Here is a 213,238-nt window from a genome sequence, read left to right on the forward strand (position 1 = left end):
GCCGACTAGTCGCCGACTAGTCGGGAAAGCCGACTATTCGGCATCATTTGTAGTCGGCCGACTAGTGACGACTATTCGGCAAAATATGCCGATTATAATCGGCGTATTTTGCCGAATGAAATAAACTGATAATCACCAAGATAATTATGAGGTAGAACAAGGGCGTTTATTTAAACCACTTTTAACTGCAAAAAAACATTAAAAAGTGGTTTCACCTGATTTAAAATTTTGGTAATCAGTCTAAATTCATACAAAGTTAAGATTAGTTAAAATTACCAGAAAATCATCAAAAACGTGTAAAGTTTATGTAATTTGTCCAATGTCCATATAAAATTATTATGACACTTTTATTTTGGGGAAAAAATGCATGGAATTGCATACCTATCCCGTGGGAAAGTAGTAGATTATGTGGGGCTCCTCTCATCGGAAGGATGAGGAATAGTGTGAAGAACTATGGGAATCCGGACAAAGCCATCAACTATCACAGTCCGTCCCGCCAATTGCCCACCTGTATGGCGAGCCCTGCCTATCCGACGGTGGTGGTAGTCCGTGCTATTCAGGCGGGGTACCCCCACGCCCCCAGCTCGCTGATCATCACCGTGGAGGGTGGAGAGAAATCAGTGAGCCATTTTTCCCATACATTTTGATATCGATAGGTAAGTAAGAATAATATCACGGCGCGCATCCTAGCCCAGCAGGAGGCGATCATATTGTCACCTCCGCCGTCGAAAATTATGACATCTACCTTAGGTACTGTTAGGTGATTGTAATGTTGCTTTTTATTTTTTCTCATATTAAAGAAATCTCATTTCTCAAGAAGTTATATTTATCTCTTTAGAAATCTGGATATTCATATTTCTTTGAGAAAATCTAGATATTATTCTTCGGACAAGTAGGTATTAGAATGATCGGCATTGCCGATTAGTCGGCCGACTAATCGGCAATTTGAAAACCGATTAGTCGGCTAGTCGGTTAGTCGGCAAAGACCATAGTCGGCCCATCACTAATCATAACGTGATCAATTTTACGATTTGGCCACGATATAAATGCATATTAGTGTTAAATTTGACTTATCACTTATTAATCAATAAACTTAAATGAGAAAAATTCAATAAAAATAAAGAAAAGATACCAATTGAAATAATCATAAAATTATTTGTTTTCACCCGGTGTAAACACCCACGGGTGGAATGAAACGGGTTTTTATTGGGTTTTTACCCTCATGTGGGTTTTTACCCGGGTGGAAACCCATCTCTAGTCGTCGAGTTCCATCACGTTCACGAGAGGTTCTCGTTATCTAAATCCGGAAAAATTTTCAACGGATCCAAGTACGCCCGGTGCAGAGCTCCAATGGAGTCATTGGCTGCATACATTCCAAAACTTCATATCAGAAGAGATAAGTAATGCTAGTCCTGACTTAAAATTAAAGCTACTTATCAACTATTTGGCGCCTGGAGTCTTTACTATAATAAAAGGATGTGCCAGTTATGACGAAGCAATAGAATTACTCAAAAAAATCATACGAGAAACCTCGGAATCGTATTCTGGCTCGGCACATCCTCTCAACAAGACAGCAAAAGCCTGAGGAATCTATACGTGATTATGTTCGTGCCTTGAAACTGTTAGCCCAAGATTGTGATTTTCACGCTGGGACTGCCGAACAAAATCAAAACGATTTCATGTGTATTGCATTCATATCGGGTATCAACTCTCAAAGAATCCGTCAAAGACTGTTGGAAAATTTGACATTGTCATTCGATGACGCTCAGAACCAGGCACTGACACTTGAAACCGCCGAAAAAAGTTTGCACTCTTTCTCAATTTCATCTAATCCGACCTCATTGCTTAACGCTATACCGGTTCAACCAGAACAAGAAAAGGAGGTCGATGATAATTTAGCCGCTGTTAATTTCGGTCATAAAAAACGTCGATGTTTTTTTTGCGGTGGTAATGTACATCAACGTATAAAGTGTCCTGCGTTTCATTCGCAATGCCAATTATGCTCCAAGAAAGGACATTTTGCAAATGTATGTCGGAGCAGTGGTGGAACGAGTCCTAAAATGAATGCTGTAACTCAAGATACACCTACGGAGGCAGCGTCGGTAATTGCAGCCGCTCCAGGAAGTCTGCGAAAAGCGACTATCCCCATAACTATTAACGACTACCTTGCAGACGCACTCGTTGACACAGGAAGTTCAGTGAGCTTTATTGACAAAGGTTTGGCTGAAACATTAAAACTAAAGAAGAAACGTTGCAGTCAGTCTATTACACTAGCATCGCTAAGCCATACCTCTATCGTAGAAGGATCGTGTTCCGTAACTTTAAAGATCGATAAACATATCTACCCGAAACGGAATTTGCTGATTGTAAACAACTTGTGTGCAGACGTCATAATTGGGCATGATATACTAAAAACACACTCTTCGCTCATTTTGAACTTCGGTGGTGAGGAGGAGCCCCTCAGCGTCTGTAAAGTAATGGAAGCCTCGGTTCCTCCTGCTTCAATTTTCACAAATCTCACTCCTTCTATTAAGCCCATTGCTATCAAGTCCAGGAGGCACAACGATGAAGACGAAGCCTTTATCAAAGTAGAGGTGAACAAACTACTTGAAGATGGCGTCATAAAGCCAAGTGTGTCTCCCTGGAGAGCACAAGTTCTCGTCGCTGGAGGAGGCAACCACAGAAAGCGACTTGTTATTGATTACTCAAGAACTATCAATATTTTTACCGAACTGGACGCCTATCCCTTGCCAAAAATAAATTCAATAATTTCAAAAGTTTCCAAATTCAACTTTTTCAGTCAAATCGATTTGAAAAGCGCTTATCATCAAGTGCCCATACTGAAAAAAGAACAGAAGTTTACTGCCTTCGAAGCATGTGGAAAACTGTACGAATTTACTCGAATCCCATTTGGCGTTACTAACGGCGTAGCCGCTTTCCAGCGAACACTAGAATTCATCATAGGAAAGGAAAATTTAGTTGGAACCTATGCTTATCTCGATGATGTGACCATCTGTGGCGTGACTAAGGCCGAACACGATAAAAACCTTAATGCCTTTCTACAGGCGGCTGAAAAATATAGACTTACATTGAATAAAGGAAAGTGCACCTTTTGTTCGGAAACCATTAATCTTTTGGGTCACACCATCACCAATCAGACAATCAAACCTGACAAATCAAGAATACAACCTTTACTCGATCTTCCTGAGCCTAAAGATTCAATGTCACTCAAAAGGGTTTTAGGATTATTTGCACATTATAGCCCATGGGTAAGAAACTTTTCTCATAAATTGAGGCCATTGATAGATAGTACCGAATTTCCTCTTTCTAACGAAGCATTATCAAGCTTTAACAATTTAAAGACTGAGCTCGCTAACGCTAGTTTACATGCAATTGATCTTAAAGCTACTTTCACTGTCGAAACGGATGCATCAGAATATGCGATTGGAGCCATTTTATCACAGGACGAACGACCTGTAGCTTACTTTTCTCGTTCATTATCTCCACCTGAGAGACGCCACTCTTCAATAGAAAAGGAGGCGTGGAGGCGCAAGTGGCGCCACTTCCTTTTAGGAAGGCATTTTATTTTAATCACTGACCAGCAGTCAGTAGCATTTATGTTGCAAGCTCACCATTCAAGCAAAATTAAGAATGAAAAGGTAGAGCGTTGGAGACTCGAGCTATCAGCATACAAATATGATGTTATATATAGACCGGGGAAGGAGAATTTGGCCGCTGATGCACTGTCTCGCGTTTGTGCTCAGATACACACCAACGTCACAAATAAACTAATTGAGTTGCACAACGCTCTTGGACACCCTGGTATTACTCGTATGACTCATTGGATCAGAACTAAAAATTTGCCATACTCTGTCACTGATATAAAAGCGATTACTTCTGCTTGCAGAATTTGTGCTGAAATCAAACCACAATTTCACAAAACTCAAGGAAAGCTTATTAAGACGATAGCTCCTTTTGAACGACTAAGCATTGATTTCAAAGGCCCATTACCTTCAAAGAGCAAGAATAAATACATCCTCACTATTATCGATGAATTCTCTAGATTTCCATTCGCATATCCTTGTCAAGATTTATCTGCAGACACTGTAATCAGATGCCTTAAAGATATTTTTTTTATGTTCGGCACTCCTCTCTTTGTCCATTCTGATAGAGGCTCTGCTTTTGTGTCAGAACGAGTGCAGCAGTTCTTGCTTTCTATAAACGTGGCAAGTAGCCGGACTACTCCATATAATCCACAAGGTAATGGACAAGTTGAACGTTTAAACGGGACATTGTGGAGGACAGTACAACTTTTCCTAAAATCTAAGGGCCTGGAAGTGACGGATTGGGAACAAGTGCTATCCGAATCTTTACATTCTATACGTTCTTTACTTTGCACGGCCACAAATTGCACTCCTCACGAACGTTGGTTTTTCCACCCTCGACGAACAATGAATGGGCAGTCGATACCATCATGGTTATCGTCTTCTGGGACCGCTCTCATGAAAAGGAATGTTCGTGCTTCAAAGTACGACCCCTTAGTGGAAGAGGTCGAACTTTTACAAACAAATCCATCATATTCGTATATAAGATTACAAGATGGTAGAGAGACCACCGTTTCAAACAGACATTTGGCTCCTTTACCGGATGGAGAGGATGATTCCTGTCAAGAAGAGCCATCAGACTTAGATGAAATAGTTCAGGAATCTGAATCTGTTCAGCAGCCTGAACTTGGTCAAGAAACTGGTGTTGCTGAAGAGCCAGAGGCAAACCTAAGCCGGCGTTCCCACAGGGCTCGCAGAAGACCAGGCTATCTAGAAGATTTCGTTTGTGATAATGACTAAAGTGTACCTGGACATTGAAATATAGCGAGGGAGAATGACATGAACCTCCTCTGTTGCAAATTGTCTATGGTACTTTAAGAATGATACAAGTGACATCTTTGTGGAAAATATCTTGATCTTAAATAACAGTAATGTAGCTCATTTATTAAGTTGAATAAAGCCTAGTTTCTGAAGGCCGTATCTTTTCATTTGTAACACGCTGTTTACGTATCGCAGAATCGATGAAGCGTGTCTGGATTGCAGACGTTAAAAGTTACCGTAATCGGGGCTCAGGGCCGCTCAGGTACTAGGATATTTAAAAGTATGAAATTAAGTATGAATTACTCGTAGTACTATTTAACATAATGGAATAACGATCATTACTTTGATATACGCACAATTCAAATTCAAATTCAAATATATTTATTCATAAAACATAGGTACAAAGGGTGATAATTATAATTGCAGTGAGCTCTATGCTTAACCTATTCAGGTACATGAATTATTTTGTGACTTCAGTCAGAATACATAATCAAATTTAAAATTATTATTAATTGTCAATTGAAATTAAATTATAGTTCGTTCGTTCGTTATTAGTCAGTCATTACGTTACATTAAGTTAAATAAAAATATAAATAAATCAGAATGTCAAGATATCATCTAAATAATCGTTAATATTATAATAGCATTTGTCAATTAGTAATTTAGATAGTGCATTTTTAAATTCATTATTACATAACATTCTTAAATTAACAGGCAGATTATTATACAGACGTGGAGCCATAATTATTACACTTTTCTTAAACATTGCAGTTTTACACATTTCAGTGCGTATATAAGGTTTCCTGGGGCGAAGGCGAACGTCCTTAGCGGATTCTATCAATTGAAATAGATGTGGATTGCATTTAACAAACTTGCAGCATTCATAGATGTATAGGCTAGGAAAGGTTAAAAAACGTAGAGACTTAAAATATGGCTGGCAGCTCTCTGTTGGTTTCAGTCCACAAATGGCCCTAACGCATTTTTTTTGTGCCCTAAAAATAATCTCTCTGTAAGAGGAATTCCCCCAAAATATAATGCCATACCGTAGGGTTGCAACTACATGTCCGTGGTACACCATTAACAGTGCTCTCTGATCCACCACTTTAGAGAGCTTATAAAGTGCGAAAGAGGATGTATGTAATTTTTTACAAACATTCAAAGAATGTGATTCCCAAGTCATATTGCTAGTGCACAATAAAAATATTATTTGCAAATTAATAAGAAAATTAATAATATAGAATTTATTTTAATCCACAGTTAGACTAGAAATAAATAACAAAATATCAGTTTTATCGGAATTATAATCGAGTCACACGATATATTTCGATGACTTTGCGAATGCAGTACGATGATACGATTATTTTTACATTGCGGCAATCACTAAAATTAGCTAAAATGACAATAATAATGACATTTAAAACGTGGCATGCTCGTCTTCATACAAATTTTTTCACACGCTGCATCTATCCATATTATTATCTGTGTCTTCATCATACAAATTTTTTGACATGCTGCATCATCTATTCTATCTATACTAAACTTTATCTGTGGTGTTGGTAAAAAATTCAATAAAACTAGTATCTACGTTAATCTTTAAGACATAAGAAAGATATATCTTTTTGAATTATCCAAATCGGACCATTACTTACGAAGATATTAAGTAATAAACATAGGCCATTTTTGCCGCTAAAAGTCAACGTACGCAGGGCCGCGTGACGTCATTATATCCGAATCGAGCGCAGCCGGCGTACTATTGGGATGGAAAATATTTTTTTCCAGCTAAACCATCAGTTTTAGAAAAAAACTTTTAATAACATTTATTCATCAAAATAAAGTAACCTATCGACCAGTAATTTAAAAAAATAAAAATTGTGAAAATTAAGTATCGCTATGTCCAAAAACTACATTTTCATAGGATTCGATGCAATGCGGAGACGCGGTTGGGGTGAGTGTAACTTAATGATTGTTTGTATTGAACATAATTATACATAATATGATGCTAATACCCAGTTTCTGGCCTGGGGGGGGGGGGGGGATAAGTCATACCCAGCTTATAGCCTAGGGGGAGGGGCAAGCCTTACCCAGCTTCTGGCCTTGGTGGGAGGGGGGAGAGGCAAGTCATGCCCAGTTTCTGGCCTGGGGGGGGGTAAGTCATACCCAGCTTCTGGCCGAGGGGGAGTCATACCTAGCTTATGCTTATGGACTGGGGGAAGGGGCTAGCCTTACCCAGCTTCTGGCCTGGGGGAGGGGGGGGGGGGGGGGGGGGGTTCAAGTCATTACCAGTTTCTATGGGCTGGGGGGGGGGGGGGGGTATATAATACCCAGCTTCTGGCCTAGGGGGAGTCATACCCAGCTTATGCTTATGGGCTGGGGGGAGGAGCTAGCCTTACCCAGCTTCTCGCCTGGGGGATGGGGGGGGGGTCAAGTCATAACCAGTTTCTATGGGCTGGGGGGAGGGGCTAGCCTTGCCCAGTTTCTGGCCTGGGGGAGGGGGGGGGGGGGGGGTCAAGTCATAACCAGTTTCTATGGGCTGGGGGGGGGGGGGCTAGCCTTTAGATTTCCAGGAGGGAGCAGCTGTCCTTTCCTGCAGCAGCTGGTCCGCCCATGGGAACGGCGAATAGATAGGTAGGTACGTAGGTTTAACTCAGAAAAACTAAATAACAGGTAGGTATTGCGTGTACATCGAAATGATCTGCATAGAAATGTCTTGTAGCCTAGGCAGAGTGTATCTGCCTCAGCTATACCTTATTGTTAGAAGTAAATAAATTAATACTTATACATTTTTATATTTTACTTGGAAGAAGATATGACTCTAACAACACTTCATCATCATCATCATCATCATTTCAGCCATAGGACGTCCACTGCTGAACATAGGCCTCCCCCAATGCTTTCCATGTTGATCGATTGGCAGCGGTCTGCGTCCAGCGCTTCCCTGCTACCTTTACGATGTCGTCGGTCCACCTTGTAGGTGGACGTCCCACGCTGCGTTTTCCGGTACGCGGCCTCCATTCCAGAACGTGGCCTCTCACTATAGGCCTTATACAGAAGCTCAAAGTTGCACAGCGTGCTATGGAGAGGGCTATGCTTGGTGTTTCTTTGCGAGATCGAATCAGAAATGAGGAGATCCGTAAACGAACCAAAGTCGCTGACATAGCACGACGGATTAGCAAGCTGAAGTGGCAATGGGCAGGGCACATAGTACGCAGAACTGACGGCCGATGGGGCAGAAAGGTTCTGGAACAACACTTATGAACACTTTATTTGAATAAATCGCCAAATATACCACCGCGGAGACCCCAATCGCGTCTCTGCGTTCCATGAGCGGATGGATTTTTTGCGTTATTTTTCACAATTTCTATTTTTAAAATTACCTATCGATAGCTTACTTTATTCTGATGAATATATGTCATTACAAGTTTTTCTCTCAAACTGATAGTTTGGCTAGAAAAAAATATTTTCTATCCACGCAGTACGCCGGCAGCGTTCGTATCGGATACAATGACGTCAACGGTCCCGCGCCGGGCGGTCAGTGAACTTTTTTAGTAATTTGGCCATAACTTCGTCAATTTTTGTCGTAGAACAAAAATTTTTGGACTGTGTATTAAGGATTTCTTAGCCCTATAAATCTGCATTCACAGCTAAAAATCGAAATGATCCTCATTGATCAATTGATAGATGTCAAATGATACGAGTATTAAAATTTGGCTTGAAAAAAAAGCGCGGGAAACGTCGGGTTGTTCGGTCGACTTTTTTTTGCTCTTTGAGATTTTAATTTGTTTAATACTGTAAATAATAGGATCAGTTGTTTAAAGTGTGTACATAATAATTGTTTGTATATATTTTATTTAAGTAGTGTAAAAATTCCTGTATATTGGTAAGTTTTTAACTTTTTTCAATTGATGGATGAGTCGGACGATCCTGGCGGGACCGGCGTCCCCCAGGTATCAAACTTTGTAACAATCTCGCAATGCTCAGAAACTGAAGGTTCACAAAGAGATACGGATTGCTCTGAAAGTAGTAAATCGAGTTCTAATAGGAAACGATCGATAAGCCGCAAATACTGCAAGCATTGTAACAAAAAGAGGAAGCATCATAATAGGTCAACTTCAAACTCGTCAAATGATGTAAATACCTGTTTGTGTGATATTGAAAGTAGTCAACCTAATATTTTCATTAAGCCACCAAGTAACTTTTTAGCTCCAAACCCGATAATAAAAGTTCCGATACTCGTCCGCCGACAATCGTTGGTAGATCTTGTTATGAAGCTACTGATGCAGCCCCTTATATAATTCACGTACAGAAAGATCAAGAGTCGTCAAACGATCGCCCGGTTAACATCCACCCGATTTCATTCGGCCATTTCTTGAAAAAGAACAAGTTCAGGAATATTGTCAATGGTAGTTTGAAAAAAATTGGGAGAAACCGCATTGTTATCTCTTTTACTAATTATGAGGATGCAAACAGTTTTGTTGCAAGTGCTTTGCTCAAACAATTTAATTACAAAGCATTTATACCTGCAGCCAATGTGACCCGTATGGGAGTTGTTAGAGGAGTACCAACGGATTGGACTGATGATGATGTTAAAAGTAATATATCTGTACCTATTGGATGTGGGGATATCTTAAAAATAAGGCGATTTAAGCGAAAGCTTACCATTAACGGCAATACTGAATTTGTACCTACAGAGACAGTCGTTCTTACTTTTGATGGCCAAATTTTACCGAAACGTGTATTCCTTTGTTACAACTCACTACCGGTTGACCTATATATTTATCCGACAATTCAGTGCTTTAACTGTTGTAGGTATGGACATGTCAAAAGCCAATGTCGAGCCACCCCGAGGTGTTTTAAATGTGGAGATGGGCATTCAGGACACAGTTGTTCAGTTGAAGATGTTACTTGTTGCCTTTGTTCTGGCCCTCATTGCGCCACTGATAGAAAATGCCCAGAATTTAATAGACAAAAGGGTATCAAAGAAACAATGGCTAAAAATTGTTTATCTTATGGCGAGGCTTTAAAATTACATCCTCCTATTACTAAAACTTATGCCAATGTCTTAATGTCTTCCCCTTCTCCAACTCAATCAATAGGTTACAATTCTAATATACCTAATAATGGCAATAAATCATATAACAAAACAATTTTCATGAAACCCAGAGCTCCTCCTAAGCATGGAAAAGGTTATGATCAAATAGCTCATAATGAATTAATTAAAGATTATAATGGCCCTAATCCTGAGAATGGATGTGCATTAATTAGGAACAATTCTGATTCTCTCAGTAATATGCCCATTAAAGACCTGATTATTGCATTGATAAATTCTTTGTCTAGCTCAAATTTAGTATCTTTACCGTCCAACGCTGCCATCCCTAACATTAGTACACATGAAATAGTTTCTCATAATGGATCAAAGCTCCCTAGTGCTGCAGTGGAACTGTCGCAGCATTAGTAACAAGAAATCTGACTTAATATTTATTATAAATAAGTTTAAACCATTTGCTGTGTCTCTTCAAGAGACATGGCTTCGTCCTCACTTTAATTTTAGGACACCTGGCTTCTCTTGTGTAAGAGAAGACAGAACTGACGGCTACGGTGGTGTAGCGCTTCTTGTTAAAAACTCTGTCCCCTTCACTCACATACCTATTACCCAGCATAGCAGTGAATTCTCCATAATAGCTATTAGTATATGTAATGTTTCACTTGTGTCACTCTATATTCCCCATCCATCCTCAACAGTATTTGATGAAGTAGAAAATACTTTAAGAAATATTCCTCAACCAGTTTTAATTATGGGAGACTTCAATGCCCAACATCAGTCCTGGGGTAGTTCTAACTCAAACTTTTATGGATCCAGAGTTTTGGAGTTATTAGACCGTATAAACCTTTGTTTATTGAATACTGGAGAACCTACTCGCCGCACCCTACCTAATGAAGGTGTAAGTGTACCAGACCTATCAATCTGCTCACCTAATTTAGCTTCCTCCTTAACCTGGGCTACACTTAGTTCTTCATTTGGAAGTGACCACTTTCCTATTACAATAACGTTCCCTAATGAAATAGGTAAGTCACACAGTAGGCGCCCTCCCCGTCTGAAATATAAGTTAGCTGATGCCAATTGGTACGCGTTCCAAAAAGAAGTTGAACGCAAGGTCCCATCATTACCTGCTGTTACCAGTGTTAATCATACAGAGTGTGCATATGCAATATCTCAGCTATTAATTGAAACAGCTGATGAACTGTTTGTTATCAAAAATCATAATAATCACAAAATTCCCTCCCCGCCCTGGTGGGACAAAGACTGTTTGACAGCTGTCAAAAATAGGAAAGAAGCAGAAAAGCGATATCGGTCCGAATCTACCTCTGAGAATTTTGATTACCTCGTGGAGGTAATGACAGCCACTCGAAAATTACTTAAACAAAAAAAATTCGATGGCTGGAAGAAGTTCTGTTCATCAATATCTCCTGATGTTCCTCCGTCATTAGTTTGGTCCAATATACGTAGATACAGATCAATATTTAAAGAACCCCAACCTTTTAGTATGGACGATAGTGTAAATGATCAGTTCTTAGACAAACTAGCTCCTCCTTCTGCTCCTTTATGTAATACTTCTCTATATCCGTCTGTGAACCGTTCCCTTGAAGACAGTTGTGGACTGAATGCACCTTTCACTTTATGTGAATTAAAAGGTATTATTTCATACACTAAAGACTCATCTCCAGGCGAGGACGGAATCCCATACTCATTTTTTCGCCATCTTAGTGATTCTAGCCTGTGTTATTACTTGTCATTGATTAACTCTGTTATGCAATACGGTAATATTCCTTCTACATGGAAATCGCAAGAAGTAATACCAATTTTAAAACCCGGTAAACCAAGATCTGACGCTAACTCATATAGACCGATCGCTCTTTCTTTAGTTATCTTTAAATTAGCTGAACACCTTGTGAAGAACCGTTTAGAATGGTTTATCGAGAGTTCTGGACTATTAGGTAAAAATCAATACGGCTTTAGGAAAGGTAAAGGCACTATGGATAGCATTGGAATATTCACTACTGATATTCGGTTGGCCTTTTCCACCAATGAGTCACTTCTCGCCGCCTTTCTAGATATAAAAGCCACATACGACAACGTGATAATCAATATCCTTATTGATAAGCTTTATCAACTAAATGTTCCCCTAATGCTAGTTAAATTTATTACTAATATCCTTTCAGAACGATCTATCAAAGTTTTTCATAATGACTCTATTTACAAAAGGACTGTATGGAATGGTCTGCCGCAAGGTTCTGTTTTAAGCCCTATATTATTCAACATATACACATTTGATTTAGAGCCCACTCTTAATAATCACGTCAGTATGTTACAGTATGCTGATGATCTTCTTCTGTATGTCTCAGGTACTTCTGTCCAGAATTTAGCACTTTCACTCACAAATGGCTTACAAATACTTAAACACTATCTAGATAATAATGGACTGAGTATTTCAGTATCCAAAAGTTCCATATTACTGTTTACTAGACTGAGACTACCTCCAATGATCTCAGTCTATTATGATGGTTTTGCTATCCCTATTAAAACTGAAGCAAAATTTTTAGGTATAACTCTAGACACAAAATTAACCGGTCTTCCTCATTGTTATAGCATTGCTGCAAAATCTGAAAAGCTTTTAAATATTTTAAGATGCGTTTCTGGTGTCTGGTGGGGTGCTCACCCAGCGTCATTAAGACTTTTATACAATGCTATTATAAGAAGTGTACTTGACTATGGCAGTTTCTATCTAGAGCCTTGTAATTTAGTTGGTTTAAGTAAATTGGATGCGATTCAATCTAAAGCGCTAAGGATTATAGCTGGTGCTATGAAATCGAGTCCAATAAATGCCTTGCAAGCTGAATGTGTTGAGCCCCCATTGAAATTACGTCGCCAATATTTATGTGACAAGTATCTTTTCCGTGTACTTCAATTTGCTGACCATCCTATATATAGCAAACTCAACAGACTTAATGATTTAATTGATACTTCCTCTTATTGGTCACGCAAATCTCCTCCTTGTGTGATTATTAGTTTTCGTAAATTTGTATCAATCCAAGCCCCAGTCCACAGATCCTCCTTTCTTCCGATATTTTCTGTAAATTTTGAATCCCTTATTCTTACTCCGACAATTCATTTCAACCTAGACATACATAAGGATGACAATAATGCTAACATTAAGTTCAATCAGATCGTAGACGAACACTGGGGCGATTGGCATCATATCTATTGCGATGCATCTAAGCACTCTCCAACGGGTCATGTTGGCGTTGGTGTATACCATAAACAATATCATATTGTCCAGAAAATAAAACTCCCTCCAGAATCATCAGTCTTTACAGGAGAATGTTTTGGACTGTTTAAGGCTTTAGAGTATGCTCTCCTTATGAAATTAAACAAAACTGTAATATTTTGTGACTCTAAAAGTGCTTTGCAGGCATTACATAAATTTCCATTTAAGAACAATACTAATTATCCTATTATTACAGAATGTAGGAAATTACTTCACAAATGTAGTCTTAACAGTCATTTAATTAATTTTGCGTGGATTCCTAGTCATACCAATATTCCAGGAAATGATAAAGCTGATAAGCTGGCCAATGAAGCGGTTGAATGTGGAGATATACATCCATACACAAATTATTGCCATGACTTAACGGCAGCCCTTCCCAAAGCTTATCTCAAATCTGCCTGGGATGAGAATTGGGAGTTCACTAGCCAATCTAAGGGGAAACATTACAAGCTCATTCAACCATCCATCCTTTCTAAACCATGGTTTGTTAAAATGAATCTTTCCAAAACAGTTACTACCATTTTAACTAGAATGCGACTTGGTCACGTGTGCACTCCAGCACACTTGGCTAAAATTCATGTACTTGATAATGATTCGTGCACTTGTGGTTCTGGCGTCGGAGACTTAAATCACATATTTTTTTACTGTTGCCTATATGATCGTTCCTCTTTTATTAGTTCTCTTTTAGCCATTAAAATTCCTTTTCCTACATCCATCACTTGCCTATTATATACCAATAATATTGATGTTTATAATATCCTAGCCGAATTTATTACCCATAATAATATAAAATTGTAAATAGTAATGTATATTGTACTTATGTAAATATTATTTTATTTTTATTATTTTGTACTTATATCACACCTAAATTGATCCTATGAAAACCATCCTTTGTTCCGTTTCCTACCGTAATTGATTCGTTTCCCTACCTTTTAACTTTAACCCAATCCCACCCTGTCTAAACGCAATGTCCGCAAAACTTATGACAAAACTGAACGCAAAAATCAAGAACCCTGTCGTGGCTAAACGCAATCCGCGAGAGCCATAAAGAAGAAAAAAAAAAAAAAAAAAATTTGGCTTTTGAAGAATAGAGATTTATTTAGAGCTTTGTTTGTTCATTAAAATAGGTCAGATGGGAGGTGGTGACTTGGTTGGTGTTTTTATTTGAGAACTCTTGTTAAGTGTGGTTAAGTTTCATTAATTTACTTCAAATTTTTTTTTAGAATTCCAAAAAATCATGGCATCCAAACACAATAAAGAACCAGGAGAGGGTTTGGAAGGCAGAACAGGCGGCTGCAGAAGAAAAGAAACGTATTATGGAGTTGCAACGTGAAAGAGCTGAGGAAATGGGGCGAGCAGAACTAAATGAAATGGCCAGACGCAATGCTGGCTCCTCTAATGACAACCGCTTAAACTGGATGTATGATGTACGTTGATGAGAATATTTTTTTAGGATTATGGTGATTACAAGTAGAGCTGACTATTTAAAGTTAGAAATTGATATTTTCTTCAGCATCCATAATGGATACTAAATACTATAATTTAGTTAGTATGATCTTTTAAATAATAAGGCGTCTCATTAACTTAAACATGGTTTTGGAAAAAATATGTGACATGGACATTGGGCAAAGAGTGCTAACTTACCTGGTGACTGACTTATTTATTTCCACAGAAACCTGACAAGAAAGTACAAGATGAGGACTATTTGCTCGGTAAATCAATAGAAAAAAATTATGGGCAGTCTGAAAAAGAAGAGCAAGACACAATACCAGCTGTTGCACGTAGAATTGTTGGCTCGAGTATGATGGCCAGTTCTGGAGATGGCCAGGTCGACTTAGCTCGCAAGATGCGTGAGGATCCTCTCTTACTTGTCAAAGAAAGAGAACGAGCTGCAAGGGCAGCACTGCTCAATAATCCATTGCAAAGACGTCGTCTGGCAGATTTATTGCGCAAGGAACAGGTAAAATACAGTTTTATTTTTAACATTTTGCCTTATTGTAGATTTAATAAACAGCTCTGATAAATCTGGCATTGAGTTTTTCTCCATGATTTCTTATTAACATCTTTCATGAAATTTTCAGGAGGAAAGAAAACATAAAGTTAAGAAAAAGTCAAAGAAGAAAGGAAAAGATCTAGACGAGAAACTTGCAGCTAAACTTTCAGCTTTAAGTGGGGATAAAGGTGTAGATATTGCTAAACTACTCAATTCAGATTCAGATTCTTTGTCAGACTCTGATGATAAACACTCTAAAAAGAAGAAAAAAAAGTTAGATTCAGACTCCTCATCAGACTCTGATGATAAAAACTCTAAAAAGAAGAAAAAGAGGAAGAAAGAAGAAAAAATAAAGAAGAAATCCAAAAAAGAAAAGAAGAAATCTTATCATTCAGAATCAGATGATTCATCTAACGAAGAGGTTAAGCAGAGTAAGAATAAATACCCAGAGGACTTCAATGAAAAACATTCACACAGTCACAAATCTGAATCCAGAAAGCGTAGGAGTGAGACTGAAGTTTCAGATTATGAGTATAAAAAGAAATATGACAATTCCAGAAAGGAGTTATATAAGGTAAACAAACAACGCAGGGGATCAAGTGATGACGATGACAAGCACTATAGGAAGAGATCAATGAATGAACATAATAAAAAGGCAGAGCGGGAGAAGCACAAGAAAGGTGGGGGATTGAGTGCAGAGGAGAGAGCGGCCAAGTTAGCAGAGATGGCGGCGGCCGGCGCCGAGCGCGAGGTGCAGCGCGGCCGCCGCGTGGCCGACCAGCGCCGCGCCGACGCCGCCGCCGACGCGCGCGCCCGCCCGCCCCCCGCCAAGACCGAGGCCAGGGCCCTGCCCGACTCCCTGGAGAGCCGGATACATTCCAACAGGCACTACATACAACGCGACAGGCATCACATGAATGAAAACTTCGCACGAAGGTAACGACCTTCGACGTTTAATAATAAACCACATTTTTATTGAATAGTTTATTTTATTGTTAATAAATAATTAATTGAATTATAATAATGAATGAAAAATAATGTTACAATATTATGTTTTAATTTCCAAAGAATCTTGTGTAGCCAAAACAGCAAAAGGACATAGTTCCAAATTCAATCCAAGGGTATTTTCTCCTTCACGATCTGTAACAGAGATGATTTAATTAATTTCGTATAAAAAAATAGATTTCTCAAATTTTAATCAGTTTATTCCATTTCAGTAAATTTTTTTGCCTACATTTAATAGCGAATAGTCAACCATTTGAACTCTCTGGTTGAGATAAAAGAATAAATATAAGATAAGATAAGATAAGATAAATTTATTAATATAATATACACTTTAAATTCAAAGTGATTTTAATTTCTTAAAGCATTCTTCTGTATTCCTTAGTTAAAAATAAGATTGGATCTTCTGTATCTAACGGATTCCAAATTAGCATGAGGTAAATGCATGGTAAATGCTATCATGTTCTTAGGGCTCGCGCGCACGGGTGACTTGTCTTGTCGCCTTGACGAAAAAGTTTCTGTCACGTCGCTCCATACATACATTTCCATGATCTTGATAAGAGTGACGACATCAGTTACGGCGACAAGTCACCCGTGCGCGCCAGCCTATAAAGGCACATAAATACACTTGTAGATGTTAAATCTCATCATCTGTTTAGGTGCTACCATGACACAGACAAAAACAGAAACACACATCAAACATAATAATATATTTTTTACCCATCTTTTATGATGTGGGTTAAAACACGAATAATCTGACTTCAGTGCATTAATGAAATAAAAAAATTACGATTACGATTAGAATTACGATGTCTTCGTAAAATTGTGAAATCTAACCTAGACTGTAGGATTTACAACTTAACGCGTTATATTATAAACTGACGGAGTTCACAATTTCACGGTGACATACATAAACTGGTCTACAGTACAAAGATATAAAATACTTTCTAATGAAAATGCCACTAATGTGAGTCACATATCCTTAGATTGGAAGAAATAGATTAAAGCATTTCGATATCGACAGTCGACCATACAACGTGAAGTGAAGGTGCGTGTTTGAACACTTAAGTGCGCCGATTCAAAGCGAATCATCAAGACTGGCGCATATTTATTGAACACACAAGAGCGGAGCTAACACAAGTCGGCCCGGCGCTCCGTCGGCGGAGCGGGCCGACGTACCTCGGCGCACATCCCGGCGTAGACGGGGTCGGTGTCCCAGGGCCCGCGCTCGGGCAGCGGCAGCGCGCGGCGCCGCAGCTCGGCCACCAGCTCGGGCACGTCCATGATGGGGATGGGGTCGAGGCGCCGCGCGCGCGCCGCCAGGTACTCCACGTAGTGCGGCCTGCAACACGCCAGGTGACAGACCTCCTGCAGCGCGCGGCGGTAGAGCCCGTCCAGCGAGCCGTAGGGCCGCGGCGGCGGGCGCAGCGCGGCGCGCCGCACCAGCGTCTCCAGGTCGCCCACGTCCAGCAGCGGCAGCGGGTCCAGGCCGCGCGCGCGCACCACGCGCGACAGGTACTCCAGGTAGTGGTTCCTGCAACCAACGCCGCGCTCACCGCTCTCCGTCTCGCTCGCTCGGCCTCGCCGCTGCCGACCCTTCGACTCCACCGGAGGATGACTTTCTAACGAGCACCTCGTTTTTGGGTCTCATTCAACGGTGTTCGAATACTCCTTGGTATTCTTCCGTGCCAATTAACGTATAGGAGTACGGTATTTAAAACAATGATGGACCGAAATTTTCCAATCATATTAGATAGTTTCAGTGGATAATATAGAAAAAATATGAATATCATCGGTTTATTTCAAAATTTCTAGACTTGAACATCTCTGTAAGTAGGTATCCGTAAACAGGTACTTACTTGCATAGTCCGGCATAGTTGGCAGGCGCTTCGCTACCGCACGTGCCGTCCACGAGGCCGGTGGGCGTCTCCCGCTGCAGTTGTATGGGGCACCGGTTCGGGCTGCCCTCGGGCGCTGCTGTCTCGTATTCCACGTTGTTCATCTATGACAACAATATTATTTTCTTACAACCAAATTGTGGATCGAATGCTTGAATAAATTAGATGAACTATACTACAGGGATAACTTATCAAAGTAGCAAACCCGGTTTAGCTAGAAAGAATAACGGCCCTAATATTATTCCCTGAGGTACCCCAATATGTAAAGAATATTATTTCCATTGATATTTCCAACATAATGTACTAAAGTTTTTAAAAGGTAAGATCTCTTATAGTTGTTTAAGAAGTACATATGATTCGATAGATTTTCAACGTGGTCAAAGGCCGTACTAATAATTTAAATACACATTCCTTGGATAAAATAGTTTTACGAGGTAAACCGCTGATCATTTCATGTTGTGCCTACCTGTAGAAGTGTTTGCAGTTCATGAGGCTCCTTGTCGCGCAGGTAGAAGAGACAGTTCCGCGGGTGGTGCGCGTGTAGCCCCAGCTTAGCGCAATATTCGCTGAGCCCGCAGCGAGCTCCCATCATAAATGGCTTTCCACACCCATAGCAGAATTCGTATTTGCATTGCGTGCATGTGAAGTGCATACAGCCACCCCTAAAACATAAAAGATCTTTGTAAGAATTCCAATTTCATCAAAGGTAAGTAAATGGTGTCTAATTAATTTATTTTCGAATTTAGATACCTTGATAGTGAATATTTGAAGTGGCATCTCGGACATTCAAGGCCATTTTCACGTAAATGCTGTTGAACTGCGGCGATGGCTCGTTCTGGATCATTATCTTCCAACCAAGCGGTGTATTGCTCGCAAGTCAAGCCCTCGTGGTTAACAGACCACTGAAATTGAAATTATCAAAGGTAATATTAGAAACTGACTTAAGCTATGTGCTGTTTTAAGTATCTTTAACTATGCTAAATAATCGTACCTGTTTCCTACATTTGGCGCAGCTCACTGACCGGCACTCCGGGCAACGGATTTTCTTTTGTTTCGGGTGCACAAAGAATCCCGAGGAACACTCCATGCACCATCGGAAATTTGGATCACGTGCCAGGGTTCTGTCTCGCAACTGTAAAAAGAATGCAAACATTTTTAAGGCTTGTGTTCGTATTTTGGAAAAATCTGATTTTATGACGCGTTCTGAGTGCAGTGGCGTAACTATACCATCCGAGGCCCGTGGCAAATTCTGTGCATGGGGCCCTTGGCGTATAAGGTCCAAGGGCCTAGGGCTGTTTTTCAGGGAAGGCTGAAGCATCCCGTGCGCTTAGCATCTTGAGCCGGGGGCCCGTGGCATTTTGCCAGCTCTGCCACCCTATAGTTACGCCACTAAGTGATTCTTAGATAAATGATTGGTTTAATTTATGTTTAATGTATTCTGATATATCTGGAGTTTCAACTGCATCTGCACGTGCAACAGTTCTAACATACGTCACGCTTGCAGCTGCAGCACTAGCATCGTTCGTGACATCGTCAGACGTCACTGGTTATTGGTTTTACGATGACCATAATATGTTGAATCTCCGTAACGAACTAAAGTCGCTGACATAGCCCAACGGAATAGCAAGCTGAAGCGGCAATGGGCAGGGCACATAGTACGCAGAACTGACGGCCGATGGGGCAGAAAGGTTCTGGAATGGAGGCCGCGTACAGTCGACCTACAAGGTGGACCGACGACATCGTAAAGGTAGCAGGGAAGCGCTGGACGCAGGCCGCTACCAATCGATCAACATGGAAAGCATTGGGGGAAGGCCTATGTTCAGCAGCGGACGTCCTATGGCTGAAATGATGATGATGATGATGTTGAATCTCACCTTCCTCTGAAACAGCTCGTGCACGTCAGCCTCGAGCAAGGTCTTGAGCTGTATGTCGAGGTGCGCGAAGTACTCCAGCCACTCGTCCTCGGGCAGGCTCTCGAGCTCGGGCAGCTTGCAGTAGGGGCACACGCAGTCCGCGATGCTGCGCTCCGTGACCTGCACCGTGAAGTACAGCCGCGCGCACGAGCGGCAGCAGCGGTGCGTGCAGCGCAGCATCGACACCATCTGGAAGGTTCACAATTTATCAGAGAACCATGTCTTCAACTTATTTGCCAGATAAAATTCAACTCTATTTGTTGTTATCAAGGCACAAAGCTTTTGGCATTTGACTTCAATTGATTAAGAGTAGGCGCACACCGTTGATTTTTAGTTGGCCGATAGTTGTGCCCGATTTTAATTTGTAGGAAGAATCGGCCAAATCCAATCGGCGTAGTGGCGCACACTATACATGCCCATACTGATCAACTGCCCGACTAAACTATCGGCCGACGAAAAATCAACGGTGTGCGCCTACTCTTAAAGGAAGAGTAGCCGGTTTGAAAAATTGAAATAAATTGAGTCATCTAGCTAAATTCACAACTATGCTATTTATTAGACGTATGTATGTTTATAGTTTAGTCTCGCTTGCAACTTGCGAGATCGTAATAGTAAATGGTTGTAAACGTGTTTTAGTTATTTGAAATCTTATGTGGATGGTTTTATGTGCCTAGGGCAACATATTCTTCTTCTTTTTTGATGTTGGCAATACACGTCGAGGCCAACTTGATTAGTGCCATTTTTAAGTTTCAAGTGAGACGAGTTACAAAATGGGACCAAGTGGGATGAGACTTCGGTAAATTAAATGATATAATGAAGGATGATAGATGCTACCCCTTCCCACACTTTGAGTCTCAGTAAAGTTGTGGTGCTTTACTGAGACTTCATGGACTACCTGAGAGAACCCGAAGAATCACGGTGCACTGTTTTGTGACCGCTAACATGACGCTTCACATTCCCGCCTAGAAGTCCTAGGGCGACATCCTATCCTACCCCACTAGCCCCTACCTCGTGCTCGGGGAGGCGCTCGGCGCACAGCTCGCAGTCCTGGTGCAGGTAGGCGAGCGCGGCGGGCAGGTCGGCGCACTCCAGCGCGGCCAGCAGCGCCGCCGCCGCCTCCGCGCCGCGCGACACCAGCTCCACCGCCAGCCGCGCCTGCTCCCACGTCTCGCTCGCGCCCTCTGCCAGCAGCATGCGCGCTTGCCGCTGGGAAATGGCGGGGAATATATCAGTCATAACGAATCGTACCTATTTCAGAGTTTATAGTAAACTGAAACAAGAGGGCACGACACGATATTTCTAATGGAATTTTCGCCTTTCGATAAACGAAGCCACGATAGCCGAACGGTGAAATCGGACTGGCCGTCTCGTGATCCGGGGAACACGGGTAATTTTAATATGATCAGTCGGCAGAGGAAGACCGCCAAAAAGTTGGACAGATGACATCCGGCAACAAGCTGGAATAAACTGGATGCAAGCGGCCGGGGACAGAAGTAGGTAAAATGTGAAGCCACGATAGCTGAACGGTGAAGGGGTCGGACTGGCTGACTCGTGGATCCGAGGAACGCGAAAAAAAAAACTGACGAACCAGAACATACAAAGGTGGTTAGCTGGTTGTTTTTAAAATTACGTTGTAAATTTTTGATGTTGTTGAATATTACTTACCTCAGGCGAACCTTCCGGAATCCGGACTTTGGCAAGGTCGATGATTTGTCCAGACACCCGACGTACAGTAACAGGCGGCGGCGGTGACGGTGGTCTATTAGGTTCTTCGCTTTCTTTAGAAAACGGCACTGGGGTATCTTCGGCGTCACTTTCTGTCCATTCATCTTCCGTGCGGCAAGATTCTCTAAAGAAATTGCTCTTTTTTTCTTTGGGAGGTGCAGCTTTTGACGGTGAAGGTTGCTTCGCCTCTTGAGTGGGGGGCGGCGGGGCAGGCTTTTTCTTATGCATCGTAGATGTCGACGGTTTTGCTTCTACCGTACTTGGCACAGAGATGGAAGTTTTTGGAAATTTATTATCAAACAGTCGAGTTTGAAGTTGTTTTACGTGACCGCTTTGAATGTTACCGAAGTGAGATTTGGGAGGCGCCGGTGCGGGGTACTGCTTAAGGGAGCCTCGTCGAACTGGTACCTTGGAAGCTATAACTTTTGGAGAAGTCTTGTCTCCTTTTTGCTTATTATTTTGCACAACTTTTACTAATTTTGGAATATTTGATTTAATGGCATTGAATGTTTTATTTATTTTACTCTGATTTTGTGGCTTTGTAATTATTTTCTCAGGAGATTTATTATTGCTGTCCGAAACTTCGTTATTTATCTCTACTTTGTTGTCCAAAATATCAGAGACATCTTTTGATTCTGTTCTATCAACATTTTCTGTTATTTTATTACTCAAGTTTTCCTGAGTATTTGTATTATTTTCTAAGATTGTATTATCATCATCTACTAAGTCAGTTTGTTCCGTTGGAGTAACGTCTGAGTCAGCTGTACCCATTGAATCATCCTCATCTGATGATTGTGGCAAGCTTTTCATCGACGTTACAGGCGTTTCAGTAATAATAAAATCATTTTCTAATGCGGATGTTTCTTCTGTGATTTGAACAACAGTATGCTCTTGTATTTCATTATTAATCTCCTCATTTCCTTCTAAATGTTCTATAATAGCATTCAGTGCTATTTGGTTGTTTTCAGATATTATTAATTGTATTGGTGGCATAGCCTTAAATGTTGAAATTGCGACTAATTGCTTAGTGATATTTATCCTGGGAATCATTATTGGTTCAGGCGAAACATTTTTAGGTTCGTCTTGAATTGAAATTATATTATTTTGGTTTCCTATTGATGCATTATCAGGTGATTTCTGCTTGTCATTTTTATTATTTGTAATAACTGGCTGTACATTATTTGAGGTTAGCTCTGATCGGCTATTTTGTTGGTCATTGGATTTATTATGATCAGGGCGCGTAGGGCTAACTTTTCCTTTATTATTTGAATTTAGTTGAGCATAAATTTCTTCGAAAGAATTAACTTCTACAAATAAATTGTTATTAAGATCTTCTCTTCTCTCATTTGTTATTTTGGGCTCATCGATGGTAAGTGATATAGTATGCTCTTCTTGTAGGCTACGCGCTATCGAATCTAAGATTTCAATATTGGTGTTTTTGAAGTCTTCCATTTGATCTTCTATGTGATCCATAGCTTCTTCGAATTGATCGTTTTCTTCCGAACTAGTCCTTTGAATTATGGTAGGCCGTCTTTCATGTAAACGGTCTTCTTCACTTTCCTCATCAGAACTTTCACTTTCATTTGTTGATAACTCATCAGTTTCTTTATCTTCAGTATCACTATAGCTAGACTCGTGTTCTGTTGAAATATCAGATTCATTTGAACTGCTATCTGCTTCACTCTGTGATATGTTTCTACTATCAATAGAATTTATATCTGAATTAATTTCATCTCTCATTTGTTGTATCAGTCTTTGAGTGTTATCAACAAGGTCATTTAAATTATTAGATTTATCTTGAGATTGAATATCAGCTTGTGTTTTTTCTATATTATTTTCAGTCGTTACTTTTCTTATGTTCTTTTGGACTGCAACTTGCGGCGTCGGTGATGTATTTTTTACGTTGTTAGTTTCAGTCACCGTTTTAGGTATGGGTGAAGTAATCGGTACATCTGATAAAATCGGCTCTGCATTTGCTGTCGAAATACTTGCATTTTCTATTTCTACGTTAGATGTGAGATCTTTATTTGGCGTATCAAATTGTTGACTAGAATTCAAAGTTATATTTGTAATTCTATCTTCGTCAGCTGCTATATTTGGCTTCGTCGGGGACGAAGAAAGTTGACTAGTTTGCTGCATCGTATAAACATTATTTAATGTAACTTCCAAAGACTCATTTGATTTGTCTTTTTCGGGCGACCGTTTCTTTAATTTATTCGAGTCTATCAATTCATGAGATGTGTGATTTGTTTGCATGTTAATATTATTATTAATATTAGTGTTTTTTTCAATATTAGAATATAAATCATTCTCATCCACGTCAAACGTGTCTCGTTTCGAATCTGTTTCTGCCGAAAAATGGGCGCCGTCCGACCCATCCTTGCGATTATTGACATTGGGGAGGGGACTGGACCTGGTGAGAGCGTTGTATGCCTCTATGAAGTCGTTCTCAGATTGGATAAAATCTAGTAAATGCGGTTTGCCTCCAACGTTGCCGTCCGCCGCGGACATCGCCGCCAACTCGTCGGGCAGGAAGCCTCCCAGAACCAAGTCGTCGGGGATCACTGGAGCGCTCGCTCCCACGAGGAGCCTTTTCAGGTCCGCGGCGACGTCATCGGCGACGTCGTCGTACGGGTGGGGAACCACGGCCCAGGGCTCGACGGGCTCCCGGGCGGCGTCGAGGGGGAGATACATCCAGTCGTCGTCCCGCAATTTGTTCGGCGGCGGCTCGTACTCGTCCGAGCTATCTTCGGCTGAAACGTAAACGTGACGGTTATGGCGTGTGAGGACGGTGGGACGGTACGGACTACCGGCTGGAGGCGAGATTACCGCGCGTGTGGGCGCGCGGCGGCGGCGCGGCGTCGTCGTCGGCGCCCGCCGGGGAGCCCCACACGCGCCCGCGCAGCCGCCGCTCCGAGCTCGTGCCCTGCTCCGTCTGCAACATAACCCGACATGCGCTCTGTCATCTGATTCTTATCATAACATGCTTAATTTTTAAATCGTGACATTAACATGCAATTTGACAAAACGCAAAGCTTACACAATACGTTTACACAGAAGCTCACGGTCGCGGTGAGTCTACAGCTACACATACCTAGTTGATGGTTAGTGATATAATTTTCACATTTGAGTGGAAGGTGGAAGCGATAAGTGATCTCTCACTCGATTATTTCTAAACTATACAAGATATCGATAAACTATAGTCTGGTCGCCGAGTAATTATGTTGCTGTTGCGCTCGCACACTCACTGCGGGCGCCCGTCGCACAGTCGCAACTGCAATACACGCGAGCGATAAGGATGGGTAGCCTGGGGTCATTGGACAAAATTCTACGTGCTCAGAGACCGGGCTTTAGTTACAGAAACCCGGTCAGATAGTGCATAATTTAACTGCTTCTGTTGTGCTGACCTGTCGGCGGTGCCTCTCGACGCAGTCGGTGACGGCGGGCCACATGGCGCCGCGGTGCCTCGCTAGCGCGGCGCGTGCCTCCAGCTCGGAAACACGCGCGTTCGGCGCCAGGCGGGCGGCGGCTGCGCGTACGCCAGCACATAGGCTCGGCCAGCGCCCGCGCAGCCACGCTAGCGGCGCTGCTGGGCTCTGCGCTAGCGCAGCTTGAACCTGCAACGCAACACCACGACGTCGTCATTGTTTCTGAGATGTTCAATACTTCGATGGTCATCATTACCACATCGCTAACCGAAAGCAATAAGGTACACACGACAGCACATCAGGTTACCCATTTTTGTTGCAAACTCGCCCCTATTACAAGAACCCACAGTGGTTACGTTGACGTGCCGTCGTCCGTACAAATACCAATTCGATAAATAATCAGGTGATAAGATCTAACTACGATTACGTGCTATGTGCTACTTGACTGTTTTGTTTTATGCGTTATTTATTGTCCACATTTAAATAAATCTTTCCTTAGTCTACCTCCAGGGATCAGATACTGAGGAACCAAAAAGATTTACGTTACGTTTCTCATCCTCAGGCCCTCAGTTTGAATCTTGACTGTTGCGAGCTAGTCTTAAATATAATACAAAAACTTAAACATAATGTCAGTGGTAGTAGCAGTAACCTCAGCGGCGCTGAAGCCGAGCCGCTCGGCCTCGGCCATGAGGCGCGCCAGCTCCAGGCCGCGCGACGCCGCGCCGGCCGCGCCCGCGCCCGCCAGCGCCTCCATCGACATCGCGCGCCCGGGTTCTGGGGACGCCGCCTGGAGAACAAACCGCTTGTTAGTATATCAAGGTTCAACAAATTTAAACTACAGTGTACCATTTGGAACCTTCCCAATGGATAGGATCCGTAGAGATGAACGCGCTACAGTTGAAAGACTCAGCGTGTAGAAGGCGTGGCCTATGGGTCATAAGAATGCTTAAGGTCACCGGAAGGGTGATGAAGCGGGTTATGCTTGGTGTTTCCCCCCTGGCAGTTGCCGGGATCATAGCTCGTAGAGACGATGGCCGTTGGGGCAGAAGCTCTGGAGTGGCGACCACGGGCCGGAAGACATAGCGTGGGCAGGCCTCCCACTAAGTGGACCGACGATCGCGGGAAGGTCGCAGGAAGAACCTGTATGCACGCAGCGCAGGACCTGTTGTTATGGAAATCCTTGGGGGAGGCCTTTGTTCAGCAGTGGACGTCATTTGGCTAAAACGAACGTAGAAACGGCATGGCCGCTTGCTGATCTCCACTCGAGGGCTGTTGGGGCTTTCTCTCTCCAGTGGGGGTTGCGGGGGGAGGTGGTAGGATAGACCTGCGAGTAGTAGCTGTCGAGGTGCTCGGCACGGCGCGTGAGGCGCGCGGGCGGCCGGCGCTCGCTGCCGCTCCACGCGGGGGCTGCGGGGTACCTGCGAGTAGTAGCTGGCGCGGCGCGGGGCGCGGGGCTCGCGGCGCAGGTCGAGGTGCGAGGCGCGCGGCGCGTGAGGCGCGCGGGCGGCCGGCGCTCGCTGCCGCTCCACGCGGGGGCTGCGGGGTACCTGCGAGTAGTAGCTGGCGCGGCGCGGGGCGCGGGGCTCGCGGCGCAGGTCGAGGTGCGAGGCGCGGCGCGTGAGGCGCGCGGGCGGCCGGCGCTCGCTGCCGCTCCACGCGGGGGCTGCGGGGTACCTGCGAGTAGTAGCTGGCGCGGCGCGGGGCGCGGGGCTCGCGGCGCAGGTCGAGGTGCGAGGCGCGCGGCGCGTGAGGCGCGCGGGCGGCCGGCGCTCGCTGCCGCTCCACGCGGGGGCTGCGGGGTACCTGCGAGTAGTAGCTGGCGCGGCGCGGGGCGCGGGGCTCGCGGCGCAGGTCGAGGTGCGAGGCGCGGCGCGTGAGGCGCGCGGGCGGCCGGCGCTCGCTGCCGCTCCACGCGGGGGCTGCGGGGTACCTGCGAGTAGTAGCTGGCGCGGCGCGGGGCGCGGGGCTCGCGGCGCAGGTCGAGGTGCGAGGCGCGGCGCGTGAGGCGCGCGGGCGGCCGGCGCTCGCTGCCGCTCCACGCGGGGGCTGCGGGGTACCTGCGAGTAGTAGCTGGCGCGGCGCGGGGCGCGGGGCTCGCGGCGCAGGTCGAGGTGCGAGGCGCGGCGCGTGAGGCGCGCGGGCGGCCGGCGCTCGCTGCCGCTCCACGCGGGGGCTGCGGGGTACCTGCGAGTAGTAGCTGGCGCGGCGCGGGGCGCGGGGCTCGCGGCGCAGGTCGAGGTGCGAGGCGCGGCGCGTGAGGCGCGCGGGCGGCCGGCGCTCGCTGCCGCTCCACGCGGGGGCTGCGGGGTACCTGCGAGTAGTAGCTGGCGCGGCGCGGGGCGCGGGGCTCGCGGCGCAGGTCGAGGTGCGAGGCGCGGCGCGTGAGGCGCGCGGGCGGCCGGCGCTCGCTGCCGCTCCACGCGGGGGCTGCGGGGTACCTGCGAGTAGTAGCTGGCGCGGCGCGGGGCGCGGGGCTCGCGGCGCAGGTCGAGGTGCGAGGCGCGGCGCGTGAGGCGCGCGGGCGGCCGGCGCTCGCTGCCGCTCCACGCGGGGGCTGCGGGGTACCTGCGAGTAGTAGCTGGCGCGGCGCGGGGCGCGGGGCTCGCGGCGCAGGTCGAGGTGCGAGGCGCGGCGCGTGAGGCGCGCGGGCGGCCGGCGCTCGCTGCCGCTCCACGCGGGGGCTGCGGGGTACCTGCGAGTAGTAGCTGGCGCGGCGCGGGGCGCGGGGCTCGCGGCGCAGGTCGAGGTGCGAGGCGCGGCGCGTGAGGCGCGCGGGCGGCCGGCGCTCGCTGCCGCTCCACGCGGGGGCTGCGGGGTACCTGCGAGTAGTAGCTGGCGCGGCGCGGGGCGCGGGGCTCGCGGCGCAGGTCGAGGTGCGAGGCGCGGCGCGTGAGGCGCGCGGGCGGCCGGCGCTCGCTGCCGCTCCACGCGGGGGCTGCGGGGTACCTGCGAGTAGTAGCTGGCGCGGCGCGGGGCGCGGGGCTCGCGGCGCAGGTCGAGGTGCGAGGCGCGGCGCGTGAGGCGCGCGGGCGGCCGGCGCTCGCTGCCGCTCCACGCGGGGGCTGCGGGGTACCTGCGAGTAGTAGCTGGCGCGGCGCGGGGCGCGGGGCTCGCGGCGCAGGTCGAGGTGCGAGGCGCGGCGCGTGAGGCGCGCGGGCGGCCGGCGCTCGCTGCCGCTCCACGCGGGGGCTGCGGGGTACCTGCGAGTAGTAGCTGGCGCGGCGCGGGGCGCGGGGCTCGCGGCGCAGGTCGAGGTGCGAGGCGCGGCGCGTGAGGCGCGCGGGCGGCCGGCGCTCGCTGCCGCTCCACGCGGGGGCTGCGGGGTACCTGCGAGTAGTAGCTGGCGCGGCGCGGGGCGCGGGGCTCGCGGCGCAGGTCGAGGTGCGAGGCGCGGCGCGTGAGGCGCGCGGGCGGCCGGCGCTCGCTGCCGCTCCACGCGGGGGCTGCGGGGTACCTGCGAGTAGTAGCTGGCGCGGCGCGGGGCGCGGGGCTCGCGGCGCAGGTCGAGGTGCGAGGCGCGGCGCGTGAGGCGCGCGGGCGGCCGGCGCTCGCTGCCGCTCCACGCGGGGGCTGCGGGGTACCTGCGAGTAGTAGCTGGCGCGGCGCGGGGCGCGGGGCTCGCGGCGCAGGTCGAGGTGCGAGGCGCGGCGCGTGAGGCGCGCGGGCGGCCGGCGCTCGCTGCCGCTCCACTCGGGCGGGCTGCTGTCGCGAGTCTCCCGCCACTCCCACCGCCCCCCTCCGCCGCCGCTAGTTCGCGCGCTGCGTTCGCTCTCCTGAAACAGAAATTACCAATTAAAGCCGCTGAATTATATCCGCTGGAAACCTCTCGTCTTTTCTGATCAGAATGGCTACGAGAATATCCCTCATCCCAATTGGGTATTTGACACTATTCTCCAATACATCTAAAGCACAACTTTTTAAACCTTCATAATAAATAATAATAAATACACTTTATTGCACACCAAACAAATAACATAACAGAAGAAAAGGAACACACAAGGTACAATTATTTTTCTTATAGACTTCATTTTGGTCTAAAACCTAGTCAATTTTAAATAACCTGTAAATTGAGATTTTGGTTACTTTTAAAGAAGTAGTTTAATTGACTTGACAAAATAGTGACATCATTGCTAGTGTTGCCATACCAAATCTATGGGAGAGTCTCGTTTTGACAGTTATAAAAAGTATGACAATTGATTGGTGGTATCAAACACCGTATCGTGGTCATTCCTGGTAGTTTCCACTTTCTGCTGCCGTGTCTTACCCTCGTGTCGCTGGAGAGCGAGTGCCGGCTGTGCGAGCGCTCGCGGCGGCTGTCGTCGCGGAAGCGTCTCCGCGCGCGCGAACGAGACGCTGACGGGGCGCGCTCCCACGCGTTTGGCACCTCGTACGTCTAGGAACATGACACATTATAAAGTAGTACTTTTGATGCTATAAAACTCATGAAACTAAGTGACAAAATCAAATAAACCCGTTAATAATATAGATCGTCACTAAGAAAATTCAAAAAGAAAACAAAATAATGAGATCTTATGTATAATGGGTATGTTACTAATTCACCACTGCTGTAAAGTGGTTTTATATCAAACTTTGTTCTAATGGTGAGTAACCTGAAGCATAATGCAACAAAGCTGAATCTCCTAAGTCCAAACGGTCTAAACCCATTCAAAAGCTACAAAACTTAAGTTACTATTTGTTTTTACCTGTGTGGAGATACTTTGCGGCGGTGGAGACGTACCGGTATTAGATACGTTGGCTCGCAGGGACGTGGACGACGAGCGACTCTCAATCGCGTCCCGCGGGGGGGACGTCCCAGCTGACTTTTTTTGAACGGGGGACGCGCGTATTGTATTCTCGCGGGGAGGGGAGGGGCCTACTGAGATGCTGTGCCGCACTGGTGGTTCTGGTTGCTTCACTTCTTTATACGGAGACACTCTCATCGATATATTTTGTCTCGGTGGAGATGGTCCGACGCTGATAGAATGCTGGGTCTCTCTGGGCGGGGACGGCCCCACGCCCATATCATGACGTCGCGATGGTTCTACACTTTGTTCGCGGGTGGGAGTAACTAGGCGGTTTATTTGTTTTCGATTGTTCTCTTCTCGTGGCGGCGAGGGGCCGCAGCCGGTAGAAATGCGTTCCTTTTTGGGAACAGTTTTGTTTGATGTTGATTCTCCATCTGGGAATTGTAATAAACATAATTACTGCGATACTATTCCTAGTAAAATGTTAACTTTGGGCAAAACATTAAGTACATACTTTGATGAGTTCGGCTGTCGACGACGCGGACTGGCGATGGCGATGCCACTCGATTGACAGTCCGCGGCGGAGGCGGGTCGTCGTCCAGGTCCAGTCGGCTGATGCCTCGCGCGCTTTCCGCTACGCTACGAGCGCTGTCCGCTACGCTTCGAGCGTTTTCCGCTGCGGTTCTTGGACTGTCAGCGCGTCGGCCACTACAACAATACAATATTAATTAGTAGTTGTGTGTAGTTATTAAAATTTCTTTAGCGATTAGAGTCGCTTCTCAAACTAAATTATAAATAACTTGAAAAAATAGAACTGCCTAAGGCGGGTAAGCGAAAGGCCGTGGGTTCGATTCCCGCCTTAGGCAGATCGACTTTTCAAGTTATTTATAATTTAGTTGTGTGTAGTTTACAATCAAAGTAGTCAAAAGTTAAAATCCTTGGTTATCAAGGATACATAAACGTGAGTAATATTTTTATAGTCAAATATTGGAAAAAAAGATTAGCTGTTGCCAGGCCTGAAGCAGAGGGTGACTGTCAGAAGAATTCAACGAACTTGTAAAAATTAAAACCTACCTACCGATTCCAAGACAATCGCACCCCCCCCCCCCTGTATCATGACATAGACCGCAGATTTGCCATGAAGATGTGCCAGTGAGTACTAATCTGCGCGACTTGTGTCACCCCCTGATGCTTGGCACCCGGGGCGGACCGCCCCCACCGCCCCTACTGGTAGAGACATTACGAGTAGATAGTGGTAGCTCAGTTACCTCGTGGCGTCTCCAGGTGCTTGTACAATCTGGGGCGCGGCGGTGGGCGTGCGGCAGCAGACGGCGCACACGCGCTCGCCGGGCTCGTTGACGAACGTGCAGTGCTCGCACTGCCACGCCGCGGCCGCCGGCGCCGGAGCCGGACCTAACCACTCTTCGGTCTCCTCTTGCTTTGGTGGTGCTTCGTCTGAGAAATACAGGTTTTTTAATGCAACACATACAATACAATATTTTGTAGGCATGACGCATATCTTTTATATTGAGGCCGCAAACAAAAGCTAGAAAGTTCTGGAATGTGATTTTAATATGATCGGTCGATACAGCATGGGTTGGCAGAGGAAGACCGCCTGAAAGATGGACAGGTGACATCCGGCGACAAGCTGGAATAAACCGGATGCAAGTAGCCGACGACAGAAGTCGGTTGAAGAGGAGGCCTATGCTCGAAAATTAACCCTAAAAGCTGATAGAATAGAATACATACTGGCAACATGGCTGAGCCTGCGCTCGCGCTCGGGTTCATTGCCACGCCCCCTCTCGCTGTCGGGCACGTTTCCGCGTCCACGCTCGCTCTCCGGGCCGCGGCTTCGTGCTCTGTCGCTATCACGGCGGTGTACACGGCTGCGGGAAGTCTCGTGGGCGTGACCACGACTGTTATCATGGGCGTGACTACGGCTGTTGTCATGGCCGCGGTCACTGTCACTCTCGCTCTCAGAGTCGGCGTCGCTAGATGGCAGCGGCGGCGGCGAGGGAGTGCGGTGCTTGGGCCGGCGAGAGGCGCGAGATCTCACGCTCATAGCGGGCGATGCCGCGCGTGAGCCCGCTCGGGAGGCGGCGCGGGATACCGCGCGGCTGTCCACTGAAGACAATATAAAATGCTATCAGCTCTAGTTGTGGCAAAAAAGTGTCTTTAAACTGTAGTACCAGGTACTACCTGAAAAGAGGCTAAGAGAGCGCCTGAATTTCTTGCACTGTTTAGGCTTTTTCAAGGCATATAACAAGAAAGGAACAAATGGTGTGGGATCGTCGAGCTGAGAGCTCTTTATTATACCTTTTAGCCAAAGATTGATTAAGCTAGTTTACCAAACACATACAACTGTTCTCTCACCTCTGCGGTAAGGCTGCGGCGTCTGCGGCGCGTGCATATGCGGATGAGCATGGGCGTGAGGGTGCGCGAGCGGCGCGGGCGGGTGGCAGCAGGCGGGCGGCCACGCGGCCCACGGCTGGTGGTCGAGGCTGGCGCAGCTGCCATAGCGCCAGCCGCCCGCGCAGCCGGCACAGCCCGGGCACGCCGCCCCCACCATGCCCCCCATCCCCCCCATGCCCCCACCGCTCAGCTCCAGCACCGAGGCCCCCCGCCGCATCGGCCGACCCCAGTTCTGAGCCTGGACGCTCTCCGGACTCTCCCAGCTTTCTGGCCCCATTTGTTGCTGACGAAAATGAACATTATTTGTGATGATTGATCGCAGTTTAAAGTGCTTTCCGACTAATATCTCGTATAATTATTAGCACGTTTGCCAACTTTGCCAAAAATATAAATGACTGCTATACGATACTACCTACATCAAGGATATTTTAAATGAAAGTTTAATATACGTTTCTAGCGCAGGCACGAAATCAGCGATGAGCATAATAGGTATTGCGTATAGCTATGACCATGTATGTCATCATCACCGTTTAGTCATAATAACATAGATTTATACATCATACATTTAGATGCGTCTACCTTGCGTCTGCATGATCATAAACAAAATTCCTTGGCTGCGACTACGTTAAGAAGCATTTCGCACATCTCTACAACTTTGAAACTTGTCACTTGCATTTATTTTACCTGCATCATGTTAGGTGGAACATTGAAGCCCGGCAATGACCCACGTGGTCTTCCCCAGCCAGTCAGATGCCCTAACGTATTGGTCTGAGCCGGCACTACAGGCGCAGGAGAATGGTGCGCCGCAGGCAAATAGGGCACACTACCCAGATGCGTAGGTCCTGCTGCTAGCTTCTGAAGATGAGGTGGTATCTGCTGATTATGCTGACTCGGCCGATTGTTCAGCGGCATCGTTTGAGTGTGCATCATGGGATTTATGGAGTGAGAACCGAGAGTCGAGTTGCGCTGTTCCGCCACCGATGGAGGTCTGGGACTCGCGCTCATTCTGTCACCGCTAATCTGAAATATTTGGAAATACGAAGTTGTAGTTGTATCTCTAAAATAAAATTGTGAACACAGCAAAACGATTCTCTATAAGTATTGCAGCTCAAATTATTACAAATAAGCATAGGAAAACTTGTGACACGGACGATTCAAAGAAGTTGTTTTGGAGGTTTTACCTTGTGTCTTCGCGGTGGAGGCACTGGGGGAGCAGCCTTCGGTGGCAGAGGCGGTCGTTCGTCCCGCATTTGGTTCAAGGATAATGCCTGTATAAAAATACTTATGATACAACATACACAACAACTTAATTATTCATTAACTATAAGGGACAGTTCCTATTACTAGAATTGAAGAGTTGCCAAAGAATTCAATAGTAATGTGTGTTGGTTTATTATTTTTATTTATTACGTATCACACACACTACCTATACATCTGTTTACTATAACTTGAGTAATTTATAAACCATAAAATAACTAAACTCTCAAAATTATAACTACGACGTTTTTGATCCATGGGTACTAGAAGTAGCCTAACATGTAGCATACTCTATAATTTTAAGAGTTGTTTTCTATAAGTTGTTTGCCTTCCAAAAACTTTTATTGTATCTCCAGGAAAATTAGTCACATCACACCATGGAAAAGCTTATGGATATCTGGTACTTCGTAAACTTTCTGATTTCCTCTTTCTTCTCAGTCACCTGTCTCTGGTGGTGGCGGCGCTTAGGGTGCCGGTGGTACATGTCGTCGCAGGAGGCGCAGAGCGCTCGCCGACCGCACTCGGTGCAGCGGACCCGCGCGCCTCCGCCCCCGCAAAGACCGCATGACGCTGCTTCAACTGGATGCCCTGGAGTTCAGTATCTGACTAAGACAAGGGCCTGTGCACACCACATTTATTGAAGCGTGCCGTTGCGGCGTCGACGAGCTTTTTAGCGATAGACATGCAAATCAGACGCAGCCTGTAGAGCTTTGTAGGAAAAAAGCGCGGCACGTTTAAACAACGTGGTGTGCACAGGCCCTAGAGGTCCACATTAAGGGTCTTAAATCAAGGTTACTTTTCCACAAGAGATTTGCGATTAAAATGCGTGGTTCAGGGATGCTTTTCACTTCACCATTTCTTAAAGATACGCTAAGCTAATTTTGGTAATTCAAGTGGGTCTACGGTGGTTTGCAAACCCATTCCTCGCAACGCATCGTATGATCTTATCAAGACCCTTGATGGAGAAGCAGCCTAATAAGTAGTGATATTTTTTTTTCAGCGCCGATCTTCCATAATGAGATATCTACTGGTAATACTAGTAACGATTGAACTAGATTTACAATTGATTTGTCGGGAATATGCACAGCAACTTGTGTAAACTGAATTTATAGGCGAACGAACGGCTATTGCCCCAAATACTGAAGTCGTTGACCGTCATAAATATCTAATTATAGAAGCATGTGCTAACTAGGTTTAGCTGTCAATCAATCCCAAATACACAAACGTTTTGTCTAGTCAGTATTACATGATACCTAATAACTTTTCTTAAATTCAGAATAATGTAATATAGTAACTTATCAACAATGATCTAGATTATTCTGAAAACTTTTTTCAGTGCGTTTGATTTGAAAAGTAGCTATTTTATGTTGTTTATAATTCAAATTGTATTTATTTCAGTTCACAACACTACAAACGTTTATAAAGTTACTGTCTTCTTATTCTTACCTGTAGGAGGACGCGGCGGAGGTGGCGGTGGCGGCTGCAGCTTGGCGTTCACATACTGTTCGGAGGGGAACTCCACGACTTCGTAATCTGGCTCTGGTTTGGCGATAGGCGCCCGCGATAGCGTCGGCGTGCGCAGAGTGAGTTTTGAGGAGGAGTGCATCTGAGGCTGAGGTCTCACGCCCTGCGTCTGCGCCGGCACCCGCGCCGCGAGCTGCGCCGGCGGCGGGCTGGTCAAGACCCGCGGGTCACGACCGCGACCCTTCAGCATCTCTGACGAAATGAGACAAGTCAAGAGACTGCGAGCAAACTTACAGATTTCTGGGTTCTAACTACCATAAATCACGGCAATATAGGTAACTGCAGAATAGTTCGTTCCACAATATTATTATTATACACTCGACATCAAATAAATCGCACCTCCCGCGACAAGCATTTTCAAACGTATGCTTCCCCACTTCCCACCAATATTGGCACCATTTGAAAGGCTAGTTCTAACCTTCATTTCATTAAAGGAAAGGTTTTTACCCCAAAAATGTGTCTTTAGAAGGATCCAGAGTCACTTCTTCAAAAAATAGGTAGTTACGCTAGAGCCAATTTTTATGGCTATAAAACTGTTAAGTTGGGATTAATCGCTATCCATCTGTTAAAGAGGACACGTGAGATCATTATTTGGTTTTATAACCATAAAAATTGGTCTAAATGATCCCATAGGTGGGCCCAAAGTAAGGTATTTTTTCAAGTCACATTTATGGTATATGTTAATCATTTATTAAGAAATTAAATGTGTTTTTCTTTAAGGATATTTATTGGGCTTTCAAATGACACCAATATTGTTGGGGCACCATGATTGTGTCAGAAGAAAATCGTTAAAGTTCGCGTCGCGGAAGGTGCGGTTTATTTGATGTTGAGTATATTAGGGTTTCAAGTCGTAGGACGTTATTTCTATTTAGTAGTTTCGTCTTGCACAATTTTATAATTTATGATATTTGAGGATTGATTCTGACACTCAGCAGAACACCATACTATGCATGTACAATATTAATAAACATTGATACATATGACTTCTGTAACTGTCTCTATCAAGATGTGTAAGCGCCAGCAGCTGTGACCGGGATAGAGCGGGCGTTGCCACTTTGCAGACGCCTATAGCCGACCCAATTATTTCAACATTTATTTCTCAAAACATCGGAATAACAAATAAATTGAGTATTTAATTCTTCACATACAAAAAACATATATGTACACACACCTGTGCAACTTTCCGGTCCAAAATAACCAATGTCTGAAATAGCGTATGCATTTTCTAATAATAAACAAGACAGAATATAATACCCAGAATATGGTTTGCATTCGCAATTCAGGTGAAGTGTAAACTGTTTCGTAATTTACAAGAAAAGTGGGTACGTACTTGATTTCCTGCTATCTGTTTTCTAACAGATTTGAGAACTAAATCGCACTAAGATATATCACGAATCACACACATAACTGGGTCGTTATTATGCAACCACGCACTTTTCTCCTGGGACACTGCACTCGCGTGGGACCTTCTGCGGGCCCTGAGGGAGCGTGAGCTCGCCGAACTTTCGCTCTGCGGCGGGCGGTATAGGTTAATCGTGCACCCTATCCGGACGAAATTGACAGCGGGAAGACGCGTGCGCACCTCTATTTCGGTACGCGGCCGCGTTGCCCCGATTCTACTAAAATTACTACGACGCGCCTGCTATTTCCGCACTCCTCTGTGCCCTCTCGTCCGCAGCTCTTTGCTAAAATGTTTCACATCATAGTACACTTGATGGATTAATTTAATAGCGTCTTAACACTTATTTAATGCTCGTTAATGATATCTAGATGCTACTCCAATTCCTCTATGTACTCTCAGGAGCTTTTTGGTCAAATATACGACCTCTTCAATGAATGATTTCTTCTTATCATATTAATTAATCATTTATGACATTAGGAAACTATCTTAGCAACCGTGTGCTTGTAAACAAATGGCATTATCGAATATCAACAATTGCGGATTATTATGGAAATATTGCATAAGTTTAAACAAAATGGCTATTTCACATCCGATTTGTACCATTTACTGGCCAAGAAGAAGCTGGTGGACCCGTCACAAGAGGTTTGTTTATAAGAATCATACACAACATATTGAGAGAAGTAAGTACAAATACCTGTCTTTGTACATAAATTAATTCTTCCTTACAGATCATTCCATCGCAATATGCAAAAGAAATGAGAATGAATACGGCGGAAAGGATTCAAAACTTGAATAATATTCAAGTAGATAATATCGTCAGTAGCGGAAAGAAACATGACAAAATTGTATTGGCCTTTTCACCAAGAATATTAGTCTTTCAAAACTTTAAACCTAACGATAAAGTGGTTGCAAAGTTTTCTGTAAAAAATATTAGTAATGTAAGTAAAGGTTTCCCTGTATAAAAATAAATACCAACCTATGTTCTTTTGTGAGTGAGTTAAATTAATATCCTTCTCCAACCAGGCTCCTACGTGTCTTAACATGGTGTATAAGGAGTCATCATATTTCTCTATTAAGCCGTGCGGTGGTACACTTTTGTGGCGGCTAGCTCCGGGAATCAGTGTTATGTTCGCCGTTACCTTTACCCCCGTCCAGTACGAGGACTACACGCATAGAGTCACTTTCTACACTGATATAGATCAGTATGTTATGCCTTTAATAGGTTTGTAAAGCATTAAAGTCTTGAAAATTAAAAAAATATTTTTTGAAGATGGAAAAGCCTTTAACCGTTTATTTGTTGTTACAGCAATGGGCCCAAGACCCGTGTTCGATTTTCCAGATTTGGTAGAGATACCAAAAACACCTCTCAAAGTAGAGAATCAAGTTTTAATGACTGTGCATAATATTGGTATGGTCTCCGCAGGTTTTACGCTATCAACGAAATGGTAATTTTGTTTCCATTCCAACCCTCATGGTATTTTTGCAATTTTTAATTCATGTGAAACTTTCACTTACAGTCCATATGCTGTTCAGCCTAAATCTGCTTACTTAAATCCAAATGAGAAAATAGACATTAAAATTACTTTTAAAACAATGAATCTTGGAGAAACCCAAGGATCATTGATGGCAACCTTTGAAACCGGTAATGAATACGCGAATGCTTAGCTCATTATCTCTAGTACCTTAAACCATGTAAATTTAATCTTGTATCTTGCTTCAAACAGGTGAAAATTTCAAGATTCAATTGACTGGAACGACACATACAGTTAGCGTAGATTTGGAAAAGGAAGTAGTTCGTTTTCAGGATACCTACAACACCATGATTCGACAGCAAACGTTCAAGATTATAAACAAATCCAATCACCTGCTTACGTATATGTGCATGAAAAATGACTGCGTGTATTATGGTATGAATGAATCACAACGATTGTACAAAAGCGTAGGAATCGTATCTAAACCATCTCCGCTGTAAAAAAGCGTATCTTTTACACTCACATTCACACTTTACTAATGTAAACTTACGCGGAAATAAATCTATCCACGTTACTATTAATGGTCTTGCTATCGGCAGATTTCGAAGATAAAGTGAAATTGGCCACGATTTTTTATAACCTCAAGGATAGTGAATCATCCAAATACATGAAACTGGTGCAATATGATGTTCTGAGCAGCGAAGAGCACGAAAGAGTGTATACGAGGATTTTCTTTGATGAAATTCAGGCTCTGGTTGCAGATGAAACCTTGACCTTTCAAAATACGCATTTTTCTATAACGCCTATTGTTAGTAAAATAATTATTATTTGATGATGATTTCTTGTCAAGTAAAACATGCTACTAAAGTTTTTTTTACAGAAAGGAAAGTTATGGCCTAACAAAACAACGGAACTAACCATAACCTTTTTCCCGAAAGAAGTAGGAGAATTTCAAGCGATAGCTTATTTGGACATCGACGGTGTTAGTAACCGAGTGCCACTGAAAATGGTTGGCATCTCTTTGCCTCCCTCCATCCACCTGAACTTGGAAACTCTGGACATGGATTGCGTTTATATCAACAAAACTTATAACTATGAAGTAGTTGCTATTAATAAAGGTACGTACCTATACAGGGTGGAAACGTTAAGTGATCTCACGCGATTATTTCTAAACTATACAAGTTATCGAAAAACTGATTACTGATTCTGAAAGTGCTTCACAAGCTCTTTAAAACGGTACCAATAATAGGTAACAGAATTAACTGGATCTATCCGAAAATTAAATGTTTACAGCCTCCATACTAAATGTATGCCAACCAAACAATATTAGAAGTGTTAAGTTTTTTTTATTAAATAATAAACACTTAAAATGAAGTCGTAAATTGCATTGTTATTTAAAATGATTCTTGGAAAGCATTGGTTTTAGGCTTTACTTGCTATAATATTATGAAAACATGAGTGCCATGACTGTGGCTGTACTAAATGTATGGAAGCTGGAAACATTGAATTTTCTGATGGATCCAGTTTATTTTGTAACCTATTATTGGTACCGTCGGATAGAGATCGTGAAGCACTTTCAGGACCAGTAACTAGTTTTTGAATGTCTTGTATAGTTTTTAATATTATGTGGTTTTACTAAATGTATGGAAGCTGAAAACATTTAATTTTCGGATAGATCCAGTTAATTTTGTAACCTATTATTGGTACCGTTGGATAGAGCTCGTGAAGCACTTTCAGAATCATCAATAATTAGTTTTTGGATAACTTGTATAGTTTAGAAATAATCGCGTGAGATCACTTAACGTTTCCACCCTGTATGTATTCTTTGATATCTTTTAAATTGTCTACACGAAATAAGTCTTCTACTCTCAATTTCAGGGCATATTAATGGAGTGATAGTGTACAAGGAAGTCCCAACTTTATTCGGTAGTCGAATTACGTGTTCGCCTGAGTTGCACTGCTTACGCCCAGGCGACAAGGAGGTTTTTGTCATATCTTTTTGCAACTCCAATCAGGGTCCTTACTTTGAGGAAATAAACTTCATAATTCGTGATACTAAAGTGGTGCTGAAATTATATTTAAAGTAAGTCGAATTACTGTTTGTGATTTAAAATATTGTTTAGCAGGTTGATACTAATAAGGAGGCTCTATTTATTTCAGGGGCGAAGTTATCTATCCATCCCTGATGTTCAGTGTACCATGTTTAGATTTTGGCATGGTTAGCCTGGGTAAGGCACTTGAATAATTTTCTATTCATATTTTCGAAGCACACATGAAACACATAATGTACCTAACCATTCTTAACAATATTTACTGTAATAGGGGTACCAAAAACTTTGGAGTTAGATGTCATCAACGAGTCAGTGGTTCACGTGCGTGGCTCTGTGAAGATTTCATCCGATGGTCCTGAAATAAGTAGCATTACTTTAGTAGACTATGCTGTCACTGACAAACCAAAGCCTGAAGTTCCTCAGTGGCCAAGGGAATTTAATATTGAACCTTGCAAGATTGATATGGAAGCAGAATCTAGAGTTTCTTTAAAGGTATGATAAGATTTTTCTATAGATCAGGTGGCTCAGGTGCTTTTATGTAATTTCATAATGGATATTTCATAAAATTAACCCATTACAGGTTACGCTGACAGCGAATCTTATAAGAGCCAACCAGACGTCGCTAGAACTGGAACTAGAAAAATCTGATAGCCCGCCTATTGTTCTACCAGTAACTTTTAATGCGATGGTTCCTGAAATTTCACTTGCGCCTGAAATCAAGCTGCGTGCGTGTTTTTTGGATTATGCATATAAAAGTGAAATATGTGTCACTTCAAATGAATTTTGGGGGTATTTCACGCTGGTAGAGCCGGATGTAAGTATTTCAAAATGCCATTTACACTTAAAATATTAGGTACATTTTGATTTTGGCATGTTATTTTACTTCGACGATTTCAGGAAGAATCAACATTAGAGGTGGATGTCAGTGTAAAGGAAGGCTTAATCGAACCAAATAGTACAATATGTTTGCCCGTCACAATAAAAACGAGTATCCTTGGTGTCCAAGAATATGGAATCAAGTAAATGACACGTTCCAAAATGTTACATATAAATTATTTAGAATTTAGAGTAAAGTAGTAACTTTAAATGCTTTTTGGAACAGATTACACCTATTTGGACAATCAAAACCTATAGAAGTCTGTCACATAACTGGGTGTGGAGTGCGACCAATAGTGACATGTACACCGATAGCTCTACATTGGGGTCAAGTTAAGCTGTTGACCAAATCGCAGAAAATACTGACACTCTGCAATGACTCTCCCGTTCAAGTTAATTTTAAAGCTTCTCTGGTAAGAAATGGTTCAATATTTTTATTAAGTTACTTAATGTGTGTTGGTTATTTGAAGTTGATAACGACGTCGTTTACTTCACATAGTTGAATAAAGACGGTAGATGGCATATTCATCCAACTGACGGTCATATTGACCCTGAATCTGAGACCGATCTACTTTTGACTCTATACTTGCTTGATGCTGATACTTATACAAACAAAGCAGTACTGCAGTTAGAAAAAGTAAAAGATATTGTAAGTGTATTTTGGTTATCGTTAATTTATTTTTAAAATGTACAAATATTAATTGTTTTGTTTTTATATTTAGCTAGTCCCTTTATCGGCCACTGGAGTTGGAACTAGTATATTAGTTGGAGAACTGAGAGACAGAATATTCTTGGGCCGACATTTCACAAAAATCCCTTTAAATTGCAAAGTGACAATGGAAAATTGTGGAACGCGTATGCACGCACTTGAATGGAGCGAACATTATAAGGCTCCTAAAACGAAGACCCACACTGTGTAAGGCTTTGACTTTATCTAGGTTACATTCCTATTGTTAGTATGAGGATCAGCCTTAATATTATTTTTGTTATTTCTAGAGGATTTTTCAATCTGGATCCTAAAGTGTTTAAAATGGCTGCCGGTGAAAAATTAGAATTGGCAATCACAGGATTATCTTATAAAGTGACCACTATCAAGGAAATGTGGTATCTAGTCGGTAGCGTCGAAGGGATTAATAAAAAAGAATTGTTGTTAGAATGTCAAATAGCTGCTGAATTTGTGGATCCTAAGATAGAGGTATCATCGTCGGTGATTGATTTTCAGTACGATTATGGGCCCTACAGTGAATTTTACAAATTAACAGGTATTGTAATCTACAGGGTGTTAGGTAAATGTGTATATGAGCCGACACTAGCCCATGTTAACATGGGCATATAAATGGTATGGAGAAAATTGATATCTTCATTTTAATTATTTTAATTTTCATAGAAATCGGATTTTATAAAATTTATTTTGTATGTATAAATAATATAAATTAAAATAATTAAAATGAAGATATCAATTTTCTGACTTCACCATACCATTTATATGCCCATGTTAACATGGGCTAGTGTCGGCTCATATACCCATTTACCAAACATCCTGTATCGTTTCCGTGAAAAATTTACGACTTGGGTCTGATGTGTCTTTTTATTATGTAAACATAATTTTATTGCAGATATTGTTACAATCAAAAATGTTTCTAAGTTACCATTGGACATGGATATAAGTGTGAAGCCACCGTTTGCCATAATACAGAAACAAGAAACGTATAAAATACTGCCTGAAGAAGAAAATTTATGTTGCTGCATATGCTACAAAGAATCTGATTTGAATGTACCAAATCTTATAAGTGAAGTTGGTCCCTGCCAATCGCGGATATTCATTGATTACTTGACACTAAAGCCAGTTGAACCTCTAAGAAAAGAACCCTTGCACTTCTTTCAAGACATTAATAAAATTAAAATGGCATTTAACTTGACACATGCTGTAGAGGAAACATTAGAAGATCAGGAAGTTATGAAAATCCAAATCTTATTTGATACCACGAAACATTTATCTCTTAAATCCAAAGTGTACTGTGACCTAATGAGAGTTAAATTCAAAGGTCATAAAAATAAGGCGAGTAACTCACAATACAATACCTAGCTTTAACTGTGAACATTCGGTTCATTAAATTCATATGATACATTACAGGATGCAATCAAACTGATAGGGAAGATAAATTTTCCAAATATCTTTGTGTTGTCGCCAAGAGTGGATTTCCAATGCATTTTAAATGGAAGTTTAGAGAGCAAAACAATCAAGATACAAAACATAACGCCACTTTTAGTTTGTTATAGGTTTCAGTGGAAAAAATGTATCATTAGCACGTTGTCGTTGGTAAGTTTAACAACATTCGTTGGTAAGTTTAACAACATTCGTTGGTTCTTTTTTGTAGACACGGTAAATAAGTTAATAATTTTAATTAATTTTGATCAGCCACAATTTGAAGTACCGAAAAATGAGTACGGAAGTAACATAACAGAACCCAAATCGTTAACCGACGCGACTGAACCTAGTGGTAAGAATATAACACGGAATTTATTTATAAACGTTTAAATATATCTACTGATACTATAAATATAAAATTTTATTTTATTTTGACTGTGCTTATAGTCGGTGACTTGCACGAAATTATGGCTTGTCATACACCAGACGAAGGTTTAGATAAAGCTGCAGAATTAGAAGGGATTCCAAAGGAAATTATATCAACTGTACATGATATAACAGCTGTAGAGTCAAGTTTGGATGACTCTGAAGAAGAATTCGAGTTTAAAAAAACTAGAATCATGAAGAAAGTGGCACCCATGATAGACTCACAAATTGAGTCAGAATTTCCGTGGATTTATAAGTTTGCAAAGATAAGCAAACCCACAAAAATAAACTTGAATGAGGTTCTACAATTGATACCACATCGAGGATTACTCAAACCGAATGAGGTTCAATTCGTTCATGTGATATTCAGGCCAAGAGCTAATATCAATGTACGGGCAATACTAGAATGTGAGGTGTTGGGAGGGCCACCTGAAACTGTTATTGTTACAGGACAGAGTTCAGACTTAATGTATAAACTAAATACACAGAAGTTAAATTTCAAAATAAGATCTTTTCATGAGCACGCCTCCGAAGAATTGTTTTTACTTAACGTCGCTCAATTGCCTTTTGAGTATAAAACGTATTTGAATGAGCCTAAATTTGAAAATGAACTTGAAGGCACTATTCTCGATATCGTGCCTCCTGAAAAAATATTGGACCCCGAAGAAGAGGCTGAAATAAAAATTGTAGTGCGACCTGGCGTGGTCGGTTACTTTAATAGGGTGTTTTTATTGGAAATCGGCCATTTACCGCATATCCCTATAGAAATATTTGGTTGGGGTGTAATTCCTCAAGTTTACTTGTCTCTACAAAGACCCAGCATGATTATGGTAAGTTAATAACAGGTTTCATAATAAGTACCTACCTATTTCACCTTTCTTATGAAAATCTATTTCATAACTTTTTTAGCTGAACCCAGAATATGGATATCAAGCAATTCCTACATTAACAATGGAATATTTGGAAGCAGTAAGCGAGTTTTTCATGAAAGGTACTTCAGAACATTTAAATTCGCCGCTGACTGAAAAATGTTTTGAAGATCCTGATTTTCAGCAAGATTGGCATATCTGTTCTGCTTGGGTATGTAAGAATCAGTCTATGGTATTTCAAAGGACACATAATAACAATATACACCTACTTATCTTACCTACTTATGCATCGATGTTTAATATTATATCTACAGGATGGATATCCATCTATCATGGACATTGAGTTAGCAATAGAGAGAATGCTAGTAATTAACCACATAAAACTTAAACCAGAGTTATTAACTGCATATTCAACTTCATCAAAAATGGGACCAATTCCTGGATTTCAAACCACTCCTTATGTGATCGACTATGGTGTGGTAATTACCGGTAGCACAGTAAGTAGCCAATTCTATAAATACTATGTTTACACCTTGTGTGATAATTACACATTACCTTTCGGAAATGATGAATAATTGTTGTAAAGTATTAAATATAACACATTTTATAGGTGCAATGTACAGCTGAAATAATAAACTACGGACCAATTCCCACCAAATTACATTTCGCAAAAGGAACCCAAGTTCCCACTTGGCTGGGTCTGAAACTTTGCGGGAAATTAGTTCCTGGCGAAACAGGAAAGCTGGAAGTGACGTTTGCTCCTACTTCAAATGATTTTACGGAGTTGGAACAGAATGTCGAAACTTTTTTCAATTTAGAAGTAAATACAATCATACATTTATTTTTTACATTATAATTGGTATTTTGACCAGAAACTTAACTGTACTATTTTCGTCAGGTCCCGTATGGAGTTACTATCCCAATTTACATCAAGGCTTTATGTGCAGTTCCATATTTAATATCCAATGTTTCAACAATTAATTTTGGTTCTGTGAGGTGTGGGGACAAGATCATTTCATCTATACCCCTTAAAAATGTGTAAGATTTACAACATGTTTATAGTATTACATTTAAAGCGGTGTTAGGAAAATTATAACTTCTAGAGATTACCTACTGCTTTTTTACAGAGGCAAACCAACTTGTATATGGTATGTCACATTGCGTTTGAAAGCTCCTGGTCATAATCCTATGATGGTTTTGGACAGTTCTGGAAAATATGAACCAGGCGAAGGTGGATGGCTAAGTGTTGCTTTCAAACCTAATATGGAGGTAACTTATAAGCTTCCAAAGCTTTTAACTAATAAGATGAATTCAATCAAAATAAATAAACATACTTTTTTGTACAATAGATGACGTACGAAGGTCTACTAATATTCAGATTCCACATGAATCCAAACAGAATGACCATACCAGTAACAGGACAAGGCATTTTGCCACATGTGCACATAATAGGACCTAACGTTAACTTCCCACCCACTCTCCCGTGGGCAGAGACCACTGATATTTACTTCGGACTCACGAATCCTTGCCCGTTCCCAATTGAACTGATAATAGCCCACAGTGACATGTAAGTTGATTAATTAGATCTTAAATTGATTTTGTTGTGATTGCGAAGGTTTTTTTCGACGACGAAACTCTAAACACGTTTTTCAGCAAATGGAAAGAAGAGGAAGAAATGTATCAGTTACTTTATAAGTATTACAATAAGCCTGAAGAAATGTTAGTACCTGCAATAAGGCCAGGTGCTGGAATGCCTAGTGAAATTGTTCATTTTTATAAGAAATTCAACGAAAATGTTAAAAAGTAAGAGCAAACTAATACACTAACATGCATTATGTAAAAAAAATATCAACTTAATTATTTTATTAATTTAATGTTTCAGGAGCATTGACGAGGAAGCTGCTGCTATGAAAGCAGCCAGTGCTAAAATGTCACCAGCAGCTGCAAAGTATCTGTTTTCTATAACTTTAATTTGCTTAATTGAGTCAATTATATTTGTATGTGAATAATATAATTTGTATTGTAGAAAAGCGAAAAGTCCAAAAACAGCTCCAAAATCTGCAACGACTAAAGAGGTCCAACCAAGGAAGTTCCGAACTGAAGCTGAGATTATAGCAGGTAATAAACTCAAACTTAAAACACTATTTATTTACATTTATATTAAGAGTAACAAAATAATACAATGAAGATTATTTTCAGATGAAATAAGATCGATGAAGGAAAATAGAGTAGATCCTCTGAAAGAATGCTTGCACGTATTTGATCACATATCTACTGATTCTGGAACTGATAGGCGTTCCAAAGGAATCATAATATTTGTGCATGGCTCTCCTTGTGAAGGTATATGCCCTAATCGTTAATCGTGCAATCTTAGAGCCGACTTAAAGCATCGGCCGATTACGAAAGCTTTAGTTAAATTATTTTATTAACCCATAATTTCCTACAGAAATTCACTGTCAAGAAATAGCTTATTCATTGGGGAAGAGCCTAGGCATACCAACTGTTAACATTGACTTCTGTATCGTGCAAGCACTATGTGAGAGTAATTGCGCAGCCAAAATTATTTTAGTGAGCGCAATCAATGAAATGTATCAAATGTCACGTAAAACTGGCATGAGAGGTGACTCTGATACGAACGAGGAAGATTCTGAAGGTATTTTATATCTTAAAATATTAGTTATCTCTACGTTTGGAAAACTATTGCTTTTTTAAAACATATAAACATTTCTTTTTCCACTGACCAACTTTGATATGTTTAATTCATATTTATAAATAATTATTAAGAAGTGCATTTTATTTTGTGTGGGTGAAGTATTTATATTATTTAATCTGTTGTTATATGTATTATTTACTTTACTTGTTCATTAGTATCTACAATCGTTCCTTAAATTAACAAAGCATTTTTAGAGGTGTTTGGAGATACAGAAGATGAGTTTGAAATTATTTGGAAGAAAATCGAGTTCATGGCCAACAATAAGAACGTTGGGACACCTAGATCAAAAGCGAGCGATAAAAAGAAGAAAAAGTCGCCCACATCTTCGATTGCTTCTCATACAGCTCTGGGAGCGTTAGGGTCTACAACAATGTTTCACATGGTTATACTTTATTATCATTTAGTTTAGTAAACGAAAGTGATATTGTATTTTAAAACCATTGTATCATTTCAGGATTTGGTTACGGAACTCCTAACTGATTTCTTTAATCAACCAAAATTCAATCGTGGATTTGTGGTCGATTCTCTAACAAGCATTATGTTGAAAAGTCCCCCTGTTGTGCTATCTTCAGTTCTGAAGTGCAAAACTAGCATATGGAACATACATCTTGTTTTGTGTCATTCTGATTTTTACAAATGGGCTCAAGCTTACGAGGAGGCGCAGCGGGAAAATGATCTGATTGATGAGTAAGTTACAATAACATGTTTTTAGGTAAAATAATATTTGAAGTAAGTATTTTGCGGACTTTTGCGTCATGTTACAGGAATGTTTCAAAAGTATATGATGAAACGGAAATTGAAGAAATTATAAAATCTTTTGAAGAAATGGACGAAGAAGAGTACAGCACATCTCCTCCTGAATTAAAATCAATATACGTATCCTATGGCTTAGAAATGAGGCGCAGGAAACTATTTGAAAAGAGAGGGTAACTGCTCACTAAGTTGTTTTTTAACTTTTGACAAAAAGATTTCTTTGTTAATCGGCTTATTTTTCTAGATATCCCAGTGAAGTATTAAAAAAAGATAAAGGTGGCAGAGGTAAGCCAGGAATTTACTTATTACTCGTAACGTATGTCAAGGGGATGTCGTGGATTCATTCATAAAGTTATCATTTTTTGGCAGATCGAAGCAAATCTTTATTGGTCATTGACGGCTCTGAATCGAAAAAGAAAATTAAAAAGGATGATGCTAAAGGTATAATATTTTTATACAAATATAGAAAGTTAGTTTAATAAACCAACAATGAGTGGACCATTTTTTCAGCTAAACCGACTAACGAGTATGTACTTATGAACACTAAGTACAACGAATATATGAAAAATACATATGAAACCCTCATCAATATGGCCAATAATTGGGTTATAGAAGAATGTGATATAGGGAGTCCACTTTATGGTTTTAATGGCCAGGTCGTAGGTGCCGCTCAAAAAAAAGCAAAAAAGAAGTCAGAGGTTCAGTTACAGGTATTTATTTATTTCTACTAATTATAGCCACATACTAACCTAAAGAATAAGCTAACGCAAAATAATTTTAACATTTCAGATATCGGATGTCAGCTTTTCTGAAAGGGGGTTCCCTCTAACGTTAATAATGTGTCCATGTCTTCGCTATAAAAAAGCGCTAATCAGAATGTTTGAAAGTTCACCACTGGTTCAAGAAGCGTTGAGGGAAGAAGAAGAATATGATATTCTAAAATGTCCCGTGAACAGAAAAGAATTTACCGTGTTACTGCCAAAAAGCTTTCCACACATACATCATGAAGATCCTTTGAAGTGGCGATACTTGGATGAACTTCCGGTTTCGTATTTCATGAGTCGTATTTAACTTAGTATTTTTTTCGATTATACACAGAATTTATTTTAAAAATTCTATTATTTCAGATTAAGAAATGTGAATGTAATCAACTCACTGACCTTAATTTATTGGATGATACCACGCAAGATAATGTTTTAAATATTCTTTCTAAATGGCATTGCACGTGTGGCAAAAAGGTACCTATCAATTTTCTTTAAGATACATGATGTTCTTATAATTAACGAAATAAAATGAACACAAATCTACTGATTCTAAGGTTACTTCGTCGCAAACATCTACAAGTGAGATACCATCTACATCTATCGAAAAGTTAGTGGAAGAAGACAGCGAGGAGGAAATCTTTCAGCCTTTACCTTTGCGTAGCGTTAAGTCGACATCAGGTAATAATTTTCTTCAACAACCTTCGAATAACTGTCACAAGTTAAAGTGTAACAAGTTAAAGTGACATCTGTGACAAAATATTTTTTTTTAGCACACTCTGACCGTTTAGTTCTTCACCCTGGCGACCTAGTCCGCTGTAAATATTCGTTCAGCCCACAGCTAGAAGGCAATTTCAGTGTGAAACGATTCGTTGAAGTTAGCGGGTGGCCAGAATCAAGAGTAGATATTAATGTCAATGGAATATGTGATTTACCAAGGTAATGTACGTTTTAAGTACTTGGACTAAGACCAAAGTGCGTATACGAGTACCTACCTAACTGAAATAAATGTTACAGATTGGATAGTAGACCTAAGAAAATGTTCGAAAATTTTGTTAGAAGAACTCTCGAAGACAATGTATACAAAATAACTTACTTGGATGACCTGAAATTATTTGAATTTGGCCCTATTTTTGTGGGAGCTAACAGGTAATAAGCAGGCAACAAGATAATGAACATTTTTCATTAACCGTCAAGAACGGTCTGTCACAAAATAAATATGTTTAACATAAAATAAATGTTGATTGTAGGATCTATGAGGAGGAATATGTCATCGATTTGAAAAATTCCTCATTGATAACAGCTGACATTGAAATAGAGTTTTTGGAAGAAACAACGATCTTCCAAATAGATAAAACATTTATTCGTTTAGAGGTTAGTCTCTTTTGAAATAAATCGTTGAGTTACAAATGAAATATCCATTGAAGATAACATAATTTACTATTTCCTTTACAGCCTGGATGCAGAGGAAAGTTAATGATATCTGCTGCCCCCGCAGAAGTGGGAGTGCATCAAGTTGTCTTGTTGTTCTGCGTCAAAGACAATCCTGAGATAGTAACTGTCAACATTGCATGTAGCGGAGTATTGCCAGTAGTGGAAATCTTACCACTCACTAAAATGATTGGTAAAATTAACACAATTGATAAATAATTTTAATCGTGACACTTGGGTCGGTTATGTTATGTAGTCTATTATTTCAGAGTATGGTAAACTATTACTATACCGAAGAGAGGACGATAGGTTTATTGTCAAAAACGACTCTATATTGCCTGTTATGTGGAAGATTCGAAATGCTTCAGATTTTATTGAAGACTTCATAATCGCTCAAACTTCAGGGATTGTTCCCAGGCATGACAATCAAGTCGTTCCTGTAACCTACATTGCGTGTAGAGTCGGAGTCATTGGACATAAACCTCTTATAATTGACGTAAGTAAATGGATACATGATAATATAAGAACTCGGAAGTCACTATCTCTACATAGCATAAAATAATTCCGTCTATCTGTACGCTTAAATCTTTTAAACTACGTAATGGATTTTGATGCGGTTTTCATTTATAGATAGGAGTGATTCAAGAGGTTTAGAAGTGTAATTGCTAGTTATAACTGTATTACATGTATATTTTAGATCTACGATGCTGAGGGACGAGGTGATCCTATGGTCATCGACACACTCTTTTTATCTGCAGAATGTTACGATGTCATGGTCGAATGTGCCTATGAAAACCCTAATGAGACTTTACTTAATTATGGCAATGTTAAGGTCAACTCAACTGTTATCCGAGAAATGTATTTGTTGAATAGAGGCAAATATAACATCTATTTCAAGTAAGGATATTAATCACAACCATTGATTTGTTTTTCCAGAAATTGTAGAGTATGTTTTCCAGTCAATATAAAACATAATTCTACTTAACTGAACATTGTCTTTAGGCTAAAAAAAGTCAAGAACTTCCCAGAGCCGTCGCTTCTACGATCTTTTGAGGCAACACCTGAATGTGGTCTCATACCATCTACTCTGAAATTGATCACTATTGAGTTTGAATGTACTCCGACCTCATCTATGAACTTGGTGAACGTCCCGGCTTACATTTGCTCCTTGTTGGACGGCAGCAAGGATCAAGTTGTGGTGGCTAAGTTTCCTGTTTACGTCACAATAGCATCATTCTACAACACGTACGTATTTAAGACATCATAAAGTGACATCGCTTTTTAACAGACTTATTCGTACTTATTTATATTTATGTTTAGGTTCACTCTTTTCCCATTGGGTGAGTTGAATTTCCACATCATACCGGTTGGAAGTGGAGTTATGAGAGAAGTTATTCTGAATAACACAAGTAAATGTCCCGTAACATACGAAATTGTTCTACCAAAGCAATATCAACCAGATCCAGATAATCCTGTTCAGGCGAAAGTTAAGGATAACAAGTAAGTTTAATACAAACGTGAATAATGGTCATAAGGGTTTGAAAATTATTTCGTTATCTCTCTGGTTTACAGAATAAAAAATCCTCCACTGAAATGTGGGAATTTCCTAATAATGAATGACGACAATCTCCTTGCTCCTGGAACAAGTAGAACAATAAGTATGCAGTTCTTGGCAACGGCTGCAAGGAAATTTGAGGAGACTATTAAGTTCATTATAAGTGACACGTGTCCTGCTGAAGCGCAGGGCGTACCGCTGAAACTGGTGGGCACGGGAGCAATGCCTACTCTAGACTTTTGGAATTTGGAAACCACATTTAGAGAGCACTTGATAGTCAAAAACTTATCGGAATACAAAGTTCCTGAGGTGAATGATCAGATTAAAGTGACCAACATTATTTTGTCATATTCTTACCATATCCGATAATATCTAACATACATTTTCAGTCGTCACCGCATTGTGTGTTCGTGGAAGATTCTGTTACACTACATTTCTTTTGCGTCACTGTGAATACGAATTTAATGGGAGCTATAGATCTATACAATAATGGATTGGTGGCCTGCGCATTGAAGATGAAGCTGCACTATCAGTCCAACTCAAATCAAGACATATTTTCGTTGGATAAATATGAGACTCATATAGAACCACTGTTGCATAAGTCTCTGGGGATCATATTTAGTCCCAAATCTCTTCAGGTAAATAAGACATAACTTACATTACATCCGTTTTAAATAACCTACTTCAATTTAGTATTATTCAGTAAATATTATGTTTATATTTTAGGAGTATCGAGCAGTTCTAGAAATCAAGTTAAAGCTACTTGATAACCAAGAGCAATCATTCAAAATATGCTTGATAGGCGAGGGAGTGATACCTAGAATACGATTGGTATCCCCGCAAATAAGGCATCACAGGATTTCTTTACTTCAGTTCCCAGTAACATGTCTTGGTTCAATAAGCAATAAGCCTATTCGATTTAAAAATATAAGCTCTGTGAAAAGCATGGTCATAGCGACTGTCAGTCAGCCATCCTATGATGAAAGACCTGTTTTTTGGTTGACTGCTGCCACAGACAATGAACACATAATCGTAGTTGGAAACAACGGTAGGTAATCTTTAATCATTGGTTAAATATATTGACCTAAATTGAATAGACATAACTTTTGAAATTACAATTTGCAGATAAAGAGAATATATCAATGAAAGTTATCATAAAGCCATCGGAAATCGCTACACTAATGGTTCATTATAACCCATTCAGGAAAGGCAGGATTGGTTGCGATGTGAAATTAACGATTGTCGATAATCCTTTCGAGTACTTCACGGTAAGAAGATTAGGTAGAGTTATTAATTTATTCATGTACTAAGTATATTTTAATGTTTATTTATTTTTTAATTTAAATCCTTGTTTTAAGATTTTATGTGAAGGCGAAGCTTTTATGGAAGATGTCATATTGTTAGGCCTTGAGATGCTCTCAATGGATATGGATTTAGAAGCATACAGGACTTCTATAGACGGGTAAGATAAGATAATGAAATAATGTAAGAACGAACATACATACAATGCTATTAATTTATACTGGTTTACGTTACTCCAGGACAATGTCGACGGTTTCCACGGTTGACAGTCGAAAGAAAAGTAAAAGTGCGACACTTGATAAAGGTGAAAGGAAAAAGTCTAGAGCAATAGAACCAAAGAAAAGCAAAAGAACGTCGGTGGGGTCTATGAAGCAGAGTGAATCGGGAAGTTTGGATCCGTCTGTGTTAAAATATGTACTAGATTTTGGTATGTTTCAAGTACTAATCGCGTTTGTTTTCAACGCTTTTGTCTTTACAATGCATTACTGAATACAAAATTTTAATTTTTATCACAGGCGGATGTGAGATATGTTCAGTACAAAAACGATCAGTTGTAATGGTAAACAATTCTGAAAAAGTATACAAGTTTGAATGGATAAATGTGGAGAATATTTGCATAAAACCGTCCATGGGCTACATTTCACCTGGCGAGGAAAAAGACTTAGAAATAATGTTCTTTTCAGCACAGCCTGTAGTACTGAAAAAGGTGTTTACTTATAATACGAGTGTTTTACTTTTTACGATTATGTAATAGAGCTTTTTATTTATGAATAGAGATACAAATGAAAACTTTCCCCTGTATTGTTTTTTTCAGGAATTACTAAACTGTACATTAACAGCAATAAATGACGACACATTAACAATGGATTTGAAAGGGACTACTTGGGATAATCGACAAATAATTACACTCTTTGGTCAAAATAGGTAATTAATAATTATCACGTTTTTATAAAATTACAGAAGTTTTTAGATTGAAATAAAAACTTTTTCTCTAATATTTGCAGAGAAGCGAGACTGAATGAACGCTGTGAAACCATAATTGATGAACAACCTATGCCAACATCAGAAGATTGTTTTGGTGTTATTCACATGATTATAGTATATTCAGCAACGACTGAATACACGAAGTATTCTTGTACATTGAAAGAAGAAAAGATATTGAAAGACACTTTTATCTATCAAGTAAATATAACCAATTTAATCAAACGAAGTAGTTAAGAAGTTAGTAAAGATAATGCATTATACGAACAAAATTTAATTTAACAGACTAGGAGATTCGAATTCAAAGTGCAAAACATTGGGAACGTACCATTGAAAATTGCATGGAACTTTGTCATTGACGACGAATACCCTGCAAGGATTGACAAGTATATTACAAAAGACAAGGTAAAGTGCCACTTTTCAGTTTTTCTAAATACGGGAAATAAATAATTATAGAGATAGTTAACGAACGTAGTTTTATAGATAGCTGAAAAGCCTCCTGAATCTACGATCGCAGTTGAAACTGGGGCTGAAAAGGGAGGAAACACTTCAACAGAACCACAGGCGACCGAAAAGAAAGAAGAAAAAGGTATAAAAGATCCAGATACATTAAGAATTATATTAAATTGAATGACTTATAAGATATTTCCTCCTCAGCTCCCAGCAAGGTTACATTATTCAGTGGAAGTGCAGACAGGGAAAGTGTAGATACTTGGTTTGAGATAGATCTTCCATTCGAGATACAACCTGCAAAAGAATGTCTCAAGCCTCGAGAGAGTCGTACTTTCAAAGTTACGTTCGCTCCATTAGAGGCATTTGATTTTAAAGTTAAACTAAAGAGTACCATAGGTAAGTAAGTTAACGAATTTCCAATAAATATATTTGATTGAAGACATTTCACCATAACGATCAATATCAACTTAAATTTTTCACAGAGAATTTAGATCCGTATGATCAAAACGCGACCTGTAAAATAACTGCCAAATCCTTGATCCCGTATTGCCACCTGGATATCGAGGAAAGCGATTATCTCACTTCGGGGCGTAGAAAGGTGACAGGAGTGGCGCTGCCTCCACACATGACAGTCTTGGAATTCAATGTACTTGGTTCAGGATGTTATAAAAAGTACGCACAAATATCTTTTGACTGAACCTCTTATTCTATCATCAGAGACTTGTCATCTGGCTGGAGTTAAATACAACAACAGATTCATAAAATATCCCCAATGAAGCCTTACTACAGCCGCTGAAACAAGACTCGTCTAATATTGTCTGTTCTTTTTTTCTTTATAGGACTTTCAGCGTTATCAACCCTACCAGTGAAGCATACGAGTTCATATTTGAGATGGTGATGTCTGACAAGCCTGAACTGATCCCTGTGCATTGCAATATGTTGAAGGGTTATGTAGAGGGTGGGACTTCCAGTGATGTTACATTTACATTTTCTCCCACAGCTCCTGGGGTTTGTCGAATACTTGTTTTCTTTATTTATTTTAATTAGGATCAGTCAATTAATTGGTTAGAGATTTTTCAGGTTTACGAATCCCAATGGAAGTTTGTTATACCAGTGTACAATTTAGTTATGAATTTGCTAGTCGTGGGACTAGTCAGGGAACCAGAAGTAGTGTTTGTACCAACTATCCTCATCATAAGGAACTCGCTAGTCAGTTTCACTACGACCCATATTGTGAAACTGAAGAACAATGAAAATGAAGGTTTGAGATTTGAATTCAAAGGAAACTCGTTATGTAATGAATCTGGTAAAACACCGGTTATAGTAGACCCGGATCATGGGATTTTGAAGCCACGTTCTGAAACACCTATCAAGTAAGCAAGCAAGACTCATCATCATATTAATTTCCCAAGGAAAATTATACTACAATCTGTTAACATATTTTAGAATTATTTATACGCCAATAGACGACGGGCCGCTATCATTCAAAATATTCTGTAGCATCACCTACATGACGAAGTTTTTAACATTATGTGTCAATGCTCTAAGTTACTTAATTAAACCAAAAGTCACGTACTATTTAATTGGGAATGAGCATGTGCTTAATAGTGACGCAATCACGAACATTCACTTAGACCAGGTAACGAATCAGATAATAAGCTCGATATAATCCATATAATCCTAACTAAATATAGATTTCAGAGTAAAAGCATTATTTCTTGTACAGACTGCTTCAACATACGAGAGGACGATCCCCTTCACTATTAAAAATGACGGTTCAGCTACCTTCTTTTTCGACTGGCACTACAACAGTAGTCCTGTAAAGAAATATCTGCAAATCAGCGTGGAACCTAAGAGTGGTCACGTTACACCAGCGAACGAAGTCGAATGCACACTCTACTTCACACTGAAACAAGTGCCTGTACAAGCTTTTCCAGTTACCCTAAATGTGAGTAAATTACGCGGGTCTTTATAGGTGTAACGTTAATTACTAGAATAACTAATATAAAAAACTATGACGTGAAAAATATGTATTAGGCAAGACATGCAATATTTTCTTTGACAGTATTTTAGAAGGATTTTTGCGTAGTTACAAAAATTGACTGAAAGATGAGGAAACATAAAAGCGCAAATTAGATTTCAGATGGTCCAGAATACAGCATATATCTTCACGCAGAAATAGAGAAGCCGCCTTATCACTTTTCGTGTATGGAATATGATTTCGGGAAGTGCATCGTCAATGCTCCAGACCCTACTTACAAGAAAAACATAGCTTTCATCAATGAGGACAAAGTGCCATTGATGTATGAATTTTAGCCATCTTTAGCATAGTAAAGTACGGCCAACTAGCAGCGATACAAAAGGTCGATTCGACTGTTGAACTGACAATCTATTCTGTCTCTTCCCATCTTGTGTATTTGTCTTAATGTCTCGTTCTCCCACCAAAATATGTCAAAGTCAAACCCCTGCTATTCCAAATGACCATGACATTGGTTTTGTTTACATTTGGTATCGCTTCTCGTTGGCCGTACTTTACATAGCTAATCAAATCACGCAATGATGTAAACTTATTTACAGTCTGGACTTGAACTTCTCCAACGTTGCCGAGTTGTTTGTCGACTACGGAGAAATGGCCCATATCGAACCAGGCAAACGATTAAAAATTCCAATTTTCTTCCGGCCAAAACAAGTCAAGGAATACGAGTTCAAATTGCAGTTTTGGGTCAATTCATTATGCGAAGAAATTGTCACGATTAAAGGAGAAGGTGATTTTACAATTGATAAACATATTTTTATGAGCTCACTCATAATCTTGGGAACTTCATTCGACTGGTTTTCTATTCCAGGTGTGCCTCTATTGTTTGATTTGTACGAAGGTTGCCAAAAGAGTTTTGATCTCGGGGCTGTGAAAGTGGGAGAAAAAATAATTCGGCAAATAGAAGTGATGAATCACAGCAAAGTGCCGATTGAAGCCACGTTTATATTCCGGGATATGTACCCAGTGGTAGAGGACACTACCAATTCTGAAGCGACTAGCGTGTGCCTTAGCCCAAGCGCAGCCAATACTCTACAAGGAGCAGACACGGGTCCTTCCAGGTATTTTTACTTTATAAAACTTGCGAATTTATATTTGAGTTAAAAACATTCACACACAGCAGACAAGCTAGTTTAGCGTCAGCGATCGTAATGGCATTGTATGTTAAAATGACGCGTTTACCGACTGCAGCTTTGATGCATTTTGATGCGTTTTGGCAACCTTTTCAGTCGTTAATGGTTTCGCCATTACATAGAAATTCTTTCGATTGACAAGCTTTTTTATGTGTGCGGTCAGTGTTAGGATATTTTAGTCTGAGGCACCTAAAAGGTTTCGAAAGCCGGCTGTATAACCGATAATACGTTATAATAATTTATTAATAATTTGGGTTTTAAAAATCTTCTCAGAGTCAAAATGCTACAAACATACAAAGACGACAAGATTCGGGAGCAAATTGCGATGGACATACAGAATGCTTTGTCTTCACTAAAGGTGGTGCCCAATAAATGCATAATAAAACCATACAGAAAAGTACCGCTGAAGATACAATTCAAGCCTGTTGGGATGATAAGCACGCTCAATGTTCAGGTTGGACATGCGAAGTTCCATTATCACGTGTATTTAATGAGTTTTCGACGCAGTTTCTGCTAAAAAGTGAACATTATCTTTCAGTTGAATATGAAAGTGTTCGATTTCGAAAGGCCTCTGGTGCGCTTGAGTGGAAGCGCGACGGGAATGAGCCTCTGCTTCAGCCAGAACTCCCTGCAATTTGGACGCGTGCGCAAACGAGGATGCAAGATATTGAAAGTCATGTTACAGAATAAGGGCGACTTTGGAGCTAGGTATATTTTTTTAATAATGTTCCTGCTATTTAATATTTCAAAATATTTAAGTAATTGTGTAATCAATCACACTAACCATATAAATAAATTAACAAAAATACTCGGTAGAGTAAAAGACATCAACGAGTTAGAATACAACTTTCGTAAAGGCTCTATACTGAGTTGTGTACTGAATCTGTCTAAGGATAACGTCAAAAATGATTATATTAATCTTATTGAAACATTATTCATTTCCCAGATTCTGGTGGCAACCTTTAATATCGAACGAGTTTACTATATCTCCGGTGCAAGGAAATATAGCAGCGCACACAAATGTTACTTTCACAATAACTTTCAGACCTATAAATCATAATCCGTTCATAAAAGTATGGGTGAGTGCTTTTTTGTAAATAGGCCAACAGGTTTATGGCTCAATAATAGGTCGAATGATGAGCATATTATTATGATCATTGAATGTGCGGCACTGTATGTACTTTGTATTTCACAATTTTAACTCCACAGGCCAGTTGCAATATCGAAAATTATATGCCGCTTGAGATAGCCATGTATGCTACCTGTGTGGACATGGGAAATGTTCAGAATAAGACGATGTATTTAGAGTGCCCTGTACGAGAGGTTCAAACTGATTATGTAGTTGTTACGAATCCGTAAGTTGTACTGTGAACAGCTGAAAATGCTTTAAAAACATTCTGGAAATAATAACTATGTATTAGTCTTAGTTAGATATTTATAGAAAATAACTTTGAAAAAATTACAGGTCTGATGACATGTGGCTCGTTCTGAGTGAGGTATCAGGTGGACCCTTTGAAACCCTCAAAGAATTTAACATCGAGCCGAATTCGACCTTCGATATCCCAGTACATTTCAAGCCGAAAACTATCGGGAAACATGAGGTATGTATGACATTGCTCCACAGAAAGGAAGGTACTAAAATGTTGCCTCTGTTCTGATTACAACCTAACTATTTATGAGAGTTGTAGAAAGGCGATCCTTTCTTAAATGTTGTATAGCAGTTTGAGTCTCTTACGCATCTCTGTAAATGCGATGGACTTTTTATCTTCAAGCGATTTGAACTATTTTATCATTTTCAGGCTCAAGTGTTATTCTCTCCTCTCGGCGAGAGTGCCCTGTTCGTATCATTGATAGGCGCCGCTCTGCACCCGAACCCCAATGGAAACATCACTATTTCCGTGCCTGCCAAAGAGTTCCACGTGGAAGAACTGCTTGTTTATAACATCACTGAGGTTAGGCAACTAAATGAAACCCTTACTTTTCAGATATTTACAATTGCTAAAAAAAATATACCAATGTAATACTTTTCCACCAGTTCCCAGAATCTTACGTGGTATCAACAGAAGTTGCAAAAGTAATCCCAGACAAGTTTGAAGGATACTTCGAAATCAAACATCCAGAAACAATAAAAGTATGGGGAGAGGCTGCGGCCACATGCCGATTGACCTATGTCTGTTACGAAGAATGTGAAATGCATCTCAAAGTATTGTATAGTTATATGATTTTTACACTAAAAGTATACTCTCATTAATTCTAGTGAGTCGTAGGACATTAGACAATCTTTAGGGTACTAGAGACTAGCTAGAAGCTAACCTTCGCTAGGTTTTACTGTAGAGCTGCTACGTACCTACATAATATTTATTCAAGAGTGATACTAGTATACCTATTCAAAATCAACGTGATTAATGTTTCAGGTAATGTTCATCAATGAACTGACCCGAGAATACCAATTCTACAACATAATAGTGACGGTGACGACTAGTCCGATCGTAGACACGTTGACATTCGTTTCACGTGCGCGGGAGTCGGTGCAGAAAGACCTCGTGGTGACCAACCCACTGGCCGAAGAGGCCAACTTCTTCATTCGATGCGAGAAGCTCCAATGTCCTGAAGTGCTCAAAATTAACAGGAATTCCGAGGTACCTCAGACATCTAAATATTGGATACGTCAAAAATGACGAGCTTTTCTCCCCAAGTCTTTGATCAATGATAATGTACTAGACTACATAAAGAACACATATTTTTTCAGGCAATATTAGTGCTGCTATACTCTCCCTTGGTAGTCGGAGAAGTTGAGGACTACTTGGAGGTATCGAACCAGCTCGTTGGCACCTATGTGTACAAAGTTGTGCTCAAATGTTTGCCAGCGAAAGTCAAGAACCTGGAATATACAACGTCTCTAGGCACATGCATGCCATTGCGGCTCAGGGTCCACAACAAAACTGACGTCAAAACGGACTTTACTACATCGGTAAGGTTTTGCACTTACAGGAGCAATTTAAATTGGTCAAATCAGAAAAAGTTTGACAATAAATTAAATTAAACATAAATTATTGTTATTTTTACAGATTTCTCACCCAAGCATTCAGGCTGATAGAGACTATACCTTGGGCCCATTCGAAAAAGGCAAGCTGCTGGTTTGGTTCGAGCCAACTGAACTAGGTGTTCAAGAATGTAAACTTTCGTTCAATTCTCCAGTAGCGGGAGAATTCGTGTAAGTACTTAAATTCTGTTAATCCTTTATTTTAATTAATTTAAAACTAACTGCCTTAGATAGCTTGTAACTTACAAGCAATTAAAACGTTTCCAGCTTCAATATAAAAGGAAAAGCAACTGCCCCTAAACCGCAAGGACCCTACGAAATAAAGGCTGGCAGCTATACAACTATCACTTTCAAAAACGTATTTGACGACATCCGAATGTTCAAAACATCGATAGATCGTGAAGAGTTCTATGTTAAAACAAATTATGAACCAGTCAGACCTAAAAAGGTATACCTTTATGAATACATAAGTATAACCACACTAACTACATTTTTCTAAACTAATTGTAATTACACTAAAGGAGATACCCAGAGCACGTGTTCGCCTCAACTTACGCTGCGCGACCTATATTTTTTTTAAATCATACTTTGTTTTCATTGAGTAATGAGCATCTCCCTTTCTACATTTCTAGGATCTGAAAGTGATTGTGTACCTGAGCGAGAAGCCCCCGCAAGGCTGGGACGAGCCGCCGACCGGCTGCCTCACGATCGAGAGCTACGAGCCGTCCGAGCCCAAGGTGCATTGGACCTTCTTCCTGCAAGGCATTCCCTAGGATTTACATTTGATTGCATTTATTATCACATTTCGATCAATATGTAGTTTATATTCAATATACAATAATTGGTAACAGTTTGTTTCATTGAACAAAATAGACTAAAAGGAGATGCAGTGAATACGAGAGATGTAATGAGATACTGCACACACGCGTTACTGTATTGTACTGGCTTGCAGCCATCTTGTCTCCCCACAGTCTTGCGCAACTTCTTCTCTTCACCCATTTCGTTTCCTCTTTTATGGATGCTAGGTAAAGTTAAAAATAAAAGCAAGATTTTATTTGAACATTTAATATTATTTCTTACCAATCAGTAACACTAAAATCTTGAACAATATCATCTTTATTAACAAAGCTGTCCTCTTCATCATCCATACTAACTTTCCTGTCAAGTTTCTTCTTTTTTAATGTTTTAGTTTTTTTTACTTTCTTAACCTTTGCAGGTGGTTCATTCTCATCATCGATTTTAAAGTTGTTACTTTCATCCTCGCTGTCTGACGGGAACAGTACCATTGGACTATTCTTTTCTTTCCTTACTTTACTTACTTGTTCCTCAGATATTTTAGGTCTCTTTATAACTGGTAGCTCTCCAGCTAGCTCATCATTCTTAGTGATCTTTTTGCGTTTTTGAATCTTGTTTACCTTGTTCCAGCTCTCAAAGAATGTTAATAGAGGAGTACCTTTAGCTCGAATGCTTGATTCCCATGCTGTAATCATTTTATTATCATTTAGGGAAAAAGTCACTTTGGATCTTTCTTTCTCTATAAACTTTGAGTTTTCTTCAATTTTTTCTAGCAGCTGTCGCATTTTCTTTGTATAGTTGGAGACAGAGCATGTCTTCAGAAATTGTTTAATCTGAAAAGAGTTAAAATCACAATAATATTAGAACTTCAGAGAGTTTTAGCTAGAGGCATACAGCTTAATGAAAACGAATGAAAATCATACCTGAACAATAGCAAGCAGCATGATATCTGGGAAGGCAATTGAATGTGATTCATTTGCAGTGTATTCTAATAAAAGAGCATAAAGTCGCTCTATCACAGAATCTTTAAATCCATTCTCTGTGAGCTGTGATTTTGCCAGTCTCAAAATGCAAGAAAAGTCCAATGGTTTCATTGAGGCTTTTTTGTGTTTCTTATTGAAGTCATAGGCTGTTAAAACCTGAAAGTAAAAACATTTGCATTTTCACTATCATAATAAAGATAAATACTAATTAATAAAAAAAGATCAATAGAAAATAATCAAATCAAATTACCTCTACAAGGAATGGTAATATTGGTATGAATGTGTTAGACTCTTTGGATAAATTAATCAAGATGTCAACACAATGGAATCTCAAAGGATAATATTGGTGTGTGGGCACAAGCTTGATGGTGTTTGTTATGACCATTACAAGAGGATATACCAAGGGCTGCAATTGAGGTTTATTTGATGTTGAAGCTAACAAATCTGCCCACAAGTGAACAGAATTGATAAATTGCCAGTTATAAACTGCTTGTCTGTTTTCAATTTTCTGTACAACAATTGCATTTCTCAAATGTATTGCCAGTTGTCTGATGTACAGAAATACATGTTGATATGAAACATTCAAATCCAAAGTAAACATCTCCACCAAAGATCTTCTCATGAAGTTGATTCCTGGCCATGTGGATGGGCTTACAAACTTGCAGTTCTTCACATATGTCATATACATCGCTTTTAGGACCAGATCGAGCAAGTTACTTTGTTGGTTTCTAGTGATTCTGAGTATGCACAGAAAAGCCAATACTCTCACTGTTTCTTCACCAGTACTCCACAGTATAATCAATTTCTTGAGAGCTTGTTTAGATATTCTATTAAAGCATGCCACATAGATGGACATTTGATGTAAGTGCTTCAATAGGACAGTAAGAATATTCTCAGAAGTGACCCCACCCAGTAACTTCAGTAAGTCATTTAAATAGGCTAGCAGGGGTCCTTTAAGCTTAACAAAGTGTTTGCATTTCTGTGGGTCTTTCCCTGATTGTTCAAGGCCCAAGTACTTTTTGATGGCAGAAGGTAAATACAGGACACACATCTGTATTACAGCATTGAAAACAGATGACCCTGAAAACAGGAAATAAAACATTTCCATTTTACTCACTTAATTTAAAATACAAGCAAAATCGTCAAATTCTGCTGCAAGTCTTCTATCCCAATATTATACAAAGTGGCATAAGAATAATAATATAAACAAAACCTACGCTACTAACTAAAGTAACAATAAATCTTACCTTCAACCTTGTATTCACCGTCAGAAGTACCATCTTCACTGGTGACCCTCAACATAGCAGCGTTGAAAGCCTTTATAACATTAGTAAGTGAAGCCAGTTTAATTTTGCCTTCACTTTGAAGTTCAGATTGCCATTGTTGAACCATTTTTAAAGTAATTTTTCCTTTTACAGGCTTAGCACTTTCATCCTGAAGACACGAAATAATGTATTTAATGAGTAAGTTTCACAAATAATCATTAAAAAGAGTAAAGGTAGGTATACAAATTAATTCACATAGTGACAATGTAGTGGCTACAGTGCATCTAAAGCTTGTTTCTGAAATAAGCTATTTACCTCATAATCACTTTCATCACTGTCCCCCTGCAGTGGAGCAGGCTTGTGTATAGATTCGTCATCTTCATTCTCAACATCCGAGGCATCGTTTTCAGACTCCACATCAAAGTTGAGCAAATCCTCATCATTCTCTTCCAAAAAGGAATAGAAATCAGGGTCGGTCTTTTTCATATTTTCCAGTGACTTTTTATGACTTTCTGGATTTAGATCATCCTCTGAATCTAGAATTTATAAAATATCGAGGGTTACTCTAAGAATACCGACACGTAGATCAATTATTAATGGTTAAATAATTACCTGACGGCTCAGGCTCAGGGGCCCTAAGACTTTTTTTCACTTTCTTCATATTTAGCACTTTAAATCAACGTATCTGCACTTAATTTTTAATTAAAATTGAATAACAATCACCACGTGTGTGCAACGCGCTAACCAAAAACAACGTTGACATGACTTTTCAATGACATTGACACTTGACATTTTTGACTTTATTAATTTTTACGTTTACGCAAAGAAATTTTTGGATTATTAGATATTATTTCTGAAATTAAGTTGTCCACTTTTAAAAACTAGTTGTATTACCAGTAGTCGATTTTAATAACTATTAATTACTTGTAAACTGTAGCATAGAGCATAGTAATGTTATAGGAAGAAACTGTAGTCTACAAAAGTGCGAACGGTTTTTCTTTCGGTCAGTACCGAGTAGATTAGTTTCTGTTACCAAAAGCGAGTTACCTTTTGAGTTACCTACTCTACTAAATTATTCGACTAGTGCGAAGCCTTAATGGAACACACACATGCATGCACACACTGACACACATGATGATAAATGTTTGTGTTTGTGTGTAGTTTGCCCAAATCGTGTATGTACTAAGCACGTTTATTTTATAGGTATGATGCCCGGTCCATAGTATACATGTCAATGATTTTATTAAATCCAAATCTGTGTTGCTTGCTCTTTTAATCTGTGATCACTCACACCTTTCAAAATTGTGGCAGTGCACGAAACGTAAATAGAGATTTTCCAGAAAACTCTCTGGTTCCAAGGTATAATTTGCATTATTTTAATGTATTTAGAGCAGTTTCATAACATGTAAACTGATTACAACATACTTTACTTATTTTTGGCGTTAAAAAAGGTATTTTCATATTTCGATTATTTTGTGACATTTCCATGAAAAATCTATGAAACTACCGTGCCGGCTGATGAAATTCATTTTTGATTCAAAATATTGTAGAATCTATCTCTTCTTTGTAATATTGTTTAATAATTAAAAGTTTTCTTTTTAGAAACCGGATTACATCACAATGTTATCCCGTATGTGCGTAGCTCGTTCTGCGTTTACTGTGACGCATACTTTGAAGACTCCTGTTCCACAAAAACTTATTCCTAAAAATTACATAGTCCGAAACTATGCCCGCGAAGCCCGATCTCGAGTGGCCTCCAGGACGCAGCCATCTGTGTGGGAAAGATTGATGGCCCCTGCTGGACCTAATGGTGAGTGTTCAAAGTTATATTGTGCAATCCCAACTAATATTATAAATGCGAAAGTAACTCTGTCTGTCTGTCTGTCTGTTACGCTTTCCCGCTTAAACCTCGCAACCGATTTTGATGAAATTTGGCATAGAGATAGTTTGAGTCCCGGGAAAGAACATAGGATAGTTTTTATCCCGGTTTTTGAAACAGGGACGCGCGCGATAAAGTTTTTCTGTGACAGACAAAATTCCACGCGGGCGAAGCCGCGGGCGGAAAGCTAGTATCTTAATACCTACATTTATGTTTTTGTTGATGAAACTCCGAATTTTTCGTATTATCACCACTACATAAATTTGTTACTTGTTATTATATTCTTAATATAATTATTATTGCCAGTTTTAAATAGAAAAAATATTGTTTATATTGATAAAATTTAATGTTTTGTAGAATAATATTGGGTGGATTTGATCATGATGTCATTATAAATTACATAGTGTTCATAGGCAAATAAACAAGATTATCATATCAATGTTTTTAAAAAGGTTTATGTAGATTATGATTTACTATTTTTTGCTTACACATTTTTAATTGTGTAATTTTTGTCATTGTATTGGGGCTGCTGGAATGGTGTTGCCTTACTTTTTTTATTACAATAACTTAAGAATGTAATAGAATAAAATTCAATTAAATTTTCAGCTTTTAGTTTGGGAAAAGGAGCTCTGGCAGGTGCATCGGCTGTGGGCCTTGTGGCTCTCTGTTATTACGGCTCTGGAGCCAAACCAGGCACATTACAAGAAGCACAGTAAGTACATTTAAAAATTAGATGGCATTTTAAATTTTCTTTTACATACATATAAATGTGCCGTAATCATGTATCTGATATTTCTACTTTCAGCCTCTGGCCACAATATGTTAAAGACAGGATCAAAGCAACTTATGGTTACATAGCTGGTTCCCTGGTAATCACTGCTGGCAGTGCTATCACAGTATTTCGTACACCAGCCTTGCTAAATTTGGTTGCTCGAAATGGTTGGGTGGTAAGTGTTCAATTTGTTAACTGAATATTTTATGTAGATTTTATTTTATTTGTGTTTTATTTATAACTGATAAGACTATTTATTTAGAGTACAACTAATTTTATTTTTCTAACATTTTCCAGTCTATCATTATGACCATGGGATTGATGATTGGCTCAGGCATGGTGGTCCGTGGAATGGATTACAAACCTGGTTTTGGCGCCAAACAACTTGCTTGGATAGTACACACTGGCATTATGGGTGCTGTTATTGCACCAATGTGCTTCCTCGGTGGACCTGTACTAATTAGAGCAGCTTGGTGAGTGTACATTGATCAAAAGACTAATACTCTTATCACTTATGCACTTCTTGACCTGTTAAGGAGTTTTTCAAACAGTTTTTTTTATATTTTTAGGCCACATTTCTAGTGGTTAATATTTATTATAATTTTCTTATACAAATACAGGTACACAGCTGGTGTTGTGGGTGGTCTAAGTACAATAGCTGTCTGCGCGCCCTCTGGTGAATTCCTGAACATGCGAGCACCTCTAGCTATGGGCCTCGGAGCTGTGTTTGCCGCGTCACTTGCTGGCATGTTTTTGCCACCAACCTCTGCCCTAGGAGCAGGTAAAGCACAACCCATTATTCATAACTCATTAGTAAAAATATTATATTAGAGTGCAGTGATAGTGAATTTAATATTTGTTTACTTTCAGGATTATATTCACTAAGTTTATATGGTGGATTGATTGTATTTGGTGGATTCCTGCTCTATGACACTCAGGCAATTATCAAACGTGCTGAAATGCACCCTATGTATGGATTCCAGCCCTATGATCCTATCAACTCGTAAGTGTCCTCTTTTATTTTCATAATTTGCGAATGAATGTTGGTGATTACTGATATTATGTATGATTCATAACAATGAACACTTTATGAGGATAAATATTTCTATTTCAGAGCGATCTCAGTGTACCTGGATGTACTCAACATCTTCATGCGCATTGCTATGATTCTGTCGGGTGGAGGTGGAAACAAGAGGAAGTAAATTTAACCTACAACTAGTACATAGCCATCTTTCAATTTCAATTACTTGATATTTATTATTTAATTTTTTTTAATATTGAATAAATTGTCAAGAGAACTTAGCAAAATGTTAGAAGGCAGAAAACATAAGACACTTTGCTTTCAATTTAATGACTTGTGATATAATGTAGGCAATAAGTTTGTAAAGATTAGGTAAGGACTTCTAACTGGAGTTGGAAATCAATAATAAATTAACCAGTGTAACCGAATATTTTTTGTTTTTCTTTTTCGAGTATATCCCTTCATAAGAAATTAGCTGGACCGGCGAATGAACTTCGTCGTACCCATCATGTGTGACCATGAATGTGAGAATAATAAAACTAAGTAGCCAGGTATAAAAACACCAGAAATAATATCATTAAATACTTTATTTACATGTTAAATGAAAGCTCATATAAGCAGAATTAGAATATTGGATATCAGATAAATACTGAACTATAATACAATTTGTATAGGCCAATGAAGTTAAAGAAAAATGTAGTTGCCTTATTTCATAATGAACAGTAGTAGTACAATCGCACATTAACGTCAACATATTATTATTTAGATTAGGTACATACGTATAATTTTACAATGCGTGCATACATAATATTGTCGTGGATTTTTTTCGAAGTCAAACATGTTATGGTATGACAGTCAATGAAGTTCTGGATTTACAGCTATGATTTTGAATCAGGTACTATTTCGTTATACAATGACGTCAGAGTTGTTACAACTTGTGCACATGAAAGATAAAATATTCAAAACTAATTACATTGTATAACAATAGCTTCTAGGGACTTTTTTTTACCATCAGTAATATAAATTTCCCTTAAAATTAAATGCAGATCTGCTGACAGCCGGATCGTTTATTGGAATTGAAATGAATGTGACCCTTAATGCAATAGCGATAAGGTTGCAGGTGCTGACTTGCTAATGCACACAAGTCCGAGTATTATCATCATCATAGCGATTACTTATATAATTTAATTACCGACTGCTTACTTGGGACTGTGGCCGTTTTATAAAAATTCATTTAACATTTAGTCACATAGGTCATTACAAAAAAATATTGAATTTTTCATTGCGTTTGGTTGTCACCCAGATTCGATTAACACATTGGCTGCGAGCGTCGCGCCGTACGTTATCCCTCAGTGCTAAAATCTCACACAAAGCGTGAGCGCCCGCACCGGCGTTCCGCGCGCTATCTGGATCCAACGCCTGTGCGGCCGAACACACATTACGCGTAAAAGTTCGACGCTACGGCTGTGCGGGCGCACACGTAAAGCGCGTAATAATCTGCCCATACGTCAGTGCGGCCCAACACATATGCTGTGTTTTTCTATAAATTATGATTTTCGAATGTTTCTTTTGTCAAATCGCGATCCTGACCACACATACGTTTTAAAAAGCAGTATGTATTACGATGAAAAATACTTGTTAATAATAAGTAAGTAAAAAGTAACTTGTATTTTTAACGTTTTACTTAACCTATTATGAAAGCGCGAGTTAATAACGAATCTCGTTTTCCAGAAAACTACTTACATAATGTTTAACTAGGTAAGTATATAAATGATTTATCGACATAACTCACATAATAATGGCAGAACGTTAAAGTGTATAACAATAACAATACATCCGACTTCGTTGTTATGAGCAATTTTTGTCCCCACCCCCCAATAAGAGAGCGGAGACTCAAAAATAAGCGTATGTTATGAGGCGTGCGTGTTCGTATAATTCATTTGAACTTCATTAATCATTAATTCATTAATGTGTAATAAATAAATCGTGTTAATCAGAATTTAGTCCTGGTACTTAAAGGAACGGAAAAAAACAAATGAAACCGCGATTTAACTTCCTACAACGCCATCTATCTTACTGTAGAAATACAGGAATTTTTGAGGTGATAATGTTTCTACTTTATTACGACAGATGGCATGAAAATAAAGCATCTATCGTCAAAAAAAAATGAAACACCATCGAAAGTAGTTAAAAATAATAATATTATTGACCTTATTAAATGTAATAATCTACCAATCTTTAATCAAAACAGTCGGGTAAAAATAATACTCGCTATCTAATCATAGACTAGATTACGATGAATGATTATAATATTTGTGTCTATTAAAAATTTATAAATGTAGAAGTAACTTGTATTACAAACGTGTACCTTCTACCTATAACGAAAAATGCGAGACTTCGCCGATAGTGGGTTTTTTATTAAATTCCAATTCCCAACTCTACAATATTAGAAGAAAGTAGGTACGAACGATTGTTTTGGTTAAATAATAACTAGGACTATAATTAACACAATCTTTTTAACGATGAGTTAATTATATTCCTAGCTGACGACAAGACAGTCCAGATACTTATAAGAAACGGAAAAAAAAAAATGAAACCGCGTTTTAATTTCCTACAACGCCATCTATTGAAAAGTAGAAATTAATTATTTACGTTTATTCCTACTTTTTACGATAGATGGCGCTGTAGGAAGTTAAATCGCGGTTTCATTTGATTTTTTCCGTTCCTTTAAGTATTTGGACTGTCTTTGAATCATTACGATTTAAAATGAAATACTATCAATGAAATATTTATTTATTGTATATATTGTATATAGTATTTATTCCTCTACCCTCTGTTACTACCTACAGCAAAATTTTTGAAAAGCCTTCTCTCCCCCATTACTGGGGAGTAGAAGGCTAAGAAAGATACTGATTTCATGCGCTAAATATCTACTGCCCGCGGCCGCTGTTAATAGGACTAACTTAGCACTTGCACGATGAAAGCATTGCCATGGTGTTGGCTTGCACTGCACACACGATTTATGCGCGCGAGTACAAACTAGCACTGCCGATAGATAATGCCTGTTTTCACCATCAATTCCTAATTTTTAAGTGACCCCTATGGTATCAAAACTCCTGTTATGTGTTACCGTAGAGGTCACTTAAAAATTAGGGACTGATGGTGAAAACGGGCATAAGGCTGGTTTTAGTGTCACGCGGACTGTCAGTGCGGATCGCTCCGCACAGTCGATCTGTTATAAACTGCTAGGGAGCGGAGCGGTTCCTCCGGACCGCATTACTCTAAACGCTCCCTAGAAGTTCATACAGATTGGCCGTGCGGAGCGGGTCCGCACCGGACGGTCCGCGTGACACTAAAACCAGCCTAAGTAGGTATGTAGTGAGTGAGAGGGGGCTATTAAGTTCCTAGTTCTTTATCTACCTAACTATATAATGTAGGTATGTGCATTCTCTTATTAATTTTCTAAATTTTATATTTTATGTATTGTCATGAGTAGTGTCAAAAAGGTGTCAAAAATTTTAATTACAAATCATACCTTGTATTAACTTGAAAACTAGGTAGGTACTCGTCTAGTTTGTTCGTACTGGCCCTACCTACCTAGCTGCAAGGAGTTAAAAGCCATTAAAAAAACATTTTTAAAAAAGTTCATTTATTTTTTTTTCAAAGAGCTTTATACGAGTTGAAGTGTTTAATTACTGCATTTAAACACTTCAACTCGTATAAAGCTCTTAAAATTTATTGGTTATTTGCGCGGCAAGGCGGCGTTCGGCCGACTGCACGGCGCGCCGCCACGCCGCCTGCAGCTCCCGCAGCTCCGCGTCGCTCAGCTGGCGGCGCTCGGGCGGGCGCTCGTGGAGCGGCCGAAACGCGCGCCCGCTCTGGCGCATGTGGTGGAGGCGGGCGGCTGTCCGGGCCCGCTCCTCCACTCGCCGGCCCCGCTCCTCTGCCCTTAGGCGTAGGGCCCGCTGCTGGCCCGGGCTCGGCGGAGCCGGCAGCAGCGGCGTCTCCTCGTTCGCCTCACTAAAAGACAAAATAAAAACGATAATTAGTGGGTAGCCTTGAGATAATAGTAAGCACTGTCCCACAGCAGCTGGGAACAAGTATATTATATATCTCATTCTAGAGTCAGGAACTCCTATCTGCCATACCACAATTATTTATTTTATACAAGTTTAAGTTGCTTGATTATAACTTCACAGTAGGTACCTATTATTGTTCGTTTGTGGTACCTACCTACTTAAATAAATAAATAATAATTATCGTCAGTATCATAATTTAAAAAGAAAATTAAATTTGGCTTACCACTCGACGCCACCGCCGCCTCCGCCCACAGCTGAGCCAGGGACTCCGCCGTCCCAGCTACACCACCACCGGCTCCACCAGCCACCGCCGGAGCTAAAAATCAAACACATACACTCGAAAAAAAGACAAATAAAGCAACATAGTTGTTAATTAGGTAGTTAATTGCGAGCACACAATGCAAATAGGTTAGGAATGAGCCAAACCACGACGTGTTGTAAAATATTCCACTGCACATTCAGTCGATATGAGCACACAATGCAAATAGGTTAGGAATGAGCCAAACCGAAGTGTCCACTGCACATTCAGTCGATAAGAACACACAATTATTATAGGTTAGGAATTAACCAAACCAACGAAAACATTCCACATTCATTCGTTAAAACCATTCAATATCCAAGTAGGAGCAACATGGTGTAATGGTGTTAGTTAGTTGTTAAATTGACCATTATAATTATCTTAGCAATCCACGCAATAATAAACCATTAAAAATAGGTACATACCAGCATGCGCCCATATTTTCTGAAAAAGAAGAAAATATTGTTATTACAGGTAATAACTGATCCCAATAATCATAAGTAGATACTCGATATTTATTATTTTTTCGATATTAATACAGGTAAAATACTTACATTATTTTTAATTTATCTCAAACAAAACCACCAAACTTATAGTAGGTACTTAAAAAGTTTTAAAGATGGAGTCACAGATTAGAGAGTGATGGAGTGGAGGTTTTTTTTTTATAGTGTTTTACGGCTCTGGGTGCAAGCTTTTTTAAGCCAGGAGTATGGTTATGGTTTGTTGTTTTTATTATTTTTCAGGAACATAATATTATGTAAAATTTCATTTTGTTCTTGATTATTACCGATACCTTTGAATTAATTTAACCTATCAAGGATTTTTGCCACTTGACGTTTCAGTTGTTAGACTGTAACTTTTTTAGGAGGGTAATTATTTATATATTTCATGTAATTACTCGAAGTCAACAGATTTTTTATTAATTTTTTTTTAAATTATAAGCAGAAAAACAAAATACATTGGGTTACCTTAAAATGAATCTACCAATCTTTATTCAAGACAGTCGGATAAAACTAGTCTCTATCTAATCTATGGAAGAAACAATTTCTTTGTACCCAGAGCCGTAAAACGTCATATTAAAAAGACCGGTCTAGTTTTAATGATGTTGGCAATACCTCGACGTGTAGGTATTGCCAACATCATTAAAACTAGACCGGAAACTATCAAGAAATGTTTTGAACATAAGAATAGACGACTTGGAGTTATTTTTAAATGTAGTACCACATTATAAAAAACACGTTAAATAATGATTTAATATCCTTAAATTTGCGACATCAATCAAAATATTTTAAGTACTTTTATAATTAAAAGTTACGGTCTTGAGTAAACGGAAACGCCTCTAAGGCGGCTCGCGTCGTCACCTTGCGTTAATATTCCGATAGATGGCGTCAGAGTAGAGTGTAGTGAGAAGGAAAACGAAGGAATTGTTATATTTCAAACACATCGTGTAAGTACCTATTGTTTGATTTATTTCAAATTGTGAATAAAACAAAATATGTGTGTTATTGATATTTATAGCTTTGTTATTATGTTTATTACAGACAATTTTATTATGGCGCATTCGGTGCATTCAGTGTAAGTGCCTGCTTTGGTTTCATTGCAGCAATAGTTTTTTTTTCGCAATGTTGTTGATGATATTATTAACTGGCCAGTGACTTTTTCGATTTTGTAACATAATCAGCCTTAGGTACTGGAATTAACTGGGATGTAAACTAATACATAACCTATTTTCATCATTACTGTTTTTCTACCTAGGTACTTACTAACAGCATGAATGTATTTTTGTAGCTCTCCGGCTGCAGTAGCTAACGTTGGCTTGTGCTGTGGGTGGTACCGGCGCGCTGGTACTGTGCAGCGGTACGATATTAATAATCGGTAAGAATCTACAGTTCAATTATAGTTGTTTTAGACATCGAATTATGTTCCCTTTTAGATCTTGAGGTATTATGGTTTTTAACGTTATTACAGGAGTGAGAACCATAGTCGCTGGCGCGCTTGGCGCTGGATATTGCGGCGGCTGCGGCGGCGTGATAATATGACGTCGGCAGAGTAAGTACATATTTTATACTTTCTTTTTTAACATAATTAACTGTAGCCTATACAGTTTGTGGTACTGTTTTTATTTTTTAAGTTCACATGTATCAACTCATGCTGTTTGTTTGCTTAATAAAGAAAAATAATAAATAACTAAATTTAAATTATTATAACTTGATTATTTATCTTTGTCTTAATTTATCAAAATAGTAATTTTTATCAGACAAAATTTATTGAATCTAACTACTTAATATTGTTTCAGAAATCAGAAAGACTTGCAATGTCCGACGGAGGAGCTCCAGGCCACGGCCGACGTGGCAGAGACAGAGGAGTGGCTTGAGCCGTCAGAGTTCCTGGCAGCACTACAGGCCTGGCCTGGAGTGCCGTGGCGGCAGCGGCCTCCGAGGAGACCACGGCGAAGGTGTCCATACTGCACGTGGACGTATCCTCGGAGCAGACGCTTATTTAACATATACGAGGATTTGGAGCCCTATTAACTTTTTGCACCTTAGTTAAATTGTTAATAGGGCTCCATCTATTTTAATGAACTTACCAATGAACTTTGTAAATATTGTAAATAGTAGAATAGGTTATACAGGGTGTTAGGTAAATGGGTATATGAGCCGACACTAGCCCATGTTAACATAGTCATATAAATGGTATGGTGAAGTCAGAAAATTGATATCTTCATTTTAATTATTTTATTTTTCATACAAATCGATTTTACGAAATTTATTTTGTATGAAAATAAAAATAAAAAAAATGATGATATCAAATTTCTGACTTCACCATACCATTTATATGCCCATGTTAACATGGGCTAGTGTCGGCTCATATACCCATTTACCTAACACCCTGTATAGATTTAGTATTTCATTTGTAATTATTTGATAATTAGCTAGATTAAGTTGACTGTAAATAAATTTGTACAGAAACAATTTTTTTCTATGTGGTAACTCCTCCCTATATTTCTATTTATATATAATTATATATACATATATATAAATGCTAAAGTATTTTTTCTATAAATAATTAATTCCATCTATCACAACTATGATAACATATTATATAAATTTTATAATTATATAAGGGTGGAATTTTGTAATGCCACCTGAAGGGAAAGTACTCTTAATACTGTAGATAGAAAATTTTACTCAAAGAAAAGATTTCTAAAAATTTATTATTATAATATAATCATTTACTTTCCTTCAAATTACACCCTGTATACATATATAAGGCCTATGATGTGTAAGCTTGAATAATTTATTCTCGTAAGTAGATATCAGGTCAGTGCAATTAATTGAAAATTAAATAATAAATTAATAGCAAAACTAAATGATATGGCTTAGTATTAAAATTGCGACCGATTGGAGGACCCACCACACACCCTTGGATTATGGTTCATCTTTACAATTAGTGTAGGTAACAATTGCAGAGGTGAACTAATCCAACCTCCTTTTAGTAAAATAGGGACTTAATTTCAAAATTAATAATGATATAATAAATTGGCTACAAAGAAAATCTTGATTTCGCGGAATACCTACGTCAGAATAAAAATACTGTTTACTGTATAAGATATTTAAAAATCAAATTAAAATCTATTACAAAAATGTGTTAGAAATAAATAACGAATTGAACATTATTAATAATAAACACAAGACGAATTCCTGAAAGTGAAAAATTTTGTATTTGTCACTTTTAGTTTACACATTAATTAAATAATAAAATAGTTTAAGTGCGAGATCCTGAAAATAAAATGTTTTGGTTAGTTACAATTTTAAGAAAAAAATGAGAGGGCATTGGAGGACCCACCACTCTCCCTTGGATTATGGATCATCTTTACAATCAAGAATTGCAGAGATGAACTAATCCAACCTCCTTTCAGTAAATTAGGGGCTTTTAAATTAAATTAAATTATGATAGAACTATGATTATCACAAAGGTGAAATAACACAATACCCTCTCAGAAAATAGGGAAAATATTATACTAATTTAAATATACATAAAACTATTATGTTTAGTATAAAAATTAAATACTACATAGTAAATTATAAAATGCCATTAACAAACTAATACAAATAATTCCTAAAAGTGATTTTAGTGTGATTACTACACATTTGTCACTTTTAGTTTACAAAATATAATAATCTAAAAATAAAATAATATTATACACCGCATGCACCCTGCAAAAAAAAAGAGAATGGATTAATAATTATAATAAAATGGGAAAAATCAATATTATTTTCTCCGCACCGCGTACTCTGAAACAAAAAGAAAGGATTATTATTATAAAAAAAAAAGAAAATAAAATTTATCTCCTCCGCGCGCACTCTGAAACAAAAAGAAAAGATTCATTTATTATTATAAAATGAAAAAAAAAAATATCAAGGCTATTCTCCACTGCGTGCACTCTGAAAAAAAAAAGAAAATTGTTGATTATTAAATGTAACATTAAGAAATAAATTAATATAATAACATTTTATATGTACATCACAAGCACACAGGAATGACGCAATCGCTATTAAAATAAAGTTTAACTACATATAGTTAGTAACAATGTCAGTGGAAGAACTGAAAATTAACAATAATTAGACTTAATATGCACTGAAAATTTTAATTTTATGTGGAGTATGGTGATAAAGTGCAAATATATAAAAAATCTAAACAAGCTACAATAACTGAGCACAAAGTAAATGATAAGTACATTTACCTACCTACTTTGCTAAATTATAATAAAATAAATATATTTTAGGCGTTGACATTGGGACCAGGCTGATTGGACTCGGGGAGAATTTACAAAATAATGAACTAAACTTAACGATAACCATGATAATCTTTAAAACAACCAAGATGCAAGCCGGGTTTTTTGTTGCAATGAGTACAGTAAAATGTTGCAGCTTTTCGGAGTTTCAACTTTTCTAAGCAATAGCGGCAATCTTTGCGTTTTGTAACGCCTTTAGCATTTTTAGGTAAATGTAATGGCCAATGAATAAAATCCCCTGTTCGACGAGAAGTTACTGTCTGTCTGTTTGTCTGTCTGTCTGCGTTTAACAATTTTCTAACAACATTTATACGGAAATCATAAAAACTACAATTTGAATTGGCCTGACTATTACTGTACATCATGAATGCATTTAACATCATGACTTGCATAACATGTGTAATTATTTTTTTATACCACCTCGTGGATTTATTGTAACAAGCATAATAAGACAGCATCTGATCTTTCCTGTCAACACCTTTCATATACTTATTATACTCATGGACGACTCTAGGTTTTGCGACAGTTTGACCTCTTTTATTGGTATAATTTATGAAGTCAGCATCGTGCTCAGTGGATATCATGAGGACCGTTCGTTTGTCTCTATAATTAGAGACACATACTCCACGCGAATTGTACCGTGATTGTACTTGGTTTTTAGGCAACTTAGCCCTTGTAATCTCGGGATTACGTGATCTATTGGCCCTCAAAGTACCAGTCAAATAAGTTTTATTTGCTAATAGATTTTCCGCTAAAGAAACGCTATTATAAAAATTGTCCATGTATAAAGAGTGTCCTGCGTTTAAATAGTCTTCCATCAACATCATCACTACTTTATCAGCATGACCTTTTCCTCGAAGGAGAACGTCATGTGATCCACAATACATGTGAATTTTCTGCGTCATGCCTTTAGGGTCTGTGAGGATATATAATTTCACACCATATTTATGCCTTTTACCTTGTATAAATTGTCTAATTTTTAACCGCCCGCGCCACAAAACCACACTTTCGTCAATAGTCAAGTTTTTTGGAGGGACCACCAGCATTTTCATAGTATTGTTAAAAAAATCTATAATAGGTTTGGTAAATTTATTGGGATCAGTAGTGGCAAAAGTTAAATTTGGATCGGAAAAAGACAAATTACGTAAAATTAATAAAAATCTATCGCGGCTCATAAAATTTTTAAACGGCAGATCGTATAAGACGTCTGTTTTCCAGTAATCGTTAATTCTGTTTAATTTAATATGGCCCATGTGGAATAATAGGCCTAGAAAAACATAGAGTTCTTCTATGTTGGTATCTTTCCAATTTGAAATTCTACTATGCTCATGTGGGCTCTCCAAAAGCACTTGTATTGCGTGGGTATTTATGCTGTTTACTAAAATAGTCATAAATGTGGTGTTAAATAATAAATTAAAAAAATCGATAGGGGTCTCAGCTGGTCCTATATTGTGAGTTCCCACGTTGGTGCATGGGAACGACGGAAGCTGGCCCGTCGGTTCCCACACATCCTCAGAGAAGTCGGCCGCCTGGTCTTCGACCTCATCCTCCTCAGAGGAGTCGGCCGCCTGGTCTTGGACCTCATCCTCCTCCTCGGAAGAGGAGGAATATGAGGAAGCCCAGCCGCCGGCATCCCTACAGTACAATGAAAAATAGCTGATGTATGGTTGCTGTTTAATCAAATGTGTTTCTTGATAATATTTTACCTAAAATATTGCCATTTTTTATGTAAGTATGTCTTATTGCATTTTAAGAAACACAAGACTAAGTTCCTTAGCTCTTGTGGAGAAATTAGGACAACATTCACATAGACCTAACCTAGGTGATAAATAACTTTGAAAAATGAACACTGTATAAAAAATTACGTAGTACCTACCTATCTACGATATAATTATGGAAACGCACGCCACAATAATATAACAAAGACCAGCTGTTTTAAAGACAAGAAGGATTAAAATTGTATAAAATATAATAAAATAATTATTAAAAGATTAATAAACACATGATAAAAAATTGGCAAGTTCACAAGTAAAGCCATATTAATAATATATTTACAAAAACATGAATTTATTGACGTAATGTAGGTACCTACCTATAAATTTCAATGTGACATAATAATATTAAGTTCCGTGTATATACAATAATCAGAATACGTATTGATTTATATTCATTTAAAAATTGTATTAAAATGAGTTGTTACTTTAATAATAGGTAGCTGTTAACTTGTTTAGTTATTAAAACAAAATTGATAATAAAATTGACAGTGATTTTTATTATTTTTATAAATAATTTTCACAATTACAATCATAATTAAAATGTTGAGATAAAATGTATATAGTTACTTTTTTTTTTTTTAAATTAGAAGATTCAAAAATAATGTAAAATGTAGCTAATGTTGATATTGACGATCAAAAATGATGAATAGATGAACATTAAATTAATACTATTTTAAAAATTAAAGTAGGTAAATGGTTACTAAATTATGCAATAGGTTCCTTTCAATTAAAACTTGATTAAAAATAAAATAAAATATTGGTACTTACGTATCACGGAAGATTTCCGAAAGTTGGTTGTCAATGTCGTCGGCGGACATCGTAAAATCCACTACACAAACACTTCACAATACTGAACAGTAGCAAAGAGCGTACCGAACACTTGCGAGGTCGAAAGCAGACTGACTACATTTACAACCCAATTCACTGACCCCCCACCCTTTGGCTTCGTCATAATATACCTGTCCATTGTTTTATATCACTACACAGGTAAAGATTTTACAATATGTTTTGCTGAACAATAGGAATGCCGCTTTTTTATCACTTATTTCTTGAACAAAAGGACCGCCGCTCTTTTGTTTGTTTTCGAACAAAGCATTTACTTACTGTAGTATTTTTGCTTATCTCCAATTGAAAATAAAAAGAACTTAGATAATGTTATCTTCGTTTAAGCTTAACCCTAAATGCGCAGTGTTGCTGAAACCTACATTTTATATTTGGTATATTATTATTTGGTATACCTATAATCCTGTATATATACTTTATTTATAGCATGATTTTTATAAAAATTACACAAATTACATTGTTTTGGCGAAAACCTCTCTGGGTTCGGGAGTGCAACGTTTTAATAAGATAAAGTTAAAAAAATACTACTTTATTGTTGTTCTAGTGGTCTGCCCTGGCTTTTCCTGTAGTACATTTATAGCTTATAGTACTCAGGGATCACGTAGGTACATTAACAGTGAAACAATTTCTGAAATTGGTTCAGTAGTGACCGAGATTAGCGTGTTCAAACAAAGAAAACTTCAGCTTATAACATTCCCGTTTTCGCAACATTTTTCTTTACTGCTCCGCCCGTATTGGCTATAGGGAGATTCGTAGCAATATAAAAATTATCATAAGCTCAAAAATAATACATATAGGTACCAATATAACTATCAAAATTAAATTATTAAGGGGCATTGATTAAATACTTTTGGATCATTTTAATAAAACAACTTTATTTTAAACATTTGTCTCTAAGTGTTGGAGTCATAGTAGGTATTTTACATTAATTTAATGAGCTTATTTTCATAAGCAAAAAGTCGCGCATTCAGGGTTAAGAATATGCACAAAAGCTAGCCTACCGAAACTATTTTAAACCGCGTCGTTCCTTATCATTTTCTTTTGTTCTATACAAAATCTTTATGACCTGCACGTGCACACTTAATAATAGACTTTTTCTTGACCTTGAAGTTCAGTAAAATGCACAACTTATGTCGGAACAAAGGGGCCGCCGCGCTCTTTTGACCTTTTTTAATTTCTCAGTAATTCCAAATAAAAGGATCCTAAAATAATGTTATCTTTATTTCGAACTAAAAGAATATGCACAAAAGCTAACCTACCGAAATTATAAGCCGCGCCGATTTTTATTATTTATGATTTTCCCTTGATCCATACAAACACTTGTCTTTAATTATACCTTATATAAGACACACTTATTATTTTTCATTAAACTTTATCAAAATAAAGATTCCACAGAGATAAATTCTACTTATTATATCAAAACACAGACGTATGTGTTGTCCGCATAGTCGTTACGTCGGCTTAACACGCTTTGCGTGTGAAGCCGCATAGGCGTTACAACGGCAAAACGCGCTTTACGTGTGAGCCCGCACTGCCGTATGGAGAATTAAGAAAACACGTAAAACGTGTGCGGCCGCACAGGCGTTGCGATCGAAAAAACACACCCGTATGTGTTTTCAGCAGTGATCATGTATCTGATATTTCTACTTTCAGCCTCTGGCCACAATATGTTAAAGACAGGATCAAAGCAACTTATGGTTACATAGCTGGTTCCCTGGTAATCACTGCTGGCAGTGCTATCACAGTATTTCGTACACCAGCCTTGCTAAATTTGGTTGCTCGAAATGGTTGGGTGGTAAGTGTTCAATTTGTTAACTGAATATTTTATGTAGATTTTATTTTATTTGTGTTTTATTTATAACTGATAAGACTATTTATTTAGAGTACAACTAATTTTATTTTTCTAACATTTTCCAGTCTATCATTATGACCATGGGATTGATGATTGGCTCAGGCATGGTGGTCCGTGGAATGGATTACAAACCTGGTTTTGGCGCCAAACAACTTGCTTGGATAGTACACACTGGCATTATGGGTGCTGTTATTGCACCAATGTGCTTCCTCGGTGGACCTGTACTAATTAGAGCAGCTTGGTGAGTGTACATTGATCAAAAGACTAATACTCTTATCACTTATGCACTTCTTGACCTGTTAAGGAGTTTTTCAAACAGTTTTTTTTATATTTTTAGGCCACATTTCTAGTGGTTAATATTTATTATAATTTTCTTATACAAATACAGGTACACAGCTGGTGTTGTGGGTGGTCTAAGTACAATAGCTGTCTGCGCGCCCTCTGGTGAATTCCTGAACATGCGAGCACCTCTAGCTATGGGCCTCGGAGCTGTGTTTGCCGCGTCACTTGCTGGCATGTTTTTGCCACCAACCTCTGCCCTAGGAGCAGGTAAAGCACAACCCATTATTCATAACTCATTAGTAAAAATATTATATTAGAGTGCAGTGATAGTGAATTTAATATTTGTTTACTTTCAGGATTATATTCACTAAGTTTATATGGTGGATTGATTGTATTTGGTGGATTCCTGCTCTATGACACTCAGGCAATTATCAAACGTGCTGAAATGCACCCTATGTATGGATTCCAGCCCTATGATCCTATCAACTCGTAAGTGTCCTCTTTTATTTTCATAATTTGCGAATGAATGTTGGTGATTACTGATATTATGTATGATTCATAACAATGAACACTTTATGAGGATAAATATTTCTATTTCAGAGCGATCTCAGTGTACCTGGATGTACTCAACATCTTCATGCGCATTGCTATGATTCTGTCGGGTGGAGGTGGAAACAAGAGGAAGTAAATTTAACCTACAACTAGTACATAGCCATCTTTCAATTTCAATTACTTGATATTTATTATTTAATTTTTTTTAATATTGAATAAATTGTCAAGAGAACTTAGCAAAATGTTAGAAGGCAGAAAACATAAGACACTTTGCTTTCAATTTAATGACTTGTGATATAATGTAGGCAATAAGTTTGTAAAGATTAGGTAAGGACTTCTAACTGGAGTTGGAAATCAATAATAAATTAACCAGTGTAACCGAATATTTTTTGTTTTTCTTTTTCGAGTATATCCCTTCATAAGAAATTAGCTGGACCGGCGAATGAACTTCGTCGTACCCATCATGTGTGACCATGAATGTGAGAATAATAAAACTAAGTAGCCAGGTATAAAAACACCAGAAATAATATCATTAAATACTTTATTTACATGTTAAATGAAAGCTCATATAAGCAGAATTAGAATATTGGATATCAGATAAATACTGAACTATAATACAATTTGTATAGGCCAATGAAGTTAAAGAAAAATGTAGTTGCCTTATTTCATAATGAACAGTAGTAGTACAATCGCACATTAACGTCAACATATTATTATTTAGATTAGGTACATACGTATAATTTTACAATGCGTGCATACATAATATTGTCGTGGATTTTTTTCGAAGTCAAACATGTTATGGTATGACAGTCAATGAAGTTCTGGATTTACAGCTATGATTTTGAATCAGGTACTATTTCGTTATACAATGACGTCAGAGTTGTTACAACTTGTGCACATGAAAGATAAAATATTCAAAACTAATTACATTGTATAACAATAGCTTCTAGGGACTTTTTTTTACCATCAGTAATATAAATTTCCCTTAAAATTAAATGCAGATCTGCTGACAGCCGGATCGTTTATTGGAATTGAAATGAATGTGACCCTTAATGCAATAGCGATAAGGTTGCAGGTGCTGACTTGCTAATGCACACAAGTCCGAGTATTATCATCATCATAGCGATTACTTATATAATTTAATTACCGACTGCTTACTTGGGACTGTGGCCGTTTTATAAAAATTCATTTAACATTTAGTCACATAGGTCATTACAAAAAAATATTGAATTTTTCATTGCGTTTGGTTGTCACCCAGATTCGATTAATATTAAAAAAATAATCTAAACACTTATCTAACAAATAAAACATATCACATTTTGTAGAAATTAAGTCTCTTTGGATTGCAACTAAACATTTTAAAATGAATCACAGTAAAAAAATAATGCGGGTAGATAAATAAATGCTGCCGTTTACTTTGCCGCTTGCAGTGCGTTTGCCCAAAGCTGTCTTGCTCTTTTATTTATTGCACTTAATACATTTCTCTCAATGAAGAAAGTAAAACACGTAATATACTAGATTTTTTTTGTTCTAAGTAAGTCAAATTATCTTTCGGCATAGCGATGTCGAAACAAATTACTTTTATGAGCAAATATATTATTGAGATCTCCTAAGCTTATGTTACACAAGGAAATAAAAATATTGTGTCTTCACAATATCATTATAAGATAACATTAAAAACAAACATAATCAATAGCTTTGTTTTCTAAATAAATACATATTAATAATTGATTTTTGAATAAATAGTAATCAAACATAATAAATAAGTTGAATGTTATCTACTGATGATATTGCAGTGCTAATATTTTATAAAGAACCTTATAGGATAAATTGCCTTAGACTATTCATTTATGTCGTAACATCCCCAGTCTTATGAGCTTGTTGTTTTAGATAAATCGCGTACATTTGCCGCGCTTGGTTCAATACCCTGTTCACATTATGTTTTCGTACCATTTTGTCAAAATGCATCGCCAGTTCATTGTAGTCCATTCGGTTCCTCATAATGTAATCTCTGTGTTGCAACAATACTGTTAAACAAAGAAACATCAAAAATGGATTTCCTCCCCCAAACGCTGTCGGCGGAGGAAGATTGCTAATACTGAACTTGCCAGTATTTTCACTGCTGACTGAAATGGCAGAGACATTTTTCTGAACTGGCGGTTTAAATACTTCGTATTTTTTCTGGAAATTGTTTATAGTAGATGCAACGCTGTGTAAATTAGTCGGCTTAACATTTAGCAAAGATTCGCAGTTTCTCTTTGCATTCTCCAACTCCTGGGACATATTAGAGAAAAACTTTTGAGATCTTGAAGAACTATTTGGGTCTTGCGGATTATTTTTTAGGTCCGCCTCATTAGCTGGTTCTACTGTATCCCTTTCTGATGAATCAGATTCACTGGAAGGTGTGACAGAGTGCCTACCGTCTCGCGACAGATCTTGTGGTTCCAGAGATTGGTTTTTTCTTAGCAATCTGATAGGTGTGATTGATTTTTTCCCAGAATGTTCTTCGAAAATTTCTCCTGTATCACCATCGAAGTCTAAATCGGCCTGTTCGTCCGGAGTTTGCGGACAACTCGCTGTTGTCCTCGTAGTTGGCGTGTTTCTATGTAACGGATTTTCCCACAAATAAATGTCTTCCGCGCTTCTAGCATTAGATTTGATTGTTTCAAATAATGGGGATTTTTTTGTTAGCTCTATAGTTGACGTTTGAGTTTCTATAGTGTCAGTTGTAAGACAAGCTTGTTTTGTATCTGTGCAGTTGGTTTGCTTTTCTTCAGTGCTTGTCGATTCAGAAGGGGAGTCGCAAATCAAACTGCATCGGTTGACATATGATTGGCCAAAGACTTGGCGATCTAAATGTTCTAATTCAAGTCTCAATTCTCTCGTCATGGATGTAGTCATCGGATAGTACTCTTGTGAATCGTCTGGACTGCTTCCATCGTTCGCATCATACAAGTTTTTGGTGATTTTGTTTGTTTTGGCGTCTTTGAGTTTCTGGGCCACATCATGCTCCTCAAAAGAATTTTTCGTCAAAGTTATTCTTGGGCAGCCTTTGGAACTGTTCTCTTTAGCTGAATGTGTCCTTTGGAGCTTTTCATGTTTGAAGTCGCTTACTTTACTTCCTGAAGCAAAATTAAGAAATTCATTTAAATTTTTAATCATTTTTACTCTTGGTCGATAATTCGCATCTAAATTCATCGAGTCATCAAGTTTATCCAAAGAAGAAAAGAATTTGTTGTTATGCACAGATATTTTATCTCGCAGTAATCGAATCTGACTTCCCAATGGAGTAACTTTTGCATCGACATGGGAGTTCCCATTAATTAAATTACCTGTGCTTGACCAAACTGCAGGCTCTTGTTGTTCGGGGGATTTCCCGTCCTCGGGGACGCTTTTCATGCCCCTTCTTAAATGCATCTTGGTATCCTTAGATGTGAAGTTGTTCTTTTCGATACCGTTATCGTGCCTGTCGAATCTTGGTTTTTGTACTTGTAAAACTCCGTCATCTAAACTTTGGAACTCTTTGGCATGCTTTAGCGACGGATTAGTCAGAATTTGTCGAGTTACGTTTTCGTCAAGACTGTGATTCATTTGTTTGCAAGTGGCAAGTTTAGGCGCCTTCACATTCGCTAAACTGAAACTTGAGCTTTGACGTCTAATCGCGCAAACCTTTGTGTAAGCATTTTCTCGCGGCGCTTTTACTAAAGGACTTAAAGGGGGCGGGTCATCATCTATTTCCAGCGTCGGGTCAAATTCTTTTTCTTTCAACGACAGCTCTACAGCTGGCGTTTTTTGAGGGAGAGACGCCCACAGAACTTCAAGCATTCTCAAAGCATCCTCGAACGCGAATTCGCGTTTCATTTCCAGCAGTAACCATCGATAGCAAAACAACAAATCATCTGCTTGTTGAGATTTTAAGTAATTATAAAAGTCAGGATCGTAAACCTGTAAGGATTCAGTCAAATGTGAAAATTTTAGCGTCATAGCTTCCCCGTCCAAGAGGAAGTTGGGGTAAAGGCGAGTCATGAGCGCGCACAAGCAGATGTAGGCGTGGGCCTCGTCGCCCATGGTGACGAGCAGCGGCGAGGCCAGGTCCGACATGCCTTGGCAGTAGCTTACGGTCGGGTGGTTCAGAGCATACCTGCAACCCCAATAAAAACTTATAACAGGCTACGTAACGTTTTTGGAATTGTTTTGAGACGGAAATCAGCATGATCAGTGAAAAAAAATTTAATTTTTAAATATTTTGAAAATAGCGTTTCTTTTGACATAAATTGTATAGAAAAGGATAAGGCAGAAAACTCACGTTGTCAGTATGTTGAAGAGAGATGCTATGTTCTGATTGTCATCACTGCCAGCATAGAAATTGTGATGCCTATCAGTTCGCAGCACATCTTTTCGAACCATCCCTGTTACATAAGCTAAGTCAGGATTGACCTGTAAATAATATCATTCTATAAACTGGATGTCGAGATCATAATACTCATAATAATCAAATCAAAATATTCTTTCTTTATTGCATCATGTAGGCACAATACATTACAATTAATAAATAAATAAGTGTATGATTTACCATTCCCTGTTGAATACAATCTTTCCATCTAGTTCGCAGAGCATAATATTCATTAGCTTTTCTTTTTATGTAGTCCATTCTTTCTTTCCCCGTCATACCATCTGGATAAACATTGAGTATATGCTTCCAAACCACTTTCCTGAAACATAAATTGATGTCATTAGTTTTGTATTAGACTAATAAGGTATTGCTTCATATTGGTATTATTTCATAAATTTATTTTCAATTGCGACATCTTATTAAGTTTCTTCACTTTCAAAGATATTTTTATCTTTCTTAGTGAAGACACTCAGCTTTATTTCATAATTTGCCATTACGTAAGCTATAAGGCCAAGCAGCCGTCATAATATGAATATTATTAGAATACCTTAGACTTGGATCAATTCCACCACAGTATATGACTTCTCTCAGCTTCGTGGGGTTATTGATTTGTCCTACCGCATCTAGAAAAGCTCTGAATTCAATATCACTAAGCGGTGGTCTCGGGGGAGTGTTGGGATCTTCATACAGGTTGAGAGCCCGTGATACCATGTTGAATGTTTTCTCAACCTATAAGTTGTAATTAATATCATAAATATAATAATCTCTCAGAACTGCATAATGTATGACAGTAATTAGAAATTTTATTTGTTCTGTTGTTAGGCTCAAACACAAATTAAAATTTTATAATTATAGAAACCAAATAATGACTCTTCTAAACTAAATTTTGTGATGGATATGTATGCATTTATACAGTGTCTAATTGTATTTGAAGTTCTGAGTTTGAGAATTATCTTTGGTTAAAATTAATAAAAATAGTTTTCAGCTGTATAGATAAATTTAAAAAGCCATGCATACATGATTCATGAATAGCCCTTGGAATCCAGTGGGAGTATCTTGTTTTTCGTTCTGATGTGGGGACGGTGCCACAGTTGGCTGTTCCTTGCTCTGACTCGTCATTTGAGTAGTTGGATTTACATTTGGAGGCTCCCAATCCTCAGATGCTTCCGCAAAGGGTTTCATGTCCACTTTTAGCTGTACACATGGTTCTGATTTCTGATTAAGTGCTATGTTATGTGCCCTGTAATATGGTCAAATTATAGTATCTTATTTTTTAAATTTATAGTAATAAACATCTAATAAAAACAAATACACTAATACTTACTTAAGAAAAGCTGCATCTAAGTCCCAATCTGATAGCAGTGGTAAGTAAATTTCTTGGCCATAGTCATCCACACTTCGGTATGAGAGTGTAAAGTCAGATTTGATGTCAAATGCTTTAATTAAAATGCTTTGCAAAACTTCCAGAGACGTTATTTGTGGATCAACAGAGAATTTTCTCAACTCTGGTTGCAGCTTTCCTTCACATTTCTAAAATATATAAACAGGTAGGTAGGTAGTCTAACATTTCAAAACTGACGGAATAATCAAATGTATGTTTTTCAAAGTTGCATTATAACTAATTATTTCAATGTTGAAACATTTACCAAACGGAGCAAGAAGAATCAAATTTTTCATAATACAAACCTTGACTTTCACTCTCACTGCTTCTTTGCTATAACCGAACATCTTTGGATTTAATTTTAAACAAAGTTAGTTACATATTTAATACAGCTCCATTTTCAAAATCATATTTACTGTTAATTATTCACAAAAACATGTATTTTAATTTTCGGTTCGGAACCACACAATCACAAAACTGATAGATGATTGATGACAGCAAATAGGGTTGCCGACAGTATTATTCCAAAATCCCCAAACCAAACGTATTGTCGAAATTACCCACATTTATTATTTCTCACAGAAATAAAACAACCAAAAAATGTAAGTGAATAGTCATTATGATTTGGAAATAATGAAGTAGAACTTCGAAAAAACATAATTAATATGGTTTCTGGTGTTATCATAATTAAGACCAACATTACATTATTACCACATTCAAATGAGACTATGGTTCTCATTAAATAAAAAAAATCTGTTTTAATTAATTGTAAGAAATCAGTCAAGAAGACTAGCAGAAATTCAAAGTTAAATAGAGCGTATTAATATTCATACCTAAAATCCCCGCATTTTACCCAATCAGCTTTGCTTTCACCGTAGTTTGGGGAATTTTCCACAGATTGGCAACTCTGCAGACCATAGACAAGCTACTTTTTTTTTAATATGATGTTGTAAGGCTCTGGGTATAAGTTCCTTTAAGCCAAACGGCTACTGGTGGGTGGGCGACAAATAGGCCGTGAATTTTGTACGTTTTCATCTCAATTTCTATTTAACTTTAACCGTAACTACAACTCTAACCAGGGTTTTTGTATGGAGGTTGACGAAAGATTTTTGCGTTTGATAAATTATAGTAAGCTAAATAATATACTTATAGCCCAAGGCCATAAAAATATTTTAAAAAAAGTGCTTTATGTCAAATTGACAGTGTCAACCACAGATGTCAATACTGTCAACAACTGTCAGTGTCAATGCTGGTCGACTACGTGATTAAAAATAAAATTCGATTCGTATTATTTCGTTCGTAGAGTGAAGAAGATACAATCGTTTAACGTAATAACAATTTGTTAAGTCTCTTTGTTTTGTTTGTTAATATGACTACTACAAACCCAACTCCTCACATTGATCGTGAATTAGATTTATCCAACACAGGCCGAGGTGTTTGGCTTGTGAAAGTTCCGAAGTATATTGCAAATAAATGGGATAAAGCGCCAGGTAACATAGAAGTAGGGAAGTTAAAGATAACGAGAAAAACTGGAAATAAACCACAAGTTCAGCTATCTTTGTCTGAAGCTGTACTTTGTTTAAAAGACCCAGGTGAACAAAGTATTCCAAAAGACCATCGCCTTGGCGTGTCAAATGAAACTAGGCAGTCGTTGGGAGTTTTCTCTCATGCTGTGCGTAAGTATACGTAATATTGTGCAAATGATTATTTCTTATCAGCTTGCAAGTGATTCACCCAATGTCACTTACGAAAATATTTTTATTATTACAGCATCAAACACAGATTCCGTTGTTCCTGAATCAGAGAAGCTGTATATGGAAGGGCGGATTGTACAAAAATTGGAATGTAAGCCTTATGCTAATAACACCTATTATAAACTAAAGTCTGAGTCTATAAGGAAAGCTTCAATGCCCCAGCGGCAAGTGCAGCAGTTAGATCGCATTGTGCAAACCTTCAAACCTGTTGCTGTGCACAAACATGATGTGAGTTTCATTTTTTCATTTACCCACATTACCAAAATAATGTGGACTACTTATAATTTACATTATTTATTTCTTACAGCTTGAATATCAAGAGAGGAAAAAGGCTGAAGGTAAAAAGGCTCGTGATGACAAAGATGCAGTGCTCAATATGCTATTTGCTGCATTTGAGAAACATCAGTATTACAATATAAAAGATTTACAAAAGGTAAAACAGAATTTTAACACTAAGCAATCTGTCTTTTACGTTTCTCAAATCATTTACGTTTTTTTATTTTATTACAGATTACAAGACAGCCTATTGTTTATTTGAAAGAGATACTCAAAGAAGTTTGTAATTACAACTTGAAGAATCCTCACAAAAATACATGGGAGCTGAAACCTGAATACAGACATTACAAACAAGATGCTCCAGTTGAGGCCAAGGAGGACAAACATAGCTCTGACAGTGACTAAACAGCACACTGCTTGTTGTTGATCTAGAATTTATTGATAAAATAGACCATACACATACCATTGTTGTATACTTACTGCATACATAATATTGTTGTGATATTGTTTGTCTTATGTTATAAAGACAGAATAAATAATATTTAATCATACAAAAGCGGTTTTACATGAATATTACCCAGATATCTTATCTTATTACCCAGGTATGTTATCTACCTACCTATACAGATGCACTTGCTCATACAAAATATGAGTTTGTTAAACTACTGAAATAGACTGAAATCAGTGAAGTCAGCAAGTTGGTCACAATTACCTCAATATTGTTTCTGCAATCAATGATGTACTCAAATTAGGTAGGTACTGCTTACTTAAAGCTATAGAAATTTTGAAGATAATGATTTGGAAGACTGCACATTATATTAATAATATTGGTGTGGATTATGTGTGTTCAAGCATGAAGTATTTTAAATGGTTACAAAAACATATTTTTTTGTAAAATGCGTTTTTAAAATAAATCAGTTCCTAGCTGGCCAACTAGGAAATATATATACCCACACCAAAATGTAATAATAACAGATAAATGTTTTTTGTTAATGTCACTTAGGCACACAGTTATTTGTATTGTGCCGGGATTGAACCCGCGACCTCTGGCATACCTACTTACCTAGTAGTGCGATACGCCCACTTGGTAAGGCGGCCGTCACACTTAGAAAACATACCCACCCAGCATTTTTACGACCCAAATCTTCGAAAGAAGATATTTTGAGTAGCTTATACCTTACAACATTAGGTACCTATTTTTTATATACACCAAGTTTTCCATGCAGCAGTTTATTTGTGTAGGTAGGTATTTATTTATAATGAAAAATTACTATCTACCTACAGACTGGACTATCTAAATAAAACAATAAAATTTCTAAAAGAAGTCTTAAATCATTTAATTTGTTAATCATTTAATTTTATTTGAAATTTTACCTATTTACATTATGTTACGAAATATTTTAATTCATGGCGTCATAATTCGATTTTTTAATATACTTTGCCAGGCAGCATGACAGGAAGGTGCCTAGTATGGGCAGCGAGCCCGTTACAATCATGATGCCATACAAAAAGTTCATGTTGTTCGTTAAATATTCCACTATCACCTCATAGCAGCCCTGGAATAAAAGAAAAAAAGGTTAATAAAAAGGGAGCACTGATTAAAACATTGTCCACATTTAAATAATTCACGGGATCACTAATAGTCCCGGGTTATTCATCCTCGTGATAAGTTAAATATAATAATATGCTTGTGTTATGGTTGAGTTCACCATAATATTCTAGCGGCGGCGGGGTTCGAACCCGCCTCCTCGGATCTCTAAACGGCTGAGGCCATTCCACCACACATTCACCGTGGGCTATTTCGCCTAATTATTTAAATTATTAATCAGCACAGGCATGGTCTACTTTTTTTAGTGAGATGTTCAACCCGTATGATATCTTTAATTTACCCTCTGATAGACGTCCATATAATTTGCTGTGATACAGTTATTAGGGTCCAAGCAGCAAGAGGTCGGTATTACTCTCTGTGGGGATAACCGCGTCCAGTCTGTGTAGTTCGAAACACCGCAACAATGTAGCTGAAAATATAAGAGTTATTTATTATTAATTAAGAATGATTCTTATCAGAGAATCGACTCCATGGTCACTAGGTAAGTAGCTAGCAACTGGAAAGACAGATGACACATCGCAACCCCTGATCAGACCATCGATTTTTTATTGGCGATAGTTTAGTCGGGCAGTTAATCAGGATGGGCATGGAAGTGCGCACATTACACCGATTGATTCTTTGTACTAACACAGGTAACTACTAATTATAATCGGGCCTATCGGCCGACTAAAAATCGGTGGTCTGCGTCTGCGCGGCTTAGATGAGAACTAGAACTAATTATGTGAAAAATACATAATATTGTTTACCGTAGCCTGAGCGAAGTTCAAATTGTCTTTTTTTGGGATGTTCGAAGCCAGCGTTCGGGTGAGACCGTCATACAGGCCCTTGGCGAAGGTGTGTTGGTAGACGCACACCGCCGCTCCCACGCCAACGTCCATCATGAAGATGCATGCCAGGATGGCGCCGTACTAAAGAACAAGGCAATAATTATAAAGAAAGTAATTACACAGTTTTAACAAACTAATATTATTGCGTAGGTATCCACCTAGTAGACACCGCACTGGGTGAGATTAACTTTATTTATTAAGCTAGTCAATTAGAACCGAATTACTCCTCCTACTACTTACATGTAGGTAAGCTGACATTCCACGATCTCACATTAAACAAGATAGTAAGTTGGGAATATGAGCAATAGTTTGTAGACAACTGTTTTAGGCGAGTAGTTAACTACGGCATATTGCAAATAATTAACCAGGAATTCTCATTGAGGCATTCATGCAAATGTCTTGCATGAACAAGCAACATAATCTTATGATTTCACAATAATGACTCATTAATAAGACTTCAATCGCATGTAATTTAGCGCTCTTTCTTTAGAAGTGGATAATGATAAGTTACAGCTTGGCGAGGAGGATCTATAGCAACGTTGATAGTGCGCAAGTAGCAGGAACAGCATCGTCTCTACCGGGCAGTGAAAAATAGTGCGACCATCTTAGGATGATCTTTAACTCTATCAGTATTACTATAGTAGGTATAAAATGTCAGTGATCAGTACTTACAATAAAAAGGAGAGCAGGTTGTCCCTTGATTATGCAGGAGAATGCAACGGAAGTAACCACAATAATCAGTCCAGCGATGCCTATTAGCAGCTGCGGGGCCGTTCCGGAAATTTCAGGATATTCCAATTCTACATAGGTGTACAAGTCGAATGTGGCCCAGATTCCCGCCACGAGAAGAAGTATACCTGTAGCCTGTATTAATTAAAAAAATAGCATGTAGGATACCTACTAATAATACCCATTTACCTGTTGATTAAACTGAACTACATAAAATAATATTTCTTGTTTACTCAAATAAACAGTTTGTATGTAACTAAGTACTTTAATAAAGGCTTTGTAGGTACACGGTACACTTACTAAAGAATTGATGGTAATTTATTATGTAAATGAAATAAGTCTACCACCGCGTTTACTTACCTATACTCAAAAGAAAAATAAAAAAAAATAGAGACGCATTACTTAGAAATCACTTACCAAAAACAAGAAATTGAAGCCCAAGAGGAAGGTTTTGAAGGCGAATACGTAAGCTTCGTTTGTAAGCTGGTTGCCCATGGTGAATATGGTGATAATTTTAATGCTATCTATTATTGTTTTTATTCATGACACCAATTTAGTTTTGTTCGGTGTCGGAACGTGTGGTGCCGATGTTTCGGGCGGAGCGGAGGGCACGTAGAGTGCGCAACGCGAGCTTCCCAGTCGCCTTTGCGCATGCGTTAAAATAAAAATGTACCTATAAGTCCGCTATTTGTTTATTTGTATTCTAGCCTGTCTCTGTTTATATACCAACTCTACAGCCTTCATGATTCGTGTGAACACGAGTGTTTCTGGGTAATCTATGCTCGCGCGACAGGATTTACTTTTGGAATTTTATAAACATTAGGACAATTAATTTTCCTCCGCGTGGAAATATTTCCAAAATTTTTCCAAATTAACCAAAGTACCAATATGAAGACAGCCCTTTCAGCTTATTACGCGTATGCTTTCTCATGGCTCAAATATGGCATAATCCTATGGGGGAATAGCGTCAATGTTAATGATCTGTTCTTACAACAAAAGAAATGTATACGAATTATGGCCCAAATTAAAAATACCCAAAGTTGCAGACCATTTTTAAAAAAAATTAATATCCTCACGCTCACATCGATATACATTCTGGAAATATGCACATTCGTCTTTAAAAATATGCACTTCTTCTTAAAGAGGAAAGACACTCATAATTTAAACACCCGACATAAAGATAAACTCTTTCTGCCACAATCTAGAATTAAAAAACTTAACTGCAGCCCACTATTTATGTCAGTAAAAATTTATAATAAAATACCTATAGAGATAAAAAACCAAACTAAATTCAAAATTTTCAAGAACCAATTAAAAAAATATTTAATTACCAACTGCTTTTATACATTAGATGAATTCTTTAATAGTAAACAAACTCTTTTAAGATAAGGCATCTCATAATGTAAGTTGCTAGACCTAAGTTTAGACTAGTCCTCTCTCACCACTAATATTGCAATACCCATTAACGGGTTATTAAGTTATAAGCTCATTGTTTAGATTAAGACCCAATTGTAAACACTTAATATGCAATAAAAAATTTGAATTTGAATTTGAATTTAGTAGCTTTTTGTACGCATGGAATAAAGATCTAACACACTGCACAAAGAGTTCCTAACACGCAATGGCAAATGCATCGATCGATGTAGAGTCGTCTGATGTTAGAAGTAAATTAACTACTTAGTCGGCTATGTTAGCTAGTACTAAGTACCTATTAGTTACTTATTCATATTCCATATTAATAATAGAACTATTTATTGTACAGCACAACAAAAACAAGAACAAAAAAAGAAACACACGGACAGTAAAATTTAGGAGGTCTAATCACTATGAAGCGATCTCTTCCAGACAACCTATGGAGTTGAACCCATTAATAAAATCGCTATTTTTAAGATAAATTAGGTATTTTCTATTTGGTAGTAGTTAGATTGTTAAAGGCACGGGTGCAGTTACCAACAAGAGTAGCGGATAATTTCGAAATGTTTTTCAGGACATAATAATGAGTTACTGAAAACTATTTCTATTCTGTTTGGATCTCTTTATTATTAAGTATAGTTATGACTCGTACTTCTACGGGCTTATTCGTGTTATATTGAACTAGCTTTCCGCCCGCGGCTTCGCCCGCGTGGAATTTTGTCTGTCACAGAAAAACTTTATCGCGCGCGTCCCTGTTTCAAAAACCGGGATAAAAACTATCCTATGTTCTTTCCCGGGACTCAAACTATCTCTATGCCAAATTTCATCAAAATCGGTTGCGAGGTTTAAGCGGGAAAGCGTAACAGACAGACAGACAGACAGAGTTACTTTCGCATTTATAATATTAGTTGGGATTCCTACAAAATCCTTCCAACAGCGAACGGAGGCCGCATAATAACTGTGCCTGTCCAAAAGCGTTGTCTCCGTTCGCGACGGGCGTATCGGTTAGTTAGTCGTTCAGCAACCGAGTGGCGCCCGCGCACGTCGCTGTTCTCGAGGGCGCGTCGGCTCGCCGCGAAAACAATCGCAAAAATATATTTTGAAAATAACGGTGACTAAAAAATATTTCAACCCGAATGCAAATTACTTGTAACGGAACTAGGGCATGATGATTTGCCGCGCGAATTTATTCGTAATTGGAGTTATTTTCCGAATAACAACCGTATCCCCGATCTCTGAAATGGATTCAGACGATGGTAAGCATTTTTTCTTTTTTTAAAAGATATAATAAAATCAAATCAAAAGTTTAAAAAACATTCTATTGATGTAATAGTTTAAAATACTATTTATGTTTTAAAAATATTTTTCTTTATATTTTATTACTAAAAGTAACTATTAAAAATATTTAGTAGTATCTTCGTTTATAAAGAAGGGGTTTAATAATTTTGATTTACAAGATCACACACCTAAATTGTTGTAAGGTAATAATGTAGAGCAATATTATTATTTTTTTATGAGAATGACTGGGTGACATAAGCACACAAAATGATAAAAATTGTAGTTACCTACCTAATTAATGTTTCGTTAGTTTCAGCCGAAAGATAATTAATGTTTAATTAAGTTTAATTAAGTTAGGTATACTCACATACCATAAGTGAGAACATGATCATACTATTATCAAACTTAGTAATTTAGTAGTAAGTTATGGTTAAATCTTTGTTACTGTCCTCTTAGCCCACATAAATAGCTAACGTTTTATTTCAAACATCTATGAAAAAGTCACGTCTCATGCACCTAAACTTGGTCAAACGTAAAAGTTTCCAAAATAACGTAAAATTTTAGAACAATAAAGTTAATAGCTCTTTCAAAACTCACGTTTGGCACCAAACGACTTGAAAATAAGTACACTCGCGTGCATGTGTACATAAATGCATACTGATATTTAGTTTTAATTGCATTCTCGTTTCAACACTTTCCTACTCTACTTAAACTTTTTCGAGGTCCATTCTCTGAATTTAAAAAAAGCACTTTGATTGAAACAGCCGATGAAGACGTCATGGGCGCGTGCGTAACATCACTTGATTTCCGAAAAGATTGCTTTTATGCTTGTTTTTATACTCGTAGAAGAATAATTGAAAAAGACTCACTTTCGCAAAATTATGAAATGAAAATCTAATTAATCAATGGACAATATTGTTACGCTAACTACGTAAATTGAGTTGTTTCTTTGTAATTGTAGAAAATAATTTATAATTCTGTGGTAGAGATGGTCTACATAACATTATTTTAAGTTTCAATTACCTGCGAATTACTTAGATATTCGATTACGATGTTAATTATGGATGGTTAACTGAATATAAATGATCCTTTGGGTTCATGCTATAGGTAGAGTCTTCGGGTGTTTATTTATGGCATACATAATGTACTTTCTTAAACGAACCATGCGTTCCATGGCTGTATGCAATGTTCGAGCCGCAGAGCACTTACGTATTCAAAGGCAAAATAAATGCATTAGTAACGGGAGCCGTGGAATCTGTCGCACGCTCGCGCGGTACGCAGCCGTCCGGCCCCAACAATGCTCGGTTACCGCAAACTATCAATATTTCACACTTTTCCCACATCGCCGCATTCACTGCCATAACCCTAACGGCTCTCGTAATCCACATCAGCGCGGTCGTCACGCGCATCCCTCTATTCTTGAGCAGACCAATTACGTGCTCTATAGCGCTCTTTACATAATATTCACTATACTCGAGGAATAAATGGCATCATTAGCATGCTCAATAGAACATACTTCGAGTCTGTGACATATTTAAGGCTGCCAGGAAACGTTAAACTTACGTTATCTGTGTCACGGATCGTAACCGCAGCGGGAACGCAAGCCCATCTGCAGAGCTTATCTCGCCAATCGCTGAGATAGCTTCGGTCAAATTAACTGCACAGCGGAACAATCGGTACCGATACAACATTACCTAGATCTATTCATGTTGTCGTCGATATCAAAGATCTGTATTATTTTCATTGTTTACATGACATGGATTCGGTTTGATCGTTACCAAATTGTAAAACAGTTTGTATCTAGGTCGTCGTCGGAGGCTATAGATTCGTAACGAGCGAGGTTGTTTCTTTTACTTTTGGGCACTATTTGAACATGTAACACTCAGCGTTATTGTTACGATCCTAGCTACATGTCGTTAGATTCCAGGACCGGAGCTACGACGTTGAATAAAACTGGTGTAGATTGGTGTAGATGTAGAGTCACGTATAGGTACTAGGCACATAACAAGGGCTCCGATTGCCCCAGGTAGAAAACAAGGCTAAATCATAGACATGTTACGGTTAACTTCACTATAACGTTCCACTACCTTGTTGATGGATTACCCATGATTTCTACAGCAAACGACAGCAAAAACGTCTCCATGCATGCAGACTATGTCGTTAGTACACCATTTCTGTAATATAAGGAGTGAAGCGCGCGTTCATGGTTAAATAATGACTTCTTGACATGTGTTATTACTATAATAGAGTCGTTTGCCGCGGATGAATCAATTTGAAACACGCCTGCTTGTCAAGTCAAGAGACGTTACATTATAATAATTAAGTACCTTAGTAGAGTTACATCTCAAGAATATTCGGTAGGTACCCTTTTTTGTTTTATTCACATCGCATGTCCATACTGAACTTGTCATCACCGGTGCAACATTCGCGGTCGGCATTAGCTTGTACGTACACTAACGGTAGCCATGGTCTCGCTTATCCCGCTTCGGGCTTAGTCGCTCTGACAACCTCATCGATATTTTCTCTAAACAAAGTGCTTCATAAATCGCACTCAACTAATGAGCGGAAGATGCACAAGATGTCACGCCAAAACGCGTGCTCGATTTGCTCTTGTTACGTGCTAAATGGGCCATGTGTGAAATTTGCTTTCACTGAACAGGTTTGGCTAGACGAGGCGATAATTAACTGATCATAATTGCATTTTAGATAAGGTTATCATTGGAGAATACTGTCAAAAATCTTAGGACTTTTAAAAATCTTAACTTTGCCTGTTTCATCAATAAGATGATGGATTGATCTCCATTCACGACGCGTTCATATACCTACCATATTTAATAATGTCTACATTTTTATCAGCCAGTAGATATAACTATAAAAATTGATTATTTCCGTCACTGATGAAGATGATCTACAGCTGATTTGGACACTTTGAAACGGAAGATTTATTATAAAAGTGAAAGTGCTCTACCAAGAAAGAAATTATGCTATTCTCGAATCGCCGTCAGTACAGTACCCGAGCATTGGAGAGGTCAGGTATTTAGAGGTATAAGCTAATTTGCAAGATCAACCGCACTTCCGTCATTAGCAGATAAAAACAACATGAGAACCGAGACAGCAAATAAAGTAGGTAGAGTCTATTTTAGGAGTAGACTTGCATGGCATTTATTATCTGTTTTTAACGTGCATTACAGGTAGTTACAATGTTGCTATCGTCGTGGCAGGCAGATCAATCTAAGCGATAGGTACCACGTTAGATCCGGTAGGTGTCGTGTCGCGAAGTAGGTCGGCGCGGGCGCCGGTCGGAGTCCTGCCCCGAGCTCGGGTCGGCGACCCGCTACCGAGCTTTCTGCAGAAACTTTATCATACCAAAACCGCATCTAACACCCACCAAGCAGTAATAATCACTACCGATTTCCCTATATTCTTGCCTTTTGCCGTTTTTGTTTTCGGGTAACGGACCTGTGGCCATATTTAAGTCTGCCATTTAAGAGTCTACCCACACTTGGTTTCAGGCTAGCCGCAGCTATTTTGTTTAGCTGACTTTAAGCACAATCGGCGTTATTATATTCTTTTTTGGTATCGTGAATGTAGGATCTAGAGGTATTAACTTATTTATTTTGGGTTTAGGTATGTACTTTGGGTATTTATTTGATGTTTTGGCACGTCCGGTGTTGTAGTAGGTACCTACTGGAAAACATCTTTTACCTGCTTAATAATATACCTACATATCTATACAGGGTGTTAGGTAAATGGGTATATGAGCCGACACTAGCCCATGTTAACATGGGCATATAAATGGTATGGTGAAGTCAGAAATTCGATATCATCATTTTATTATTTTGAATTTTCATACAAAATAAATTTTATAAAATCAGATTTGTATGAAAATTAAAATAATTAAAATGAAGATATCAATTTTCTGACTTCACGATACCATTTATATGCCCATGTTAACATGGGCTAGTGTCGGCTCATATACCCATTTACCTAACACCCTGTATAAATAAAAATGAATTGATGTTCGTTAGTCTGATTAAAACTCGAGAACGGCTGGGCCGATTGAGCCGATTTTGGTATTAAAATGTTTGTCGTAGTCCAGGGTAGGTCTAAACGGTGAGCAAATACGCGCGCGATATTGTTTTTCTGTAACAGACAAAATTCCACGCGGGCGAAGCCGCGGGCGGAAAGCTAGTTTGCAATAAAAACATGAATACTAACTTTATTATCCACTACACGAAAACAGATTACAAATTCCGTATCTTGTAACTACCAACAGATGGTTTTCCATTAATTTATCTGTGCAGTAATCCTGTTACTATCTTCCTGTTGCACAACTGTGTAATGGTTATTACATTATTGCCGATTGCTGCAGCCGTTATACCTAGTTGTTGCACTGCTGCAGCGCATAATCGGCTACAATAAAACCTGCTGGTAATACAGTGGTTTACACTGTCTTAGTCCTGTATTGATCTTTTATAGCAGCAAGCATTAATATCGCTCCCATTTACGTTAATGATCAAACTCATTGCATGCACTCATTATGCTCCGTATCAAATAATCTTAAGGAATTTAGTAACATACTTATGTATATGTACCTATTTATAAGAAATACAAATTTTAGCTTTATATCAATAATAAATAATGTCAAATTGGAAGATTACAGATTTTTGTTTATAAGAATATTAAATAGAATACATGTCCTAAAAGGAGAGGTCGACTGGATCGATTCTCTAGCTCTACCTAAGTAATTCGCCTGTATGATGTCGAATTGTTGACGGTAGTCGTAGGTCGTTCGTAGGTGTAGAGTTATTTTATGGTCTTATAACATTTTAGTCCGTATTTATATTATTTTCTAACGAATTTAACACGGTAAAGTTTGATCGTAGGTGTCATTCTTCAAAGTCAAATGGCAGCACCCCGCTGTGCTTGCGTCTCTACTAAATAGCACAATGAACAAGCACAACAACGCAGTAAGAAATTGACGGCACTTTTTTCTACTCTCTTATTTATAACAATAACAGTTATAAACAAGTAAAGTAGAATTCAAAAGAATCGAATCGCCATCGCATCTTATTAATTACATAATTCAACACGACAAATGGTTGTTATAGCATTTTAGTACCTATAACATACGTAACTTAATGAGAGTATTTTTTACTCTGTTATTATGCTTTGACTTCTAAGTAAATACTCGTAATCTGTACTAAATATAATAATCTTCTTGGTTAAAAGAGCCTAATGTCAATTACATGTGCTTTTCACAGTAGTAAAAGCAATTAAAGTGACTATTAGTAGCTTAAGCTCCTCGTACTCGCCGCGTACTTATCTCTAACTATTAATTCAAGTTACAGTTAGGTAGGTAATTGACACCTTAATCTTTTCAGCTGTTCTCATTCCTTTATCATTTATTTTTGATTGGTATTATTGTGACGAAGTTATCCGTAGGTAGTATTTTGTTTGAGGTTTACTCATTATGTTAAAACAAGTTGGATACACATTCATCTCTATCGCTAGGTTTTGTAAGGGGAGTGATAGATGAAAATCTTTTTGCACCTTCTTAGTGTCCCGATATAGTATCGTCTCGTCGGCGACACGCGCGGGCAGTAGGTCAGTTTTAATTGACTGCGGCAAAAACGATGCTACTTATTACACGCTCTGGTAACAAAAGAATTAATTTATTTGGAGTTTTTTCCGAACTTAAGACACGCGTATTAGATTTTAGCGTGTTGTTGGGAAAAATTGTATTTATAAATAGGCACTATTACTAGTCAAATCATAGGTTTGAAACCACTCTTGAACGTGAGTTAATATTATTTTAAGTTTAAATCAAACTGAAAAAGTAAAAATATTCTTTTATTTCTTTGATCCAGACACTTCGCCTTGACAATGGTAAAAAAATACTTATCTAAATTGGAATTTGCTGGCACATTTCAATTAATGGATAGACAGTTACAATATTTAAGCATAAAGCTAATTAAAAGTAGTTACGGGCAGAAAAAACACACATCACTTTCACATTCCAGGCGTTCACTAAAAATATTTACCTACTTCACGCTTCTGAAGAAAACATTTCGATCCGTTCACTGAAACGCGCCACTTATCAAGTAAGAATAGACTATCACTCTACGACACAATAATAAGAAGAGATCAAAATTTGTTTGAGAAAGATTAAACTAAGGATAGGATAAGCATTGTGTGTGATGTGTCTATCTTGCGATGCGGCCTAAGAGATCAAGATCTTTTCGATTGCAATTAATAGTAATACCTACTCGTAGATGCATCCAAATTCCAATAGACGTCCTAATAGAGTTCTTTGCGGCTTGTCGTTCTCAAATATTTTTCAATATTTGAGTGGTAATAAGATGGTTTAAATCTTCGTTCGGATGGCCGAGTACGCTTTGATCGATATCGAATCCCTCTGCGCCCGCGCCACGCCCACGTCGTCGCGGCGTAAAACAATCAGCGACTCGCGGACGTGCGCGTACCCATGCGTATAATTGACTATGAATGAATTTTATTATATGTATTATGAAAGTAAATAATAACAACATTACACAGAACAATGAGTATTCATCTGAATATAAAAGTAAATCCTACAGTGGAACTGTATTACCTCCATTCTCACTTCAGTTATGCACTTACTATGATTAACTTAATTTATTTATTTTGATAGATTTTTCAGTAAACGTCGTTCTAAAGTTGAGAAGTTGAGATACCTACCTTGAGCTTGGTTGGTCTACATAACCTGGGTAGATTAAGAAAAAGAGCAGTTAAAGTAAAGGCTTAATCCGATAAGTTTTATACCGTTACGAAGTAGATGCAACACGTCTGGAGGTCACATAGATGCCCTCTGTCCATGAACCAGCTACTGCCGTGTGGTATAGGCATTAAGCATCCACAGTGAGATTATACGTGTCCATAAAGTTCGCGGGTCGGCACTCGGCAGGAAGAGCGCGACCGACGCGTGAAACACTTTATTGTTCGGCCCGTTTCGCGTCGCTCGCCCGCCACAATGACTAGTGCCCAACATATTCGTCATAAATTATTTATTAAGCGAACAGAAAGCATAACATCGCGTAAACCCAAATGTGGTTACTGTTATAACAACGGCGAAAGGTCCCGTCAAAGTATGCACTGAACAACATCGTATGCCCATTAAAATGCGACAGGCGCCAGTGGCTAACTGGATGCACAATAACGCATTGTTTATTTATAATGAAAAAGCCAATTATTTAACTGAAATAAATAAATTTTATTAAGGCATAAAACATCATTAGATCTATCATAAAGAAAGAACGTCAAGTAGCTGGAAGAATATATTCTATTTGCACGACAGAGCAAACACTGATCACTACGATATACCTATCAGTGATATTGGATCAATCATCTCTACATGAAATCGTTTCAGAAATTAAAGGAGACCTTCAGTTTTACAATTCATGTAAAACATACTGGTACTGACTCACTGGTATAGGTGGTATGTACATAATATAGTAACCTATAGCAGTAGGTGAATGGATGTCGACAATGGTCGTTATGGTCCAGTCGGCGGGTCATGCGTCGCATCCGTCATGGTGATCGCTGTGATGAACGCGATATTATTATGTCTAACGTCGCCAATGCATTGTTACAACACTAATGCTTAGGTATATGTATTTGGGCTTTGAACGTCCTTGGCACAACTATCAACGAGTTCAATAAATTTTCAGATGTACCTAAGCAGTTGATGAAGCAAATGGAAGTATTTTGATCACAACTTTTGGAGTCTTGGGAAGGAAAAATCTGATAATAAAAAGTAGGTAAATAAAATATTGTTTTATGAGAAAATGGTAACTTAGGAACAACCAGTGAAAATCAACAATGGTCTGAGAGAAGGGGAATGTTACGTCCATTATATTCTGTGTTGATGATTATGATGAGAGTTAGCACGTGCTATAAAAAATAACAATACCTATCCTACTGATAGGAACTCGTTCATTAGTGAATATAAGTACCTAATTTGAACATTACAAAAGCCTGTAATAAGCATCAAATAACATTTAGAAGGCCACTGCTCAAGGTTACATCCGTATAGATAGGTCTACCGCCAAAATGATACAGATTATTTTAAATTGAAGGTTCTCATGATAATATTGGAAATGTGATTGTTTCCAGGTAAAACAGGAAAGCTTAAACGCAGAGAAATCCGTAGAACACGATTGAATCGCGGAAATTCGTTGAAGCCATTCATTCCCAAATACACAAAGCCTTTCGAATTGTTAGACCCAAACAACTTTCGAACAGACCACGAAATTGGTGCAAACTTGCACTGTCATCACTGTAATTTACGAGAATGCACCAGCGTGCCACATTCACGAAATGATAGAGGCAAATATGCCAAATCCGTACCAGTTATAAAAAATACGTTGTACTTGTAATTATGGACACCACCACTATTTTCAACCAACTAAATTTTATTGACACTGGCTGATATTTTTGGGACTTGAGAATTAGAAATGCTTTTCCCTACGAGATCTCTTGTTCTGAAATACATTGCTGGCTCTAAATATTATGGCTAACAACAATGGTTTTACCATTAAAGTATCTAACTGTAAGCTAAGTTACCTAGTTACTTGTGTTTGGCATCGATTGTTAAACACAGATTAGCTGTAAAATATTGTAGCAACTTTGTGTAGTCGAGCACTTCATTGACGTTAAGGGGTATTAGTTACTGTCAAACGAGTTTCGGGTAGGTCGGTTGTTGGAGCCTGAGGTAAATATTCAGTAATCTATGCCTGAGGGTACAAGTGGTAAGGCTGTCAAGGCCCACGGATTAGAAGTTGCCTATTCACGTTATATTTACGAAGGATGCGTGAGACAGTCTATGAGCACTGATATGAAGGTAGATATTAAACTTTAGCCTTTTTATTGAGAAATAGTTCTTAAACATTAATTACTTGAAGCTAGCAGATAATAAAGGTAGAGCGCGTCTATCGCAAAAGCACTTTCCGAGAGCTTTTATTAAATTATTTTCCCAAGCGTAATCGGGCGGTAATGTAACCTAAACTCTGATTTTTAATTCGACGGAATTTTGACATTTCAGAAGTGTTGTCAACATTGAAACATTCCCATTATGAATGGAGAGCATTTTCACAAATTAAAAAATAATCCTTTCTTGAATTTAAGGTTTCACTTGAAAAACTAAGGCTTAAAAATGTACTGATCATTTCAAAATGGTTATTTGAATTTTTATTATCATATTTTTAAAGTTACAAAAAAAGTTGGGAAATTATTTTTCTATTACTGGACTCCCTGGCCAATAATCCATGGGTTACAAACCTTTTTTATGAAAATCCTTTTGTTAATAAAATCTTGGCTTCATAAAATAACCAATTTAACAAGATGCCAATTTTATAATCCAAGTTGATTATGACGACGATAATGATTATTGATGATCAATTACATATTTTCGTTTATGATAAATATGTTGTTTTACTGTGTTAAAACACGTTTTTTTCTATTTAATCTATAAAATGTACATAATAATTAGTGTACATTGAATCCACAAAACAAACAATAGTTCATTCTTGTAAGTTGTACTTGATGAAATTTCATTTCATATTATTTATTAATAATTCAATGCAAAAAAGGCTTATTACATCTGAATTGTCAAAAAATGACAGCTGTCAGAATTCCGTCGAATTAAAAATCGGACTATAGAGCCATGGATGCGCTAAGCAAGAAGAAAATAAAAATATTTTCTTCTATTAAAACCACTTAAGTCCTCAAAATAGTAGTAATTATTGGCAGTTTTTTGTTTTCTATTTAAAAATGATACATGTCTCGAATCTCGATATGAAGTTTATTTACGTTACGATTTCTTTGACCAGCAAGGAATCCTCACCCTCTTATGAGATATCAACGACACTTGATCTGAGAAGATCTATAAGGCAAAGGGATCTGGTTTCAGTTATGCGCTATAGTTATCAATAACGCGATCGGCTCAGTGAACAAGTCATTGGGTTAATGGCACGGGCCGGACCGCTGCACTGCTTACGCATACGCACCCAGGCGTGTCCTCGTCTAGGTCTAGCCCAAGGAAACAGAGGGCGGGCCAGTGTAATAATTAACCGCTATACAGGGTGTTCGAACACGATCGTACATCCTGCTGCACCGCAAGCCGCCTCGACCTATATGCCAGGCGGCCATAATGTACCGTTAGCCTAGCAAAGTTTAACTGAGCCAATAATATTCATAAATGTGGAATCAATCATCTTATTTTTGACCTTAAACCCTTAGGCTCAGTTGCACCACCTAACTTTGACCGTAACTATAACGTTATCCGGTGTTTTTTGTATGGAGTTTGACAGATTTTTGAAGTTTGACAAAGTTAGATGGTGTAACCCAGCCTTTAGTCTTAGCTAAGATCAGTCGCCTGAGTTTGCGGATTGCCACTCCTCACCACCTGCCTATCGTCCTGATGGTATTACTCTGGACAAACCTGGACGCAGCTATCCTAACTACCAAATCATTACTTAATTTAACCTGAAATTAGCCTTTGAAGACTCTAGTTCATCGTAATTACTTTTCTCGGAGGCCTATCTATATCGCCTCACTCTGTATTTAGTTACTGGGACAACCGCTTTATCTGAGATACGTCTAATGTTACGGTCTCGTTTGTTAGAGGTGCTGCACCTGATCGGCGAGCCAGACTTCCGGGACGTGCGCCTGCGCTGGGAGTACGGCAAGAACGACGAGTCCAGCCCCAAGCTGCTGGCCTTCCAAGTCCACTACTGCGAGCTGCAAGCGTGGGGCCAGTACCGGTGTAGGACAAAGGTGATATTGCTATTATCAACCATAAGACTAGAGATCATCTCGAAATAATTTCAAACATTTGTAAAAATGAAGTTACAAACACATTATAAGCACTTCATTTAAAAGTACCTAACTAGGTTTGTCGACTGGCATTCGAAAAATGATTAATCCAATTACACCAGAACGAGCTTAATTAATATTTTTTAGTCGAGTAAATTATTAATCCGTAATTTTTCCATATTTAGACACGATTTCTATTGCTCGTGAATCGCTCTCCGACTTAATGATATAACTAAAAGGATATATAATAAGTTTAATGGAACTTACATGGTTCAACCCGATATTATTCCTAATGATAGTGATTAAGTATAATGATATGAAGGTAGAAGCAATAAGAAGTTAGAATATAATCGTCCCTTCGTAGAACTAGTTTTCTGCAAACTACATGTAATGCATAATGCATTTAAATAGGACACTAGCATAAAACATTGTTGTTAAAGTACCTATCTGGCATTGCACTTGTAACATACAGAGACATGTCTGAGAGTCACATAATGAGTTCGCACTTGGAAACGGGAAATAATCGCGGCGTTTACTACGAGCGAGGCGTGGCAGGGAGATGGCGACTAAACATAAACGCAGTTACGTTGGCTGTGCTCATCCATCAAGCGTGCTCTGATCAAGATAAATGTTTCCTTCCGAACAGCCATGCGTAAGCACACTGTAATGTTCCAGACATGTAGGTAGGTAGCTCTAATTGGATGTCGTTATAACATCTGCATCTTATCGCTTGCATACATCCAGGTTTTTAAAATCCGGTATCTATAAGAATGTCTACTTAAATGTGATTACGGTGGCACTCGACTCGTATTAATTATAAACTTTTGAACTGTCATTATTGCAAAGCTTTTCTATGCCCTGTTGGCTGTGATACAGTTGGAAATTCGGTTGAACAAGTGTAATGAAAATAGCTTAGGTTTGCCGAGGATTGAGAAACATTTGAATATTAATATTTGCAGGCAGTAGACAACTTGGAAGAGGACAAGTCTTCGCGACCTGTCCCAGAGGCGTCGACAGGCCAGCCGCCAGCGCCGCGGCGCGCGCGCACCTACAGCGCTCGCATCACGGGCCTGCGCATGGCTACCACCTACTCCTTCGAAGTGCGCCCGGTGCGCCGCGACGCTAGAGACCTAGCTGATCCGCAGTCCATCGGCTCCAAAATTATTATAGTGCCCACTAAAGGATGTAAGCATTACACTACAGTTACTACACAACTTCCTGAAGGTTCTTTCTTGAATGCCTTTGAAACTTCTTAACGCACTTCTATACATAATATAATACACTTCTACTGCTTCGGGTGTACTCATGCAAGCTTCCAAATCTCCCAAGGTGGTCTGACCACAGCTTTTCGGAAAAGCTGGATAATTTATCTGAAATCTCAATAGACGCAAATTGCTTCAGCAGCACTGACCTTGAAAACTTCCAGTTTCAGCTCGAGCCACGCAGTGTTTGCCTCACGCCAGCGAAGTCGAAGTTTCGACAGGACCCAACTTCGGCGGGCGCATCGCAGTAGAGGCCGCGGATGGAGGCCCCGAGCGCTGCTCGCTGCAGGGCAACCCCAATAGTGCGCAGGATGCCTATATCCTCCGCATACACCACGACGAGTGCGGCTCCGAGGTCAACGACACCACTGTTGCCACTTACGTCATCGTCCAAGAAAATCTGCCGATACTCACGCACAGCACCAGAAGGTAACTTTAAAGTTACCACAACAAACAATCATCTTCTTTGAGTATTATACTCAAAATTTCATTCGAAGCACTCTGACTGAAGTTTCAGGGAACTACTTACTGATGAGGAATCAATTTGATGAATTCAGAAGATTTATTTCGTTTTGATACCTACCAACTAATTACAACTGCTCTTTGTTTTATTAACTCTGCGAAGTTTTATTCTTTTGTTTCAGATTCCTAGTCCTGTGCACTTATAAGCCAGAGACTTTGACTGTCAGAGCTGGGATAAACTTGCCTAAAGCTAACCCTGGAGATGTCCTCCATCAGATGAAGCCCCATTTGGGATCTGTCGAGCCTTATGATACCCAGGATTTAGATTATAATGAACTACAGCCTGCAAGGCTTGAAGCACGGAAAGAGGATACTCAGCCAAGTTTGTATAATTTCTAAACTCTCTACTAACTTAATTTCATCTAAGATAGTTATATTTATATCTTTTTCAGGTGTATTTGGAGAAATCACACTAGTGATGTTTTTGGTGGTAGCTGCATTTGGCGGCGTTGCTCTACTGATTTGGAAGATGGTGCCGCAAGCCGACCGGGACAACATATCCATTGCAACAGTATCGTCCCTTTCCCGAAGCAGTATCTTCGGAAGACGAAACCGGGATAGGTTCTCAGACCAAAGCTCAGTATATTCAATAACTCTATCCGAGAAATCTAAAGATCCCGTGAAGAAAACAAATGAGTGTGACAATACCTCAGAAGCGTGAATAACTCATTATTTAACGAGGTATCACGTTATATCGCCTTAATTTTACGGTATGATACCGTGCACAAAATTCACAATCGGTCACGTGGATTAATCGCGTGTTAATTTGATGGCAAGTGAATACACATTGGAGTGCGGTCTATTGAAAGTTTAAAAAAATAGGTTACTTAGCGATGCATGTGGCCAGTACATATTTGCACAATAACACTTATTTACGTAATAATGCTATAATTGCCATACGATGGACTTGTAACACCATACTAATAGAAATGTTCAAATAAACATTTAATCATAATAAAATGTTAATAACAAAATAATTTTATGATTCTTTAAATTATTTAGTTTGTAAGTCGATATTTTTATTAGTATGGATGTTTATTCATAAAATTTATTTTAGGGTGTAAAATGTGTGATTAAAATGAAATATATGTTAAAGTATATTACCGTATTTTAATTGAATATCTCATTGGGTTTGTCTAAAACAAATATTTCTTTTTCCATCTTTAGGTCAGGAAATATAAAATCTTTGACAATATAATTTAATTCCTCTATAGCTATCTGTGCGTGAAGACGCAGAACTGAGTCTTCGTCATTATTGTTGTACAAGTCTTTTAAAGTTCTGTAGATTGGGAGTAAATTATCTTTCAGCTGTATTAAGACTTCTTTGCCCAAACCTTTGATAAGACTCGATATGACCATCACAGCCGCCCTTCTGCACTCTATTGCCTTATCCGTTTCTAGGATGGACCAAATACACAAGAGTACCTGTAAACAATTAAACAAATGAATAAAGATAAATGGCAATTGCGTTATTATTAGTTAATAATTCAATAATAATAAATAAACAAGTAACATAAGTCCTTACCTCATAAATGATAGAGCCGATTTTGTAATGAAGCACAAGACAAATTTCTGCTAAATTAGATAATGCAGAGGTTCTTATTAGGGGGTCTTCATCTCTGCATGCACACAACACTGTGTTCAACAGGATGGTCTTATGGACTATAGCCAATTCACCTGCAATAAACAAAAAAGTTGTTTGAAAATAGTTCAGAAAAAGGTTGGTCCATTAGCATCAACTAGTCTGCATATTCCACTTACCAAGTCTTCTTGTGACCTTTACGATAATATCGCCAATTTTCATTCTGAGCTCAGCAATTTTATTTTGATCAGTTTTTGTTGCAACATCCTGGTCATTTATTGATATCTCGAGAAATTCTTTACACAGAACATGTAAAACATCTTCAGGGCAGTATGTGCCAAGGGAAGCTATACCATTAACAGCCGCCAAATAGATATACGAATCAGGGTCTTTTAGATATTCCTGAAAAATATACAGGGAATTAGTTTCTTATAAGAAACTGCATAGATAACATACGTACACAAGAACTTAATCAAAGCTTACCTGGAACAAACAGAAAACGTAGTGCTTTTTCGATATTGTTTCTAGGTCTTTGCTATCAATTAGTTTAGTCAAGGCTATCATTCCATGAGCTCTAACAGGCAGTAGACTGTCAAATGCGTCCGAAATAGCTTTTTGGAATTCCGTAGCTTGATCCTGACTCGTCTTTTCAGACATAATCAAAGATAAAGCTTCTTTACATAGTACAGTGTTCATAGAAGAATCATCTGCTGAGATTGATTTTAGCAAAGGTATCAATTTTTCAAATCTCTTTTTCAAATTCCCTGTTTGTTTAGAGTTTGATAATATTGTGTTTAACAATACTAAGGCAATTGTAACACATTCTTCATGGGAATGCTTTTGGTTATTCATAATGAAGTGTTCAACAAAATTGAGTACTGTTGATGGGTTGTTGTTCACAGAAGAGAGTATCTTGGGGGATGATGATAATTCTGATAGGAGCTGTAGCACCGTAATATATTGTTCATCGATTTCATTAAAAATTGTTGGTTCACCTTCCGCTGATATTGCGCCTTTATTTCCTACTCTTTTTCTCTTGGCATCAAGATCAATAAGTGCCGATAAAGATATTTCGAAAATAGTTTGAACGAAATTATTATCAGGGGACAGTTTCAGTAAATTCAAAAAGTACTGGAAAGCATCTTCTTTAGGGTAGTCAATATCCGTTGAAATACACTTTATGGATATCCCTGCATCATATTCCTCAATCTTAAAGAGTAATTTCGATTTGTCTTTTCCAAACAAGATGTCTTTAAATAACATCACAATTTGTTCTTTATTAAACAGTTCGAAACATTTGAGCAAAATATCTTTCAGCTTGATTTTCAATTCTTCGTTTTTAGAACAATTCATTCCAAGTAAAAACAAAACATGAAAATTAGGCAGTACAAGAGATGGAGGACAATCAATTTTCGATGCACAGAGACAGGCATTTAAAATGTTAACCTTATGGTCAACTTCTTGTGGTGTTAGCAACATGGTACCAGGTAGGTTTGATTTAGAAACCAAGTCATTGTAAACAAAGACATGGAAAACTTCTTTGATCAACTCTTTTACAGGTTCTGTTTCAGGAAACTTTTCATGAATGCTTAAAATACAGGCTATTGCTGTAGTTAAGTAATGAGTGTTGTTGAAAGTAAGTATTTGTGAAAGTTGAGTGCAAATGTTATTTAAATAAGCAACATTTGAATCTGTTCCATGTTTTGTTGACACAATCTTGCAAATCATATCAATTTTCTTCCAGTCAAATCCAGTGTCAATGTCATAGGTCTCCATGAAACATCTGATTAAGCTTAGAAGCCCCCCAGGTGCTAACAATCTCCTGCTCATTTCCTTTGCAACAACTCTTTTCACAAACATTGGTGGTGATGGTTCCCTGACACTTTGGAGCACTAAAAGCTCCTTCATTAGAATTGGTTGGAAACTATTTGCAACTAAGTATTCATAGGTCTGCATATACTTTTCTCTATCTTTTGAAAGTTTCTCATATAATTCTTGGGTCATGACAAAATCACCATAACTCCCAGGTTTTTTCAGGGGGGCAAATGACAATTGTATAAGGGCTGCTAAGTAATCTGATAAATGGAGTGTCAATATAATTTTTTTCAGTACTGGAATGGTATAACTTCTTGTGAAGAAGTCTGTGCATTCAGTGAGCATTTCATATTTTTGTTCATCTGAGAATTTTACAGAAGTCAATACTTTAGCAGTAGAACATCTTTTTGAAAGATTTATACCTACTCCAGGTATCAAACATTGGGAAAAACCTATTGATGTTATTAGTTGATAGCAAGTTCTTAGCAGTTTTTGATTCTTGACACTTATTAAAATTGTGGGATCATTATTGACTTCAGTAGAGAGATCATCTATTTCTTTTATTATTTTCGTCAGGAAAGCTTTTTGCGTTTTGTAGCAATTGTTATAAGGATCAATCTCATTTACAGTATCTTCTATAACATAGGATGACATAAATTGTTTTTGACCATCTAGAAATATAAAAAAATATAAATGTACTTAATTGTTATTTATAAATAATTATTTGGTCAAGGTTGAATAGAATAGAAAAGGTTTATTGACACAATAAAAGACACAATACAGAAAAAAGTAAAGTACAGGTAGTACTTAATTATGTTAATTTCATAAATTCTTAACTTAGAACATTAAAATAAAATCTACATAATTATATCTTATGTAAATACATAAGATATAGTTACTGAATAGTAAATGATGCACGCAAAGTTAATAAATAATAAACCCATTAGATTATTATTATTATCCGCGATTAACGAGAGGTTTTGTCGCCTCACTAGGGCACAGATTATAAATGTTTTAATGTCAGTTGGCCATATTTGTTTACATATAGGGAAATTTCTAAAGAATCCGACTTTACTTTCAAACTTCCATTGTATTGTTTGGTGGAGATAACAAATATAAACTCAGTAAAACTATGTGCAGCATGAGACTATCAAAATTAAATAACTGTAATAATGAACATGTGAATATTTAAGAAAAACTCAGCAAAAATTGATAATTTTGGAGGTTATAAAGCTAAGCATTTCTTACCTTCAAGTGTAATTTTTTCTATGTTGGAAAATATCTGGGACACTTTAGCCATATTTAGAGCAAATTATGTTGTGTAATTATAAAAAGAAATGTGGCACAATTCCACTGGGAATGTGATTCCACACAACAAAATAAACACCAGGTTTTATGTCAATGTCAATAATGGTTGATAATGGTCAATTTGTTTTTTTTTTTTAAGATTTTTTACGGCTTTGGATATTGTCAATTTGTGACAACATTTGTGATTTTACACTTAAGGTAACCGCACACAGTATGAACAAAAGTAATGATTTTACATTAACTAAACGCAAAAAGTACTGTGGGGCAGTCTGTTCACCTGTCAATTACGTCAAATCAAAAATAAATGTCATTGTCGAGCTAGCCGAAAAATTACTGCATTTCCTAACAATTTTTACCGATATCTGCAAAATAGTTTACTGCAGATTATAATAAATAAGTATTAAACAGGCAGTTCTTTTTAAACTCAATTTAAAATGTTGATCAAAGTGAAGGTAAGAATCGTTATTAGCTTTTGAAATTTTATGTAAAAGCATTTTGTAAATTCTATGGCCTCGTGTTTTGCAGACTCTTACCGGGAAGGAGATTGAAATAGACATAGAGCCCACAGATAAAGTGGAAAGAATTAAAGAAAGAGTTGAAGAAAAAGAAGGCATTCCACCCCAACAACAACGTCTTATATTCTCAGGAAAACAAATGTAAGTCACTTGGTCTTCCATGCCTTTGTTTATTATTTTTTCATCATGTAATCAATAAATGAATAATCCGGTTGATGCGTAGGAGACTGATCATGGTTCTGAGTCATGGATTACTATGAGAGTGTTACTTGTTGATGTTGATCATTTATTTTAATGACAAATCTACCGTTACTTAGCTAAAAATGTCCAATTTATAATCCATGAAAAAGTTACAGATGAAAGGACAAGATCAGGATCTGATCTTTTTGATAGACAGCTTAACAGGAACAATCTTAAAATGAAAGTAGGTACCTACCTATGGAATTGAAGTAATAATAAGTATAACTTTAATTAATTGATGTGTACTGTGCATTGTGATAAGAAATACTCATTTTTGTTGCAGGAACGATGAAAAGACTGCACAAGACTACAAAGTCCAGGGTGGTTCAGTTCTTCATTTGGTTTTAGCGTTGAGAGGAGGAGAGTGATCTGTCTGGTGATAATTTGCTTCTCATATTTATAATACTTACTATTATTTTTCAATATCATACTTGTAAAAAGTCAACATGAAAATAATGATTTGATTCTATTGTTTTAATCAAATATTTCTCCTACCCTATTGACAGTTATGAATGTGATTATGCCTAGGTTTATTCTAGCATTTCTAGCTGTCTGAAATTATGCCTATCTGGGTAAGTTTCTTTAAGAAAAGTTCAAAATGAAAATTATCTTTATTTGGATACACTAATTGAATTAGTTCTTACAAATCGTCAAATGCTCTTATGGAGCCTTTAAATGCCTCATTCATTCATGTTCAATCTTGCTGTTGCAAAATTGCATTTCATGCATAAAAGGAATAAAATAACTTTTTACATAAACCAAATACTTATACAATACATACATAACATACACTCGCGAGCAAAAGTATGGAATCACTTACATGAAGTTGTTTCCACGCGATCTTGTGTACTAACGAATTTGTTAGTAACAAAACAAGTGGCACCATTTTAAAGATTAAACTTTTAACTTTAAATTAATACCAAATTCATTAAAATCACACCAGTATTTAAAAAGATATCCCGGCTGAAATGAAGAAGTAAGGAAAAAGACATGTATCAACTGTTTGATAAGTCGCGAGTTGCGACCTATTTACCCCCTATAAAAGCACGTGTTTTCAGATTTTTGCTTTCACACGTTGATCCATACACATCTCCGCTTCTTTTGACACTTTACCTGGGATTCTACACCTTCAGAAGCAGCACAAATCGTTGCACTATTGCAAGAAGGGCTCATGCAGCGGGCTGTCGCACGTCAGCTCCACATAAGCCAGTCCTGGGTTTTGAAAGTTTTAAGACGCTTTCGGGAGACTGGTGGCTTTATCCCGAGACCACGTTCTGAACAGCGCCGGTGCAAATCGCAGAGAGATGACCGTTTTTTCATGTCAACCTCTCTATGAAATCGTTATTTGACTGGTATCGACGTCCAGCAAGAGCTCAGAAATGTTCGTAGGATAGCTGTTGGCGAGTGGACAGTTCGTCTAAGATATAAGCAATAGAATTTGACTCCAAAAAGGCCTGCCACAGGCTCGAAACTGACGGCAGGTCACCGATAAGCACGCTTTCAATTTGCTCGTACACATCTCGATGGGAAGTCGAGCCAACAAATTCGTTAGTACACAAGATCGCGTGGAAACAACTTCATGGAAGTGATTCCATAGTTTTGCTCGCGAGTGTATAACATAATATTGATAAACATACGATAGAGATAAAAAAATTGTGTCTGTGTAGGTTAGGGTGGTCCTTATTCCTACGAAAAAAATTTTTTTTCTTATATTTTTCGGGGCACCACGTAATTTGAATATATACCATATGAAAGTCTTTCATTATTTTTTTTTTAATTTTTAAAAGACATTTAGGGGTCGCTACCAAGGTTTGAATTTTAAGTAAAAACAAAATCTGTATTTGTTAGATTCATTTATTTTTAAAGCCAAAGCCAAATAAAAATATTACAAAATTATAGTTCTTGCTATGAACTAAGATATTATGTACAATGTACATATTTGAATCAATTATTTTTAATAAGATATAAGAGTTTACTTGTTAGGATCTCGACGCGTCGGTACCATGGTCGGTATAGAAGAGGGGTTGAGGGGAGAAGGGGACAAGAAGCGATTGTCTATACTATCTATGCGATGTTCATTTGCACGTAAAATGTGATATAAACACTTAAATAAAACATTTATGAAACCATGATTTAAGATTTTCAAAGCTTTAGTAAATATTTTGACAGCTGGTAGCGACCTCTAAATCTTGACTAAAAAAAAAAACAAAAAAAGCTAATTTCATATTTAGAGGTATATAATCGAAGGAGAAAGTGCCCCGGGGATAATTCAAAAGTCGAAAAATAAGGACCACCCTAGTGTAGGTATTATGTGACGTGTTAGGTGTTGTATCCCAGTGAACAAAATCAAATTAAGGGTTAACCCTACTTCTAAAGCTATATGTTTTGGAGATGAAATAATTTAATTTACCTGGGCCTTATAGCTTGAGATTTGATATGTATGCTGCCTGTTGGACACTTTTTAGACTACACATTTTTCTGGTAATAGTACAATTTCGTCCCCCTAATAATTCTAATTCTGTATGGTACACATCCTATTTTGAATTCTGCTTTTGCGTCGTGGCGTGTGTCGGTACGAATAAAACATTATACCGTTCGCGTTGATATCTTATTTGTTAAAGCTAAAGCTAAAGCTAAAGCAAAAAGTCCGTTCCTTGTCTTTTGTTCGTATGTAGGTACGGCGACTGACGCTACGAGGAGGAGGAGGTAGGTAGGAGCAAAACAAGATCCACCATGCCACCAGGCAGGATATACCATCATAATCATTATTTTATATCAAATATCATCATAACTTAGAGCTCTAATTATCTTGACACTATGGTGGACGCCTGACCTGCCCCCCTAGACAAAACGCACTTTTTGATCGAATCGAAAATCGAATCCGTCAAAACTCCATACAAAAAAGCGCGCCACCATGCTGTCCTAATGAGATAGGGCCCTAAGGGAAAGAGTGGTTAGGTCTACCTGAACTGTAGTGAGGTGTAGTGTAGTTTAACTCTTTCTCGATTTTTGTTAAAAATGAGCTTTCAATCTGTGCATAGGATATCAATGTACTATCGGCAACAGTGTTATCTGCCCATTGCCAGTCATGTCATGCCCCTGTCATCTCGTTCTATCGCAAAGAATCACAATTTGATTAGAGCGAGAGCAAAAACGGAGATGGATAGTTAACAGTGTGGCCGTGTGCACCTATTCAAATAAAAACACCATAGATCATTGCAGGTAATTTATTTATTACACCCATAATAACGTTGTACATAGAATCCACTTATAAATTCATATCTTGCACTGGATGAATTTTACTTATACAAAATAAACATCTTTGGTTCACCAAACAAATTAACAACATCCATTTCCTAAAGTAAGTCTATACATAAAATGTTATATTTAATTTACACTTTTATAATACCACAAGCCTTTAATTTTACATTTTAAGAAAAATATCCACTAATTTGAGCGATTTCTACTCATGGAAACACACTGTAGTTAGGTAATAATTTGACTTTACTACTAATTATTCAGATAATAAAGCATGCAATTTATAGCATGTGTTATCAAGTATGAATGATTCAGGTGGTTCATTAAAAAAGGAGTTTAAAATACGAATTTTCAATCTGCTTTTACAGTAAATTGTTTGGTTGAACTTTAAAATACTACTAAATTTATCTATAATATCAAAAATGATTAAATGACTTTGGGACGGAAACATTTACTTTCAATCGTAAGCTTCAATCTGCAAAAAAATATGGAGCTTCAATTTTAAAAAGTTTAAAATATTTGTATTTGTACATGTAGAAACAGATTTGTATTGTCGTATCTAAATACGATATTTTTGTAAGTATAGGTACATTTAATTACATACTTATTTATTTTGAAATTAGCTTTAGTAAACCATTAACATAAAAAAAGAGCATTTGTTTTCTCTTAAAATTGGCGGAATTTTTCTTTATACATTAAAGACACATTAAGTATTAATATTGATGTTGGTATTGAGCGTATTTCGGAAATTAATGTTTCTATTTACAATAAGTTATTTATGGTGAATATTAAAATAATAACTGAGCATTACACAAATTTTTTTTGGCACACACGCTTGATTTAGTGATAACATCGTATCTGAAATACCTACCAAGATTAGTAAAGGTCTACTGTCATTTTATGATAAAATGATTTTAGATTCAAAGGCGAGATCCTTGTCACCTACACCTTAACTTTGATTAAACAAGGCTCTCAGAAAAGTAAGATGAGAGTACCTACATTGCTCAGTGGCGTAGTGGGTAGCGTCATGAAAAGTTTGTCCCAGGTTTAATGTCCGATAGAAAAATACGTTGGGTACACGAAGCCAATCGATCAAAGGAGTATTCAAAATAAGTCCTAACTGTGATATCATTGTAAAAATATTACATGCTATTGTATGGTTGCATATAAGAAATATTTATAAATACATATTTGTACGTTAGAACATTCAAATCTTATTATCATGGGGTGCTATTGCTTCAAACTTGAAACTTGGCATACAGACCTACTCATGTTAGACTTTTTTGTTTCTATCAACTAAATTGCAACATCCCACTCACAGTCGGAAAACTACAAACAAATACATTTTAAAAGTTATCAATTCAAATAATCACTTTTAATTAATTACCATCCATTTATGCGCATTGTAATATTGAACTAATTACACAGATCGGAGCATTATTTATCAAAATTTGCACTAGTAAGTAATTACGACTAAAATAAAACTAAAAGAGATCCATACTGCATTTCAGTTGAACACGTCGAACTGAAAAGAAAGATACAAAGTTTAATATTTACATACACCTAAAAACATGACTGTTCTGAAGCAGTCAAGAAAAATAAACAGTTACATCAGATGCTAACTTATTAAAAGTTTCATAACCAATTTCTTATTTATTTGGTGGATTGAATGAAATGAAATAGGTACTTAATATTTCCCAAGATGTCATGTAGCTCAGAGCCGAGCAGTTCCCCGGCAAGGGTTGGTCGTGGGTTTGATTCCCATCTTAGGCATTTCGATTTTTTCAAGTTATTCGAAAGTTAATTTGAGATGCACTCTTAATCTGGTTTTAAACTAGAGTAAGTACGTTAAGTTCGAAGCACGAAGAAGTTCGATGTTCTAGGGACTTTTGAAAACTACCCGCAAAAAGTACCCACCTTTGACTCAACCATCCGACAGCGCCGGCGTGACCCAGCCGTATTTGTCGTGCGTTTTGACGAGCGACCGGAAGGCTTCCTCGGCGCGCCGCCGCGAGAATTCGCGCGATGGCCGCGGCGGCGCCCGCGCAACCCGCCCCTGGCCCTTGACAACGGATGCTGCGAACTGCATCACTACTGCTTCTACCGTGTACGCGGACGCCCAGCCTCGCGGTGTTAGCAGTTCCATACAGATTGCTCCTCCTGTTATGAAAGAAAAATTTGATAATGTGTTTTTCTCCAATATAAATCTCCAGTTAAAATTACGCTACTTATGCTGTTGCTATTATTATGCAGTCAAACTAATAGGCAAATATTAAATATATTAATTAGGTAGGTAAGGAATTTTGAGATAAGTCAATGAACAAACACATCCGGCTATTTCCCCGTAAAGATAACATTAATGCACTTACAAACAAAAGATAAACCGATTCCCAAGCTCTAGCATCTAACAATGCACACCACGAAACGTTGTCTATTCAACTTTACAGTGCTGCGTTTTCTTTTTGCGGCAGACTAGATCTTTGAAAAGTCTTTTGAGACGAGTTAATCGACCTTTCTATTGTTACACGAAAGTGCATGATCGAAGTTTAATCTCACTCGACACTGGCTAAAAACGTCCAAAACGCACGCTATAAAATTAAAAACAAAAGAAACTTGACCCTGGCAGTCCTGGCACTTTACAAAAAGCATGAAGCCATAAAATAAAAAAAAATCAGAAACAAAAGTGCATCGTACCTTCCATGACAAAGCCCTTCTCTATCCTGGGCTCGATGACCCGCATGAAGGGCGGCGCGAAGGGGAAGTTCTCCGGGAAGATGAGGTGCAGTAGGATGTGCGGGATGTGCAGCTCGCGCAGGTCGCCGGCCAGCTCGCTCTCGGGGTCGATCTGGTGCAAGCGCACGTGCCACTCGAAGAGGTTGTCGTTTACTAGTTCCACCTGTAAATTAAAAGTCATTTGTCGGTTAACTATGCGCGTTAGTGAAGTCCGTCAGTGGTAACGTAGAAAGAAATGTAAAAGCATTATTTATAAAATGTGACATCATGAATTAACCTACAGAATGAACCTAATGAAAATGACTCCACAAGACTACGCGCACGAGTTGCACTTATTTGTAAGCACGAGTTGCGCTAGTTACTTACCTACCTACACTATTTATTAATTCTGTGCAGCTAGACTGCATAGAGTGCCTGTAACTACCGCTAGACTACACAGAGTAGGTACGGGTCTAAGCAGGTAGGTACGCACAGGAAGGTAGAGCTGTTGTTAAGTAGGAGGACCAGAGTAAGAATTACTGAGAAGTACAGCAAGCATTGCAGGCCTAACCTAAGATGTACAGGAGTCGGTAGTTCATTCAAGGATTTGTCACACTGGATGAGGTCTGCGGTCAGGTCAAAGTAAATGCAGCCCGCATAATCTATGATTACTTTGACCTTGACGTGGGCAGGCCTCCCACTAAGTGGACCGACGATCTGGTGAAGGTCGCGGGAGGTGCCCGGATGCGAGCGGCGCAGGACCGGTCTTTGTGGAAATCCTTGGGGGAGGCCTTTGTCCAACAGTGGACGTCTTTCGGCTGAAACGAACGAACGAACGAACTAACTTTGACCTTACCGCATGCAGACTGAATCCTGTGTGGCAAATCATTTAGTTTTCAATTTGAACTCACTGTGAATATAGGTTCAGGCCGGCTGTCCTGCAACCGCTGGATCTCCTTGAGCTCCTTCATGAGGCGGCGCGTGCGCACGGCGGCGGCGCGCTCGCGCACCTCGTTGGCGCCCGCCGCCTTCTTCTTGCCGCCCGTCGCGCCCGGGCTGGCGGGGAGGCTCGCTGCTGCTTCTGCTGGACTGACGCCGTCTCTGGAAGATAGCACGAAGAAGGTCAGGATAAATATAGAATGCATCTAACCAATCTATGTAGGAATGTGATTTCAGGATTACAGAACGTTTTCAGCACATTTATAAGTTGTTATGGGACTTCGAAGGGAGTTTAAAGAGTAGTTTGAGAAAAGGATAGTATAGTACCTACTAGGTACTACCTAGTCTTGAATTTATTGCGAAAATAACTAGTCACTTTGTGTAAGACGTTATTACCTAAAATTAAATTGAAAACACATCAACTAAGATGGATAGGTAGAGCATTTATTGATTTACGAGTACCTAGTAGGTACTTACAATGAAACGATTTTATACTACTTACAACAAAAAGACGGATTTAAGTTAATACGTTGACCTACTTTAGTTAAATTTCCTTTATGCCATTTGCCACAAGTGTTCGGGTCTGGACAAATAAGGGTGACAGTTTTCCCACTAAGGCAGCCTTAGTTAATGCGGCACTTTGCCGAATGTCGAAATATTCACAAGGGCCGAGCCACTTTCGGCGTGACCCACATGGCGCTTTGTTCAATTACAGAACACTAATGCTTACCGAGTTAGTTAAACAACAAACCATCGCCCACTCGTTACCTTATTAAGAGCTTTTATGTAAGTAGAAATTCTATTTTAGGCCAAAAAAGTGGCGCGGAAAATGTCTAAGGAATTAAGTAGTTAGGTAAGTGATTCCTGTAGGTAGAAAGTTACCTACTCAATGATTTATTCGTGCTTAATTAGTAAGTTGATTAGCACCAAAATAATTAGTTCGAATTGATTTGTCTGGAATTTCGGGAAAATCTAATATAATACGTGTGCCTGTAGACAAGTAACCAATTTATGTTAATTAGGTACTTAATAGGTAATATCAATTACAAAATAATGATCGATATGCTAAGTTTCCAATATACTCGTAAGTAAAATAGAAACAAAACAAGTCGGTATTAAAACTTACTATCTGAAAATTTGTATTTTTTTTACAGGCATTCGTTAATTTTATGAATTTTTTTCGTATTATTTTATGTAGAGTTTGATGTTGCGTACGTTTTATTATGCAGGTTACATAAGTAAGTGCGTTAAAGCAATTATTTAATGTCTAAAAAATAAGTAAAGGTAGGGTTTTGCAAAGAGGCTGAGAGTTAGATCGTTATCTTCATTTCGTAGGCGGTTTATGTATAATTTGTATTGTAATCGTTTACGATTCAAACGAGCGAGCGGCCTTAATCACGTCGTCTTAACGCACCATGAATATGAGAATAGCTATTAAAGCCCTTTATGTTTTAGCAAGACGTACGAGTAGGTTCTCCTCCAACGATGCGAACTATCGTATTGTATTTACGTCGTTTGACCTAATTTGAATAGATACTTAGAAACATAACTAGGTAGGTACTATAAATCTAAGCTATTACAGGTTTATGAATTAATCGTGAAGTCGTTACTTTCAATGTATGGTTTCCTTCTGATTAGGTACTTTTGCCACATTAAAAGATTAAAAGATTGCCAGCATTTAATCCCTAGATAATCCCAATAGTGTCGTTCTATTAGTCAGCGAAGACACTGGGATTATTTTATACCCAAGCGAAATTTTGTCAGCAATTCTAGAGAAAAGTTACACATTACGTGCGCATAAATTTGTCCCAGTTGCGAATTTACATCCTTTATCGAGTTCGGTTGCACCAAACCCGTATCAGGAATGCGGTATGCAGCTCGGCCTAGCCTGCCGGTGGCTATCAAGTGAACAAGTGTTCGCAGAAGCCACAGTGTGGTGTCGTGTTGCTCAGGAAATAGAGTCGCAATTGAACCCGGCGACACAGTATCGAACCGCTACAGGACCTTGGGATCGGATCGATGATAATATCTTTTTATTTTATCCATGTTTCAGTTAAATTAGCAGCACGCATTTGCTCAAACCTCTTTGCCTAAGTGGATAACGCTTTTTTTTTTCAAGTTTAGTTAAACACTTTCTTTCGTGAAGGATTGTCATAATGAGTTTCAATAAAATTCCGAATTCTTACATAAAGTATGAATTATGTAGTATGTCAAAAATTTCAAGCATTTGCAAGTAATTAACTAGCTACCTACTTTTGTGTCAGTATTTGCAAAATAATAATATGTAGGTAGAGTTAGGAAGATTGAATGAACTAGATTGTATGTTATCGTTTTTAACTTTCCAACATTTATGGTGCAATCCAATTTCATTGTTTTATTAACTAGTTATGACCCAATTAAAACGCATACAACGCTGAAACGTAAAATTTGATGATTAATAAAAATCGAATTGTGTTTAGGTAGGTTCTATGTTTTGATGACAGTGTTTGATCGCGTGCACTTTTGCGTTGAAAAATCCTACATAATTTATCTTTCAATTTAAATTAATTTATTTTGCAAGTAGGCTATTACAAAGGTCTTTTACACGCCCCAGTATTCCACTGCTTCGGGAGAAGTTCACTTCAGCACAAGATTTTCCGTGCTGAGAAGAATATATTTGTGATAGTTGGGATAAGTAGCTAATTTAAGAAATATTTCAAGTGACATTTAGAAAACTTTTTAATTTTGATCATGGATTTTACATTCCATACTCAACAGGTAACCTATCGTTAGGCAGTTTAGCTAATTAGGTACCTAAGTAGTATCTAGTAGGCTGAAGTGTTGTGGCGTGATATCAGCTAGATTAATATGCTCGCAAGAAACCTGTCGTAAATAGTCTTATCACAACCTTGGGCTTGGATTGCGTCCAACGGGTGGAACGCGCCCGCGGCTGGTCGTTGACTTGCAGGAGATTTATGCATAGATTACGTAAACAGCTTCCAGTACTATGCAGCATGATGCACTGGCAACTCATGCCAACTGGTAGCTTCCTAGCCTGCGCTACCGAAGCCTTCTTCGAAATGAAAACCTTACGTTTACTTCTTTACAGTGTATAACTAATGTATGTTTAACACTGTTGCATATTATAGAGATGTAATAAGGTGCTTTTTTCACTATAAAAGTATACAGTCTGATGTGTTGTTTGTTGACTGAAGATACACAATGAAAGATTTAAAAAATTAAGAGCTACAGATTCTAGAACTACAATAGACAGCTAGATGAAAAATATGGTTGGTAACAAATTTTCAGCAGGTGCCTCGTAAAGTGAAAAATTACCTAACAATAGATACTTGAAAAAGTGTGTAATTTGTGATTTAGTGCAACGGGAAGTAAGCTATTATAATTAATTTCTCAAATCTCATTTGAAATACGGTTCTTTTCCGATTTAGTAATAACATGAGATTATTTTATATTTCAGATGTTCGTTGAAACACTAGGTACTTTCAGCGACGAAAACTTCGATTTGTATTGTTCGCAAATGATACAATTATTTTTATAAGCACTCTAACTACTTATTAAAGAAATATAAAATGTAAACGGAACTAAATGCGAACAACATTTATTAGCACCAGTTAGGTATTTTATCTTAGAATATTTACTCAAAGAATTCTAATGACTCTACATTTTCAGTTTTCACCGTAAAGGTCAGGAGCTATCGCTTTATGATAAACTCATTAAAAGGTGTTCTGGAATTAGAAGGTAATAATTTCTGATCAGGTTTTTAAATCAATCTATGTTATCTCGGATGTGTGAAAGTAATATTTTTAGCTAATTTTACAATCTTAAATGCATCACGTATTTTAGATAATATAATAACTAACATAAGTTCGGCTAAGCGTGTTCAATGTTAAGGTTGGATAATGATTTAGACCTTAATTGGGGTGTTAATGACATGCTTAACCAACGAAGCGTTAGATGCGTGAAAAACGAGTTGTGTTTTTCCGTATCCGTGTAAATAAACAATTATTGAATTGCGTATCCTGTAATAGAATATGAAAAGAAGAATTGTTTTAAGATTTATTGTGCTATTTATTTAATTATTATTTTATTAATATAGAGTACAATTGGAATCGTACATCATCGCGCCCGCGTGCGTATAAACTATAGATAAATCATCTTTATTTCTAAGGTTTTAGAATAATTTTTCAATTAGGCATGGGTATAAGCCGTGGTATAGGTAAGTTATGAAATAAACAATTAACTAGGCACATTTTGTGTTTTCCTAGCCAATTAATTATTCTTATCTAATGTGCGCTAAGGATGCGACAGAAATAGAAGTGAAAGTAATTCAAGTGGTCTCAAGCTCAGAGCTGCTAAGTACTTGGTTCATGTAACAAGTTCCGGAAAACCAGTCGGCGTTGGAAGCAATCTAAAGTTTTCATAGACATTTACTACATTTAAACCTGCCTAGTTTGTCTATTCGTTGTAACATAAACTTCGATTTAACATTTTATGCAAAAGTTCTGTTGAGATTTATTTAATTAAGCTTAGCCTAAACTCTGTTCCTGGCTCTATTGATCACAACGTATCAGCTTTAATGGAAAGTGGCAATACGTTAAATTATAACTATTGGATAACTGTTGGATCTTGATTTAGGCCGGTCACTATCAAACTTTGCAGATCTGTCTTCGAAAATTAAATTTCGAGAGACAAGTACGTCTTTGTATCGTGCGTAAGCGGAAAAATTGTTGTTAGGTGAAAGCGAATAGACAGACACGGATCATATAATTATTACCATCATACACATTCTTAAATTCATAACACAAACAGCTACAAATAATATTTGTGTAATCTCGCACTCATTACGGAAAAAAAATTGTTAATTATTGTGTAATCTCGCACTCATTACGGAAAATATTTTGTTTGGCGATTCAAACTTTCAACTTAGTGCCTACTCCGTAGAGCTAAAAGCTCTAGTTTATTGCACACTCTTATTTTTCTCATCAGAGTGGATAAGTTTATTTGCACTTCGTTTTTGGTGCAGTTTGTATTTTTCTTAACTTTTCTCTAATTAGAAAACAATTAATTGGTAGTATCCGTGTTACTCTACCTAATTAAGTGTTATAAAAACTGGTCGTCAGTAAAATTATCATTAATTAACAAGGAAATAAAATTATTAAAAATGTGATAGGTAATCGTGGATTGTAGGCGCTAATTGCAATCCGTGTTAGTAACATAATTTATTACTTTGTTGAGATGTATATTTTTGTCTTAACCAATTAATTTTGCGGTCACGATGGTTGATGGGCATCCGGCTGAATGGATTTGTGTGGAGTTTCATACTGGACATTTGAAAAGATAGTTTTTTTTAAATTATAATACGCAAAAATTTATTGCAACCGCAACCTTAGCTTTGGTTTGAATACATAAACATATTTGGGCATGGGCAGTGCGTAAAATAAGTATTCATCGTAGCATTTGCTAGCATTGGAGTTTTAAGCATTTTATTTAGCTGTGTATCAATTGAAAAGTCCTTAGAGCTAGTTAGTCTCGACGGGCATTATTGTTTTGTTGTTGCGCGTTGTGCTATTATGGCACGCAGCGTCGCATATTGTGCGGCGTGTTGCGCCCGCGCTGCCACGATCGTGCGAGTAAACAATGTCTTTGTCTCGAGTTGATGCAGCAACCACACAACACAAATGACGCAGTCTCGGGTTCGCTCTTCCTTGAATCAACCGTAATGGATCTTTTGTCGAGTTTCATCGTACTGCAATGAGGATCCGATACTCAACCCGTTATGGGCCTATTAACCTATGATTCACTGTAACTCGACTGGTGATGTAACATTAAATGGTATTCAAGTGCCTGTGTTGTAAGTCATTGATTTTGAATAGAAACATGATATGAATTGAAACATTGATTGATATGAATTTGAAATGAGCATCGTAAAAACTAATAATACAGGTAGAGTTCGTTAAGTGTGCATTTTAAGTAGATTTACGTCGATAAAACAACGCAATTAAGACACGGACAATACAAACGAGTGGACTTTTTATGGAACAAATGTGTTTGTTTCATCTTCTATTTCCTACATCTCAACCCAAATACAACGTTAAACGTAAAAAAGAAATCTCTTCGAGCCGCACAATTAGAGCACGACGTAGTGATTGATCTCAAACATTACAACAAAAATATTTTGCAGATCTCGTATGTAATAATAAAACAACGTGTCAGCATCGTGTGGGGCTTACAATGCGCAGACTCAATACCAACATATGACGGACGAGACAATGTATCTACGTATGTATATCTACTGTGCGTATTCATCAATTTAAGTACGAGTGTACCTATCTCTAGATTGTATTCATTGGAGATATTGTATCAAATATTTGCCCCCAGTAAATTTTGGAGAAAACCTCCCTATTCCTCAAGTAGTTATCATAGAGATGCACGAAGAAGGGGAATCGGAAATTGTAAAGACATGAGGATTATTTTTGGTAACCCATCATTCATAATCTTTTCAGGGCACTTTTACACGTCCCAAATATAACTTGCCCCACCAGTCAGGTCGCAGGTGAGCGATAGTGCTGAGAGAAGCTATATTTGTTCACATTTGGTCATTCGGGCATGTAGAGTGCACCTCCGTGCAAGACGTATACAAGCGGTTAGGCGCTTAATTTAGCGTTGACCTCAAATGGTGCAAATAAAACATCGTGGTTACGTGCAGGTGTACATGTTTCGACTTAAATGAACCTTGATCTGAATCAGCAATTCCGTTATGTTTATTATTTTGTATTCGATATACCTACCCACTTGGTTCGATATCATCTGCTTAGTTTCCGTGTAAATGAAAATGCATTGTTTTTGTTTTGTAATTTCCTAGAATACTAGCTGAGTAAATGCTTCTTTGTGTCTCCTTTGTACACGGACTTCCTCGAATTTTGGGAATGTTTCAATGCTGTTTCCCACACTTGACTTCAAGAGCCTCATACCTCTGAGAATAAACATTATCTGAAAATAAACTGTGTTCCACTACCGCTTTCATAAATTAGGTTGCTATTTATGTTCAAGCTTCGGTTCAATTGTTCGTTTGGGTTGATTACGTGTTGAGCACGCTATATTTGGGTGTAGATTAGGATCCTAAATTACTTGGTATGTTTGTTATTCGGCTGATAAAAAACAATACGCTTGAACTGTCTGGAATAAGTAGGTACCTAGTTAGAAAATTTATAAATACTTCATGTTCAAACAGAACTTTATCTTTGTTGATCTAGTTACTAATGTTATTTAAAATACTCTATCCTTAGAATGAGTACTGATAACTACTAATTTTATAACTCAAATCATTTATCTATCGGTGGCTCGGTGCAGTACTGAAACTTTCAGGATTCCATATTAGTTTTAAGATTTGTTTTACAATATTTTTCAAAATTGGAACTTAGGCCGAATGTTAAAATATTTCATGTAAGCGCTTATTGCATTCCTCCCACGATTCTCAGGTGCATGTATGCAATTGTTTTATTCTTAGTTATTCATGAGTTCTATAAACATTTCGTCAGACAAAACGGATGCTGACGACCGTGGGAGTTAAGGATGCTCAAAAATAACAATGCGTGCCTTATTCACATTCCATTAAGTTATTAAAAACATTGGAATAACTTCGATAAATGTTTGTGTTGTTGACTACGCGACCGGTTGCCACGGTTATGTTATCCAAACTTCGCCGAGTGTTGCAACATGAGCACCTTACACCATACTTTGCGCGGTTACCTACATACATGTTGGTACTCAGCTTCTGAAATTGCTACAAAATCATGCTCCTCAAAATTAACCTGACATGCAAGCTCCGAACTAAGTTCTGTGTAAGCTATGTATTGTGTTATCAATGAAGATCTTTATGTGATCTTAATAGCTGTAATATTATAGAGACAAGTTAAAAATGGTTATTTACCTGTGTCGCCGCAGCAGGCCTCGCCTGGCCGGGGACCCGCTCGGTCCAGCCCCGTCGTTCTCTAGTTTCTCCGGCGACCGGAACAACTTCCGGAAGGCAGCTGCTACCTTTTCCTTCGAGCGTGACGTCATCTTGCACTAATTCAACAACACTTTCTATCCTTACACTTATTATCAACTTTCACAGTTCACAAAGCATCAACAGATTTGTTTACATCCACAAATTGGCTGTGCGTCATGTCAATCGAACTTCAGTTTTGAAATACGAATGAGCGCGTTGCCAGTTCGATCGGCGGTCGAAGGAGGCGTCTCGCACGGGGTGCGTCTGCCGGAGCAGGCGTGCGACTACGGAGTGAGCCGGCCGTTGAAATCGAAACTTGGCAGAGTGGAGGAGGTCGGTTATCGCTCCTCGACGCGATGCGGGCCCGATGTCAGAGTGCGTCGGCGGCTCGCCGCATATCACCGCCACCGGCTGGTCGCTTCGTGTGAACGAACTTACAGCTGACTTTTGCAATCCTTGGAATCCAGTTTCTGTACTTTTAGCTGCAGGAATGTTGCTGGATTCTACGGTGAAGTCGTCTGAAACAAAGGGCAACATATTTGAGATTAAAGTTCTGCTAAACGTTAGCGCAAAATATCTTAATGAGATCGGTCCCTTCTCTGAACCGCCTACACAACACGTTTGTGATAAACGGCGCATTCATCCCCAGACAGCCAAAATGGAGTGTTTTCTTTATATTACTTGGGGTCCACAAAGAAAACGTTATTACCCTGAGGGAGCATCACTAATTAAATGGAGTGCTGCTGAGCGCTGCTCACTATCAGTACGGTTTATGTGCGAAAAGAAGCAGGATTTGTGTGGAAAAATAAAGTAAGAGTAGGTACGAGTTAGGTAATCTAAGTTTTTTTCAAAGCTAATACTGGACAACTCCAATACAATGTTTTTGTTTATTACTATATTATTTATCGCTTTGGGGTAACCTGTAATGTTAGAGATATGATTGTTGATAATTAAATAAATAAATATATCTTTAGATATATTCCACTTAGATCCCGGGAAAATTAGAGAACTCACTCAATACAATACAATCAATATAGGGCACTAGACTCTACTAGTCTACCAGTCAGTAGAGAAGAGATAAGCAGCTGTTAAAGCTGTGTCTGTATATCCATGGTTTGAAAGGAAATACCACTTTGACATCACTTGTGGGTAGGTACTTCTACTGACAAAATGATTATTATTGATTATATCACAACTTATTCATCCGGAAACGGATGAAAAAGACTCGCATTGTGTAGTTTCATTATTACATTTATCTAACATCAAGCAACAAAGTAGAATTATAACTGTAATTCTTTGTTCAATGTTATCTACTTATTGGTTAGTCAGCCGTTCCTGTGGATGTACTCGTAACATCGAGAAAGAGTATTTTCTACATTACAACTTACAAGTAATTTGATTGCACATGTTGATGGTCGCTTAAAAGTTATGCAACGCTTCTTCTTAACGTTAGGTTGTAAGTAACTTCAGTAACTTGTATCGGCCAGTGCCCACAATGTTTGTATATCCTTCCTTATTATTCACTACCACATTAAGAGCAATTAAAAGACACATTATTGATTAAGATAAACGTGCCAAAGATGCATATTTTAAGTTCATTAATCATTGGCTTAAAAATGATTTCCTACCCATTAGATAGAAGTTTTAGCTGCTATAAGGCTTTAATAACACCCTATTTATTAAAAACACCCTATTTATAAAGCTTTCTAGCAGCCAAAAGCTAATTTTGTCCCAAGCACATTCAGGCTTAACGATCTAATACTACGAGACACCGTCAGACCTCCCCTCTTTTAAATTCGAACTAAATGAGATTGATTCTACCCCATCGAAGCGAAAGGTCACGGGATCAATTTGAACCAACACTTTTTCGTTGAATGGTGATTTATCTACAGCTAACGTCGTGGAATAATGTTGTTTTATTTTGTTGACTTCGCCTTACTTGGTTAGTCCAAGAAATTGATGAACTTTTATATATCTAAATTAGTACCTTATTAGATACTAATTACTAATTAGCAACTTAATGCAAATATTCCTAAAAATAATTTAATGGCCATCGATATCAATTATTATAATTTTCTCAATTTTTACTAACTTTACTGATTGCAGTTAAATATGTCAACGTCAGCACAAGCAGCGACTAGCTCATTTTTATAACGCATTCGTGTTAGACGACGACAAATATGAAATATGTGGTTATAAATAAAAAAAAAACATTAAAATTAAATGATTGAATATGATAAAATAGGTAGGTACGCTTCATGTTTCTTATGTAATATGACATGGGTTAAAAAATGGATTTGATAGAGGCCTGTTCGAGATCCAATTTTATTAATCCATGCTTTAATTAACTCATTTCCTTTTTTAAATAGCGTAAAAATAAAAATTAATCAAGCATAATATGAGTAGAGCTACCAGTGGCGACCAAATAAATGTGATATTGTGTCTTCTTGGCAGGTGTACCTACAACTGTAGCTATGAAAAACATACGTAAAATTTTTCAAAAATCACAAATTATTGTGATAAACCATGCAATTGTTCCAAAATTAACCTACCTCACTCCGCTCTAAAAATGGTAGTAAGTAACTGCCATTACAATAACTGCAAGCACTTCATTGTGGAAAGGAAACTTATAAAAAGAAAGCAACTGTCTCTAGTGGAAACGTAGTTTCTTTATAGGCTGTCACTTTCTTAAGTGAATTATCATTAGTAAGTGAAAAACAGCAATAAAAATATAGAGTGAGAAAGTATTAATTAAACTCTATGCGCAACAGCTCACGCGACTGTAAAGTTTAGTCAGATAATATTAAGGCTTAAAGTAATTTATATATAAAGTACAGACTTTGAAGGTTGTATCTTAGAAAGCATAGTTCTCTAGTCACTCATTAGCTTTACTTATCTGTGGCTTTACTAAGTTTTGTTAGCAGCTACGCTAAATTGGGTAATTTACTACAAACAATATTTACGGTATTCTCGTCCTTCAGCTGCCCTTGGCACTGGGGAAGGACATCGCAGGATTGTAGCCTACGCACTTGGCAATCTGCCCGACGTAGTAGGGTGGCCATGTGCTATACATTTGTAGAGACAGTTGGTAAATGCCAGTTAGAGTCTCGCAACCGAGAAAGAACGAAATAAAAATGTTATTTCTCTCAATAATGTTCTGTAAATAGAATTATTTTAACGAGACTGTCAATTTAACAACTGAACTTGTTAAACAAACGGTGGAGTGGCACATGTCTGCTGTCTTGAACGCAATTTGAGAACGCAGCGAAGAGCGAAGTGATCACAATTGATAAGAACCACAGAATTGAAAAGATGTTGATTAAATTGAAATTATCATATCGGTCAGTGTCGTGAAAAAAAGGCAGAATAGGTAACTAAAGTAAATAAACATTATACATTTATATTTGAAACTTCATAACTTGCTACGATATATCTCCGAGGATATCGATATGACGTTTTTCGTTAATCGACGGTGAACTGCTGCACACAGTGTGGGGTGCCATCGAAAATATATATTTAGTATATTTTATGAAAGCATAATAATTTCTAGGAATTTTGGTACTTATTAGATGGTAGGATGGAAGGTATTTGGCATAGAACCTACTTTTAGAACTGTTTCATGCAGGGAAATCGTACATCGTTGATTTTTATAGACTCTACATGATGAGAATTCAAAATTAAGAGGTTACTACGTATACAGGGTGTTAGGTAAATGGGTATATGAGCCGACACTAGCCCATGTTAACATGGGCATATAAATGGTATGGTGAAGTCAGAAATTTGATATCATCATTTAATTTTTTTTAATTGTCATACAAAATAAATTCTATAACTTCCGATTTGTATGAAAATTAAAATAATTAAAATGAAGATATCAATTTTCTGACTTCACCATACCATTTATATGCATATGTTACCATGGGCTAGTGTCGGCTCATATACCCATTTACCTAACACCCTGTATACGATACAATATGGGACATAATCACAATCATTTAAAAGTTACACAGTTGTGAATGAACCCAAATCCTACATTAGGTTGTGTCGATAGACTCATGACTTGAACGACTAGGATGTAGGTACTCGAATTTCAATTAATGTATTCAAAAACCTTCCTCATTGCTCTAATTACTTACTTGTGATATAAATTAAATTGAAATACTTGTTTAAGGGACAGGAAATCGAACGTTTAGAAGTTATCAATGATCAATATGATTGGGTTGGGAATGGCGTTAAAATACAGAAAGGCAGCTGTTAATTTCATTAATTAAATCCATAATTGCGTCACAAACTACACGTTGCGCTATTCATGACGTTAATACTCATTCATATTTATCTCAATTCAACATATCAACAAGAGCCCAATCAAAATAAATTGTGAGCTAATGAACTCTTGTCAGCGCTGTATTCTGAAATAAATCAGTATTCATAGCAGAGTTGTATATGAACGTACCTACTACATACGAGTAGGTACTTTGTAAGTTTGTGCTGTTTGGAATTCCTTTGACTGGACAACATATGAATAAAGAGATTTTGTATAGTTTAATTAATGTAATTACCTACTCGTATAGTTTGATGTAACAGTAGGTACCTGTTTATAAATTAGAGCTTTATAAAAGCTTTATCTACCTACCTAGTTTTTGCACAGAATTGATAGAAAATAAATACGTATTCTACCCACTATAAACATTGTATAAAGTCGGAATCGTCTTGATATAATCGAATCCTTGGGTTTTTCCTCTACGCGGCACAAAGGTGCGAGGGTAGATATCGCTAAGCGGAGAGCAGCGCGCAGCGGGTCTGATTACCCTTGGGAATATAATGTTAGTGTGCTAGCCAAGGCAATAATGGTACCTACAAGTATTTCGTAGTTAGAACGTATGGGTCTTATGTAAGTGCAAATGAACATTTACAAGAGTTACTAGTCCAATTAAAAAAAGTAGAAGTATTTTTCAAGCCCCAGATGGTCTTAGTAGCTAGCTGTATTGATTGTAACGCTATCAGTTGGTCATAATAGCGCCCAAATCACCGGTTTTCCACTAGTGAAAGCAAGTAGAGAGCATTTCGGAGGGAAACAAGTTGCTCGCCACGGTCTAATAGCAATCACGCGCCATTTGCGAGAGGGTGAGGGACCGGAGATCAGAATTTAATTTAAATATCTCACCACATCTGGGCGGATGCCCACTAGCGCTATAGCTAATGGCTCTTCGAACGTTCGTATCATTTATGTAAAATACACTTTATGCTTCAGTAATTTATATCTTATGCCCAAGTACGTTGACAGCACTTCATGCTATATTTTTGTTGCATAATAGCAACTTTATTACAACTACTTATTATACAGATGGCACAGGTTTAGGATGTTGTGCTGTTTTCCGTACTTTATTTATACCTGAATAGATTGAAAACTATTCAAAATCCTTATAGGTACCTAATTAAAGCTTAATGCAGAAACGTGAGTAATTTGGACAACTTTCTTTTCTCTGCCATTCCGTCATCGTCATCACTTCAAAAGTTCATCGTATATTAAAATTACGCTTTTAAGTACAAGTAGTAGGTTCGTGTCTCGCCTTGACATTACCGATTCCATTGTAGAGTTAATTAACAGTAAATTATACAGACTGCGGATGCTTGCTTTGTGGAAAATGAGGCGTTTAAAAATGCATTATATTCATTCAATTTTGATTTCAAAGTATGAAGCTCTACACGATATTGGCATAAATGTTTCATTCTTCATTGTCAGTATTATAGTAAACGCTAAAAGTATTCTAGCTATTAATAAACATTAGCTTCTGTATAACATTTTCCCACGTGTCGTACAACTTAAAGCTGTAAGTACCTACATAAATAGGTAGGTAAGTATACAGCATTGGTATGCCCTTAATACTTGTATGTATATTACATACGTCGCATTTATTACTCTACTAATGCACGCAATCAATCATTTTCCCTTTCCCGGGAAATGTTCGAAAGTAGGTAGGTAATCGTTTAATTTATCAAAATATTCGACAGTTCTATATAGGAAGAAGAAACCTCATTACCTAGCATTTCCTTATGGGAAATACTGATTGTTTCAAACCACATGTGGCCAGTCGAAGTCTACTCGTACGGTCGTCGTACCTACCTACTAAAACTTAGAGTGGATAGGAACGTGAGCTGAGAGCAAAAGAAAACCGAGGTCTCTTGCCCCCAACGGCGCGCCGAGATTGCAGCAACTATACAGAATAAAATGGTTAGTTATATTATACCTTAATGCAGTAAAGCTTACGTACTGCGACAAAGATTTATAAGAAGAATCCACTGTGCGAGCACCCCTACTGTTTGATGAGCGAGTCATAACTGTCTATCAGTGCTATTTATGACCTAGAAAATATCATGAACTTTATTTACGACACTGCAAGTAGGTAAGAGAATGATTCGATTAAGTAAATCAAAAGTATAAAACTGCTGTATGTTCAGACTGGTTCAGACATATATTCAATATAAACGTCGACATATCCTCCCGTTTTTTTTTTCAATTATTTCAGTGTCGGTCGGTTATAAATCTCATACTTATTGAATGAGAGACATATTTCTACTTCATATTCTCGGCATGGTATATATAAACGGTAAATTGTGGAAATAAAAGTATTGGACGAAAAATCGCGTCGAAACGTGGGTCGAAACAAATGGCGCGGAGGGATGGGTCACTCGGCTCAATTGGCGATGAACCCCGAACGTAGAGTTGGGGACAAGGGTAGAGATGCCCTCCGAAACCCTTACTTATGAATTTTCATATGTCCTCCTACCCACTATTTGTAAACGAAGGAGCGTAAGTTTCTATACGCAATGGTAGGTATTCCAAACCACACTTTCCGCAATCCACGCCATTTTACGAAACTCTACCTAAAAGTATTTGCCAAGAATATTACGGAATAATGCAAAACAAAGTTGTTGGAAAATAGATTAAATAGTCGTTTACCATGGCTATAGCGAGTTTCACTGGCTTAGTTTGTAAATGCTTTTTAATTTAGTTAGAAGAGATGAGTGGGTAGTCGTGTTCAGCAGTAGGTATTCACATGAGAAGTGAAAAACTTTAGCTCTTCGCTACATAAGTAGTATGACGTTATGTAAAGTTCGCCAATAATGGAAGGTCCTTCGGAACTCGGCAGCCATCATCCGTCCATCCATCGTGATGGAATTGTAAATGTGTGGCGAGCGCGTTCTCCTTTATGATCGCGATATGACTGACCTGACCGACCCTCGCTAAATGCTTATGAACTTTGTTGGGAATTTGTTATCAGCCTTACCTAAAGTCTACTATTTTTCAAATGTTTCATTTTGTTTGTAAATAAAATAATAGGTAGTTTGGCTGAAGAAGGTGGAGAATGTTAAATTTTTATTGTTTTATAAATATGAAAGAAATGGTAAGGTAAACAGTAAATTTTCACCTATTTCATAAGATAAGAGCCGCAATATTGTAACTTTCTGTCCTGCTGTCTGTAATTAACGAAAACTTATTTCAAAACTCTGCTTACTTGGTTACCTACAAGACCTAAATAGCATTATTTTTTACGCTGGGATTTGACTAGGAGTGGCAACAGACATTTTATCTATGCAAAAGGAGTACGATAGAGCATATTTTCCAATAAACGGCATCGGCGACAGCTGACGACGGCTCTGCAAAAATGTATAAAATAACATTTTATGCGCTCGCTTTTAAATTCCGCGACGAATGCGCTGCTTTAAAATTCCGAAGTTACATTTTTACACATGTCACATCTGCCGTGTCTGTGGAAAACGACTTCAAGAAAAATCCCAACATGAATTTTCATTTTGTAGGTAAGTACAGTAACAGAATATCAGACTCTTTTTTGCAAAATCGCATTTATTATTACAACTGAAAAAGAAAAGCCTTGCATGTGCCGTCGTCTGTAAACTGAGCATCATCAATCCTGCTTTGCCATAATCCGACGCAGATTAGATGATTAGAGGCCTGCAAGACTATTAGATTCTACTATTAGGTTGATACAAAGGTCTTAAGTCCATGTCCAATTTAAGTAGGTACCTATAGACGTTCATTGCCCATTTGATTAATGATGGAATAAAGATTTAAACTTAAATTGGGATTAATCGGTATTCATCTGTTAATTAGGACACGTGAGTGAGACCATTATTTGGTTTTATAACCATAAAAATTGGTCTAACTAATTGGTCCCAGAAGTAAGCCCCAAGTGAGGTCTTTTTTCAAGTCACATTTATGGTAGGTACCTGTTAATTGTTTATAAAAAAAATCAATGTGTTTTTCTAAAGCTTTCAAATAACACCAATATTGTTGGGGCACCATGATTGTGTCAGAAGAAAATCTTTATAGTTCGCGTCGCGGAAGGTGCGATTTATTTGATGTTGAGTATACATATTAATAAGTTCTTCAATTAAAGTTGCCTTCCTTTATATCATAACACGTTAAGAAGAACGAGGTTGCTAGACTTGTTAGTACTTTGCAAGAATTGCGTAATCCTCAGCTTGTACATGAAAACATACTAAAACTTCGTAAGTACGGTGCGTAGTCACGTATCAAGCCTTTTAACAAATACGACATAAAACCGTACTAAAAGAGAAAATGCGGCTTGTCACCCTTTTGGCCTTTTAGGCTTTCAATTACCTCCTTACTTCTTTCTACTGAAGTTTATTTTCATTACATAGGTACCTACAATAATTTACGATATTTTATCAATTCACTCTATGATAAGCTGTATAAGTACTGAGGCTGACTCTAAGATGTTTTAGAGGACCAGTTTAACTCCACATTAGGCATGGAAGAAGACAAATAAAATTAGACAAGGTCTTCATAAAAAATAAGTGAGCTGCCTAATTGAGAAGAACAAATGAACCATCGTCATAATCCGGCAAAAGCACGTCTTCAGAACTCGCGTTACCAGCTCTTATTACTCTTTATTGCCTCTTGATAACCTATTTCGAGCAAGAGGAGGATGTGGAACAGCTTACAAAGACAAGACAACGCCTTTGAACTGACTTTATTTCACTTCTCTCGCTTGACTAAACGAGATTTTCAAAGTGTTTGTAGTGTCTCATTGTACATAATGGACATTTATAAATTTTCAGTAGAATTACTTATCACGGCTGTAACTTAAACCTGCAATAAACTGAACTCATTTCATCTCTCAACTCTGCTCATCATTTTAATTATAAAAATGAGAGCAATCTCACTCTATGATAACACGATAGGCAAACCCTAATCAATATGCTAATAAATAAATAATTAATTTTCTTTGATTTAATACTGTAGGTCCTACAGTATTAAATAATAACATAGCAATATGTAGATGATAATCTCACACACATCTATGCCGTCTGCCTTAATTTAGGGACGTAGACGATTGAATCTATGTATGTATGATGAATGGTAAAACATCTAGAACTCTAGAAGCTTTGCTTTAGAGAATTTGCGTTCATTGAAAACGTTCGATAAATGGACATTCTATAACAAAACAATACATTCAGTGTAAATGGCACGAGAGAGGCATGACATGGTGCATTGCAGACCGCAGCTTCTCATGAGGACAGATCGCGTGTAGACCGTCCAATGAGAATTTAGTTCAGGAATTAATTCAGTTTGGTACAGCGGTGTGGAATTTACATAGCAACCTCGTAACATCAGACAGAGACTCGTGAAATGGAAATGTGTGGATTGCGAAATGCGAAATTATAAGCACGACTGGCGAAGTCTAGGCAAGGAGCACTTTGGGAGTTCTAGTTCTGTTGGATATTTTTTTAATTTTCCACTTAGGTAAGTAAACATTGTAATGACAAATTTAGGTAAAAATAATTGAAGTCTGAACTGAACCAAAATTAGTACCTACCTAACTTCGGTTGAAGTATAAAGCGGCACCACCCAATAAAAAGTTAATACTTACCTAGGTACTAGGTAAAATGAAATAACAAGATAACTACAATTGTAACGACGAGGAATTATTCCCATTTAGGTATGTAGGTAGGTACATCTATTTAATTTATTGTGTTGCCCAAGCCCATGTAAGTAATTTATAAAGGATGTCCTTTGTTAATTTAGGAGTAGGCAAGGTAATAATTGTACAAAGGTATTGTGGAGGTACTTATGAAGGTTAGTGGTTAATTAAAATGCTTTGTTGTGTTGCGAAATGTTGAATTATTATTTAGAAGTGTTATAATAAGTTTGAACACAAATGAACATTAATAAAACTCATCTAACTGCTACTTGTTCACTCTACATTATTATGTAAGGCGTATCACACGAGTTGACGGCCTTCCGCGGCCATAATGGTATTCCAGAGCCCTCAGATAACTCAGAAATATGCGATTCCGACGTGCACGCTTCCTACTTCGTCCCCGCGAGCATGAGCAATATTTAATGCTTATTTCATTATGCTTTGTTTGTTGGAGTATTATGACGACACATTGTTGTTTTCTTAGAGTGGGTTAGCCCACAACAACAATTTGTCGTAGATATAATATGCGAGTGTGAGACAGGTAAAATACCTAGTAACTAGGTATTATATATTATTACAAAATCCTTTGATTTATTTCAATGGTTTGCGCTTTGATAACTCTCGTGTCTAGTTAGCGCCTTTAAGGTTTCAGGCTAAGTTTTATTATTTATGCCAGGACTAAATAGCTTTTTTTTATGGAAAACTTTAATTAAAGCCCGTTCTAATAACATTTAATCAATGAAGTTATTTAGGTACATATGTAATAATAAAAGTGGTCTGTTACATAATAAGTAAATTATCGACTCGTGTAGGTAGGTTATGTTTTTTAATTTTGTAGGTGATAGAGAGAGATGTAGCGAGCGCGCGCGTAGTCGCTACGAGATTAGAAGCTACGACGCTACGAAGTCCAAATCTTGCTACATTTTGCAACTCTACTTTATAACTCGTAGTCATAGTGCATGAACTAAGAATTGATTAAATTGTCTATAAAAGTGATTCATTCATATATTCCATAATAGTGTCGCTTTATGTATAATGGCATACATAAACAACTTCAATTTGCATACTATTCTTTCACGAAGTGCCGGGAATGGGCTTACGGAAAGCGAGTTAGATGTTAATTAGATTCCTTTGAAGATTTTAATTAAAATAGTTCATCGAAGTAGTGAAGGTGAGATACACAATATAGCCATTATACACAATGACATGCTATGCTTCTTAGACACGTGTATAGCAAAAGCAAATAAGTATACCTCCTACTACCTACTTAGATTTTATGATAAGAAAATTTTAATTATAAAACGGAATTACTTTTATGGTAGTGTAGTTTCAACAAGTTAACTAATATGTTTGTGTAGTTCAATGGTTAAAGTAGTAAAGGAAAGGTCGCGGGTTCGAGTCCTGTTTGAGGAATCTTTTAGAAAGTTATCATGTTTTAGATTCGACTTTCTACACATTGTAAATATGAGTATGAGCAATGAAGGTATAGATAGATCCTTTGTACAAAGAACACATACACAAATCCAGCTGTCGCATAATGTTTGTTTATGCGACGCTCGGTGGTAGTAACAACAAACAAATAAAACAGAGAGGACGACGTGACGTCTGCTCTGTAATCTAATGAAATATGAATGCCGCTCCACGCTGGAAAATGGCTGGATTTTCTCTTTAATCGTAGGTGTGACGTAGGTGTGCTTATAAAGCTCTTCCCGCGGACTTAGATAACATTAAACAGGTAGTTCAAGGAAGCCCATATTGCGATAACAAGCTTCGTTAAAACGTACACCTACACACGACAGAATAATCGACTCTAGACATCTTTGAGGGATAACTTTTCACGTTATTAAATGTTATCTTTTATTGCTAACGACTTAATTAAAAAAGTTGTACACACCTACATATCATAATGTGATTACTAAAGTTGAGATTTGATGAGAAAGTTTAGTGTTTTCAAAGATTACTTATCTAGGTAACAGGATACCTGCTTAGTTTGTTGTTAATTTCATTAATGTTATGTGTAAAAAATACTAAGCTTATTATGAGACCACAATCTCAAGAGCTCTTTCGTAATCAGTAACCTAAACTCGTAATCAAAACGACAACAAGTCGTGCGGCGGGTGCTTATCTAGAACAATAAATAAATCGAAACGTGTCCCGGAGTGGCGTGGTTAATTGGGTGTCAGATTAAACTGCGTGTTGCTGTCAAGTGGGTCCACTTACCTCGTCGAGATGACGTCTGCGGGCTCGCGACACACCCGGCGACGGCCGCCAAGCCTCGCGTACTGACGGGCCCCAGCCCCACGCCAGGCGCCTACACTACTCCCGCATCCATCGATCCACCCTCCATCTCCAGAACACAACCCAAACACACCTCTATTCTCACCGCAACAGTGCTCAAAACCCAACAATGATGTATCCCACTCCGGAGGGACATCTATGACGACGATCTCTTGCTGACGTAAAGCTTCGTAATGATGATCACCGAGCTTTATTTTCGCGATATTATACAGCCTATTGTACAAATTAACCCTCTGAAAATTTGTCGTATTACTACCGTTAATTACACTTTTGGATCTTGTTTGTTGTTTCATTTAATGTGATTAAGATTATTTTAATTAATAATGGGAGTAGGTATTTGGATTTATAGAATTTAAACAATGATTTAAAAAACAATATATTTTATTTCGTATAAGAAATCGTATCTAATAAAATCACAACATGCATACGTCATCATCAGCATCATAATATTTCGCACTATAGGTACAAGCATGTACCTATTTATTATTGTAATTGACACGAATGTCTAGTTGGATTTTAACCCATACAATAGAATTTTATACAATTTAATATAAATATGATATGTTTTATTGAAATATTTAGTATCTCTCGTGTTGAGGTCGTAGCGGTTTATTTGGGAGATATCATTTATATCAGGAAAGCTTCACAGATACAATTTATGTAATTGAGTTTACATTAAACATCATCATCATCATCATCATTTCAGCCACAGGACGTCCACTGCTGAACATAGGCCTCCCCCAATGCTTTCCATGTTGATCGATTGGTAGCGGCCTGCGTCCAGCGCTTCTACATTAAACATGTCTATTTTTATTATTACAATCATTTAATAATACTGATGTGAGTAGAAATGTACATATTGCCTAGTGGATCAATTCGAACTCCCGAAACAAACAGCTCATTTCAATTTCAAATTGGTCTATTAATCCATAGAGGATTGCAAAAAAGGAAGACTTTAAATTAATTAATATTGGAAAACGTACCGATACTTTAGCTAAGTATCAACAATCAACATGGAACAAATGCTAAAAATATTGACTAATTTAAAAAAAAATCTATTTCATTACATAACGGATAATTGAAATGTCTAGAAAAATTACACTATTTATTCTCACCTATAAACTTATGTACAACACACAAATTGTCACACATTTAATCGTCAATAATTTATCAATATTATTATTCTTAAACACAAGATACAAATATGAAACAGTGTGCATTAATGAATTTGTATGACCACGATAAGTTATCACACAGTTATTGCACATTATTTAATTTACAAACAACATCTATGGAGAATTATCTACTTTATTTTTGTATTAAAATTATTGACTATTACAACCTATTCATTATTTGTTTATAAAATTAAGATAGGTTGCCATTTTTATTATAATGGAGTAGAAAATATTTGACTAAAAATATTTATTTATCAACATTTCATTCTAATACAAAGAAAGTGTACTTTTAAATAAACCCAACACAGGTACTAAGTTATTTGAATTCTTAGTATTTGTACATGTAGGTGACACAACTTATTGCTTAGGCATTTTTAAAAATATCACAAATAGATACCTATCAAAACTATTTGAAAATTATGAAGGATACATTATAAGAGAGTAAAATAATTGTAAATGATGGTTTAATTTATTATTTTCAATTAAACATCGATTCCAAGTAGGTATAGACTGGCTTTAGTTGTGCATTCAACGTTGAACGTAACTTTTTTGGCGTCTATACGATTTTTATGTAAGGTATTCCTTTCTTTCTAACTATACTAATGTTATTTTCAACTGTTTTTATAAGTTTGGGCGCCATTAGGGCGTAATTAATAATAATTAATGATATTATTGGAATGATCTAATCAGCTATCACGAAAACCCATTGGAAATGGAAGCCCAAACGCTTTATATAAATCTCAGATTTAGTAATATACAACTATAAATGTGGTGAACATAATGTGATATAATTAGATGACGTCTTATAATAAAAAACAGGCTTCAAGACCCGAAGTAATCTTGGAAGTTGTCAACAATTGCTTCTGCTCTCAAACTTATTAGACTAATGTTAATAAATATTTACAGCAGCAATAGTCCTAATATTCTTCATATACAGGTTGTACAAAAGAACCGAGTGCCTTTGGAAATTACGTAATCTTATACCTATAGTTACAGCAACATTTAATATGGGAATAATAAGGAACCCGTTCTCTTGTATAGCCCGTATAGATATGATTTCGCTAAAAATAATGTAACTATAAATTTATTTACACCCTTTAGTTACTATAAAACATTATATAATGTCGATAAATTGTACCATACCAGTTACAGTAGAATTGTACAGAAACATTATATGAACTAGATAATTATTATCAATTCCGAATAGTTTAGATTTACTCAATGTAAAACTAAACTAGACTAATTTAAAAATCGTTGTTTTAATAAAAGATTTGTTTAAACTACAAATGTCGACCGTAACAAGATTTGTAAAGCTTCTAAACAACGACTAGTAAATCACTCGGCATTTTGGCCAGTTGATATTCACTAAGCTGCTCTACTCGCCCTAAATTACGTCTAAATTCAAGTAACAATACTCCAGGTAACCAATATTTAAAAGGACTAAACGTCGTTGGTATATTCAATTTTAGGCACAAACCTATAGCACCGCGAACCTATGAAATTGATACAAATAAAAAATAGGTAAAATCATTTCAAAACAGTTCTACTGTAAATTCATCTAAAGACAATAATTTTGGTTAGTTGTTGTGCAGGTAGTGAATTTTACACGAGGTGAATTTTCACGAAGCGTTTTTCAAATTCGAAACTTTATAGAATAGCTGCAAGAGATTTAGGATCAATTTTGTTTGAATTTAAAACTGCATCCTTAAATTTTTAAAATTGTCACATTCCCTTAGTTTGCCGAATGTCATTACTTGGTTTTCTTAAAATCCTTTTCCAGAAAATCTGATGATAACGTTTTGGTATCCACCAAAATCGGCTAGGAGACTCCTTTCAGCATTTTCCACAATTCCAGCTTCAAATTTGGAACGACGCACACTAGAAAAGTACACTCTGTATACCGAAAGTATAGTCGGTTCGAGTAGCACAACCTAGATGTAGGTAGACTGGGTCATAAGCAGCGTGGGAGGCAAAGGGGCACCGAAGGCGTGTGGGCCCGCGGGCGCGAGTGCTATAAGTCCGTTTCGGTCCACTGCTAGTCGCCGCGCCGCACGCGCCGCGCCGCCGCCGTGTTGTGGCGGTATAGCCACACCTGAAACAACAAATAATCGAATAAATCGTCGCTTATGTAACATACTACGGTAACAACTGTAGCCTGCAACTGGCTATGCAATGGTGATATTTATTTTATCATAGTAGCTAAGTAGAGCCCTGGTGCAAAAACCTGGTGTTTTTACAAGTTTCGAACAAGACTTGAAACATAAAATATGGAAACCCTATGTTCTGTAAAATGAGTTGTCGGATAAATCAACATTTAACAAAGATTTCCGGAATAACTTTTGATTGGGTTTTGGTCAATCACGGAAGTCTTTATCGCTTACTCGCAAGAACAAGGTCGTAAAATTAAAATTATAAACTAGGCCTACTCCAAAACATTATTATTCCAAACAAAATTTTACTAGTGAGCCCGCTTTGCATCAACGTAAAGAAAGTCATGGGTTCAAATTCCAACTGAACCATATTTAAAATGAAAATTCGTACTTATTCAAGACAATTTTACATATTCTCTACATTACAGTAAATTCGTTACGCAAATGCAAACGCGTAGGTTGCTCCAAAAATCACCATTAACAATAGTTTATGACCCAATTTTGACGGCAATCGTAATTACCGAGCGCTATTCGATGTTTTATAGGCTTTGCTTTTTGATTTACGATAAATACTGCACAGGAATTCTGAATTTAAATGGTATATTTATAGGTCTAGTGCAGTCTTTCCCAAAGTGGGCGATAACGCCCCCTTGTGGGCGCTGCAGGCTTAAAGGAGGGCGGTAAGAGACCCAGAAAAAAAATCGGGACGTTGTGTAGAGGCTTGGGAGACGTCATCTACTAGGAGGACTCTTAGACACCGACTGAGCTCGACTCTTGACTACAAAAATGGGGGGCGCTAAAAAATAATTTATTCTCAAAGTGGGCAGTAGACTAAATAAGTTTGGGAACCGCTGGTCTAGTGCTTAACTCAATCAGTGCCTGAGGTGTGAGAGCGGCACGGGAGGGGACATTGCGATATTATGACGTGACGACTTAGGTGACATTTCGTCCAAAAAATCCCATCCGCGGATGAGTTGTCTCCCTTTCAAAGGACATTGTCAGAAACCGCCTTAGATTCCTGGGCACAGCAGTAAAGTATCAAAATTAATCTCTTACTTTTTGAATACTTAAATATTAATTAGATTGTAACGGACACTTGAGGATTAGAAAATGAAATAATAAAAGTCTTTTATATGTATTCCCTAATACTATGACGACATCCGGACATTTTAGGGCGTGGCCTGCTCCATATCCTATGAAGTTCCATAATTTGTGTCGATAAAATCTATGTAAAATCGGCACAAGGCAATGCCGTACTTCATTGTTAGGAATCCATGTAATAGTGATGTTGACTGCGGTCATCATAGACAATAAGATACCGATCTTGTAAATAAAATAAATCGTCCATATTGCTACAGTATGACTAGATTTTAATTAAAAGTTAAAAATATATTGCACGATACTACAAGAAGCTATCTAATGTGTCCAACTGGTCGAAGGTTATGAATAAAATAAAAAGAATTGTGATCATAACACTGATATAGACAATGACAACAATATGGGATCATCTTTAATATATCTGTAACAGTTTCAAAATCCGATGAAAAATCCAATGCCGCTTAAAGTGAGAGAAATGTCTAAAGTTCTAATAGAATTGAAAGTTTTATTCGCTCAAAATGCTTATAACAATAATTGGTAATACATTTCAAATATTAAGTACCTTTATAATGTATCGATAGAACGAAAATGATGTCCTCTCAGCTTGGAAAAGGAAAACCCAGGATTGGGGGTGCGCTCCAGGCAATGTTCAGAACATTTCATAGGTAGTAGTAAATAATATTTATTTTATTATTAAAATTGAATATTTTGATATTGATAAAATTGAATATATCTTTCGATTCAAATACCGAATATTTTTCAATCGATAATAATTATCGAGAATTGTTAATAATATTCAATTAAAAGTTGTTCAATCCCTAGTCATGCATAGACTAAGACGGTAACCATGGAGATAGTTAGTTTGGTAAGTCACGTGTTAAATGTCAAGAGTGGAAAGTAAACATAGGATTCATGTTATTTATTTACGTGCAAAATGTAAGTAATAAATCATAAAAGTGGAACGCCGAGCTATTTCCAAAACCCGTCCAATATTATAATACAATTTGGCTGCGACAACTACAATACAGAACATCTCCCAAATCGATGTGCATAAAATAATATAATACAATACTAGTAAGTAAGAGGTTATGATAACAATATTGCTATCAATAAGTTTATAGAATTGGTCCGCCAGGTATAATTGTTCTTACATAAAGATTTGTGTCATTTAGAACCTAGAAAGTATTTTTTCGGCACTGTTGATCTAACGGCGAACAATGTATGGAGAACGAACATTGTCCTTTGTTAGGTGTCGAATCATCCGCAAAATGATCAAAATCTTCGCATGAAACGTCACCTTGTTACTAACTTGTTACCAAACATTACTAACTTGGAAGTTTCATCTCATCCGAAATATATTTAATTAAATTAGATCTATCTTCCAAGTTAGAAACGGTGACGTTTCATCCGAAGATAAATATTTTGCGGATGATTCGACACCTAACAAAGGACATTGTCAGAAACCGCCTTAGATTCCTGGGCACATCAGTAAAGTATCAAAATTAATCTCTTACTTTTTGAATACTTAAATATTAATTAGATTGTAACGGACACTTGAGGATTAGAAAATGAAATAATAAAAGTCTTTTATATGTATTCCATAATACTATGACGACATCCGGACATTTTAGGGCGTGGCCTGCTCCATATCCTATGAAGTTCCATAATTTGTGTCGATAAAATCTATGTAAAATCGGCACAAGGCAATGCCGTACTTCATTGTTAGGAATCCATGTAATAGTGATGTTGACTGCGGTCATCATAGACAATAAGATACCGATCTTGTAAATAAATTAAATCGTCCAAATTGCTACAGTATGACTAGATTTTAATTAAAAGTTAAAAATATATTGCACGATACTACAAGAAGCTATCTAATGTGTCCAACTGGTCGAAGGTCATGAATAAAATAAAAAGAATTGTGATCATAACACTGATATAGACAATGACAACAATATGGGATCATCTTTAATATATCTGTAACAGTTTCAAAATCCGATGAAAAATCCAATGCCGCTTAAAGTGAGAGAAATGTCTAAAGTTCTAATAGAATTGAAAGTTTTATTCGCTCAAAATGCTTATAACAATAATTGGTAATACATTTCAAATATTAAGTACCTTTATAATGTATCGATAGAACCAAAATGATGTCCTCTCAGCTTGGAAAGGGAAACCCAGGATTGGGGGAGCGCTCCAGACAATTTTCAGAACATTTCATAGGTGGTAGTAAATAATATTTATTTTATTATTAAAATTGAATATTTTGATATTGATAAAATTGAATATATCTTTCGATTCAAATACCGAATATTTTTCAATCGATAATAATAATCGAGAATTGTTAATAATATTCAATTAAAAGTTGTTCAATCCCTAGTCATGCATAGACTAAGACGGTAACCATGGAGATAGTTAGTTTGGTAAGTCACGTGTTAAATATCAAGAGTGGAAAGTAAACATAGGATTCATGTTATTTATTTACGTGCAAAATGTAAGTAAGTAAATCATAAAAGTGGAACGCCGAGCTATTTCCAAAACCCGTCTAATATTATAATACAATTTGGCTGCGACAACTACAATACAGAACATCTCCCAAATCGAAGTGCATAAAATAATATAATACAATACTAGTAAGTAAGAGGTTATGATAACAATATTGCTATCAATAAGTTTATAGAATTGGTCCGCCAGGAATAATTGTTCTTACATAAAGATTTGTGTCATTTAGAACCTAGAAAGTATTTTTTCGGCACTGTTGATCTAACGGCGAACAATGTATGGAGAACGAACATTGTCCTTTGAAAGGGAGACAACTCAGCCGCGGATCAGCCCCCCTAGACAAAACGCACTTTTTGATCGAATCGAAAATCGAATCCGTCAAAACTCCATACAAAAAAGGGGCTTTTCGACCACTTTTCGACTGGTTTGCGATTATAATTTGCACTTTGTCTAGACCCACAGATTTTCTCGGATGAAATGTCACCTAAGTCGACGTGACAGAGCATATAAATCTCAAGTCTTGCAAACGTTTGACGTTACAAAAACACTCTCCCTTGCCGCTCCCATACGTCAGGTACTGACTGAGCGAAGCGCTAGACAGATATTATGACATCTACCTAGCACATGGTTAGCACCGAAAATGTATTTAAAATAGCTGACCCCGTGAACTTTGTATTGCTTAACAATCAATGAATGGCGTGATATTTTATAAATTAAGAACAGATAAGTAAGTCATAATAAACGTGTGTGGCGTGTATTTTTGTTAATTGCTCCGCCGTATCCAATATTGTGGAGATCCAAACCTGATTTGTCTAACAATTAATTTGTGAGGTTTTCCGATATTTAAGTGGTTTTTTCGCTAGTCAGGCCGGAGACGAGTCCAACGATCGTTCTTGAGTTTTAAATCTATACTAATATTATAAATGCGAAAGTAACTCTGTCTGTCTGTCTTGCTTTCACGCCTAAACCACTGAACCGATTTTGATGAAATTTGGCATAGAGATAGTTTGAGTCCCGGGAAAGGAAATAGGATAGTTTAAATCCCGGTTTTTGAAACAGGGACGCGCGCGATAAAGTTTTTCTGTGACAGACAAAATTCCACACGGGCGAAGCCGCGGGCGGAAAGCTAGTGGTGAATAAATAGAAAATAAAATAAAATGCTATAGCTATGAAAACTTACTTGGAAGAGAATTACTACATCTAAAGAGACTTGAAGCGCTCCACACACCCAAAACTGCGTCGGGGCTTCTCTTAAAACGAAATAAGCAGTCTTGAAAACATCACCGCAAGTCCACATTATCACCATGCTAACACTGAAAATAAAAAAAACGTAATGTCATTGAAACGCAGCAAAAACAAAGGACGGGGGCTGCTTATCTTTTTTTTATATCGTGTGAGTCGTAACTATGTAATAATTACTTTTTAGTGTCTCATTTTAGCCACACATGTATGACTTTAGCCGACGCGATGCGCCGTATTAGTTACCTAAACTGTCCGAAGCTCGTATTGAAATTTATTTTCGACACAATCTGCAAAGAAATCTGAAAACTGCAGTTTCTGCTAATTGGGGCATAGATACAAAAAATATTTAAAACAATGTCACCAGGGAATCGAACTCAGAAACTTTAGTGAATGATAGAGTCCAATTTTATCTGCCTTGCCTACTAGATTTTTAAAACTAGACATGATATTAAGAGCTCTTTCGCGAACTTGAATACAAAAATATGATCCATCTGTTTCTATTAGAATTTACAGTAGAGTTACATTAAAGAATATTGCTTAGCAATCATGAAGGTTTAATCAAAATGCATTTAAAAACTGTATATTTTAAGACTCATATCAATTATTATCAGTGTAGTTAAGTGCATTCCCATCCATCTACTTTTATATTCTGCTTACACAAGATCTGATAAAGAATTGATAATGTAGTCTGATACGCACCTCATCCCTTCTGTACTTTTGTTTTGATGATTTTTGGCAATCTGTGGCGCGCCGAGCATGGCTTCCGTGAATACGGCTAGGAAGCCGATCAGCTCAACGAACGGCGAGAACTCTATCAGTAGGTACGTCACCGCCGCACCAAATACTGAGAATACGAGCATGCAGTCCAAGTAGCTTTGGAAGTCTGTCCATGCCCAGAAATACTTTCTGTCCATATCTGAAAAAAAAGTGTTACTGAAAAGCTTTTCGATGTAGTATGGTCGACGGCCGACGGCACATCGTGGCTTTAAGGGAATTGTAATAAGTGCTTGCAATGTAAATTCTGATGTGCTGGCGACGGTATCATTATCATTGATCATTGCGGAGATATGTTTCAACAATACCTTCATAAATTGATTTATTTCTTTTGTTTTATGTATAAAAAATATTTACAGTAATTTTTCATACGAAAACAACGGTCCACTTTACCCACCAACCAATTTTGCAAAATTCGTCGGACTTGCAAAAGGATAATTAAATTAACAGAAAAATAAAGAAAATAAATAACAGAAAAAAATCCGAATTAAAAAAACAGCCGGTAAGTGAAAATCTACATAAATTAAGAAACTACGAACTATCGTAAGATGAATGAATTGGAAATAATAATAACTATCTTCTGCCGCGTGTATGTCGGTCTGTCACGGAGTCTTTATCGCGCGTGCGTCTTAATAAGAAGCTATTTATTATAAAAAAAGTCATTGAAAAAATCATATTATGATAAGTTTCTCACAAAAAGTTTTATTTTATTGTAATTTATTTTGATAATGCGATGTTTTATAGTTATTCTCGGATAACTTTCCAAAGTTATAAAAGTTTATGAGAATGAGTGGATTGATCCAGATAAGGACATCCTTCGAAAATGTAAACCAATAGTGATTGATAAGAGGATCGATTGCGAGGTAGGATCTTCGGAACTAACTGTTGACCAGGGAAAAGTGTACCCTTGTTTTCAGAGGTGTTATTATAAATGGAACATTAATAATGTTTGTGTGTACCTTCCCTCGTAATTTTTTAAGTAAGTTTTGGTTAATTACAAATGGTCTAAAACTAGTATTAAAATGCGACAACCTTAAATATCCGAAACCAGCATTACACATGAACATAAATGGTTGGTCCCAAAACCTTGATGCAGTAAAGCGTATGATTAGAATAAATTTTATAACACATGCAAATTTGAACTCATCACAAATAACTTGAATAACATAGTAATAGTAATTACATAGTCTTTAAGATAACAAACAATCATAACTAATAAGGAAAGCGTTACAGGCAAATGACATCCATAGATAACATTGCAGACACACAAATTTGACCCGGGCATTGCTCTGTCAGTCAATTCAATATAGATAATGGGCACTGTATGTTACAACAAAAAATATAATAAGAACTAACCAGACTTGATCAAAATTGTCTCTTTATTTCACAAAAATAGGTGTAATACTTTGTTCTAAATCATTCTAGGTATTTTATCCAACAAAAAATAAAAACAATAAATAAAAAATTATAATCAAAATCTGATTACCCATAACATAACATTATAAAAAAATAAGATCACAAAACCATCCAAACACAATGGCAAAGCATGATGATTATTGAATGCTGAAACAAAAATAATAAAGATGACTAATCATTAAAACATGAATGCAAACATCAATGATCGAAGTCCCGATTGGACTCTTACCATAGAAGCGGCGAGGTTTTTCCCGCCCTGCGATGCCGCTGCGTTGGTCGAGCCAGTGTGCAGTTTCGTCGGGCTGGGCTGATCCGTTCACACAACACAACAGTATATATAACATGAATATTGCACCTAATGTCCATCATTTACACCAACCACCAAAGAGAACATAAAATAATATTAACATAAAATGAAAATTAGTATAAAACACATAATATAAAGTAATACATAAAAATATAATATTAGTTGGTCAAAACAAGCAACTAAAATTAACAAAATAAAAAAAAAGTAACAAGCAATAAATAACAAAATAAAAAAGTAATAAAATAATAATAATACTTGCCAATGAACTCAACAATTTTATGATAAGAATTTTCACTTGATTTAAAATAAATTTTTTAGGCTTTGTCTAAGTTTACATAAATGGATTTTGGATTAATTAATTTTTTTTATTATATTGCTTTCATAGTAACATTATTATTAGTGAGTACATAAGTCACCAGACTATAATTTGTTGTTAATGTTGTTTTATAGAACTTTCTCGAAATAACTGCTTATGAAAATGCAGACAAATTAGCAAATAATTAATTAATTTTACTTAATAAATACCCAATACCTAGAAATAAAAATTGATGTCATATTATGGTACATACCTGTAAATATTCTTTCTCTAGCCCTTATGATTTGGTTCTTTTTACGGACAGTCACACAAAGGTGAATCATGACAAACATTGTTATGTTCATAACAATACTTTGTATTAATAGTGGTAATTCATAACGCTTTCCAAACCTGAAAGACAAAAGAGCAAACAATTTATAATCCACTATGAACCAAGTTATAGAATTTATTTTCATTGTAATCATCACTGATATTAAAATACTGGTTCTTAATGAATTGCATTAATTATTATGCTGCCTACTAATGACATCTGGTATTAGATTTAGTATTGAATTAAAATACAAATAGGTATGAATGTCTGGAGTAATAAACTAAGGACAGATTGTTTTAAATTCTAATTAATGTAACGCAAATTACGCAAATGATGATTTAAATACGCACCAAAATAATATCCTAAGAGTATTGGCTATAAGAAGAGCTAGACAGACATAAAGGGAAAAGCCTTCAGCATCCTGTGTCCTTCTTATTTGCCTGTATTGTGGAATGTATGGCGCTACACCTCCAATAATCATAGCACCAGCCGCTCCCCAGCCCACGAGATGGCCCACAGTCAGACCCAACTCATCCGAAATAATCCAATCCATTATTTACAAATTTAAACGTATCCTCGTAGATGCACCAAGTAATAAATTAAATTCGATGGCTATTTATAAGTAAAGACTACACACATATCTTTTTTACAACAAATCCATTGTTGTTGAACCACAAATATTTAAAAAATGTACATTAATTTTAGGGAACGACGAACAAGCAAACAACAACTTCACATGAAGAATTTTACCACACACAAATCAATCGATAGTTAAAGTTGTCAGCTGTCCAGTGTTGCCAGTCGGGTCTTGTCAGAAATTACCATAAATATAAAAAAATGTAACCTTTTTGAATAAAAAGTAACCGGCGGCGGAGCGATTGTGTAAGGTTGTCCATGGATGGAAAATGAATACAATTGATCATCAATCGTTTACCTAATTGACCATGAAGACCGAAAAGTGACCGGTCGTATAAAAACGTTTCATGGATTTAAAAAACATTCGCTAAACCTCATTTTTTTAACAAATAATATATCAAATTCATGTTTAAATGCAGTTTATGACATAATTTTTAAATTGTCACTATTAATATTTTTTACTGAATAACCTGTAAAAGTTAATTCTACAATTTCTGAAAAGTAACCTAAAAGTAACCTTTTCATTAGTGTAACCTAAAAGTAACCAATGCAGTTCAAAAGTAACCTAAAAGGTTACAAAAGTAACCTTCTGGCAACACTGCAGCTGTCATAACCCGTCATCACCGTCATGCTCACATACTCTCTCATAGAGAAAAGTAATACATAGGAAATAGAGAACCCTCTCTGTCAAATTTTTGAGCCTACTAATTGACAGCCTGGTGTTAAATTCCCTGTACTTAACCTACGTACGTAACGCTCTCACATACATACATAGTACACGCACACATACATACATAAAGTCCACGCACACATACACACAGTTCACGCACACATAGGCCCTCATAACCTTCAAAGAATTATTGTTTTTATGATGTACAATGTAGAATTTTTTCAAATCCATTATTTTGAAAATATTTATCTTTATGGTGTACGTATTGTATTATTTTCAAAACAATGGATTTGGAAAAATTCTACATTGCACATGGAAATGCAAATAAGTAAACAAAAACTTTTGAATTTAATAATTTTACTTTATTTATGAACACACATAATATTATACACCAAAAGCGTCTTTTCGCAAAGTTTTCAACAACACTAAAAAAGCATTTGCACATTGAGAAAACTCAGATCACTTGTGAACATAACAGAAAGTTTCTTCGCGATTCACGAAGGAACGAACAAAACTCCGATGAACCAAAACAGCAGCAGGTACGAAGGAATGAACTTGAATTTGACTCGACGACTCTTCAATACTTTAATAGGGCCACAGAAAACTTAAATGATGGCTAAGAAAACAAGAATGCATTTAACATAACAAAAACAACACCGGCCATTTTGGAGGAAAAACAAAGTTGCCATATGTTAAATAGTAATTTCTACTACTCTATTATGTAAATTATAACAAAAATGTCAATGTTCAGTTTTAAATTAAAACAAATTAATTTCATTTAAAAAAAGTTTTCACATTGTAATTAACAATATTCTCAAATATATTATTTTAATTAAGAAAAAAATGAAAATATGAAGGAAACAGGAGCAGCGACATCTAGAGCGTTTTAGGGTAGTTAAAAAGTATTTGAATTTATTCACCGATGTCGCTGTTTGGAAGCAAGTTTCACTTCGATGACCGTTGTATGGAAGTTTCCACACCCTGTACTCTCTGATCTGTGGTCATGCTGTCAATAACGTCAACGAAGATAATATCAGACATAGATAGATAATCCTATTGTGATATGAGCATTTAATTTTATAGCATCAACATCGGTCATTACTTCCCCCCCAAAGGGGTTCCCAGGCCCCCTCCTGTAAAATAGCCCTAGAACTAGATGCGCCAATAACATCACGCTTGGTTGGGACAAGGGATTTTTTGCTTTTGAGAGCAAAGAGCATGCCCTATTCTTTACTTATTATATCTCTGTTATACCTACCTTATAGCCTGACCAGGAACATAAAAACCCTCGCCATGTTGCGGAAAACTAATGGTACTAATTTATTTTAATGGCAACAGTAACTGAAAACTTCATTGACATGTCACCTTGCATGTCAGTCTATTGCTGTCAAAGTGTAAACAAACTTTATTTTAAATGTGCGCAATTGATTTTGTGGATTAAATTGCTAAAATATTTTATAGTCGTGAAAGAAAAGTGGTTCACAATGTGTTAAAGTATTTGTCGAAGAGAAATACTAAGGGATCGGACAATATTTTCATTGAATAATGTTTCCGACAAAGGTTGTCAAATTGACTGACATGTTTATCGTATAGTACAGTCCACTATGAAAATTAGCTGTGGTTTGTTTCAACTACCTATTTTAAATTTTTTTGTCACTTTCTAAGTGTTGAATTTTATGGAATTGGGAAAGAAGTACCGAGTTTGAAGCGTTCATGAGCAGACATTGCAGTTGAATATTCAAGTTCTGAATTTGATTATTGATGAATAATAAAATAAATCCTACTAGCTCGATTGATCGTTTCATTTAATTTATTTAAACCAGGTTACCTATAATAATATTTTTTCGTTAATTTATGAAAATATCAAATTAGCCCGTAATCCTGAATCCTGATACATAAAGTTAGCCTATTAATTTAACACAGGTACGACTGTACTCAGTGTTGCACTATCAAATGCAATTGACGCGCCTCTATGCCAGGGTTTTTATGTTCCTGGTCAGGCTATACCATCCGAAAGCAGAGCCCCGATTACGGTAACTTTTATAACGTCTACAATCCAGACGCGTTTCTGATTCTGCGATACGATTGGTCAAAACAGCTGACGTACGCTGTTGAACGACCAATCGTATCGCAGAATCGAGAAGCGTGTCTGGATTGTTGACGTTATAGTTCCAAAATACTGAACTGTCCTATGCGCTATGCATGACATTGACAGTGGGGCGCCACCGTCAATACCGGATCGCTGCTTCTGATTTTTGCCAAGTTGGAAACCATATAGTTGAACGATGGTAGCGCCCCCCTGTTATTGAATTTGGTGGGACAGTTCAGCGTGGGTCATCTATAAAAGTTACCGTAATCGGGGCTCTGGGACACACAAGGATTGCGCGCGCCTTTGGGCGCCTATTTTATAGCATATAACGGAACGTACGTGGCCTAAATTTGACATTGATGTGAGATGTCACTGTCATTACTGTCAATGTCAATCGTCAACAGCTGGGAGCCAGAGGTTAATTTTACATTGCATTAAAAAACAAAACCAAATAATTCTAATCATTGTTCATTTAATTTTGCCTAATAATATGACAATCATTTCAAAATTTTTGCCAACTGTTCGAATCATTAGAACGGTTGAGTTTTCTCCTGCAATAACACAAGTGACTAAATTTGGATACAGCCGATGTTATTCAACAGATAAGGACACAAGTTTGGCGAAAAGTAAAGAAAGAGCGGAAGTTTCCACAGATGTGCGACCCATTGGAGAAAAGATTAAAGAAACGACAAAGACCGTATCCTATACTGGAGTAATTTTGCTCGGTGTTGGAGTTACTGGCATTATATTTTACTATGTCTTCAGAGAGCTATTTTCAAGTAATAGCGCCAATAGCATTTATTCAACAGCTCTCGAAAAGTGTAAAAATGTAAGTTTATTTTAAATTGCATTTATTTGATTTTTTGGATTTGGAATAATTAGAGAAGTGTATTATTTTAAAAGAAATGATCTCCTAAATAAACTTAGGGTTGACTTCCATTACCTTATTCCAGGACCCTAGGGTGGAAGATGCCTTAGGTGCACCAATAAAAGGATATGGAGAAGAAACATCTCGCAGGCGGAGGACTCATGTCAGTCATGCTGTGTATGAAAAGGATGGAGTCAAACACATGAGAATGAAATTTTACATCAAAGGCATTAGGAATAAAGCTGTAGTTGAATTGGACATGAAGCAGGTATGGTATGGTTTGGTAGCCTGACTATTGTTTGTTTTATTTAGTTTTCATCATCATTCCACCATAAAATATCATTGTACCACATATAAACATATGCAGCATAATGCTTTCTTTATAGTTTAGCATTAATTAGAAGAATTCTTGTTTCAGAATGATTATGGAAATTATATGTGCCGGTACTTGTTGGTCCAACTCGATGACTACAGTGGAAAAACATTTATTATTGAAGATAATAGAGCTGAGCTGGACACACAAACTAAATTTGGAGGGGCCCTGCCAACTCTAACGCTCAGTCAGTAATGTTAGTGTGAAAAACTGTATGTATAATTTGTAAATTGAATCTTAGATAAGTAGTAATTATTAAATTGTTATTTAGTTAAATACTGGTATTATTTAATCCTAATGTTAGTTGTATGTACCTAACTCAATCAATGAAACAAATATGTTATCAATTTGGTATATTTTATCACTTTGGTTGTATGAATAAATTGGCTAGTGTGAGATCTTTGGTGGTTTCTCATATTATGTCAGTGTTTCTTCCATGGCACCACTTCCCAAGCCATAAGAAGACGATTATTAAATACAAATTTCTTAATTCTATTAAAGATCCAGTAGAACACAACAACTAAAGACAGGTACTGTGGCCAAGCCCATTTTAACTCTTGTAATATACTTGGAAGATATCTAATCAACATTTCTGGCACTCTGAGGTAAATATTTATTTCCTTGGAAGAAGTGTGACCATTTTGACTTCTTGAATGTAGAGTCTTTACTTGGGTAGTAACTGAAAAGGATTGTAAGATTATTAGAAGTCTATTTATTTTTCCATAATAACCATACCTAGTTATTTATAGACAAACATTTCCATATTACTCACCTTCTCTACTAAAATAGTTTTCTAGGATAAGATCCACAACATTGTCATTGTTATTATTTTTATGGTTGAATAAAGAGCTGTTGTATTTGGTATGAATTATATTTGGTTCACATGGCAGGTGTGACACTTGGTAGAGCTCAATATCCCCATAGAATTTCAATCCAGATGGTGCTACTGGAAATGCATTGTCAATGACAGCTAAACTCTGCATTTGCAATGGGCATACTGACTGAAAAAAAAAAATACCATAAATGTAATAATTAATAAGCAACTTTATAATAATATGTAGGTATGATAGTAAATAGTATTTTCTGAATTTACCTTCAACTTGAATTCCAAACCAAGAATTATGAGAACTGAAGTGATAGTCCTGTGTTTTGGTACATTCAGATTTAATTTGAAGTTTAAAGCTTCATGCTTTCCATCATAATTGTAGTCAAATTCTTGGACCTTTTGTAATCAACATGAATAATTAATGTAGGCTTAAATTAATTATGATAAAAAAGTATTGAAACATAAGTTATGTGATGGTATGGTACATTACTTGTAGTTGTGCGCAGTTTTCTTCTCCATTTAGAGCGTCTTCGTTCAGGAGAGCAGCTTCTCCACATACTATTGGCTGACTAGGATCATCGGTTTCTGCTACTACTAAATATTCGTAAGTAAAACGAACTAATGGCTGCTCGTAAAAGGTATGCGAACGCAACCAGAATCCTAAAAAATAGCAATAGGTAAAGCAACAAGACAGAAATGATAATTTTCATTTGCTTGTCGGTTCTATTGATCCACTCACCTTTACTTCTGTAGGCAACAATAAAAGGCAAAACTATATTCAACATAGTTGTTATCAACGTAAACAGCATAGCTTTCGATAAAAGGCAACTTTTATACTGAATTTCCACATTGCAACTGAACAATTTATACAGACCCATTTTGAACCGCTCTACCACGACTTACCCGACCACTTACTTATTATTTCTTTGCTTAGCTAAAAGTTAAAATAAAATGGATGTGTTTGTGCTTAATTACGTTGTACCCCATGAAAACTTAAATAAACACAGCACATAATCGCTCAATAAACACAACAGCAACAAATTACGGTTTGTTTTCAGTCGTTGTCAATGTCACATAGAACTTCTGTCAATTTGTTACCATAGCAACACAAATGTAAGCCCAAGCACACAGGACATGCGCGCGCCCTCAACTCGACTTGCTCCATACTCTCTAATCTGTGACTTGCTCTACTAATAGGTATATTTTACCCGTCTGCGCCAGAAGGAGGGTTATTGTCATTAGTACCTTACGCTATATGTTATATTCGTTAAGTTAGTCACAATAATAATACATAATTATTAAAAACACTATCGTACTCCACACAAAATAGAACAAGAAAGGAAAAAATATACAAAGATACAGTATAAATGATTTAGGTGGTCTTATCGCTATGAAACGATCTCTTTCAGACAATGTAGCTAGGAAGAGGACGCAGTCAGACAATGTTGAGATGCAGCAAAGTAATCGATAGTAATCTGCCCCGATATGGCCATTTAAGTTTAGCTGCGCAGTTGACGCGAGCACAAAAGGGGCGCGTCGGTCGACGACACGCCTGAAAAAGTAAAAGCGCCTAAGAGAAACATTCAACATGAATTATTATTAAAAAAATAAGTTTAAAAAGGTTTTGGTTTGAAATATTGTGCATAATATTATGTAGGTTCATAATGTTATGGTTCTGCTCGCGACTCTACTATCCAGAAAACTTCACTTACCTACTTAAGCAGTTTCTAGCTCTATCACCTACTCGTAAGTAAAACCGCTGCTCTTTTGTTTTGTTGTGGTAAAGCATTGAATCTTATCGTTCGTTCCTTTTAGCCCAATGACGTCCACTGCTGGACAAAAGCTTCCCGGGGAAGTCATCCCCAAGGATTTCCATAATCACTTCATGTTTGATTAGGTATATTTCTTTTTCAATTCAAGTTAATTTTTGTTTAGTTTAGGTACTTATTTTACATCATGCTGAAGAAAAGTCTCTATCTCATGGTTAATAAATTCAACTATCTGATGAACCTGAAGGCCACATTGAAAAAAACTTGTAAGGTAGATAATTATTATTCGGTAATATGAAAACAAAGATAAACCAAGTACAATAATTACTTAGATCTCTCTCTCTTTCTCTATTTTACTGCTTTTCCTAAAAAAATGTAGTACTTTGAAGACTTTATTTGTTGTAAATCTATTTAGAAATAACTAGCTTTTGCCCGCGGCTTCACCCGCGTGAAATTACTATGTCACAGATCGTCATAAATTATAGCCTATATGTTAATCTGGGTTATAAACAGTAATACTGTACCTAAAGTTTCAACAAAATCCGTTCAGTAGTTTTTGCGTGAAAGAGTAACAAACATCCAGACATCCAAACATCCAGACATCGTGACATCCAAACTTTCGCATTTATAATATTAGTAGGATTACAATGTCTAGTTATTGACAATGATTTTATTTTTATATGCTTGGAGCTTCCGTAACACGGATTTGCGGTAGTGGGAACAAGATAGTACGGCAATACTTAATTTCTCGAATTTCTGAGTTGCTTAATTTGGGAACGTTTGTTAACTAGATAAGTACTTTGTTTTATTTTTCTGCTAATTACCTTAATCTAAGTACCTACTTGGTAGGCCTACAGAAGCTGGTGTCAATTACCTAGTGTAACGTGGGTGCTCGTCCTATAACAAAAGACGTACTGTCAAAGTTTAAAACAAAGGAGTAAAAAGGCTGGACTCGGACTGTTAGTACAGTCAGCAACAAAAGTGTTTAAAGATTTTTTTATCTCATTTTAACTTGTGGTTTACATTTCAAAGACCAGCTCTTACAAGAGGATTACTTGTAAAAATAGCCCACTACCAGAATAAAGCACATGGAAAAGCCATTATCTAATGGTAAATGTTTACGAATGTAAGTTAAATTTTGTGCTACTTGTAGTCTTCTCACGAAATATGACGTTCGAGTCGAGAGTTCTAATGACAACAAACTATAAAACCATCTTGGTCATCGCCAACCAGCTAAGAAGGTAGGTACTTTACTGCCTCTCACATGTTTTTGTAGGTAAGTGTCTGTGTGTGTTTTTACAGTTTTTGGGATTTTAGATTTTATAAGTACTAGGTATAATTTATGTAGGTTAGTGTTTAGATTTATACTTTAAATTAAGACTCTATTTAGGATAAAAATGGTAACTTATAATTCTCTATTATGTAACTATTTGAATAACATACCGTAGGTAAGTAGCTCCATACCTAGTTTGTGCGTATCGGTGGACAGATCCCGTTTAGGTGCCGCTTGGTGAGCACAAACAATAGGACTGCCAGAAACCGAGCCGAGCAGGCGCCGCTACTGACAACTGACACCTTAGCGGTGAACGATCCTAGAACAAGTCTCCGACTATAAAAGGGCTCCAAAAGTTGTCAACATCAGCATTCGCTCTGGTGTCAACCCGGAGCACAGTGCGCTCCACAGCGGAGACGGTCAAATCGACTCTACGTACAGCATTTACGCCAAGATGTCCATGGTCCGCAGATCTAGTATGGACAGGATGTCCTCAAGCATGACATCCAGCATGACTGGAATGGGACTTGGTGGCATAACTGGACTAACATCTGGAATGAGCACTCTCAGCTGCATGAGAGAGCAGCAGATGACTGTTGGTGGGATGCCTTCGAACTACGTGCCTGGTCTATCGGCGTATTACAATATTTCGAGTTTCTGTCAGCGCCCTGGGCAAACCCGTCGCTGGCCGATGCAGCGAGCGGGTCCCACGGCGCAGCATCGCCCTGGACGTTCCCATAGCACCGGATCGTTGCATCGCATGAAGCATTCCATGAGGAATAGCCCGAACACCCAATACACTCATAACTTGATCTGTAAGATGGCAGATCAGAATGAGCGTCGTCGTCGTCAAGACACCATGGATATGATTCCTCAAAGTTATTACTCGCAGCAACCGTTGAAAGTAGAGCTCACTGAGTTTTACTCGCGAGATAACTCCAAGGATCACCACACTGAGCAATATGACTTGGTGAACGATAACATTCTACCCAACCCTGTGTTGAGAAGGGGGCAGAACTTCTTCTTCGCCGTTCGATTTGATAGAACTTATGACAAGCAGCAGGATATGATCCGCGTCGTGTTCTGCTTTGGTAAATATTCTTTTTGTACGGTTTTTTAGTTAGTCCATCATTCATTTGTAAATATGTAAATATGCCTAATAAATAAATTTTATTTCACAGGACCTAAACCGAGCGTCACCAAGGGTACTCGGATTGTCTTGCCTGTGAACTGGAGCAATCAGCAAGGAGTCTTCCAACATTCTCGTGACATGATGGGAATGGGCATGGGCATGGGCATGTCTCGAATGCAAGATAATAGCACGGCCATGGGCACCATGGGCTCTATGGGTACTATGGGCACAATGGGAACGATGGGTACAATGGGAACTATGGGTACCATGGGTTCCATGGGCCCAATGAGCGGAATGAGGGAAACGACTACTTATGGTGTACGTCGTAGCTCCTTCAGTAACGAGCCATTGCCACTGCAGCACAGCCCGCTGAGCCCTCATGGGCCTATGGACAGACCAATGATCGATCGTTATGGTGGAACTACGCAGCATTCCACCTTCGGCCGTGGATATGGTTCACGCCATGGCTCTCGGCACGGGTCCATGCAGAACTTGGCATCTCTTGCTCATGATATGGATCGGTGGGACATTAGCATCCAAAGACAAGATGGAAATACGATTACTTTCCAAGTTCACGTGCCGGCCACCGCTCCTGTGGGTGTATGGAACTGCTGGGTTCAGACCAACCGCTTTGGCCAGCGTGACAACCGCCACGATTACAAATGTGACGAAGATGTTTACATTCTGTTCAACCCATGGTGTCGTGAGGATCCCGTTTACATGGATAACGAATCTTCAAGGAAGGAGTACGTTCTTAATGAACAAGGGAAAATATGGTGTGGCACATGGCGCCAGCCCAAGGGACGCAAATGGATTTATGGCCAGTTTGATGACGTGGTTCTACCTGCTTGTATGTACCTGCTGGAACGCAGTGGTCTCGAGCACTCAGAGCGCGGCAATCCGATACGAGTTTGCAGGGCTATTTCAGCAATGGTGAGTTGTAAAAAATTGTATCTACTTAATTGGTAGTTAACAAAAGTTATATTTTTGTAATTATACAAAACAAAAGTTATATTTTTATAATCAAATCAATTTTTAGATCAATTCAAATCACGACGACGATGGGCTCATGGTAGGTCGTTATGACGGCGAATACAAGGATGGCGTGGCACCACATGCTTGGACGGGATCAGTGGCCATCTTGGAACGTTACTTGACAGATGGCGGTAGACCAGTTGAATACGGGCAGTGCTGGGTATTTTCTGGTCTTGTCGTTACCATTTGCAGAGCTTTGGGTAAAGCTATAGAATCATTTTTTTACTAAGATTATTAGCATTTTGAGAAAAAGTCTAATGTCTATTTATGATGCAGGTATCCCATGCCGTTCGGTTACCAATTACGTATCCGCTCATGACACCAACCGAACCTTCACTGTCGACAAGTACTTCGACCGTGATGGCAACGAAGTGCCTAATGGTCCAGATGAGGACTGCTACGACTCCTGCTGGAATTTCCACGTCTGGAACGATGTTTGGATGCAACGTCCGGACTTGCCTCAAGGTATGTATGCTGCTTATAATACTCGTAATATGAACTGAGAATAATCAAGTCATCATCATTATTATTATACGTATATTTTCTGCTACTTTAGGATACAGTGGCTGGCAGATCATCGATTCTACACCCCAGGAGGAAGCAGAATCGGTGTACCACTGCGGTCCCGCCAGTGTTGAAGCGGTCCGCCGTGGGGAGGTTGGATTCCAATACGACACACCGTTCATGTACTGCCAGCTTAACGCTGAACTTTGCCACTTCCAAGAGGAAGACAACTCGGAATGGGGATTCATCAGAATGGCTTCGAATCAATATCAGTAAGTAGATTGACTTTGGAGAACCTTAGGAGACAAAAAAACAATGGTAAATAATGGCTTGTGTAAAATTTACAGAGTGGGCCGGAAAATTCTTACCAAGAATCCTAACCGTGATGACGACGAAGGTGAAAGCGACATGCTTGAGATCACTCACGAATACAAGACAGTGGATAGCTCGTCTCCTGAACGCCTCGCAGTGATCGCCTCTTGCCGTGGCTACCAGCGCCTGCAACAGTATTACGAATACCCTGACCGCAACTTCGAGGACGTTTACTTTGATCTTATGGACATTGACATTGTGCCATATGGACAGCCTTTCGACTGCACCATGAATATTCAGGTTCGACTGAACTGATTTTGAATTCTTTGGTTTCTTTACTTTAAACGAATAATGACACCTTTATTGTTCCCCACAGAATAAATCTCACGAGGATCGTACCATTTGGTGCGTGTTGACTGCATCCTCTTGCTACTACACCGGAGCGATTGCATCTCGGCTCCGAAGGGCTCAGGGTGAATTCATAGTGAGGGCTGGCCAGCGTGAAGTTCTCAAGCTACACGTCACACCCCAGGAGTACATGGACAAGCTGGTAGACCATTCCATGATCAAGGTGCACGCTATGGCATACGTCAAGCAAACGCGTCAGGCCTGGTCCGATGAAGATGACTTCCCGCTTCACAAGCCAAGGATGCAAGTGCAGGTGGGTGCCACATTGATGTACTTTAAAAGACTTGTCCTGCAACTTTAATGGTTATTTACATTTTGTTGCTAAAAATGTATAATGTTTTAGGTGAGGAGTCAACCATGCATGGGACAAGAATGCGCTGTGACGTTCAGCTTCCAGAATCCATTGAACGTTCATCTCACCGACTGCTACTTCACATTCGAAGGGCCCGGCGTGCAGAGGCCACGACAGGTTTGTGTCGGATTGGTTATGAATTTCAAGAAATTACCAGGGTGAGGAGCTAATTGGTGATTTCTTTTGCAGATCCGCTTCCGCGACGTCAAGCCGGGTGAGTTCGTGAACTACCAGGACAAGTTTGTGCCACGACGACATGGGGAACGTCGTATTGTGGTGACGTTCTCGTCGCGGCAGTTGGACGAGATCTTCGGCTGCACGACGGTGAACGTGCGCGGCTAGCTAGCCCCCGGGCCCCGAGCGGCCTCGCCGCGAACATCCCCGGGGCCTACCTCTCCTGCCGCGGCGCAAATGGAACGCTCCTACGTCTCATATGTAGCGCCGGAACAACACTTGTATGTTCAAGAGGAGGAAGTCGTCATCTTAAAATCCATATAACGCCGTACATGGTCGTGTTAACGTGTAACTTCCTCACAAACTTTTTAAGGCTCTGTACACAACAGTGTTCAGTCTCAGTGTTGACTAGATTTAATTTTTCTATTTACTTTACTATAACTACGACGACTTGGCTTACGAAAGAAGGACATATTTATCGATATTTCAGCTGTGTGCGACACATTCACCGATCAAATGCATAAAATAATAAAAAAAATCCTCACATTTTTGTCACTGTGTGAATTTTATTAAGTTTATATTTTTATGGGTTATGACGTGTTGTTTTATGTAATTGTAAGGATATAACCGATGCTCCAAGTGCCATCTATCTTATTTAATTATAAGTATTATAATTTTAATAAGGTTTAGGTTTAAGGTAATGGAAATTAATTATTAATTTGTATTATAAGTATGTAATGTCGAAAATATGATTTTTTATTATTATAAAACATTTATCTAATTATATAAATAAAAATACAAAAATATACGTTACTTACTTTAATATCAAATTATGTGATTGCACTGTGTTTGTGTGTTTTTGGGATCTCAAAAATATAAAAAGCATTCACTGCAATATATGATTTTTATTTTTACCTACCTATTATTATGTTAAAGTATCAATAATATTATCTAGGAAACAGTATAATGCCGAAATATTTACGTAACTAGGTATTTTTTTAATTTTCATAGTTTAATTTTATTCTAGATGCAAGATGCATACTTAGGTAATCATTTTTTGTCAAAATTTAAAGAGTGGGTGGACATTATAAATTGTCATCTAATTCTATTATAAAATATATTTTTTACAGAATGTAGAGCAAACAGAATTGAATTGAAATAAGTGAAGTTCTGAAACGTTCACAAAACGTGCCTTGGCGTGGATTAGCGAGACTATGAAACAGTTAATAGTAAATTCTATTGCCTAGATACCTATTTTACGTTACCTTCACAGGTTATACTAATTAACAGCTTTGTTTACCTACGTACGTACTTTATTCACTATTACCTATTTTACATAGTGAAAAATAATAGAAGATTATTACAAATGTATGTGTACATACAATGTGACTAAGTTGTTTTACCACGTACTTGCTACCATTTCATTTTATTCTGTATCATTGGGAAATTTTTCAATTGTTTAAATATGAAAGCCTTTCATATTAGATGGGAAAACACTCTCGTCATGCCGTCTCTCAGTCACGTACCTACGAGTCCTATTTATGACCTAATTGGTGACGTCTCACTACTTAGTTACTAGTAACTAAATTGATTTTCTTATAACTGAAATATGTAGAATTGTCATAAATTTCCCCATTGATGACTGATTCATAATAACGTAAGCAAAACGTCATGAAATCGTGAAACACCGCTTATTACGAAGGACATTGTATATGATTTGTGGTACCTACCCGCTCCCACAGAGCAAACTATAACCGGCTCCAACGGGATATAATTGAAATTACATGTAGGACAAATTGCTGCTTAACTTTATGATAAACGTTATTTTTCTACATTAGCTGCTTATCATGCTGAAAGGGCTAGGGTTTGGCATTCAGTTTTGTCACATGCCAAAAATTGGTAATCAGCGATGTCCTTTTTGATTAGTTAAATAATATTATAGTTGTTTAGTTTGATACAAGGGGATATTTTCTTATCAACTTTTTTTTACCATTATTACAGCTCAGCATCCCTAACCAGTACAAGAAGGGCATATAATTTAATTCATAGAGTACTATTGACGCGTATTGTTTCAAAGAACAGGGTAATTCGACTAAAAAGTTAGTTCATTCATGATCTTAATATTGAGGAAAGAGCCGCGGCCTTCGACGCGCGCGCGCATTCCTCGGCTGTGTGATGTCACCCGTAGTAAATTAACATTATCGTGTGTGCGTAATTTTAATAATACAAGTGCAATCTCCTATCTACTGTGTTAATCGTTGTTAATAAATAAACAAACAAGATTTTACATCTAAGGTACAATGGAAATAACAATCTACCCGTAAACTACGTTTCCTTGTATTAATTTCAGCCAATAACGATCAATCTGGCAAACAAAAAAATAGAGAACAAAAGATTCAGGAAACACCAGTAGAAAGCTATCTAATTTAAATATGTAATACAAGAGTATTTCTAAAAAAAAATGTACATTTTGAAAAAAAAAAGTGTGCTTTGAAACAGTTCAAAAGTTTTATATTAATAAATCATCACACAAAAAAAAACACACACACAATTTTGAAGGATGAATATTAATCTTTAAGATAACGAAGAATTATAGCTATAATCCTACTTATTACCAAATATTTAGATATTTTAAAAATAGTCCTTTTTTACCTTTCATACAAAAACCTGTTTGCCACCCTAGCTTTTTCATGTATTTTTGTTTCATAAAATGCGATACGTAACTAAATTATTGTAAATTTCTTTGTATTATCGTTCTACAGTAATCGCAGTTTCTGTATCAAATTGATTTTCTATGGGGTGTCATAATGAATTGGCAATTTAAAGCAAAAAAACAAAATGAGTCGCTCTCATTTACTATTTCGTTATTTACTCTTTCATCATTTCAGCCATAGGACGTCCACTGCTGAACATAGGCCTCCCCCAATGCTTTCCATGTTGATCGATTGGTAGCGGCCTGCGTCCAGCGCTTCCCTGCTACCTTTACGATGTCGTCGGTCCACCTTGTAGGTGGACGTCCCACGCTGCGTTTTCCGGTACGCGGCCTCCATTCCAGAACCTTTCTGCCCCATCGGCCGTCAGTTCTGCGTACTATGTGCCCTGCCCATTGCCACTTCAGCTTGCTAATCCGTCGGGCTATGTCAGCGACTTTGGTTCGTTTACGGATCTCCTCATTTCTGATTCGATCTCGCAAAGAAACACCAAGCATAGCCCTCTCCATAGCACGCTGTGCAACTTTGAGCTTCTGTATAAGGCCTATAGTGAGAGGCCACGTTTCCGAGCCATAAGTACTGGTAACACACATTGGTTATACACTCTAGTCTTCAGGCATTGAGGTAATTTGGACGAAAAGATGTTGCGTAGTTTCCCGAACGCTGCCCAGCCGAGTTGGATTCGACGATTGACCTCCTTCTCGAAATTGGACCTACCTAGCTGAATCGTTTGTCCGAGGTAGACATACTTGTCGACAATCTCGAGAATTGAGCTCCCAACTGAAACTGGGTAGGGCGTAACATGGACATTCGACATAAGCTTCGTTTTGTCCATGTTCATCCTCAGGCCTACCTGTTGGGAAACTCGATTAAGGTCTTCGAGCATTGTGCCAAGATCTTCTAACGATTCTGCCATGACCACAATATCGTCGGCAAACCGAAGGTGAGTGATGTACTCGCCATTAATGTTTATGCCGAATCCTTTCCATTCCAGGAGTTTGAAAGCGTCTTCCAATGCAGCGGTGAACAGTTTCGGAGATATAACATCTCCCTGCCTAACGCTCCCTTCAATCGCCCTCGTGCTCTGCTCCTGTACTCGGACCGACATGGTGGCGTTTTTGTACAAGCACTTCAGCACCTCGATATACCGATAGTCAATACGGCACCGCTGGAGAGATTGTAACACTGCCCAAGTCTCAATCGAATCGAAGGCCTTCTCATAGTCCACGAACGCCAAGCATAGTGGCAAGTTATACTCCTCAGTCTTCTGTATAACCTGCCGCAGCGTATGGATGTGGTCTATGGTACTATAACCTTTTCGGAATCCGGCTTGTTCGGGAGGCTGGAAGTCATCGAACCTACGCGCGAGACGGTTCGTGATGACTCTCGAAAACAGTTTGTAGACATGACTCAGAAGCGAGATGGGTCTGTAATTCTTCAGCAAGGTCTTATCACCTTTCTTGAAGAAGAGCACCACCACGCTTCTGTTCCATGCCTCTGGCGTAGTTCCCTGGAGTAGGACGGAGTTAAAGAGTCTCTGAAGGGCTTTCAGTATTGGTGTTCCACCCGCATTCAGAAGCTCCGATGTTATTCCGTCATCACCCGGTGCCTTGTTGTTCTTTAGCTGTTTGAGAGCCATCCTAATCTCGTATAGGCTGATGTCCGGGATATCTTCGGTATAGTGTCGAGTTAGCTTAGCTCTTGGATCTGAAGTTGAGCTATCAACGGGTTTGGTGACCGAGGTATATAGCTGTCCATAAAACCTCTCGATCTCACCTAGAACCTCGGCTTTTGTTGACGTTACACTACCGTCCGCCGTCGTTAGCTTCGTCAGCTGGCTTTGCCCAATAGAGTTGTCTCTTGCGAACACTTTGGAGCCTTGGTTCCGCTCTATCGCCTCTTTAATACTGTTAGTATTAAAGTTGCGAATATCATGTCGCAAGGACTTCCTTATCTGTCTATTGAGCTGCCTATATGCCGTAGCGTCAACGGAGGACTGCAGCGTCATTGCACGTCGTTCTGCCATGAGGTTGAGGGTGTGGTCGGTGAGCTTTTGCGGCTTGTCTTTACGACGAGGTCTAAAGAATTTAAGCCCAGCCGCCTGGACAGTTTCTACGAACCCGTTATTGATCTCATCCACTGACTCGCAGTTTTCCAGGCATGCAAAGCGATTTGTCAACTCGAGCTGAAAGCTCTCGGGGCAGTGGATATGGGAATTGTAGGGTCGGAGCGTAGACTTCATCAGACGGGACCTTTCTAGCTTGACGTTAATATTTAGTATGCCTCTGACCATTCGGTGATCACTACCGGTTTTCACCCTGTTGATCACGGAGACATCACTAAATATTCGTCGCTTTGTGGTCATGATGAAGTCAATCTCATTTTTCGTAGAACCATCGGGACTCATCCATGTCCACTTCCTATGAGGCGGCTTCTGGAAGAAGGAGTTCATCGCAAAGAGGTCTTCCTTCTCCAGAAATTCGGCCAGCCTCTGCCCCCTGGGGTTCCGTTGCCCACATCCAAATTGCCCCACTCTCAGCTCATCATCACTTCGCATGCCCAGCTTCGCGTTGAAGTCCCCCATAACAACATTGAAGTAGGTTTTAGTAGTATGTATGGCCCTACTTATGTCCTCATACATAGCCTCTACTTCCTCATCTGGGTGTGTAGAGGTCGGTGCGTATACCTGAATTACCTTCAGCAAGTATCTTTTGGATACCGTGTGTGCCGTGTGGGGACGGCCGTAAAGAATACAATTCCCCACCGCCAACAGGAGGCGTGTCGTAAGAGGCGACAAAATCCTGTAGCACGAGATGGGCAGCAGCGTCTGAGTGCGAAATTTATAAAAAACTGCGCTCGCCAACCCGCCTGCCAAGCGTGGCGAGTATCGGCAATGATCCCCCCAATGAGGAACACAACAGCGACCAGGCCCCCAGTCTCCGGTAGCCCCGCAGTTCCTGGCTACGGTAGCGGTCAGGATAGCAGCGGGGCGGGGGGTGCTAAGAATCTCCGGAGGCGGACTGTCTACCCACACCAACGACGACTGGCCCTGGTAACGCATAATATACGCACATTGAGGACTGACGAAAGGATCACAGAGTTGGAAGACGAACTGAGTAGGTTGCGATGGAGTATAATGGGACTATCGGAAGTCCGACGAGAGGGCGAGGACACGATCACTCTAAAATCCGGCAACCTACTCTACTACCGGGAGGGCGAACAACTGTCCCAAGGTGGTGTCGGGTTTCTCGTCCACAAGTCCCTCATTAACAACATCATCACCATCGGAAGTGTGTCGAGCAGGGTTGCTTACCTGATACTCAGAGTATCCATTTACTCTTTAGTTACGATTTATTTCTACTTTCCCATGGTTTCTGAACAATTCCGTATTTATTTTACTCGGACAACAATAGCTGCACTCTGAATGGCTGTTGGCCTGACGTCTCCGCCATTACATCTATCGCGAAAATTAGTGAAAACGTGTGTTTTGTGGGATTACTTTTTCGTAACAGGCAGTAAAATCAGCGATTTTATATAGAACGGTAAGTCTTCATTTAACCATTTTTTGTAATACGTGTGGTACGAACATTTAGTAAGCTTTTATATTTGCTGTAACAAATTTTATCAAAAAAATACTTGTTTCTGATCTCATTTTGTCTAATATTTCGTTACGTTTTTTACGAATTTCGTTACGTTACGAAAAAGTACAACATAATGCTGAGTGTATACTGTTATTACCTGACTAAGCATAGTAAATATTCACTACTTAATTTATTTCAAAAAATATAGAGCGTTAATAACAAAAGGATTGGATACTATCTGCTTTACAGAAGTGCCACCAGCAAAAAGTTATCAAATCATTTAGATTACGTTTTTATGTGATTACTTCTTTTGTTTTTTTTAGGAATGCCGCCAAAAACCAATGCCGAAAGGCAAAAAGCTTACAGAGAACGACTCAAAATGGATAAACATGATGGAACAAAAATAATTTTATTAAAATAGTATGAATGATTACTCCCTTATTTTATTTCTAACCCCTTAATATTACCCCGTATTTGGGTGCATACTTACAAATATTTCGAATTGAATAAATGAAGAGCATTCACAATATTTCGCCAATGTATAACAAGCCTTATGGCCTTACTATTTCGTTACTACCGTTTCGTTACGTACATTTTTTTTGAGAAATACTCACAATACAAATTTTTATATGACCCTATCCCTATAATCATATTTGAACCTAAACGGTGCCTAAATAAAATTGTAGAGTCTAGTAATGAATGTAGTATCGCCTAATTTCTGTCTAGCTGGACGATATTCCTTATTATCTAGTAATTGTAATAAGAAAAGCGAGAGTTTGAGCCTCGATTTATAAATATTGATAAAAAAATTAAGGCCATATTAAAATAAAGGGTTGAAAATGAATAGCATAAAATTAAATATTTATAGAATTTTAATGAAATTAATCTAATTAGGTACATACTTGCACAACATCAAAGGTCACTATTATTCATGGAGATATTCTTTCTGTGACGAAATCCTCGCGAACAGAGCCACAGTAGGCTTAGGTACAGTACAAAAAGTGCGTCACATTTTTATTGTGACTAATTTGACACAATTAAAGTGAGTCAATATGGTTTCGATTTTAACATAAAAGTCCCTAGAGGATGAACTTATTTTGCCATATGTGATAAGAGGTCACGTCGGTACGTGACGAGGTACTCGCGGTCGGAGATCCTCCGCAGACCAATCGACCTCGCGCTGAGGTGCGCACGCGTCGATACGAATACGAAAATACCAGTTCAATCGACTCTATCGATCCAATATACATTTTAAACGCCCATTTTACTAGTTCAAAAGTGATGTGCGCGGGCTATTCGTACAATCGAAATAGAAACGTAACCCGATACGTAAACATTCAGTAATTCAGAAACAGCTGATTGTTGTGTTTAATTTGTGGCAAACTGTATAAACTTTGGATATAAAGACCGGTTTCGAGTATGATCTAATCGTGTTTTATATTCTTGAGTGTGATAATTGGTGCTAAAAGTGTAGTAGATAGGCGGTTTATTTATGAGTTTTTGATTTTTGACGGTAGTCATGGGTAGTGTGGGTAGTAAGTTAGCGAGTTATACGCGGCCACTGTGCTGCAAGGGCTGCAAGTCGGACTCCTACGACCTCAAAGACCTGCCGCGCCCGCCTCGGCTGGACACCTCAAACGGTAGGTCAAGGCTGCTGTATGATAAGCTTTCGATTTGGACGATGATATCATGCTACTTATATGAGACATAAAATATATATTATACGTGTGTTTAAAAACATATTTGTCTTACGGAATAAATCTTTTTAGAGGAAAAATATGTTTTTTACGGAATAATTATTAAAAGGATGCGCAATTTGTTTCGTACGACTGCGTGATTTGTTTATGTTTTTTGGCATTAATTGCTCGAAAGTTTAGTTGTTTGGGTACATTTAATTTTAAAAGGGACGTCTAAAGTACATTTTTAAATCTAAACCAAACCAAAACATTAAAATCACTCAAAAATCAAAGATACTCTTTTACTTATCTGTCTGTCAAGGAAATGTAAACAAAAGATTTAAAAATGCTCTAAATCATCAAAGAGATTAGCCGGAAAATGGGCCAAAGACGCAATGAAGTCGATTTATTATTCCCTATTCTTTTTGATGAGTGGTTTAAAAATAAATGAACGCGTTCAATAGTATAGGTGTACCAGAATCTCATGGCAAATAGGGAAAATAAACTTTGTTGAGAGCAATACTGGGGAAATTGGAATAAACGATCTTGATACTGTTTAATTTTTTACTTTTATGACTAGTATTAATGAACATGAAGTACGAATATACATTTTAGGTAGGTATGTGTATGAAGAATGTTGTTATACATCGGGTTTTTAACATAGGAAAATGTCTTGAAAAATGAATAAATCGTATTATTACTTTAAGTAACTAATTTTATTATGCATCATACTTTTAACTTATCACTTCATTCAGAACTAGAAAACGATTCTAAGAACTCCACTTGCAATTTCTTGTTCTTCAATAGATGATCAAGATAAAGAGATAAAATCTTTTTCAATTTTCTTTACATGGTCATAACATTTTGACCATTCCTCTGCACCAATTTGTGAGATATACCTGAAAACCCCGATAAAGCAGCTATTAAGAATAATATAAAAAAACATAACCCTCCTTGTGACGTAGTTGGGTAATAAACTAAGTATCAAAACATTTCAGTCCAACTTACTGTCAACTCGACGACGAGCTTTAGAATCAAAGATTGACTTTGAATTATGCCTTATTTTACAATTCACATTGAAAACAATATGACTTGCTTGAGCTTTTTCGACTTTTTCACAAAAATAACAAATAGTCAAGAAGAGATTACAAAATGTTTGCAGCGGCTGACAGATTTCATAATTTTCTTTGACAGGTGACAATTAAACCATAGACAATTGCCATATGAAAAACACACTTTTCCAATATTTTTGTTTGCCATGAGATTCTGGTAGACCTATAGTCGTTGATCGTAAAACTTAATTTATTATTGTTTTATTAATGATTACAAAAACGACAAATAGCTTCCATGGGGCCAGCGGTAAGATAGTTGGACTCTCCACAAGATGTTTTGGGTTCTATTTCCAGATGGATTACGCCTATTTCACACTATATACCGTTGCTGATTTGTTACCAGTTTACATTAGGATACTAAACCAACGATTATCCGAAAATAATGCAGATAAAGTATTTCAGACGTTTGTTGAACTTAATTTGAATCATTTTCTCAACCCTTTGTCGCATTAGTATGTTCATTGTTGTGGCCACTGAATCATTATTAAGCAGTGACAATAGGTAAAACGCATTCAAAGAATGAGTCGTGAATATTTTTTAAAATGTGCATCCTTAAGTATGTGTTTTGAAATAGTAAGCAAAAATGTCTAAACCTACCTATGAATAGTGCGATAACATTTCCAAACTATCACATCAATTGCTCACCTACGTACGAGTATGTATGATATTATTAAAAATAGGATTCGAACTTGAAACCGCCGGATTGCATTTCAGAGTGCGAACCATCCCTAGGTCAGGCGGCCATTAAGTCACGGCAATATGAATCCGATTTGTCTGTTTGTCTTTACTGTTAGCACATTGTCTCCAGAGGCCGTATTACTCAAACGCTACTGTTTGCTTACTGGTTAGAATATTGATTTAATAAAGAAGATTTCGAAGAAATATTGCCTACTGTAGCAAATAACAGAGTACTTCGTATTGATGTGAATACACCTGTCAAAATATTTTTCAAATTATAGGCAAGTAATTCGTTTCAATTGATATGAGATACGTTTTTAGTTTTCTTTGTATTGAAAGGAAAACGCATCACGACCCTACTACATTTTCCGCGCGTACCTACCTAATGAAGTATCTCCACGACACGCGCATCTATTGTACCAATGGACAATATAATTTTATGTCCATAACTTATGCTGGGTATGAGTAAAAGGTAGGTACCTACAAATGCTTTGTGTTAAATACGGCAGGAATTACAAATTGCTCATGAACATTATTAAATAATCAAGGCTTAAACTTGGCTAGATTTCAAAAACAAAGGCAAGGAATTGCAGTTGCAGTCTAACATATTTATAACCAAACTGGCTTCTGCCCGCGGCTACGCGTGCGTGAGTTTACCTAAAATCGCACGCGTGCATTCCTATCATAGATGTACTTGTACTTGTAGTTAGGTACTTTGTTTATTTTTTCGTTACCAAAAGTATTCATGACGAGTTTTACATGGAATAGTTAGCTAACCCATATAAACTTTCATCCATTTATACCCCTTTAAGTTTTATTTTAATATAAATAATAGCACAATTCCTTCTCTTACTTGCTCTACTACGAGTAAACGTACTAAGTTTAATTCGTGAAAATTGGTTTAGTAGATTAAAAGTGAAAGAGTAAAACATGATCGACAGAGTTACTTTCGCATTTATAATATTAGTACAGGGGGCACCTCGTAACTACAGAGTTTATTAAAATAATATTGACAAATATTATGCAAGAGTACACATAATAAAGAGTACATATTTAAACGTAAAACGGTCAATTGTAGGTAATTATGATTACCTAAAGTGTAACAAATTGATAACGAAACTATTTAATTGATGTTTATGATGAATTAAATAAATATTAGTTTTTTAGTTCAAACGTGGGATAGAAGTTAATAAAACGTGATAGAGGCAATAGGTGATTTGATTTTTTGAGTCCCCCGCACACTACAGACTTTTTTTATCGGCTGATAGTTTTGTCGGCGGAATCGTCCGATAACTAATCGGTGATTTATCGTCTGACAAAAAGTCTAGAGTCTGCAGGGACTCTTAGATCTACGTTCCTTTTGATCAAATCATCTATATTGATGTCTCCAAAAATGTCTTTGTTTTAATGCTTTACAGACATGTAGTAATTGTTTCATCAAATTATTTTCATTATTATACTTGGACAAAGGAGTGAGTCATCCTGAACGCACGCACTCCCGGTCACAGGATAAATTAATCGCGAGGTTTGCGCAATGATAATTGGGAATTTCACGACGTTTTGCTTTACATGTAGGTATTGTAGTATCAATGTGATACAATTGTATTGTATTCATGACGCATTATTTCTTAACAGGACGATACCCTTTACTTTAGTTAGCAGTCATGTAACTGGCCACTTAAAAATGTAAAAAATTCCCGCCGGCCGGGGATGAGATATACATTTTTTTTTAATTGTACACTATGGTACAAAATGTACTACAGTTATTATAGTCGAGATCTAATGGACCTGAGATTAAAAATCAATGCACAATTGCTTCTTATGACGTTATCAAATACATTTGCGAGGTAAAATCAATTTTCATTAGCTTAATCTTATCAATTATTTTATGAAAAATCGATGTTTTTCGCACATGAACCGTGACCACAAATTACATGGAGTAGCTGGTACCTACTTCAAGGAGGCTTTTAACTCAGTACATCAGACAAATGTTTAAAATACTACAGTACTTAGTCCTACGAAAGCCATTTGTTACATTTGTTTACGATCACAAAAGCAGGCAGAGCAAATGTTCTATATTACGATTGTTTTTATCTCAGTAATGTTTAATCAGGTTAATAATAACAGAACTTTTATACAGCTGAGCCCTGTTAAACGACGAATATGAACCTACAAGAAGGTATGACAAGTAAGTACATCCCAGAACCACATAGTTTTTGCATAGACGAGATTGACAGGGAGATTCTGTAGAGTAAGCTGTCGAGTTGCTCAAACTATTTCAAGGTGAACCAGTGCACAAGACATGTTCCAGTAACATTGACATAGAGTCGCCATTGATGGCTATTTAGTCGGCAAAAAGGCTTTACTACGAGTAAAACGAGTTTACCAACTGAGATTACTATAATGTGATAAATATACCCATAGCTAATAGCTATGGAAATTGTCGCTCTACGTTAAACAAACAGTACAACATAAAGTAGGGTGTTTATTGCTTATGTAATACAAGATACTTACTCATTTTAATATGCGTAGGAAGGTACGACAATGTGGATCATAATTCATATCGTATTAGCACATTATTGACATTTATTTTCATAATTTTCTTTAGGACTTCAATTGTTTAACTCTGTATTAAGATAACTCTAAAGTAAATATTATGAAAACAATACAGATCTCCCAATGAAAGATCTAGGGCGAGCTTATAAGCTCCTGTGGTCACGGTTTATTGTGTTTATACATTTTTACAGCTTCTTCGCCAGCCTTCACTCGGGTTTTATGTGACCACAGTTTTGGGTCGTCTAATAAAGTTACGACTTTGAATATTACGAAATTCTTTTGTGAATTTTATCACATCCACATTCCACAAGTTTATACTTAGTAGTGTACTTTTCTAAGAAAAAATAATTTAGTAGAAATAAAACTAAAATACTTATTTCTCACAACTGGAGTGAAGGTAATTATTAATTTATAATCTTTAACGTGATTCAGCTTATGCATTCATCTGTATGGACAGCTAAGCTTAGCGAATTAACAACTGTGTGCCTACCATGAGTTTACGTTAGGTGAGCTCGCTAGCGAATACGTCAAAAAATTCTATGAAGATTTTATTTCTTGAAAGTAGCCGCTAGGGGCGCTGCACAATATGTCATACATTTAAATGTCATTTTTTTACGCAGTCGCTAGCGAGCACACCTAACGTAAACTCATGGTAGGCACACTGGTGACATAATGATGTAAGTCTTTCAGAGCCAAAGAAAAACTTACCATGAATAAAACAGTATTATATGGATGATGTTCTAAGCCTTGGGTATCTTTTAAACCTTCAGTTACAACAGAAACGTAGGTAGTTAACGTTTTATTTTTTCTCACCTTAATTCGAAATTCGATTCTGCAATATCCTGTCGCCCGGGATTTCTTTTATGTGTTGGTACTAAAATAGAGTTGCCAGTCGGTTAATTAAAAGTGTCGTTCTTCGACGATCAATAAATAGTCTCTTCATAGAAATTCGTTGAATTTGTTTGTGGTGTGTGATATTCTCTATGTTTGTGCTTCGTTTTCTCGGCAGTAAGAATCAGCCTCGTGAGTTCATAGGTACCATGGACCTTAATTATATTGATTAACTACGCAACCCTTATAAAAAAGCTCTAGCAATCGAAAAGTAGGAGCTACAACCCGGAGAATGATACATACTATCAAATCAATTAATTTAATTAAGAATTACTTAAAAAATGTTTATGTTCTTAGATAGGTGTAAATATAGGTAGGTATAGTATATTGATTTCCCTCATTTCTGTAAAAAGTAATATTTTTGAATGATCGGTTTTTTATATAAAGGTGCGACTAATTTTATTAGCCAAAGTAAGAAGCTATTTTATGATATCTTTTGTGTCATCTTTCTGCTCAAGTAGATATAGGAATAATACAAAAAATGTTTTAATTGTAACCATAAAAATAATGCAATTAAATGAGTTATGTAATAAAGTATTTTTTCCATCTGTGTTTCATCCGTTACCTCAGACATGGGAAGACCATAATCGCACTGCAACTAAGAGAAACCTACGCGGATGCCGACTACGGACTGTGTGGGAAATATCTATTAAATGCTTATTATTTCAAGGCAATATACGTCCCGGTATAGTTGTGGCTCTCCCACACATGTAATTAATACTAAATAGGTAAGTTGTTAGGCGCCTTTGTAAAGTCCGCTAGATTTCGCATGCGATTAGGTATACAAGTTTGCCTAAAGGTTTTTCTAACATTATCTCCTAAAATATTCGTACAATATTAACATAATGTTAGCTAAGCAAAATTAAATGAGAATGATTCTCATGTATGTAAAGATATTAAATGTATAACTGAGAATAATAAGTAATTTGTCTTGTCCCTTGACGCAAATAGTGGGTACTCCGATGACACCTCAAAGATTAATTGATTCATCAGTGGAGGTCAGAAATCAAGGTGGTCAATTGATTCATATTCGTATGGAAGTCCTTTACGGGAGTAAATGCGGATCAAGTCTTTTAGCATCAGTAGACGCATTGTAAAATTAATATTATTGACAATATATTAATGTAGGTATCACATAGTTAATTGGCGTAATTGATGTAAATATTAGTAAGGTATCCCATAAGAATAAATTAAAATATAGAAGAACGAGCATTTAACCTTTGTTTGCAAAATGCCTCTTTGGTGACATAAGTATCAGGATATGACACAATCCAAACAGAGTTGGTTTTTCTCATTAACCGATATAAAGTTTTGGGCATGATTTGCACAGATAGAATTGATAGTATGACAAATCAGCCTTGTTCAATGAATGAATACTATTTCTCGGTACCGAGATGAAGCTTTTCGAGTCTTATTGACTTTATGACATCATCTTTGTGTTGGTGGCAGAAGTAGACTGTTTCCATCACTGGAGCTCTACAGTTTGTGACGAAATGTGCGAACAACTGCACGTTTGTCGAAGCTATTAGCGAAACGTAAATTCCTTGACGAAAACTTGTATTTGGCCGAGTGTTTTAGGCGAAATGATTGTTTAAACCTAAAGTGAACTTTTAATTTATATTTTGGATAAAAATATTAAGTGCTCTATGACATGGAATATATCAAGAATTTGTGGAGACATTATTTTGGAAGGCGGCATAAATACATAATAGTGCCCTTTCAACCAGGTATTAAACTGATAGAGGTATTGAGTGGTGTCGAAGAAGCAATGAGTTTCATTGTCTATAACTTCAAAAAAAATTTGTGCATTTGGAAATACTGGCCACAAAAATGAAAATGCAGAAAAAAGAAATGCGTAAGGAAATGAGCGTCTCGATTGTCTTTTGTTTTTTTTAAATTGAAAATTAAAAGGATTTTTGCAGCGAATCTTTATATCGTTCAGAGACAGCAAATAATGGCATTATCAATATTTAAAGCAACTGGACTCACGGTTTACAATTTAAGGGATTGTATCAAGAGGATTTGTTTAGTTGAAGTGTAGGAATCGTTAAAAAATTCGCAAAAAATAGTTAGTTTATCGACTTACTGCGACTTACGTCAAATTCAGAAATACCAAAAAGTGTTGATTTAAACAATAATTTATTTTCTGTTAACATCGTTTAGAAAACGTGGTATTCAAAGCAACGCTAACTTTGTGTGTTTTAGTTTCATAGCTCAAATATTTAGCCACAAACAATATCTAGGACTACTGTTTGGTTTGCGTGTATTTTTAACTGCTGATCGAATCGCGCTAACTTTCAAACGTAAATTAGTTCTCAATGTCAGTGGTGTTTCCTTTCGCAGTTTCATTAAAAGCAGTCCTGTGACGATTTTGAAAATAAAATCATAAGATAGCCAGTTCCTCCGTGGTTGAGGATACCGGGTGAAGCTCGCTACCACCTTCGGCCTGATCATCACTTAACATCAGGGGATATACAGGCCAAGAGCTTCCTCGTTGTGGATAAAAAAAATTATTCATAAATTGTAAATAACATGCAAATAATTTTGATTACTTTTTATTCGGGGGAGGCATATTATGTTCAGCAGTCCTTTGGCTGAAATGATGATGATGATGAAGTGTGATTGGAATTAAGTCCAGAAGAAACCAATAGTAAAAAATAATATTGATTAAAATCGAATCTTAGTCAGTCATAATTACGAGGAAAAATTTACCTGGTTTATTTCTACAACATTCTTGCGATGACTAAATGCTGATTCCAATGTCCAGATGTCATCGATGGCACCAGACTGGGCGTGCTCGCCGTGCAAGGCATCGACTTTTGCATCGACACCAATGGGGAGAACCACCACACTCACAAGTTCCACCTAATGACGCGGCCGGTGGACCGCTGCCTGGTCGTGCGAAGAGGACAGGCCTTCAAACTGGACCTGTTACTCAACAGGCCCTTTGATGCCAATAGGGATGCCGTGTCTTTTATCTTTTATGTACCAGGTATGGTCTTTTGACTGTTCTTTTCGGATTACAAGAAAAAGTGGCTTCCAAAAGATTACAAAATGATTTATTTATTGATTTATTGGACTATCAACATAAGATACAGCAATAGACACTGATGACGATTATTGTATCAATATTATCTATGATATTTATATAATGTGCTTAATTTCTAAAAAAGTACTTATTTTATTGCACTTTAAAATAATTGCATAACAAAATCTCGTATCTCTCAATGCCTTTAAAATGCACAAGTGATACCTATATCAAATAACTAAAAATCCGTGCACTGTAATTAATAAACGCAGCACATACATAATATTCTTTAGCTTATGCCACTCAAGTTCTTATACGCTTAAGCTAATTTTCCTGAACAATACTAAAGTGTAGTTTCCGTCGTCCGCGACCATAGATGCCTTGTCTGCGACAGATTCCGCAATGCGTGGACCTTCCAACGAGATGTCTGCTCCCGTGCCTCTCCTGGAGAAGGGGTCTGAAGTGGTGGGAGGGTGGTCAGCGGTGTACGAGGGACAAATGGACTCCCACCTCATGGTGGCCATAACGCCGGCATCGGACTGCATCGTGTCTGCGTGGCGGATGGATATTGACACCAAACTGACCTCAGGAGGCTCCTTGAGCTACACCCACCCACTGCCGATATACGTTCTCTTCAATCCGTGGAGCCTTAACGACAGCGTTTATATGCCAGGTAACAAATGATAACTTGATATAATGTGTAGGTACATTTAAATCTATTGACTGAAGTAACAAGAATGCTATAGACCTTTGCCTTAAATTAATAACAGCCAATAGGCATGTTAAAAAAAGATTCATAGTAATTAAACTATTGTATTACCATAATTTGTTTTGTTAGCTAATGAATGGTATGATGCAAATGATTCTCAATTTGTACGTTATGGTGTGGTTAATTGTTTACAACTGAAATCCCACGCATGCTCGTAAAATATGAGTTCTAGAATGCCTCAGGGCTGTTGCAGCACGTAATGTATAGAAATAACAACTGGTGCATATGCAAATTCAATGCTTAAACAGCGTTTTTGTGATCAGGGCACAGTCACCGCGAGGAGTATGTGCAGGAAGACGGTGGTCTCATGTTCAGAGGAGTATACAACGTCATCAAGCCTACTCCGTGGAACTACGCTCAGTACGAGAAAGACATTCTTGAGTGTGCGCTCTATCTAGTCAGTGAGATCGGAAAGGTTGGTTTATGTAATGGATTATTATAATATTGTACTTAGGGATTGCAATCCGGTATCATTTTCAATCCGGCCGGATTTCACCGGATTGACGCTAATCCGGCCGGATCCGTCCGGATCCGGCCGGATTGCAAAGTAACTTGGTCTAGTATTTAGTGATTTTTAGTTTTGATAATATGTAGTACATAAAAAGAAAAAGGAAATACGTATTTATGCAAAATAAAGTCACTTTTATTTATATTTTTCGGTATTAATTGTAATTTTTGGTAAGTACTAATTTGTACTAATAAAATTATGAAAATTCTAAATAATAAAGTTAGTAATCAGTCTGACTCTCACTTATTGCTGTATGTAAGTATCTGAAAGTACTTAAGTAATAATACTATTAAACTCTTATTAATAATCTAGGTACACAGACTTAAATCAACAAAACAGTCTTTTAAATTTGTACTTATAAATTCAACTTCAGTTCTTTTTAAGAAACAATCTGACTCCTAAGAAACAATAAAACAAGAAGCATTTATTTTTTGCAAAGGAAAATACAATGTAGTGTCGCGGCACGTCTAGCGATCTGGCAAATGCGCGCGCGCTTGACTTTCCCAGTTCACGTTCGCGTATTTTTTGCTTTACCGGATCCGCCACCGGATCCGGCGCCGACTCACCGGATCCGGTAGGTCCAAAAACACACCGGATCCGCCGGATTACCGGATCCGCCGGACCGGATTGCAATCCCTAATTGTACTCTATAACATCTTAAAAACTTCAGATAACACAACACTCAATTCTCTAGTAGCCAGTAGTAGTATCTTAGACAGACATCTACGAATATTAATCCTTTTTCTAGTTTTTTTTTACAATCAAGGTCAGCCACAATGCCATCTAATGTTTAAGTCGCATTACTGCCTTTGTTTACAACTTTTTGTAAGGAGCTTATGTTAATAGTTCTAAGTATCATAAACAAAATGCGAAATCAACGTCATACAGCCTACGTTGATCGTAAGACCATTATGGAGCGTAGCATCCTTCCACATTCGGTTAAACTAGCAATTAAGCTGCAATGTTGGATTCTACGCCAACAGCTGAACATTAAAAAAAAATTACAAAATTGACAAAGAAAACCTTTCATTACTTTAGGTCAAGGGCCGCGCACGAGGGGATCCCATCAGAGTGGCGCGCGCTCTCTCAGCCGCCGTCAACGTCCAAGACGACAATGGGGTCTTGTTCGGGAACTGGGGCAAGGAGCTCAGCGACTACAGCGGGGGAACACACCCGCTAAAGTGGATCGGTTCCTTGACCATTCTGCAGAAATACTACGAGAAGAAAAAGCCGGTCAAATACGCGCAGTGCTGGGTGTATGCGGGGGTTTTAACAACTAGTGAGTGTTTGATATTCTATTTTTATGACCAGTCTTATAGGACGTAGTAACTACGAACTAATCTGCGTATGAGGTATCGCTGGGTTTGCATTAACAAAACACACAGGACATTGGCAACAACTTAAAATACAATCTGAACCGTTTACTTCGTGTGCGATTCTGATAACTTTTGGCACATCAACGTCAGGGGTTATCTTCAGCGCATTGTACGTTGCAAATTATATCATTTAATAATTAATTAAGAATATTTATTGTTGTGATCCCAATTGTTTATTTTATTACGGATAAATATTACAGGGAAGAACTTGAAATCACTAAATTCATATTTTATTTACCAGTTTGCAGAGCTCTCGGTATCCCATGCCGACCGGTGACTGGGTTCGATGCCGCGCATGACAGCGGTGGAAGTCTCACCATCGACATTATTCAAGACGAAGATGGCAATATCATGGAAAACTTCACCAACGACTCCGTTTGGAATTACCACGTCTGGAACGAGGTAGAGATAAATCGTATGCATTATAAGTACGCATACATTTGCGGGCAATGGCTTTAAAGTAAATATAGATGGAACAACAAATCGAACGATAAAGGTTATCAATATTGAGTGAATTTAAAGTGAAGATATCATAAGAGATCGCTATTCGGATACAAATAGCGTTGCTGCTGCTAGCATCTGTTTTGTGTAAAGTATTTGTATTGGTGGATCCAATGTGCTGCCAATAATAACGATACTGATTCATCAAAATGTCTATCTACACTTACACGATATATTTATAAACCATTTGCTGACCCATTCATCAGAATTGACTAATGGAATTTTGATTCAAGATCTTGAGAGATAACGTTTGAGTCGTACAATATTATAACACTAGTTGTACAATATTCACGAAGTCTGGTTATTTAAACACATATTCTCTTCTCTCCACTTTGGTGGAAACCGGGCCTAAAGCTTATGAAAATCTTACAAAAATCTTTTGAAATCTTGGACAAAATTCCCATTACTCAACTCTCTGGATGCTATTGTTTGTTTTGACTCTAGGTGTGGATGGAACGGCCAGACCTCGGCTCCGAATACGGAGGCTGGCAGGCAATAGACGCGACGCCCCAGGAGATGTCAGAAGACATATTCCGCTGCGGCCCGGCGTCGCTGCGGGCTGTGAGGGATGCAGATATCCAAAGGCCGTACGACGCCGGTTATGTGTTCGCACAGGTCAACGCTGATAAGGTAATTAGAACCTAATGAATATTGACTATTGCTAGGTACTTTTACTAATTATGCAGCTGAAAAGCAATGGTAGTAGGGTCTCCAGAGATATCAGAAGATAATAATTTCAATGTGATCCGGCATCACTACATGTTGTGGATGGTGGGCACATAATATGATCTTCATATTATGAAGATCTAGATTAAAAATGTACAATAGATGATATTTTCTCTCTGTATGATGGTAGACTGTCGTAATACGTAGTACCTAGTCAGATTTAATTTGCTCCCGTGATGGGGGTCTCCATCTTAATATTTATATGCGCATAAAATGTAAACGATTCTTAGCACCATAAATTAGGAAGCATTCGGTCTTAAACATACTATAAACCAATACAATTTTTTCAGTTACTCTGGCTCTACACTGGTGAAATTCAACCCCTGAAGCTGCTAGGACGTGATACAAGATCCATTGGACAAAATCTATCAACCAAAGCTATTGGCAGAATGGAGAGAGAGGTGGGCATTATACTTAAGCATGGCTTTAGGCTACAAGAACCTTATACAGGCATAGTTGCCATATAATTTGCATAGGCCTTTTATAGAGCTGTAAATAGTTTTATTAAATCATTAAGACATATCTGACCATAAAGAAAAAAATATGCATGTTCTACTTACACATTTGGTAGACAAGTAATTAAAAGGAATGAATCGGAATAACTACTTCGAGCATACGTATACGCTCAATGGAATTTAAAATGTAGGCTGTAATAGACATGTTAAAGCGCATTAAATTAAGGGTAAAAATTTAAATGTTACTGCTGCTAATATTGTATGATTGTAAATATGATTCTTGAATTCCAGGATATAACGAACCTATACAAATACCCTGAAAGCTCACGGGAGGAGCGGTCGGCGATGGAAAAAGCTCTGCGGCGTAATGGCACACTGTTTGCGCGGTACTACCTCAACGATGATTTCAATGATGTCACTTTTGATTTCGAGCTGAGAGATGATATCAAGATTGGACAGGAATTCTCTGTTGTGAGTATAGACATTGTTTTTTCAACAGCAGATACCACAGCTTATAACAACAAATGTTATGGAAAACGACTTTTCCTTTTGCTTCTGCTACTATTGTGGTCTGGGATATCCAAAATAATAAAGAAGCCTTCTGTCTGTGCGTTCAAAATGTTACATGACAAATTTACTAATTTCAGTGGTCTATCGTTAAGTAACCACAAAGTATAGAATATAATATTATAACTACCTAAATGTCAATTGAGGTGATCCACGGAACAGGAATATTGAAAATTTTAAATGTTGAGTCTAGTATAAGGAGATTGGTTAGGTACAGAGTGATTTTGAACATATTATTTTGCTATTTCAGGTACTGCACATGAAAAATCGTTCAACGATACAAGAGCACCGCGTGAAAGGCATTCTACGTGTAGACACCGTCACGTACCGAGGCAAGACCGGGGATAACGTGAAACGACACGAGTTCGATATGGTGCTGGCTCCTGCTGCGAAACAGAGGGTAGACATGCTCGTCACTTTCGACGACTACTACAAGAGGCTGGTTGATCAGGTAAGACTACTCAGAAAAGGAAGAAAAGTGTGCACTTAGCAAAATGCAAAGTGCTCATTTGTGGAAGTGCACATTCTGCGGCAGACCAAAGAAGCTTTAAAATACATAATGACTACTTCATTTCCTCATCAGAATACTTAACGCCAGAATAGACGTCTTAGAAAAGTGTTGATGATCTAATAGATGCATCTCGACGTGCTTTGAATCTTCAGCCAAAAATCCTTTCAAAATGTGTCTTCATTTCTCCCACCTTTCAATTTCACCTTCATATTCAAGAGTTGCACTTTAAACTTCTTTATTTATTACAGGCATCATTTAACATCGCCACTATCGCGACAATCGTCGAAAAGGAATTCGACTATTTCGCTCAAGACGACTTCAGAGTTCGGAACCCTGATATCAAGATTACCCTCGACGGAAAACCAGTATCGAAGAAAGAACTCACCGTCACGGTGAAATTGGAGAATCCTTTGCCAATTCCTCTGAAAAACGGAAAATTCTACATTCAAGGGCCTGGGCTTGACAAGCAGGTCAAGCTTGAGCTGGATGAGGTAAGTGTTAATGATTAACGAAATGACAATTAAAAAGTTCACAATGATTTACCTTTATTTTACTAATGTTTTCTTTGCATAACTGAAGATTTTTTGTTCATCGTAATGTTTTGTGGCATAATTTGAAACATGGATAACCTTGGACGATGAACCATGGAAAATCTTAGGCTCCGGTTTATTTGGGAGTTGCCACGTAATTGTCATGGAACTTCTCATCTGAATATTATGTACTTCTGGTCAGCGCAGAACAATCAATCCTTGGGAAAAACCTTTGTCTAGCAATGAACTTTGTCTTTTGGCTAAAAGGTGCGCAATAGTTCTTCAATGACCACTGACTTATCATTGTTATTTTCATTTCCAGACTATAGCTCCAGGCGCGATAGCTTCTGCCCAGTTCAAGCTGACACCGCCATGGGCCGGCCGGCACCAGATCTCCGCCAAGTTCAACTCCAAAGAGATGCATGACGTAGACGGATTCCTCACCTTCAAGGTGGCCATGCCTGTTGAGACCAACGGGTTCAGCTCTGATAACAATGGATATGCTTCTGAGAACAACATTGAAACACATCAGGTGTAATTGATTGAGTAAGCAACTCAAGTATTGCGAATCCTTACTTTATCAGACAACGCTCTTTGCCTGTTCGTTAAGGTGGATTTGTCGGTCACTTCAATCGTTAACAAAGTCAGATGTAGAAAGAAAGCTACTTACACAGGGTAGTAGGTACCCACATATCAGAATACTGTTGCCCTTTTGTCCTAGAGCCTAATATGTATTGATGGACCAAGTTATTATCAAGATAGGAACTCGTACAAATAATTAAAAATGCTTTTAAAATAAATAGTTTTGGTAGCAACTACCTACAATAACCCTTTAAAAAGTGAAACAGATAAAATTAAACGATAAAATTATTAAGATATTATCATGTCAGAATGATCAGAAGCAAGTCAGAATAGATTAATAGGTAGCTATGAATTAATAAAAATAGTTGTAATTTATATTTTACAATATTTTTGGATTTTATTGCCAATGTTTTTATTTCATTTAAGCTATTTTTGGTATTGCTTTAATTTGACTCTACTTACGATGTAATTTATGTAAGTTATTTACATGATAACGTCCTTTTATAATTATTATGGCTGCTAGTATTTTTTGTTAAATTAACAAAACAGCTCTGAATAATCTTAGAACAGCTAGAGTCAGTGGATCCCAAAGTATTACCTACTTAGTATAGGATTTATTTAGAGAAGTGAAATCGAATAGCTTTTTTAAGTTTTCATTAAATCGTATTAATTAATGAATTCACTGTTAAAAGTAGAGTAAGTTTATGTACAGTCAATTGTTTACGAACTGTTCGTATTTAAATTCACCAATAGGATGTTATTTATTTAGGAAGATGTAAGTACAATTAATGAAGTAATTAATATATTATACTTTATTTATAATTATATTGTATTGTTTTTATTTTTAAAATATAACTCGCAAAGAAGAATTTAATATAAGAAAAATAAGATGGAAGGAGAATAAAAATAAAAAATCAAGCGGATGCACGCATTAATGTTTATTTATAAGTGCAACAAAAATCTATAGAAGTTAAAAAAGACACCTTTTAGGTACAAAGATGTTTTTAAATTATTATTACTATATTAAATTACTCAAAAGTATCTTGATGAGGCCTTACTTCAAGACTCAATGTGGCGCCATCTAACGAGACGGTCATTCGTAAAATTGTAGAGTCATCGTACTGTGCTTGTTCAGAAAACGAGGCATGAAGTTTTAGATAGGAAAAGTAGATGTCTCGCTAGCAGGTGCTCTGTAGTTCTACAATGATTAAAAAATATTTAAATAAGATCTGGAACATTAGGATCGTCTACAAAACCTGGTGTTGGTTGTTTCAGTTCTAATTTTAATCTTGTTTCACTGTATTTTGCCGAAGATTTGGGTTGAGTCATTTTAGTAAAATCCAATGCATTATCATTTGGCCCAATTTCCAAATATTCTCTCTTCGATTGACCTAAACTTTCTTGGCAATCTGAAGTCTTATGCTCGCTGTACAATTGGGCCTGTTTATTGGGTTCAGATTTTGGTTCAGACGGGGTCCGTATTGTGGCATTCGCTCGCGGCATCGTTACAAGTAAGTGCCCCGTGGTTTGCGAGCGCTCTGCTTTTGAGTTTGTAGTGTCTACTTCCTCCGGTAGATGGAGTTGAAATATCTTTCCTTTTACAGTGACTCGGACGTAGTTAGGTTCCACATCAATGTCCAAGAGACTTGTATCTAAATGTTTGTAGACTGCTAAATCAAGAACGTAAACATCTGGTTCTGAATCATAAAATCTGAAGTCAAGCTTTGCTTGATTTATATTGAAGGGCCTTCCGTCGGGAGCAAAGAGCTTATACACACGTTTTTCTTCATTTTTCTCCTCTGTTTCATAGCTTTTTAATTTTAACTGCCGCATGTGTTCAATTTCGTATCGAACTTCAGGCGCATGTTCACATTTTTCAGCCCAAAACTTTTTATTTCTTTCTTCTGGGTCCATGTCTTTGTATTCATTGTCCCATTTGGATTGGATATCTCTTTGTAAGCGCGATTTTTGCTTCCTTCTCTGATGTCTGTAATTTTCTTGTTCAAATAAAATATCTGATCTGATGACTTTTAAATTTTGCAGTGCTTTGATTCTATCAGACCTTTCAATTTCCCTTCCATCCAAAGTACTTAGCTGTGGTAGAGTTCCAATGACGAAATCACGATAGTTATCATAGTCAGTACAGGGATTTCCGGTTAGATATAAATTTTCTAAATTATAGTTATCGGTAAGGTTTTCAACACTCACTATTTCTCCAATAAAATTTAGTGTCAGGTCAAGTTTTTGTAGAGATTCGCATCTTTCTAGGTTTTCGATTATTTCTATGTTATTTAGTGCTAAGTTAAGGTAAGTTAAATGCTTAAGCTTATTTAGATTTTCTATTTTGGCGATAAGGTTGCTTTGCATCAGAAGAATTTTAAGTTTTGGACACCAATCTTGCAAAAACTCAATTTTTTCAATGTTTTCCTGGTGTAGAGCTATCTCCTCCAGAGGCGCCAAGAGGCGTTCGTGGTGTTCTGCTTTCTTGCGCACCATTTCCACTGTTATTTGCACCATTTTACTACCACAACTATTTCTTTGTAGGTATTTTTCTTCAATTTCTTATCAATATTGTAGCACAAAAATACCGATTTAAGGTGAAATTGTTGCCTAGCAACCAATCATGGCAACCAAGTGCTAGTTGTGTTGTCAAAGTGACAAGATGTGCAGTACTTAAGAGCCATTTTACATTTTCGTGCGAATTTCTAAGATTTTGGAAGCATGAATTACTATCTTAAGCAACACCCAGAGATTATTTAATAACTGCGAAAGATAGATCGATCCTTGGTGTTGACCATTAATGAAACGGATTTACTAAAACTCTTTTGCTTAATTCTCAGTGCCCCATCTCCCACAACCATTTTACGGAAAAATTGCCGCAGACTCTATTTCAAAGTCCTGTATCTATTATTTATGCTCATATAATAAGCTTAAAAATATAAAGTAATCATCAAACATATATTCTTGTAGTCCATTAATGAAATAGATTCTTGAATTTCATTACCATTATTGAGTAAAATCTAAAAATAATTTGGCAAATTTGAAGATTAACGTCACATTTTGATCGTGGTTTTTAGTTTAAAAACACAGCAATAACTGCAATAAAAGTATCCCAAAATGAAGAATATTCATCGTAGTATTGATTTCTACAGTTATTGTTTTAATATTAGTAACCACTTTGTCAAAATATTGATGTGAATATCAGTATAAATTACAATGCACAAGCCGACATCGATTAGTATGGCGCGAGCGCCCGTCAAGGCAGGACCTGTGTCACTTTTCCCGCCATGACGTTTACGTGCGTTCGTGTCGTGAAGCGGTGATTTATACGGCGACCAAATACATTTGATACTATGCCGAGTGGTCCCTGTTTCGAGTCGGCCGTTTGGTGTAGTGGTTTGAAACGGACTAATTTGTTTGTTTGGAGGCAATAGGCTCCGAAAAAAAATTATTTCACGATTAGAATTCAAAATGTTTTCGTATTTTATGTAGGCTATAAAATATTTTTAAAAAGTTTAGTCCAAAATCTTTAATAAATTGGACGTTTAATAAATAAATTTGATAACATATTATTTTTTTTGTTTCCAGTACGATTTTAGTACTAGTTTTTCAGAAATTCTATGATTTAACTAAAGTTTTTATATTTTATGCATATTTATTAACTTCTAAAATATATTATATTCTATTGATAGATGACGTGCTTCGTATTTTATTAAAATTATTACCTGACTCATTAAAAAAACTCATTAAAACTCATTTATTTCTGTAAATAGGCTTAAAAAAAGCACTTTTACATTTTACTAGGTTCTATAGGTGTAGAATGTTACTTTGGAGATAACTTGCTTCCATAGAGATATTTTATAGAGAGATGCTTAGTAATGCGCTGAGTTCGAAACTCAGTGTCGCATTAGGAATTCACACACACAAAGTCAAAATATGTGCTCATTATCCACTGCGGTATTAGTATTTAATGTTCGAATAATCTTTAGTACTATGCAAGCAATGTAAACTGTTTACATTATGTCGTCGCTGCTGTCATTATTGCTTTCACAAGCAATATGTTCTGTTTTTGGGCCTATTGTTGCGACACCGGCTCCGCCCCCTTGTCACATCTCCCTTTAGTTTCTGTAATATGTGCTTGCATCGAGGTTGATATCAATTTAAATTAAATATTCCTTAGTGCTTTTGATTTAAATTATTTTTTTATTTTGACACGTGTTTGAAAAATCAAGGTCAGATCGCAATAAAATAACAAGTGAAAACGTAACATTGATGAGGTAATTCCATTAGAAAGTAGGTATGTATTCATTCCTAGGATTCCCCTAACACCATCAAATTCAAGAGAATTCCAGGGAGTGCAGTTTCCCATCTCATGCTTAGGGGCCACGGTTTAAAATAGCGTGGTTGCATAGAGCAACTACGTGCGCTGCTCATACTAATTTTCAATACAAAAGCAAGTGTTGGCGCCCTCACGAGTTTTAGCGGAGTGCCATATGGTAGCGGGAGTAGACTTAAGGGAAATCTATGCTTCTCCGACAGCCAGTTGTATGTAGCATGCTCCAGAGTATGCGCACAATTCTGGTCGATGCTAGGGATGGATAAGCGTCGCTGTCGCTGGCGACAGGGTCTTCTGGTTCAGGGTTCATGGCGTAGGTCTCAGGCAAAATTAAATCCACTCGTAGAGAATAATAGGCTAGATGTCAAAATTTCAATTATTTGTCCGTCAGACAGTTATTTAGAAAATATTACTCATATTTTTTATTTTCTTTCATAATTAAATAATAACAGTGCTACATAGAGTTGAAATGGCGCGATACGTCACGTTTGAGTAGAATTTTTACTCAAAAGTGACGTCACGTGACATTTCAACTCAATACAATACTGTAAATACTCGTTTATGAAAAAAATTAAAAAATATGTCTCCAAAATTTTTTAATTATCTGTCTGACGGACTAAACAGAATTTCGATTTCATTACCCAGTCATCATCCCTATTACACACAGCACTAGAGTCGTATCGGAACTGAGTGAACCAACGGTTTTGCGATAGGAACGTCCGACCCGAGTGATAGTACTGCTGTACTGTAAAGTTTCATCAAAATCTGTTCAGTAGTTTTTGCGTGAAAGAGTAACAAACATCCAGACATCCACACAAACGTTCGTATTTATAATATTAGTAAGACTAGTAAGATTTAAGATAGTTAGATGAATTATTTTAGTTATTTGTTTAATAATAATAATATTTATTTATTTTTTTATTTCTTAGCTCTGTCTGATAATGGATCTGGAGGACACAATACAATAGAACCCTATGGAGTTTGGGCTTGTGTGATTCGCTTTGACGAATACTTCGTCCCTAAATGATATCCAGGGTCCGATGATGGAGCTGTAAGGGGGCAAATTTTTTAATTCACTATGTCACTGTCTTTATTTTTTACTTATAGCCCGACCAGGAACATAAAAACCCTGGCATAGAGGCGCGTTAATTGCATTTGATAGTGCAACACTGAGTACAGTCGTACCTGTGTTAAATTAATCGGCTAATTTTATGTATCAGGATTCAGGATTACGGGCTAATTTGATATTTTCATAAATTAACGAAAAAAGATTATATAGGTAACTAGGTCTAAATAAATTAAATGAAACCATCAATCGAGCTAGTAGGATTTATTTTATTATTCATCAATAATCAAATTCAGAACTTGAATATTGAACTGCAATGTCTGCTCATGAACGCTTCAAACTCGGTACTTCTTTCCCAATTCCATAAAAGTCAACACTTTCAAAGTGACAAGAATCTTTAAAATAGGTAGTTGAAACAAACCACAGCTAATTTTCATAGAGGACTATACTATACGATAAACATGTCAGTCAATTTGACAACCTTTGTCGGAAACATTATTCAATGAAAATATTGTCCGAACCCTTAGTACTTCTCTTAGACAAATAATTTAACACATTGTGAACCAGTTTTCTTTCACGCCTATAAAAAGTTTTTAGCAATTTAATTCCCAAATCCATTGCACACATTTAAAATAAAGTTTGTTTACACTTTGAGAGCAATAGACAGTTTATTATTGACATGCAAGGTGACATGTCAATGAAGTTTTCAGTTACTGTTGCCATTAAAAGAAATTAGTACCATTAGTTTTCCGCAACATGGCGAGGCTTTTTATGTTCCTGGTCGGGCTATAATATATATTTTACATATTATACCTATACGTGTTTCATTTATTAATCGAAATATAAAAATCTTTGAAAGACTAAATACCTAAACTCTATTAAAATTTTAAATTAATTATTCATGTTTTAATACCTTATTCTACCTAAAAATTAATAACTTATATCAAGTCTTAATACGGTCACGGCTCAAGATTTTTTTGTCCATTTCGGCGTTCTTTTTACTCTTTTGTCTTTGCGTTGACAGTTTGTAGCTAAATTCGCGCGGAATATTTTTGTGAAATGGCTCTTAATTAAAAAAATGCAATGCGATACAAAGTTAGCATCACGTTTAATTATTTTCCAACTACCTAATAGTAATTATTAGAATAAACACGGAAGTAAAATATGAAGGGTTATACTCATATTACTTTCAGATGATTAATCTGGTTACTTCTAATTAGGATAAGGGTTAAATAATAACATGGAGTTCTGTGGTTAAACCGTGGGGCGCTTGTAGATCAACAGAGTCTCGGGTTATCTTTCGATCTCGGCGGCCGGTAATCCGTCATTTAACATTCCGGTGGTGGCACCAGGACCGCTCAACTCAACCGTACTAAATTAATATCGCCGTCATGTAGACGGTATTAAAACATTTTAAACGATGCCATTTATAATATGACGTTCGGATATCAAGTCGCGAGAGCACAACATATTTTATTCCACGAAACTGCCAAAAGACAATGAGGATGAAGGATTACTATCATCAATGGTTCGTTTTATTGTTAATATTCCAAGTCGAAGGAAAAAACGATGTGGAAAAAACAAGAGTGGTTGGGATGAAATAAGGCATGACAGAGGGAAAGACGGTGTTATTAGTGTGGCGGGGCGCGGGCAGGGCGCGGCGCCCCGCGGTCTGTGTGTGCTTAGGGGGCGCAGCGGGGCGCCGCACCCGCCCGCCTGCTGACGAACAACGTGCCCACTTATTGAAAGCAGCTAATTTAACATTCTGTTGTTTAAACAAACACGACCTGCTCTAGTGGATTATTGAAATTATAAATGTTTTCTGACAGTTTTATTGATTGCCTACTTCTGTGGAAAGTTGTTCTACACCTTGCCTATGGTAAAGCAAATTAACGACACTTTTCGTTTTGACCTTGATCAGCAGATGGCGTTGATAGACAACTAGTTGATGCTATCAACTATTTGATGTTGTATGATAAATACGTTCCATTTCTTACCAAACGTTAACTGTAACATACAGGTGATATTTTTTTGCCGCTTTGCAACTTTGTGTACGGATGTTGCCCCGCATCCTCGTCTCGTCCGGGCAAGTGTCGGGGCAAGTCAAAACAACCGTCATCACTCCAACACCACGCACTAAAACGACTAAATAAAACCCTAACAAGAAGCTCCAGGTATACATATTTAGCTTATTTCTTTGTATCCTCTGCTCAATTGCTTTAATGCGATGTGATATGATATGACAATTTAGATTTCATGCAGGTGCAGTTTGTAAATATCTGCCATAGAATTATTTTTATAAGTAGGAATTTATATCTCTACCTTCTTTATATCTGTTGGTGTATCTAGCAAGCCAAAGCTCAAGCGAAATGTATATTTTAAAATCAGGTCCAAGGTAAGTTTCAAGTTAAGATTTTTTATGCTTTCGCACTTATTGGTTGCATCCGCATAAATCTTCACAAACTCTTCGGGTTTTCGCTTCAAAGCTTTTTAAAAGTTTGTAGCACTTTTCGCTGTTAGCAATAATTTTGCATAATTTTCCTACGCAGTTAGGGCGCATTAGCATCAATCATCAGTCATCAAATTTGACTAATGATATAATCGTTCAATTTGCTATCCGGAGCAGCGCCGTAATGTATCAATTGTGGATCATTACTATCTTGTACATTGGAAGTGTTCATGTATCAAGTCGGGCATTAGTAGCGGCCGTGTTGGCGCGTCCGCAGCAGCGCTGGTCAGCGGAGCGTGCGCAGCAATCTGGCGGCGGCATCTCCGCTCGCGCGCAATCAGCGATTCGTTCCGGCGGGGCGCGGGGCGCGGGCGCGGCCGGCCCCGGCCCATTCTCACGTAAATAATTACCGGCGAGTCTCAAATTACAAGGCGCCGCTGCGGCCTGCCGATACATATTCATCAGATGTTCGCGCCGCGCGTGACAGCTTCCTCAGGGCAGCCTCATGGTCCTCGCTCCGCCGCACCTCGATCCGTCCGACTTGCTCTCTTCGCAGGCAAAAACACGTCTGCTTCGCTACACTTCGCTTAATTAAAATGAACCTGGCACTTGTAGATTACTTTGTGGCGATGCTAATGAACCCTTAACTCATTAGGGCCCGAGAACGCGGGCAATTTGGGAGGTGACGCCTATGATAATATATTGTTGTCACGAATTACAACTAACTTGTTATGGTAACCATCATTCGTTTTAATTTAGGTAGGTATGTATATCAATATCTATGGCCAACATCATAAGTGTATTTAATTATAACTTAATCTAGTTGATCAACCTCTAGGAAATCACTTCCCTTAGATCTATGCCCTAATTGTTAATTAGGTAGGATGTCACTGTTAACCTTCATATTTTTTGCTGCGATATGAGGTCTATGCACTCCAACTATCTGCTCTATCTGTTCAAAGGGTTGCTTGTCATTTTCATAAACATAAGAAGGAGATAGATAAACATCGTCAATGAAATTCTAATTAGATATATCGCAACTCTCGCCGGATGCGTCATAAGCGATAAATTATGCACTCGGCGAGGAGTACTAATTTCGATGCCGACAAATTTTCCACAACCGCGATTTTAATGCGTTTCAAATAATTCTGTAGGCAACGCTAAATGATAAATCGTCGAAGGAACGCCCCCAAGTCGAGTTTAGTATAAATGAGTGGGAGTCCCGCTCCTCCGGGATGGGAATGAAGAGGACGGAGGCGTCGGGTAAAAAAGGAATGGTTTAGGTGTGAGCGCGATGGTGTTGAGATAATAACAGTGCGGCGTGCGCAGCAGGGCTTTGAGGCCGCCGCCGGGCCCTGCGCTGCCGGCCTGCCGAATATCACCATTAGCCTCAATTTGAATACCTCCACGCCAATACCTTTTCAATTTTGCCACCATGAGCTTTCTTGTCTGGCTCATAAGTGCATACCTTAGGACGAAAATAATAGGTTTGGAACTCCAAATTTTTAAGTTTATACGCGTCTTATTGGTCTTCTTTATGTAGTTTTTTGATGATTGTCAGCTACCTATTTACATGGAAAATACTACATTGAAAATTGAATAAAAGTATCTAGTTTTATTCAATTTCTATTTAAGCAACAATTTCTTTTATTAAAAACTAGCTGACCCGGCGAACTTTGTTCCGCCTTAATGGCAATAAATAACGCGATAAAAAGTATCCTATGTCCTTCTCCTGGCTCTAAACTACCTCCCTGACAATTTTCAGCTAAATCAGTTCAGCCGTTCTTGAGTTATAAGTGGAGTAACTAACACGACTTTCTTTTATATAATAGATCTTATTCTGAATCTTCAATACACTGTCTTCAGTATAAAAATGATTCGTTTTCATGCAGTAGCTCTTGACGGTTACGAGTTTAGATCCTGAGGAAGTCGTTTCGTAAGTGCAGAATCATATCGATAGTGGAAATATCAATTACTGTAAGGGACAAAACACGACTTTTCAGGAGAGCCAAAAAACGATTTTTTTTTTCTTTATACCTCAATATCTTTTTATGTGATGTTACGATTTAAATAGTTTCTATGGCAAAGTTTCTTAGAATTTTCTGTTCTTTCATAATATAAACGCCAAATTTTCTAAAAATGGGTAGTTTAAAAGATAGCATGTCCCTTACATTAAAAAAACGAGCTTGACTGTACCTTACAATGTTGAAATTTCACAGTATGGAATGTCATGTATGTTGTAAGGTACATTTAAGAATAAACACGACAGTAATATTATTGTAACTTGACAATTTTAACATTGAAACCTGATGTAAGTAGAGGTTGCATTCGAGTATTCATTAACAAAACGAAGAGAAGAGATAGAAACAAGACAACTTAGTGTTCACAAATGCAGTTGGAGGTATCAAATACACATCACCAACAAAACATTTAGTCACTGATGATGCCTACGTCTGCATTTGTGAACAAGTTGTCTTGTTTCTATCTTTTTCTGTTCATTTTTACGCAGTTAGGTTTTTTTTTTCAATCATCGTTCATTCGTTTTAGCCGAATGACGTCCACTGCTGGACAAAGGTCTTCCCCCAAGGATTTCCACAACAACCGGTCCTGCGCCGCCCGCATCCAGGCACCTCCTACAACCTTCACCAGATCGTCGGTCGACCTAGTGGGGGTCTGCAGCACATTACGTCTTCCAGCTTTTTCTGCCCCAGCGGCCATCAGCTTTGCAAGCTACGAGCTCCATCCACTGCCACTTGATTTTAGCGATTCTGCGGACTATGTCAGTCACTTTGGTTCTCCTGCGGATCACGTCATTTCTGGTTCAATCACTACGAGCATAGCACGCTCCATCGCCTTTGACCTTGAGTCTTCTTATGAGGCCCACAGTAAGCGACCACGTCTCAGATCCATAAGTTATCAAAGACTTTTGTCTTGAGACAGTGCGATATTTCAGACGTGAGAATATCACGAAGCTTCCTGAACGTTGCCAGCCGAGTTGGATTCGACGATTGACCTCTTCCTCGAAGTTAGACCTACCTAAGGCTGGTTTTAGTGTCACGCAGACCGTCAGTGCGGATCGCTCCGCACAGCCAATCTGTATGAACTGATAGGGAGCGAGCGATTCCTGCGGACCGCATTACTCTAAAACGCTTCCTCGAAGTTTACAGATCGGCTGTGTGAAGCGGATCCGCACTGGACGGTCCGCGTGACACTATAACCAGCCTAACTGGACTGTTTGTACTAGGTATATATAAGTGTCAACAACTGCCGAGTGTAGAGTATCCAACCTTTAGAGGAGTGGGTGCAACACGGACATTTGACATGATTTTGTCTTGTCCATGTTTCATTTTAAGACCCCCTTGTTGAGAGGCTCGACTCAGGCCATTGTGCATTGTGCCTAGATCTTCCACGGTCTCAGCCATGGCTATGATATCGTTTGCGAATCGAAGGTGGGTTATTTACTCACCGTTGATATTTATGCCGAATCCGTTCCAGTCCAGAAACAGTTTCGGAGTTTTCAGTTCCCCCTGCCTGCTGCTGCAACTGGTTTCGAGTCTTGATCCTGGAGACGGAACGACATTGTGGCGTTTTCGTACAAGCCTTTCAACATTTCGATGTATCGATATAGGTTTCAAGCTTTCAAGAGGAGAGCGTATCTTTACCTTAAAGGCCGGCAACGCACCTGTAACGCCCCTGGGTCTGCGGGTGTCTATGGGCGACGGTAATCACTTACCATCAGGTGATCCGTTTGCTCGTTTGCCTCCTATCACATAAAAAAAAAAAAAAAAAAATAGGTAGTCAATTTGACACCGTTGGAGAAACTGTAGTAGGTACTGCCCAGGTCTCGATCGAAGCTTTCTCATAGTCCACAAACGCCAGGCAAAGTGACTGACTATACTCCTCGGTCTTCTGTATAATCTGCCGTGGCGTATGTATGTGGTGTACTAAAGCGATTGAGAGATTGAGAGGCTGGAAGTCATCGAGCTTACGAGCGAGACGATTCGTAATGACTCTCGAAAACAGCTTGTAGACATGGCTCGGAAGTGAGATGGGTCTATAATTCTTCAACAAGGTTTTGTCGCCTTTTTTGAAGAAGAGTGTCACCATACTTCTGTGCCATACCGTAGGCGTTTTTCCTTCGAGGATGACGGAATTGAACAGCTTCTGAAGAGCCTTCAGCCCCTCGGTCAAAAACCCAACTGCGTAAAAATGAACAGAAAAAAGATAGAAACAAGACAACTTAGTGTTCATAAGTGTAGTAGGAGTGGGAGGCATTAAATGCATATCACCACCAAAAAAAGTAATTGATATCCTATATGCATAATATTAACGTAAGGGCCTAATTATGATAAATCAAAAAGTTTTAAATGAAGTAAGGTTCAATGAGTTCAAAAGTTAAAACCAACAGTTTAGGGTAAGGGCTGAATTGTATTATTAAAAGGAATTTACGTCCTTTAAATCATTTGTTTCCCCAAAAGTCGTATTCAGACGACTAAAAATGTTTAAGGTACGGGACATTTTTTTAAAGATATCAACATTTCAAGTATACCAATCGATAGAGCCGAAAATTCTGAATGCGTTGGTATATATAACTCATTTTGGCCAAAATGTCCCTTACATTAATTGATACTTCCACTATCGATATTCTAGAGTAGGTCATCACCATCGGCAGCCAATCTCAGTATTCTGTTACCCAATAATGTGTAGATAAGAGAGACTACGAGGAAATATGTGTAGGTAAGTATCCTTCACCAACTATACTAGAGAAAAAGAGAGAGAAAGAAAATTCGAAACAGTGACTGAGATGCCATCTTCTAGTCAGGAATGTGTCCTACCGGAAGGCCGGGTCGGGCAGGGCAGGGCGACTAAAACAAACAAGTTAATTGTATTTATTCAAATGCGGGGCGCACAGCCGCACAGCCGTCGCTCTCATGAATACGCATGTACAGTGACACCATGTTTGCTGTTGGAAGCGGGAAAGTCCCGTTCTTCTGTCGTGTGGGTTTTAACAGCTTTTGGTTGGGTGGTGTTAGACTTTACGAACTGTCAAAGGTCTGCGTAGCGTAGGAAGTGTCTCCTACGGAACTAATAGTGTACCTATTTAGTTGATGTTACTGTGTGATCATAATTTCGTAGCATTTATTGTTTATCTGACTATAAAAAGTTGAAGTTAAGAAGTATTGGATGAAGATCTTACAAAATGGTAGGGAATGCAGTCAGGCATTATACCACTAGGTAAATGACGATTCTTGATGTCCGTAAAATCAATTTTGTTTTGTCAGTATTATGAGTTTGTACTTTTGGTAATGGTCAGCACCAGCAGTAGTCAAACTTTATGAAATGGGCTTTAGCAAAAACTTTTTCGATCTTCCTGTGTGGAGATGTTTGGTGACTCTACTAACAGTGCCCGACCTTCCTCGCTATGTGCAACGTCACCTCGCTGCGTATGCAAATGGCGAGTTCAACAGACACCCCTAGCGCACAGGTTTGTGCCATGACACACTCGAACTGTCTAGTAAGACTGAAATGGTTCAAATTAATAGTACGAGTAAGTAGGCTCTTTTCAGAGTGTTATACACATCCTAATATAGCTTGCCCAACTATTTGATATGAATATATTTCTCAAACAAACCATGATGAAGGTAGCTGAAAAATACGGTCTAGGTACGAATATTATTAAAGCCAGATACAACCTACGCGGAAAGAAGAAGTTAGCTATAATTTTGTGTGCATGTCTGGTTTTTCGATATCCTACTCGTATAGTAGATTTAAGAGCTTCCATTTCGTTTTCTTTCAAGTGTTGAATGATATAAAGATTTCAGTTATAACTTACAAGTACTTTAAATATCACACTTTAATTTCATCGATATTTCCTGGTTTTCTGATTTCAGCAGTCATATCTCTTTTCTGGACCGGGATAAAAACTCGTAGATTAAAGGTCTATCTAATCATTGGGGGAAACCTATTTCTGGCGTGTCTAATGTTACCTTGGGGACATGCTGCGTTTCTCTTGCTGAAATAATTTGTAGAGTTCCTTAGGTGAATAGAGTGCATATTTAATTGTACTAAGATTTTCTAATAAGATTAAGATAGAAATCGTCCACATTTAAGTATAATAGAAAAGACTATAATTTCCCAATAGAGGTGTCGTTGACGTAACTCTACTGGTTAGTTCATCACAACTTTGTATGCTACATTTGAAGGTGCGTATCTATGATAATTCTGAACAGAAATGTGGCAGGTTGCTGTGCCAGGCTTGTAACATGCCCATTGCCCATTTCTCAGTAGTTATTTACATATAGTAGTGCGAGACTGCTCGCGAGCCTCGGATGGGCGGGCAACTGTCGATCCGTCGTACGCGCACAATGATCGCACTTACCATTGTTTAGTATAACGTGTTAGGGACAAACGATGTTTGTTTTCGGTAGTGGTTATTACAAGTAACAGCTTCCTAGCTTTAACTCTTATATCTCGCTGAATGAAATCAGGTTAAGTATAGTTAATTTTGAGGACTGTTCTCTGAGGGCAAATATGTATTTTACATGGTAGATAGTGGATTAAGTATTCATAAATTATGCTAAGGCATTCCTAATTGCATTATTGATAAGTGAATAGAGACAGCACATTTTTTCTTTACTCTAATCTCCATCGAATTCGAAGGTTCTATGGATGAGTTGCACCACCTTTCTTTAACCGTACCTATAATCATAACCGGTGTTTTTTGTATGAAGTTTGACAGACGTTTGACTTTTGTTATAGTTAAATTAAGACGGTGCAACCCAGCCTAAGAATGCTTGCTTTCTCGGTGTAAACAACACGCGAGTGTGTCAACGATACAAAGTGTTTTTGTGCAGATTCTTTGTTTAGTGAGAGATTAATTAAAGTTTTAACGAACATCAAAAGAATTATATTATTTTTTGTATGTTCATTTGGTCTAGTTTAGTATTATAAAATCTTTAGCGTTACGATGTATCTACTACGTTGAAACTTTCAACTTGAAAGCGACTTCAAAACACTTTTCTATTGTACCTACTTATCTGATTTCTTTGGGTTACGATGTGATAGGTAAATAATATAGAGAAAACTAAATTCATAGACCATAGCTAGCAGTAATGACTTCTGCAACAAAGTCTGAAAAATATTATTCAGCAAGTAAATATTAAAATAACCTACGAGAACCGATCTTCTTAATAAAATCAGCCCCCATAAGTATTTTCGTTCCGGAGCCAATCCTGAAGTAATTAGGCGCATGATAGCTACCTCACGCCGCATAATCCGATTTGCCTCGGCCGCGTCATCCGACAATGGAACAAGCAGTGTTTGTTTGCACAAGATATTTAGCCACTTCCCCGGCCCGGGACAGACGAGGGTGAGCTAATAGCAAGGGCGGGACCCTCTGTGCAATGATTGCGACTTAATGCGGATTACATGCCGATACTAAGGAGAATGGCAGCGATTGAAGACGTCTGCTAAGTTTTGTTTGAGTGTCTGATTTTGGAAGGTCCATCAACGTTCTAACGGTTGGTGAACTCACTTTGCTCTAATAGGGTGTAACATAAGTCTAATCATAACCAATGCTGATGAAGCATTTAATTTTAATGTTTATTGTGATTTAATTTTAACTGTGTCTTTTAAAGTTTTTGATGTGTAGGTATTTGCTTTTTAAAGCTTTGTACCTACATATTATGTAGGTACGTATTTCAAAGACTAAAGTCAAAAAACAAGAAAAAACTTCAGCATACAAAACATCTTCAGAATCAGGACGCATTTTTTTACACTGTATCCGGAAATGAAACAGCTTAAAATGAATTTAAGACGTGTCATCTATTGTGGGCGCACAACACGACCATAAATAAAACGGATTGTTTGTCCATTGAATATTCCCTAAACAACATTAGGGCTGAATGGTTAAATTGTCACTTTGTTGAGAGAAAGATTCTGGCTGCGCTGCCAGCGGGTCGCGACCGCGGGGGGCGCGTCCACTCCTCATTTGCTGACTTTACTCCAAAAAGCATGTTTTTGTTCACTATTTTTGTCTCTATTTGCTATCGTCTTTGTTTTTCTATGGAACACAATCTGCCCAGTGACTTTTTGTACTCGTATTATGCAGGCATGCTTAAACGTCTGTTTTACATTTTAATGAGCGTTAGCGGGATTGAATATATTAGTCGACAAGAAATACGATATTAAACCATCTCTAAACGCTCGTCATATCTTAACTACCTCCGCTAACTTTAGCATTTAATTAATTTTAAATAAATTTGACATCTTCATTGATAGATGGTATGTCTTAACGAAAATAAGGAGTGTTTCTTTTAATATTTCCGTGGAACCTTCAAATTATCTTCTAATTTGTCAGAGTCGCCGAAACAGCTACTGCAATTGAATTTGAGGAATATTTGTAATGTTTTCGCGTGAAATTCGATATACCAAGGGAGCGATCGCTCACCGCTAAACAACGAAAAGAATTTCCATGTTGGAGTGTTCCTTTTTGTGCGAGCTGGTCCCACGAAGTGCGTCCCCCGGGCCCGAGCCAGCGCCCGCTTCTCATGCTCTCGATTGACAGCCCGTGACGTGTGACGGCTATTGTCACAGTGACATGTTGACACTGCCTAACTTGACTTCTGTCCGGATTCCGCATGTAAATCATAAATAAGGAAACATTTGCCCGCGCTTTACGCCAACCGACCGACACAATGTAACTACAAATTAAATAATAGAATAACTGGATTTTGTGTGCGACTCGGCACATCTGCCGTCACCGTTAAAATATTTTTTGATGATTTCAGATGTCAACGCGGCCGTATGCCCTGTCTACACGGCAGAGATTTTAAACAATAGCGTTTTAATGAATAACGTTAATTTTAGTTGAAGGTAGTTTAGATATTGGGTAATTACTATTTATTTCTCAAAGAAAATTGTTAATACTTAACAAATATGTAATGTATACGCCACACCCTGTATTTAAATCAAAAGAAAATTTAAAACAATCTCATAATAAAACGTGTAAAAATTACTAAACTGTTGTTTTGTAAAGTGATTTATATCAAACGTTTATTAAGATTGTGTACACAGATATGACGGATTGACAATTATTCCGACACCATTTGTTATTGTGGCGGATCACACCCAGGCGGTTAGGAAGGACAATGCGAGCTGTAAACGGGTCTGATCGCCGCTCCGCAAACAAGGGACGATGCGCCGGCGCACAATGAGAGATTAATGGCTGCCTTTTTGTTATCCTTCGATGCTCTTTACTCATTTTGTGGCCTCGTATCACGGTTTATTTAACTGTTTAAACACAAATGAGCGGTAAATTATCGTTTCAACCACAACGGTCTGAAACAATAACATTGTCCTCGGTGTTTATTGGTGAAAAAGCTCAGAAAAAGTGACTCGTTTTATTGATGTGTGAAATCTGAAAGTTATAGAAAAATGCTTTGAGGGAGATACTTAAAGAGTTATTAACGATGGCCCATTACGTCAAGTTGGGACCTATGGGGTCGTAAAAGTGAAGTGATTGCGGCACAGGAATCCACATAAAAGTGTATGTTGGAGGGACGCTGCAGCGACGGCGGCGTGAGACTCGCTTTTTTAGCTATTAAACGCGCGTTTTTTGTGTCTTGCGTTAACTGTCGCCTTATCATCGTGTCGAGTTGTCGACGCCTCCAGCCGGCCGCAATCAAAACACCATTCGTGGCGATCATTAAAAATGATATAAAGTTTAATTTACAGCTCTGCTGCGTCTACGGATTAACGGTTATCGGTAATGTTATGTCCACATTCAGGCCCAACGTGAAAATTGTTTTCTTTGTTGAAATAAAATGAACGATTTATAGCTTAATACTCGCGCTGCTGCTTTCTCTGTTTGAACACGGTTTTCTAATTAGCTGCTTAGTGTTGGAATGCTCAAACTTACTCGATAGAATTATACGAGAGTTGTATTTTAAGTATTTGTATTTTATTTAAACATTATTTTTGTTGATTAATGCCGATGAATTGGTTTCGTTAAATTATAACATTATTTAGTGGGACTCCTAAATATGTATTGCGAGTAGTAAAAAATACCTTATTTACGTGTTCTGGTGTCTGTGAAAAAAGTTAAACTTGTTGTGCTTGCCACAGACACATAAATCAAGAACCAAGAAATAGTTGTTTAAAATAAGTTTATGAAATGAAGAAACATTTCTTTGAAAAATAACAATCCAAATAAGTACTTTAAAATTCAAATTTTTTTCACAACGTCATTATTTGCATATCGCTAGCGTATGCCTCTAGCCTTCTTACCTAGTACCTACTACTCATGTCCTGAGTACCTCTATCATAGCGCTGTACTTTGCGTATCTATGTAGATACAAACTTTTAAAATCATTTTTTTATCAGTCTCGTATATACTTTAACATTGTTAGACCTCTAGGTCTATTAAGAATTATCTATAATTCAGTACGCAGTAACTGAAAGTTGATTTCATAAGCCCCAAATAATAACTTTCAGTACTGAAAGGAGATTGACCTGTCTCATTGAGACATTGGCCATTCGCTGTTAACTTGGTCTTATTATTTTTACCCATTTTCTATTGCCGGGAACTTTTGTTAGACACTTAAAATAAAAATATTTTTCAGAAAAATACTGAGACCCGTAAAGTATTGATTGTTAATAGCATTGTTGACAAGATTAATATTTCTTGTCAACAATGCTATTAATAATAGGATTTATATCCTCAATGTCAGGATTTTCATTTCTGTAACATACTGGAAGTTACACCAATGAAAATCCTGACACCGAATAAAGAATATGTGTTTGTATTTGGTCGCCACAATTTTTTAAACGTAAAGGTAAATTTTAAAAACGCTATATCTTTACCCAATATATAAGTCGTCACCTGCAACGAGGTGCGCGCACGCAGCCGCGGGGCGCGCATTGTCGCACACTTCCACTACAATGATTTACGAACCGCCTGCACCCATAAAAGCGGGGACACAACACTAAAAAGATACAAAAGGTGCTAAAGAAAAAGTAATATATTTTAAGTTGGAGCAAACGGATATAAAAGTTTGGTGAAATATATCAGTATTAGTGTTGCGCCCGAGTGTTTGTTTATAGGAAGATTACGCACGCCTTTTGTTACGCACTCAAAGGCCAATGTTGCGTTCGTCACGATCGTTCTCACTTGCGCAAATCTATCGATGGAGCTTAGAGCTTTTGGCGAGCCGTATCTTTTTGAAAGCTCGCTTGAAAGGGCTTAAATGTAATTTGACATAATGAGTTTTTTGGTAATTTTTATGTGAACCTCAATAATAAAAAACATCGAAGAAGACATTGGGCGGTTTTCAGGACTCATGAATTAACGATTTTCCTATTTCCATGTGGCCGTAGCGTGACTTCTGCATTCATTTTCAATAACTGGGCGAGTATTGCAGCAATTACTTTTCGTGGATCATTATCGATTTCTTCAATGTAGGTAGTTTAGGTGCTCGTCTGGAGATAGAAAAGAGTTTATGGCGACTGGCGGCAAAGTGAAGTCATAGTCTGATGCATGCATTTTAAATGATTCGAAACTTATCTGCTTTTAAAGCTTTGAGATGCGCACAGAAAGAGATAACAAACTGAAACTAATGAAAACTAGCATAAACTTTACGATTTCTTACTGGTAGTCTCGTTACTCGTAGTTTCTGAGCCAGTTTCATGGGGCTGCCAAAAAAGCGAAACACTTGCGAGCATATAAATCTCGACAGACCGCAATCCGACACTCGTCATCAGCATCGCGCTTCGCTCGACCGCCGATTGTTTTTTCAGGAGACCTTTCACCATTTGCGGAGCTTCGGGTGACGACGGCCGACTACCGCCTTACACACAAAAAATCAGTTAAACGCATTCGTACGCAATAATCTGTAAGGATTTATTCCAACCGCATCGGCCACCCACGTGGGGCCCGTATTTCTTCCTGAATGAGCTAACTTCATTATTGTGGCGTGAGATACAATAGTTAAGAGCACGATTTATAAGTACAACACGTTGACTTCTGTTTATAGCTAGCGGCGGGGCGCGGGCGCAGCGGGGGCGGGGATTACGTGCGTCTGCGCACCGATTTATGGCTGCACCTCGATAAAAGCTTAAATACTCTCAACTGGAATAATTCAATGGGTTGGTATGAGCTGCGATTGTAGAAGAGCCATTGTGTTGTCGCGAGTTGCGCGGGCGAGCCCTCGTTTATAGCTCTCCGCGAACTGCCTTCGTGGCTTTCTATTTTACAAGCCTAGTCTCGGACCCATGACCGATTCGTATACTCGGTAGCACGTCTAGTTACACCGTAACCCGTAGCAGATAGTTATGGATGTATTAACTTATTATTTTGCGTACATTATTCAAGCTCTGTCACACTGAATGGTATTGAAGTAATTTCTTTGCTAACGTTAGAAACGGATGGTTAGATATAACATAAAAAGGTAAATCTTAAAAACGGTAAGATTTCTTTCCAGTTAACTGCTATGGCAAATAACATCGATTTATTATTTCTATAACTAACGGGAGAGAAAGCTTTAGCAAATGGACCCATTGCGTGGACTACAGAAGCAGAAAGCGCATGGAAAAAGTTAACGATTAGTTCATAATAATCGATTCATTAACTCCGTTCGCGCGCCAATGTTCATTTTACGACCGCTAATAATACATTATTGTTTTAAAGATTTTTAACAGTTAATGAAAGTCACACATTTTAATGGTGATTGCATTAAGAAATGTCGTTAAAGAGAAGCAATTTTAGATTCATTGCGCTGATAGAGATATAGATGTTTCAGGGTTATTTAGTTGTTGTTGTAAGTTCATTGTATAGGTGAAGTTTCGTAATAAGTCCAGTGGAATTAAGCAGTTCTTACTTATTTAACATTGTAATTTGATATACTATTGTTAACTCTTCATACCACAAATATATTGTTTCAATAATTGTAATAATTTATCTTATAGAGAAATGCGTGTTTTTTTGGTACTATTTATCTACTCAGATTCAGATTTACCATAATTTACAAATATTAAATGTCCGAAGGAACTAGGTAAATAAGTCTAGATTCATTCCAGGGATAAAAACAGTTAGTTTAATAACTAACTTTTTCATTTGTTCGTTCAGCTTACTTCAGTATTTGTATTAATGATTCGTAATCTTGTTTATCTTCTACTACGAGTAGATTCTTTAATTAGAGTTACTTCCACTTAGCGTTGGGAAGTGTATGTTCCCCTCTTTAATAGGAATCCGGTAACAGTATTGATGGCTCGGCAGGCGTCAAGGGCATAGGGCACGCTATTTCGGTGGCAGGGCGCAGGCGCAGGAAAGTAAGCTGAAACTAATCCGGCGCGCGGGTGGCCGCAACCCGACACCGCGCGCGCAGCTTACATTTGTCATTTATAATGCGAGCGATTTGTTGCTCCTCACCTCACGAGCCACTACACAACCTTTTTATGTTCACTTTATTCTTTATTCAAATATTCAAGCCCGGCGATGTGCGCCATATTTTTTATGACATTTTATGACTTCAGTTTTCTCGTTTGTGAACACGGCCATATTTTTGCCTAATGTTGATGGCACGTTGTGTTGTGGATACTCACACAATATGAAACAGCGTGATTCCACTGAGCATTTCGGTGCTGTGGCCACATAAAATATTTTATGGATTATGTGAAAACTTATTAATTAACACACCTGCGTGCCGGAAAATTACATTATTTACTTACAATTATTATTATTTTAAACCTCATAGACTTAATTTGCTGATTAATTGAAAAAAGCAAATCAGTAATGAAACAATAATTTCCTTGTGTAGTGCACTCAAATATAATTACTCGCGAGAAATTGATTTCCGAGCACCATTCCCCGGCTTATTTCACGGTTGATGTGTGGCTGACGTGTTGCTGATTCGTTTGTATTAACTTTTTTAGGTGAAAACTCATAAGTTTGTCGTTTTCTAATGTTGCACAATGTGGCCAACAACCGTCCTGTGTGGCCGCCATGTGTGTGTTCGCTCAAATATTTGGTTGGTATTTCAAAGGCTCATTGACGTTTTGACATTCGATTTTGAGATTGAAAAAATGGGCGCCGAGTGCGGTTGCCGTTTTGCTCCAGCAACTTTTGCACAATAGCTTGTACGGCATAAGTCCTCTCAATGCTTTGTACGTGCTTCCGAAACGTATTCTCGTTATATTTCCTATGTATTTTTTATAGCTTGTCACTGGTGTTGATTTTAAGAATGAATTATGGGTTCCGTCATGCTTTACAATGTTGTGACTGGTTTTATGGGATTATTCACGGTATCATTATTCAAAGCTAGGGAAATGTACTATTGTAAATCGTTGTTTGCTTAGTCTACAAATAAGATATAATGAATCCAAGCAAACGTAAGGTTTAATTTAGTCTTTTTATTTGTTTTCGACACAAAATTGTAGCAAGTTTTCCTTGTACTTGCAAGGATTTATACAAGGCAAATGTTAGAGTAGTTGAAGTATAGTCAAAATATAAGCGACTTAGCAATGTATGACGCAAGTAGAACTCCACAAACGCCATTCCGCCAAATTGAAAAACATCCGAGTGGCTCATAATGCCTCTTAATGCCTCACCCAGAGAGTTATAGCCCCTTAAGTGCGCAGTATTTTTCATATTTTCGCAAATAATGAGAGTGTTCGACGAGAGCGTACGCCGGTTACGGCGTTACCTCCCGTTTGTTCCCCGTTCGTTAAAACTAGGGACGTTCCTAGTAAGAGATTAATTCAATGCTTGTTTGCGAAGAAAATTAATCGAATGGTAGAAAAAACTCGATTAATTTTATTTATTTACTCGAATAAAACCCACAACTTTTTGCAAGTTAATAGGCTTGGCATAATTAACGTAAGCAGTGATTGATTTCATTTATGTAACTAATGATCTTATGTCTTGTTAGATGAGGTTTGTTTGTTTGGATAAGAAACTTTTTTTTGTTATATTTAATGATGGAAGTTCTGTATTTTGCGGAAACGATTGCAGTTGCTATTTTCAATCGCCAACTTACTCTTTTATTTTTTTTCTAAATCAAACCTGAAAATGTTTAATAAGTAATTTATTATTTCCAACGTTTACCATCAGAAAGTTACATTAAGGAATATAGAAAACAAAGAATTACTACTTTGGGAGAAAACAAAAAAGACCACAAATCTTTACGATCTCCTGAAACGAACATGCTTCGATTGAATTTAGAATCGATTCAATAATGTAGATTATTTTTGAACCATTACTGCATTGTAGAGCAGCACTTCGCTACTCGCTGCGAGACGAAGTGGTTGAGTTGGCGCCGCAATGTGGGCCGGCGGAGGGCAATATTTCACACTTTATACCTAACACATGAAGACTTGCGACGCCTGAATAGGCGCCCCGTGTTGTTCTCTCATTTCACTTAAAGGGAATGCATTATTAAAAGCCTTTTATAGATATCACACCAAGAGACGTACACCTTTAAGGCAGGGATGGATTTAACACCGCACACGCCACTTGTATCAGCGCCAGAATTTATGAGTGAAAGACATTTCATTACTTTTCTCTTTTGTGCCTAATGCCTGCTGTTTTCGTCGTCCACAGCTTTGACTTCACATGTCATTCTTGTACTTTAGGTGTCTATTAAATAGGAGATATAAACGAAAGCAAGAATCGCGTAATATGATATAGTATGTACTTACTTAATACTCAATACTTTATTGCTTCACCATATTAGCGTATTAGGACTTACAAATTAAGCCATTATAGGATAATAGTTTCTGTACAACCATTTTGCAACTTGATGTCCTAAGTTGTAACATGAATGTTATGAATGTTATCGACACAGATATTAAATAAAACATTTTAAAACAAATATCTTTTGAACTAATAAGTTTGAAATAATACAAGGTACCTATTTATGATTTTCGTAGCTGTTTGGTCTAGCTCTCCTATGAAATCACGAAATACAAAGCCCGGGCCTTTCGTAGTCTACCGTAGCGTAGGTAGTATGTAATCCTGTATAGCGCTGTAAAGATCAGTTTACTGGCAAAAAATCATTAAAATATTCCTCGTCTTTATTAAACAAAAAACATTAAAAGATAAGCACATTTTACGAAATTTTCAGCTTTTAGTTAAACCAGTACAGTTCAGCAAGAAATACCTACCGGGTTGCGTGAAATAGTGACTGAGTAACATCTCACATCCATTGCGTTTTAATGTCGATTTGTACCCGAGACCTCCTCACAATTTTATAGACAGCTTTCTTAGTGGATTTGTAATCGTGATGAACTTTTAATTCGTGTCGATAGCAAATGTTAGCTTCTCTATAGAAATTGGCAATGTACACCTATTTTGATTAATTTGATTTGTGTTGCGACAATGGTCCCGATTTTGTAGGTGCTTTATAAGAAATAAACTGGCACTCATTCGCCAAATCGTCAACAACAAATATCAACTCTAAGCAGATTTTTAAAATTCAGTTTGGTAATAAGTCGTTATTGGTGTGGAGATCTACCATTTGATCTAGTATATCTACGACACTAAACTCATTACCAGCCACAACTTAGGTGAAAAATTTAAGCTCAGACTCATCATTGTGAGCTTAGGGTACAAATCCTGAAAGAATTCAAGAAAAAATAGAGCTTTAATGCAGAAATAAATGCAAGCCCCTATAGACTATAAGATACGCCATAGCTTTTCAATGACGAACCAAACTGAAAACGTTAGTGTGTGTCCATTCTTGAATATAAACCTAACAACTAAGTTCTAATTCTCTAAAGAGCAAATTTTAGTCGACTTACTGGTTCTATTCTATAAGTTTGAAAATTTTAATATTGTTTGGAATTTTTCAACAGTTGAAGCTTTACATGTTAGCAAGAAATACTTCATTTCAGCGGTAGAATTTCAATTGGAGTGATATAGATCACTCGTTTTGAAGCCATGTACTTAAGATTGAAAGATAAGGCATCAAAAGATGCGTTGGTATATACCCACTTGTATGTGCGCTGTCAGTTTTTATATACAGGTAGGTACTTATGACATTTAAAATCCCCCCTATCTTCCACATGAATATTTATACAGTTGGTAAGTGATCTTACGCCATTACCTCCTTAATTTTGAATTATTTTTAAATTCCTACTGCCATTATACATAAAAAGTGCCTGCCAGTGGCTCGCACTGCATTCCTGGGGATTTATGAATTTCTGGGATAAAATTAGCTGTAGTTTCGGCAACCGAATTGAGTCAGAGCGAACGAGATGGATTCTTAATATTTTATGTGAGTAAGTAACTACCTTTAGTTAGAAAGAAATGCCCAAAAATTGTAGATTACACCATTTGTCCAGTATCATACCTGTACCTATCTCTATGATGGTTATAATGAGTTGAAATTAGTAAAGGGATAACTAAATTCATGGGGTCTAAGAGAGAATTATTACAACACACTACTCGTATTAAAAGTGTTATTTTGGATTTTGAATTAATTTAATTTAATAATTATTTTACTTCTGTACCACTTACCTAAGATTATTACAATTTGTGTTTGATGCTTTTAGGCCAAAATATTTGGAAATCGTTCGCACAAGCTTCCTTTTCAATGCGTCGTTTAAATTGTAGAGCCCGTTCACAATATGCTCTTGAAATCTGATGATTTGATTTTATTGCAGCTTGATAATTACCTTTTGACATGTCTTTAATGTACTCATTTATTACTCATTTATTACATAGGCATAGGTAATGATGATGAGACTGTGTAGCACTAGTTAAGAGAATGAAAAAGGTATCTTAATTTTTCATGCCAGAATTAATTAAGATAAAATTTCCCACAATTTGCAAGATTTGCATAAAGTGTAATTAATACTAGAGCGGCAGGTACTTCGTCAATCTAGACATTCTTAGGAAAATATTTCACCACATCTTATTTTCATGAATTTTATTTTTAACAAGACTTAATTAATAAAACACTAACGCCCGTATTCACAAACATTACTATGAGGTCTCACAGTGCGCGTGGACGTACAGGGTGACACATGAACCAATCACAGAGTTCTATTCAACGCTGTGCGTTCGAAGCAGAAAACTGCTTCACTTAAGCAAGCATCGTTTGTGAATACGGGCGTAAGGCTGAGTTACACCACTTTTAACTTTGACCGTAACTAAAATGATAATCGGCGTTTATTGTATGAAGTTTGACAGATTTTTGACGTTTGTCAAAGTTAAAGTAAGATGGTGCAACCCAGCCTAATTCTTTTATGTGCGTCCACTTAAGCGTAAAAATGCTTTAAAATAATGTAGAGATAAAATACCTTTTTGAGTCCTTAAGAA

General features: G+C 37.8%; 21 protein-coding genes and 1 long non-coding RNA gene across 33 annotated transcripts; 11 read left to right on the forward strand and 11 right to left on the reverse strand.

Annotated features, from left to right (window-relative positions):
• Positions 1-14,257: 14,257 nt before the first annotated feature.
• Positions 14,258-16,122, forward strand: LOC135088150 (pre-mRNA-splicing factor CWC25 homolog). The gene is made up of 4 exons (XM_063983035.1): positions 14,258-14,339; positions 14,413-14,616; positions 14,862-15,149; positions 15,271-16,122. The coding sequence occupies exons 1-4, from the start codon at positions 14,322-14,324 to the stop codon at positions 16,120-16,122; spliced, it is 1,362 nt and encodes a 453-aa protein (XP_063839105.1). The 5' UTR covers positions 14,258-14,321.
• LOC135088151 (uncharacterized) lies at positions 15,960-36,688 on the reverse strand. The gene is made up of 24 exons (XM_063983036.1): positions 36,417-36,688; positions 35,009-35,278; positions 34,005-34,150; positions 33,487-33,573; positions 32,990-33,325; positions 32,267-32,588; positions 31,643-32,017; positions 31,162-31,348; positions 30,408-30,601; positions 29,852-30,327; positions 29,413-29,541; positions 26,378-28,921; positions 25,798-25,935; positions 25,128-25,337; positions 24,550-24,655; positions 21,661-24,473; positions 21,004-21,201; positions 19,957-20,184; positions 19,074-19,214; positions 18,833-18,984; positions 18,549-18,744; positions 18,044-18,186; positions 17,550-17,718; positions 15,960-16,322 (listed from the first exon to the last, which is right to left on the reverse strand). The coding sequence occupies exons 2-24, from the start codon at positions 35,274-35,276 to the stop codon at positions 16,293-16,295; spliced, it is 9,588 nt and encodes a 3,195-aa protein (XP_063839106.1). The 5' UTR covers positions 35,277-35,278; positions 36,417-36,688; the 3' UTR covers positions 15,960-16,292.
• Positions 36,689-36,982: 294 nt separating this feature from the next.
• Positions 36,983-61,315, forward strand: LOC135088152 (hydrocephalus-inducing protein homolog). Its single transcript, XM_063983038.1, has 79 exons — positions 36,983-37,130; positions 37,217-37,426; positions 37,512-37,710; positions 37,795-37,933; positions 38,006-38,130; positions 38,213-38,395; positions 38,560-38,768; positions 38,841-39,078; positions 39,839-40,043; positions 40,121-40,188; positions 40,283-40,503; positions 40,592-40,825; positions 40,909-41,030; positions 41,114-41,300; positions 41,387-41,536; positions 41,610-41,803; positions 41,884-42,149; positions 42,504-42,946; positions 43,022-43,207; positions 43,307-43,388; positions 43,484-44,292; positions 44,372-44,542; positions 44,646-44,828; positions 44,942-45,151; positions 45,230-45,369; positions 45,459-45,600; positions 45,681-45,898; positions 46,358-46,449; positions 46,531-46,671; positions 46,778-46,984; positions 47,230-47,426; positions 47,499-47,731; positions 47,809-47,970; positions 48,042-48,082; positions 48,167-48,238; positions 48,308-48,507; positions 48,587-48,841; positions 48,925-49,035; positions 49,116-49,239; positions 49,332-49,497; positions 49,576-49,707; positions 49,809-49,932; positions 50,014-50,182; positions 50,259-50,485; positions 50,687-50,886; positions 50,992-51,234; positions 51,310-51,489; positions 51,562-51,853; positions 51,934-52,182; positions 52,271-52,592; positions 52,670-52,812; positions 52,903-53,006; positions 53,086-53,273; positions 53,362-53,552; positions 53,661-53,770; positions 53,851-54,028; positions 54,113-54,232; positions 54,311-54,416; positions 54,485-54,676; positions 54,763-54,952; positions 55,120-55,288; positions 55,361-55,653; positions 55,727-55,919; positions 56,007-56,228; positions 56,417-56,583; positions 56,858-57,045; positions 57,127-57,376; positions 57,722-57,902; positions 57,987-58,156; positions 58,395-58,527; positions 58,658-58,803; positions 58,914-59,049; positions 59,248-59,400; positions 59,484-59,651; positions 59,863-60,087; positions 60,198-60,419; positions 60,517-60,662; positions 60,759-60,939; positions 61,124-61,315. The coding sequence occupies exons 1-79, from the start codon at positions 37,035-37,037 to the stop codon at positions 61,262-61,264; spliced, it is 14,775 nt and encodes a 4,924-aa protein (XP_063839108.1). The 5' UTR covers positions 36,983-37,034; the 3' UTR covers positions 61,265-61,315.
• Positions 61,316-61,540: 225 nt separating this feature from the next.
• LOC135087730 (nucleolar complex protein 2 homolog) lies at positions 61,541-64,294 on the reverse strand. The gene is made up of 6 exons (XM_063982498.1): positions 64,147-64,294; positions 63,850-64,070; positions 63,517-63,703; positions 62,520-63,349; positions 62,210-62,425; positions 61,541-62,119 (listed from the first exon to the last, which is right to left on the reverse strand). The coding sequence occupies exons 1-6, from the start codon at positions 64,193-64,195 to the stop codon at positions 61,568-61,570; spliced, it is 2,055 nt and encodes a 684-aa protein (XP_063838568.1). The 5' UTR covers positions 64,196-64,294; the 3' UTR covers positions 61,541-61,567.
• Positions 64,295-64,785: 491 nt separating this feature from the next.
• LOC135088264 (growth hormone-inducible transmembrane protein-like) lies at positions 64,786-67,634 on the forward strand. Of its 2 annotated transcripts, none has more exons than XM_063983139.1 (8): positions 64,786-64,893; positions 65,137-65,344; positions 66,020-66,125; positions 66,219-66,360; positions 66,483-66,658; positions 66,806-66,966; positions 67,056-67,188; positions 67,300-67,634. In XM_063983139.1, the coding sequence occupies exons 2-8, from the start codon at positions 65,155-65,157 to the stop codon at positions 67,385-67,387; spliced, it is 996 nt and encodes a 331-aa protein (XP_063839209.1). In that variant the 5' UTR covers positions 64,786-64,893; positions 65,137-65,154; the 3' UTR covers positions 67,388-67,634. The 2 variants fall into 2 exon arrangements, with proteins under 2 accessions (XP_063839209.1, XP_063839210.1); XM_063983140.1 differs by having other exon boundaries at positions 64,893-64,985.
• Positions 67,635-70,005: 2,371 nt separating this feature from the next.
• Positions 70,006-72,198, reverse strand: LOC135087738 (uncharacterized). Of its 3 annotated transcripts, XM_063982510.1 has the most exons (4): positions 72,138-72,198; positions 72,009-72,027; positions 71,509-71,601; positions 70,006-71,226 (listed from the first exon to the last, which is right to left on the reverse strand). In XM_063982510.1, exons 2-4 carry the CDS (start codon positions 72,020-72,022, stop codon positions 70,935-70,937), a joined length of 399 nt encoding a protein of 132 aa, XP_063838580.1. In that variant the 5' UTR covers positions 72,023-72,027; positions 72,138-72,198; the 3' UTR covers positions 70,006-70,934. The 3 variants fall into 3 exon arrangements, with proteins under 3 accessions (XP_063838580.1, XP_063838579.1, XP_063838578.1); XM_063982509.1 differs by lacking the exon at positions 72,138-72,198 and having other exon boundaries at positions 72,009-72,083; XM_063982508.1 differs by lacking the exons at positions 72,009-72,027; positions 72,138-72,198 and having other exon boundaries at positions 70,007-71,226; positions 71,509-71,618.
• A 1,159-nt stretch (positions 72,199-73,357) lies between these two features.
• On the forward strand, positions 73,358-74,616 carry LOC135087736 (uncharacterized). 2 transcript variants are annotated; one of them, XM_063982507.1, is made up of 3 exons: positions 73,358-73,440; positions 73,552-73,632; positions 73,880-74,616. In XM_063982507.1, exons 1-3 carry the CDS (start codon positions 73,358-73,360, stop codon positions 74,112-74,114), a joined length of 399 nt encoding a protein of 132 aa, XP_063838577.1. In that variant the 3' UTR covers positions 74,115-74,616. The 2 variants fall into 2 exon arrangements, with proteins under 2 accessions (XP_063838577.1, XP_063838576.1); XM_063982506.1 differs by having other exon boundaries at positions 73,358-73,458; positions 73,880-74,615.
• A 785-nt stretch (positions 74,617-75,401) lies between these two features.
• LOC135087739 (uncharacterized) lies at positions 75,402-80,622 on the reverse strand. Its single transcript, XR_010260910.1, has 2 exons — positions 78,922-80,622; positions 75,402-78,013 (listed from the first exon to the last, which is right to left on the reverse strand). It is a non-coding gene; the product is annotated as an uncharacterized LOC135087739 (long non-coding RNA).
• A 4-nt stretch (positions 80,623-80,626) lies between these two features.
• On the forward strand, positions 80,627-82,065 carry LOC135087578 (growth hormone-inducible transmembrane protein-like; the record flags this gene model as incomplete). The annotated part of the gene is made up of 5 exons (XM_063982305.1): positions 80,627-80,791; positions 80,914-81,089; positions 81,237-81,397; positions 81,487-81,619; positions 81,731-82,065. Coding segments are annotated over 5 exons (723 nt in total), but the record flags the coding sequence as incomplete, so codon positions are not given.
• Positions 82,066-82,830: 765 nt separating this feature from the next.
• LOC135087731 (uncharacterized) lies at positions 82,831-87,939 on the reverse strand. Of its 2 annotated transcripts, XM_063982501.1 has the most exons (8): positions 87,762-87,939; positions 87,400-87,605; positions 87,093-87,315; positions 86,623-86,804; positions 86,256-86,394; positions 85,989-86,119; positions 85,015-85,823; positions 82,831-84,804 (listed from the first exon to the last, which is right to left on the reverse strand). In XM_063982501.1, exons 1-8 carry the CDS (start codon positions 87,801-87,803, stop codon positions 83,531-83,533), a joined length of 3,006 nt encoding a protein of 1,001 aa, XP_063838571.1. In that variant the 5' UTR covers positions 87,804-87,939; the 3' UTR covers positions 82,831-83,530. The 2 variants fall into 2 exon arrangements, with proteins under 2 accessions (XP_063838571.1, XP_063838570.1); XM_063982500.1 differs by having other exon boundaries at positions 82,831-85,823.
• Positions 87,940-88,692: 753 nt separating this feature from the next.
• Positions 88,693-90,042, forward strand: LOC135088266 (general transcription factor IIF subunit 2). The gene is made up of 4 exons (XM_063983141.1): positions 88,693-89,132; positions 89,227-89,438; positions 89,518-89,643; positions 89,721-90,042. Exons 1-4 carry the CDS (start codon positions 88,826-88,828, stop codon positions 89,889-89,891), a joined length of 816 nt encoding a protein of 271 aa, XP_063839211.1. The 5' UTR covers positions 88,693-88,825; the 3' UTR covers positions 89,892-90,042.
• Positions 90,043-90,798: 756 nt separating this feature from the next.
• On the reverse strand, positions 90,799-93,306 carry LOC135088267 (tetraspanin-7-like). The gene is made up of 5 exons (XM_063983142.1): positions 93,069-93,306; positions 92,595-92,786; positions 91,842-92,003; positions 91,376-91,504; positions 90,799-91,042 (listed from the first exon to the last, which is right to left on the reverse strand). The coding sequence occupies exons 1-5, from the start codon at positions 93,144-93,146 to the stop codon at positions 90,887-90,889; spliced, it is 717 nt and encodes a 238-aa protein (XP_063839212.1). The 5' UTR covers positions 93,147-93,306; the 3' UTR covers positions 90,799-90,886.
• Positions 93,307-95,058: 1,752 nt separating this feature from the next.
• LOC135087733 (uncharacterized) lies at positions 95,059-109,080 on the forward strand. The gene is made up of 6 exons (XM_063982503.1): positions 95,059-95,320; positions 106,006-106,157; positions 107,156-107,381; positions 107,623-107,887; positions 108,103-108,302; positions 108,373-109,080. Exons 1-6 carry the CDS (start codon positions 95,230-95,232, stop codon positions 108,639-108,641), a joined length of 1,203 nt encoding a protein of 400 aa, XP_063838573.1. The 5' UTR covers positions 95,059-95,229; the 3' UTR covers positions 108,642-109,080.
• Positions 109,071-112,774, reverse strand: LOC135087732 (transport and Golgi organization protein 6). Its single transcript, XM_063982502.1, has 5 exons — positions 112,626-112,774; positions 110,046-112,048; positions 109,742-109,964; positions 109,506-109,657; positions 109,071-109,405 (listed from the first exon to the last, which is right to left on the reverse strand). Exons 1-5 carry the CDS (start codon positions 112,675-112,677, stop codon positions 109,091-109,093), a joined length of 2,745 nt encoding a protein of 914 aa, XP_063838572.1. The 5' UTR covers positions 112,678-112,774; the 3' UTR covers positions 109,071-109,090.
• Positions 112,775-112,971: 197 nt separating this feature from the next.
• On the forward strand, positions 112,972-113,904 carry LOC135087734 (NEDD8). The gene is made up of 3 exons (XM_063982504.1): positions 112,972-113,137; positions 113,211-113,341; positions 113,724-113,904. The coding sequence occupies exons 1-3, from the start codon at positions 113,120-113,122 to the stop codon at positions 113,806-113,808; spliced, it is 234 nt and encodes a 77-aa protein (XP_063838574.1). The 5' UTR covers positions 112,972-113,119; the 3' UTR covers positions 113,809-113,904.
• A 2,747-nt stretch (positions 113,905-116,651) lies between these two features.
• On the reverse strand, positions 116,652-140,826 carry LOC135087735 (ubiquitin-conjugating enzyme E2Q-like protein 1). The gene is made up of 7 exons (XM_063982505.1): positions 140,528-140,826; positions 128,280-128,857; positions 120,322-120,511; positions 119,393-119,594; positions 118,616-118,858; positions 117,694-118,223; positions 116,652-117,640 (listed from the first exon to the last, which is right to left on the reverse strand). Exons 2-5 carry the CDS (start codon positions 128,408-128,410, stop codon positions 118,623-118,625), a joined length of 759 nt encoding a protein of 252 aa, XP_063838575.1. The 5' UTR covers positions 128,411-128,857; positions 140,528-140,826; the 3' UTR covers positions 116,652-117,640; positions 117,694-118,223; positions 118,616-118,622.
• Positions 140,827-140,968: 142 nt separating this feature from the next.
• Positions 140,969-152,663, reverse strand: LOC135087740 (solute carrier family 66 member 2). 3 transcript variants are annotated; one of them, XM_063982512.1, is made up of 6 exons: positions 152,243-152,663; positions 151,836-151,972; positions 151,189-151,266; positions 149,469-149,685; positions 148,708-148,840; positions 140,969-143,872 (listed from the first exon to the last, which is right to left on the reverse strand). In XM_063982512.1, the coding sequence occupies exons 1-6, from the start codon at positions 152,443-152,445 to the stop codon at positions 143,816-143,818; spliced, it is 825 nt and encodes a 274-aa protein (XP_063838582.1). In that variant the 5' UTR covers positions 152,446-152,663; the 3' UTR covers positions 140,969-143,815. The 3 variants fall into 3 exon arrangements, with proteins under 3 accessions (XP_063838582.1, XP_063838581.1, XP_063838583.1); XM_063982511.1 differs by having other exon boundaries at positions 151,189-151,314; XM_063982513.1 differs by lacking the exon at positions 151,189-151,266.
• A 3,012-nt stretch (positions 152,664-155,675) lies between these two features.
• On the forward strand, positions 155,676-156,804 carry LOC135088269 (mitochondrial import inner membrane translocase subunit Tim21). Its single transcript, XM_063983145.1, has 3 exons — positions 155,676-156,116; positions 156,241-156,423; positions 156,574-156,804. Exons 1-3 carry the CDS (start codon positions 155,778-155,780, stop codon positions 156,721-156,723), a joined length of 672 nt encoding a protein of 223 aa, XP_063839215.1. The 5' UTR covers positions 155,676-155,777; the 3' UTR covers positions 156,724-156,804.
• Positions 156,805-156,902: 98 nt separating this feature from the next.
• Positions 156,903-158,509, reverse strand: LOC135088268 (transmembrane protein 231). 2 transcript variants are annotated; one of them, XM_063983143.1, is made up of 5 exons: positions 158,094-158,509; positions 157,845-158,014; positions 157,622-157,750; positions 157,301-157,529; positions 156,903-157,207 (listed from the first exon to the last, which is right to left on the reverse strand). In XM_063983143.1, exons 1-5 carry the CDS (start codon positions 158,230-158,232, stop codon positions 156,951-156,953), a joined length of 924 nt encoding a protein of 307 aa, XP_063839213.1. In that variant the 5' UTR covers positions 158,233-158,509; the 3' UTR covers positions 156,903-156,950. The 2 variants fall into 2 exon arrangements, with proteins under 2 accessions (XP_063839213.1, XP_063839214.1); XM_063983144.1 differs by lacking the exon at positions 157,622-157,750.
• A 2,216-nt stretch (positions 158,510-160,725) lies between these two features.
• Positions 160,726-165,208, forward strand: LOC135087741 (hemocyte protein-glutamine gamma-glutamyltransferase-like). The gene is made up of 9 exons (XM_063982514.1): positions 160,726-161,487; positions 161,578-162,461; positions 162,568-162,763; positions 162,840-163,028; positions 163,120-163,339; positions 163,415-163,679; positions 163,756-164,040; positions 164,131-164,256; positions 164,329-165,208. The coding sequence occupies exons 1-9, from the start codon at positions 160,851-160,853 to the stop codon at positions 164,479-164,481; spliced, it is 2,955 nt and encodes a 984-aa protein (XP_063838584.1). The 5' UTR covers positions 160,726-160,850; the 3' UTR covers positions 164,482-165,208.
• A 6,546-nt stretch (positions 165,209-171,754) lies between these two features.
• On the forward strand, positions 171,755-187,896 carry LOC135087743 (annulin-like). Of its 4 annotated transcripts, none has more exons than XM_063982515.1 (12): positions 171,755-172,245; positions 180,286-180,510; positions 180,923-181,219; positions 181,579-181,730; positions 182,862-183,102; positions 183,441-183,601; positions 184,145-184,330; positions 184,717-184,827; positions 185,173-185,352; positions 185,699-185,899; positions 186,208-186,450; positions 186,812-187,896. In XM_063982515.1, the coding sequence occupies exons 1-12, from the start codon at positions 172,125-172,127 to the stop codon at positions 187,025-187,027; spliced, it is 2,334 nt and encodes a 777-aa protein (XP_063838585.1). In that variant the 5' UTR covers positions 171,755-172,124; the 3' UTR covers positions 187,028-187,896. The 4 variants fall into 4 exon arrangements, with proteins under 4 accessions (XP_063838585.1, XP_063838586.1, XP_063838588.1 ...); XM_063982516.1 differs by having other exon boundaries at positions 180,941-181,219; XM_063982518.1 differs by lacking the exon at positions 171,755-172,245 and adding an exon at positions 178,901-179,245 and having other exon boundaries at positions 180,941-181,219.
• Positions 187,897-188,006: 110 nt separating this feature from the next.
• On the reverse strand, positions 188,007-189,735 carry LOC135088270 (protein tilB-like). The gene has a single exon (XM_063983146.1). The coding sequence runs from the start codon at positions 189,586-189,588 to the stop codon at positions 188,290-188,292; it is 1,299 nt and encodes a 432-aa protein (XP_063839216.1). The 5' UTR covers positions 189,589-189,735; the 3' UTR covers positions 188,007-188,289.
• Between the last annotated feature and the right edge of the window lie 23,503 nt (positions 189,736-213,238).

Source organism: Ostrinia nubilalis, chromosome 3 (genome assembly GCF_963855985.1).
Source record: "Ostrinia nubilalis chromosome 3, ilOstNubi1.1, whole genome shotgun sequence".
Taxonomy (NCBI): domain Eukaryota; kingdom Metazoa; phylum Arthropoda; class Insecta; order Lepidoptera; family Crambidae; genus Ostrinia; species Ostrinia nubilalis.

Coding starts and splice junctions, on each gene's coding strand:
- LOC135087734 (XM_063982504.1), top strand. Junction 113,342..113,723: donor ATATTCTCAGGAAAACAAAT/GTAAGTCACTTG, acceptor TTTTTGTTGCAG/GAACGATGAAAAGACTGCAC.
- LOC135087741 (XM_063982514.1), top strand. CDS start 160,851: ATGTCCATGGTCCGCAGATCTAGTATGGACAGGATGTCCTCAAGCATG. Junction 163,029..163,119: donor ACGTCCGGACTTGCCTCAAG/GTATGTATGCTG, acceptor CTGCTACTTTAG/GATACAGTGGCTGGCAGATC. Junction 163,680..163,755: donor ACTGCACCATGAATATTCAG/GTTCGACTGAAC, acceptor TGTTCCCCACAG/AATAAATCTCACGAGGATCG.
- LOC135088151 (XM_063983036.1), bottom strand. CDS start 35,276: ATGCTGAAGGGTCGCGGTCGTGACCCGCGGGTCTTGACCAGCCCGCCG. Junction 32,589..32,989: donor TTCCACCTAACATGATGCAG/GTAAAATAAATG, acceptor CATTTTCGTCAG/CAACAAATGGGGCCAGAAAG. Junction 29,542..29,851: donor CGCAAAGTATCTCCACACAG/GTAAAAACAAAT, acceptor TCATGTTCCTAG/ACGTACGAGGTGCCAAACGC.
- LOC135088267 (XM_063983142.1), bottom strand. CDS start 93,146: ATGGGCAACCAGCTTACAAACGAAGCTTACGTATTCGCCTTCAAAACC. Junction 92,787..93,068: donor GCTTCAATTTCTTGTTTTTG/GTAAGTGATTTC, acceptor TAATTAATACAG/GCTACAGGTATACTTCTTCT. Junction 91,043..91,375: donor ATATGGACGTCTATCAGAGG/GTAAATTAAAGA, acceptor CTTTTATTCCAG/GGCTGCTATGAGGTGATAGT.
- LOC135088150 (XM_063983035.1), top strand. Junction 14,617..14,861: donor GCTTAAACTGGATGTATGAT/GTACGTTGATGA, acceptor TTATTTCCACAG/AAACCTGACAAGAAAGTACA. Junction 15,150..15,270: donor ATTTATTGCGCAAGGAACAG/GTAAAATACAGT, acceptor TGAAATTTTCAG/GAGGAAAGAAAACATAAAGT.
- LOC135087730 (XM_063982498.1), bottom strand. CDS start 64,195: ATGAAGAAAGTGAAAAAAAGTCTTAGGGCCCCTGAGCCTGAGCCGTCA. Junction 63,704..63,849: donor GTGATGAAAGTGATTATGAG/GTAAATAGCTTA, acceptor TCGTGTCTTCAG/GATGAAAGTGCTAAGCCTGT. Junction 63,350..63,516: donor CGGTGAATACAAGGTTGAAG/GTAAGATTTATT, acceptor TCCTGTTTTCAG/GGTCATCTGTTTTCAATGCT.
- LOC135087738 (XM_063982508.1), bottom strand. CDS start 71,618: ATGTGTTTGATTTTTAGCTCCGGCGGTGGCTGGTGGAGCCGGTGGTGG. Junction 71,227..71,508: donor GGCGGCGGTGGCGTCGAGTG/GTAAGCCAAATT, acceptor TTTGTCTTTTAG/TGAGGCGAACGAGGAGACGC.
- LOC135088268 (XM_063983143.1), bottom strand. CDS start 158,232: ATGGGTCTGTATAAATTGTTCAGTTGCAATGTGGAAATTCAGTATAAA. Junction 157,751..157,844: donor AAAACTGCGCACAACTACAA/GTAATGTACCAT, acceptor TGATTACAAAAG/GTCCAAGAATTTGACTACAA. Junction 157,208..157,300: donor AAACTATTTTAGTAGAGAAG/GTGAGTAATATG, acceptor AATCCTTTTCAG/TTACTACCCAAGTAAAGACT.
- LOC135087740 (XM_063982511.1), bottom strand. CDS start 152,445: ATGGATTGGATTATTTCGGATGAGTTGGGTCTGACTGTGGGCCATCTC. Junction 149,686..151,188: donor AAAACCTCGCCGCTTCTATG/GTAAGAGTCCAA, acceptor CTTTTTTTTCAG/ATATGGACAGAAAGTATTTC. Junction 148,841..149,468: donor AAAAGTACAGAAGGGATGAG/GTGCGTATCAGA, acceptor TTTTATTTTCAG/TGTTAGCATGGTGATAATGT.
- LOC135088269 (XM_063983145.1), top strand. CDS start 155,778: ATGACAATCATTTCAAAATTTTTGCCAACTGTTCGAATCATTAGAACG. Junction 156,117..156,240: donor CTCTCGAAAAGTGTAAAAAT/GTAAGTTTATTT, acceptor ACCTTATTCCAG/GACCCTAGGGTGGAAGATGC. Junction 156,424..156,573: donor TTGAATTGGACATGAAGCAG/GTATGGTATGGT, acceptor TTCTTGTTTCAG/AATGATTATGGAAATTATAT.
- LOC135087735 (XM_063982505.1), bottom strand. CDS start 128,410: ATGACGTCACGCTCGAAGGAAAAGGTAGCAGCTGCCTTCCGGAAGTTG. Junction 119,595..120,321: donor GGCCTGAACCTATATTCACA/GTGAGTTCAAAT, acceptor TTTAATTTACAG/GTGGAACTAGTAAACGACAA. Junction 118,859..119,392: donor GAAGGGCTTTGTCATGGAAG/GTACGATGCACT, acceptor CTTTCATAACAG/GAGGAGCAATCTGTATGGAA.
- LOC135087731 (XM_063982500.1), bottom strand. CDS start 87,803: ATGTTCGGTTATAGCAAAGAAGCAGTGAGAGTGAAAGTCAAG. Junction 87,316..87,399: donor TTAGATGCAGCTTTTCTTAA/GTAAGTATTAGT, acceptor ACCATATTACAG/GGCACATAACATAGCACTTA. Junction 86,805..87,092: donor AAGGGCTATTCATGAATCAT/GTATGCATGGCT, acceptor TACAACTTATAG/GTTGAGAAAACATTCAACAT.
- LOC135087743 (XM_063982515.1), top strand. CDS start 172,125: ATGGGTAGTGTGGGTAGTAAGTTAGCGAGTTATACGCGGCCACTGTGC. Junction 180,511..180,922: donor TTTTATCTTTTATGTACCAG/GTATGGTCTTTT, acceptor CCGCGACCATAG/ATGCCTTGTCTGCGACAGAT. Junction 186,451..186,811: donor TCAAGCTTGAGCTGGATGAG/GTAAGTGTTAAT, acceptor TTTCATTTCCAG/ACTATAGCTCCAGGCGCGAT.
- LOC135088152 (XM_063983038.1), top strand. CDS start 37,035: ATGGAAATATTGCATAAGTTTAAACAAAATGGCTATTTCACATCCGAT. Junction 40,826..40,908: donor TCACGCTGGTAGAGCCGGAT/GTAAGTATTTCA, acceptor CGACGATTTCAG/GAAGAATCAACATTAGAGGT. Junction 59,401..59,483: donor TTGTTTATAACATCACTGAG/GTTAGGCAACTA, acceptor CTTTTCCACCAG/TTCCCAGAATCTTACGTGGT.
- LOC135087733 (XM_063982503.1), top strand. CDS start 95,230: ATGATGATTTGCCGCGCGAATTTATTCGTAATTGGAGTTATTTTCCGA. Junction 95,321..106,005: donor TGAAATGGATTCAGACGATG/GTAAGCATTTTT, acceptor CTCGTTTGTTAG/AGGTGCTGCACCTGATCGGC. Junction 107,888..108,102: donor CTCACGCACAGCACCAGAAG/GTAACTTTAAAG, acceptor CTTTTGTTTCAG/ATTCCTAGTCCTGTGCACTT.
- LOC135087732 (XM_063982502.1), bottom strand. CDS start 112,677: ATGGCTAAAGTGTCCCAGATATTTTCCAACATAGAAAAAATTACACTT. Junction 112,049..112,625: donor AGAAAAAATTACACTTGAAG/GTAAGAAATGCT, acceptor TTATATTTCTAG/ATGGTCAAAAACAATTTATG. Junction 109,658..109,741: donor AAAGGTCACAAGAAGACTTG/GTAAGTGGAATA, acceptor TGTTTATTGCAG/GTGAATTGGCTATAGTCCAT.
- LOC135088270 (XM_063983146.1), bottom strand. CDS start 189,588: ATGGTGCAAATAACAGTGGAAATGGTGCGCAAGAAAGCAGAACACCAC.
- LOC135087736 (XM_063982506.1), top strand. CDS start 73,358: ATGTATTTTTGTAGCTCTCCGGCTGCAGTAGCTAACGTTGGCTTGTGC. Junction 73,459..73,551: donor CGGTACGATATTAATAATCG/GTAAGAATCTAC, acceptor ACGTTATTACAG/GAGTGAGAACCATAGTCGCT. Junction 73,633..73,879: donor GATAATATGACGTCGGCAGA/GTAAGTACATAT, acceptor ATATTGTTTCAG/AAATCAGAAAGACTTGCAAT.
- LOC135088264 (XM_063983139.1), top strand. CDS start 65,155: ATGTTATCCCGTATGTGCGTAGCTCGTTCTGCGTTTACTGTGACGCAT. Junction 66,967..67,055: donor AACCTCTGCCCTAGGAGCAG/GTAAAGCACAAC, acceptor GTTTACTTTCAG/GATTATATTCACTAAGTTTA. Junction 67,189..67,299: donor CCCTATGATCCTATCAACTC/GTAAGTGTCCTC, acceptor TTTCTATTTCAG/AGCGATCTCAGTGTACCTGG.
- LOC135088266 (XM_063983141.1), top strand. CDS start 88,826: ATGACTACTACAAACCCAACTCCTCACATTGATCGTGAATTAGATTTA. Junction 89,439..89,517: donor TTGCTGTGCACAAACATGAT/GTGAGTTTCATT, acceptor TATTTCTTACAG/CTTGAATATCAAGAGAGGAA. Junction 89,644..89,720: donor ATATAAAAGATTTACAAAAG/GTAAAACAGAAT, acceptor ATTTTATTACAG/ATTACAAGACAGCCTATTGT.